The sequence below is a fragment of the Pristiophorus japonicus genome, chromosome 19 (assembly GCF_044704955.1).
Source record: "Pristiophorus japonicus isolate sPriJap1 chromosome 19, sPriJap1.hap1, whole genome shotgun sequence".
NCBI classification, from domain to species: Eukaryota; Metazoa; Chordata; class Chondrichthyes; family Pristiophoridae; genus Pristiophorus; species Pristiophorus japonicus.
This window is the reverse complement of record NC_091995.1, coordinates 82,335,531-82,623,888: the sequence shown is the minus strand read 5'-3', so window position 1 is coordinate 82,623,888 and position 288,358 is coordinate 82,335,531. Positions and strand designations below refer to the sequence as shown.

The window sequence follows — 288,358 nt, the reverse complement described above, 5'->3', positions numbered from 1 at the left end:
TCAGCCACCACTCCCGAAGCACTCAGCTCTAAACGCCAGTGGACAGGTCCAAAAAATAATTTAGAGGGCGAGTGGAACAGGAGGAGGCCATTCAGCCCCTCGAGCCTGTTCCGCCATTCAGCGAGGTATTGGCTGATCTGCGATCGAACTCCATAAATCCACCTTTGCCCATAACCCTTAATACCTGTGGCTAACAAAATACTATCAATCTCCGATTTAAAATTAATAATTGATCGAGCCTCCGTTGCCGCTTGCGGAAGAGAGTTCCGAACTTCTACCACCCTTTGGCCACATGCGGCAAAACAGGCGGCCCTCCGAGCTGGGCGCCCGTTTTTCGCGCCGAAAACGGCGCCTGAAAAAAAACGCGCTATTCTCGAGCGCTTTGCAGCTCGATGTCAGCTTGGCGCGGCGCCCAGGGGGCGGAGCCTACCACTCGCACCGATTTTGTAAGTAGGAGGGGGCGGGTACCATTTAAATGAGTTTTTTTCGTGCCGGCAACCCTGCGCATGCGTGTTGGAGCGTTCGCGCACGCGCGCAGTGTGAAGGAAACATTGGCACTCGGCCATTTTTGTAGTTCTTTGTAGCTGTTCAATTTTTAATAAAACCACATTGCCCTTCCATGATCAGCACTGAGGCTTCTTGCAGCAGTGAGAAGGCTGCAGGAAGCCTCAGAAGTTGAGGCAGCCATTTCCCGACGGGCCCGAGCGACGGCAGGGGGGCCTTCCCCTCCCACCCCCCCCCCCCCCGCCTCTGCCGTCGGGAATGGCTGCCTCAACTTCTGAGGCTTCCTGCAGCCTTCTCACTGCCTCTCCCCTGCTGCCGTCGGTCGGGCCCTTACTGCCTCCTCCCCCTGCCGTCGGGAATGGCTGCCTCCTCCCTGCCTCCCCCCCGCTGCCGTTGGTCAGGCCCTCACTGCCTCCTTGCCTCCTTCCCCCCCCCCCTCTGCTGTCGGGAACGGCTGCCTCAACTTCTGAGGCTTCCTGCAGCCTTCTCACTGCCTCCCCCCCGCTGCCGTTGGTCAGGCCCTCACTACCTCCTTGCCTCCTCCCCGCCTCCTTGCCTCCTCACTGCCTCCCCCCGCTGCCGTCGGGAACGGCTGCCTCAACTTGTGAGGCTTCCTGCAGCCTTCTCCCGGCCTGAAGCACTTTCACACAGGTAGGAACATGGTTTATTTAATCTTTTCTTTGCTTATAAATTTTTATTCAGGTTGGAATTATTTGTATAATATTTGTAGAAGTATAAATAAGGATTTATTGTAGAATTTAATGACTTCCCTTCCCCCCCCCCCCCACCTCGTTCTGGACGCCTAATTTGTAACCTGCGCCTGATTTTTTAATGTGTAGACAAGGTTTTTTCAGGCCTACAAAAGTCTTCACTTGCTCCATTCTAAGTTAGTTTGGAGTATGTTTTCACTGTGGAAACTTTCAAATCAGGCGTCAGTGGCCGGACACGCCCCCTTTTGGAGAAAAAAATTCTGTTCAAAAGTGAAACTGTTCTAGCTGACTAGAACTGCAGAAAACTTAAATGTGGAGAATTGCGATTTCTAAGATGCTCCGTTCTCCACCAGTTGCTCCTAAAAATCAGGAGCAAATCATGTGGAAACTTGGGGCCCAGGTGTGTAGAAGTGTTTCCTAATTTCACTCCTGAAAGGCCTGGTTCTAGTTTTTAAGTCTGTGGAATGTTGGTCTTTATCTCAAAGGGGTAGAAGTTATGTCACAGGTGTAGAAAGCTCTGGTTAGATTGTATCTGGAGTCACAGCGTCCAGTTCTGGGCCCCGCCCCTCAGGAAGGGTATATTGGCCTCGGTGGGGGAACTGCACAGATTCCCCAGAATGATACCGGGCCTGAAGGGGTTACATTATGAGGGCGGGTTGCAGAGACTCGGCTTATAGTCACCTCAGTTTAGAAGATTAAGGGGTGAATTAATTGAGTTGTGTAAGATTAATAAAGAATTTGATAGGGAAGAAAGAAAAAGAAAAAGAAAAGGAGGAAGGAAGGAAAGAGAGAGAGAGAGAGTGAGAGAAGGAAAGAAAGACTTGCATTTCTATAGCGCCTTTCATGACCATCGGAGGTCTCAAAGCACTTTAGCCAATGAAACACTTTTTAGAGGGAAATTCGGCAGCTAATTTGCGCACAGCAAGCTCCCACAAACAGCAATGTGATAATGACCAGATAATCTATTATTAGTGATGTTGGTTGGGGAATAAATATTGGCCAAGATACTGGATATAACTCCCCTGCTCTTCTTCGAAAAAGTGCCATGGGATCTTTTACAACCCCCCGAGAGCAGACGGGGCCTCGGTTTAATGTCTCATCCGAAAGACGTCACCTCCGACAATGCGGCACTCCCTCAGCACTGCACTGGGAGTGTCAGCCTGGATTTTTGTGCTCAAGTCTCTGGAGTGGTACTTGAACCCAAAACCTTCTGACGCGGAGGCGAGAGAGAGCTGCCCACTGAGCCACGGCTGACACCAGGCACCTCCAGGGCAAGAGCCGATTGGAATAACGTTAAAAATAACCAGAGCACCGCACAAGCGGCGTGATGGGAGAGGCGTCTCGGCCCACAGTCCTGATTCTAACGGGGTAGCCCTGTCAGCATCAATTCACTTCGCTGCTTTAATGAACTGTTCTTTATTACGGATCGTGTAGGAGGACCCCGGCCGTCGACTCACTAACTCGGGGATTTCAGGACATCGTTGTCGCTCTTTTGGAGTGTTTAACTAAAGTGTGACATCACTCACCAGCTGGCCAATCCGATCCAGGTTATCCAGGAAGTACCGCACTGATTCAGCCTATGAGGGAACAGAGAAATAGAAGAGATTTGACCAATGGATACACATCAACACACACACACACACACACACGTGTGGACACACAGAGACACACACACACACACACACACACACGTGGACACACAGACAGACACTGCCGGTCAGCCGGCCGTGGGCAGCACCCTCGTCTCCGAGTCAGAAGGTTATGGGTTCAAGTCCCATTCCAGGGACTTGAGCACACAAATCTAGGCTGAAACTCTCAGTGCAGTGCTGAGGGAGTGCTGCACTGTCGGAGGTGCCATTTTGCAGATGAGACGTGAAGCCGAGGCCCCGTCTGCTCTCTCAGGTGGACATAAAAGATCCCACGGCACTATTTTGAAGTAGAGCAGGGGAGTTCTCCCCGGTGTCCTGGGGCCAATATTTATCCCTCAATCAACATCACTGAAACAGATGACCTGGTCATTAACACGTTGCTGTTTGTGGGAGCTTGCTGTGCACCAATTGGCTGCTGCGTTTCCTATGTTACAGCAGTGACTACACTCCAAAAGTATGTCATTGGCTGTAAAGTGCTTTGGGACATCCTGTGGTTGTGAAAGTGCTATATAAATTAATGTCTTTAATTTATTTTACGGACAGTCTGTCATGCACAGGCACAGAGTCTCACACATACACACACATACACACACAGAGCCTGTCACACAAACACACACACACACAGCCTGACACACACATACAGAATCTGTCACACAAACACGCACACACAGCCTCACACACACACACACACACACACACACAGAATCTGTCACACAAACACACACACACACACACTGTCAGTTCGATGTTCCCAGAGCCACACATCAGGTCAGAAAGTCTCCGGGAGCCTCCCAGTCGGAGCAGCAGCCCAACTGGGCTGCGTCTGCCTGCCTGCCAAAGCTGCTCTGGAGTCAGAGCGACAGAATGTTGAAGAGACGAGGGAATCGGCTCCACACAGGGCCCAAACTCCCCACCGTGTGGCACAGTGAAGCACAGCCAGCCTGGTCGGCACTGGGAGTTATATTGTCGCTCCCGGAGTGTTCAGGGATTGTTACATGCTGGGCTTTAACTCAGCAATCTGCGTGTTTTCCTGAGATACATAACCAGAGAGAACAAGTTCAAACTCGTGAATTCAGAGAATAAATCATTGACAGAAAGATGTCAGCTGTGGCTCAGTGGGCAGCACTCTCGCCTTCGAGTCTGAAGGTTGTGGGTTCAAGTCCCACTCCAGGAACTTGAGCACATAAATCTAGGCTGACACTCCCAGTGCAGTGCTGAGGGAGCGCTACACTGTCGGAGGTGACGTATTCCAGAAGAGATGTTAAACCAAGGCCCCGCCTGCTCTCTCAGGAGTATGTAAAAGATCCCGTGGCACAATTCCAAAGATGAGCAGGGGAGTTATCCCCAGTGTCCTGGGCCCATATATATCCCTCAATCAACATGACTAAAACAAATTATCTGGTAATTTATCTTGGTGGGAGCTTGCTGTACTTAAATTGGTTGCTGTATTTCCTACATTACAACAGTGACTACACTTCAAAAAGCACTTCATTGGTTCTAAAACCCTTTGAGATGCCCGGTCAGGAAAGGTGCTATCTAAATGCAAGTCACTCCTTCTTTTATTGACTCTTTGCTGAAAGAGCACTCTCCTATCACAGAGAACATAGGAAATAGGAGCAGGAGTAGGCCATTAGGCCCCTCGAGCCTGCTCCACCATTCAATAAGATCCTGGCTGATCCGATCATGGACTCAGCTCCACTTACCTGCTCGCTCCCCATAACCCTTTATCCCCTTATCGTTTAAGATAAGTCCCTGACAAAGCCCTTCTTACGATCTATGTGGCCTGTAAATTCTTTGGCAATGGGGCAATGTCCTGACGTTAAACCGAGGCCCCGTCTGCTCTTTCAGGTGGATGTAAAAGATTGTATGGCACTAGTTCGGAGAAGAGCAGGGGAAGTTATCCCCGGTGGCCTGGGGCCAATATTTATCCCTCAATCAACATAACAAAAACAGATTATCTGGTCATTATCACATTGCTGTTTGTGGGAGCTTGCTGTGCGCAAATTAGCTGCCGCGTTTCCTACATTACAACAGTGACTACACTTCAAAAGTACTTCATTGGCTGTAAAGCGCTTTGGGATGTCCGGTGGTTATGAAAGGATGATGTATATAATCCCTGATTATAAATCGCTCCACCATCGGTGGCCGTGCCTTCAGCTGCCCGGGCCCCAAGCTCTGGAACTCCCTCCCTAAACCTCTCTCCCTCGCTTTCCTCCTTTAAAACGCTCCTTAAAACCTACCTCTTTGGTCACCTGCCGCAATTTCTTCTCATGCGGCTCGGTGTCAAATATCTGTCTTGTAACACGCCTTGGGACGTTTTACTACCTTAAAGGCCGCTATATAAATACAGGTGGTTGTTGTTGCATAAATGCAAGTTCTTTCCTGCTAAATGACGAGCACCACAACCTGCCGACCCCGTGCAAGTTTCTTTGATTAGCCTGTCCCGGCAAAGGACCGACGGACCCAGACATTGCGCTTGGCGCGTGGGCCGGGCGGCAGAGAGGATCGTGGGTGGAGAGAGAGGCAGGGCGAGCTGCCTGCCTGAACCGCCAGCTCATTTCCTGAGAGGCGGAGGGGGAATTCTGCCGAAAACAAAGAAGCCCGTGCGGTAAAATGTCTGCCTCCACAAACCAGCCGCTGGACCCCTTTAAGCTGGCAGCCTGCTCCAATGCTGAAGAAGACAACACCTGTCTACCATATGGAGCGAAAACGCTTCAGAGGCCTCAACTCTTAAAGTGAACCCGTTGCCAACTTATAAACTCCCAGAGTTATTAGAAGCAGTGCAGATCTCTCAGCTGGGGCCCTCGTTAACAGAACCAATTATGCGGCTCGACTATCTCCTTCCCTCTCCACGCCCCCCTCCCCCCACTGTTTGCTCCCTTCCTCTCCTGAAGCCACCAGCTCTCCAGTCGCGCCGGGCTATTCGACCGTCAAGGAGCATCACAATGGGACCCAAACTCGCCCTTACTGGCCTGCCGTAGCATACACTAACCAGCAGGGGTCACCGCAACAGGCTCCGCGGCCCAGGTCACCACAGCGCCCACTACTGGCGCCTCGGCCAAGAGCAACTGAAGCCCTGTCTCTTAAATCAGTCACACGGAGACATTTCAAAAAGTAAAACCCCAAACTATCAATTGGCACAAAGTCCGAGAAGCCATCAGTCTTCTGAGCTATTTCAACGTAGAGCATTTATGTATTAATCTTAGAATAAGGGGCCGCCCTTTTAAAACAGAGCTGAGGAGAAATTTCTTCTCTCAGAGGGTTGTAAATCTGTGGAATTCGCTGCCTCAGAGAGCTGTGGAAGCCGGGACATTGAATAAATTTAAGACAGAGATAGACAGTTTCTTAACCGATAAAGGGAATAAGGGGTTATGGGGAGCGGGCAGGGAAATGGACCCGAGTCCATGATCAGATCAGCCATGATCGTATTAAATGGCGGAGCAGGCTCGAGGGGCCGTCTGGCCTACTCCTGCTCCTATTTCTTATGTTCTTATTACCCATATTACAACAGTGACTACACTCCAAAAGTACTTCATTGGCTGTAAAGTGCTTTGGGGCATCCGGTGGCCATGAAAGGCGCTATATAAATGCAATTCTTTCTTTTTTCAATATCTTTTTTGTAGTATGGAGACCAGTAGTGCACACATGGACTCCGAGAGTGGTCTAACCCAGATTCTATATACATTTAACGTTTACTTGATTTTTCTCTTTATCGCCCCCCTCACCTCCGCCCCCACCCCCTTTGCCCGGTGTCCTGTCCAATGTTTATCCATCAAACAGCATCACTAGAACATAGGATGGTGCAGCGCAGGAGATAGGCCATTCGGCCCATCGTGCCACTGACAGCTCTTTGATACAGCTGTCCAATTAATCCCACTCCCCGTAGCCCTGTAAATGTTTTCGATTCCATTTCAAGTATTTATCCAATTTTATCTTAATTTCCTTCCTTTACAACAGTAACTACATTTCAAAAAAAGTGCTTAGTCGTCCGTAAAGCGCTTTGAGACGTCCGGTGGTCGTGAAAGGCGCTATATAAATCCAAGTCTTTCTTTCTTTTCTTTTTAGTCTCTTTTGAATGTTGCCATCGGCCCTGCTGAAGAGAGCTGATCAGATCATTTCATCACCTCAGTGTTCGTGGGAGCTTGCTGTGCGTAAATTGACTGCCATGTTCCCTACGTTTACAACAGTGATGACGCCTCAAAGGGCGCATCATTGGCGGTGAAGTGCTTTGGGCCGGCCCGAGGTAGTGAAAGGCGCTATATAAATGCAAGGCTGTGGGTTCAAGTCCCACTCCAGCGACTTGAGCACAAAAAAAAAAATCTAGGCTGATGCTCCAGTGCAGTGCTGAGGGAGTGCCGGACTGTCGGAGGTGCCATCTTTCAGATGAGATGTTAAACCGAGGCCCCGTCTGCTCTCTCAGGTGGACGTAACAGATCCCACGGGCACTATTTCGAAGAAGAGCGAGGGAGTTCTCACCTCAATCAACATAACAAACACAGATTATCTGGTCATTATCACATTGCTGTTTGTGGGAGCTTGCTGTGCGCAAATGTGGCTGCTGCGTTTTCCCACATTACAACAGTGGCTACACTCCAAAAAGTACTTCATTGGCTGTAAAGCGCTTTGGGACGTCCGGTGGCCATGAAAGGCGCTATATAAATGTAAGTCTTTCTTTTTTTTTCCTTTCTGTTAAATTGCAGCCATTTGGTTTTAGTCACTTGTCAATGAGACTGGGTGCATTGCTCTGTCGGCCTGGCCAGGAATAACAGATGATCGTTGTGACATTAGTGAGCAACTATCGGAGCATTCTGCCTCGCTCCCCCACTGCGGCCGCCCGCACTCTTTGATTGGTCAGGCAGCCATGCTATGCACTCTGGGAACAGTAGTCTGGTCACAGGATTCCAAGACTACAACTCCCAGCCTGCACAGCAACCAGGACATTTTTGAAGTAATTTTATTTGGGGGGCGGGGACTGACAAATAATTTTCAGACTGAAATAACAAAAGTCATTTTTTACAACATTCTTTTGATGAAACGTTATTTTGGCAAATGGAGACTCCAGTCAGCAGTCGATTTTATCACACCAATGGGCAATAATTAGTCAGGCCCTTTCCTGTTCTCTCATTAGCGATCAAGGCCCCTTAATACGCACGCACGGGAATGGTTGTCTGGTCTCGGGCCTACAGACCTAGGCTTGTACGTTCAACCGCAACTCCCCGACTCGCAGTGCACACTTCAGAAAGGCATAAAGTTGGCGCCGTGTCAACTATTTTAGGAACATAAGAACGGGAGGAAGCCATTCAGCCCCTCGAACCTGTTCCGCCATTCAATGAGATCATAGCTGATCTGTGACCTAACTCCATATACCCGCCTTTGCCCCATATCCTTCAATAACTTTTGGTTAACAAAAACCTATCAATCTCCGATTTAAAATTAACAATTGATCTAGCATCAATTGCCGATTGTGGAAGAGATTCCCAAACTTTTACCACCCTTTGTGTGTAGACGTGTTTCCTATTTTCACTCCTGAAACTCTGGCATTAATTATTAGCCTATGCCCCCCTGTCCTAGAATTTCTCTCTATCTACCCTCTCTTTTGCCCTTAATATCCTGAAAACTTCGATCAGATCACCCCTTAACCTTCTAAATTCTAGGGAGTACAGCCCTAATTTGTGAAGTCGCTCCTCGTAACTTAATCCTTGAAGTCCAGGTATCATTCTGGTACACCTACGCCAACCAGCAGAAATAACTCCTCTCAATCTATTTTAACTCTGAACATTCGAAAGACTTGCATTTATGCGTTGACGAATAATCACATCGCTCAGAATTGTCTCGAAGCATTGCAGGTACAAGAGCTTACATCGAATCACCACGGCTGTTGTTATATCGACAAACCGGGGTCGCCAACCCTCCAGATTTTCCCTGGAGTCTCCAGGAATTAAAGATTAATCTCCCGGGAGATTAACTGTGTCACATTCATGTTCCCTTGACCACTTTTGTTTGTTTGTTATAAAAATACTGGAGCTGGGGTAAATTGGGCAGGACGGTTAGAGGTGCGAGGTCATGTGATGAAACCTCTAGGAATACGTTCAACTAGAGTTGGCAACCCCAAGACAAAGCAATTAGCAAGGCAAATGGCATGTTGGCCTTTATTGCAAGGGTTGTTGGGGTACAAGAGTAAGGAAGTCTTGCTATAATTGTACAGGGCCTTGATGAGACCACACTGGAGTACTGCGTACAGTTTTGGTCTCCTTATCTGAGGAAGGATTATACTTGCCTTGGAGGCGATGTAACAAAGGTTCACCAGACTGATTCCTGGGATAAAAGGGTTGTCCTATGAGGAGAGATTGCATAGAATGGGACTAAACTCTCTGGAGTTTACAAGAATGAGAGGTGATCTCATTGAAACATACAAGATTCTGAGGGAGGATTGACAGGGTAGATGCTGAGAGATTATTTCCCCCGGGCTGGAATGTCTAGAACCAGGGGTCACAGTCTCAGGATAAGGGGTCGGCCATTTAGGGCTGAGCCGAGGAGGAATTTCTTCACTCAGAGAGTGGTGAATCTTTGGAATTCTCTACCCCAGAGGGCTGTGGATGCTGAGTCGCTGAGTATATTCAAGGCTGAGATCAATAGATTTTTAACTCTAGGATAATCAAGGGATATGAAGGTGGAGCCATGATCTTATTGAATGTTGGAGCAAGCTCGATGGGCCGAATGGCCGACTCCTGCTCCTAATTCTTATGTTCTTAAAGCAAACGCAGCAGCAAATCTGCACGTCAAGATCCCCAGAACAGCAAGAAAGAAAGACTTGCATTCATAGAGCGCCTTTCACGACCACCAGACGTCTCAAAGCACTTTACAGCCAATGAAGTACTTTTTGAGTGTAGTCAGTGTTGTAATGTGGGAAACATGGCAGTAAATTTGCACACAGCAAGCTCCCACAAACAGCAATGTGATAATGACCAGATAAACTTGTTTATTGGGAGATAAATATTGGCACCAGACATAATTCCCTTACTCTTCTTCGAAATAATGGCCATGGGATCTTTTACATCTACCTGAGAGAGCAGACGGGGCCTCGGGTTCAACGTCTCATTCGAAAGGCAGCACCTCCGACAGTGCAGCATTCCCTCAGCACTGCACTGGGAGTGTCAGCCTAGATTTATGCGCTCCAGTTCCTGGAGTGGGACTTGAACCCACAACCTTCTGACAGAGAGACGAGGGTGCTACCCACTGAGCCACTGCAAGACGATGACTGGTTATGGACCTGCCTTTCTGGTGTTGGCTGAAGGCGGATATTTGCTCAGGGCCTTGGAAGAGCTCCCTGCCCTTCTGCAAATAGTGCCATTGAACTGTCAATGTCAATCTATATCATAGGAACAAGCAAAGGCCTTATTGAAGGACAACACTACGGGCAATATAGCACTCCCTCGGTAATTTACTGCAGTGTTTGCTACAATTATTAAACCCAAGGAAGCTCTGGGTCAATAGATCAGCACACTGACCTTTCATCGCAGAGATCGGAGATCGGAATCCAATACAAGCTGCATGATTAAACTCTCTCGGTCAGCTGTGAAGATCCTAAATTAATCTCAGCCCAAATTCCTTGGCTGATTTTTCCCATTCCTTGCTCAGGAAAAGATAAGAAAAAAATGGAAAGACTTGGTTTTATATAGTGCCTTTCACGACCACCAGATGTCTCAAAGCACTTTACAGCCAATGAAGTACTTTTGGAGTGTAGTCACTGTTGTAATATAGGAAACGTGGCAGCCAACATGCGCACAGCAAGCTCCCACAAACAGCAATGTGCTAATGAGCAGATAATCTGTTTGTGTTATGTTTCCGGTGGTCGTGAAAGGTGCTATATAAATGCAAGTCTTTCTTTCTATGTTGATTGAGGGATAAATTTTGCCAAGATACTGGGGATAATTCCCCTGCTCCTCTTCGAGATAGCGCCACGGGAGTTTTTACGTCCACCTGAGAGGGCAGAAGGGGCCTCAGTTTAATGTCTCATCTGAAAGACGACATCTCCGACAGCGCTGCAGTGTGCACCATCTACAAGATGCACTGCAGCAACTCGCCAAGGCTTCTTCGGCAGCACCTCCCAAACCCGCAATCTCTACCCCCTAGATGGACCAGGGCAGCAGGCGCATGGGAACACCATCACCTCCACGTTTCCCTCCAAGTCACACACCATCCCGACTTGGAAATATATCGGCCGTTCCTTAATCGTCGCAGGGTTAAAATCCCGGAACTCCCTCCCGAATAGCACTGTGCGAGCACCTTCACCACACGGACTGCAGCGGTTCAAGAAGGCGGCTCACCACCACCTTCTATGGAGCGATTAGGGATGGGCAATAAATGCCGGCCTTGCCAGCGATGCCCACATCCGTGAAGGAATTTTTTTTTTTTTAAAAAAGGTGACTGGCAGCTTTACAAAGAGTAAATAAACACTGTAAATTTCCAACTATTTTGGTGCTTGATCAGATCACGATCGAGATTTTCCTGTATTCCCCCGTTGGGTTTCATGTATTTTGACCTCTTGCGATCCCCAAGTGTGGCATTGAGCCAAGACAACACCGAGACGGGAAACTGTTAGGATTTCTCGATAAACTGCAATTAGGTGCAAGAAATCCATCTGTTCCACATTATCCCACAGTGCGGAGTTATACAAAGAACACTTGCACTTATATGGCCCTCATCATGCCTGCTATCGGGGGACCAATAGGCTCACACATGCTGCACACCGCCTTCCAATCAGAGAGCGGATAGACTCCTCATTACCCGATTGGATGATTGCTGACTGTCAGTCAAAAAGCCTTTCTCCTCCATGTCCAATACTTTTAGAACAGCATTCACAGAAATGTTTCAAAAACATGATTATTAATGCCCCTATGACATTTCCTCCCATTGTGAGCGTGTACCTATCACGAAAGGGTAGGTCTTTAAAATTCTGAAAGGTTTTGAGAATGGATACGGAGAGAGTGTGGGGACGAGCATAACTAGAGGCCATCAATACCAGATAGTCACCAAGAAATCCAATGGGGAATTCAGAAGAAACTTCTTTACCCAGAGTGGTGAGAATGTGGAACTCACTACCACAGGGAGGGGTTGAGGCGAATAGTATCGATGCATTTAAGGGGAGGCAGGATAAACATATGAGGGAGAAGGGACTAGAGGGTTATGCTGATAGAGTTAGATGAGGAAAGATGGGAGGAGGCTCGAGTGGAGCATAAACGCCGGCATGGACTGGTTGGGCCGAATGGCCTGTTTCTGTGCCGTATATCCGATGTAATCCTGTGTGTCAATAAGAACATAAGAATTAGGAGCAGGACGAGGCAATACGGCCCTTTCAGCCTGCTCCGCCATTCAATAAGATCATGGCTGATCTTCGACCTCAACTCCACTTTTCCGCCCAATCCCTTGACTCCCCTCGAGTCCAAAAATCTATCGATCTCAGCCTTGAATATATTCAGAGACTCAGCATCCACAGCCCTCTGGGCAGAGAATTCCAACGATTCACCACCCTCTCTGAGTGAAGAAATTCCTCCTCATCTCAGAGTTCAATGTCCAACCCCCTTATCCTGAGACTACACCCCTGCCCCCTAGTTCGAGATTCACCCACGTGGGGAAACAGCCTCTCAGCATCTACCCCGTCAACCCCCCTCAGAATTGCAGTTGTTTCGATGCTAGCAACAGTGTCCTGGAGATGTGTCTTTAATTCCTGGAGGGTTGGCAACCCACGCATAGACCATCCACTCTGGTCCAAGAAAGGGGGGGGTGGGGGGGGGTAATCCCATCACAAGTCGCAGTCCATCCTTCGGGGAGACGCAAGTTTGGTGCATTCCCCGGAGATCTCGGGGCAGCACAGTGTGGGCAACATGTCTCATAAGAACATAAGAAATAGGAACAGGAGTAGGCCATGTGGCCCCTCGAGCCTGCTCTGCCATTCAATAAGATCCTGGCTGATCCGATCATGGACTCAGCTCCACTTCCCCGCCCGCTCCCCGTAACCCTTCACTCCCTTATCGTTCAAAAATCTGTCTATCTCCGCCTTAAATATAAGAATATAAGAAATAGGAGCAGGAGTAGGCCATTTGGCCCCTCAAGCCTGCTCCGCCATTCAATAAGATCATGGTTGATCCGATCATGAAATCAGCTTCACTTCCCCGCCCGCTCCCCATAACCCTTTACTCCATTATCGTTCAAAAATCTGTCTATCTCCACCTTAAATATACTCAATGACCCAGCCTCCACAGCTCTCTGGGGCAGGGAATGCCACAGAGTCACAACACTGAGAGAGAAGAAATTCCTCCTCAGCTCAGCTCTAAATAGGCGACCCCTTATTCTTAAACAACGCTCCCTGGTTCTAGATTCCCCCACGAGGGGAAACATCCTCTCTGCATCTACTTTGTCGAGCCCCCTCAGTATCTTATAAGTTTCAATAAGATCACTTCTCTTTCTTTTAAACTCCAATAAGTATAGGCCCAACCTGCTCAACCTTTCTTCATAAGACAACCCCTTCATCTCAGGAATCAACCGAGTGAACCTTATATTCAACGACCCAGCCTCCACAGCTCTCTGGGGCAGAGAATTCCACAGATTCACGACCTTCTGAGAGAAGAAATTCCTCCCCACCTCAGTTTTAAATGGACGTCACCCCACCTGCCTCCTCTTCACTGTGCTGTAGGAGGGTCAGCCCTCCTGGATTGCTCTGGAATCCCCAGGAATGGAGTATAATTCTCCAGGTCCCTGCTGCAAACGACACAGAGGAGCAAAATCATATGAAGCTGCATTGGAAAAAGTTGAGGTTTTTTTAAGCATTTTCTTCGCTTATTAATGATAATAAATATCGGAGATGGGGTGGGAGGCAGTTTCACCATCCAAAGAGTCCGCTTGCCGACTGGTGTGAGAAGGCGGGGTTCCGTGACGATGGACATGCCGGGTGACCAATGGCGAGAGCGTGGGGGCAGGGTGGTCAGGGGTGGGGCGGTCGGTCATGTGACGAAAGCTCCTGGAATGCGACCAATCAGATTCGGCGCCCCCACTGTGCTGCAGATGATGGTATTCTTTGGTCGACAATTGACCGAGTGCCAAAGCCTGAGACTAGGCCCCATTTACTCAGAGCAGGACGAAGGATTTAACGAGGCTCCCGGCAATGCTGCTCATTACAGAAATGTGTCAGCCGTAGCTCAGTGGGCAGCACACTCGCCTCTGAGTCAGAAGGTTGTGGGTTCTAAGTCCCACTCCAGGGACTTGAGCACAAAAATCTAGGCTGACGTTCCCAGTGCAGTGCTGAGGGAATGCCTCACTGTTGGATGAGATGTCTCGTCTGCTCTCTCAGGTAACTGTAAAAGATCCCATGGCACTACTTCGAAGAAGAGCAGGGAGTTATCCCCGGTGTCCTGGGGCCAATATTTATCCCTCAATCAACATAACAAAAACAGATTATCAGGTCATTATCACATTGCTGTTTGTGGGAGCTTGCTGTGCGCAAATTGGCTGGCGCGTTTCCCACATTACAACAGTGGCTACATTCCAAAAGTACTTCACTGGCTGTAAAGCACTTTGAGACATCCGGTGGTCGTGAAAGGCGTTATATAAATGCAAGTCTTTCTTTTTTGCTTTTTCATGGGGGCTGCTACACTCAGCCCACACTCTTGTCCACTGCGCGGCACTGTTCAGACTTGAGGAGTCGCCCGCTTTTAGTGTCTGGTTGATCTCCGAGAAGTTTCCGGAACACCCACACCGAAAATGGGATTCTTTGGTCGAAAAATTGACCGAGTGCCACAGCCTGACAACAGGCCCCATTCACTAGCCAGAGAGAATCACCCACTTCTTCCCTTTCGTTTTCAGTCACCTTAACTCTCTCGCTCTCTCTCTCAAGTCCTTTATTGCTTTTTTTTTTTAAACTCTTTAAAAGAAAAAGAAAGATGTTCATTTCTATAGCGCCATTCACACCCTCAGGACGTCCCAAAGTGCTTTACAGCTGATGAAGTACTCCTTTATTTAAGGTGTAGTCACTGTTGTAATGTAGGAATGTAGTGTGGGAATATAATTTGTTAGCATTAATGTTTGTAAATTTAAGGAGAAAAAAACATTGTGCGGCCATGGGGAAAGAACTAAGGAGTGGAATTAACTGCTGGGCCTGAGAGATGGGCCGTATGGCCTCCTTCTGCGCTATATCGTTCTGGGATATTTTCTTGTGTGTGGGAAGAGACCTTTTGTCTAAAACACAGTGACAGTTTGCCAAAAGGGTCTTTCTTTGTATCGCATTTCTGCTTCAGTCGAGTTGACAAACATTTTATCTGGTTTGCACTACAACGGTTCGGTCCCGAAACCCATGCGGCTCCATCGCGGTGTAAGTGCTGAGGTACGGCTGCTGGGAACCTCTGGGGAGGGCTCCCTACTCTTCTCTCCCATAGGCTACGCCCTTTGGGCAAGGCCAGCATTTATTGCCCATCCCCAATTGCCTCTCGAGAACGGTGGGTCTGGGGGGGGTTGGTGAGACGCCTTCTTGAACCGCTGCAGTCCGTGCGGTGAAGCATTTCCCCAGCGGTTTGGTACAACTGAGTGACTTGCTGGGCGACATGAGGGCAGTTGAGAGTCAACCACATTGCTGTGGGCCTGAAGATGGTGGGCGTGTCAGCCAATGGCGGCAGGCTGGGGGCGGGGCAGTGGGAGGTCATGTGATGTCTGTTCGGATCACCAACTCTGATTGGACATATTCCTGGAGCTTTCGTGAAGTCAATTCAGGGCAGGGAAGCCTGACTCTGCCCTGGTGCAATTCTAACTTATTTTGTTTTGCAGACTTTGCACCGATCTAGTTCCAAAATCATTGGCTATTAAAGAAAGACTTGCATTCATATAGCACCTTTCCACCGGACATCCTTACAGCCAATGAAATACTTTTTTGAAGTGTAGTCACTGCTGTAACGTAGGAAATGCAGCAGCCAAATGTGTGCACAGCAAGCTCCCACAAACAGCAATGTGATAATGATCAGATAATCTGTTATTTGAAGATCAGCCATGATCTTATTGAATGGCGGAGCAGGCTCGAGGGCCCAAATGGCCAACTCCTGCTCCTATTTCTTATGTTCTTAGGGAAAGCAGTGTCCCTTTAAATCGAAAGCAAAAACTGATTGTGGCGCACGACCGCGTTAAGTGCGTGAGAAAGACTCTGAGCAGATGCGACACCTTCAGTGGTTTTGTGCTGTACGGAGCTGCAGCTCTCGGTCTGTCGGGCGGGCAACTGCTGACAAGGGGGTCATGACCGCCTGTTGCAGTCACATGACCCGCCTTTCCCAGAACAGACTCCAGTCCATTCCCGGCAGGACAGCAAGATTAGGGCAACTTTCGGGACAAGGAGCTGGGAGATTCTGGAGCTGCACTTTGTTTATCGAAAGGGAGCCAGGTTCATTGACTTTTGCTCTCCTTCGATTTGCTCGTCTCCGTCTCCTCGCCCCACGCCGGAAAACTCGTCTGCAGGCTGTACCAACGGGATTGTTGCTCTGAGTGGAGTGAGCTGGACAGAGACAGCTTCTCCCCTCCCCTCCACCACCCCTCCCCCTCCCTGTCCCCTCCCCTCGCACCTTCCCCCCCCCCCCCACCCCGCCATTCCCTTCCCCCCACTGCGCTGGAAAAACAGAGCATGAATGAACATTGAAAAAATATCAACCTCGACCAGAATGGGGCTGGGAGCTGCCAGACGCCATCTTCTTTCATCCGACGTGGAAAGGAGCACAACATTTAAAAATGGTACATGTAATGTGTGCATCTGTGAGCAGATTTGTGGAGCTGTTGACCTGGCCAAGGGTGCCATCAGCCGGTCCAGGCAGCGGGCGGTCGTTCAGCCCAACTGCCTGCCTCTCTTCCGCGGTTACATCCGAGCCAGGCTGTCCCTGGAGATGGAACACGCGGTGTCCACCGGTACGCTCGCGGCCTTCCGCGAGAGGTGGCCGCCGGAGGGACTGGAGTGCATCGTTACCCCCGGAAACCATATTTTAATTTAATTTGGCAAGGTTTCTCAGTTGATTTGGAAATTTGTGGGTTCTAGTGCCCGAATTAAAAGGGGGTATTTGATTCAAAGTTCGATCTAAAATAGTTGTAGAGCTGTTGTTTATTGTATACAAAAATAGTTGTAGAGCTGTTGAGTTGGGAGTGGCTTAGCCAGTCACATGATGTTCATCAGACTCAATAAAACCCCAGCCAGTTGGGTTCGGGGGATCCACGATGAGGCAGGTGGTTGTGAGCCTGGTGGATGAACTGGTAATGTGTAGTGTGATTGTTAAACCTTTGCTAATAAATCACTAGTTCTTAATAGCAATGTGTTGCTATGAATTCTTAAGCAAAGAGTCGATGAAGCAAATACATTACAGTACAGTAACGCACAAGAATTCAGAAACTTGCTTCATAGCGCCACTTACTGGCAAGAGCATGCAACTGCACTGTTACAGGAGACCGTTCACATACAGGATTTCCATTCTAAATATTCCTATGGGTAAGTTCAGTGACATGAAAATGCAATTTTGCAAAGGGGGCCTCCAGTAGGCGTCAGGCCTACTACTTGTCTGTGTAAAGGGTGTAATTCCTGCTTCAGGCACTCGCACTGAACGCCTACGGAGGAGCGGAACCAATATGATGGGCGGCGCACACCCAACATGGGAAGAGCGCGCGGCCTCCGTCCGGCATATTGGACCCCAAGGTGCCCATTTTATGCTTGTATCCAATTTATGGGTCAGGAAGATTTCATCTGATCCGTTTGGGCAGCTTTTGGGATAAGGAGCTGAGGCTGCTGGGAGTTCACCTTCAAGGGTTACGGACATGCATACAGACACACACACATACAGACACACTCAGGCTGGAGGCCCCCTTTGCAAAATTGCATTTTCATGTCACTGAACTTACCCATAGGAACATTTAGAATGGAGATCCTGTATGTAAACGGTCTCCTGTAACAGTGCAGTTGCATGCTTTGGCCAGTAAGTGGCGCCGTGAAGCAAGTTTCTGAAGTCTCGTGCATTACTGTGCTGTAATGTATTTGCTTCAAGAGTTCTTTGCTTAAGAATTCATAGCAACACATTGCCAAGCCATTGGAACACTCAGTCCCTTTCCTATGTTTACGAACAGTGACACAATTATGTCATCAAGTTGCCAAATGCGTCTGCCAGTACAGATCTATCAAGTGTTTTATAGTTTGAACAGTGCACAATAAAAGCTCACATTGCAAGAAAGAAAGACTTGCATCTATATAGCGCCTTTCACGACCACCGGTGGTCCCAAAGTGCTTTACAGCCAATTAAGTACTTTTGGAGTGTAGCCACTGTTGTAATGTGAGAAACACCGACAGCCAATTTGCGCACAGCAAGCTCCCACAAACAGCAATGTGACAATGATCCAGATAATCTGTTTTAGTGATGTTGATTGAGGGATAAATATTGTCCCCGGGACATCGGGGAGAACTCCGCTGGTCTTCTTCGAAATAGTGCCGTGGGATCTTTTACATCCAGCTGAGAGAGCAGACGGAGCCTCGGTTTAACGTCTCATCTGAAAGACGGCAATGAGATGAAGATTCCCCGGGTGGTATTGGCTGAGAGAGGAATGGTGCCCACGATCTACAACAAGCCTACAGTGCTGCTAGCCAAGCCAAGCCGACACTTATAATTGAGAAAGATTGATGCTCTCTGGCTTATTAAAGGCTCACAGATTAAACATGCACAGGCAGCAAGAGCGTGACTGGGCTTCAGGCAGTTCCCGCCTATACCGAGTTCAAGGTAGAAAATGAACCTTCGGGGCAAGGTAACACGGGCGGGCGGGCATCCAATAAAGTGTCAGAGATGAACACCCCAGCCTGTTTGCAGACTTCATTGGGTGAGGTACAAATAACCTTACGCCACTGCCTCCCATCACAACCACATCGGGTAATTCATTCACTTACAAAATCCTGAATCACCAGCTGTACGTATGGGTTGGGAACAGAGAATAAAACTATTGGTGCTTTGGGCAGCTGTAGCAGTGCTGTTCGCCTGACTGACTGAGGGAGGGAGAAGAGATCAGTGCGTGTGTGTGTGCGTGTCAGTGCATGTATGTGTATACTCATATGTTGTGTGTCAGAAAGAGAGAAATGCCTTGGATAATGCTTTACATGGAAATACCACGTTAAAGTGTCAATGATATAGGCCAGAAGAGGCATGGGCCCAGGGGCAGCACGGGCCGGGCCCAGGGGCAGCACGGGCCAGCCCACACTGTGATATGTGTGTGCGCACTAGGTCCGTGCAGCAGAGCAGGTCTCCAGTCGTCTTGGTTAACCCTTGCCACTGGACCAAGACCTGGCTCTGTCAAGCCCGTGTGGTGGCTGGTGTGCAACGGTCACCATACATTAAAAAAATCCACGCACAGGCATCTTCCACCCTTCAGGATGTAGTTCGGGATCTGGAATATTAGGTCCTTCATTGAAACACCTGTGAACTCATCCCTTTTTGGCGTGGAAGCAAGTCATCCTCGATACGAGGGACTGCCTATGATGACGGTGTCAGATGCAAGTATGCGTGGGTGTCTGTGTTTTGGGAGTGTGTCTATGTAAGTGTGACTATGTTTGTGAGTGTGTCTGTGTCTGTATGTGAACGAGTGTCTTCGTGTGTGTATGTGCATGTGAGAGAGTGGGTGACTGTGTCTGTGTGTGTGTGAGAGAGTGTGTCTATGAGTGTGTGTCTTTGTGACTGTGAGTGAGCGAGTGAGCGATTGAGTGTGTGTATGAGAGTGAGTGAGCGAGTGAGCAAGTGAGCGATTGTGTATGTGTATGAGTGTGAGTGAGTGTGTGTGTGATTCTGGTACAGAGTGTGAGTGCGTGTATGAGTGTGTCTGTGAGTGTCTGTGTGACTGTGACTGTGTGTCTGTGTGAGTGTGAATCTGGTGCAGATTGTGAGTGTGTCTATGTGTGTGTGTCTGTGTGAGTGTGACTGACAGTGTGTCTGTGCGAGTGTGATTGTGTGTCTGTGCGAGTGTGACAGTGCATGTGTGAGTGTGATAATGTGATTGTGTGAGTGTGACAGTGTCTGTGTGAGTGTGATAATGTGTCTCTGTGTGAGTGTGACAGTGTCTGTGTGAGTGTGACAGTGTCTGTGTGAGTGTGATTCTGGTGCAGACTGTTCCTGAAACAGACCAGAGTCTCTCTCAGTTTCCCTCTGTCCACACGGCCCCCTCCTGATGTTGACTTGCTAACTGTGTGTGTGTCCGAGGGCACTGCCGAGACTCGCAGCAAACTGTGGAACCCACTCTCAGGGACAGCTGGCGAGGCCGTGTTAACATTCACAGCTCGGCTCCAACCGACACCCGTCTGACCTCATCTCTTGCCTTAAAATCCACTGCCGCCGATCTGACAACAGGAGAGATGCCGGCTCGGGAGCGCTCCAGTCGGGAACTGTGCTGACTCAAACTGGAAATGCCACAAAGTAAATAGTTACAGGGGCTCCGCAATCAGGCAACACAAGCAACGATATATTTGTTTTAATGTTGGGAGGCCCTGCGAGTAGGAGGAGAAATAAGCTCACAAAATCTCACAAATCACCACAGTGAACCTCTGGCTCCCAAACTATCTGAAGAAGAATTGAGAATATTGAAATAACAATCAAGGTGCATAACTAGTGCTCGAATTAAAGTCGTCAATATTAAAAAAGGTTGTGGGTTCAAGTCCCACTCCAAGAACGTGAGCACATAAATTTAGGCTGACATAGAAACATAGAAACATAGAAATTAGGTGCAGGAGTAGGCCATTCGGCCCTTCGAGCCTGCACCACCATTCAATATGATCATGGCTGATCATTCACCTCAGTACCCCATTCCTGCTTTCTCTCCATACCCCTTGATCCCTTTAGCCACAAGGGCCATATCTAACTCCCTCTTGAATATATCTAACGAACTGGCATCAACAACTCTCTGTGGTAGGGAATTCCACAGGTTAACAACTCTCTGAGTGAAGAAGTTTTTCCTCATCTCAGTCCTAAATGGCTTACCCCTTATCCTTAGACTGTGACCCCTGGTTCTGGACTTCCCCAGCATCGGGAACATTCTTCCTGCATCTAACCTGTCCAATCCCGTCAGAATTTTATATGTTTCTATGAGATCCCCTCTCATTCTTCTAAACTCCAGTGAATACAGGCCCAGTCGATCCAGTCTTTCCTCATATGTCAGTCCTTTCATCCTGGGGATCAGTCTGGTGAACCTACGCTGCACTCCCTCAATAGCAAGCACTCTCTTCCTCAGATTAGGAGACCAAAACTGTACACAATATTCCAGGTGTGGTCTCATCAAGGCCCTGTACAACTGCAGTAAGACCTCCCTGCTCCTATACTCAAATCCCCTCACTTTGAAGGCCAGCATGCCATTTGCTTTCTTTACTGCCTGCTGTACCTGCATGCCTACCTTCAATGACTGATGTACCATGACACCCAGGTCTCGTTGCACCTCCCCTTTTCCTAATCTGTCACCATTCAGATAATAATCCGCCTTCCTGTTTGTGCCACCAAAGTGGATAATCTCACATTTATCCACATTATACTGCATCTGCCATGCATTTGCCGACTCACCTAACCTGTCCAAGTCACCCTGCAGCCTCTTAGCATCCTCCTCACAGCTCACACCGCCACCCAGCTTAGTGTCATCTGCAAACTTGGAGATATTACACTAAATTCCTTCGTCTCAATCATTAATGTATATTGTAAAGAGCTGGGGTTCCAGTATTGAACCCTGCTGCACACCACTAGTCACTGCCTGCCATTCTGAAAAGAACCCAGTTATTCCCACTCTTTGCTTCCAGTCTGCCAACCAGTTCTCTATCCACATCAATATATTACCCCCAATACCATGTGTCTTAATTTTGCACACTAATCTCTTGCGTGGGACCTTGTCAAAAGCCTTTTGAAAGTCCAAATACACCACATCCACTGGTTCTCCCATATCCACTCTACTAGTTACATCCTCAAAAAACTCTAGAAGATTTGTCAAGCATGATTTCCCTTACATAAATCCTTGCTGACTTGGACCGATCCTATCACTGCTTTCCAGATATGCTGCTATTCCATCTTTAATTTTTGAATCCAGCATTTTCCCCACCACCAATGTCAGGCTAACCGGTCTAAAATTCCCTGTTTTCTCTCTCCCTCCCTTTTTAAAAAGTGGTGTTACATTAGCTACCCTCCAATCCACAGGAATTGATCCAGAGTCCATGGAATGTTGGAAAATGACCACCAATGCATCTACTATTTCTAGAGCCACTTCCTTAAGTACTCTAGGATGCAGACTATCAGGCCCTGGGGATTATCGGCCTTCAGTCCCTTCAATTTCCCGAACACAATTTCCTGACTGATAAGGATTTCCCTCAGTTCCCCCTTCTTGCTAGACCCTCGGTCCCCTAGTATTTTCAGGAGGTTATTCGTGTCTTCCTTAGTGAAGATAGAACCAAAGTATTTGTTCAATTTGTCTGCCATTTCCTTGTTCCCCATTATGAATTCACCTGATTCTGACTGCAAGGGACCTACATTAGTCTTCACTAATCTTTTTCTCTTCGCATATCTTCACAATTAAAGTCGTCAATATTAAAGATGTTGTGGGTTCAAGTTCCACTCCAAGAACGTGAGCACATAAATCCAGGCTGACACTCCCAGTGCAGGGCTGAGGGAGTGCTGCACTGTTGGAGGTGCCGTCTTTCGGATGAGACTTTAAACTAGAGCCCCGTCTGCTCTCTCGGGTAGACGTAAAAAGATCCCATGGCACTATTTTGAAGAAGAGCAGGGGAGTTATCCCCGATGACTTGGCCGATATTTATCCCTCAATCAAGATGACAAAAGCAGATTATCTGGTCATTATCTTCTTAAGCAGTCCCTCGGAGTCGAGGATGACTTGCTTCCACGCTAACATGAGTTTTAAGGTGACGGATGAGACCAAGGCGGGATCTACAGTCTCTGTCACGGGTGGGACAGACGGTGGTTGGAGGGACGGGTGGGTGGGGGGGCTTGGGTTGGCGTGCGCTCCTTCCGCTGTTTGCGCTTGGCTTCCGCGTGCTCCCGGCGAAGGGACTCAAGGTGTTCGGCGCCTTCCGGGATGCTGCTTCTCCACTTTGAGCGGTCTTGGGCCGGGGATTCCCAGGCGTCGGTGGGGATGGTACATTTTATCAAGGCTTTGAGGGTGCCCTTGCAGCGTTTTCACTGCCCTCCTGGGTTTCGCCTGCCGTGACGGAGCTCGGAATCGAGCGCCTGTTTTGGGAGTCTAGCATCGGGCATGCGGACAATGTGGCCTGCCCACCGGAGCTGGTCGAGTGTGGTCAATGCCTCGATCATTAGCACATTGCTGTTTGTGGGAGCTTGCTGTGCGCAAATTGACTGCTGCATTTCCCACATTACAACAGTGACTGCAATTCAAAAAAGTACTTCATTGACTGTGAAGAGCTTTGAGACATTCGGTGGTCGTGAAAGGCGCTACAGAAATGCAAGTCTTTCTTGTTCTTTGAAACAGGGGTTTAGTTATTTAATAAGGGCACTTTCCAAAGGGATAGGGGTAGAGTCCAAGTTACTGGAGGATAGGGTGTCAACCCCTTCATGAGAGCAGGGGAGAAGAGGAGGAGGAGGAGAAGTTGCCTAGGTACAAAAATAATGCCTTAGCATGTGAAAGAATTTGCATTGAATGTTTGGAATGAAAGATAACGATAAAGAGGCTTCCAGAGTATCTGGGCGGGTACCGCACTGTCCACCACAGGCGTGGAAAAGAAAATGAACTTTATCTGAGTGTACCTTGTTGCTCCGAATGGGTTGCTTGCTGTCCAAGAGCCTGTCCAAACACAGCAAAAAAATAAATACTAATCCGGGGGAAGGAAAGGCTGTTTATCTAAAGCAGGCGGCCAAGTCTGTGCCCCTCCCCCCCGGCACACCAGGCCCTGCCAGAATTGGGTTCCGATGGACAGGGTCCAAGGAGACAGCTACACGTAGCCAACTGGTGCTCCCCTTCCAGGCCTGCGTTCTGAATGCTTTGCCTGTTCAGTGTCAGCCATGACTCAGTGGGCAGCACTCTCGCCTCTGAGTCGGAAGGTTGTGGGTTCAAGTCCCGCTCCAATGACTTGAGCACACAAATCTCATCAGCATAGGCAGTCCCTCGGAATCAAGGAAGACTTGCTTCCACTCCTGAAGTGAGTTCTTTGGTGGCCGAACAGTCCAGTACGAGAGCCACAGACTCTGTCACAGGTGGGACAGATAGTCGTTGAAAGGGTGGGTGGGGAGTCTGGTTTGCCGCACGCTCCTTCCGCTGCCAGCGCTTGATTTCTGCATGCTCTCGGCGATGAGACTCGACGTGCTCATCGCCCTCCCGGATGTACTTCCTCCACTTAGAGCGGTCTTTGGCCAGGGACTCCCAGGTGTCAGTGGTGATGTCGCACTTTATCAGGGAGGCTTTGAGGGTGTCCTTGCAACGTTTCCGCTGCCCACCTTTGGCTCATTTGCCGTGAAGGAGCTCCGCATACAACGCTTGTTTTATGTAGGCTGGCGCTCCCAGGGCAGTGCTGAGGGAGCGCTGCATTGTCGGAGGTGCCGTCTTTCAGATGAGACGTTAAACCGAGGCCCCGTCTGCTCTCTCAGGTGGACGTAAAAGATCTCGCGGCACTATTTTGAAGAAGAGCAGGGGAGCAAATATTTATCCCTCAATCAATATAACAAAAACAGATTATCAGGTCATTATCACATTGCTGTTTGTGGGAGCTTGCTGTGCGCAAATTGGGTGCTGCGTTTCCCACATTACAACAGTGAACTACACTCCAAAAGTACTTCATTGGCTGTAAAGTGCTTTGAGAGGTTCAGTGGTCGTGAAAGGCGCTATACGAATGCAAGTCTTTCTTTCTTTACATTACAACAAAGACTGACTACGTTTCAGAAGTACTTCATAGACTGTAAAGCACTTTAAGACTTCCTGAGGTCATGAACAACGATCCCGTTAAGTTGCACTGGCACACGGCCGCTCACCGGCTTTTATACGGAAAAAAAACGCGCATGCGCGGAAATGAGAATGGGCCGCGCAGCCGGTTAAAGGGTCCGCGTTTGATCCCCGGGATGAGAGGGTTGTCCTGTGAGGAGGGATTGAGTTGAATGGGTCTATACTCTCTGGAGTTTGGATGAATGAGAGGAGATCTCATTGAAACATGTAATATTCTTACAGGGCTTGACAGGGTAAGATGCTGAGAGGCTGTTTCCTCTGGCTGGGGAAATCTAGAACCAGGGGGTCACAGAATAAGGGGTCGGCCATTTAGGACTGAGATGAGAAGAGGTTTCTCCACTCAGAGGGTGGTGAATCTTTGGAATTCTCTACTCCCAGAGGGCTGTGGATGCTCAGTCTCTGAGTATATTCAAGACTGAGATCGGTAGATTTTTGGGCACTAAGGGAATCAAGGGATCGGGCGGGAAGTGGAGTTGAGGTCGAAGATCAGCCATGATCTTATTGAATGGCGGAGCAGGCTCGAGGGGCCGAATGGCCGACTCCTTCTCCTACATTTTATGTTGTCCTGGCTCACTACCATATCAATCAATGCATTAGCCCCCTACCCCATCACGGGAGCTGTTTGTTTTTATGTCCTTCTTGGGTTATGGGCGTCGCTAACAAGGCCGGCATTTATTGCCCATCCCTAATTGCCCTTGAGAAGGTGGTGGTGAGCCACCTTCTTGAACCGCTGCAGTCCGTGTGGTGAAGGTGCTCCCACAGTGCGGTAAGGTAGAGAGTTCGAGGATTTTGGTCCATTATTCTAAACTCCAGAGAATAAAAGGCCCCAATCTACTCAATTTCTCCTAACAGGGCAGCCCTCCCATTCCAAGAATCAATCCAGTGAGCCTTCACTGCACTCCCTCTAAATCAAACATGCAGATGAAGGAACATCAGCCTATTTTCATGTCCAACTTGATTTGTTTTCTTCATCCCTTCCTTCCATCTTTCCTCGCTCGCACAAATGAGTCAGTCATGTCTGAGTCTGTTGTTCAGCAACAGGCCCCCTCAGTCTTCAGAAGTAGAATCATCATCTATGCAAAAGGTCACGGTCACCATGGTAACCTGTCCGGCACTTTACCCTGATTGTGTGCAGAGGAGGAGGCAATGATGTAACTATGTCTGCGTTAAAATTCATGGTTCTCGGCATCGCTGCAAGGAAAAGTGAGGCGGAGGGTTGCAAAATGTCACGCCGGGGGGCGGGGGGGGGGAACGGATTTAATTGGTCAGACTGGCTGCTTTGGCCAACAAGGCCGCAGGGGACGGATGAGGTGGCAGCACACAAATAAACTAAACAGTCTAAAAATTAGATGGAAGAGAGTGGGCGTGAGATTAGAAACAAACAGGAAGAGGGAGAAACAGGATGTAAACATGGAGCAAAGGACACAATAAACTGACCGATGTGGAGCGGCATGGCAAAACAACAGGACAAGGGTGAAGCCCAACAGGTCGAGCGAAAGGTCATAAGTGGAGGGTGGAAGATTGGGAGAGGACACAGCGAGAGCATTAACCTGGAGGGAGAACAAAAGAACATAAGAATTAGGAGCAGGAGTCGGCCATTCGGCCCCTCGAGCCCGCTCCGCCATTCAATGAGATCACAGCTGATCTTCCACCTCAACTCCACTTTCCCGCCCGATCCCCACAATCCCTGGATTCCCTGAATATCCAGGGCAGAGTAGTGCTCGGTACGGTAGCGTAGTGGTTACATTACTGGACTAGTAATCAAGAGGCCTGGACTAATGATCCAGAGACAGGAGTTCAAATCCCACCATGGCAGCTGGGGAATTTAAATTCAGATAATCAAATAAATCGGGAATAATAAAAAGCCAGTGTCAGTAATGGTGAGCATGAAACTACCAGGTTGTCGTAAAAAAAAAACAGCTGGTTCACTAATGCCCTTTAGGGAAGGAAATCTGCTGTCCTTACCCAGTCTGGCCTATATGTGACTCCAGAACCACAGCAATGTGGTTGATTCTTAAATGGTCTAGCGAACCACTCAGTTGTCAAGGTGGCGGCTCATCACCACCTTCTCAAAGGTAATTAGGAATGGGCAATAAATGCCGATTTTCCCATCGATGCCCACATCCCATAAAAGTCCACAAGGTGATCAATCAGGGCTCTGAATTATGAGAAAGGACTGAAGAGAGTTGGGCCAGTCAGCTTTGAAAGGAGGTCCCAATGGAGACACCTCACAAAGGCATTTAAGGTAGTAAATAGTCTAGAAAGGTTCATTTTGAGCATCGCTTCAAGTTAAACCATGAGAGTAGAATATAGAATTTACAGCACAGAAACAGGTCGTTCGGCCCAACTGGTGTTTATGCTCCACTCGAGCCTCCTCTCACCCCATCAGCATAACCCTCTATTCCTTTCTCCCTTATGTACTGATCTAGCTTCCCCTTAAATGTATCTATGCTACTCGCCTCAACCACTCCTGGTGTTAGTGAGTTCCACATTCTCACCACTCTCTGGGTAATGAAGTTTCTCCTGAATTCCTTATTAGTGACTATCTTATTCTTATGACCCCTGGTTTTGTACTTCCCCACCAGTGGAAATATCTGCTCCATGTCTACCCTATTGAAACCCTTCATAATTTTAAAAACCTCGATCAGAACACGAGAAAATCATTCAAACTGAGCAAATGCAAGTTCGGAACCGATGTGAGGAAGTTCTGCATGCAGCGATCCACACGTGATGGATATCGTGTCAGCCAGTGTCTCAATGAGTAGTACCCTCGCCTCCTCTCATCCCCGTCATGTTTGATAAATTTGCTGGAGTTCTTTGAGGATGTAATGAGCAGGGTGGATAAGGGGGAACCAGTGGATGTGGTGTATTTGGATTTCCAGAAGGCATTCGGTAAAGTGCCAGCCACATAAAAGGTTACTGCACAAGATAAGTTCACAGGGTTGGGGGTAATATATCAGCAAGGATAGAGGATTGGCTAACTAACAAAAAAAAGAGTCAGGATAAATGGGTAATTTCCTGGTTGGTAACTGGTGGGGTGCCGCAGGGATCAGTGCTGGGGCCTCAACTATTTACAATCTATATGAATGACTTGGATGAAGGGATCGAGTGTAATATAGCCAAGTTTGGTGATGATACAAAGATGGGTGGGAAAGCAAATGGTGAGGAGGACACAAGAAATCTGCAAAGGGATATAGACAGGTTAAATGAGTGGACAAAAATTTGGCAGATGGAGTGTAATGTGGAAAAATGTGAGGTTTTCCAATTTGGCAGAAAAAAATAGTCAAGCAAATTATAATTTAAATGGAGAAAAATTGCAAAGTGCTACAGTACAGAGGGACCTGGGAGTCCTTGCGCATGAAACACAACAAGTTAGTATGCAGGTCCAGCAAGTAATCAGGAAGGCAAATGGAATGTTGGCCTTTATTGCAAGGGGGATAGAGTATAAAAGCAGAGAAGTCCTGCTACAACTGTACAGCGTACAGTTTTGGTCTCCGTATTTAAGGAAGGATCTACTTGCATTGGAGGCTGTTCAGAGAAAGTTCCGGAGGTGAGGGGGTTGACATGAGTATAGATTGAGTAGGTTGGACCTATACTCATTGGAGTTCAGAAGAATGAGAGGTGATCTTATCAAAACATATAAGCTAATGAGGATGCTCGACAAGGTGGATGCAGAGAGGATATTTCCACTCATAGGGGAAACTAAAACTAGAGGACATAGTCTTAGAATAAGGGGCCGCCCATTAAAAACTGAGATGAGGAAGAATTTCTTCTCTCTCTGGAATTCTCTGCCTCAGAGAGCTGTGGAGGCTGGATCATTGAATATATTTAAGGAGGAGATAGAGAGATTTTTAAGCAATAAGGAAATAAAGGGTTATGGGGAGCGGGCAGGGAAATGGAGCTGAGTCCATGATTTGATCAGCCATGATCTTATTAAATGGCGGAGCAGACTCGAGGTGCCAAATGTCCTACTCGTGCTCCTACTTATGTTCTTATGTTCTCTGAGTCAGAAGGTTGTGGGTTCAAGTCCCACTCCAGGAACTTGAGCACAAAAATCTAGGCTGACACTCCCAGGAAACGCAGCAGCCAATTTGCACAAAGCAAGCTCCCACACACAGCAATGTGATAATAACCAGATAATTTATTTTTGTGATGTTGATTGAGGGATAAATATGGGCAGTGCTGAGGGAGTGCTGCACTGTCAGAGGTGCCGTCTTTCAGATGAAACGTTAAACCGAGGCCCCGTTTGCTCTCTCAGGTGGATGTAAAAGATTCCATATCATTATTTCAACGAAGAGCAGGGGAGTTATCCCCAGTGCCCTGGGGCCCATATTTATCCCTCAATCAACATCACAAAAACAAATTATCTGGTCATTATCACATTGCTGTGTGTGGGAGCTTGCTGTGTGCAAATTGGCTGCTGCGTTTCCTACATTACAACAGTGACTACACTCCAAAAGTACTTCATTGGCTTTGGAACATCCGGTGGTCGTGAAAGGCGCTATAGAAATGCAAATATTCTTTTTTTCCTCGGACGCAACACACATACAGACCAGTGGGCTTAGTGAGGACGTCCATTCCATTCTGGAGCCCATCCTGTACAGGACTGTCACCCCTCTATTGGCTTCTAATCAGAGCACCACAGGATTTGCTGGACCAACACACATTGATGTCCTGAACACAAGGCTTCAGTGGCCCTCAAAGTTCTTCATCAGCCCGAACAGTCAGCACAGAATATAGGCCGCAAAATTGCTCCTCCTGCCTCTGGGACTCTATCCTAGGGACAACACCTTGAACTCTATCCTTCGTCCACACAGGCTCAAAGGCTGAATGTCACAATCACTTGTTGTACCATGGATTGTGCTGCGGGAAATCATTCAGCGCTGGAGGAGACCATTCGGCCCATCGAACCCGTGACCACCAGTTAATACACCAGCATTTCTCCAAGTCTTTCTGCAGAATCAGAAACTGCCGGGTCAATTTTGTGAGCTATTGATCCTCATTGCGGTTGTCTTTTGATGTTAGTTAAATTCAAAGGAAAAGTGTAACCATCTTTCTCAAGATCTTGAATTTAGAAGTAACTCAGAACAATGTGCTTACAATCGTCTCTGAAACGGCAGGAAAGACTTTCATTTATATAGCACCTTTCATGAACTCAGGATGTCCCAAAGTGCTTTATAGCCAGTTAGGTACATTTAAAGTTTAGTTACTGCTGTAATGTAGGAAATTTTGCGCACAGCAAGCTCCTACAAACAGCAATGAGATCATCGTTTTTTTTAGTGAGGGATCAATATTGAACAAGACATCAGAGAGAATTCCCTTACTCTTCCTTAATTAGTGCCATTGGAGCTTTTTATGTCCACCAGAGAGGGCCAGTTTAACATCTCATCTGAGAGACAGCGCCTCCCAACAGTGGAGCTCTCCCCCCAGTACTGCACGGGAGAGTCAGCCTCAAGTCTCTGGAGTGCAGCTTGAACCCCTGACCCTCTTTTCCATTTATTCCCCATTCCTTCCCTTCTCTCCTCTCCTGCACGTGGTCAGTCCTCGCTGGGGTGCCAGTTCCATGGGTGTTGGCAGCCTGACTGTGCCTCATTCTCTGCGTGCGAGCCTAGACGTCGGACGACAACAAGCTATTTGAACATGGGGCGAGCTTGGCCAAGCCACATCCCACCCTTGGCCCACACCCACACCTTCCAGCAGGAGCCACCTACTGGTAACCTCTTCCAGCTCCGAGATCTCTGCGCTCCTCCAATTCTGGCCTCGTGCTCAACCCCAATTTTCCATCTCTCCAGCATTGGCGGCCGTGTCTTCAGTTGCCTGGACCCAAAGCTAAGCTCTTGAATTGTTCCCTAAACTTCTCCATTTTTCTCTCCACCTTTAAGACTGGATCAACTGGGCCTTTATTCACTGGAGTTTAGAAGGATGAGAGGGGATCTCATAGAAACATAGAAAGATTCTGACTGGACTGGACAGGCTAGATGCAGGAAGAATGTTCCCGATGTTGGGGAAGTCCAGAACCAGGGGACATAGTCTTAGGATAAGGGGCAAGCTGTTTAGGACTGAGATGAGGAGAAACTTCTTCACTCAGAGAGTTGTTAACCTGTGGAATTTCCTGCCGCAGAGAGTTGTTGATGCCAGTTCATTGGATATATTCAAGAGGGAGTTAGATATGGCCCTTACGGCTAAAGGGATCAAGGGTTATGGAGAGAAAGCAGGAAAGGGGTACTGAGGGAATGATCAGCCATGATCTTATTGAATGGTGATGCAGGCTCTAAGGGCTGAATGGCCTACTCCTGCACCTATTTTCTATGTTTCTATGTAAGACGCTTCTTAAAACCTACCTCCTTGACCAAGCTTTCGGTCCCCTGCCCTAATTAAGGGAGTGCAGCGAAGATTCACCAGACTGATTCCCGGGATGGCAGGACTGACATATGAAGAAAGACTGGATCGACTAGGGTTATATTCACTGGAATTTAAAAGAATGAGAGGGGATCTCATAGAAACATAGAAAATTCTGACAGGACGGGACAGGTTAGATGCAGGAAGAATGTTCCCGATGTTGGGGAAGTCCAGAACCAGGGATCACAGTCTAAGGATAAGGGGTAAGCCATTTAGGACCAAGATGAGAAGAAACTTCTTCACTCATAGAATTGTGAATCTGTGGAATTCTCTACCACAGAGAGTTGTTGAGGCCAGTTCGCTAGATATATTCAAAAGGGAGTTAGACGTGGCCCTTACGGCTAAAGGGATCAAGGGGTATGGAGAGAAAGCAGGAATGGGGTACTGAATTTGCATGATCGGCCATGATCATATTGAATGGTGGTGCAGGCTCGAAGGGCTGAATGGCCTACTCCTGCACCTACTTTCTATGTTTCTAATATCTCCTTATGTGGCTCGGTGTCAAATGTTGTCTGATAATCCTCCTGCGAAGCACCTTGGGACCTTTTCAACCAGGCGAAAGGCGCTATATAAAGGCACGCTGTTGTTGTCGGATGTCGTGATTAAGAGCGCAAAGAAAAAGCTCAGCTAACTTTTCTCCTCCCTAGCTCAGGGTGGGGACTGAGACCAGTGGTAGCAATGCCTGGCCCGCCCCGCCCTGGCCAGTTCTCCAACACAGACCCGGGATCAATGCCAGGGCGATTGTTTCCAAGGTAACAATGCTTCAACTGTGCCTCAGTGCCACTGCAGAATGGGCATTTTCCCATCGGGCCGTGGAAGGGAGCCTTGGATCTGACTCCGTTGAGGCCCTGACTGTGGCCAGTTTTCAGGACAACAAATGCTCCTTTCTTCATGGGGGACCGCGAGTGACACAGCTCTTCAGACACAGCAGCGTTGGCACACAGTGCAAGTTTTAATTCTAAAATTCTTAAATCCTTAAACCATTTATCTTTGGAGAGAAAAAAAAATTGACATCCAGCATGATGCACATCAAATGAATTAACATTCATTCATGGATCTCCCCCTCACCCACGCCCCGAGGCAGGGTGGATATAATGGAGCAGCTGTAAGCCAGTGCTGAACATGGCTAGTGACTGGATCTGCAACATGTACCCGCCCCTCTGCTGCAGCAGTTCAAACCCACAGCCTCGGGGAAAATGGTGAGTCCACTGCTGACCTGGCCACATCATTTCTTGCAAAATCATTTTTTTTTTTAATTCACTGGCTCGCGCAACAATTCCACGAATTTAAAATTCTCCTCTTTGTGTTCAAGTCTCTCCACGGCCTCGCCCCCTCACCGGCTGTGTAACCTCTTGCAGCGCCACAACCCTCCAAGAGGGGATTCCTCCTCTTGTATAAGCAGGGTCAGCCATGGCTCAGTGGGCAGCACTCTCGCCTCTGAGTCAGAAGGTTGTGGGTTCCAGTCCCACTTCAGGGACTCGAGCACAAAAATCCAGGCTGACGCTCCCAGTGCAGTGCTGAGAGAATGCCGCACTGTCAGAGGTGCTGTCTTTCGGATGAGACGTTAAACTGAGGCCCCTTCTGCTCTCTCAGCTGGACTTAAAAGATCCCATGGCACTACTTCAAAGAGTTCTCCCTGGTGTCCTGGGCCAATATTTATCCCTCAATCAACATAACAAAAACAGATTATCTGGTCATTATCACATTGCTGTTTGTGGGAGCTTGCTGTGCACAAATTGGCTGCTGCATTTCCCATTTCCCACATTACAACAGTGACTGCACTCCAAAAGCACTTTGGGACGTCCGGTGGTCGTGAAAGGTGCTATATAAATGCAAGTTTTTCTTAATGTGGCCTCTAGTGTAACCCCGATCTCATTGGCGGCCATGCCTTCAGTTGCCTGGGCCATAAACTCTGGGATTCCCTCTCTTCCTTAATACCCACCTATTTGACCAAGCTTTGGGTTGCCTGTCCTTACAGCTCCTTTTGTGGCTCGGTGCTACATTTTGTCAGATAACGCTCCTGTGAAGTGCTTTGGGACGTTTTACTATGTTAAAGGCACTATATAAATGCAACGTGTTGTTGTTGTTGCCTACTTAGCACCGCGCTCAAAAAGAAAGTAATTCAAAGGCTAAAATCCTGAGAACTTTCAGTGTGATATATAAATAGAACATAAGTCGGCTTTTGGGCCCCTCGAGCCTGCTCCGCCATTTAAGAAGATCACGGCTGATCTTCGACCTCAACTCCACTTTCCCGCCCAATCCCCATATCCCTTGATTTCCTTAGTGTCCAAAAAACTCTCTCTCTCTCTCAGTCTTGAATATGCTCAAAGACTGAGCCTCCACAGCCCTCTGGGGCAGAGAATTCCAAAGATGCACCACCCTCTGAGTGAAGAAATGTCTCCTCATCTCTGTCCTAAATGCAAGATTCCCCTTTCTGTGGCTTGTTGCACAATCCATGCTATTCCTGGCTGTCTCAGGAGTCTTCTTGAAAAGTCCCCCGGAACAGGATCACGGCATCATGAAGCCCAGAAGGAGGCCATTGGACCTATCGTGCCTGTGCCAGCTCTTTGAAACAGCTGTCATATTAATGCACTTCCCTACTCTTTCCCCATAACACTGCAAATTTCTCCTTTTCAAATATTTATACAATTCTCTTTTAAAAGTCACTATTGAATCTGCTTCCACCGCCCTTTCAGGTAGCGCGTTCCAGATCGTAACAACTCACAATCAAAAAAAAAATCACCTCATCTCCTCTCTGGTTCTTTTGCCAATTATCAAATCTGTGTCCTCTCTTATCAACCCTCCTGTCACTGGAAACAGTTTCTGTTTATTTACTCTTTCTAAACTATTCATGATTTTGAACACCTCTATTACGTCTCCCCTTAACCGACAATGCTCCGAAGAGAACAATCCCAGCCTCTCCAATCTCGCCACATAACATAAGCACATAAGAAATAGGAGCAGGAGTCGGCCATTTGGCCCCTCGAGCCTGCTCCGCCATTCAATAAGACCATGGCTGATCTGATCATGGACTCAGCTCCACTTCCCCGCCCGCTCCCCATAACCCTTGACTCCCTTATCGCTCAAAAATCTGTCTATCTCCACCTTAAATATATTCAATGACCCAGCCTCCACAGCTCTCTGGGGCAGAGAATTCCACAGATTTATAACCCTCTGAGAGAAGAAATTCCTCCTCATCTCAGTTTTAAATGGGCGGCCCCTTATTCTGAGACCTCATCCCTGGTACCATTCCAGTAAATCTCCCTTGCACTCTCTCCAAGGGCTTGACCACCTTGCTTAAAGCGCGGAGCCCAGAATTGGACACAGTACTCCAGCTGAGGGTGATGTACCTTTAAATTTAAAGGGCCACTGCTTTGACTGTGAGGAGATTTGAAGTAGGGGGTCTGAAGCAGCCTTTTTCAAAGGCTCACTTTGAGCACTGCCACACCTGTGTACATTTGCACTGCTGTGGGCACAATACCTGAAGCATCGCAAACTATTGACTTTCTTGTGTCAGTGTTATTTCTGAAGGAAACTGGACCCAAAGGCTCCACAGATGGCCCTGCGTATGACTCAAGCATCCAGACCAGGCAGGTTCAATCCTCGATCTGTGGACATTCTCTAACCCTAGGGTTGCCAACCCTCCAGGATTGTCCTGCAGCCTCCAGGAATTAAAGATTAATCTCCCACGAGCAACACCCGTGGGCGCCATTAAAAATAATTGTTACGCATTCTTTTTCCCTTGACCACTTTTGTTTGCTTGTTATAAAAATACCAGAGATGGGGGAAACTGGGCAGGACGGTTGGAGGTGCGAGGTCATGTGATGAAACCTTTAGGAATACGTCCGACTTGAGTTGGCAACCCCAAGACAAAGCAATTAGCACGGCAAATGGCATGTTGGCCTTTATTGCAAGGGTTGTTGGGGTACAAGAGTGAGGAAGTCTTGCTACAACTGTACAGGGTTGTGGTGAGACCACACCTGGAGTACTGCATACAGATTTTGGTCTCCATTAAAGTCTGATCTCCAGGAGGAAAAGCTGTAGGGGCAATTAATTTTCTTTGGACACTTTTGTTTACTAGTCCAATAAAAATATTGGACAAGGGAGAAAATAATAATAACAACTTTTATTTATATAGCGCCTGTAATGTAGTAAAACCCGAGGCGCTTCATTCACAACAGTGTTACAAACATAAATTTGACACTGAGCCACAGAAGAAATTAAGGCAGATGACCAAAAGCTTGCTTATAGAGTTGGTTTTAACAAGCATCTTAAAGGTGGAAAGAGAGGTAGCGAGGTGGAGAGGTTTAGGGATGAAGTTCTAGAGCTTAGGGCCCAGGCAGCTGAAGACACGGCCACCGATGGTTGAGCAGTTACAATGAAGGATGTTCAAGAGGCCAGAATTTGGGGAGCGCTGACATCTGTGGGATGGCGAAGCTGAAAGAGATTACAGAGATAGGAAGGGGCGAGTCCATGAAGCGATTTGTAAACATGGATGAGAATTTTGAAATCGAGGCGTTGTTTAACTGGGAGCTGAGAAAAGGCTGTTTGACAGGAATATGTCCAAGCAGATTTGCCAACCCTATCGGCAGGTATGGGGTAGGAGAGAAAGCTTGATGTCCTTGGGCCGAGGGGGAAATCATGCTCCAAATAGTGTTCCAGCAGCAACTAAACCCGGCACAGACACGATGGGCCGAATGGCCTCCTTCTGTGCCGTAAATTTATAACGGTTCCATTCTATGGCTGTCACATGAGGACAGAATCAGTCTGTGCTTTGACATAAGAACATAAGAAATAGGAGCAGGAGTAGGCCATTCGGCCCCTCGAGCCTGCTCCGCTATTCAAGATCATGGCTGATCTTCTACCTCAACTCCACATTCCCGCCCTATCCCCAAATCCCTTAATTCCCTGAGATCCCAAAAATGTATCAACCTCTGTTTTGAAACGACTGAGCATTCACCGCTTTCCGAGATGGAGAATTCCAAAGATACACCACCCTTTGAGTGAAAAAATGTCTCCTCCTCTCAGTGCTAAATGGCCGACTCCTTAATGTGAGACTGTGACCCCTGGTTCTAGACTCTCCAGCCAGAGGAAACATTCAAGCCCCTGAAGAATTATGAATGTTTCATTCTTCTAAACTCTAGAGAATATAGGCCTAGTCTACTCAATCTCTTCTCATAGGACAATCCCCCCATCCCAGGAATCAGTCTGGTGAATCCTTTGTTGAACTCTCTCTAAGGCAAATATATCCTTCCTTAGGTAAGGAGACCAAAACTGTGCACAATACTCCAGGTGTGGCCTCACCAAGGCCCTGTATAATTGCAGTAATATGTCTTTACTCTTATACTCAAATCCCTTTGTAACAAAAGCGAACACACCTAATTGCTTGCTGTACCTGCAGGCTAACTTTCTGTGATTTACGCTAAGGATAGCCACGTTCCTCTGAATCCCAGTCCATCACCATTCAAAATGTGACCCCTCACCCTCCAATCTGCTCACCTCCCAGCAGATACTGTCTACACTCACATATGAAGACCATCGATTGGGATATAGTGCTGGGCTGCAGTCCTGAACCAGGGGACATAGTCTAAGGATAAAGGGTAAGCCATTTAGGACTGATGGGGAGAAACTTCTTCACTCAGAGAGTTGTGAACCTGTGGAATTCGCTACCACAGAGAGTTGTTGAGGCCAGTTCATTGGATATATTCAAGAGGGAGTTAGATATGACCTTTATGGCTAAAGGGATCAAGGGGTATGGAGAGAAAGCAGGAAAGGGGGTACTGTGGTGAATGATCAGTCGTGATCTTATTGAATGGTGGTGCAGGCTCGAAGGGCCGAATAGCCTACTCCTGCACTTAATTTCTATGTTTCCATACCCCGACATGAGTTACCAAGACTGCTTCATTTGGTCCGACCCTGTAATCAATCAGAATTTAAAGGGGTGGACTTAAGGGCTCAGGATTCCTTGAAATAATACTGCCCAACATCAAATCACTCACCAACTGGAACTCAGTTCTTCTCCTGTAGGCCTCTTTGATGCTCTGGTCTTGCCACAAGGTTCTGATGGCTGGCAAAACCCTTTGAAAATGTCCCTCTCCAACACCGACACAATTGTTGTCAAAGGCCATTAGAAAGAGCCCGTGCTTCTCATTCTCCCAGTTTTCCCAAGAGAGTCCCAGTTTCTTCCTGGCATCCACCAGGACTCGCATTCCGGTTATGATATTCCCATAAATCGTGTCCCTGAACTCCTCCAGCATCTTGCGGTCGAAGTCCTTCCCGTGGATGATCCTCATCTGTTTCAAGAACGTGCTCTTCCCACTCTCCCCGGCTCCCAGCAACAGGATCTTCACCATCCGCCTCAGGTAAGGTCTCTCCTTCGCCAGCATCTGGTCGATACCCTTGCTTCTCCTTCGCTTCTCCACCTCGTCTTCGGAGGCGAAACAGTTCGGGAGGCAGCCGTTCGCCCAGGCATCCTCGAGTCCAGCCATAACGCGCACGCCGCCAGAGGAAAAAAAAGTTTGAGAAAAGTTTTTCAAAGTTGAACAAAAAGTTTCTGGCGAAGGCTTTTGGAACTGGAAACTAGTCAGCTTGCTGTGCTGTCCATTAAACTATCCAGGCTCATTTTATTTCTCCCAAGGATTCTTTCCTCGCTCTGTAATGTCCAGCCCAGTGAATGGTCGAGGAGTGACATTTAGAAGAGAGAGAGAGAGAGAGAGAACGAAACAGCTGCCAAGCGTGCGAGAGCAAGTTCTCCTCCCCAAACTCCAACAACACAGCACAAGGAATGAATTTTACTGAAACGGCAACCCTTTCACAAGCTCAGAGCTTGCCTTATTCTCCCGGCCGTGCATCTTTGAAAAAATGTGCAGTCCGTTTGCCATCGCAGCGAAATACTTCCTGCATCTTGTGAGAATCCAGGAGACAACATGAAGGTCGCAAAAATCACCATATTTCAGTCAAAGCTAATCAAATTCTAATGGATGTGAGGAGGGCGTGCCAAGAGTTGGGGAGAGAGAGAGAGAGAGAGAGACAGAGAGAAGCCTTTGGGATTGGAATTGTGTTCTGTGATATTGGGAATAAGCACTAGTGAGTTGCACTGGCAATGTCAATATCACTACCCCGCGTCAGGGAGTTACACACCGATTATAAACATAGAAAATAGGTGCAGGAGCAGGCCATTCGGCCCTTCGAGCCTGCACCACCATTCAATATGATCATGGCTGATCATGAATTTCAGTACCTGCTTTCTCTTCATACCCCTTGATCTCTTTAGCCGTGAGAGCCATATCTAACTCCCTTTTGAATATATCTGACAAACTGGCCTCAACAACTCTCTGCGGTAGAGAATTCCACATGCCCACAACTCTCTGAGTGAAGAAGTTTCTCCTCATCTCGGTCCTAAATGGCTTGCCCCTTATCCTTATACTGTGACCCCTGGTTCTGGACTTCCCCAACATCGGGAACATTCTTCCTGCATCGAACCTGTCCAGTCCCGTCAGAATTTTATATGTTTCTATGAGATCCCCTCTCATTCTTCTAAATTCCATTGAATACAGGCCAGTCTTTCTTACAGTCCTGCCATCCCGGGTATCAGTCTGGTGAACCCTCGCTGCACTCCCTCAATAGCAAGAATGTCTTTCCTCAGATTAGAAGATCAAAACTGAACACAATATTCCAGGTGAGGCCTCACCAAGGCCCTGTACAACTGCAGTAAGACCTCCCTGCTCCTATACTCGAATCCTCTCGCTATGAAGGCCAACATACCATTTGCCTTCTTCACCGCCTGCTGTACCTGCATGCCAACTTTCAATGACTGATGTACCATGACACCCAGATCTCGTACCTCCCCCTTTACCAATCTGTCACCATTCAGATAATAATCAGCCCTCCTGTTTTTACCACCAAAGTGGATAACCTCACATTTATCCACATTATACCGCATCTGCCATGTATTTGCCCACTCACCTAATCTGTCCAATTCACACGGTGAAGATCAATAGGGTAAATCATCTCGCCAAACCCGAGGCGAAGCTGAATGTCATTCTGCAGTGCAGTGAGATTTCGCCCCGACTTTATAAGAAAGTCCTGCTACAACTGTACAGGGTATTGGTGAGGCCACACCTAGAGTACCTTGTACAGTTTTGGTCTCCGTATTTAAGGAAGGATATACTTGCATTGGAGGCTGTTCAGAGAAGGTTCACCAGGTTGATTCCGGAGATGAGGGGGTTGACTTATCAACATAGGTTGGGCCTATACACATTGGAGTTCAGAAGAATGAGAGGTGATCTTATTTAAACTTATAAGATAATGAGGGGACTCGACAAGGTGGATGCAGAGAGGATATTTCCACTCATAGGGGAAACTAAAACTAGGGGACATAGTCTCAGAATAAGGGGCCGCCCATTTAAAACTAAGATGAGGAGGAATTTCTTCTCTCGGAGGGTTGTAAATCTATGGAATTCTCTGCCCCAGAGAGCTGTGGAGGCTGGGTCATTGAATATATTTAAGGCAGATATAGACAGATCTTTGAGCGATAAGGGAGTAAAGGGTTACGGGGAGCGGGCGGGGAAGTGGAGCCGAGTCCATGATCAGATCAGCCATGATATTATTTAATGGTGGAGCAGGCTCGAGGGGCCAAATGGCCTGCTCCTATTTCTTATGTTCTTATGACTTGCATTTTTATCGTATCTTCCAGGATGTCCAAAGCACTTTACAGCCAATGAAAAACTTTTTTGACAAAAGCAAAATATTGCAGATGCTGGAATTTAAAATAAAAACAGAGAATGTTAGCAATCTCAGCGGGTCGGGCAGCATCTGTGGAGAGAAAAAGAGAGCTAATGTTTCAGGTCAACGACCCTTCGAAAGAACTTTTTAAAAGTGCACTCACTGTTGTAATGTAAGAATTTTTTTTTTTTTTTTTATTCGTTGCCAATCTTTCCAATTCTTTGTCAAATCACAAACGCCAGAGGTCACCTTGCACACATCAAGGATCACTCTGCGCCAATTCTCTTAGCCAAAAGGCCTAGAGCAACTGCACCGTTCCTGGAAGTACTGCAATACCAGGTTCGTGCCATGGATGTGGATGGGTCAGGCCCCCCACACACCTCCATGGAGGTGGATGGGTCAAGCCACCCCACCCACCTCCTATTTCCAAAAAGCATAGGAGAATCACCTTCCTGATCCAGGGAGAACCACGTTGGGGTCATGGTTACTCCCCTGTCAGGTCAGTTACGCATGATCTTAGCCAAAAGGCCGAGAAGCGATGTTGTAATGTAAGAAATTTTTTATTTTTTTTATTTCAAAATATACTTTATTCATAAAAAGAATCTGTAGAGTACATTCAATGGCATTTCATTACATTTCGCTGCGGTCAGCAATCCCATACAATACATCTGGGTGCTGACGGCAGTTCCGTTCGTTACATTTCTCGTTTTTCTGTTCAACTGCGATTCAGTACAATAAACAGGGTACATTGTGGTACATTTACACAAATTACATTTCCTGTGTTACAATACAGTGCCCGGAATGGGTGACGGTACATTTACATTTTGTCTTTTCAAACATGCATTTCATAACACACCTTGCATTGTACATGGCACGACATTGGTGTTTACAGATTTGGTGCTCTATGTACACAAAGTGTAAATTACAAATACCGCCCGAGGGAGTTTGGTGCTGATTTCTGCCCCCGGGTTTTCCGTGGCTGAAGGGCTTTAGACTGTGGCCCTTCCCCACCGTGCCTTTGCGGCGACTGCACCAATTTTCAGTGCGTCCCTCAGCACGTATTCCTGGATCTTGGATTGCGCCAGTCTGCAACACGCAGACGTGGACATCTCCTTGTTCTGGAAGACCAGCAAGTTTCGGCAAGACCAAAGAGCGTCTTTGACCGAGTTGGTGGCCCTCCAGCAGCAGGTGATGTCTGTCTCGGTGTGTGTCCCTGGGAACAGCCCGTAGAGCACAGAGTCCTGTGTTACGGAGCTGCTCGGGATGAACCTCGACAGCAACCACTGCATCTCTTTCCAGACCTGTGTTGCAAAGGCGCAATCCTGAAGGAGATGGGTGACAGTCTCGTCCGCCCCGCAGCCGGCCCGGGGGCACCATGCCGTGCTGCTGAGGCGTTGGCTGTGCATGAACACTCTGACGGGTAGGGTCCTCCTCACCGCCAACCAAGCTACGTCTTGGTGCTTGTGTGAAAGCTCTGGCGATGAGACGTTCTGCCAAACAAGTTCGACAGTCCGCTCAGGGAACCACCCGACAGGGTCCACCCTCTCCTTCTTTCGTAGGGCGTCCAGGACCTTACGTGCTGACCACTGTTTGATGGCCTTGTGGTCAAAGGGGTTTCTTTTGAAGAACTTTTCCACGAAGGACAGGTGGACAGGCATGGTCCAACTGGTGGGGGCGTTTCGCGGCAGCGTGGCCAGACCCATCCTTCTCAACAATGGGGACAGGTAGAACCTCAGCACGTAGTGACACTTGGTGTTTGCGTACTGGGGGGCTGTGCATAGCTTGATGCAGCCGCACACAAAGGTGGCCATCAGGATGAGGGCCACGTTCGGAAACTCCTTTCCTCCACTGTCCAGAGATTTGTACATCGTGTCTCTGCGGACACGGTCCATTTTGGATCTCCAGACAAAGTGGAAGACGGCTCGGGTGACTGCCGCGGCTCAGGAGCGTGAGATGGGCCAGACCTGCACCACGTACAACAACACCGAGAGCACCTCACTCCTGATGACCAGGTTCTTGCCTGTGATGGAAAGGGAGCGCTGCTCCCAAAATGACAGTTTCTGTCTGACCTTGGCAATGCGCTCGTCCCAGTTTTTGGCGCACGCCCCGTCCGCTCCGAACCATATTCCCAGCACCTTCAGGAAATCTGGCTTGACGGTGAAGGGAATGGAGGCTCGGTCGGTCCAGTGACCAAAGAGCATGGCCTCGCTTTTGGTGCGGTTGACCTTTGCTCCCGGGGCCAGTTCAAACTGGTCGCAGATTGCGAGCAATCTGCGGACCGACTGCGGGTCCGAGCAAAAGACGGCGACGTCGTCCATGTACAGCGAGGTTTTGACCTGGGCGCCTCCGCTGCCTGGGATCGTCACCCCTCTGATGCCCGCGTCCTTCCCGATGGACTCGGCAAAGGGCTCGATACAACACACAAACAAGAGAGACGAGAGAGGACAGCCTTGCCTGACTCCAGATCTGATTGGAAAGCTTTGAGTTTCCCACCCGTTGATTAGAACTGCACTACTGATGTCTGTGTAGAGCAGTTTGACCCAATTTCGGATGCCCTCCCCGAACCCCATTTTGGAGAGCACGTCCATCAGGTACGTGTGCGATATCCTGTCAAAGGCTTTCTCCTGGTCTAAGCTGATTAAACAGGTGTTCACCCTCCTGTCCCGCACGTAGGCGATCGTATCTCTGAGTAGCGCGAGGCTATCAGAGATCTTCCTGCCGGGGACAGCGCAGGTCTGGTCTGGGTGAATCACCAGCTCAAGAGCAGACTTGACCCTGTTGGCGATGACCTTTGACAGGATCTTGTAGTCCACATTGAGCAGTGAAATGGGCCGCCAGTTTTTGATTTCCTCCCTCTCCCCCTTCTGCTTGTAGATGAGGGTGATGATGCCTTTCTCATCGATTCTGACATGCTGCCGGCCAGAAGCATAACTCCGTACACTTCCAGCAGGTCCGGGCCCATCCAGTCCCACAGAGCCGAGTACAACTCGACCAGTAAGCCATCGCTTCCGGGAGTTTTATTCGTCTCGAAGGACCGGACGGCCTTTGTCAGCTCGTCCAGAGTTAGCGGGTGGTCCAGACTCTCTCGCTTGCCGTCGTCTAAGACCTCCGAAATAGACGACAGGAAAGACTGGGAGGCCGCGCAGTCTGTGGGCTTGACGTCGTACAGCCTGGCATAGAAGGATTTGCTGATCCTCTGCATGTCAGGCTGCGAAGACGTCACAGAACCGTCTTCTTCCTTTAGGCTGGTGATCACAGAGCTCCCCCTGTGTACCTTTTGGAAGAAGAAACGCGAACACGTCTCATCCTGCTCGACGGAGCGGACTCTGGATCGGAAGATGATCTTGGAGGACTCCGAGGCAAAGAGCGAGGCTTGCTGGCCCTTCACCTCTTCGAGTTCCTCCGCGACATCGACCCCCATCGACTGCAGCAGGAGCAGGTTTTGCATATTTGTCTGGAGTCGGGACAATTCCCTCTGTCTCCCTCTCGCCTCCTTGTAATGTAAGAAATTTTTTTTTTTTTTTTGAAATTCGTAGCCAATCGTTCCAATTCTTTGTCAAAGCACAAACGCCAGAGGTCACCTTGGGCCCATTCAAGGATCACTCTGCGCCAATGCTCTTAGCCAAAAGGCCTAGAGCCACTGCACCGTTCCTGGAAGTACTGCAATACCAGGTTCGTGCCATGGAGGTGGATGGGTCAGGCCCCCACACACCTCCGTGGAGGTGGATGGGTCAAGCCGCCCCACCCACCTTCTATTTCCAAAAAAGCAAGCATATACCTTCCTGATCCAGGGAGAACCACCTTGGGGTTATGGTGGTTACTCCCCTGTCAGCCAATTTGAGCACAGCAAGCTTCCACAATAGCACATAAATCTAGGCTGACACTCCAGTGCAGTGCTGAGGGAGCGCTGCACTGTCAGAGGTGCCATCTTTCAGATGAGGCATTAACCCGAGGCCCTGTCCGCTCTCTCAGGTGGATGTAAAAGATCCCATGGCACTATTTCGAAGAAGAGCAGGTGAGTTATCCCTGGTATCCTGGCCAATATTTATCCCTCAATCAACATCACTAAAAAAACAGATTATCTGGTCATTATCACGTTGCTGTTTGTGGGAGCTTGCTGTGCACAGATCGGCTGCCGCGTTTCCCACATTACAACAGTGACTACACTCCAAAAGTCCTTCATTGGCTGTAAAGTTCTTTGGGCTGTGAAAGGCGCTATATAAATGTAAAGTATTTCATTTTTCTTTCATTAGTCCACCACACACCAATCGTTGCTTCTCTTAATGATTCACTTTGGAGGTACAGAAGATTGTGTTCACACTGCACTCAGCAGAAAGAAAAAATAAAGACTTTCAATTTACATAGCGCCTTTCATGACCACTGGACGTCTCAAAGCGCTTAACAGCCAATGAAGGACTTTTGGAGTATAGTCACTGTTGTAATGTGGGAAATGCAGCAGCCAATTTGCGCACAGCAAGCTCCCACAAACAGCACTGTGATCATGACCAGATAATCTGTTTTTGTTATGTTGATTGAGGGATAAATATTGGCCCCAGGACACCGGGGATAACTCCCCCTGCTCTTCTTCGAAATAGTGCCATGAGATCTTTCACGTCCACCTGAGAGAGCAGACTGGGCCTCGGTTTAACATCTCATCCGAAAGACGGCACCTCTGCTGCACTCTCACAGCATTGCACTGGGAGTGTCAGGCTAGATTTATGTGCTCAAGTCTCTGGAGTGGGACTTGAACCCACAGCCTTCTGACTCAGAGGTGATTGTGCTATCCACGGAGCCACGGCCAATCGGCAGCCTCCTAGCTGCAATGCCAAAGCCGGAAGAAGTAAGTCATCCCTTTAAAATAAACAGATCTCTGTAAAAACAGCAGGGGATTGCATCTTTAGTACTAATACTGCATGGTGCGATTTTAACCTCTTCAGGATTTCATTCTTCTCCACTGACCATCTGATGTAACTCCTTCATGCCCACCTACGCCAGCTATACAAATATCACTCCAGTTCAGATCAGACCATTCATTACCAGGAGTGTCCTTCATTATAATGCCCAATGTCACCACACAAGTAAATCCTCTCCCCGCCCAAACACCATCTGTAATATTATACAGAAGGACATGGACTAGAGACTGACAATGATCTATCATTGAGTATTTGTCCAGTTACAGAATACCCACCCTTACATCAATTAAGAAATTAAAGAATGTCTTAAACACAAACCTCACGGTGTTCAGAACCCCTCCACACGACATCCATTTCCTAGAAGATTCCTATCAGTCCAGGGATCGCCCTAGATTGTTCACTCTACATATTCCCAATATTCCTTTTCTTCCTCACGGAGATGGGATGATTTCCCATTTTATGGAGGAGCACAATGGGTCAGTGATGGAGGAGGTCCATGGTTCAGTGATGGAGGAGGTCCATGGGTCAATGATGGAGGAGGTCCATGGGTCAGTGATGGAGGATGTCCATGGGTCAGTACTGGTCAGTGATGGAGGAGGTCCATGGGTCAGTGATGAAGGAGGTCCATGGGTCAGTGATGGAGGAGGTCCATGAGTCAGTGATGGTCAGAGATGGAGGAGGTCCATGGGTCAGTGATGGAGGAGCTCCATGGGTCAGAGATGGAGGAGCTCCATGGGTCAGAGATGGAGGAGCTCCATGGGTCAGTACAGGTCAGTGATAGAGGAGTTCTATGGCTTGCTAAGGATCAACCTTCTTCCCTCTCTGGTTCACAATGACATGCATCGAGGGAGCACAAGACACTGTATAGGGAACAGACTTTATTAATGTACACCACAGGTGATCAGTCTAACTGTATATAGAGAGAGCAGCCTTTCAGACTCTGAATCTTTCGAGCTGTCCATATAACTGTTGAAAAGCATGCTCCTTATTTTGCCTACATCAAAGGTCTGCGATAAGACCTCATGATGCATCTGTTCCAGAATCTGTTGAAAACAGTCTATTTACATAAACCGTCCTGGTTGTTTACTTCAAGGCTACTTCCCTCAAATAAAACTTCCTGAATTAACTATTCTTGAATCCTTTAAAGAGTCAGCTTATTAACTGCTTATTTTGCTATTCTATAGTCAATGGATCCCTCTGCCAATGTTTATTACACTAGCAACTAAAGTTATACATTAATCACCCACGGTTAATGTCATTCCTGTCACTTAATTCATTGCACAAGCACTTCTCATAGATAATGTACGTTAAAAGCAGAAGATAAGCAGAAGTGCCTTCTCATGGCACCTCTGCTGCTATCCTGACTATCTGGGAAAGCCTGCTGCTCCAAGATACAAGGACGTCCACTTATTAACGCTTAACTCTCCAAGATGTCCAATGTAGGACAGTACGGGGCAACGATGAAGGACATCTATGAAAAAATAAATAAAAGATCTGCATTTATATAGCGCCTTTCATGACTTCAGAACGTCCCAAAGCCCTTTACAGTCAATGAAGTGCTTTTTGAGGCGTAGCCACTGTTGTAATGTGGGAAACGCGGCATCCAATTTGCGCACAGTAAGCTCCAACAAACAGCCATGTGATAATGACCAGATCATTTTTTTTTAATGGGTCAGTCTGGAGGAGGTCCATGGGTCAGTGATGGAGGAGCCCCATGGGTCAGTGATGGAGGAGCTCTATGGGTCAGTGATGGAAGAGCTCTATGGGTCAGTGATGGAGGAGCTCTATGGGTCAGTGATGGGGGAGGTCCATGGGTCACTGATGGTAAATGATGGAGGAGCTCTATAGATCAGTATCTGTCTTAGAACATAGCAGCAGGAGAAGGCCATTTGGCCACTCGAGCCTGTTTCGCCATTCAATAAGATCATGGCTGGTCATCGACCTCAAGCCCACTTTCCCACCCATATCTCTTCTCCATATCCCTTGATTCCCCGAGAGTCCATAAATCTGTTTATCTCAGCCTTGAATATATTCAGAGACTCAGGAGAGCGGGCGGGTAAGTGGAGCTGAGTCCACGGCCAGATCAGCCATGATCTTGTTGAATGGCGGAGCAGGCTCGAGGGGCTAGATGGCCTACTCCTGTTCCTAATTCTTATGTTCTTATGTTCACAGCATCCACAGCTCTCTGGGGCAGAGAATTCCAAAGATTCACAACCCGCTGAGTGAAGAAATTCCTCCTCATCTCTGTCTTAAATGGCCGACCCCTTATCCTGAGACTATGTCCCCTCCCCCCCCCCCCCCACCCCCTGTTCTAGGCACTTCAGCCAGGGGGAAACAACCTCTCAGCATCTACCCTGTCAAACCTTTTCAGAATCTTGTATGTTTCAATGAGATCCCCTCTCATTCTTCTAAACCCCAGAGGATATAGGCCCAATCTACTCAATCTCTCATCATAGGACAACCCTCTCATCTCAGGAATCAATCTAGTGGACATTGATTGCACCATCTCCAAGGTAAGTATTCTTCTCGCGCTGCATCGTGAGGTACTGAGCGAAGATGTAACATAAAACTCTTGTGGTGTGGGGGAGCCACGTACAGTAGGATAAAGAATCAGGCAAAAAGAGAAATACAGGTTCAATCTCCGTAATCCGGGACTCCCTTATCCAGCGCCCTCGTCCGGCCTGATTCAGGCGGACGGGGGCGCATGCGCAGAACGTGGCCGGCCTCCACCCTGACATTGGGGCCCGCCGACACTCAGCCCACCGTGAGGTACTGGGGCCCAGGGCACCGGCCACGCCCCCGCCCCCGCCCCCCCCGACTTCGGGCCGCCTCCCCTCCGCTCCGTCTCCCCCCCCCTCTCGGGCTGACCTCCCTTTATCCGGCAAAATCCCTTATTCGACACAGGCCAGGTCTCGAGAATGCTGGATAAGGGAGGTTCAATCTGTACCGACGAGATCTGAATAAAATATGCACAAACAACAATAAATTAGCAAAAGGCATTTATTTATGTGTAAAAAAATGTATATTTTGCCCTTGACTTATATTACAGTTCAAGAGTTGGCTGCTTTATAAACCCACAGAATGAAGTCTATCAGTGAGGTTAGTGTAAGTCTACTTTTTATTTATAGTGTACAAACTGTACGCTCATCCTGATGGCTCAAAGGGCAAATGCCATGTCTGGTGTCCCAAACCCCATCCTTGGTCTGTGCTGATGTAATTGTTCTTGCTTGGGCCAGTAATTGGGGCGATCAAATCAGCTTCCGTCCCTCTGAACCAAGGGGCGGGATAAATATTGGACTACTGGTCCTGAACATTATCCCTGTAGGAAAGGCTGAAGGGGATTGATAGGGTCGATGCTGAGAGGCTGTTCCCTCCTGGCTGGCGTGTCTAGAACTAGAGGTTTCAGGATAAGGGGTCGGCCATTTAAGACAGAGATGAGGAGAAATTTCTTCACTCAGAGGGTTGTGAATCTTTGGAATTCTCTGCCCCAGAGGGCTGTGGATGCTGAGCCTGAATATATTCGAGACTGAGATAGATATGTTTTTGGAGTCTGGGGGAATCGAGCGATATGGAGATCGGATGGGAAAGTGGAGTTGAGGTCGATGATCAGCCATGATCTTATTGAATGGCGGAGCAGGCTCGAGGAGCCATAGGGCCTACTCCTGCTCCTATCTCTTATGTTCTTATCCGTGATCATTGCATGAGGATGGGATCAGCCTCCGCTGTGACACCTACCCACTTACGCTCATCAACAACGTTCGCCAGTGAGGAATGACCACTTGAGCGTGGGACAGGGGAGCTTTAGGACTACAACCCCGGGAGGGTCTTCACAAGACTCAATAATACCCCAGCCAGTTTGAGTTCGGGGGATCCACGACGGGGCAGGTGGCTGTGAGTTTGGTGGATGAACTGCTAATGTTCAGAGGGGGGGAAAAAAGGGAAGGATACTGTGTAGAGTGCATGGCAGCAATTGTACTCCTAATTAGGCCGCTGCTCCCAAGCCAACATCAAACTCCATGGTGGACATCAACGGCACAAAGTCTCAACTCCACGATCGGTACAAACATATAAAAGCAGCTGATTACCTGGAAAGAATCAACTCAATAACACTGTGAGTATATATAAAATAGTTTAAATATTCTAATGGAACTACACTGAGAAACAAAAATAAGGTCTATCTACAATATATAAAAAAATGATTGCGTCTACGTGTCTATAAATCCTTGCTTCCCATTGTCAAGTTTTTGTCACAGTTCCATGTCAGCTTTTCCCATTATAAATTCCACACTTATAACAGGGACTGCCTATGTAAACATTGTCACTCTGTAATGACAACTTTCCACCAGTGGTGGCACTGCAGCACCTTAAGTTTGCTCCTCAGCCCGCACAGGAAAAACTCCGATGCTCCACGCCACTCTGTATTAGCTGCGTCCCAAATTGCAGCTTTGGAATTAGAAATAATAGTATTATATGCGTGCACGCTTTTCAGACCAGGAGGCCGCTTTCGGACTGTATTGTATACACCTGTGAGGACGCTCACAGGTTTGTGGAGCTTTGGAGTTGGAAGTGGCTTAGCCAGTCACATGATGTTCACAAGACTCAATAAAACCCCAGCCAGTTGGGTTCGGGGGATCCACGATGAGGCAGGTGGTTGTGGGCCTGGTGGATGAACTGGTAATGTGTAGTGTAATTGTTAAACCTTTGCTAATAAACCAACTAGTTCTTAATGGCAATGTGTTGCTATGAATTCTTAAGCAAAGGACCCGTGAAGCAAATACATTACACAGGCCGTTCGGCCGTCTGCTTGATGACATCAGCTGCAAAGCTCTCGGCGAACTAGCATACACAGGGCGATTACACGTAGGTTGTCATCAGAGCTGAACCCAATCCCCACGGGGCACAGACAGTGCGACCACCTGCTCCACCGATGGGAGATGAGGGACGACCCGAAATGCGACTGTGGCCTCGAGACCCAGACTATGGAACGCACCACATCAACCTGTCCGCGGAGATATGTTGCAGGAGGCACCTCGGGTGGCCATCGGATGGATAGCCAAACTAGATAACCCATCATAAGCTTTTTCCCATCATATGAACCTGTCATGTATGTAACCACAATGTAACACCACTGTATTACTGTCTACTCTAGCATACACAGATGCACACCTTGACCACAGGGGATGAACTTGTGGGCGACACTCCTTACCTGATCACACAGGTATAAAAAGGGAGGTCCCACGCAGGGTCAGCTCTTGGAGTCCTGTGAATAAAGAGTTAAGATCACAGAGTGACCTTGTCCCCAGAATGTGCCTCGTGTGGTTTCATACTGTAGAGTAAGGACTTTACAGAACCAACAGCAACAAGGTAGTATTATATAAAAATAAGCACAGTATATATGACTTTAACCTAGGCACTGAATTACTGGTCCAATTAGCCCTGCAGTCTAACCCCATTTCACCTGAAAACCACGTTTGGTTTTGGCACATCCAACTAAAGGGCGATTAGTATTATATAAAATAAAATACTGCAGCATAAAATTCACAGAAAACTTTTGAAATATCGATAATCAGAAATGGTTACATACACGTCTCACTGTGGGGTCTGACCTCTGCCCGACCATAATACAAAATCTGTCATAATCCAGAGACGTGAGTTCAAATCCCACCACAGCAGCTGGGGAATTTAAATTCAGTTAATTAAATTAAATAAATCGGGAACAAGGCGCTAGTCTCGGTAATGGTGACCATGAAACTATAAGATTGTCGTAAAAAAACCCATCTGGTTTACTACTGCCCTTTAGGGTAGGAAATCTGCCGCCCTTACCCGGTCTGGCCGATATGTAACTCCAGACCCACAGCAAAGTGGTTGACTCTTAACTGCCCTCTGAAATGGCCCAGCGAGATACTCAGTTGTAACAAACCGTTGCAACAAAGTCAGCACTGTGTGGGAGCACCTTCACCACACGGACTGCAGCGGTTCAAGAAGGCGGCTCACCACCACCTTCTCAAGGGGCAATTAGGGATGGGCAATAAATGTCAGCCTGGCCAGCAATGCCCACATCCCAGGAACGAATAAAATATTAAAGGGGGGAGTTCCCAAGCACTCTCAATACATTGACCACATGCAGGTCAGGGCTCCTTCTACAACTGCCCCACAAAATGGACCTTAACCTCATGGTGGGAGCAGCACTCCTAACTGCACGGCACTGAACTTTCCACTTCCCAAAACAGCTGACTTGGTGTACGGCTGCCAGATTAGTGATGGTTGTGGGCCATTTCCTGCTGTGGATTTGGGCCTGTAGCTGAGATGAGACCAGTTTTTTTTTTCATGCGAGAGGCTCGGCAGAATGATACCACGGGGACCTCCGTCATTGCGGCTGGCCTGGCTTTGAGCACCTGTCCACACTGTGAGAAATGGTGTCTAACCCACAGCCCTGCCATTCTACAGCATAGACACGTTGAAACGTTCGCGCAGGCTGTGCACGCATGGCTGCCGAGCTCTTCGCCTCCGCCAACACTTTGTTCTACTCAATCCAGACAATCTTCTTCTGCTCCTGGAAGATGCTTTCCTTTACCGCCCTGATCAGCTCCTCGATGTTGTTCCACGAGTTGGGCTCTACAGAGGCAGAAAGGCACGGCACCGACTCGAGATGCTTCTGCTCGATCCGCTGCTGCTTCAGGAACTCCTCGTCGTGGCTGCAGGACTTCGGGGCCAATTTCCTGAAAGAAAGAGAAGATGTAAGGGTTGCGTTCATTCCTCGCAAGGCCGACACCAGCCTCAAGGCCTTTCAACGTGCTGCATTCAGTTACTGTGTGCAGTTTTGGGTCTCCTTATTTAAGGAGGGATATACTTGCATTGGAGGCAGTTCAGAGAAGGTTCACTGGGTTGATTCCTGAGATGAAGGGGGTTGTCTTATGAAGAAAGGTTGAGCAGGTTGGATCGATACTCATTGGAGTTTGGACGAATGAGAGGGGATCTTATTGAAATGTATAAGATTCTGAGGAGGCTTGACAGGGTAGATGCAGAGAGGATGGTTCTCCGCCTGGAGGAATCTAGAACTGGGGGCATAGTTTCAGAATAAGAGGTCGCCCATTTAAAATGGAAATGAGGAGGAATTTCTTCTCCCAGAGGGTTGTGAATCTTTGGAATTCTCTGCCCCAGAGAGCTGTGGAGGCTGGGTCTTTGAATATATTTAAGGTGGAGATCAACAGATTTTTGAACGATAACGGAGTCAAGGGTTATGGGGAGCAGGAAGGAAAGTGGAATTGAGGCCAAGATCACATCAGCCATGATCTTATTGAATGGCAGAGTGGGTTCGAGGGGCCGAATGGCCTCCTCCTGCTTCTGTTTCTTATGTTCTTATTCAGGCGCCTCTGGGAGGTGGGGGTTGATTGATAAAAGGCCAACTGGGTGAAAGCAGGAACTATCTCAGAACAGGACAACATCGTGCGTCTAAAGTTAGACTCAATGTTCTTGAGCTAAGCGAGAGAAGGGATGTGTAAGATATGTACCTGTGAGTATGCTCACAGGTTTGTAGAGCTGTTGACCCTCTGTGACTTTCAGTTCTGCGCGGAGGGGATTCCTGTATGGGCTGCTCTTGCACACCCTCCATTTTGCCATCCTCGTCTGCTGTCCGGACAAGCCATGGCATTCCACCTTGCCGTCCGGAGGAGGTGGGGGTCCCCAATGGAGGGCTCTCTATGTGGGAGTCCTCCCTCTATTTATTCGGGACTTGGTCTGGCGACTGTTGCATGAGGCAGTCCCATCCAATCGGTTTTTAAGTCGGTTCAACGAGTCCCAGGCCGACTACATTTTCTGCGGCCTGGAGGAGTCCGTGTTCCACGTGAATGTACAGTGTGTGAGGTTGCAGCCCCTGTTCCAATATTTAAAGGGGTTGCTCCTCAAATTCTGGTTGCACTTTAGTCCCACACTCCTGATCTTTGGGCACCCTGTGCGGAGGGGAGCGGGCAGGTCGGGAGGCCTCCTCGTAGGACTACTCCTGGGCACGGCCAAGGGGGCCATCAGCCGGTCCAGGCAGCGGGCGGTCGAGGGGGTCATTCAGCCCGACTGCCTGCCTCTCTTCCACGGTTATATCCGAGCCAGGGTGTCCCTGGAGATGGAGCACGCGGTGTCCACCGGTACGCTCGCGGCCTTCCGCGAGAGGTGGGCGCCGGAGGGACTGGAGTGCATCATTTCAACAGGGAACAGAATTTTAATTTGATTTGTCAAGATTCCCTTTAACGTTTATTTGTTAATTTACGGGCTCGAGTCAATGTGCCCCTGGACCAAAAGGGGGCACTGGGTTTGAAGTTACAATTTAAAATATTTGTATAGTTGTTGCATTGTGAGTGGCTCAGCCAGTCACATGATGTTCACAAGACTCAATACAACCCCAGCCAGTTGGGTCTAGGTCATCCACAATGAGGCATGCAATTGTGAGCCTAGTGGATGAACGGGTAATGTATAGTGTGATTGTTAAAGCTTTGTTAATAAACTAATTCGTTCTTAATAGCAACGTGTTGCTATGAATTCTTAAGCAAAGAACCCTTGAAGCAAATACATTACAGGAGTGAGAGGTGAATAAACCTGCTCCAGGTCAATGGTCAGTTATCTCTGGTGAAGATTGCGGACGTTGGATGCAGATAGGAGTGGGCTCACCTGTAAGGTTCTGAAGCCCCAGACTGCCGACACATGAGAAAGATGAAGGAGGGGCCACTTGCGTGAGGCACCGAGAGACTCTTCCCGCCAGTGGAAATGTATCCGAGCAGGAGTCACATTTTACTCCTCCCATGTTCCCCCACACACCTGGTGAAGGGGGTTGGCCCCGTCTGGATCGTGGTTCCATCAGCACCTGGAGCGCCCCAGAACCTCACCCAGGTAGTCAGTCTTCATAATGTGGGCCTAGGCGTTGACTGTTTGCAGACTATTCTCCTTTAAGGGCATCACAGCTGAACTGAGCCTTATCCACAAGTGTACTCCACAGCATGGGGTGACTGGCTGGAGATCAGAGCTGACATTTTGTTAACTCTCTTTTACCTGGGACACGGAGGCAAACTGCACCAAGGCTTTTCCTCAAATGCTCCCCGCACCCCCCCCATCCTCTTCTCCCGAGGTCAATGCTGGGACGCAAGTCCTACAGTCCTCTAATTGCTCAGCCAAGTGTTTGTTCAGTAGGTTTACATTTCGTGCCCCAGGACCCATCATTGGCCAACATGGAAAGGCCTCCCCCTCCCAGAATGCTTTGTGGTATGGCTCACAGTAGCCTGAAGGTGGCAGTATGGCCACCCCTAGCAACGTTAAGTGCAAAGGTCAGCGTCAGGAAGGAATGTGCATGAAGGAAAAATTGACAACGGTCAGTCTCACATGGAATGGGTTGAGATCCCAAAACATTGCGAAGGATTAACTACACCATTTGGGTCAAAATAGCAACAACAACAACTTACATTTATATAGCACATTCAACATAGCAAAATGTCCCAAGGCGCTTCTCAAGAGCGCCATCAGTAAAAACATTTTTGACACAATAGGAGGTATCAGGACAGTTGACCAAAAGCTTGGTGAAAGAGGTTGGTTGTAAGGGACATCTTAAAGGAGGAGAGAGAGAAGTAGTGAGGCGGAGAGGTTTAGGGAGGGAATTTCAGAGCTTGGGACCCAGGCAGCTGAAAGCATGGCCGATAATGGTGGAGCGATTGGGGATGAGCAGGAGGCCAGAATTGGAGGAGCGCAGAGATCTCGAAGGCTTGCCGGGCTGAGGGAGGTTACAGAGGGGGCGAGGGATGTGAAAACAAGGGTGGTGTTGTGATCACGTGAAATCGAGGGGCACTGCAGCTTGAGAGATCAGATCAGCTACCTCAGCACAGGTCAGAGGGGGTGCCAACCCTGGGGAGTTTTCTGGTTGCTATTTTTTTTTTTTTAATTCGTAGCCAATCGTTCCAATTCTTTGTCAAATCACAAACGCCAGAGGTCACCTTGCACACGCCAAGGATCACTCTGCGCCAATGCTCTTAGCCAAAAGGCCTAGAGCCACTGCACCGTTCCTGGAAGTACTGCAATACCAGGTTCGTGCCATGGAGGTGGATGGGTCAGGTCCCCCACACACCTCCGTGGAGGTGGATGGGTCAAGCCACCCCACCCACCTCCTGTTTCCAAAAAAGCAAGCATATACCTTCCTGATCCAGGGAGAACCACCCGGAGGTCATGGTGGCTACTCCCCTGTCAGGTCAGTTACGCATGATCTTAGCCAAAAGGGCTATGGGCCAGTGCCACACAAGGAAGTGCAATTACCAACTGAGCCACCAGGGGGAGCATGGACCCTCCATTTGATCCCTTCTGCCTCCCCTCCACAGTGAGGACGTTACCTTAATTTCTTAATGTTTTTGGTGGTCACTTTGATATGAATGATGATGGTGTAGATCTCCTTGCCAATTAGATCCTTGGCAGAGTGCACTCCGATTGGCAGCAAGCCATGTTTGTTCTAAAATGGAATGCAAACTCTCAATTAAAATTTGGAAGGCACTTTACAGAAATCCCACTTATGCTGGAGAGGAGAGTCATGTGTAACTGCTGCTGTACCCAACAGAGGAGCAAGACTCTCTTCAAACCCAACCTTAAAGAAAGACTTGCATTTCTATAGCGCCTTTCACGGCCACCGGATGTCCCAAAGCACTTTACAGCCAATAAAATACATTATTGAAGTGCAGTCACTGGTGTAATGTGGGAAACGCGGCAGCCAACTTGCGCACAGCAAGCTCCCACAAACAGCAATGTGATAATGACCAGATATTCTGTTTGTGTTATGTTGATTGAGGGATAAATATTGGCCCAGGACACCGGGGATAACTCCCCCTGCTCTTCTTAGTGTCGTGGGGTCTTTTATGTCCACCTGAGAGAGCAGACGGGGACTTGGTTTAATGTCTCAAAGAATGCACCTCCGACAGTGCGGCACTCCCTCAGCACTGCACTGGGAGTGTCAGCCTAGATGTTTGGGCTCAGGTCTCTGGAGTGGGCCTTGAACCCACAACCTTCTGACTCAGAGGTGAGAGTGCTGCCCACTGAGCCACAGTTTCAGGAGAAACACCTTTATCCAGAGAGTGGTGAAAATGTGGAACTCACTACCACAAGGAATAGTTGAGGCAAAATGCAGAGATAAATTTAAGTCTTGCTTTAGAATCAGAGAATATTGCAGATACCGATTGAGGCCATTCATTCCATCATGTCTGGGCCAACGCTCCGAAAAAGCTGTCTAATTAGTCCAATGCTCCGCCCTTTCCTCATAACCTGTAACATTTTTCTTTTACAAATGTTTTGTACAAACTTTATCCGCCTTTTCTCTTACTCATTTCAACCTCGCTGGTGTCCTCCATAGTGAACCTCCACCTTTTAGTAAGTTTCTCTATAACAAAAGGCTCAGCCTACATTGGCACCTCCATCTCCAAAACAGCTTGTCCTCTCCTCAATATTCTGGGCAAACAGCACCAGGCCTTTATAGTGCTGCACGTTATAACTGGCTGGCGCTGAGATGTATGCAGGTCGTGCACTCCCATTAGTGCCCGCTGTATTTGTAGGGTAACCGAGAGCTGGAGGTAGAGTCCCACTCATGTACTCATCATCATCATAGGCAGTCCCTCGAAATCGAGGAAGACTTGCTTCCACTCTGAAAGTGAGTTCTCAGGTGGCTGAACAGTCCAATACGGGAATTACAGTCTCTGTCGCTGGTGGGACAGATAGTGGTTGAAGGAAAGGGTGGGTGGGGAGTCTGGTTTGCCGCACGCTCCTTCCGCTGCCTGCGCTTGTTTTCTGCATGCTCTCGGCGACGAGACTCGAGGTGCTCAACGCCCTCCCGGATGCTCTTCCTCCACTTAGGGCGGTCTTTGGCCAGGGACTCCCAGGTGTTGGTGGGGATGTTGCACTTTTTCATGGAGGCTTTGAGGGTGTCCTTGTAACGTTTCCTTTGTCGTGTCGGAGTTTCGAGTAGAGTGCTTGCTTTGAGAGTCTCGTGTCGGGCATGCGGACAATGTGGCCTGCCCAACGGAGCTGGTTGAGTGTGGTCAGTGCTTCGATGTTGGGGATGTTGGCCAGGTCGAGAACACTGACGTTGGTGCGTGTATACACACACATACAGGAGGCAACACTGAGGTGGGTATGGGCCACACAGTACTAGTAGCATATATTGTGTCAGCCGTGGCTCAGTGCACAGCATCCTTCCCTCAGTGTCAGAAGTTGTGGGTTTAAATCCCACTTCCAGAGACTTGAGCATAAAACCCAGGCTGACACTCCTGGTGTGAGTACTGAGGGAGTGCCGCACTGCTGGAGGTGCCGTCTTTTGGATGAGTTGTTTTCCCGTCTGCTCTCTCAGGTGGACATAAAATATCCCACGGCACTATTTCGAAGAAGAGCAGGGGAGTTATGCCCGGTGTCCTGGTCAATATTTATCCCTCAATCAACATAACAAAAACAGATTATCTGGTAATTATCATATTGCTGTTTGTGGGAGCGCAAATTGGCTGTTGCGTTTGCTATTTTACAACAGTGACTACACTTCAATAGTACTTCACTGGTTGTACTGGTCGACACCTGCGTCTGCACACATTCTGAGGCTGAACTCCAGGATATAGTCGATGTATTTACTGAGGCGTATAAAAGCAAGGGCTTGACGCTAAACATCCGTAAGACAAAGGTCCTCCACCAGTCTGTCCTCGTCGCACAGCACTGCCCTCCAATCATCAAGATTCACGGCGCGGCCTTCGACAACGTGGACCATTTCCCATACCTCGGGAGCCTCTTATCAACAAAGGCAGACATTGATGCGGAGATTCAGCATCGCCTCTAGTGCGCCAGTGCAGCCTTCGGCCGCCTGAGGAAAAGAGCGTTCGAAGACCAGGCCCTCAAATCTATCACCAAGCTCATGGTCTACAGGGCTGTAGTGATACCCACCCTCCTGTATGGATCAGAGACATGGATGATATAGAGAAGACACCTCAAGTCGCTGGAGATATATCACCAACGATGTCTCCGCAAGATCCTGCAAATCCCCTGGGAGGACAAGCGCACCAACATCAGTGTCCTCGCCCAGGCTAACATCCCCAGTATTGAAGCACTGACCACACTCGATCAGCTCCGCTGGGCAGGCCACTTAGTTCGCATGCCAGACACGAGACTCCCAAAGCAATTGCTCTACGCGGAGCTCCTTCACGGCAAACGAGCCAAAGGTGGGCAGCGGAAACGTTACAAGGGCACCCTCAAAGCCTCTCTGGTAAAGTGCGACATCACCACTGACACCTGGGAGTCCCTGGCCAAAGACCGCCCTAAGTGGAGAAAGTGCATCCGGGAGGGCGTTGAGCTCTTCGAATCTCAACACCACGAGCGGAAAGAAATCAGACGCAGGCAGCGGAAGAAGCGTGCGGCAAATCAGTCCTTCTCCCGACGAATGTCTGTCCCACCTGTGACAGGGTCTGTGGCTCTCGTATTGGACTGTTCAGCCACCAAAGGGCTCCTCGATTCCAAGAGACTGCCCATGATGATGATGACTGGTTGTAAAGCTCTTTGAAAGGTCAAGACAGATGCTATATATATGCAAGTCTTTCTTCTTTCTATTGCACATCTACAGGAGCTCCTGGGCACACAGCACAGAGGTAAGCTTTACTTTTTAAGTACAATGTGTATAAAGAGAAGAAAACGTGATCCAAGTAAAGGCCAAGCATCCCACCAAACACACTCCTTCCCACAGAGCAAGTGAAATCTGCCCTGCCACAGACTCGAACCCAGCCATTTAATCTCCAGGCCCCACGTGAAAACTCCCTGATCCCCCAAAAATAGTCAGGCAAAACTTCAGGATAATCGTGCACGTCTCCGACATTGTGCCCCGGCCGATTGCGCTCAGTCACAGGGGACGCAGCAGTCACGCACACAATTTCGCAGCCCGTCATATTTTGTGTTAAAAAAAAAACCGGGAACCCCACTGGGGGTCGCAAAGCTCAGCTCAAACCCTACACCCAATTATTAAAAGAACGTGGGCTGGATTCTCCAGTTCTGTCCGCCTCTCTTTTCGGCCCGGAGGGACGGCAATGGCGGCGGTAAGCTCTTGCTTCCAGCGCCCTGCCGTGACGTTCGGGGCCGGTTTCGGTGAGGGGCGCCGGTGCAGTACCGCCCTGGTTGCGACACCGGCTCGATTTTTGCCTCCCGCCCGATCCGTAGCGCCCCCTAGTGGAACCGCCTGTGAAAGCGGGCGGCCCGAGCTGTAGTGATGTCATCAATGCCGACCTCAGGTAAGTGTGAGCGGTTTTCTTGCGATACAATGTTGTGCTGGCGTGAGTTATTCATTGGGAATGTTTTTGGTGGGTTTTCTCAGGTTTTTTTTTTCTCCCCCCTGGCCTCTCTCAGGGCGCTCCGAGCACGGCTCTTTAGCTCGGGATTGTCCCATGCCCAGCCAGCTTAGCACCCTAAGAGAGGTGTGCAACGCCTCCAGTTGGTGATATTTCTCCACCAATTGCTGGAGAAATATCACCAACGAAGTCTCCGCAAGATCCTACAAATCCCCTGGGAGGACAGGCGCACCAACATCAGCGTCCTCGACCAGGCCAACATCCCCAGCATTGAAGCACTGACCACACTCGATCAGCTCCGTTGGGCAGGCCACATAGTCCGCATGCCAGACACGAGACTCCCAAAGCAAGCGTTCTACTCGGAACTCCTTCATGGCAAACGAGACAAAAGTGGGCAGCGGAAATGCTACAAGGACATCCTCAAAGCCTCCCTGATAAAGTGCAACATCCCCATTGACACCTGGGACCTGGCCAAAGACCGCCCTAAGTGGAGGAAGTGCATCCGGGAGGGCACTGAGCACCTCGAGTCTCGTCGCCGAGAGCATGCAGAAATCAAGCGCAGACAGCGGAAAGAGCGTGCGGCAAACCAGTCCCACCCACCCCTTCCCTCAACAACTATCTGTCCCACCTGTGACAGAGTCTGTGGCTCTCGTATTGGACTGTTCAGCCACCAAAGAACTCACTTCAGGAGTGGAAGCAAGTCTCCCTTCGATTCCGAGGGGCTGCCTATGATGATGAGTGCTCCGCCCCACACTGACTGACTTTTTCCAGGCGCTATCGGGACCACCCTGCCACCATTAACGGCCTGAAATCTTAAAAGCCGAAAACCCAGCCCTGTGAATCATGCGGGGTTTGGAACATTGCAACAGAAGCTTTAACTACCACACCTGTCAACTTGGCAATAATCAGTCCGCTCTTCCCACTCACACACCACCCACGTCAAATAAAAGCTGTACCTTTGCTATAACGTCTCTGATAGCTTCAAGTGTGATGCACTCGTAATTGTCCTGGTTCCCGATCTTTTGCAACGAGAATCGGGTTTTCGTCTTCAATTGCTCCTCGGTGACTATTTCTGGAAAAGAAACAGGCATGGCAGTTCTACTATTTACAACAGGGTGATGAAACAAAGCTGTCACATCCAGCAGCGGCCTGTGAATCTGCACAGAAGCCCATACTGCAATGTCGGCTGTGGATCAGTGCGTAGCACTCTCACGTCGGAGTCAGAGGGTTCTAAGTCCAGGCTGATGCTCCCCGCACAGTGCCGAGGGAGCGCCGCGCTGTCGGAGGTGCCGTCTTTCGGATGAGACTTCAAACCGAGGCCCCGTCTGCCCTCTCAGGTGGACGTAAAAGATCCCACAGCACAAGGTGTATGCCGAGAGGATATTTCCACTCATAGGGGAAACTGAAGCTAGGGGACATAGTCTCAAAATAAGGGACCGCCCATTTAAAACTGAGATAAGGAGAAATTTTTTCTCTCAGAGGGTTGCAAATCTGTGGAATTCTCTGCCCCAGAGAGCTGTGGAGGCTGGGTCATTGAATATACTTAAGCCGGAGATAGACAGATTTTTGAGCGATAAGGGAGTCAAGGGTTATGGGGAGCGGGCGGGGAAGTGGAGCTGAGCCATGATCAGACCAGCCATGATCTTATTGAATGGCGGAGCAGGCTCGAGGGGCCAAATGGCCCACTCCTGCTCCTATTTCTTATGATCTTATGCATTTCAACAGAAGAGCAGAGGAGTTATCCCCGGAGCCCTGGAGCCAATCCTCAATGAACATCACTAAAAAATAGATTTTCTGGTCATTATCACATTGCTGTATGTGGGACCTTGCTGTGTGCAATTTGGCTGCTGAGTTTCCTAATTTCAACAGTGACTACACTTCAAAAGTAATTAGCTGCAAAGTGCTTTGGGACATCCTAGGTCATGAAAGGTGCTATATAAATGCAAGTCTCGCTCTCTTTTTACAGGGCAGGTGGAGGCCATTCAGCCCACGGCCCCTGTGTTGCTCTCTGAAGGAGTTTTCCAATACATAGAAACATAGAAACTAGGAGCAGTACTAGGCCATTCGGCCCTTCGAATCTGCATCGCCATTCAATATGATCATGGCTGATCCTCTATCTCAACACCATATTCCCACTTTTTCTCCATACCCTTAATGTCTTTTGTTTCTAGAAATCTATCTATCTTGTTTTTAAATATATTCAGTGACTTGGCCTCTGTAGCCTTCTGTGGTAGAGAATTCCACAGGTTCACCACCCTCTGAGTGAAAAAATTTCTCCTCATCTCAGTCCTAAATTTCCTACCCCGTATCCTGAGACTGTGACCCCTTGTTCTAGACTTTCCAGTCAGGGGAAACATCCTCCCCGCATCCAGTCTATCCAACCCAGTCAGAATTTTATACGTTTCAATGAGATCCCCTCTCATTCTTCTAAACTCCAGTGAATACAGGCCAAGTCGACCCAATCTCTCCTCATACAACAGTCCTGCCATCCCGGGAATCAGTCTGGTGAACCTTCGCTGCACTCCCTCTAAAGCAAGTATATCCTTTCTTAGGTAAGGAGACCAAAACTTCACACAATACTCCAGGTGCGGTCTCACCAAGGCCCTGTATTACTGTAGTAAGACATCCTTGCTCCTGTACTCAAATCCTCTTGCAATGAAGGCCAACATACCATTTGCCTTTCTAACTGCTTGCTGCACCTGTATGTTTGTTTTCAATGACTGGTGTACAAGGACACCCAGGTCCCTCTGTACATCGACACTTCCCAAGCCATCGCCATTTAAATAATACTTTGTCCTTATGTTTTTCCTACTAAAGTGGATAACTTCCTATTTATCCACGTTATACTGCATCTGCCATGTGTTTGCCCACTCACTCAACCTATCTAAATCGCCTTGCAGAGTCTTTGCATCCTCCTCACAACTCACAATCCTACCTGGCTTTGTGTCGTCAGCAAACTTGGAAATATTACATTTGGTTCCCTCATCCAAATCATTTATATATATTGTGAATAGCTGGGGCTCAAGCACTGATCCCTGTGGTACCCCACTAGTCACTGCCCGCCACCCTGAAAAAGACCCGTTTATTCCTACTCTCTGTTTCCTGTCAGTTAACCAATTTTCAATCCATGCCAATACATTACCCCCAGTCCTATGTGCTTTAATTTTGCACACTAACATCTTATGTGGGACTTTATCAAAGGCCTTCTGAAAGTCCAAATACATTACATCCACTGGTTCTCCCTTATCTATTTTATCAGTTACATTCTCAAAAAACTCCAGTAGGTTTGTCAAACATGATTTTCCTTTCATAAATCCATGTTGACTTTGTTTGATCCCGTTGATATTATCTAAGTGTGCCGTTATCACATCCTTTGTAATAGAATCTAGCATTTTCCCTACTACTGATGTCAGGCTAACAGCTCTGTAGTTCCCCGTTTTCTCTCTCCCTCCTTTTTTAAATAATGGGGTTACATTTGCCACCCTCCAATCTGCAGGAACTGTTCCATAATCTATAGAATTTTGGAAGATGACAACCAATGCATCCACTATTTCCATGGCCTTTCTGCAACTCTTTAAACATTTATATTTCAATTGTTTATAGATTTCCCTTTTGAACAGAGGATTGAGGGTAATTCTGACGGGACTGGACAGGTTAGATGCAGGAAGGATGTTCCCGATGTTGGGGAAGTCCAGAACCAGGGGTCACAGTCTAAGGATAAGGGGTAAGCCATATAGGACTGAGATGAGGAGAAACTTCTTCACCCAGAGAGTGGTGAACCTGTGGAATTCTCTACCACAGAAAGTTGTTGAGGCCAGTTCATTGGATATATTCAAAAGGGAGTTAGATGTGGCCCTTACAGCTAAAAGGATCAAGAGGTATGGAGAGAAAGCAGGAATGGGGTACTGAAGTTGCATGATCAGCCATGATCATATTGAATGGTGGTGCAGTCTCGAAAGGCCGAATGGCCTGCTCCTGCACCTATTTTCTATATTTCTATGTTTCTATGAAAGCTATTTTGGATTCTGCTGCGATTGCAATTCCAAATCGGACAGAGCATGTCCGAACCAACGTTCTCCAAACTTCTTCCTTTTTTTTGGTGATAATTTTCAATTTATGATCCCCAGTTCCCAACTCACCAGCCAGTAGAAGCAACTTTTCCTAATTTACCTACTCCACCTTTGTGTAGCCTCGAACACACAGTGCCATCCAAGCTCCGCGTAGTCTCAGAGACCCACAGAGCCCAGTCTCCATTAAACTATTGGGTACATTTTGTGAAAAACCTAGGCAGGACTTAGGAAGATAGGAACAGGAGGAGGCCATTGATCCCCTAGAGCCTGATCCGTCAATCAACAATATCATGGCTGATCTGCTATCTCATCATCATCATAGGCGGTCCCTCGAACGAGGATGACTTCCACATGAGTTCACAGATGTTTCAATGAAGGACCCGATATTCCAGTCCTGAACTCCAGTTGAGGAGGTGGAAGATGCCTGTGCATGGATTTCTTTAACGTGTGGTGGCCGTTGCACACCAGCCACCACACGGGCTTAACAGAGCTAGGTCTTTATCCAATGGCAAGGTTTAACCAGGACGACTGGAGACTTGCTCTGCTGCACGGATCTAGTGCGCACACATATTGCCCCTGGGCCCTCGGCTCTTCTGGGCCCCATAACCCTATTTGCCGCACCACCGCCATGATCTCTCGCCGTTCCTCCGCCACAAACACTTGCCGCACCTCCGCCACGATCTCTCACCGCTCCTCCGCCACGATCTCACACCGCGCCTCCGCCCCAAAAGTCCGCCAAATCTCCGCCACGACCTCTCGCCGAATCTCAGCCACGATCTCTCGCCGAATCTCAGCTGCGATCTCTCATCGCTCCTCCACCTCAATCACTCACCGCCCATCCGCCCCGACCTTCCCGCTCCTCAGCTGTACCTGGGCCCCGGCGACGTTCCTGCCCATGCTCCAAATGGCGACTTCGGTTTTGATAGCGTCGCCCAGTCGCCCACCTCGAAATCGTCGCCCACTTGGAGCAGCTCGCGCTGGAAATTGTAGCGGGGTTCTCTCGGAGGTCGGGGGGGGGGCACGATGCAATCTGCGACCTAACTCCACTGCGACCCGCATTTGCCCCAGAACCCTTAATATCTTTGGTTAACTAAAATCTAACAATCTCAGATTTAAAATTAACAATTGATCTAGCATCAACTGCGGAATAGAATTCCAAACTTTGACCACCCTTTGTGTGTAGAAGTGATACCTAACTTCACTCCTGAAAGGCCTGGCTTGAACCTTTAGGTGATGCTCCCTAGTCCTAGATTCCCCAACTAGCGGATGGAGTTTCTCTCTATCTACCCTTCCAGGAGAGAAATGAGGATTTTTTTTTAAACGCAGCGAGTTGTTGTGATCTGGAACGTGCTGCCTGAAAGCTTGGTGGGAGCAGTTTCAATTGTAACTTCCAAAAGGGAATTTAATAAGTACAATGGTAACAAAGGGGAAAAAAATTGCAGGGCTGTGGGAAAGGGACTGGGAATTGGGAATCATTGGACAGCTCGTTGGGACAGCCGGCACAGGCACGATGGGCCGAATGGCCTCCTCCTGCTGTAGTGCCCAATGTGAAGAAGCTGTACCTACCTGGCTGCACCACATCGAAGTCGGCTGCGGATGGAGACTGGAGCAGGCGGCCCATCAGGGCTTTGGCCAACATTGTCGGCATGATGAGCACCGGCCTCTTTTGCTCGACTGTGATTGGCTGAACCAGGCTGTAGGGCAAGAGCTGTTCAACCTTATCTGCGATTTAAGCACACGTCACAGTTTCAATCGATTTTTTGGTTTCAATCCCCCACCGCCTTCCTAAAACACTTTCCCTCCCCAACGCCACCACCTAGCTGGGGGGTTGGATAAACGACACTGCTCCTGGAACAATGTTACTCTTGGGCTGTTTCTTAGCTAAGTGAGCATTGCTTGCATCCAATTCTAAACAGTATGTTTTTTTTTGTTTTATTCATTCGCGGGATATGGGCGTTGCAGGCGAGACCAGCATTTATTGCCCGTCCCTAATTGCCCCTTGAGAAGGTGGTGGTGAGCCGCCTTCTTGAACCGCTGCAGTCCGTGTGGTGAAGGTGCTCTCACAGTGCTGTTAGGGAGGGAGTTCCAGAATTTTGACCCAGCGACGATGAAGGAACGGCCGATATATTTCCAAGTCAGGATGGTGTGTGACTCGGTGGTGCTCCCATGCACCTGCTGCCCTTGTCCTTCTAGGGGGTAGAGGTCGTGGGTTTGGGAGGTGCTGCCGGAAAAGCCTTGGCGAGTTGCTGCAGTGCATCTTGTGGAGCGGTGAATACAATCATTGGGTACATCAGGACCAAGCCCAATTCTGTCCCTCTCTAATACCCGCACACATAGAGGCACCGGGGAAGGTTGATACTAGAACTGAGAGGTTATACCTGTCAGCAAAGGCTGAACAGGCTGTGGCGCTTAGCTCTCGAAAAGAAAAGGCTGAGGAGTGACCATATAGTCTCAGAATAAGGGGCCGCCCATTTAAAACTGAGATGAGAAGGAATTTCTTCTCTCAGAGGTTGTAAATCTGTGGAATTCTCTATCCCAGAGAGCTGTGGAGGCTGTGTCATTGAATATATTTAAGGTGGAGATAGACAGATTTTTGAGCGATAAGGGAGTCAAGGGTTATGGGGAGCGGGCGGGGAAGTGGAGCTGAGTCCATGATCAGATCAGCCATGATCTTATTGATTGGCGGAGCAGGCTCAAGGGGCCAAATGGCCTCCTCCTGCTCCTATTTCTTATGATCTTATGTGGATAGATCCATGAAGCAAATACATTACAATCTCCAGGACCCCCTTTGCCACAAAGGTCTGACTATGAACTTCCCTCTTACTCTTGACATGGAAAGGAAGCATTCAGTAGAATGTGACTCACTTTCATGGCAGCCTCTGAGGGAGGTACAATTGGTACTGGGCAGATGCTTCAGAGGGATGGCAGGCACAATCCTCACCCGATCCTGACACGACTTCTTCAGCTTATCATCGCTCTTCATAAGCTTCAGGAAAGCCAAGCAGTAAGAACCAGAACGGTGAGAAGCGTAGTCTTATAACTCAACATAAACATTTCAAAACTTGCAATAGGGATATAAGGCTCAACAATCTCTTCAATAAATGCTCAAGGGTCATTACTTTTATTTCAACATTATCTCCGCCGGCAAGGCCCATCCTCTGGATTAAATCCCGATTACATGATATATTCTTAAACAAAACAGGGAGCAGTTTTCTGTTTGAATAGTGAGACCCTAAAACTGGTGACGGATTGATTCCTGGGATGATCGGGCTGTCCTCTGAGGGGTGTAGGGTTCGGAAATCCACGGCCGCATTTGAAACACCGTAAGGACAAGAAAACTAACATGGGATCGTTCCATACACTAAATGAACATTTTTGGCCAAGTAAAAGCAGGCTGGAAAAACGTGTGGGCGGATACAGACATTGTGGAATCTGGCTCACAAGCGAGACCGAGGCACTGGCCAATGGGGGAAAAGTGCATTCTGGCCGGCCAATCAGGGGTCGAGTCGGGCCTGAAGTGGGGAAATCTTCAACCAGTAAGGACACCCCGGCCCAGTTTGAAAATGACTCCCCCCCCCCCCACCCCCAAATCAAACTACGAATGTGGCCCATTATCTACCTAATTAATATGGACAATAGCTCTGAATCAAAACTATGAATCAGTGCAGGAATGGCCCACTGACTCCCAGGACTATAACGAAGGACCCACAGACTTTTGGGCATCTATGTGCACTGAAACAATACCCTGGTCCTCACATCTGCGTGTACCTGTGACATCTTCTGATTAAATATTCAAAACTATCTCCCCGCCCAAACTTACACAATGGACCACCCACTGGGTTTGAGCGCGAAAAGACCAGAACTGAATTGAATGCAAATATAGGACACAGAACCACCAGAAAGACAGTGGTGGAGAAAAGGAGTTGTGGAGAAAAGGAGTTGTGGACCAAAAAGGAGCCGAGAGAGTTTTGCAAACTTTGATTTTGGTCAAGACTAAAAACCCACGAGCCAACCTCCTGGTTAGTAAGTGGCAGCAGGTGCTGCTGTTAGCCCTGAACACACTGGACAGGGTGAGAATAGTCGAAGCATCAGGCTGGAGCACGCAGAGCTGTGCAGACCTGGACACCTGGTTCAATAACCTGGATTCACAGCTGCAATATCGAAGAGGAAGCCCGAACAGCAACATAAAGCCCACCCCAGAGGGACCCCGAGCTGAAATAAGTGCTACAGAACCCGGGAGTTGATAGGATTGTGAATATAGCCCAAACCCCCTCACAGACTCAATTTAGGATAGGAATTGGTAGGGCGGGTGGGAGTGGGAGGTGTGGTTGTGTGTGAGTGGGATGTTTTAACCTCTTGTTTTCCCCTTCCCTGTTGCGAGATTTTTCAGATTTTGCCATTACTGCTATTTATGACCTCTTCCTATGCCCTCTATCTTCGTGTTTGCTATTCTAAATAAACAACATTAGCCATTTTGTACTCTTACCCACTGTGTCTGGTGCCCCGTTACTCACCCACCCTCATAAATCGCACGTACAGAACCCAATGGGTGTGTGGATTCGAACCCACACCCCAAGCTCCCCTTACAGGAGAGATTGAGTAGATTGGGCCCATACTCTCTGGACTTTAGAAGAATGAGAGGTGATCTCATTGAAACATACAAGATTCTGAGGGGGATTGACAGGGTAGATGCTGAGAGGTTGTTTCCCCCGGGCTGGAGAGTCTAGAACTGGTGGGCATAGTCTCAGGATAAGGGGTCGGCCATTTAGGACTGAGATGAGGAGGAATTTCTTCACTCAGAGGGTGGTGAATCTTTGGAATTCTCTTCCCCAGAGGGTTGTGGATGCTCAGTCGTTGAGTATATTCAAGGCTGAGATAGCTAGATTTTTGGACTCTAGGGGAATCAAAGGATATGGGGTTCAGGCGGGAAAGTGGAGTTGAGGTCAATGATCATCCATGATCTTATTGAATGGCGGAGCAGGCTCGAGGGGCCATAGGGCCTACTCCTGCTCCTATTTCTTATGCTCCTAAGACATGGTGCTTGTACAATGACCAGGTTATTTGCCACTTTACCATTTTCTCTCTCTCATTCTTCTGGAAGGTTCTTGTCAGTGCGTAGATTTTAACCAGGAGGAGCTGGTAAGCTCTGGAAAAGAAAGAGGGAGATATGGCATTAAAAGCAATCCAGTTTCACCTCACCATCGCCAGGCTGATCAGGTCAGAGCCTTACTCGCCACTGAGTCAGGAGGTTGTGGGTTCAAATCCCACTCCAGGGACTTGAGCAATTAAATCCAGGCTGACACTCCCAGTGCAGGGCTGAGGGAGTGCTGCACTGTCGGAGGTGCCGTCTTTCGGATGAGACGTTAAACCGAGGCCCCGTCTGCTCTCTCAGGTGGACGTAAAAGATCCCACGGAAATATTTCGAAGAAGAGCAGGGGGAGTTATTCCCGGTGTCCTGAGGCCAATATTTATCCCTCAATCCACATCCCTCGTGGGATCGCCTGGGAAAGTGGGCAGTCTGATCTGCCCCGGCGGCGGTGAGGGAAGGAATGCCGACACGAGGTCAGTGTGATTGGGTTTTTGTTTTATTTTTCCGATTAGTTTTATGTGGGGCAAACAGAGGAATCAGGAATGGGGTTTTTTTGGTAATTTTTTTTCCCCCAGGGAAACCTCTCTCAGGGCGCTCCGAGGCCAGATGTTTAGCTCGGGATTCTCAGTTGCTCAGCCAGCCGAGCGACCTGGGAGAGGTGTGTAATGCCTCCCTTGGTGCTCCGCCCCACACTCAAGGCCCAGCTGCTGACGTTTGTGGCCGCAGACGCAAACCGTTTCCCGGGGCGCAAAATTGACCGTCCCCGCCGCCATTCGCGCCCGAATAAACCTCCGACCGAAAATCCAGCCCTCGAACCCCCTTACCAAAATGAGCCACCTCACCCGTTGCTAGATTGAAGTCGATTTGCCCTTAATCCGCCCGCCCCGCGTGCCAGTTTTGAACGAAACGGCCCGTACTGTACCTGCTGTAACTGGGGATGGTCCCCTGCTCCAGGTCCTCCATGGTAAAGGGGTCGACACGGGCACACAGCCACTCGCATTTGGTGTGGCGCCCAATGTCCAACACGTGCAGGATCTCGTCACACTTGACCGGCAAGGAGCAGCTGTCCACGTGACCCAGAACGTTCAGGTTGACGCGGATGTAGAAGGAATCATTACTCACCGACTCCTCGCCCTCGAGGGCCCTCTCAAGCTTCCTGTAACCTAGAGGTCCACATCATTAACGCCGGCATGAGAGAAACATCCTCGCACACGGGCAGACACAGATACAAAGAGACCGATGTGGCGGGGGACGGGAGGGGCAGGTACACTCACGGAGCACCCCGCGCGCACGTTGGCTCCACGCGCACAGGCGAGCGTGGGCACAGATGTACGTGAGCACGGTCACGCACAAACATGGATACATACATGTCAGCCGCAGCTCAGTGGGGAGCACACTCGCCTCTGGGTCAGAAGGTTGTGGGGGTCAAGTCCCACTCCAGAGACTTGAGCACAGCAATCTAGGCTGACACTCCAGTGCAGTGCTGAGGAAGTGCCGCACTGTCGGAGGTGCCGTCTTTCGGATGAGACGTTAAACCGAGGCCCCGTCTGCTCTCTCAAGTGGAGGTAAAAGATCCCGCGGCACTATTTCGAAGAAGAGCAGGGGAGTTATCCCCGGTGTTCTGGGGCCAATATTTATCCCTCAATCAACATAACAAAAACTGATATCTGGTCATTATCACATTGCTGTTTGTGGGAGCTTGCTTGTGTGCAAATTGGCTGCTGCATTTCCCACATTACAACAGTGATTAAACTCCAAAAGTACTTCATTGGCTGTAAACACTTTGGGACGTCTGGTGGTTGTGAAAGGCGCTATATAAATGCAAGTCTTTTTTTTTCTTTATGTGTGTGTGTGTCCCCCGAGGTGACTCACGCTCAGGCACGCGCCGAGGAGGTTAAGGAGCTGCACCATTGTGACTCCATTCTCCTGCGTACATGCACCACACTCCGACAGCAGCAACCTGCATTTACATAGCGCCTTAAATATCCCAAGATGCTTCATAGGAGCATTAGCAAAAAGAAATTTGACACACAAGACGATATTCGGACAGGTGACCAAAAACTTGATCGAAGAGGTAGGTTCTAAGGAGCTTCTTAAAGGAGGAGACGGAGGCAGAGAGGTTTCGGGAGGGAATTCCAGAGCTTGGGGCCCAGGCAGCAGAAGGTGCGGCCAACAATGGTGGGGCGATGGAAATCGGGGGCTGTGCAAGAGGCCTCCTCAAGGTAGCCCATCAATGAACTTTTCACCAACTAAACAAACATCACATTAGAGTAGCTTCTGTTTCTGCCGACTTACCCTCTTCACTCTGTGGAAATTGGAGCGATCCTGCCAAGGAGCACCTGCATAAGGCCCAATAGGTGTCCTTTTCAGTACAGTTCTGTAGCGAGATCCCCCTCCCTTCTTCCAGCTGAAAAAAGATTCAGATACACCTGAGACTAAGGGATTGAGTAGTCTTACGGGTTGGAAAGTGATCCTTTCACCTCTGCCTCTGACTCCTTGGTTCTTTTTTATTCGTTCCTGGGTTGTGGGCGTCGCCAGCAAAGCTGGAATTTATTGCCCGTCCCTAATTTCCCCTTGAGAAGGTGGTGGCGGTGAGCCGCCTTCTTGAACCGCTGCAGTCCGTGTGGTGAAGGTGCTCCCACAGTGCTGTTAGGGAAGGAGTTTCAGGATTTTGACCCAACGACGATTAAGGAACGGCGATTTCCTTCCAAGTCAGGATGGTGTGTGACTTGGAGGGGAACTTGGAGGTGGTGGTGTTCCCATGTGCCTGCTGCCCCTGTCCTTCTAGGGGGTAGAGGTCGCGGGTATGGCGAGTTGCTGCAGTGCATCTTGTAGATGGTACACACTGCAGCGACGATGCGCTATTGGTGGAGGGAGTGAATGTCTAAGGTGCCAGTCAAGCGGGCTGCTTTGTCCTGGATGGTGTTGAACGTCTTGAGTGTTGTTGGAGCTGCACTCATCCAGGCAAGTGGAGAGTATTCCATCACACTCCTGACTTGTGCCTTGTAGATGGTGGAAAGGCTTTGGGGAGTCAGGAGGTGAGACACTCGCCGCAGAATACCCAGCCTCTGACCTGCTCTTGTTGCCACAGTATTTATGTGGCTGGTCCAGTTAAGTTTCTGGTCAGTGGTGACCCCCAGGATGTTGCTGGTGTGGGATTCGGGGATGGTATTGCCCATTGAATGTCAAGGGTCTGTGGTTAGACTCTCGATTGTTGGCTTGATCTCAGCTCAGCTTGATTGGATGGAAGTATTTTCCCTCTGCCAACTGCTCAGGCCCTATGTGAAGTGAAGGTGGGGATGTCCGATCTAAATTCCCAATGGGCAGGACTCCACTGCAAGAACCTAACCCAGCGTCTATACTCAGTAGCAGTCGCAATCAGAGTGACCTTACGGGAACCAAGTTGGAGCCAAGACGCAGATCAGCCGTGATCTCATTGAATGGCGGTGCAGGCTCGAGGGGTTGAATGGCCTGCTCCTGCTCCTATCTTCCTATGGTATGGCAGGATTGGAAATGTCACAGTGGTGTAGGGAGCACACTCTGACATTGGTAGCGTTCTTGCCTCGAGCTTGTGTTCAGGTTAGGAGACCAATTCTGTCAGAACCGATGCCAGCAGAACAGATACAACTGCTTCCCATGGGTCCGCAAGGAGGGGGTACCACCAATAAGTAATGGATAACCCACCTGTAATGTATGCCCCTGTGAGGATGCTCACAGCTTTGTAGAGCTGTTGCATTGTGAGTAGCTTAGCGTCTCATGTGATGTTCACAAGACTCAATAAAACCTCAGCCAGTTGGGTTTAGGGTAGAGTCTAACCACATTCAATGGCATTACCATCCCCGAATACCCCACCATCAACATCCTGGGGGTCACCAGAAACTTAACTGGACCAGCCACATAAATACTGTGGCAACAAGAGCGGGTCAGAGGCTGGGTATTCTGTGGCGAGTGTCTCACCTCCTGACTCCCCAAAGCCTTTCCACCATCTGCAAGTGATTATGAGCCTAGTGGATGAACTGGTAATGTGTAGTGTGATTGTTAAACCTTTGTTAATAAACCAACTGGTTCTTAATAGCAATGTGTTGCTATAAATTCTTAAGCAATCACGTGACTGGCTAACACCACTCATAATGCAACAGCTCTACCAACCTGAGCATACAACATTACACCAGTCACTCAGTCTCTGTGTACTGAGGCCAAACCAGTGCAGACTGGATCACACTGCTCAATTAATTACCCCACTGACCGACCCTGATTGGAGGTAATGTCTCTAAATAAATAACTTGCATTTATATAGCGCCTTTTACCAAATAAAACTTGCCACATAAGGAGATATTAGGGCAGTCGACCAAAAACTTGGTCAAAGAACTAGGTTTAAAAGAGCATCTAATAGGAGAAGAGAAAGACGGAGAGGTTTAGGGAGAGAATTACAGGGATTATGGAGATATAATTACATAATCAAACTGATATTAAATCCTGAGACTAAATTAGGTACTCGTTAGTTTCTTCGGCAGCACCTTCCAAACCTGCGAACTCTACCACCTAGAAGGACAAGGGCAGCAGGCGCATGGGAACACCACCACCTCCACGTTCCCCTCCAAGTCACACACCATCCTGACTGAGAAATATATCGGCCGTTCCTTCATCGTCGCTGGGTCAAAATCCTGGAACTCCGTCCTGTTGTATATGCAGACTATAGATGTACTCTCTGTGTAGCCACTGTGTGGTTGCATAAGATGGAGACTTGTTTACCTGATGTATTATCAATAAGGTTTACACTGTGTATATACATGCTGGCACCACTAGAGGGTGCAACTGGTGGAGACCGGGGGTTTCCTGCCCTGGTAGCATGGCCCAGTATAAAAGGCTGCCCACCATGCTTGTGCTTCACTCTGGAGTTTGGAATAAAGGACCAAGCTCGCTACAGTTTGAGTACAACACATTGCCTCGTGGAGTCATTCAAAAGTACATTACAGACATAATGCGTCCCTAACAGCACTGTGGGAGCACCTTCACCACAAGGACTGCAGCGGTTCAAGAAGGCCACTCACCACCACCTTCTCAAGGACAATTAGGGACGGGCAATAAACGCTGGCCTTGCCAGCGACGCCCACATCCCAGGAATGAATAGAAACCTCAAACTGATACAAAACGCTGATATCTACTGAAGGTGGAGGATCTCTTTAACTGTTCATATTTGTTCACTACAGAATCATCCAGAATGATCCAACATCCTGTGGTATTCTAAACAGCCTCAACGCTATCAGCACCAAGGTAAAGTTTTGTAAAAAGCAAAGTTCGCTATGAAACCATCGAAGTTTAAGACACACCTGGAGTACTGCATGCAATTTTGGTCTCCGTATTTAAGGCAGGATATACTTGCATTGGAGGCTGTTCCGAGAAGGTTCACTAGGCTGATTCCGGAGATGAGGGGGTTGATGTATGAGAATATGTTGAGTAGGTTGGGCCTCTACTCATTGGAGTCCAGAAGAATGAGAGGTGATCTTATCGAAACATATAAGATAATGAGGGGGCTCGACAAGGTGGATGCAGAGAGGATATTTCCACTCATAGGGGAAACTAAAACTAGGGGACATCATCTCAGAATAAGGGGCCGCCCATTTCAAACTGAGGTGAGGAGGAATTTCTTCTCTCAGAGGGTTGCAAATCTATGTAATTCTCTGCCCTAGAGAGCTGCGGAGGCTGTGTCATTGAATATTTTTAAGGCGGAGATAGACAGATTTTTGAGCGATAAGGGAATAAAGGGTTATGGGGAGCGGGCAGGAAAATGGAGCTGAGTCCATGATCAGATCAGCCATGGTCTTATTGAATGGCGGAGCAGGCTCGAGAGGCCAAATGGCCTGCTCCTGCTCCTATTTCTTATGTTCTTATGTAGATTGAGCCCATTCAGCTTATGTTGGCTCTCTGCTAGTTTCCACACAAGTACCAGATGATAATTATGTTGTTACAGTTGGTAAAACACCATCGTAAAGCACAAGAACTAAACTCCCAACATGTTTGTTAATGAGCCTAACCCATGGCCCATTTCCTGCTCCAATGCTCCGAAGCCATTCAGGATGCTTAGGCCTCAGGCTCCTGGTCCATGACTGAACAAACAGAAACACTGACCTCTAGCAGCTGCAGCTAGGTACTACAACCCTGTCTGTTTTTGCACATCAGCCCTGCCACTGAAACACAGGTCAATAGAATTTTGAATATTAAGGGATATGGGGATAGTGCAGGAAAACGGAGTTGATGTCGAAGATCAGCCATGATCTTACTGAATGGAGGAGCAGGCTCGAGGGGAAGAATAGCCTACTCCTGCTCCTATTTCTTATAAACAGAAGGATTTATCACTGCCCCTACATCACACTTCTGAACCGGGTAGAAGACTTGGATTTATACAGCGCCTTTCAAAATCTCAGGACGTCCCAAAGTGCTTTACAGCCAATGAAGTACTTTTGGAGTGTAGTCACTGTTGTAACATTTTAGATGTGGCAGACAATTGTGCACAGCAAACTCCCACAAGCAGCAGTGTGATAATGACCAGATCATTTGTTTAGGTGATGTAGGTTGAGAGCTAAAATATTGGCCCCAGGACACAACTCCCCCTGCTCTTCTTCAAATTAGTGCCATTAGAACTTTTATATCCACTTGAGAGAGCAGGTGGGGCCTCAGTTTAACATCTCATCCGAAAGACGGCACCTCTGACAGTGCAGCATTCCCTCAGCACTGCACTGGGAACGTCAGCCTAGATTTATGTGCTCAAGTCCCTGGAGTGGGATTTGAACCCACAACCTCCTGACTCAGGAGCGAGAGTGCTACCCACTGAGCCACAGCTGACTGAAGAGGCATTGTTGCCTGATAAGTGATCCTTCTCTAACCTCTGCCCTCTGACCTCTATCTCCACCACTAACTTTATGTAATCTGGGCTTGACACTCCAGTACAGTCAGAGGTGCCACCTTTTAGATGAGATGTTAAACCGAGGCCCCGTCTGCCCTCTCAGGTGGACATAAAAGTTTCCACGGCACTATTTTGAAGAAGCAGGGGAGTCATCCCCAGTGTCCTGGGGCCAATATTTATCCCTCAATTAACATCGCTAAAACAGATTATCTGGTCATTATCATATTGCCGTTTGTGGGAGCTTGCTGTGCGCAAATTGGCTGCAGCGTTTCCTACATTACATCAGTGACTGCACCGCAAAGTACTTAATTGGCTGTAAAGTGCTTTGAGACATCCGGTGGTCATGAAAGGCGCTATATAAATGCAAGACTTTCTTTTTTTCCTTCTTTCTTTCTGGACTCCCCCCCAACAGAGGAAACAGTTTCTCTCTATCTAGCCTATCGAATCCTTCAATCGTGATCACCCCTTAACCTTCCATACTCGAAGGAAGGCAACCCTTCCTCATAATTTATCCCTTTCAGCCCCGGTATCATTCTGGAGAATCTGTGCTGCTCCCCGTCCAAGGCCAATATACCCTTCCTGAGGGGCGGGGCCCAGAACTGGATGCAGTGACTCCAGACCGGGTTCTGATCAGACCATGATCCCAATCCTGGTGGCAACTCAGGCTATGTATTTTGGCCCTTTTACTGGCACTTCTCAATTAAACAAAAAAGTCAAGGTTAACAGGTTTGGATGAATGACAGCCAGGGAAAGAATTACTAACGGAAGGACGGGTCAGCCAGAGAGGCCCAGGGTCTGACTTACCGCCTGACTACAGCCGGTCTCGTTGCCCCCGACGATGGTGATGTCATTGAGGACGCTTTTATGGTCGTGTTTGACACCGATGTTGATGTTCGTGAGATCGGGCAACGACAGGGATTGAGAACGTGCCCTACAGCAACAACAACACATTGCATTTATATATCGCCTTTACAGAAGTCAAAGCGTCCCGAGGTGCTTCACAGGAGGGTTATCAGACAGAAATTTGACACCGAGCCAGATATGGTGATATTAGGGTAAGGTGACCAAAAGCTCGCTCAAAGTGGTAGCTGTTCAGCCCTTAAAGGAGTAGAGAGGTTTAGGGAGGGGATCCCAGAGCTTAGAGCCCTGGCAGCTGAAGGCACGGCCGCCAATGGTGGAGCGAACGAAATCGGAGATGCGCAAGGGACCAGATTTGGAGGAGCGCAGACATCTCGGATGGTTTTGAGGCTGGAGAAGGTGCCAGAGATAGGGGCGGGGTGGGGGGGGGGCACGAGGCCCTTAAATTATACAGCACATTCAAAATGGTGTAAAGTTGCTCCTCCTACTGCCGAGACACAGTTTACCGTGCCGAGAATTTGCCAGTTTTGCCAACTATGTCACGGAACAAGCGAGCTTTCGGCTGCCCTGATGCCTCAGTTGGTGTATGCACTGCGCATTGAGGCATAAAGGCCACAAGACTCTCAGACTCGATTCTAGCAATGTAGCAGGGTAATCGAGGGCCTTGATCCCAGAGGGAGGGTACGGGCCCTTTAAGCACCTCCCCTTTAAAAAAATAATTGCACCTGGAGTCCTGGAGTTGGAGGAGACCTTCCCCTCCACACCCCCGCGCCCCCCCCCCCCAGGCTCCTACGCAGCCAACTGAGCATAAAAGGTCAAGGTTCAAGGGAAGTAGCGAGCTGAAAGATGTACTGAGTATACTGCGGGGAGGAGGGAAGACAGGTTAAAATGGCTGCTCTCTTCTCCTCCTTGGCCTCTGTTTTTTTTGTCATCTGCTTGAGACGATAAAACTAAAGGAATGTGAGGGAAAAACCAGTGGAAGCAGAAGGTAAGTTACCTCTTTCTGCTAGTGTCATCTTTAAACCCGACAGCCATCTCGCGAGCGTCTTCAGACTCTGGCAGGAAGCTGGACTCGGACGAGCCAGCGGCGAGCGACAAGCTCTGTACCTGAATTTCATCTGGAAAGCAAACAATGTGCATTTGTATAGCGCCTTTAACGTCGTAAACACGTCCCTCACGGTGTTCTCCTTTAATGGGCTTGCGCGGCCCGATCAAAATTCCGCGTGGGTGCGTTTTCTTCGATTTAAAAAGAAGGCCGAGGGGGCGGCCTAATAGAGGTCTTTAAAATGATGAAAGGTTTTGATAGAGTGGATAGAGAGAGAGTGTTTCCACTTGTGGGGAAGAGCAAAGCTAGAGGCCATCAATATAAGATAGTCACCAAGAAACCCAATCGGGAATTCAGAAGAAACTTCTTTACCCAGAGAGTGGTGAGAATGTGGAACTCGCTGCCATGGGGAGTGGTTGAGGCGAATAGTATCGATGCATTTCAGGGGAGGCTGGACAAACACATGAGGGAGAAGGGAATGGAGGGTTATGCTGATAGATTTAGATGAGGAAAGACGGGAGGAGGCTCGAGTGGAGCATAAACACATGCATGGACTGGTTGGGCCGAATGGCCTGTTTCTGTGCCGTATATCCCGTGTAATCCTGTGTAAATGTTGGCTCAGCGGCTGCGCGGGCACTCAAGAACGCTGTGTGGCCGGGAAGCTTAAAGGGAAGGTTGGTCCCAAGGTGCTTCACAGGAGCGTTATCAGCCAGGGGGTTTGACACCGAGCCACATAAGGTCCACGAGGTTGATTCCTGAGAAGAAATGTTGAGCAGGTTGGGCCTTTACTCATTGGAGTTTAGAAGAATGAGAGGTGATCTTATTGAAACGTGTAAGATTATGAGGGGGCTTGACAAGGTGGATGCAGAGAGGATGTTTCCCGTCGCGGGGGAATCTAGAACTAGGGGGCATCGTTTCAGAATAAGGGGTCACCCATTCAAGATGGAGATGAGGAGGAATTTCTTCTCTCAGAGGGTCGTGAATCTTTGGAATTCTTTGCCCCAGAGAGCTGTGGAGGCTGGGTCATTGAACATATTTAAGGTGGAGATAGACAGATTTTTGAACAATAAGGAAGTGAAGGGTTGTGGCGAGCGGGCAGGGAAGTGGAACTGAGGCTGTAAAGTCCTGTCCCCTCAGTACAGATTCACACGAGGCATGTAGTGAAGTCAAGGTCACTCTGGACCTGCACCTTTATTTCACAGCTCTGGAATGCTGCACTTGCCTGAGACCTGTCCTTATATACCTGTCTCTTGCAAGTGCACCCCCAGTGGTAAGGTATGCTGGTGGTTACAGGTCATATCTTATTACAGTCATGTATAGCATGTTAGGATACAGTTATATATAATAATGTAAGATACATGACATCACCCTCCCCCGAGGTCTTATTGTCTTTATAGGTTCAATCTTTCAGGTGGTCTACGCTCTTGCGTGGAGCGTCTGAGTTGTGGTTCAGTTGTTTGCCTTGGTGTCTGTTTTTCTTTGGGTGTGGTTGCTGGTATCTCGCCTGGACTGTCTGTTTCGATTGGTGTGATTGTTGTTGACTCGCCTGGGCTGTCTGTTGGGATTGCCCTTTCCTCAGGTTGTTCCCTCTGTCTGTCCACCAGGTGTGGTGCGAGTTCCACATTGTAGTCTGCCTCTGGTTCCGCAGTGTTGTTGGTAAATCTGCTTTTGACTTGGTCTACATGCCTCCGGCAGGTTTTGCCATTGTCCATTTGTACTACCAGTAGCCTGTTTCCTTCCTTGCCCGTTACTGTCCCTGCAAGCCATTTGGGACCCCTGCCATAGTTTAGTACAAACACTTTGTCCCCATCTCATTCCATCTCCCCCTCGAATTTCTGTCATGGTACTCAGTCAGCTTACGGTGCTTTGCCTCAACAATTTCGTGCATGTCTGGGAGGATTAATGAGAGCCTTGTTTTTATAGTCCTTTTCATCAACAGTTGCGCGGGGGGATCCCAGTGAGTGAGTGTGGACGAGATATGTAGGCCAGCAGCAGTCGTGACAGGCGATCCTGCAGCGTGGGACCTTGGATTTTAAGCATGACTTGTTTAATGATTTGCGCTGCTCTCTCCGCCTGGCCGTTGAAGGCCGGCTTGAACGGTGCCGTCTTGACATGATTTATGCCGTGGTCAATTATAAAGTCTTGGAATTCTGCGCTGGTGAAGCACGGACCATTGTCACTGACCAATGTGTCAGGGATTCCGTGCGTTGCAAACATGGTTGCAAGGCTCTCCACAGTGGTGGAGGTTGTGCTCGAGTTTAAAATGGTGCATTCGATCCACTTTGAAAATGCATCTACAACTACGAGAACATTTTGCCATGAATGGGCCCACATAGTCTACGTGCACCTGCGACCACAGTTTGGTAGGCCAGGGCCAGGGGCTCATTGGAGCCTCCCTGGGGGCATTGCTGAGTTGGGCACAAATGGTGTACCTTCGGACGCAGAGCTCCAAGTCCGCGTCAATACCAGGCCACCAGACATGGGATCTGGCTATGGCCTTCATGAGAACGATCCCCGGGTGCTTGCGGTGGAGCTCCCGGACAAATGCCTCTCTGCCTCGCAGAGGCATGACTACTCGCCTGCCCCACATCAGGCAGTCTACTTGTAGTGATAGCTCATGCATGCACCTGTGAAAGGGTTTTAATTCCTCGGGGCAGGCATCGCGAGCCTCTGCCCAGTCACCAGTTAGGACACATCTTTTTACTAAGGATAACGTGGGGTTGCTGGCCGTCCAGGCTCTGATTTGGCGAGCCATCATGGGCAAACCTGTGGACTCAAAGGCATTGATTGCCATGACTATCTCACAGTCCTGTTCGTCAGACCCTTCCGTGGTCGCCAGGGGTAGCCTGCTGAGCGCGTCGGCACAGTTGTCTGTGACTGGTCTGTGCCTTATTGTGTAGTCGTAGGACGCCAGCATGAGTGCCCACCATTGAATTCGCGCCGAGGCATTGGCGTTTATTGCCTTGCTCTCGGATAGGAGGGATGTGAGGGGCTTGTGGTCGGTTTCTAACATGAACTTGGCCCCGAAAAGGTATTGGTGCATCTTTTTGACACCGTACACGCATGCGAGCGCCTCCTTCTCTACCATTCTGTACCCGCGCTCCGCCCGCGAAAGTGACCTGGAGGCATAAGCTATGGGTTGTAATTTGCCCGCACTATTGACATGTTGCAAAACGCACCCGGCCCCGTACGCTGACGCATCGCATGTGAGAACTAGCTTTTTACCTGGGTCAAAGAAAGTCAAAACACTGTTGGAACACAGAAGGTTGCGTGCCTTATTGAAGACGCGTTCCTGGGCGTCCCCCCAAAACCAATCGCACCCCTTCCTGAGTGGCACGTGGAGAGGCTCCAGCAGCGTGCTTAAGTTCTGCATAAAGTTCCCAAAGTAATTGAGTAGCCCGAGAAAGGCGTGCAGTTCTGAGACATTCCGGGGCCTGGGTGCCAGGCGAATTGCTTCTGTTTTGGACTCTGTTGGGCGGATTCCATCAGCGGCAATCCTTCTGCCCAAAAATTCAGCCTCAGGTGCGAGAAACAGGCACTTGGATTTCTTGACTCATAGGCCTATCCGATCCAACCGCTTTAGTACTTCCTCCAAATTACGGAGATGGGAGTCGGTGTCCCTGCCCGTGATAAGTATGTCGTCTTGAAATGCAACCGTCCCCAGGATGGACTTGAGCAGACTCTCCATGTTGCGCTGGAATATGGCAGCTGCCGACCTGATGCCGAATGGGCATCGATTGTACATGAAAAGGCCTCGATGTGTGTTGATGGTGGTGAGTAGCTTGGATTCCTCGGTCAATTCTTGCGTCATATACGCAGATGTGAGGTCTAATTTTGAGAAAAGTTTACCTCCAGCCAATGTGGCAAATAAGTCCTCCGCTCTGGGCAGCGGGTACTGGTCCTGTAGGGAGATTCTGTTTATGGTAGATTTGTAGTCCCCACAGATTCGTACGGATCCATCAAGCTTCATGACTGGGACGATGGGACTTGCCCAGACGCTAAATTGCACAGGTGATATAATGCCTTCCCGCAGAAGCCTGTCGAGTTCGTGTTCAATCTTTTCCCTTATAACATAGGGTACAGCTCTGGCCTTGTGATGGACCGGTCTAGCATCCTGTGTGATGTAGATTTTGACTTTGGCCCCTTTGAAAGTGCCCAAACCTGGCTGAAAGAGATGTTCAAATCGCTTTATAACTGTTGAGCAGGAGGTCCGTTCCTCTAATGACATGGCATGGACATCATCCCATTTCCAGTTTAGTTTTGCCAGCCAGCTTCTCCCCAGCAGTGCTGGGGGGTCTCCGGGGACAATCCACAGGGGAAGTCGGTTCACTGTCCCTTTGTGTGTGACAGAGAGCATGGCGCTGCTGAGGACTGGTACGATTTCTTTGGTATAGGTCCTTAGTGTGGTGTCGACCCTTGTGAGTTTTGGTCTGTCTCTTTTATGCGGCCACAGTTGTTCAAATTGTTGAGCGCCCATGAGAGATTGACTCGCTCCCGTATCCAGCTCCATATTGACAGATATCCCATTGAGTAGGACCCTCATCATTATAGGAGGCGTCCTGTTGTAGGAGCAGCGGCCATTGATCGTGTTAACCCGCTGTACACCGGTGTCCCGGGTACTGTCCCCACCATCTTCTGGTCCCCTTTCTGACCCATCCGATTCGTATACCAACCGAGCTGCCGTTTTTTTGCACATGCGGGCCAAAGGCCCTGTATATTCACAATTTCTGCAAACAGTCTGCTGAAAGCGACAACCTCTTGACGAGTGCCCACCCCCACACCTCCAGCACAGACCTGTTCTATTGTTTAAAGTGTTCCCAAAGAATGAGCTGCGTCTGGCTGATCTCTCTTGAGCTTCTCTCAGTTTGTAGTTGATTGCTCGCATTGTGGGTTGATGAGGTGTGAACGGCCATTCCTGTGGCCTTTGATAGCTTCTGTTTGCTGTCGAGAACTGGTTCTCCCGGTTTTGTCTGTGTGTGGGGGTAGCAGCTTGTTTAGTGCTGTGAACTTCTTGTTCCAATATTTCGTTAGTTGTCGTACCTGCATTGTAAATCAACCTCGTTTCTTCTTCCCCTACCAAGAATGTCTGTGCAACCAATGCTGCTGCCTCTAAAATCAGGTTCTTGGTCTCTATGAGCTTTCGCAATATGCCTGCGTGGCCTATTCCTTCAATGAAAAAGTCTCTCAGCATTTCTCTCCTCAGTTCATCGGAGAACTCACATAAACTAGCCAACCTCTGAAGTTCCGCCACGAAGTCGGGTATGCTCTGGCCCACACAGCGTCTGTAGTTGTAGAACCTGTGTCTGGCCATGTGTAGGCTGCTCGCTGGCTTCAGGTGATCTCTTACCAGTGTGCTCAATTCTTCAAACGACTTCCTTGCTGGTTTCTCGGGTGCCAACAGATCCTTCATTAAAGCGTATGTTTTCGAGCCACAGCTGGTCAAGAGATGGGCTCTTCTCTTGTCTGCCTTATCGTCGCCTAACCAGTCTTTGGTTACAAAGCTTTGCTGGAGCCTTTCTATAAAGTTCTCCCAATTGTCTCCCGCATTGTACTTTTCATCTGATCCGTTGTTCGCCATTCTATGGATTCTGTAATCCCGTAACCCGTCGCCACTGTAAAGTCCTGTCCCCTCAGTACAGATTCACACGAGGCATGTAGTGAAGTCAAGGTCACTCGGACCTGCACCTTTATTTCACAGCTCTGGAATGCTGCACTTGCCTGAGACCTGTCCTTATATACCTGTCTCTTGCAAGTGTACCCCTGGTGGTTAAGAAAGCAAATGGCATGTTGGCCTTCATAGCAAGGGGATTTGAGTACAGGGGCAGGGAGGTGTTGCTACAGTTGTACAGGGCCTTGGTGAGGCCACACCTGGAGTATTGTGTACAGTTTTGGTCTCCTAACCTGAGGAAGGACATTCTTGCTATTGAGGGAGTGCAGCGAAGGTTCACCAGACTGATTCCCAGGATGGCGGGACTGACCTATCAAGAAAGACTGGATCAACTGGGCTTGTATTCACTGGAGTTCAGAAGAATGAGAGGGGACCTCATAGAAACGTTTAAAATTCTGATGGGTTTAGACAGGTTAGATGCAGGAAGAATGTTCCCAATGTTGGGGAAGTCCAGAACCAGGGGTCACAGTCTAAGGATAAGGGATAAGCCATTTAGGACCGAGATGAGGAGAAACTTCTTCACCCAGAGAGTGGTGAACCTGTGGAATTCTCTACCCCAGAAAGTTGTTGAGGCCAATTCACTAAATATATTCAAAAATGAGTTAGATGAAGTCCTTACTACTCGGGGAATCAAGGGGTATGGTGAGAAAGCAGGAATGGGGTACTGAAGTTGCATGTTCAGCCATGAACTCATTGAATGGCGGTGCAGGCTAGAAGGGCCAAACGGCCTACTCCTGCACCTATTTTCTATGTTTCTATGTTTCTATGTAAGGTATGCTGGTGGTTACAGGTCATATCTTATTACAGTCATGTATAGCATGTTAGGATACATTTATATATAATAATGTAAGATACATGACAGAGGCCAAGATCAGATCAGCCATGATCATATTGAATGGTGGAGCAGGCTCGAGGGGCCAAATGGCTGACTCCTGTTCCTATTTCTTATCTTCTTATAAGATGTTAGGACAGGCGACCAAAAGCTTGGTCAAAGACGTAGGTTTTAAGGAGGGTCTTATCCAAAAAGAGAGAGCCGGAGAGGTTTAGGGCGGCAATTCCAGAGCATAGAAACATAGAAACATAGAAAATAGGTGCAGGAGTAGGCCATTCGGCCCTTCTAGCCTGCACCGCCATTCAATGAGTTCATGGCTGAACATGCAACTTCAGTACCCCATTCCTGCTTTCTCACCATACCCCTTGATTCCCCTAGTAGTAAGGACTTCATCTAACTCCTTTATAGCATGGGGCCCAGGCAACTGAAGGTACGGCCGCTGAAGTAGAGCGATATAAATCGGGGATATGCAAGAGGCCAGAATTGGAGGAGTGCAGAGATAAAGAGGGGCAAGGCCTTGGAGGGATTTGAAAACAAGGTGAGGGACTAAAGTAGAAACATAGAAACATAGAAATTTACAGTGCAGAAGGAGGCCAGTTTGGCCCATCGTGTCCGCGCCGGCCGACAAAGAGCCACACAGCCCTCGGTCAGCAGCCCTAAAGGTTACATATAAACCTATGAACAATGAACAATGGCGGAAAGGCAAAGAGCACCCGGCCCAACCAAGCTGCCCCACACAACTGCGACACCCCTTACACCGAAACATTCAACACTCCACCCCAAGTACTCTGTGTACAAACTGATATTTTTAAGTGTTTGTATTTAATATTCTGTCACTGTTTCTGCACAGTAGGATTCAGTTACATACAGAGAGGGTATTCGTTACTCGTGGAAATTTATGTCTGACCCGAGTGAAGGTCTCGAACAAATTTAAAGATTGCACATCTCAAAATAAGAGCAGGTTGCAAAAAAAGAGAAATGAGGAAAGAATGATTCAAACTATTCCTTTCCCAACTGTCTCTTCCCTTCCCTCATTGTTTTAAAATGCTGACTGCCCCACGCGATAGAGTCTGTGCCCTCTGGCCCCTAATCCAGCAGCCTTTGTTCGTGTGTGACCTTTTCCGGGAAAATTTACTAGGCGTTGAACTCGTTTGGGGAGATCACCATAGCTAATCCTGATTGTGTATCCAGACGTTTAGGAGCATAGCAACAGGAGGAGGCCATTCAGCCCCTCGAGCCTGTTCCACCATTTGATGAGATCATGGCTGACCTAACTCCATATACCCGTCTTTGCCCTTCGGTTAGCAAAAAGCTATCAATCTCCGATTTAAAATGAACAATTGATCGAGGATCAACTGTTATTTGCGGAAGAGAGTTCCAAACTTCTTTGCATGGAGAAGTGTTTCCTAACGTCACCCCTGAAAGGCCTGGCTCTAGTTTGTAGACTATGTCCCCCCTAATGCTAGAATTCCCAACTAATACCTTCTCTCTCTCTCTCTACCCTATCTGTTCCCTGTAATATCTTGAAATTGATACCAATCATTATACAGAGTTAATAAGAACATAAGAAATAGGAGCAGGAGTAGGCCATACGGCCCCTCGAGTCTGCTCCGCCATTCAATACGATCATGGCTGATCTGATCATGGACTGAGGTCCACTTCCCTGTTCACTCCCCATAGCCCCTTACACAGAATGTTCAGCACAGAAGCAGGCCACTCAGCCCACCATGTTCAACACTGTCTCAAAGAACACTTGGAGCAATGCACAAGTACCTGGGCAGCTGTCCTCGTTGTCCATGAAGTTGCTGCTTGGCCAGATTTCAAATCTAGGCAAGGAAAGAAAAGTGGATTACATTATTACATTTTTCTTGAGGAAAGCCAAATGAAGAGCCACAGCCCCGAGCGCAAGATATCACCGAGGCTGAGAATGAATCAACGGGGTGAAGTAACTCAGGAAGTGGTAATTAGATAGCAGCAAGTTCGGATTTTGCAAAACCTGTCGAAGGAAGAGAAGACTGAGGGAGGCGAGTAATTCCATGCTAATGCAAACGCAAAATACTCGGATGCTGAAAATATGAAATATAAAAAGGAAACGCTGGAAACACTAGCGGGTCGGGCAGCATCTGTGGAGAGAGAAACAGAGTTAACGTTTCAGGTCGATGACCCTTCGTCAGAACTGAAAAACGTTAGAGATGTAGCAGGTTTTAAGAAAGTACAGAGGCAGGGTAAGGGGGAGGGGAGGAAAGAACAAAAGGGAAGGTCTGTGATGGAGTGGAGGACAGGAGAGATTAGAACATAAGAGCATAAGAATTAGGAGCAGGAGTAGGCCATTTGCCCCCTCGAGCTTGCTCCACCATTCAATGAGACCATGTCTGATCTTCTACCTCAACTCCACTTGCCTGCACTATACCCATATCCCTTGATTCCCTCAATATCCAAAAATCTATTGATCTCTGAATTGAATATACTCAACGACTGAGCATCCACAGCCCTCTGGGGCAGAGAATTCCAAAGATTCACCACCCTCTGAGTGAAGATATTTCTCCTCATCACAGTCCTCAATGGCCGACCCCTTATCCTGAGACTGTGACCCCTGGTTCTAGACTCCCCAGCCCGGGGGAAACATCCTCCCTGCATCTACCCTGTCAAGCCCTGTAAGAATTTTGTATGTTTCAATGAGATTCGTATGATTAAATGACAAAAGGGATGATGGTGCGAGGCGAAAGGAGATGGTGATGGGGTAAGTAGAGGAACAAAAGATGGGTCTAAAGGAGCGGAATATCTACTATATGCCTACTGAATCCCACAGCTAGCTGATTGCACTTCCTACCACTCACCCCACCCCTCCCCCAACTCACTATAAGGAATCGATCACAGTCTCCCAGTTGCTCTGTTTCTCTTTCTCTGTCTGATGATGCCACCTTCCATACCGAAATGTTTTCCTCAACCGAGGATTCCCCTCGACGGAAGCTTGCTCCATCGTTCAAGAAGAAAATATTTCCTGCAGAACTTTCATGCTCTTTTAAAAGACAAAATCCCAGCATCTAACTTGAGTCTGTTGACTGATGGCACACAAAATATCATACAGCGAATATAAATATGATGTATTAAAAAAGTCAGTCAATAAAAAAAAACAATCCTTTGGCACCAAACATTTTGTGCTTTTTTTTGTTGATTTTTTTAATGCTCCTTGAATAGTTTGTTGAGCACGATTCCCAATTTAGTGCTAAACTTGTGCCAAATTGTAAAGATTTTTAGCTGTTCTGCAAAACAAAGAACTTCTCAAAGTCTCTCTGTTGTTTGCCTGGATCATCCACCAACTAAAAATTCAGCTAGGGAATCCAGAAATCTTATCCTACGTCACCAATGTGATATATTTTTTACGACATCACAAACACACATACACAAGATGGCGCTACAGGAGCTTGCCATGTGACCTTGTCACGTGGTCCTTTTTTCATCAGCAGTAGTTGCATTACCACAGTAGTCCACTAGGGTGAAGCTCTATATTACATGGGGACCTGTGTGTGCCAAGAGCTGGATTCAGAACAGAGCTTCAAACAAGACAGCAAATCACACAGAAAGCTAGCATGCAGGTACAGCAAGCAATAAGGAAGGCAAATGGCATGTTGTCCTTTATTGCAAGGGGGTTGGAGCATAAGACTAAGGAAGTCATGCTACAATTGTACAATTGGTGAGACCACACCTGGAGTACTGTGCACAGTTTTGGTCTCCTCATCTAAGGAAGGATATACTTGCCTTGGAGGCAGTGCAACGGAGGTTCACTGGATTGATTCCTGGGGTGAGAGGGCTGTCTTACGATGAGAGATTGTGTAGAATGGGCCGATACTCTCTGGAGTTTAGAAGAATGAGAGGTGATCTCATTGAAACATAAAAGATTCTGTTTGGGATTAACAGGGTGGAAGCAGGGAGGATGTTTCCTCTGGCTGGAGAATCTAGAACGAGGGGGCACAGTCTTAGGATAAGGGGCCGGCCATTTAAGGCAGAGATGAGGAGGAATTTCTTCATTTGGAGGGTTGTGAATCTTTCGAATTCTCTGGCCCAGAGGGCTGTGGATGCTGAGTCTCTGAGTATATTCATAGCTGAGATTTTTGGAGTCTAGGGGAATCAAGGGATATGGAGATCGTGGTTCAAGGGATAGGGAATGTGGAGTTGAGGCCGATGATCAGCCAGGATCTTATTGAATGGCGGAGAGGGCTCGAGGGGCCGCATGGCCTATTCCTGCTCCTAATTCTTGTGTTCTTATGTAAACAGTTGCTGTGTGTTTGGACACTTGTCCCAGAGGTGGAACGGCATTGTTCTAACATCTGCCCTCCTTCTAAAATGTCACCTGCTGGCTGGTTCCTCTTCTTTAATCCGTCGCATCAAAGATTCCTTGCAAGGTGGAAATGGTATCATAGAGAACCGGTTCATCTCCCGGTCATGTTCAATATCGTTCCGGAGTAGGTCCTGAAGTAAAGAACGCAGGGAGACTTTAACATCATGCACCTCCTTCCATCATTTTCAATTCAGTTAACAATTTACTAATTAGAGTCAGAGGGGCAAAGGAAGATGTCTCCCGTCCCTATGAATCAGCCGGGCATCAGTGCAAGTTAATAAATCCTGAACAAAATCACGTGGGGGTTGTCGAGGCACTTGTAGTGGTCCCAGTTACTGTACCGACCCAAATCAGCTCATTAGGGATTATCCTGGTTTATGCTTAAAGGGCAGCAAATTGGAGAATCAGAAGTGTCACTGGGTGAGGGAAGTCAAAAGGCAGCCAGGGTTCCTGTTTGTGCTCACAGTCAGATGATCCTGCAGAATATGTGTCTGTGTGTGAGATTCTGTATGTGTGTGCATCTGTCTGCGTGTATCTGTGTGTGTGAGTCTGTGAATGTGTGTCTGTCTGTGTGTCTGTGTCTGTATGTCTGTGTGTGTGTGTGTCTGCGTCTGTGTGTCTGTATGTGTGTGTGTCTATGTCTAGTGTGTGTGCGTCTGGTGTGTCTGTGTCTGGTGTGTCTGTGTGTGTCTGTGTGAGTCTGTGTGTGTGACTGTCTGTGTGTGAGTCTGTCTGTGTGTCTGTGTCTGTGTCTGTCTGTGTGTGCGCCTGTGTGTGTGTCTGTGTGTGTATGTGTGTGACTGTCTGTGTGTGAGTCTATGTATGAGAGTCTGGCTTTTTGTCTCTGTCAGTGTGTGTGTCTCTGCCATTGTGTGTGTCTCTGTGTGTGATTCTGTGTGTGTCTCTGTCTGTGTGTGTGTCTGTCGGTGTGTCTCTGTGTGTATCTCTGTGTGTATCTCTGTCTGTGTGTATGTCTCTGTGTGTGTCTCTGTCTGTGTCTCTGCCTGTGTCTCTGTCACTGTGTGTATCTCTGACTGTGTGTGCGTCTGTGTCTGTGTGTGTGTCTCTGCCTGTGTGCCTCTGTCTGTGTCTCTGTCTGTGTGTGTGTCTCTGACTGTGTGTCGCTGTCTGTGTCTCTGTCTGTGTGTGTGTGTGTCTGACTGTGTGTCTCTGTCTGTGTCTCTGTCTGTGTGTGTGTGTCTGACTGTGTCTGTGTCTGTGTGCATCAGAAGGCTCAGATCGACTCTAATGCCTGTCATGCCCGAATAGGCTTCCAACACTGAGGGTGGAGCTCACACGTGAAGAATGGCCTTGGACGAGGTTGCAGAGACTAGCTGGTGTCCGTGACCTGGACCTCAGGATAAGTCGGAGCCTTGTGGCGTGGAGGGGAGAAAATTGGGGCCAAATTAGGATGGTAAACGATCCAACCAATGGCTTACTGCCATGCAATAACGATGCACGCACATAAAACTATCAAGACTTACCGTTGGACATAGGATTTCTTCACCATATTCACTTTCTATAAAATAAAAGGAAAAATATAGATGGCTGTTGGTAGTAAGGATGCAATCGCCCTCTCCCATTAGGGCCTACATATTACCCTGTCTGCACAGCAATTCATTGCATTAGTGACTCTCCAATCGGCTGACCAATACAAACACTACCTGCTCTCCTGTGTTGCTTTGTACAGATGCTGTGTTGCCAGTTCCAATTTCTTAACAGAATCCTTCAGGCAATCTGGAGTTGGGCAAATTGGGGTCAATTTAAACTCAAGGGATCGGGGGAGAGGCCTCGATGGGGTAGATGCTGAGAGATTGTATCCCCTGTCCGGAGAATCCAGAACCAGTTTGTCAGTTGTTAACCGTGCTTTAAATGTAAAATGCCGTTGGACAAAGAAGTATTGCTCAGAGGAATAAAAAGAGAAGAGGCTGGAAATACTCAGCGGGTCGGGCAACATCTGTGGAAAGAGAAACGAGGGTTAACGTTTGAGGCCGATGACCCCTTTAGTCAGAACTGGTAAATGGTTAGAGATGTACCAGGTTTTTAAGCAAGTACAGAGGCAGGGAAGTAGGGGAGGGGAGGAAAGAACAAAAGGGAGGGTCTGTGAGCGGGTGGAAGGCAGGAGAGATTAGAGAGACAAACGTGATGATGGTGGAGCCGAGGCGAAAGGAGATGGTAATGGGACAAGTAAAGAAACAAAAGTTGGGTCTAGGGGAGGTGTGAATGGGAATGGCAGGATCATCAACAGGTGCCGCCCGAAACAATGGGGTCAGAGGTTATGATCTGAAATGGTTGAACTCAATGTTGAGGCCGTAGGCTGTAAAGTGTCTGAAATTGCTGTATTTGCTTCATGGGCTCTTGGCTTAAGAATTCATAGCAACACATTGCTATTAAGAACCATTTGGTTTATTAACAAAAAGAGATAGAAAGAAAGACCTGCATTTCTATAGCGCCTTTCACGACCACCAGATGTCTCAAAGCGCTTTACAGTCAATGAAGTAATTCTGAAGCGTAGTCACTGTTGTAATGTGGGAAATGCGGCGGCCAATTTGCGCACAGCAAGCTCCCACAAACAGCAATGTGATAATGACCAATTAATCTGTTATTTTGTTATGTTGATTGAGGGATAAATAAATATTGGCCAGGACACCGGCTTTTCTTCAAAATAGCGCCATGGGATCTTTTGCATCCGCCTGATAGGACAGACGGGACCCTCTCCAAACAAAGATTTAACAATCACACGACACATTACCAGTTCATCCACTAGGCTCACAACTGCATACCTTATCATGAATGACATCGACCCAACTGACTGGGGTTTTATTGAGGCTTGTGAACATCACGTGACTGGCTAAGCCATTCATAACGCAACAGCTCTACAACTATTTTAAGTAGAAACTTTAAATCAAGTGCCCCCTTTTGGCACTAGAACCCACAAATTACCAAATAAAATTTTAACGGAAACTTAGATCAAATTAAAATTTGATTGCCGGGGCTGATGATGCACTCCAGTCCCTCCAGCGCCCACCTCTCACAGAAGTCCGTGAGCGTACCGGTCGACACCGCGTGCTTCATCGCCAGGGACACCCTGGCTCGGATGTAACTGCGGAAGAGAGGCAGGCAGTCGGGCTGAACGACCCCCTCGACCGCCCGCTGCCTGGACCGGTTAATGACCACATTGGCCAGGCCCAGGAGCAGTCCTACGAGGAGGCCTTCTGACATGCCCGCTCCCCTCCGCACAGGGTGCCCAAAGATCAGGAGTATGGGACTGAAGTGCAACCAGAATTTGAGGGGCAGCCCCTTCAAATATTAGAACAGGGGCTGCAACCTCACACACTGTATATAAACATGCAACACGGACTCCTCCAGACAGCAGAAATTACAGGCGGCCTGGGAGCCCATGAGCTGACTTAAAAACTTATTACACGGGACTGCTCCGTGCACCATCCTCCAGGCCAAGTCCCCAATAAATAGAGGGAGGACTCCCGCGTAGAGAGCACTCCATTGGGGACCCTGCCTCCTCCGGGCAGCAAGATGGTGCGCCATGGTGTGTCCGGATGGCAGACGAGGATGGCAAAGTGGAAAGTGTGCAAGAGCAGCCCGTACAGGAAACCCCTCCGCGCAGAACTGAAAGGCACGGAGGGGATTTTACGGAGAAGGCTTAAGTTGTGAGGCGCCGGCTCCCAAGGGAGGTTTCGGGGCCTGGCTTCGATGAGGAATTCCGTCCGGACTGGGGTCAGCGCAACAGCTCCACAACTCTTTTTGGTTGGAAACATAAATAAACATTAGTTCAAGTGCCCCCCGATCTGGGGGACACTCCAAATACTTATTATGGCCCTTTTTATATTTTTTTTGGTATTTTCTTTGTGTTTTTTGAGGGGGGGGTTTTGTGGGTTTTTTTGAGCCCTAAAACTGTAAATCTACAAGTGCCCCCTATAAAAGGGGAGGGGGACACTAAAAACCCAGCAATTAAAACAAATTAAACTTTAAAACATATAAAATCAAATTAAAATTGCATACCGGTGGATACCGCGTGCTCCATCTCCAGGGACACCCTGGCCCGGATGTAACCGCGGAAGAGAGGCAGGCAGTCAGGCTGAACGACCCCCTCGACCGCCCGCTGCCTGGACCGGCTGATGGCCCCCTTGGCCGTGCCCAGGATCAGTCCTACGAGGAGGCCTTTGGACCTACCCGCTCCCCTCCGCACAGGGTGCCCAAAGACCAGGAGTGTGGGACTGAAGTGCAGCCAGAAATTGAGGAGCAGCCCCTTTAAATAATGAAACAGGGGCTGCAACCTCGTGCATTTGATAAAAACATGGAGCATGGACTCTTCCAGACCGCAGAAATTGCAGGTGGCCTGGGAGCCCGTGAACCGGCTTAAAAATTTATTGCACAGGACTGCTCCGTGCACCACCCTCCAGGCCAAGTCCCCGATAAATAGTGGGAGGACTCCCGCGTAGAGTGCACTCCATCGGGGACCCCCGCCTCCTCCGGACGCCAAGATATTGCGCCATGGCGTGTCCGGACGGCAGACGAGGATGGCAAGGTTAAGAGTGTGCAGGAGCAGCCCGTACAGGAAACCCCTCCGCGCAGAACTGAAAGGCACGGAGGGGATTTCCCCGAGGCGGCTCAAGTTGTGAGGCGCCGGCTCTCGAGGGAGGTTTCAGGGCCTGGTGCTGATGAGGAATTCCGTCCAGACGGGGGTCAGCGCAACAGCTCCACAACTCTTTTGGGGTAAACAAAATTAAACATTAAATCAAGTGCCCCCCCGATCTGGGGGACACGCCAAACACTTTTCATGTGCCCTTTTTTTTTGTTTTTTTTTGGTTTTTTTGGTGATTTTTGTGGGGGTTTTTTTTTTTTTTTTGGGCACTAAAATCATAATTTTTTAAGTGCCCCCTATAAAATGGGAGGGGGACACTAAAACCAGCATTTAAAATAAATTAGACTTTAGAACATATAAAATCAAATTAAAATTTGGTTGCCGGGGGTGATGATGCACTCCAGTCCCTCCGGCGCCCACCTGTCGCGGAAGGCCGCGAGCGTACCGGTGGACACTGCATGTCCATCTCCAAGGACACCCTGGCCCGGATGTAAGCGCAGAAGAGAGGCAGGCAGTCAGGCTGAACGACCCCCTCGACCGCCCGCTGCCTGGACCGGCTGATGGCACCCTTGGCCGTGCCCAGGAGCAGTCCTACGAGGAGGCCCTCGGACCTACCCGCTCCCCTCTGCACAGGGTGCCCAAAGATCAGGAGCGTGGGACTGAAGTGCAACCAGAATTTCAGGAGCAACCCCTTTAAATATTGGAACAGGGGCTGCAACCTCGCACATGCAGTAAAAACATGGAACACGGACTCCTCCAGACCGCAGAAATTGCAGGCGGCCTGGGAGCCCGTGAACCGGCTTAAAAATGTATTGCATGGGACTGCTCCGTGCACCACCCTCCAGGCCAAGTCCCCGATAAATAGTGGGCGGACTCCCGCGTAGAGTGCACTCCATCGGGGACCCCCGCCTCCTCCGGACGGCAAGATGGTGCGCCATGGCGTGTCCGGACGGCAGACGAGGATGGCGAGGTGGAGAGTGTGCAGGAGCAGCCCGTACGGGAAACCCCTCCGCGCGGAACTGAAAGGCACGGAGGGGATTTCCCCGAGGCGGCTCAAGTTGTGAGGCGCCGGCTCCCGAGGGAGGTTTCGGGGCCTGGTGCTGATGAGGAATTCCGTTCGGACGGGGGTCAGCGCAACAGCTCCAGAAAACTGTGAGCATAGGCACAGGTGCGTGCATCAGAGTGTCTTAATCGAAAGAGTTTGCTTTTGTATTTGTGCTCAGAGGGAGTTTGTCGTCCGTCCGGCACAAAGATAATTCAGAGGGAAGATTGCCAAGGAACGTCAGACCGGGCACGACCTCACCAAGTCACTTCGAGGTTGCTGTTTTCTTTCTGGGTGCGCACGATTAGTTGAAGGGTTTCAAGTCTGATTCAAGATATCAGCACAAGTCTCTCTTTAAGCGTTGCCTGATACAGATTGGCGGTGCCGTCTCAGTGTGTGGTTAAGTCGGAGTCATTAATTTGCAGCATAAGAGTTCCATTCACATGAGTGAGTGGGAGCGAGAATTCCCGGCAGCTGTGCAAACAGGTTAGAGTACACACAGACGCACACACACACACTCACAGAGCAAGAGACAACACTCCCTTGCCATCTGCTGCTACTGTGTGACTCAGCATCGAACGTCTGCGCGTGGTCGCAGTACACTGGCTAAAAAAACCCTTCCGTCTGGGGCCTTGGCTTGCTGCCAGCTGTTACACATGTGCGCGCTGTAAACCGAGACGTTTGCAGGCTCGCTGCAGCGCGGAGACAACATCTGTGAGCAAGGCAGCCAGGCAGGGCTGCTCAATCGAGGCGGCTAGTGTTTACTTTGCTAAGGAGGGCCCAGAGGCTCTGCTAATTTACCTGCGGAACTCGACAGGCCTGCCTCTCCATGTGTGCCTCAGCCTCCATTCCCTGCCCGCCCCGCCTGCAGGATGCGGATAAAGCTGGCATTCAGTGCTGCTCCCTGCCGGCAGAAGGCAAGGGGAATGTTACGAGTTGCCAGGATTCTTCGAATTGCAGGAACCGCTGTGTAAGCACGGCAGAACCTGCAATGTATGCACCTGTGAGTGCGCTTAGGTGCGTCGAGGAGGCCCAAGCACGTGGGGCGATCCCGTCCGAACTGACACCCCTGTCCGAGCGGAATTCCTCATCGACGCCGAGCCCCGAAACCTCCCTTGGGGGAGCCGGCACCTCACAATTTGAGCCTCCTCCGGGAAATACTCTCCGTGCCTTTCAATTCTGCGCGGAGGAGATTCCTGTACAGGCTGCTCTTGCACACTCTCCACTTTGCCATCCTCTTCTGCCGTCCGGACACACCATGGTGCACCATCTTGCTGTCCGGAGGTGGCAGGGGTCCCCAATGGAGTGCTCTCTACGCTGGAGTCCTCCCTCTATTTATTGGGGACTTGGCCTGGAGGGTGTCGCACGGAACAGACCTGTGCAATAAGTTTTTAAGTCGGTTCATGGACTCCCAGGACGCCTGTAATTTTTGTGGTCTGGAGGAGTCCGTGTTCCACGTGTAGTGGCTCCAACAATGTACTTAAGTTCGGTCGAAAGTTCCCAAAATTGTTCAAGAGTCCCAGAAATGAACGCAACTCCGATGTGTTGCAGACAAACTGTTGAAACCTGCAAGTCCTGGCAGCATGTTTGCCCCCACACCTCCAGCATGAACTGGGATTCCCATTGGTGTGAACAAAAGAGCTGTTACAAGGCATTCCTCGCTGATTGTCCCTTTGAGTGCTCTTGAGCACCCTGTTAGTGGGTGTCAATGGCCCTATCCCAGGCCACATTGTCCACTGGGGAGGGGGGCGTAAATGTCCGTTCAGCCTGCCATTGTCTCTGTTGGAGACTTAGGGCCCAAGTTTCCACAAGAAAAAAAACGGGCGCCCCTCCGAGCTGGGCGCCCGTTTTTCGCGCCTAAAACGGCGCCTAAAAAAATCCTCAGTCGTCTCCACCGACTTACAGGTCCTGTGGCACTCGGCGCAGCCGGCACGAGTTGTGGGGGGGGCGGAGCCAGGTCCCTGCGCTGAAAACAGTGCCGGGAACTCTGCACATGCGCGCTACAGTCGGCACGCAACTGCAGTAGCTCCAGGCGCCGAACTGTGTGGGAGGGGCCCGAAGCACGCAGCCCCTAGCCCTGGCCCAATGGCCTCACTGGGGCTGCGTGAATGAGGCTCCTCCCACGGCCAGCTCCTGCTCCCCGCCCAACCAGACCCGACACCCGCTGCCCCCCCCCCGCCCCGACCAGACCCGACCCGACACCCGCTCCCCCCCCCCCCCCGCCGACCAGACCCGACCCGACACCCGCTCCCCCCCGCCCCAACAGAGACCCGAGACCCGCTCTCCCCCCCGCCCCGACCCGAGTCCCGCTCCCCGACCCGAGGCCCGCTCTCCCCCCGGACCCGACACCCGCTTCCCCCCCCCCCCCGACCCGACACCCGCTCCCCCGACCCCCCCCTCTCTCCCCTCCCTCTCTCCCCTCCCTCTCTTCCCCCCCCCTCTCTCTCTCTCTCTCCCTCCCTCCCTCTCTCGCTCAGCGGCACGAACGGCTGCAGAATTCTCCCTGGCTGAAGCACTTTCACACAGGTAGGAAGATGGTTTATTTTATCTTTTCTTGGCTTATAAATGTTTATTCAGGTTGGATTTATTTGTATAATATTTGTAGAAGTATAAATAAGGATTTATTGTCAAATTTAATGAGTTCCCTTCCCCCCCACCTCGTTCTGGACGCCTAATTTGTAACCTGCGCCTGATTTTTTAATGTGTCGAACAGGTTTTTTCAGTTCTACAAAAATCTTCACTGGCGCCATTCTACTTTAGTTTGGAGTACATTTTCACTGTGGAAACTTTCAAATCAGGCGTCAGTGGCCGGACATGCCCCCTTTTGAAGAAAAAATTCTGTTCTAAACTAGAACTGTTCTACCTGACTAGAACTGCAGAAAAAAAAATGTGGAGAATTGCGATTTCTAAAATAGTCCGTTCTCCACCAGTTGCTCCTAAAAATCAGGCGCGAATCATGTGGAAACTTGGGCCCTTACTCTTGGCTCTATTGCTGCCTAGGGTGTGTCAAACTGCCCTTGCCTGCCTGTGGGGCTCCGTATCGCATTTATGATATTGACTCCCTGATCCATCACCACGATGGAGGCAGAATTGCGCGCGTATATTATCTTGGTTTCCTCCTCCCCCGCCATAAAAGTCTGAGCCATCAACGCCGCCACTTCCAAGGTCAAGTCCTTGGTCTCAATTAGCTTTCTGAAAATCCCCGCATGACCGAGGCCCTCAATAAAGAAATCCCTTAGCATCTCCCCCCTGCAGGTGTCTGTGAACCTACAGAGGCTGGCCAAGCGCCGGAGGTCCACAACGAAATCCGGTATGCTCTGTCCTTCCCGACGTCGGTGGGTGTAGAATCTGTGTCGGGCCATGTGTACGCTGCTCGCCAGTTTGAGGTGCTCACCGATTAGAGTGCTGAGCTCTTCAAAGGTTTTGTCCGCCGGCTTCTCGGGTGCTAGCAGGTCTTTCATGAGCGCGTAAGTCTTCGGTCCACAGCTGGTCAGCAGATGAGCCCTTCGCTTGTCGGCCGCTGCATCTCCCAGCCAGTCCTTCGTGACGAAACTCTGCTGGAGCCTCTCAATGAAATCGTCCCAGTCCTCACTAACACAGTACCGTTCATCTGTGCTGCCGGTGGCCATTCTCGTGGGTCGTTGATTCCCGTTTCTCGTCGCCAATGTAAAGTCCTTACACAATACTACAAATCCACATGAGGCACATTCTATGGACAAGGTCACTCCATGACCTGAACCTTTATTCACAGGACCAAGAATTGATAACCCTGCATGGGACCTCCCTTTATATACCTGGATGGCCAGATGAGGAGTATCTCCCACAAGTTCACCCTCTGTGGTCAAGGTGTGCATTTCTTACATATATACAGTATTGCAGTGTTGTTACATAAAGGTTACATACATGACACCGACAACCTTCCCACATCCCACCCCCTCACAACCTTCCCCCCCACCATCCCCTCCACAACCTTCCAACCTGCCCCATAGCCCCCCCCACCACAAGTTCCCCACCTGCCACACAACCTTCCCAAATCCCCCTCCGCAACCTTCCCACATTCCTACCCCCAGCAACTTTCTGCCAATCCTAACCTTATCCTACTCGTATCCCACCCACATCCTTCTTGGATCCTACCCATATCCTTCCTGTATTTAACCCACGTCCTTTCCCATTGTGGCACAGGATATTGGAACCCCAGCATGTTTATAAACACACCTAAGGATAAAGAAAGAAAGACTTGCATTTATATAGCGCCTTTGATGACTCAGGATGTCCCAAAGTGCTTTACAGCCACTGAAGTACAATGAAGCACTGGCATAACGTGGGAAACGCGGCAGCCAATTTGTGCACAGCAAGCTGTCACAAACAGCAATGTGATAATGAGCAGATAATCTGTTTTTGTTATGTTGATTGAGGGATAAATATTGGCCATGACATCGGGGATAACTCCCCTGCTTTTCTTCGAAACAGGACCATGGGATCTTTTATGCCCACCTGAGAGGACAGACGGGGCCTCGGTTTAACATCTCATCCGAAAGACGGCACCTCCGACAGTGCAGCACTCCCTCAGCACTGCCCTGGGAGTGTCAACCTGGATTTGGTGCTCAAGTCTCTGGATATACTTATTTCGGCATTTCTTTCATTGTACTTTCCTTCATTTAACAAATCTATTCACATCTGAACAAACGTGCGAGTGACTGCCGTTAATGTGGATTGTCGGACGTACCTGGGAGTTCCCTGCTTTGGATTGATGAGGATTCCATTCTCTGGAAGAGAAAATGTAGAATTTAGACACTGTGGGGTCAAAATTGCCCCTGTGCGCGATGCCCGTTGGTGCTTCCAGGGGGCGCTAATGAGGCGCAAAACACTTTTCATCCGGGCGGGGGCGCGGGGCACAATCGGCTCCCACGGAATTGCACGGGAATTAGCGCAGGTGCTGCCATGGCAACGCCGCGCCCAGCCAGTAACGTCATCGGCGTGCACGCCAACCCCTTTGCGCCACGAGACGACCACTTTCCACCCTGTGACGGACATTGCCCCACACCCCACGAGGCTGGCCCGAGCCATCTGGATCACGAATGTCCCTTTAGGGAGGGAAATCTGCCTTCCTTACCCGGTCTGGCCGATATGCGACCCACAACAATAGGGCTGGCTCCCAAAGCAAGCGTTCTGCTCGGAACTCCAACAGGGCAGGCAAGCCCCAGGTGGGCAGAGGAAACGATTCAAGGACACCCCCAAAGCCTCCCTGATAAAGTGTAACACCCCCACTGACACCTGGGAGTCCCTGGCCAAAGACCGCCCTAAGTGGAGGAAGAGCATCCAGGGGGGCGCTGAGCACCTCGAGTCTCGACGCCGAGAGCATGCAGAAATCAAGCGCAGGCAGCGGAAGGAGTGTGCGGCAAACCAGTCCCACCCATCCTTTCCCTCAACCACTGTCTGTCCCACCTGTGACAGAGTCTGTAATTCCTGTATTAGACTGTTCAGTCACCTGAGAACTCACTTTTAGAGTGGAAGCAAGTCTTCCTCAATTCCGAGGGACTGCCTATGATGATGATGGTTGGCTCTTAACTGTCCCTCTGAAAGGGCGGCTCACCACCATCTTCTCAAGGACACTTAGGGATGGGCAATCATTCCTGGCCTTGCCAACGATGCCCACACCCCAGGAATGAATAATTAAAAAAATATATTTGAAGGTGTTAGGACAAGTTTATAACGCTGTCAAAAAAATGCATATGGAATGCTTGGCTTTAAAAATAGAGGCATAGAGTACAACAGCAAGGAATTTATGGTAAACCTTTATAAATCACTGGTTCGGCCTCAGCTGCAGAATTGTGTCCAATTCTCGGCACCGCATTTTAGGAAAGATGTCAAGGCCTTGGGGAGGGTGCAGAGGAGATTGGTACCAGGGATGTGGGACTTCAGTGATGTGGGGAGAGTGCAGAAACATAGAAACATAGAAAATAGGTGCAGGAGTAGGCCATTCAATAAGATCATGGCTGATCATTCCCTCAGTACCCCTTTCCTGCTTTCTCTCCATACCCCTTGATCCCTTTAGCCGTAAGAGCCATATCTAACTCCCTCTTGAATATATCCAATGAACTGGCATCAACAACTCTCTGAGTGAAGAAGTTTCTCCTCATCTCAGTCCTAAATGGCATGCCCCTTATCCTTAGACTGTGACCCCTGGTTCTGGACTTCCCCAACATCGGGAACATTCTTCCCACATCTAACCTGTCAGAAGCTGGGGTTGTTCTCCTTAGAGCAGAGAAGGTGAAATGGAGAATTAATAGAGGTGTGAAAAATGATGATGGCTTTTAACAGAGTAGAGAGGGAGGAGGGTCGATAACCAGAGCACACAGATTTCAGAAAATTGTCAAAAATCCAGTAGGGGAGATGAGGGGAGTTTGTTTTACGCAGCTATTTGTTACAATCTGCAATCCGCTGCCTGAAAGGGAGATGGAAGTGTTTCAATAGTATCTTTCAAAAGAGAATTGGATGTACATTTGAAAAGGAGACATTTGCAGGGCTATGGGGCAAGAGCAGGGGAGTGGGGCTGATTGGATCGCTCTTTCAAAGAGCCGGCACAGGCACGATGGGCCGAATGGCCTCCTTCTCTGCGCTGTATCATGCTATAAAATATGTTGATGTGGTGGTAAGTTCACAAGTGAGGTGCAGCAAGTGATCAGGAGGGCCATTGGAATCTTGGCCTTTATTGCAAAGGGCATAGAGTATAAAAGCAGGGAAGTCTTGCTACACTTGTACAGGGTATTGGTGAGGCCACAGCTAGAATACTGCATGCAGTTTTGGTTTCCATATTTACGAGGCTGTACAGAGAAGGTTCACTAGATTGATTCCGGGGATGAGGGGGTTGACCTATGAGGAAATGTTGAGTAGGTTGGGCCTCTACTCATTGGAATTCAGAAGAATGAGAGGTGATCTTATTGAAATGTATAAGATTATGAGGGGGCTTGACAAGGTGGATGCAGAGAGGATGTTTCCACTGATGGGGGAGATTAGAACTAGAGGGCATGATCTTAGAATAAGGGGCCGCCCATTTAAAACAGAGATGAGGAGGAATTTCTTCTCTCAGAGGGTTGTAAATCTGTGGAATTCGCTGCCTCAGAGAGCTGTGGGAGCTGGGACGTTGAATACATTTAAGACAGAGATAGACAGTTTCTTAACCGATAAGGGAATAAGGTATTATAGGGAGCGGGCAGGGACGTGGAGCTGAGTCAATGATCGGATCAGCCATGATCGTATTAAATGGTGGAGCAGGCTCGAGGGGCCGTATGGCCTACTCCTGCTCTTATTTATTATGTTCTTATGTGAGGAATCACCACTTGACTAATCAACTGAAAAACTGCCGAAGCCAATCATGTAAAGTACTAGACAGTACAGCTGCCAGATTTGTACATCTGTGCTCCAGATTGAGTGACTTCCTTCAGGAGATGGGACAAGAATCAAAAAAGAAAGACTTGCATTTATATCGCACCTTTCACAATCACCAGATGTCTCAAAGCGCTTTACAGCCAATGAAGTACTTTTGGAGTGTAGTCACTGTTGTAATGTAGGAAACACAGCAGCCAATTTGTGCACAGCAAGCTCCCACACACAGAAATGTAATAATGACCAGATGATCTGTTTCTTTGATTGAGGGATAAATATCAGCCAGGGCACCAGGGATAAATCCCCTGCTCTTCTCCAAGATAGGATTTTTTGCATCCACTTGAGAGAGCAAACAGGACCTCGGTTTAACATCTCATCCCAAAGACAGCACTCCCTCAGCACTGCACTGGGCGTGTCAGTCTAGATTTTTATGTACTTAGGTCCCTGGAGTGGGACTTGAACCCACAACCTTATGACTCAGAAGCAAGGATGCTACCCACTGAGCCACAGCTGACACTGGGTGATAACATACGATTATTTTACTGGGTGGTCAGCAGAGTGACCAGGACACGTTATTCAGGAACTTTGAAGCTCTTAGACAAGAACAACTCCTTCCAACCTGGTCCTCACTTGATTGCCACATGCACACATGTATGTGTTTATCAGCAAGGATCAGGTGTGAAATTCTGGCTCTTCATTCCATCTTTACCGGACCAAGCTGGCCAGCCAGAGGTCAGCTCACTCAGTGCATTCCAGGCACCGATTCCAGAACTTGATCGCTTTCAAAATTCTCATCCTGAACTTCAAATCCCTCCATGGCCTCACCCCTCCCTATCTCTGTAATGTCCTCCAGACCCAAAACCCCCCAGAAATATCTGCGCTCCTCTAATTCTACCCTCTTGAGCATCCCTGATTATAATCGCTCAACCATCGGTGGCCGTGCCTTCAGCTGCCTGGGCCCCAAGCTCTGGAACTCCCTGTCTAAACCTCTGCATCTCTCCACCTCTCTTTCCTCCTTCAAGACACTCCTTAAAACCTAACTTTTTAACCAAGCTTTTGGTCGCCCGCACTAATTTCTAATTGTGCTGCTCGGTGTCAAATTTTTATCGCGTAACACTGCTGTGGAGCGCCCTGGGGCGTTAAGTGCGCTATATAAATGCAAGTTGTGGTTGTTGTTGATCCCAACACTTGGAGGCATGTGCGCTTCCATTCAGCCAAAGGTGGGATCATCAATCTATTTGTAGCTGTAACTTCGGCGCGGGCTTCAGAACGCCCTTTCCACTCCTGGCGTCAACCAGCGGTTTAGTCCCAATGTCCTTGACAGGGGGGGGGGGAAGGGATACGGAGCAACGAGTTGAGGAGAGGGGAGAAGAACACCTTTGAACAGCCCGGATCTGCTATTCCATACCTTCACGCAGTTCCGTCTCCTGAACGAGCACGTTGGAAATGGTGTGCCTTGTTCTCGGTCTGTGCTGTTCCAGTCCTCGGGGCAGCCAATAAAATTTAGGCAGCTGTTCAGTGAGCCCTGACGAATCAAAGAAAAGATGCATGTCAGCTGGGTTGAGATTAGCCGCCTTGCTGTCCCCTACCCCGCTCTGACCAAGCATCATCCGGTAGGACCCCCAAGTTTGTTTTTTAATGTATTAACGGGATGTGGGCATCGCTGGCAAGGCCAGCATTTAATGCCCATCCCTAGTTGCCCTTCAGAAAATGGTTGTGAGCCGCCTTCTTGAGCCGCTACAGTCTTGTGGTGTGTCATAGCAATTTGAGACATCTCAGTGGCTTGCTAGTGGCCATTTCGCAGGACAGTTTAAGAGTCAACCACATTGCTGTGGATCTGGAGTCACATATAGGCCTGACCGGATAAGGACGGCAGATTTCCTTCACCTAAAGGACATAAGCGAACCGGATTGGATTTTACGACAATCCGGCAGTTTCATGGTCCACGCTAACAGATTTATTTAATTAACTGAATTTAAATTCCCCAGCTGCCATGGTGGGATTTGAACTCACATCTCTCGGTAGTGGGCCAACCAGATCAGAAAGTCCTAGCTTTAATCCCTGCACTGAGCAAGGTGATCTCAGCTGGTACAGCAGTCGGATGCCATGATTCATATATCAGCTATGGCTCAGTGGGTAGCACTCCTGTCTCGTTGTAAGCGTAAATCCAACGTGAGAATATGAGCACCTGAATCTAAGTGCCCATTTAGGTGGCTGTAAAAGACCTCATGAAAATCTTTTGAAGAGCAGGGAGGTCCCCTCGTGTACTGGCCAATATTTATCCTTCACCCAATATCGCTAGAAACAGATTAACTGTGGTTAGTATGAGGAACTCAGTACCACATAGGGAGAGACAATATAGATTTAATGACACAGTTCTAAAGAGTGAGCAGGGGGTTCATGTGCATAGATGTTTGAAGGTGGCAGGACATATTGAGAGTAGTTAGCAAAGCTTATGGGATCTTGGGATCCATAATTAGGGGTATTGAGAACAAAAGCAGGGAAGTTATGCTGAACCTTTATAAAGCTCTGGTTAGGCAACAACTGGAGCATTGTGTCCAGCTCTGGTCATCAAACTTTGGAAAGGATGTGAAGGTCCTTGAGAGGGTGCAGAGGTGGTTTACCAGAATGGTTCCAGGGATTTTAGCTACAAGGTTAGGTTGGAGAAGCTGGGGTTGTTCTGCTTGGAGAAAAGGAGGTTGATGGGAGATTATGATGCGTTTGAGAAAGGCAGTTCCCATTAGATGATGTTACAAGGAGTGACACAGGTTTTGGGCAGGAGATACAGAGGGGAATGTGAGGAGTAGCTTTTTTACGCAGCGAGTGGTAATGACCTGGAACTCGCTGCCGATGAGGGTGGTGGAAGCGGAGACGATCAATGATTTCGTAAGGAAATTGGATAGGCACTTGAGGGGAATAAATTTGCAGGGCCACGGGGATAGAGCAGGGGCAATGGGACTGACTGGATTGCTTTACAGAGAGCCGGCATGGGACTCGATGGGCCGAATGGCCTTCTGTGCCATAATGGCTCTATGGCACATGGAGTAAGTGAGGCAAATAGCAAAATGCATTTAAGGGGAAGCCAGATAAACACATAAGGGAGAAAGGATAACAGGTTATGCTGATAGGGTTAGATGAAGAGGTTTGGGAGGAACTTGTGTGGAGCATAAACACCGGCATGGACCTGTTAGGTTGAACCGTCTGTTTCTACGCTGTAACTTCTATGTAATTCTATGTAACTGGTCATTGACGTCATTACAGGGTCTTGCTGTGTGCAAAGTGGTTGCCACATTTGCCTGCACAACAGTAGTGGAAACACTGCAAGAGTAATTTATTGGCTGTGAAGCATCATGAGGACATGAATGGCGCGATGCAAATGTGATTTCTTTCTTTGAAGATTGATGTAAGAGATTTACACAGAGATCCAGGTCGTTGTCCCTTTTCAGTTGCAGTAGCTGGGATGTCAGGGCGGCAATCTCCCCTTCTTTCTTTGTCAGCTCCACCTGAAAGCCATCCAACTTCTCCTCCATTGTCCAGAGCTGTCTCCGATACCTGCCGTTATCAAGCAGGCTTTGGGCATGAGCGGTTTGGGCGTTGTCGCGAACCTTCAGTGCCTATTAAACAGAGACATTCAGGACATCAAAATGGTTTCTGGACTCAAACATAAAGGAGATGAGTCTCAGGGGCACTTGAAACCTGCTAAACTTCAGCATCACCTTTCTCCCAGAGAGTACCAATTCACCTCTACAATACAGGGTAATAATTCACTTCTACAACACAGTGAAGGCTTTGGAAAGGATACAGAAGAGATTGGTTCCAGTTATGAGGGAACACAGTTACGTGGAGAGACTGGATAGGCTGGGGTTGTTCTCCGTAAACAGAGAAGGCTAAGAGGAGATTTGATAAAGGTGTTCAAAATCAACAACAACTAGTATTTATATAGCACCTTTAACGTAGTGAAACGTCCCAAGCGTTGCACAGGAGTGTTATGAAATTTCAAAAATTGACACCGAGCTGCATAAGTAGAAATTAGTGCAGTCTTGAAAGAGGTAGGTTTTAAGGAGCGTCTTGAAGGAGGAAAGAGAGGTAGAGAGGCAGAGAGGTATGGGGAGGGAGTTCCAGAGCTTGGGGTCCAGGCAGCTGAAGGCACGGCTACCGATGGTTGAGCGATTATAATCAGGGATGCTCAAGAGGGCAGAATTAGAGGAGCGCAGAAATATCAGGGGTTGTGGGGCTGGAGGAGATTACAGAGATAGGGAGGGGCGAGGCTATGGAGGGATTTGAAAATAAGGATGACAATTTTGAAATCAAGGTGTTGCTTAACCGAGAGCCAATCATGAAGGATTTAGATAGAGTAAATAAGAACATAAGAAATAGGAGCAGGAGTAGGACATTTGGCCCCTCGAGCCTGCTCCGCCATTTAATAAGACCATGGCTGATCTGATTTTGGGCTCAGCTCCACTTCCCCACCCGCTCCCCATGACCCTTTGTTATGTAAGTAAACATTGTAACTGTGTAAGACTTGCCATCAGAGGGCGCAACTGTTGGAGGCCCAAGGGTCACCTGCACAACTCGTGCAAGGGAGTATAAAAGGTTGTCTGCCATGCTGCTTAGGCACTCTTGAGTTGTATTAATGAGACTAAGGTCGCATCAGTTTTAGCTCACAGTACTCAGTCTTGTGGAGTTCTTCCATACGTGACAATTGGCGACGAGTAACAGATTACGAACTTTCACGCGGTCATGGCTGCTGTTGGTATTTACGAGAGATTTGTAGAGAGTGATGATTGGGAAGCCTTCGTTGAGCATCTCGACCAGTACTTCGTGGCCAACGAGCTGGATGAGGACGATAAAGTGATCAAGCACAGGGCGATTCTCCTCACCGTGTGTGGGTCCACAATATACGGCCTCATCAAGAATCTGCTAGCACCGGAGAAACCAGCGGAGAAGACATATACAGAGTTGTATTTGCTGGTTCGGAACCACCTAAAGCTGAAGGAGAGTGTCGTAATGGCCAAGTATTGCTTCTACACGCACCACCACTCCGAGGGCCAGGACGAGGCGAGTTATGTCGCCGACCTGAGACGCCTTGCGGGAACTTGCAAATTTGCTGGATTTTGGGGGGAAATGCTGCGGGAATTTTTTGTGCTTGGCATCGGCCATGAGGTCATTCTTCGCAAGCTGCTGTCCGCCGAATCCCTAGACCTGAGCAAGGCCATCACGATAGCCCAGGCATTCATATCCACGAGCGATAATATCAGACAGATATCTTCCCAGCATCAAAGCTCACCGGCAAGTACTGTGCATAAAATAACGTCGCTAGCAGGCAGAACTGCATATGGCAGGGTCTATATGCCTGCAGCTGCAAGACCTAGGATGACTCAGAGTCCGCCATTGGGCGTGAATGCAAATCCATTAGCACCATGTTGGCGCTGCGGGGGTAATCATCGAGCCCATCAATGTCGATTCAAGCACTACGTGTGCAAAGGCTGTGAAACAATGTGCCACCTCCAGTGAATGTGCAAGAGTGCTGCGACTCACCACGTGGCAGAGGATGATCGATCCGGCGCGGATCACGCAGAACAAACAAGAGACGCAACTCAACCCGAGGAAGAAGTGTATGAGGTACACACCTTCACCACCAAGAGCCCTCCCATGATGCTGAAAGTCAAATTGAACGGTATTCCAGTATCAATGGAGTCAGTCAATTATGAGCCAGCAGATTTTTGGGAAACTGTGGGGCAATAAGGCACAAAGGCCCAAACTGAGCCCGATTCAGACAAAGCTGTGCACATTCACCAAAGAGCTCGTACTAGTCATTGGCAGTGCGGCAGTTAAGGTATCGTACGATGGAGCTGTGCATGATTTATCACTGTGGATTGTACCAGGTGATGGCCCAACGCTATTCGGCAAAAGCTGGCTGGGAAAGATTCGATGGAACTGGGACGACATCAAAGCACTATCTTCAGTGGATGATGCCTCTTGAGCCCAAGTGCTGAGCAAGTTTCCATCACTATTTGGACCAGGCGTCCAGCAACTTCACAGGAGCCGAGGTGCCGACCCACCTAGTCCCCGATGCAAGGCCTGTTCATCACAAGGCTCGAGCGGTTCCATATATGATGAGGGAGAAAGCCGAGATCGAACTAGACAGACTTCATCAAGAGGGAATCATATCCAAATAGGTATTGGTGCATTTTCTTAATCCCATATACACATGCTAACGCCTCTTTCTTGACTGTAGGCTCTTTCAAACTTAGACAGACTTCTAGACGCGCATGAAACCGGTTGAAGTTTGCCCGATACATTGGTTTGCTGTAACACACAGCCGACCCCGTACGAAGATGCATCACAAGCACTAATCGTTTACACGGGTCATACAGTACAAGTAACTTATTAGAACAAAGTGGGTTTCTGACCATCTCAAAGGCTGTCTCTTGAGATTTACCCCAAACCCAGTCATCACCCTTACATAGCAACATGTGCAACGGTTCCAGCAAAGTGCTTTACCGGGGTAGAAAGTTACCAAAATAGTTGAGAAGTTCCAGGAACGAAAGCAGCTCTGTCACATTCTGTGGTCTGGGTGCATTCTTGATGGCCTCTGTCTTTGAGTCCGTGGGTCTGATGCCATCCGCCACAATCGAGTTCAACGAGTCTGATTGTTCCGGTGTTGAAAAGCGATGACACGGTCAGAATCTGCAGAGACTACAAGGTAACGATCAACAGAGTCTCGTTACAGGACCAGTACCTGCTACCCAAGGTGGATGACCTGTTCACAACGTTAGCAGGGGGGAAGTCATTCACCAAGTTAGACCTAACCTCCGCCTACATGACACAGGAGCTGGCTGAATCTTTGAAAAGATTGACGTGTATTAACATGCACAAAGTACTGTTTATATACTTCAGGTGCTCTTTTGGGATTCGCTCGGCTGCTGCCATCTTCCAGAGGAACATGGAGAGTCTGCTGAAATTGGTTCCATGCACCATTGTGTTTCAAGACGACATCCTGATCACTAGACATGACACCACCGAACACCTGCACAACCTGGAAGAGGTTCTAAGTCAACTAGACAAAGTGGGACTCAGGCTGAAACGCTCCAAGTGTGTTTTCCTGGCGCTAGAGGTCAATATTTTGGGGAGAAAGATTGTGGCGGATGGCATCAGACCCACGGACTCAAAGACACAGGCTATCAAGAATGCACCCAGACCACAGAATGTGATGGAGCTGCTTTCGTTCCTGGAACTTCTCAACTATTTTGGTAACTTTCTACCCGGGTTAAGCACTTTGCTGGAACCGTTGCACATGTTGCTACGTAAGGGTGACGACTGGGTTTGGGGTAAATCTCAAGAGACAGCCTTTGAGATGGTCAGAAACCCACTTTGTTCTAATAAGTTACTTGTCCTGTATGACCCGTGTAAACGATTAGTGCTAGCTTGTGATGCATCTTCGTACGAGGTCAGCTGTATATTTCAGCAAACCAATGTCTCGGGCAAACTTCAACCGGTTTCATACGCGTCTAGAAGTCTGTCTAAGGCTGAAAGAGCCTACAGTATGGTCGAGAAGGAGGCGTTAGCATGTGTATATGGGATTAAGAAAATGTACCAATACCTATTTGGACTTCAGTTTGAGCTTGAATCCGAACACAAACCGCTCATTTCACTGTTTTCAGAAAGCAAAGGTATAAACACCAATGCTTCGCCCCGCATCCAAAGATGGGCACTAACATTGTCTGCCTATGACTATGTTATCCACCACAGACCAGGCATGGAGAACTGTGCTGATGCCCTCAGTCGGCTACCATTGCCCACTACCGGGGTGGAAATGGCACAGCCCGCAGACTTGCTTCTGGTCATGGATGCTTTTGAGAGCGAGGGGTCACCCGTCACTGCTCGCCAGATCAGGACCTGGACCAGCCAGGATCCTGTGCTATCACTTGTAAAATGTTGCGTCCTCAATGGGAGCTGGTCGGCCATTCCCGGGGAAATGCAAGATGAAGTTAAACCGTTTCACCGACGCAAAGATGAAATATCCATCCAGTCGGATTGTCTCTTAATGGGTAATCGCGTGGTTTTGCCAAAAAAAGGCAAGGAAATATTTATACGTGACCTACACAGTACCCACCCAGGCATAGTCATGGTGAAGGCTGTAACCAGGTCGTATGTTTGGTGGCCCGGCATTGACTCGGACTTAGAGTCATGCGTACACTCGTGCAACACATGCTCACAATTGAGCAATGCACCAAGGGAGGCTCCATTGAATCTGTGGTCATGGCCCTCCAAACCGTGGTCCAGGATCCACGTAGATTTTGTTGGTCCCTTTCTCAGAAAGATGTTTTTAGTTGTCGTGGACACTTACTCTAAATGGATTGAATGTGTAATCATGTCATCCAGCACATCCACTGCCACCATTGAAAGCCGGCTATGTTCGCCACCCATGGCTTGCCTGACGTCCTTGTCAGTGACAATGGACCATGTTTCACCAGCTCAGAATTCAACGAGTTTATGACCCGCAAGCATGTCAGGTCTGCCCCGTTTAAGCCCGCATCCAACGGTCAAGCGTAACGGGCAGTCAAAACTATCAAGCAGAGCTTGAAATGAGTGACGGAAGGCTCCTTGCAGACCCGCTTAATCTCGGGTTTTGCTCAACTACCGGATGGGACCCCACTCACTGCAGAATTGTTAATGAAGAGAGCACTCAAAACCCAGGCTCTCCCTAGTCCACCCCAGTGATCATGTGGAAGTCCAGCGTCACCGGCGTTGCTCAGTTGTGAGCACGTGTTGCACTGGTGTATGCATGACCCTAAGTCCGAGTCAATGCCGGGCCACCAAACATGCGATCTGGCTATAACTTTGTGGTGTATGTAGCACACAAATCACTGACTCCACACGGTCTGGTGTAAGTCTAACTGCTGTGACCTTCGTCCTTTATTGTTCAGCTCCAGAGTGCCTCCCAGGTGTGGTGGTCACCCTTATATAGTCCTTGTTACAGGTACTACCAGGGTTTCCCACCGCAGCACCCTCTGTGGTGTGGCATAGTACTTACATTACATTTAAGGTACTGGGACGATACACACATCATTACATAACAGCCTTCATCATGACTATGCCTGGGTGGGTACTGTGTAGGTCATGTATAAATGTTTCCCTGCCTTTTATTGGCAAAATGATTATGTGGAAGCCCGGCGTCACCGGCAAAACATGTACCACGATCGCGCGGCTATATCGCGTGACATTGATGTTAACAAACCCTGTGTTTGTCCTGAATTACGATCATGGTCCTAAATGGGTTGCTGGCGCTGTAACTGTCTTGGCCGAGGAGGGGAATAGAGTGTTTATAGTCAAGCTATCAAGCATTTGGATCAGACCAAACTGCAGTTCACCGACAACCAGGAACAACCTGAAGAGGACATCACCATCATCGATCCACCAACACACACCCAACCAACAATCGACCTTGCTGTCAATCAAGAGGATGAACCCACCATTCCCAACAGTCCGGTCAGACCAGCCGTGTCGCAGTGCAGCAATGGTCCAACCAACTCACCCATGCCAGAGTTTGAACTCAGACGGTCAATAGGGCCCCGGATCGTCTCAACTTGTAAATAATTTGTATCAAAGACTTTGGGGGGGAGGGGTAGTGATAGAAACATAGAAACATAGAAAATAGGTGCAGGAGTAGGCCATTCGGCCCTTCTAGCCTGCACCGCCATTCAATGAGTTCATGGCTGAACATGCAACTTCAGTACCCCATTCCTGCTTTCTCGCCATACCCCTTGATCCCCCTAGCAGTAAGGACCTCATCTAACTCCTTTTTGAATATATTTAGTGAATTGGCCTCAACAACTTTCTGTGGTAGAGAATTCCACAGGTTCACCACTCTCTGGGTGAAGAAGTTCCTCCGCATCTCGGTCCTAAATGGCTTACCCCTTATCCTTAGACTGTGACCCCTGGTTCTGGACTTCCCCAACATTGGGAACATTCTTCCTGCATCTAACCTGTCTAACCCCGTCAGAATTTTATATGTTTCTATGAGGTCCCCTCTCATTCTTCTGAACTCCAGTGAATACAAGCCCAGTTGATCCAGTCTTTCTTGATAGGTCAGTCCCGCCATCCCGGGAATCAGTCTGGTGAACCTTCGCTGCACTCCCTCAATAGCAAGAATGTCCTTCCTCAGGTTAGGAGACCAAAACTGTACACAATACTCCAGGTGTGGCCTCACCAATGCCCTGTACAATTGTAGCAACACCTCCCTGCCCCTGTACTCAAATCCCCTTGCTATGAAGGCCAACATGCCATTTGCTTTCTTAACCGCCTGCTGCACCTGCATGCCAACCTTCAATGACTGATGTACCATGACACCCAGGTCTCTTTGCACCTCCCCTTTTCCTAATCTGTCACCATTCAGATAATAGTCTGTCTCTCTGTTTTTACCACCAAAGTGGATAACCTCACATTTATCCACATTATACTTCATCTGCCATGCATTTGCCCACTCACCTAACCTATCCAAGTCGCTCTGCAGCCTCACAGCATCCTCCTCGCAGCTCACACTGCCACCCAACTTAGTGTCATCCGCAAATTTGGAGATACTACATTTAATCCCCTCATCTAAATCATTAATGTACAGTGTAAACAGCTGGGGCCCCAGCACAGAACCTTGCGGTACCCCACTAGTCACTGCCTGCCATTCTGAAAAGTACCCATTTACTCCTACTCTTTGCTTCCTGTCTGACAACCAGTTCTCAATCCATGTCAGTACACTACCCCCAATCCCATGTGCTCTAACTTTGCACATCAATCTCTTGTGTGGGACCTTGTCGAACGCCTTCTGAAAGTCCAAATATACCACATCAACTGGTTCTCCCTTATCCACTCTACTGGAAACATCCTCAAAAAATTCCAGAAGATTTGTCAAGCATGATTTCCCTTTCACAAATCCATGCTGACTTGGACCTATCATGTCACCTCTTTCCAAATGCACTGCTATGACATCCTTAATAATTGATTCCATCATTTTACCCACTACCGATGTCAGGCTGACCGGTCTATAATTCCCTGTTTTCTCTCTCCCTCCTTTTTTAAAAAGTGGGGTTACATTGGCTACCCTCCACTCCATAGGAACTGATCCAGAGTCAATGGAATGTTGGAAAATGACTGTCAACGCATCCACTATTTCCAAGGCCACCTCCTTAAGTACTCTGGGATGCAGTCCATCAGGCCCTGGGGATTTATCGGCCTTCAATCCCATCAATTTCCCCAACACAATTTCCCGGCTAATAAGGATTTCCCTCAGTTCCTCCTCCTTACTAGACCCCCCGACCCCTTTTATAACCGGAAGGTTGTTCGTGTCCTCCTTCGTGAATACCGAACCAAAGTACTTGTTCAATTGGTCCGCCATTTCTTTGTTCCCCGTTATGACTTCCCCTGATTCTGACTGCAGGGGACCTACGTTTGTCTTTACTAACCTTTTTCTCTTTACATATCTATAGAAACTTTTGCAATCAGTCTTAATGTTCCCTGCAAGCTTCTTCTCATACTCCATTTTCCCTGCCCTAATCAAACCCTTTGTCCTCCTCTGCTGAGTTCTAAATTTCTCCCAGTCCCCAGGTTCGCTGCTATTTCTGGCCAATTTGTATGCCACTTCCTTGGCTTTAATACTATCCCTGATTTCCCTTGATAGCCACGGTTGAGCCACCTTCCCTTTTTTATTTCTATGCCAGACAGGAATGTACAATTGTTGTAGTTCATCCATGCGGTCTCTAAATGTCTGCCATTGTCCATCCACAGTCAACCCCTTAAGTATCATTCGCCAATCCATCTCAGCCAATTCACGCCTCATACCTTCAAAGTTAGCCTTCTTTAAGTTCTGGACCATGGTCTCTGAATTAACTGTTTCATTCTCCATCCTAATGCAGAATTCCACCATATTATGGTCACTCTTCCCCAAGGGGCCTCGCACAACGAGATTGCTAATTAATCCTTTCTCATTACATAACACCCAGTCTAAGATGGCCTCCCCCCTAGTTGGTTCCTCGACATATTGGTCTAAAAAACCATCCCTTATGCACTCCAGAAAATCCTCCTCCACCGTATTGCTTCCAGTTTGGTTAGCCCAATCTATGTGCATATTAAAGTCACCCATTATAACTGTTATGTAGGTAAACATTGTAACTGTGTAAGACTTGCCATTAGAAGGCGCAACTGTTGGAGGCCCAAGGGTATAAAAGGTTGTCTGCCATGCTACTTAAGCACTCTGGAGTTGTATTAAAGTCACATCAGTTTTAGCTCACAGTACTCAGTCTTGTGGAGTTCTTCCGTACGTAACACCCTTCACATTCAAAAATCTCCACCTTAAATATAGCCAATGGCCCAGCCTCCACAGCAGCGAATAAAGTGGCTGGAGATGCCAGGGATTGAACCCAGGAGCTCATACATGCGAAGCATGCGCTCTACCACTGAGCTACATCCCCACTAGTGAAAGCAGTAACTAAATAAAGAGAAACTCTTTCCAATGACTGAAAGGCCGAGAACCAGAAGGCCCAGCTTTAAGGTGATTGGCAAAAGAACCAGAGGCAACATGAGGAAAACCTTTTTACGCAGCGAGTGGTTAGGATCTGGAATGCACTGCCTGAGAGGGTGGTGGAGGCAGACTCAATAGTCACCTTCAAAAGGGAAAATTGGATAAATAGTTGAACGAGGAAAAAATTGAGGGATATGGGGAAAGAGCGGAGGAGTGGGACTTACTGGACTGCTCTTCGACAGAGCCGGCGCAGACTCGATGGGCCGAATGGCATCTTTCTGTGTTGTACTATTCTATGATTCTATACTAATTCACCTCTATAACACATGGGATACCAATTCACATCTGTGCATTCTGATCAGAGCGGGAGATAAAGCGAGCAGACCAACCGACCCAGGGAGGGGAAGAAGGCAAAAGAAATCAAAGTTGTGATGTCACAGGAAAGCAGGGAAGTGATTGGTTGGTCAGCATTTCTCTCTTTTTCTTGGGCATTGGTTTAATTTAAGAGGCGGGCTTAAAAACGAAAAGTTCAAAACTTAAAAACTTAATTAATTAAATAAATACATTAAAGATGGCAGGGCAGACGATGTGTCACTGTTGCAACATGTGGGAGCTGGTGGACGCCATTGAGGTCCACGGCAACCACGACTGCAGCAAGTGTCTGTAGCTCGAGGAACTTCGGCTCCATGTTGATGAGCTGGAATCCGAGCTGCAGGCACTGCGACACATCAGGGAGCGGGAGAGTTACCTGGACGTAGTGTTCCAGCAAAGAGTCACACCCGTTAAGTTAAATCATTCAAATTTGGTCTGTGGTCAGGGGCAGGAGGGTGTGACTACGAGCGAGGCAGGTATGGGGACCCAGGATGTAGTGATGGAGGAACCTCAGCCCTTGCTCTTGTCCAACAGGTTCGAGGCTCTTACTCCCTGTGTGGACAAGAGCAGGGACTGCAGGGAGGATGAACAAACTGACCACAGCACCGTGGTACAGGGGACCATTCAAGTGGGGGGAGTAAATAGAATTATGGTAGTGGTCAGAGATAGTGGCCCTGACATTTACGGTCCTGGGAAGGACCGTTACCATTCGTTTGCGGCGTCCATTCATCAAAATCGAGAGGACAGATGCACCAACATCAGTGTTCTCACTCAGGCCAACATCTCCAGCATCGAAGCATGGACCACACTCAACCAGCTTCGTTGGGCAGGCCACATTGTCCACATGCCCGACGCGAGACTCCCAAAGCAAGCGCTCTACTCGGAACTCCTACATGCTAAGCGAGCTCCAGGTGGGCAGAGGAAACGTTTCAAGGACAACCTCAGAGCCTCCTTGATAAAATGCAACATCCCCACCGACACCTGGGAATCCCTGGCCCTAGGACGCCCAAAGTGGAGGAAGAGCATCCGGGAAGGCGCTGAGCACCTCGCGGCTCGTCGCCGAGAGCATGCAGAAACCAAGTGCAGGCAGCGGAAGGAGCGTGCAGCAAACCAGTCCCACCCTCCCTTTCCTTCAACCCCACCTGCCCCACCTATGACAGAGACTGTAATTCCTGTATTGGACCATACAGCCACCTAAGAACGCACTTTTAGAGTGGAAGCAAGTCATCCTCGACTTTGAGGGACTGCCTATGATGATCTTACGCGGGCCTAACCTGCGCCTTCGTCTCAGTGTCTCCCCTGTGGCTGCCTCACGGGTCTGGGAAGGCTGCTGTGTTCCCTGTGTGGAAGCTGCAGGTGTCCTTCTAGGGTGCCCTCCAGCAGCTTTGGGCCTTGAAGGACCGGCTGGAGACTGGTCAACACCCTGGGTAACCATCTTATATTGATGGCCTCTAGTTATGCTCTTCCCCACAAGTGGAAACATTCTCTCTGTATCCACTCCATCAAAACCTTTCATCATTTTAAAGACCTCTATTAGGTCACCCCAACTCAGCCTTTGTTTTTCAAGAGAAAAGAGCCTGTCCTCCCTTTCCTGATATGTACACCCTCGCATTTCTATTATGATTAATGATTCTGTGATTCTAATCTCCCAGATGCAAGTTGTTGGATTTGAATGTTTGGTTAATGGGGGTTCTATTGTTGATATTGGGCTTCACCTGATCTCGCTCCTTTTCAACTTCTTCCACTTGCTGTAAAATGGTTCCTATCCTGCGCTTGTGCATTTGACATTCCTTGAGGAGCATCGCAGACTGGAGTTCGAGGTCTTCCTTCTCTCTCAGGTACTAGAATTAGAAAAGATTGATTCGGAAATTGGCAGTACACAATTACAATGGGATGCTTATGATACAGGTGGCACAGCGCATAAAGGGCACGAGGGTAGCTTTAATTCCTCGACTGTACTCACTCAGCTGATCTCAGTGTCAGCCTCAGGTTACTGGGTTATGGAAGGGTTCCTTACTCCCCATCACTCTCCTCACAGGGCGTGTGCAGCGACATTGGGCCGAGGGCCCAGGGGCAGCACGGGCCAGCCCACACTGAGATATGTGAGCGCACTAGGTCCGTGCAGCAAAGCAGGTCTCAGTCATCCTGGTTAACCCTTGCCACTGGATAAAGGCCTAGCTCTGTCAATCACACGTTAAAATAAATCCATGCACAGGCATCTTCCACCCCTTCAATTGGAGTTCAGGACTGGAACATCGGGTCCTTCATTGAATCATCTGTGAACTCATGTGAAGCAAGTCATCCTGGCTCGAGGGACCATATATGATGATGATGAATAGTATTGGCTGGTGATGCCATACTTAGTGGACTACGTTATGCATTGGCACTTGGGGAGATATGTGGGAGGTGTGGAGGTTCCCCGTGGAACAGTATTCCAGCAAGAATCAATGCGAGAAAGCTGAGGGAAAGGTATGTGCAATGCCTGTGAGCACAGAGTTGTCGAGCTGTTGCATTGTGAGTGGCTTAGCCAGTCATGTGATGTTCACAAGACTCACTAAATCCCCAGCCAGTTGGGTCTCAGTCATCCACGATGAGGTATGCAGTTGTGAGCCTAGTGGATGAACTGGTAATGTGTAGTGTGATTGTTAAACCTTTGTTAATAAACCAACTAGTTCTTAATAGCAATGAGTTCTTAAGCAAAGAATTCATGGAGCAAATATATTACAGTATGGAAGGAAAAGACAGCACAACCTTCTGACTCCGAGACAAGAGACTTGGCTGATAGTATCTTCCGTCACGAAGAGTGAAAATTGAAAGGAAAACATGATCATCTTTCAGTGGTACTGATATTAAGACTTGCTTTAAAGGGATGGGAGGTTGAGGCAGATGTTACAGTAGTATATTCCTGCATTGGCCATTCTTAAGACCTTCTTAGCCAAGATTATGCAGCCCATGCCAAATTCTGGGCCATATTATACTGTAAATGATGAACTTATTGCGACCTGAACTCAGGTTTCAAATTTCAGTTCATTAACAGTGTCAGCTGTGACTCAGTGGGTAGCACCCTCACCTCTGAGTCAGAAGGTTGTGGGTTCAAGTCCCACTCCAGAGACTTGAGCACAAAAATCCAAGCTGACACTCCCAGTGCAGTGCTGAGGGAGTGCCGCACTGTCAGAGGTCTCTCGAATGAGATGTTAAACTGAGGCCCCATGTGCTTTCTCTGGTGGACATAAAAGATCCCATAGCACTATTTTGAAGAAGAGCAGGGGAGTTATCCCTGGTGTCCTGGCCAATATTTCTCTCTCAATCAACACAGATTATCTGGTCATCATTACATTGCTGTTTGTGAGAGCTTGCTGTGCCCAAATTTGTAGCCGTGGTTCCTACAGTGACAACACTTCAAAAATACGTAATTGGTTGTAAAACGCTTTGGGATGTCCTGAGATTATGAAGGTCGCTATATAAATTCAAGTCATTCCTTCGAAAGACATTTAATATACTCAGAGAAAAAAGAAAGAAGACTTGTATTTCTATAGCGCCTTTCACGACCACGAGAGATCATGTCCGTACAATGTGAATTCTGATTGAGTGGCCTGGCAGACATCTCTTGCGGGAACGCAGCCCATTTTACATCTGTCCGTCACCTCTCAGGTCCAAAAAGTGAAAGGACAGTGTCTAAAGTTAACTTAAAACAGCACTTAAAAGAATGTTTTAACTAGAAGCGAGAAATTCGGTTGGATAACGAGAGGCGCTACAGGGGGCGCTAACGGGTTTCCAGCCTCGAGCATCGGCATTCGCGCCACTCGGCAAATTCAGTGTGCCGGCACCGGTGGCACAAAGGAGTATTGCCTGGGAGCACCGCGCCGATGTGCAACGCCCCCGTTATCGCCACGGATACAACATTTGGTTTGCGCAGCACCTGTAGCGCCCCCTAGTGACCCCGCCAGAGAAAGCGGGCGTGCAGAGCTGTCCCCGGGGCGCTATGGGAAGGAATGACTGCCTGAGGTAAGTGAGAGTGATTTGTTTTTTCTTTTTTCTTTTTGCGATTGAACTTTATTTGGGGTGAGTAATGTATCGGGAATGTTTTTTTGTGTTTCTTGTTCCGATTCTTGTTTTTTTTTTGCAGGGAGGCCTCTCTCAGGGCGCTACAAAGCTGGCTCTTTAGCACGGGATATTCGGTTGCTCACCTGACCTAGTGCCCCGAGAGAAGTGTGGAATGCCTCCCTTAGCGCTCTGCCTCACTCTCAGGGTGCAGCTGCCGAATTTTGTGGCTGTCGCCGCTAAGCTTTTCCCGGCGCTAACTTTAGTGCCCGCCCGACATTAGCGCCTTAAAAACCCTCCAACCGAATCTCCAGCCCCTAGGAGTTTGTAAGCCATTGTGAGAAATCTAGGAATTCCGATCATTCTCCAAACCAGATTGAAGGACCTTATCTCGGAGTTCTTCCGCTTGCTGGAGTTCCGCGTTGGTGTTATGGAACTTCTCAACCAATTCACATCTGTCTTCAAGAGCTTCCCTCCGATCATGGTCCATGATGTCCAGAAGGGCTTTCTCTGTGGTGGGGAGACTGTTCTTTACCTGTCAGGAGGGCGAACAACAGCAATTTCAAAAAGGCAAAAGAACCAAAGGCGACATGAGAAAAAAACGTTCTTTTATGCAGCGAGTGGTTAGGATCTGGAATGCGCTGCCAGTGCAGTGCTGAGGGAGCGCCGCACTGTCAGAGGTGTTGTCCTTCGGATGAGACATTAAAACCGAGGCCCTGTCTGCTCTCTCAGGTGGATGTAAAAGATCCCATGGCACTATTTCGAAGAAGAGCAGGGCAGTTCTCCCCAGTGTCCTGGCCAATATCTGGGCTGACACTCCCAGTGCAGTACTTATTATCCACCAACCAACATCAATAAAAACAGTTTATCTGGCGATTATCACACTGCTGCCTGTGGGAGCTTGTGTGCAACTTGGTTGCTGTGTCTCCCTACATTGCAACAGCGGCTAGATCTCACAAGGACTTGCATACGAACAATGACGGACAGGTGAAGTCCCATACCATTGCGATGCCTTGTGTATATCACAATATATGCACTCCACCCCATGCGAAATCATGTGAACACCTTGGAGAGGCAAAAAGCGGATTTTTTAAAAACACGCTAATTTGGGGGAAAGAAATCTGGAAAATTCCTCGTCAAAAGTACTTCATTGGCTGAGAAGTACTTTGGGTCATCCTGAGGCCGTCAAAGGTACTATAGAAACGCAAGTCTTGCATTTCTTTCTTTTTTCTTTTACGCTATGCATTACCCACTGTATTATAAATGCCCAATCATCGTGCCTTCAGCTGCCTAGGCCCCAAGCTCTGGAACTCCCTCCTTAAAACCCCATTCTGACCTCTCTGTCCTCGGCCTCCTGCACTGTTCCAATGAAGCTCAATGCAAGCTCGAGGAGCAGCACCTCATCTTTCGATTAGTCACTGTACAACCTTCCGGACTCAACATCGAGTTCAACAATTTCAGACTGTTATATATGCAGACTGTAGATATACTCTCTGTGTAGTCACTGTACAGTTGCATAAAATGGAGATTTGTTACCTGATGTACTATCAATAAGGTTTACACTGTGTATATACTATGCTGGCACTACTAGAGGGTGCAACTGGTGGAGACCGGCGTTTCCTACCCCTGTGGCAGAGGCTGTCCACCAGAGGGCACTGCGGTGGGAGACCTGAGGGTCACCTGCATAGGTGTTCAGGGCCCAGTATAAAAGGCTGCCCACCATGCTTGTGCCTCACTCTGGAGTTAGGAATAAAGGACCAAGGTCACTACAGTTTGAGTACAACACATTGCCTCGTGGAGTCATTCATAAGTACATCACAGACATAACACAGACCATAAACTCTGCCCTCATTTATTTATCTGGTAGTGTTGACAATTCTACAATTCCCATTTACACCTCCTCCAGACCTATCTTTTGTTTCATTTACTTGTCTCATTACCGTCTCCTTTTGCCTCGCACCATCATAGAATCACAGACATTTACAGCACGGAAGGAGGCCATTGCGGCCCATCGTGTCCGCGCCGGCCGACAAAGAGCTATCCAGCCTAATCCCACATTCCAGCTCTTGGTCCAAGCCTTGTAGGTTACGGCACTTCAAGTGTATCCAGGTACTTTTAAATGTGGTGAGGGTTTCTGCCTTTCAATCAGTGAGTTCCAGATCCCCACCATCCTCTGAGTGAAAATATTTCCTGTCAAAGCCCCTCTAAACCTCCTTCCAATTACTTTAAATCTATATCCCGTGTTTGTTGACCCCTCTGCTGAGGGAAATAGGTCCTTCCTATCCACTCTATCTGGGCCCCTCATCATCTCAATAAGACTTCCCCTCAGCCTCCTCTGTTCCAAAGAAAACAATCCCAGCCTATTCAATCTTTCCTCATAACTAGAATTCTCCAGTCCAGGCAATGTCCTCGTAGATCCCCTCTGTATCCTCTCCAGTGCAATCACATCTTTCCTGTAATGCGGTGACCAGAACTGCACGCAGTACTCTAGCTGTGGCCTAACTAGTGTTTTATACAGTTCAAGCATAACTGCCCTGCTCTTGTATTCTATACCTCAGCTAATAAAGGCAAGTATTCCGTATGCCTTCTTAAATACCTTATCTACCTGTCCTGCTACCTTCAGGAATCTGTGGACATGTACTGCAAGGCCCCTCTTCTAGACTTCCCAGTGTCCTACCATTTATTGTCCCATCATCCCTTTTGTCATTTAATTTCTCCTGCCTTCCAACCTATCACAGGCCTTCCCTTATGTTCTTTCCTCCCCTCCCCCCTGTCCGTACCCTTGCACTTGCTTTAAAACCTGTTACATCTCTAACTTTTGCCAGTTCTGACAAAAGGTTGTCGACTTGAAACGTTAACTCAGTTTCTCTCTCCACAGATGCTGCCTGACCTGCTGAATATTTCCAGGGTTTTATACCTTTCTCTGTTACTTACTGTAATGTATTTGCTTCATGGGTTCTTTGCTTAAGAATTCATAGCAACACATTGCTATTAAGAACTAGTTGGTTTATTAGCAAAGGTTTAACAATCACACTACACATTACCAGTTCATCCACCAGGCTCACAACCACCTGCCTCATCGTGGATCCCCCGAACCCAACTGACTGGGGTTTTATTGAGTCTTGTGAACATCACGTAACTGGCTAAGCCACTCCCAACTCAACAGCTCGACAACTATTTTGTTGATACTTAAATCAAATGCCTCCTTTTGACAAGGGCACTAGAACCCACAAATTAAAATTTTAAAACTTTAATGAAAATCTTTAATCAAATTAGAATTTGGTTGCTGGGGGTGAAGATGCACTCCAGTCCCTCCGGCGCCCACCTCTCGCGGAAGGCCGCGAGCGTACCGGTGGACACCGCGTGCTCCATCTCCAGGGACACCCTGGCCCGGATGTAACCGCGCAAGAGAGGCAGGCAGTTGGGCTGAACGACCCCCTCAACCGCCCGCTGCCTGGACTGGTTAATGGCCACCTTGGCCGTGCCCAGGAGCAGTCCTATGAGGAGGCCCTCAGACCTATCCGCTCCCCTCCGCACAGGGTGCCCAAAGATCAGGAGTGTGGGACTGAAGTGCAGCCAGAATTTGAGGAGAAGCCTCTTCAAATATTGAAAGCTGGGCTGCAACCTCGCACATACAACATAGACGTGGAACACGGACTCCTCCAGACCGCAGATATTGTAGGCGGCCTGGGAGTCCGTGAACCGACTTAAAAACCGATTGCACGGGACTGCTCCATGCAATACCCTCCAGGCCAAGTGCCCGCTAAATGAAGGGAGGACTCCCGCGTAGAGAGCCCTCCATTGGGCAACGGCTCTACAACTCTTTTGTTGAGAACAAATAAACATTTAAATCAAGTGCTCCCTGATTAAAGGGGAGGGGGGGGGAGGGGCACTCCAAACATTTTCAAACAAGTGCCTCCTTGTTTTCTTTTTAATTTTTTAAAAGTTTTTTTCCCGGGGGCACCTAGAGGCAAATTATACAAGTGCCCCCAGGCTAAAAGGGGGGAGGGGGCACTAAAACTGGCAATTAAACAAATTAAACTTTAAACAAAGGGTAATCAAATTAAAATTTGGTTGCCGGGGGTGATGATGCACTCCAGTCCCTCCGGCGCCCACCTCTCGCGGAAGGCCGCGAGCGTACCGGTGGACACCGCGTGCTCCATCTTCAGGGACACCCTGGCCCGGATGTAAGCGCGGAGGAGAGGCAGGCAGTCAGGCTGAACGACCCCCTCGACCGCCCACTGGACCGGCTGATGGCCCCCTTGGCCGTGCCCAGGAGCAGTCCTACGAGGAGGCCCTCGGACCTACCCGCTCGCCTCCGCACAGGGTGCCCAAAGGTCAGGAGCGTGGGACTGAAGTGCAACCAGGAATTGAGGAGCAGCCCCTTCCAATAATAGAAGAGAGGCTGCAACCTCACAAATACAACATAGACATGGAACACGGACTCCTCCAGACCGCAGAAATTGTAGGCAGCCTGGGAGTCCGCAAACCGACTTAAAAACCGATCGTACGGGACTGCTCCATGCACCACCCTCCAGGCCAAGTCCCCGATAAATAGTGGGAGTACTCCCGCGTAGAGTGCACTCCATTGAGCAACAGCTCTACAACTCTTTTGGGGGGGAGGACAAAATAAACATTAGATCAAGTGCCCCCCGATCTGGGGGACACTCCAGAAACTTTTAACTACCCCCTTTTTTTTTCTTTTTTTTGTTGTTTTTTTTGTGGTTTTTTGGGGCATTAAAATGATATATTTTACAATTGCCCCCTATAAAAAGGGAGGGGGACACTAAAACCGTCAATTAAAACAAATTAAACTTTAAAACATATAAAATCAAATTAAAATTTGGTTGCCGGGAGTAACGATGCACTCCAGTCCCTCCGGCGCCCACCTCTCGCGGAAGGCCGCGAGCGTACCGGTGGACACCGCGTGCTCCATCTCTAAGGACACCCTGGCCCGGATGTAGGCGCGGAAGAGAGGCAGTCAGTCGGGCTGAATGACCCCCTCGACCGCCCGCTGCCTGGACCGGCTGATGGCACCCTTGGCCGTGCCCAAGAGCAGTCCTACGAGGAGGCCCTCGGACCTACCCGCTCCCCTCCGCACAGGGTGCCCAAAGATCAGGAGTGTGGGACTGAAGTGCAGCCAGAAATTGAGGAGCAGCCCCTTTAAATAATGGAACGGGGGCTGCAACCTCGTACAGTCAGTAAAAACGTGGAACACGGACTCTTCCAGACCGCAGAAATTGCCGTCGGCCGGGGAGCCCGTGAACCAGCTTAAAAATTTATTGCACGGGACTGCTCCGTGCACCAGCCTCCAGGCCAAGTCCCTGATAAATAGTGGGAGGACTCCCGCGTAGAGAGCACTCCATTGAGCAACAGCTCTACAAACCCTGTGAGCATGCTCACAGGTGCAGACATTATACTTGCCAGGCCTGAGGAGATGGGAGCTGTCAATTACCTGCAGAAAGTGTTGCAGCTCCTGAATCTGGCTCTGTAACTCGTCGTTGTCAAGCTGCAGCTTGCTAACGCTTTGCTTGCTTGGCATGCTCTCGAAGTCCTTCTTCAGTTTGCTGGAGGCTCTCCGAGCCAGCAGACATTCCCCCTCGAGCCCGTGCAGTCTGCATTTCATCTTATCGTTCTGGAAGAAAACACTTCAGGTTAGGGAGAAGCACAGCATCCCTGGACCCGTTACTATCCTAACACCAGCAACACATTGTATTCGTATCTGCCGTCCAGCTTGGTGGGCCTGGTTCCATCAGAGCATAGGAACTAGGAACAGGAGTAGGCCATACGGCTCCTCGAGCCCGCTCCACCGTTCAATAAGATCATGGCTGATCTTCAGCCTCAATTCCACTTTCCCCGCCCGATCTTACCTCAAGACTTGTCTACTCCAACGCACTCCTGGCTTGCCTCCCACATTCTACCCTCCGTAAACAAGAAGTGATCCAAAACTCAGCAGCCCGTGTACTAACTCACACCAGGTCCCACTCACCCATCACCCCCTGTGCTCGCCAATCTACATTGGCTCCCGGTTAAGCAACACCTCGATTACAAAATTCTCAGCCTTGTTTACAAATCCCTCCATGGCCTCGCCCCTCACTATCTCTGTAATCTCCTCCAGCCCCACAACCCCACCCCCCGAGATGTCTGCGCTCCTCTAATTCTGCCCTCTTGAGCATCCCTGATTATAATCACTCCACCATTGGTGGCCGTACCTTCTGTTGCCTGGGCCCCAAGCTCTGGAACTCCACCTCTATCTCTCTTTCCTCCTTCAGGATGCTCCTTAAAACCTACCTCTTTGACCGAACTTTTGCTCACCTGCTTAATTTCCAATTATGTGGCTCGGTGTCAAATTTTTTTTTGTCTTATAACACCGCTGTGAAGCGCCTTGGGACATTTTACTGATAGAGAATTCAAACAGGCTCATTTAGACAGACTGTGAAAATTCACAGACTCCCAAGAACATGCAGTTCGGCATGTTGCATTAACTCATCAATCAACTTGACATTTTCGGACCTTGGGTAGCGAGCCAATAAAACGTTAAAAGACTTTCAATTGAGCCAATAAGGTCAAAGAAGGCGAGTTCTTTTCTGTAAATTGATCCAGGCATAAATACAGCCATTTTGACCATGTGTCTCAGTAAGAACAAGGACCTGGCTTGAAGCCAAACAGTTTGTTGCTCTCTGCCAAGATTAAAAAGTTAAAACTACCATCGGAGTTCGTATTTCATTGGAAATTAAGAGATCTAACAATTTTGGCGCTGCGAGCTGGGTCGCTGAGGAAAGAAACTGAATTTTGGACATCGGACCTACATATTGAGCTAAGGACTCCTCTTTTTAAAAAAAAGTCCTCGGTCAAAAGTCTAAATTCGCCTCTCCTTCTATGCGATTCCGAAAGCCTCCGGTTTGCGAACCCTCCAGTTGGTAGTCGGCTCGAGGTCCCATAGATGTCTAAACTTCGGCGGTGTGTTAGTTAATTAATCACCGACCTATTGATCGGCTAGCAGGCCTACGACTCGAGACTCCAGTAAAGAACTCAGTAAAGAAATGGCAGCAGGAGATAAGAGCAAAGAATTGTCTACAACTGTTAAAGGTGGGCAGGCATCACCTGAAGTTTCGCTAGATTTAATTCTCGAACAGTTGAAAGAATACATAGAGCAACAATTCAACTTATCTAAAACCTGTATTAAGATCGAACAAAAGTACGGAACCTCCAAAGGACAATGGTCCTTGGACGAGATTAAAAGGGTCTGGGGAAAAACGACCCGTATGAAAAATAAAGAGCGAACTAGATGGTCCGTCGCGGTTATGGGCCAGATTCGAAAGCGGAATGAAATTATAATGCGTTCCCAACATGATCGAGAACTGACCAGTACAAAGGATCAATTGCAAGCAGTTTGTGCACAGCTGCGACAGAAAAAGCTTGAACTTGAAAAGCTGGAAGCGGAAGTTAAAGATCTTAAAGGTGAAATTAAAGAATGGAAAAAATCATTAGGTCAAGAGACAGTAATAGGAAAAGGAAAATGTATTGATCAATTCCCAGGGTACCCATGTTTGGATAAATTAAAAGCGCAAACCCGAAGACACGACCGAGGAATAGATACGGATTCTGAATCCTCCTACAATACAGTGTCGGAGGAGGGGTGCGCTTTGCCCCATTTAAAAAAAGACGAGTTGTAGTCAAATCAGAAGAGACTGCGGATGAGGGCGGAACCAAAAAAACAAAGAGAAGGGTGTATGCAGAATACTTAGTTCATGATCCGGCAGACCCAGAGAAAATTGATAAATGGTCCAAGGAATTGCCCAATCCAAAGAAAGGGGGAGTAAAAACGTGGGACCAATTGGACCGCTTAAGAAATATATATCAACTTCATCCCTGGGATGGAGTGCAAATTTTGACCATAATGGTGCAAAAACACAGGGAAGAAAATTGCACGACAAGGTAGATGAAGCTTTGGGGTAGAATGAGCAAGAATTAGACGCAGGATGAGAGGCGATTAAACACTGGCTGCAAGCCTTCAGTCCAGCTAATACAGACTGGGGAAAAATTGCAGCTTGCCGACAGAAAGGAACAGAGGAGGTCCTGGAGTATGACGAGCGGTTTAGATACACGTGGCTAGAACATTCGGGTATGAATAATACGGATGAGGAAATGGATGAACAAGTGTTTGGGCCCCTGAAAGCAGCTTTCGTGGCAGGTCTAAAGCCAGAACTGTCCAAAATGCTTAAGGTAGTGTTACCGGACTGGGAAGGTAGAGGAACTACCTTTGCAGCATTGGTGGATCGATGTAACCAATTAGACCGGGATATGGGAACTAAAGTCCGAGTTGTACAGGCTATGGGATGGAAATCCCAGGATTCCGATAAACAGTTATTAGGAAAATTACCCGGAAAATGTCATTATTGTGGGAAAGAAGGTCACTGGGCCAAGACGTGCAAGGCAAAACAGAAAGGTCGTGGCTGGGGAAGAGGACGCAGCCAGGGATACAATCCAGCCAACAAGCCAGGCTTGTCACAAGATAACGACCTCATAGAAGCATTTAAGCGACTGACAATACAACAACAGAAGGAGTTACTTGGGATAGCAAAAAACGATTAGAGCCCCCCCTCCTCGCACTAATACAACAGATGGGAGATGGGCTATATATAATAACTGTGAGGGTGGGCGATAAGGATGTGGACTGTCTTTTAGACACAGGGGCGGAATTAACATGCTTACCCCTACAATATGGAGACTTTTTGCCGTTGGATGGTAGGGCACGTACAGCCTATGGAGTTGGGAGCCATAAAATGGAAATTAAAAGGACAACACCGGTACTTATAGGGCTGGGTCCACATGAACTAACCACGCTGGTCTGGATAGGCCCAGTAGATCAACCCCTTTTGGGAATGGACGTTCTAATCCAAATAGATTCATCGTTGCATTTCGAGGATGGTCGGGTGACATGATCAATTAGAACTTTGAAGAAAGAAGAATTGAAGGAACACCCGATATGGGCTAAAGATAAGAACGATTGTGGCCTACTCCAGATGGAGCCTGCGTCATTTACAGGGACCAAGCCTCCATGTACTAAACAGTATCCCATCAGTCCAACTGCCATTGCGGGAATTTTACCGGTTATTCAGCAATTGGAGAAACAAGGGGTGCTTATTAAAACGCATAGCTCCTCCAATAGCCCCGTGTGGCCGGTACAGAAATCTAATGAGACTTGGCGTTTGACTGTCGATTATAGGAAAGCTAACCAGTGTATTGATCAAAAAGCTCCTTTGGTCGCAGATCCGTCCACCATTTTTAATGCCCTCAAACAGGAACATAAATATTTCTCGGTTATAGATATGGCCAACGGATTTTGGTCGGTGCCTCTGGCACCGGAGGTTCGACAGTGGTTTTCTTTCACTGTCCAAGGACAACAGTATACTTGGACCCGGTTACCGCAGGGTTTCCACAACAGCCCTACGGTATTCCACATGGCTTTACAAAGCCATTTGCGAGAATTACCTCCCCTGTCATCCACAGTCATCCAATATGTAGACGATATCTTGCTAGCTTCAAACACGGAAGAACAGCATGAACAAGATTTACGAGCTTTGCTGGATCACCTTCGGCTGAAAGGACATAAAGCCAGCATCGACAAAGCACAAATATCCCAAGAAGAGGTTGTATACCTGGGACAAAAGATTTCACAAGGAAAGAGAGAACTTACCCAGGATAGAACTGCAGCCATTCGGGCTGCTAAAAAACCCACCACTATTCAGGAACTAAGGTCTTTTTTGGGATTGTGTAACTTTAACAGAAATTGGATTGACTCCTTCACACAGCTTGCTCAGCCACTGAATGATATTTTAAAGGGGAAACGTGCCTCTAAAGAAGCCATCACCCTCACTAAAGAACAGCAAGAGGCCTTCCTGAGTTTGAAAAAGGCTTTGTGTTCGGCACCGGCTCTGGGAATCCCCAACAGTGCGAAGCCATTTATCCTGTTTGTTCATGAGAAAGAAGGATATATGACAGCTATACTGACACAAGAACATGGGGATCGGCAAAGACCTATTGGCTATTATTCGGCAAAACTGGATGCTGTAGCCCTCGGATGGGGAAGTTGCCTAAGGGCCATGGAAGCTACATGTCGAGCGGTAATGATCACTGCGGGTCTAGTCCTCGACTAAAAGCTGATTGTCAAGTGTCCCCACACCGTACACGCTTTGCTGTCTATGAATAGAATGTCTCAGGTGACAGCAGCAAGATGGACCCGCTGGACAGCAGTTTTGGAAGCTCCTAATCTCCATATCGTCCGGGCCAGCCTGGTTAATCCCGCAACTATGCTCCCGATGTCAGAATCGAGGGAGCAAGAGGGGGGAGAATGTGAAGAGCATGACTGCGTGGAGATTTTAAAAGAAACAGAAGAAGCAACCTTAGCAGCAGAGGAGCCTTTGCACAACCCAGACCTCATCCTGTTTACAGATGGTTCCTCCTTTGTTGACAATGGTACCAGAAAAGCAGGATGGGCAGTTACAACCTTATATGAGGTAGTGGCAAAAGGACGTTTACCCTCAGGAACGTCAGCACAACAGGCCGAGTTACGGGCCCTGTCAGAAGCATGTCGAATAGCAGAAGGACAGACAGCTAATGTCTACACAGATTCGCGTTATGCTTTTGGAGTCGCTCACGACTTTGGTATGTTATGGCGGAAAAGAGAATTCCTCACTGCTGCTGGTACACCTATCCGAAATGGAAAAGAAGTCCGAGACTTACTGGAGGCCATACAATTACCTCAGGAAGTGTCCATCCTGAAGTGTAAGGCCCATACCAAGGAAAATACCACAAAAGCACAGGGAAATGGCCTAGCCGACCAGGCAGCTAAAGATGCCGCCTCACAGAGCGTTCCTCCAGAAGAACCAACACAGATGTGCAGATTGAAAGCACTCAGGACTCTGACACGAGACCTTCAAACAATGCAAGGCGAGTGCTCCCGAGAGGAAAAATGGACATGGATTGAGGCAGGAATTAAGCTATGCGAAGATGGTGTCTGGAGACAAAGAGTTACCGACAAGCCAGTCGCGCCACAAGTGCTTATGCCTTTTTTAGCCCAACAGATCCACTCATGGGGACACTTGGCCTCACAACAGATGACGGCACGGTTCCAGAAAAGCTGGTGGGGTCGGGGATTTAAAAAACATGCCCAGCTGGTAACAGACCACTGTGTGGTCTGCCAGAAAAATAATTCTGGACCCATCACGGTAATGCCCCAACTGAGGCCCCCTGCCCCTGTCGGACCATTCCAGCATCTGTAGGTTGATTATATATCTCTTCCTTCATGCCAAGGATACACTAACATTCTTGTCATGGTCGACAGATTCTCGAGATGGGTAGAAGCTGTCCCAACTAAAAGAGCCACAGCCAATCACACTGAAAAGGTCTTGTGTAAGGATTACATTCCCCGATGGGGAGTTCCGAGTAGCATTGACTAAGATCAGGGAACACACTTCACAGGTGCTGTGTGCAAAGAAGTCTGTAGGTTACTGAACATTACGTGGGATTTACACTGTCCTTATCATCCACAATCAACAGGACAAGTAGAGTGAATGAATCAAACTCTGAAACAACGGCTTGCCAAATATCACCAAGAAGGAACACCATGGCCCCAGGCACTACCAATAGTGCTATGTAGCATTAGGGCAACCCCGAACAAAACTACAGGTCTAAGCCCATTTGAAATTATAACAGGAAGACCCATGTCGCTGCCAGGAACTATCGATTTACGGAAAGCTGATATTCACTTAATGAGTGACACTTTGTTATCATACTGTCAGAACCTAACCAATGCTATTAGTTCTGTTTCCCGACAGGTATCGGCAGCTTGGGGTAATCCACCCGAAGGAGGACACGACATCATCCCGGGAGTCTGGGTGTATGTGAAAAAGTTGCATAAAGAACCTTTAGGTGCCAAGTGGGAGGGACCTTATCAAGTGTTATTGACCACCCAGGCAGCTGTTAAAGTCCAAGGAAAGAAAGCCTGGATCCACGCTTCACACGTTAAACGAGCACCCGTAACTGAAGCTGAAATCTAATAAGGCAATTACTTTTCGCGAAAATGTATAAATTTACTGTATTATTGATTGTAGGTATTCTAGGCATAGGCCTACTTCTTACTAGCCGACCCTCTGCACCAAAGGGAAATAGTAGAGTAGCAAGGGGATTACATGTAAATACCTTTTATTTTTATATTGTTTGTTTATGTTGATTAAATGTTGTTGCGACCAGGCGGCTGTAGCTGCTGTTCCGCAGGTGAGACACCTTGCAGGTCCCAGCAGACCGTCTGTACGTGGCACAGGGGTATGTTATGCTCAACGAAAGGTTGTTTACTGGTTGAACTAAGATATTGATTTGGATTAAATTGGAATAAGGTTAATTAACCTATTAAAACCAGACTTCCATTGTGGCCACGATGGAACTCGGGTTGGTGTAAATTTGTGTGGAAGCTACTAGTCCGGACATGTGGCGAAACACATCAACAAATTTTGGAAGGAAACTCGATTAACATGTATGAAATTATTTTGTAGAATGTTTAACCAGTGATACCTGAAGTTTTATGATTCAGTTTGTGAAAGAATCACAGGGGGGATTGATAGAGAATTCAAACAGGCTCATTTAGACAGACTGTGAAAATTCACAGACCCCCAAGTCAAGGCTGTTACATCCAGTTCGGCATGTTGCATTAACTCATCAATCAACATTTTCGGACCTTGGGTAGCGAGCCAATAAAACGTTAAAAGACTTTCAATTGAGCCAATAAGGTCACAGAAGGCGAGTTCTTTTCTGTAAATTGATCCAGGCATAAATACAGCCATTTTGACAATGTGTCTCAGTAAGAACAAAGACCTGGCTTGAAGCCAAGCAGTTTGTTGCTCTCTGCCAAGATTAAAATGTTAAAACTACCATCGGAGTTCATATTTCATTGGAAATTAAGAGATCTAACATTACTATGTTAAAGGCGCTATATAAATACAAGTTGTTGTTGATCTCCATGTCCTTTGATTCTCCTAGACTCCAAAAATCTATCGATCTCAGCCTTGAATATATTCAGAGACTCAGCATACACAGCCCTCTGGGGCAGAGAATTCCAAAGATTCACAACCCCTGAGTGAAGAAATTCCTCCTCATCTCAGTCCTAAATGGCCGACCCCTTATCCTGAGACTGTGCTCCCTGGTTCTAGACACTCCAGCACTCTAGACTCTAGACACTCCAGGGGAAACAACCTCCCAGCATCTACCCTGTCAATCCCCTATCTGTCCAGTCGTAGCCAGAGAATCTCCTGCAGTGGGCTTCCCGCTCCCGCACTGTTACCTCTGGTGCCTCCCAAGGATCTATCCTTGGCCCCCTCTGACATCACATCTACACGCTGGCCCTCGGCGACATCACCCCAAAGCGCAACATCAGCTTCCACATGCACGCTGACGACATCCAGCTCGACCACAGTGACCACCTCTCTCGCCCCCCCCCTCCCCTGCCTCTGATTTGTCACGCTGCTTGTCCGACTCCCAGTATTGGACGAGCAGAAATTCCTTCCAATTAAATATTGGGAAGACGGAAGGCGTGGTCAAGGTGTACTGTCTGCCCCGTCCCCATATCAAGGCCTAGAATTTGGATGGCACTGTGCCCATTTTCCAGGCGCTAAACAGATGCCTAAGCCCCCAATATGGCGGACAGGAAGGGCAAGCTCATTACGCGCAGGATTTCCTCCGGCTGCCATATTGGTGTAGGCAAAATATTTAGGCGTCCAGGGCCGATGCCTGAAACAGGCGTTAGACTCTTTTCCTATTCAAAGAAGACGGGTTGAGGCTGCCTCGGCAATATTGGGCTGCCCTGAATGCAGTTGGTGCTGGGCCGGCTGCATTCAGGAAAACCAGGTCTACATGCGGCCTAATAGGCGATCTTTCGAAGGGGACCTCCGCAGGCCGCAACCAACAAGTTACCCGTTTAAAATGTGACCACCTGAATGTGGAGCCAGGAGGGGCAGTCGTATTCTTCCCAGCTTCACATTGAACCATCCAGGCTGCTGCCCGCTCCCCCCATTCCCTCCACCCCCCCCGATCGTGATCGCAACCTTCCCCTCTGCCACCATCTGCCTGATCGTCCCCTCTCATGGTTACCACGGTTACCTCAGGGCCTCTGCTGCCGACCCACCCGGCCTGTGGCCATTCCCTGGCGAGACGAGGAATTAACACCCTTCCCAGTTTAAAGAGAATGTTTCAAGCTTAACTTCTGAGTTGGAACAAATTGGCGTTCCATTTCCCCTTTAAGTTCCCCCTTTGTCAGAGTGTTAAAATAAATTGCTTGCTTGGCTTGGCCAAGTCGCATTGCAACTGCCCAGAACATACACTAGGTGGCACCAGATCCTCTGTTACCCGACTGACGAGTCCTCGAAATACAGAGCCACACGGCACGAGAGTAGCACTGATGCTATATGCACGTGTGCTATTCCCAGGCATATTAATGGGCTGGATTTTCGGGGCGGTAATGGCGGCGGGGCGGTAAAGTTTGTGCCCAGGAACAGTTTGCGCCTCAGTCAGCAAAATTCGCCAGCTGGGCCCTGAGTGTGGGGTGGAGCGCTAAGGGAGGGCTTACACACCTCTGTTAGGGCGCTAGGCCGGCTGAGCAATTGAAAATCCGTTGCTGAAGAGCCGGCCTCGGTGCGCCCTGAGAGAGGCTTCTGTGGCCCAAAAAATAAATCACAACACAGCAAACATTCCCAATACCTTAACCACCCTACAATAAGCGACATCGCAAAAAAATAAAACCAAACCAAACAACCACACTTATCTCGTTCACCAATTCCATCGTTCACCGCCGCCGGGACAGCTCTGACCGCCTGGTTTCCCAAGCACTCCCACTAGGGGGCGCTAGAGGGTCAGCGCACAACAAATCTCACCGCGCAGTCGGAATCGGCGGCATTGCGTTCCCGGGCGGTGCTGCTCCGGGTCCCCCGCAAAACCGCCAACTAATTCCCCGGCGGGGCGCCGGGAGTCGGCCGCCCGGAAACCCTCCCCGCCGCCATTACCGCCTCTCCAGGTGCGAACAGAGGTAGCAATATACCAAAAATCCAGCCCAATATTATCCAGTCCAGCGCTTGCACCCTCTCGGTATCAATTTCTCCTTCCTTCCATCTCCCATCATGGCCTCATAGTATTGGCGCATGGGAAGCAGATGTTAAGCCTTTCGGCCTCTTCCCCCCTCCCCCACCGCCCCCCCACCACCACCTCCGAAGCCACTCTGATCGCTGCAATCAAGCCGACATCTTGAATGGTGACGCCATGCACAATTCAAGGCCTTCTGTCGGGTCTTGGTCCACCCTTTCGGCTCACTTGTACCTCAATGTACCAGGGCCTCGCTCACGAGAGGACCTGAGGGACGATTGAACAGGTGGGCAACAAGATGTGTTCCCGATGGACTTGAGGCCCTCGGGGTAAAAGTTCGCCTCGGCCCAATTTTGCATCTCAACCAGTTGGGCCTCGGGCCTTTATTCGCGTTGCTGTTTGTGGGAGCTTGCTGTGCGCAGATTGGCCGCCGTGTTTCCCACATTACAACAGTGACCACACTCCAAAAAGGTGCTGCAAAGCACTTTGGGACGTCCTGAGGTCGTGAAAGGTGCTGTATAAATGCAAGTTTGTTCGAAATCTGTTTCAGTTAGCAATTAAATCAGAGCAACGATTTCCCATGAGGTACTTGGGGTGTGGAATTGTACCCCCATCTCCCCCCCCCCCCACCACCCCCCCACCCACGTCAGTTGTAACGTTAAAAGAAGGCTCGGTAAAAGCCAGGCGGCTCACCTCCAGCTGAAGGTCGCGGCACCTCATCACGGCAGCGTTCTTCTCCTCGTTGAGCTGGGCGTGCCTCATGGCCATCAGGTAGCTCTCCTCCTTGACCTTGGTGAGCTGGTCGCTGTGGAGGACCAGCTCCTCCTGCAGCCGGGCCTGGCGCTCCTGCAGGCTCCGCAGCTCCTGGTTCTGGTGGCTCAGCTGCCGGTTGCTCTCCTGCATGGCCTCGCACTTGCCGTGGAGCCGGTAGATCTCCATGTCGCGGTCCTTCAGTTGCTTCTGCACCTTCACTGCCTCGTTCATCAGAAACTGCGTCAGCCCCTCGTAACCCTCTTCCACTGCGGAGGGGGGGAAACAGTCGAGGGTGAGCAACAGGCTACGTGAGTGGGCAAAAATTTGGCAGATGGAGTACAATGTTGGAAAGTGTGAGGTCATGCACTTTATGCAGAAAAAAAATCAAAGGGCAACTTATCATTTAAATGGAGAAAGATTGCAAAGTGCTGCAATACAGCGGGACCTGGGGAGTACATGTGCATGAAACACAAAAGGATAGTGTGCAGGTACAGCAAATGATCAGGAAAGCCAATGGTATCTTGGCCTTTATTGCAAATGGGATGAAGTATAAAAGCAGGGAAGTCTTGCTACAGTTATGCAGGGCATTGATGAGGCCACACCTGGAACACTGCGTGCAGTTTTGGTTTCCATATTTACGAAAGGATATACTTGCTTTGGAGGCAGTTCAGAGAAGGTTCACTCGGTTGATTCTGGGAATGAGGAGATTGACTTATGAGGAAAGGTTGAGGAGGTTGGGCCTCTACTCATTGGAATTCAGAAGAATGAGAGGTGATCTTATCGAAACGTATAAGATTATGAGGGGGCTTGACAAGGTGGATGCAGAGAGGATGTTTCCACTGATGGGGGAGCCTATAACTAGAGGGGAACTAGAACTAGAGGGCATTATCTTAGAATAAGGGGCCGCCCATTTAAAACTGAGATGAGGAGGAATTTGTTCTCTCAGAGGGTTATAAATCTGTGGAATTCACTGCCTCAGAGAGCTGTGAAAGCTGGGACATTGAATACATTTTATACAGGGATAGACAGCTTCTTAACTGAAAAGGGAACAAAGGGTTATGGAGAGCAAGCAGGGAAGTGGAGCTGAGTCCATGATCAGATTAGCCATGATTTTATTGAATGGTGGCCGTATGTTCTTATGTTATGTTCTTATGCATTCCTTATGTAACAACGACAACAACAAATCTTTCCATTAACCCTTTCCATCCCCAGATTGGTGTTGCCCGTTTTCAGGCGGCAAACGGACTACTATCAACAACAACAACTTGCATTTATATAGTGCCTTTAACGTAGCAAAACGTCCCAAGGCACTTCGTAGGAATGTTATAAGACACTTAAGAGAGCAGACAGGGCCTCGGTTTAACGTCTCATCCGAAAGATGGCACCTCCAACAGTTTAGCACTCCCTCACCACTGCACTGGAGTGTCGGCCTAGATTTTTTTTAATGCGATTTATGTGCGAGTATTATGGAAATAACAATTTGACACCGAGCCGTATAAGTAGAAATTAGCCCAGGTGACGAAAAGCTTGGTCGAAGAGGTAGGTTTTAAGGAGCGTCTTGGAGGAGGAAAGAGAGGTAGAGAGGCAGAGAGGTTTAGGGAGGGAGTTCCAGAGCTTGGGGCCCAGGCAACAGAAGGCACGGCCACCGATGGTGGAGCGATTATAATCAGGGATGCTCAAGAGGGCAGAATTAGAGTAGCGCAGAAATCTCGGGGGGTTGTGGGGCTGGAGGAGATTACAGAGATAGGGAGGGGGCGAGGGCCATGGAGGGATTTGACAACAAGGATGAGAATTTTTAAATCGAGGCGTTGCTTAACCGGCAGCCAATGTAGGTCAGCGAGCACAGAGGGGTGATGGGTGAGCGGGACTCGGTGCGAGTTAGGACACGGGCTGCCGAGCTACTTGCCCAGTGTGTGGGACGCGGGATGAGACTCTGTCCCATTTACTGGTGTTGTGTCTGCAGTTAAATGATTTTAAGTACGATGCTCGACGGTTGTGTGAGGTTTTCTCGCTGGGTGGGGACCGAAGAGCGGGAATGGAAATCCCATGGGATTCAGTTCTGCGATGGGGATTGCAGGAGAGCCTGCCCGAGTATAGCGGAGCGGCGATTAATTTAATGTTCAGTTTGGCTAGCTTCGTGATTGTGCAAAGAAGGAATGCTCTCTTTTATAAGGGGAGGAGAATAATTTGAAAAAAGAGTATTTTAAATATAAGCTAAAAGTTCATTATGAGACTCTGTGAGTATTCTATTCAGAAAGGAATTTTAAAGAAGGTATTTTATGACCAATTCTTAAAGTATAATATTAATTAATATATGTCATGGGAGACAAATTAAACTCCAGTTTTTGATGCTAATAATTGGTGGAGGAACAGCTGTGCAGAGGGGCCGAATGGATCTGGATCAGACAGTGGAATGATCACAAATGTTGTAAAGATTTTAAGTATTGAATAAATCCATATATTTTTTAATGATCTTTTTTTTTGTGTCCCTTTTAAGGGGCTGCGTGGGGCGTTCAAAGTTCCACGCATGAACCATTTTTCCATTCAGGAGCTGGCAAGCCACCTGCACAGGACCTCCACACCATTGTGCAGCCACAGGGCTCACCGGATAGACTTACTTCTACGTAATTATGCTCAATGAAAGGACGCCCAAATAAACGTTGGCACAGGTCGCCATTTTCACTCAGGCTGGCCCTGAGTGCCATAATCTTGTAAATGCTCTTTCTCCTTTCAGAAAATGCAGAGCTGCGTTCTCAAAAACGCACCAATGTCAAGCTGTGGCCCAATGAGACGCACCCTTGCCTCTGAGTCAGAAGGTTGTGGGTTCAAGTCCCACTCCAGCGACTTGAGCACAAAAAAAAATCCAGGCTGACACTCCCAGTGCAGTGCCGAGGGAGCGCTGCACTGTCGAAGGTGCCGTCTTTCGGATGAGAGGTTAAACTGAGACCCTGTCTGCTCTCACAGGTGGACATAAAAGATATTAGGGCACTATTTCAAAGAAGAGCGGGGGAGTTATGTCCTGGGCCAATATTAATTCCTCAATCAACATCACTAAAAGCAGATTATCTGGTCGTTATCACGTTGCTGTTTGAGGGAGCTTGCTGTGCACAAATTGACCGCTGCTTTACCTACATTGCAACAGTGACTACACTCCAAAATTGCTTTATTGACTGTAGAGCGCTTTGGGACATCTGGTGGTTGGGCAAGGCGCTATATAAATGTAAGTCTTTCTTTTACCTCTCCATAACACATATCACTTTGGAGTGTGGAGGACTGAAGCGCGATTCGATTCTTTCATTAAAAGTTTGCAATTAATTTTCTTCAGCAGCAAAACAAATACCGGAATTCCAGCCGAGATCCTGTTGCCTGCAGCAATCAATCTGTTCAATTTGAGTTTAACACTCTCTCAACACAGAGTGCCCTCAATAAAATGGTCATTACGGAATCTGTCACCCTACATGAACATACTGAAAGATGCCTGCCATCGAGTGGGCTGTTGTTGCAGCCTTGCAAAAAACAAAGGCAGCGATAGTGACTGAACTCGTCATCTCTTTTCACCATTTCTCCAAAATCCGTGCCGAAACATGCACAGCAGATTACAAATTATGATCACATATTGCGTTTTAGGATAAACAGGCAGATTCAGTCATGCCGGCTCAGGGAACTCTTGGAATGCAAATTAAAATAATCGGCAGCACAAAAAGGCAGCTTAAAATGGTCTTTGATTTGTATCTCTTGTTGAAATCCGTTCACAGGCCGTGGGTGTCGTTGGCAAAGCCGGCATTTATTGCCCATCCCGAATTGCCCCTTGAGAAGGTGGTGGTGAGCCGCCTTCTTGAACCGCTGCAGTCCGTGTGGTGAAGGTGCTCCCACAGTGCTGTTAGGGAGGGAGTTCCAGGATTTTGACCCAGCCACAATCGAACTTTAACCATCGCTCAGAAGACATGGGGATACATTGGGGCCGAAATTGCCCCTTTCCTGAAGGCCCGTCACCACTAGAAATCGGTGGCCAGGCTGCGGAATGCGATGGCTGCCGACTGTTCGTGTAACGGCCGCCATTATCAAAACTCCACCCCTGCGGTATCCCGGTGGTGCCCCCTCACCCCGCCGGCCCTACCGCTCCGCTGTTGCCGATCCGTGCTGAGTGCATCATCAGAGCGCGCACCACCGATGTTCCCCCTCCCCCCCCCCAACCCCGGCAATCTGCAAAATTCCACCGAGAAAATCGGCCAAAAGCTGCTTTTCCCCAACGGTGCAGTGAGGCTACGGCCTTCTGCAATGGCGGTGCGGCTCCCATTAAAGGGGAGGGCGCAAGCCGCTGCCGCCATGTTTTTTCTTTTTGTCGGCCAATTATGCCCCCCCCCCCCCCGCCGGGGTCAGGTTCAATTATACCTCCTCTTGGGTGCCAGGCCGCAGGTTTGGCCAAAACCCTCCATGGTGGCCCAGTAAGCCGAAGTCTAACCATCGCGCAGGCTCTTCCCTTTAAGTGAAGACGGGGTGATGCGGCGCCGTGATGACATCATCAGCGCTACGCTGATGACTGACAGCAGCGGTCTCTACACCCCGCCCCAAACCTCCGCCCCTCTAGTCTGCTCACTGCCCACTTCCACCCCCAATATGAGCGACTTTCGGTCCACCTGAAAAAAAAATAAGCAAAAGAGCGGAATTTCGCTCAAGAGGACACCGCATCCATTGCGGCGGGAAACTGAGTGCGTGCGTGCGCCCCATTTCCAGCGGTGGGCAATTTCGGCTCCACTGAATTTGCGGTGCCCTTGTGTGCCCCCCAAAAGACCAATGCCGTTTGGCAGCTAGGTGCTGTTCGACATTGGGCTTGCTTCTGGGTCCGGGGTCCGAGGGCTAAACAGGAATGTGTCAGTAAACCAGGAGTGCAGGACCGACAACAGGATCCCCACTCCCGCTCCGCCAGCCGCCATTTCATCGGCAGGGGGATCGATAACCAGATTAAAGGCAATCGGCCAAAAGAAGCCAGGGGGGGCCAGATGAAGAGAAAATTTTTTCACTCAGTGTGTTGCTATGATCGGTAATGCCGGAAAGGCCGGTGGCGGCAGATTCAATGGTAAGCGAATTGTATATATTCTTGAAGGGTGTAATGTATGCCCCTGTGAATATGCTCACAGGTTTGTAGAGCTTTTGCACGGGAGGTGGGCACCGGAGGGACTGGAGTGCATCATCACCCCCGGCAACCAAATTTTAATTTGATTTAAGGTTTCATTAAAGTTGAAAATGCCAAAAGGGGGCATTTGATTTACGTCGCAACTTAAAATAGTTGTAGAGCTGTTGCATTGTGAGTGGCTAGTGCTGTTGGGGAGGATTTAAACTAATATGGCAGGGGGATGGGAACCAATGCAAGGAGACAGAGGGAAACAAAAAGGAGGCAAAAGCAAAAGACAGAAAGGAGATGAGGAAAAGTGGAGGGCAGAGAAACCCAAGGCAAAGAACAAAAAGGGCCACTGTACAGCAAAATTCTAAAAGGACAAAGGGTGTTAAAAAAACAAGCCTGAAGGCTTTGTGTCTTAATGCAAGGAGTATCCGCAATAAGGTGGATGAATTAACTGTGCAAATAGATGTTAACAAATATGATGTGATTGGGATTACGGAGACGTGGTTCCAGGATGATCAGGGCTGGGAACTCAACATCCAAGGGTATTCAACATTCAGGAAAGATAGAATAAAAGGAAAAGGAGGTGGGGTAGCATTGCTGGTTAAGGAGCAAATTAAGGCAATAGTTCGGAAGGACATTAGCTTGGATGATGTAGAATCTATATGGGTAGAGCTGCAGAATACCAAAGGGCAAAAAACGTTAGTGGGAGTTGTGTACAGACCTCCAAACAGTAGTAGTGATGTTGGGGAGGGCTTCAAACATGAAATTAGGGGTGCATGCAATAAAGGTGCAGCAGTTATAATGGGTGACTTTAATATGCACATAGATTGGGCTAACCAAACTGGAAGCAATACGGTGGAGGAGGATTTCCTGGAGTGCATAATGGATGGTTTTTTAGACCAATATGTCGAGGAACCAACTAGGGGGGAGGCCATCTTAGACTGGGTGTTGTGTAATGAGAGAGGATTAATTAGCAATCTTGTTGTGCGAGGCCCCTTGGGGAAGAGTGACCATAATATGGTGGAATTCTGCATTAGGATAGAGAATGAAACAGTTAATTCAGAGACCATGGTCCAGAACTTAAAGAAGGGTAACTTTGAAGGTATGAGGCGTGAATTGGCTAGGATAGATTGGCGAATGATACTGAAGGGGTTGACTGTGGATGGGCAATGGCAGACATTTAGAGACCGCATGGATGAACTACAACAATTGTACATTACTGTCTGGCGTAAAAATAAAAAAGGGAAGTTGGCTCAACCGTGGCTATCAAGGGAAATCAGGGATAGCATTAAAGCCAAGGAAGTGGCATACAAATTGGCCAGAAATAGCAGCGAACCCGGAGACTGGGAGAAATTTAGAACTCAGCAGAGGAGGACAAAGGGTTTGATTAGGGCAGGGAAAATGGAGTACGAGAAGAAGCTTGCAGGGAACATTAAGACGGATTGCAAATGTTTCTATAGATATGAAAAGAGAAAAAGGTTAGTAAAGACAAACGTAGGTTCCCTGCAGTCAGAATCGGGGAAGTCATAACGGGGAACAAAGAAATGGCGGACCAATTGAACAAGTACTTTGGTTCGGTATTCACTGAGGAGGACACAAACAACCTTCCGGATATAAAAGGGGTCGGAGGGTCTAGTAAGGAGGAGGAACTGAGGGAAATCCTTATTAGTCGGGAAATTGTGTTGGGGAAATTGATGGGATTGAAGGCCGATAAATCCCCAGGGCCTGATGGACTGCATCCCAGAGTACTTAAGGAGGTGGCCTTGGAAATAGTGGATGCATTGACAGTCATTTTCCAACATTCCATTGACTCTGGATCAGTTCCTATGGAGTGGAGGGTAGCCAATGTAACCCCACTTTTTAAAAAAGGAGAGAGAGAGAAAACAGGGAATTATAGACCGGTCAGCCTGACATCGGTAGTGGGTAAAATGATAGAATCAATTATTAAGGATGTCATAGCAGTGCATTTGGAAAGAGGTAATATGATAGGTCCAAGTCAGCATGGATTTGTGAAAGGGAAATCATGCTTGACAAATCGTCTGGAATTTTTTGAGGATGTTTCCAGTAGAGTGGACAAGGGAGAACCAGTTGATGTGGTATATTTGGACTTTCAGAAGGCTTTCGACAAGGTCCCACACAAGAGATTAATGTGCAAAATTAAAGCACATGGGATTGGGGGTAATGTGCTGACATGGATTGAGAACTGGTTGTCAGACAGGAAGCAAAGAGTAGGAGTAAATGGGGACTTTTCAGAATGGCAGGCAGTGACTAGTGGGGTACCGCAAGGTTCTGTGCTGGGGCCCCAGCTGTTTACACTGTACATTAATGATTTAGACGAGGGGATTAAATGTAGTATCTCCAAATTTGCGGATGACACTAAGTTGGGTGGCAGTGTGAGCTGCGAGGAGGATGCTATGAGGCTGCAGAGCAACTTGGATAGGTTAGGTGAGTGGGCAAATGCATGGCAGATGAAGTATAATGTGGATAAATGTGAGGTTATCCACTTTGGTGGTAAAAACAGAGAGACAGACTATTGTCTGAATGGTGACAGATTAGGAAAAGGGGAGGTGCAAAGAGACCTGGGTGTCATGGTACATCAGTCATTGAAGGTTGGCATGCAGGTACAGCAGGCGGTTAAGAAAGCAAATGGCATGTTGGCCTTCATAGCGAGGGGATTTGAGTACAGGGGCAAGGAGGTGTTGCTACAATTGTACAGGGCCTTGGTGAGGCCACACCTGGAGTATTGTGTACAGTTTTGGTCTCCTAACCTGAGGAAGGACATTCTTGCTATTGAGGGAGTACAGCGAAGGTTCACCAGACTGATTCCCGGGATGGCGGGACTGACCTATCAAGAAAGACTGGATCAACTGGGCTTGTATTCACTGGAGTGCAGAAGAATGAGAGGGGACCTCATAGAAACGTTTAAAATTCTGACGGGTTTAGACAGGTTAGATGCAGGAAGAATGTTCCCAATGTTGGGGAAGTCCAGAACCAGGGGACACAGTCTAAGGATAAGGGGGAAGCCATTTAGGACCGAGATGAGGAGGAATTTCTTCACCCAGAGAGTGGTGAACCTGTGGAATTCTCTACCACAGAAAGTTGTTGAGGCCAATTCACTAAATATATTCAAAAAGGAGTTAGATGAAGTCCTTACTACTAGGGGAATCAAGGGGTATGGTGAGAAAGCAGGAATGGGGTACTGAAGTTGCATGTTCAGCCATGAACTCATTGAATGGCGGTGCAGGCTAGAAGGGCCGAATGGCCTACTCCTGCACCTATTTTCTATGTTTCTATGTTTCTATGTTTCTATGTTCACAAGACTCAATAAAACCCCAGCCAGTTGGGTTCGGGGGATCCACGATGGGGCAGGTGGTTGTGAGCCTGGTGGATGAACTGGTAATGTGTAATGTGAAACCTTTGTTAGTGCTAAACCTTTGTTAATAGAAACATAGAAACATAGAAACATAGAAAATAGGTGCAGGAGTAGGCCATTCGGCCCTTCTAGCCTGCACCGCCATTCAATGAGTTCATGGCTGAACATGCAACTTCAGTACCCCATTCCTGCTTTCTCACCATACCCCTTGATTCCCCTAGTAGTAAGGACTTCATCTAACTCCTTTTTGAATATATTTAGTGAATTGGCCTCAACAACTTTCTGTGGTAGAGAATTCCACAGGTTCACCACTCTCTGGGTGAAGAAGTTTCTCCTCATCTCGGTCCTAAATGGCTTCCCCCTTATCCTTGTTGTTAATAGCAATGTGTTGCTATGAATTCTTAAGCAAAGAACCCATGAAGTGAATACATTATAAAGGGGGAAATCTGTTATTATATTACTGTTTGTGGAAACTTGCTGTGCGCAAATCGGCTGCCGCATTTAAAACAGTGACAACACGTCAAAAAGTGCTTCATTGGCTGTAAAGCGCTTTGGGAGGTCCTGAGGTTGTGAATGGTGCTATAGAAATGCAAGTCTTTCCTTTTTTATCCTGCACAATGCAGCTGTATTTGTAACATGGAGAACGACAAGGGAGTGTTAGAAAAAACACATGACCCCCCGGGGTGATATTCTGCTGCGCCCAGTTTGGGGGCGGTCACAGCCGGGAGGCGGGACATTCTGCTGCACGTGTGGAAGTCCCGCCCCCTCTGGAAAAAAGTGGGGTTAACGCCCCCAAAAGGAAGTGGTACGCAAATGCACGGCACTCCACTTCCTTCCTGGGGCAGTAGCGCGGCAGACGTGTCGGGAGCCTGGCGTGCTGGGCCGCGTAGAATGGGGCGCCCCCCCTTCATTAAAGGGGAAGGGCCCAAGTTGCAAACTCTGCAGGTAAGAAACGGGCCTCCCTGGACCACCGGGGAGCAGGGGTTGCCGTGCCAACAGCCCGGCAGGCAAGCGGTGCGCCGGGCCGAACGATCGTGGCAGAGACCCCCCTTTTTTTTTTAAACAAGGCCACCACTTTAAGTAGCACGCCACACAGCTTCAGGGACCGTTCCCCAATTTTTGTTCCGGGGGGCGAAAATGGGGCGCAGCGCACGTTGATGATGACCGCTGCGGAGCGGGTCGCTACGGGTTACTGCCGCTGCTAATCTCCCGTGGAGTCCTTAGTGACGCCACACACGGGGTTGTTTTCACCCCATTACGCCCCCCCCCCCCCCCGCAAACACCCATAATTCTCGGCCCTAATCTTTACTTATGCATACAGAACCCCACCTCCCACCCACCCACTAACACTCAGCAAAAGCATTCTAAACAAACCCTTCAGCTGTTGCCTCCAGTGATGAACAAATATCATCAATATAAGATAGTCACGAGTGAATCAAAGCGAGAACTCAGGAGAAACTTCTCTATCCAGAGACTGGTGAGAATGTGGAACTCGCCACCACAGGGAGTGGTTGAGGTGAATAGCTAAATAAGCACACGAGGGAGAAAGGAATAGAAGGATATGCTACATAAGAACATAAGAAATAGGAGCAGAAGGAGGCCATACGGCCCTTCGAGCCTGCTCCGCTATTTAATACAATCATGGCTGATCTGATCATGGACTCAGGTCCACTTCCCTGCCCCCTCCCCATAACCCCTTATTCCCTTATCGGTTAAGAAGCTGTCTATCTCTGTCTTAAATTTATTCAATGTCCCAGCTTCCACAGCTCTCTGAAGCAGCGAATTCCACAGATTTACAACGCTCTGAGAGAAGAAATTCCTCCTCATCTCAGCTTTAAATGGGCGGCCCCTTATTCTAAGATCATGCCCCCTAGTTCTAGTCTCCCCCATCAGTGGAGACATCCTCTCTGCATCCACCTTGTCAAGCCCCCTCATAATCACCTCTCATTCTTCTGACAGAAGCTGGCGAAACACTCGAGGGAGAAAGGAATAGAGGGATATGCTGATAGGGTGAGATGAAGAGGCTCGAGTGGAGCATAAACATCAGCACGCCCAGTCGGGCTGAGTGGCCTGTTTCTGTGCTGTAATTTCTCTGTAAAAAATTGGGCTTAAAAAAACAAATCAGCAGTTCCGAAAGAATCAGAAGCAACTCCGGCAACTTTCCCTGAACTCAGCCTCATCGCATCAAGGTGCAGCAGCAAGACTTTTCAGGCACATTCCAACTCTGCCTCAGCCTGTTGTTTCCCAGCAACACCGCCCGCTCACTCAGACATGCCACAATAATATCTGCGGAGGGCCGTCACCGTAAGCAGAAGCACTCAGGAGCGGCTTATTGTCTTTCACTGTCACTAGCGAAATCTGAACAGAATAAGCAGAATTATCAGAGCCCAAAGCAAAAATAGAATCCATATAGATAGAGATAAAAGATAATAAAGGATCCATCACACTAATAGAGCGAGTCGACCACCCAATAGTGGAAGGGAGGTGGAGAGGAAATATGCAGACACATTAGGGAAATGAGTAAACAACAAAGGAAAGGCTTGCATTTATAGAGCACCTTTCACGACCACCGGACGTCTCAGAGCGCTTTACAGCCAATGAAGTACTTTTGGAGTGTGGTCACTGTTGTAATGTGGGAAACACGACAGTCAATTTGCGCACAGCAAGCTCCCACTAACAGCAATGTGATAATGAGCAGATAATCTGTGTTTGTTATGCTGATTGAGAGGTAAATATTGGCCAGGATGCCGGGGATAACTCCCCTGCTCGTCTTCAAAATAGTGCCCATGGGATCTTCTGTGCCCCAAGTAGAAATTACTTAGCACCCGCCGATCACGCTGTGTAACCTAATTTTGAAAACCAATTTGGACAGAAAATCGCAATTTTGCGATGTGAGCTCTCTCCACACTTGCACTTTGGAATTTTGACCTCTTGGCGGCTAGTTAGGGAGAAGCTGTTCTCCCATTTCGCCCAGAGAGAGACACGTTTTCTGCAGATCAGGAACGCGCTGTCTGAGAGGGAGGTGCAGACAGACTCAATCGTGGCTTTCAAAAGGGAGTTGGATCTGTATCTGAAAGGAAAATAATTTTCAGGGCTCCGGGGAAAGGAAGACTTGGATTTATATCGCGCCTTTCACGACCACCGGACGTCTCAAAGCGCTTTGCAGCTAATGGAGTACTTTTGGAGTGTGGTCACTGTTGTAATGTGGGAAAGGGCGGGGGAGTGAGACTGGCTGGGAGCCAGCACGGGCTGGACGGGCCAAATGGCCTCCTTCTGTGCTGTAACCGTTCTATGATTCTGCCACTCGGCGAGAGATCTGACTCCACTCCCGATCCAATGCGAACCCTCATTTTGCCAAACTGAATTCGGCCACAGTTGTGTTCCACGAAAAGGAATCCAGCACTCAGCTCTCAAACCTTAGCCAATCTTCTGTGTCCACTCCAATTCAGTGGAGGCTGATAGCTCCTTCCTGAAAAAGATCTGCACGTCTCCATTGATGTACTGACTTAATCCTTAAGCTTCAAAATGCAGTCAAGTGAAAGTTTAATGATTGGTGATATAATAATGAAATATTTAAAGGGCCGGATTTTCGGTCTCCTGGCACCTCTGTTAGCGCCCCGGAGGGACGGCAGTGGCGGCGGTAAGAAATTGCAGGCGGGCGGCCGGCTTCCAGCGCCTCGCCGGGACATTCGGGGCCGGTTTAGAGGGGGCACGGAGCATTACCGCCTGGAAGAGGCGAGCCGGTGTGCAACGTCCCTGGTTGTGGCATCGATTTTTGGCCGCTGCCCGACCTGTTGCGTTCCGCAGCGCCCCCTGCTGGGACCGCCTGTGATGGCGGGCGGTCCGAGCTGTAGCGGTGGCAGTGAGGTCAGTAATGTCCACCGCGGGTAAGTGTGATTGTTTCGTTTTTTTTTTTAATTTTTGCGATTTATGTTGTGGTGGGTTGAGTTATTTATTGAGAATGTTTATGGTGTTTTTTCTTCAGGTTTGACTTCTGCACCCTGAGGCCTCTCTTATTACACTCCGAGGCCGGCTGTTTAGCTTGGGATTTTCCCATACTCAGCCAGCCTAGCGCCCCAAAAGAGGTGTGCAATGCCTCCCTTAACCCTCCGCTCCACACTCCGGGCCCAGCTGATAAATTTTACAGCGGCAGATGCAAACCATTCCCCGGTGCAAAATTTACCGCCCACCAGGTTAACGCCACGATAGAGGCACAACCGAATATCCCCCCTTAGTCTGGTAACCAGTTGCTCACTCACCAATCAACACCGAGCAACATCTGGTTGGCTCCTTGCCCGTTATTAACTTGTACAGTTCAGCATAGTAGAGTTCCAGGCTCTCGAGGAAGGCCTCGTATCCACGGTTACCCCGCGAACGCAAAATGTCCAGAAGACGGCCTGCCGAAAGAAAACAAACTGATGTTACGGTGACGGAAACATCAAGGAGAAGATTAGACCAGAGCCCCCCCCCTCTCCCCCCCGCACCCCTGCGCCCTACCCCCCCCGCCCCCGAGCCCCCGTGCCAATGCTAAGTTGGCGGATACCAATACTGGTGGCATAATTGGCCTCAGTACCCAAAGGGCGAGTGAGGGAAAAACAGATCAGACAGGGTTGGCAATCCCAGCTCGGTAACCAATAGCGTGTGGGCAACAACAACAACTTGTATTGATATAGCGCCTTTAACGTAGTGAAACGTCCCAAGACGCTTCACAGAAGTATTATAAGACAAAAGTTTGACACCGAACCACATGAGGAGAAATTAGCACAGGGCTTGGTCAAAGAGGTAAGTTTTAAGGAGCATCTTGAAGGAGGAAAGAGAGTTAGAGAGGCGAAGAGGTTTAGGCAGGGAGTTCCAGAGCTTGGAGCGCAGGCAACAGAAGGCACGGCCACCAATGGTGGAGTGATTAAAATCGGGGGTGGGGGGGCAATGGGCAGTGGGTGAGGGCAGTGGGTGTCGGCGCTGGGGGTGGGCAGTGGGTGGGGGCAGTGGGTGTCGGCGCTGGGGGTGGGCAGTGGGCAGTGGGTGGGGGCAGTGGGTGGGGGCAGTGGGTGTTGGCAGTGGGCAGGGCAGTGGGTGGGGCAGTGGGTATGGGCAGTGGGTGAGGGCAGTGGGCAGTGGGTGAGGGCAGTGGGTGGCAGTGCTGGGGGTGGGCAGTGGGTGGCAGTGCTGGGGGTGGGCAGTGGGTGTCGGCGCTGGAGGTGGGCAGTGGGTGTGGGCAGTGGGTGGGGCAGTGGGTATGGGCAGTGAGTGAGGGCAGTGGGCAGTGGGTGAGGGCAGTTGGTGGCAGTGCTGGGGGTGGGCAGTGGGTGGCAGTGCTGGGGGTGGGCAGTGGGTGTCGGCGCTGGAGGTGGGCAGTGGGTGTGGGCAGTGGGTGGGGCAGTGGGTATGGGCAGTGGGTGAGGGCAGTGGGCAGTGGGTGAGGGCAGTGGGTGGCAGTGCTGGGGGTGGGCAGTGGGTGTCGGCGCTGGAGGTGGGCAGTGGGTGTGGGCAGTGGGTGGGGCAGTGGGTGTGGGCAGTGGGTGGGGCAGTGGGTATGGGCAGTGGGTGAGGGCAGTGGGCAGTGGGTGAGGGCAGTGGGTGGCAGTGCTGGGGGTGGGCAGTGGGTGGCAGTGCTGGGGGTGGGCAGTGGGTGTCAGCGCTGGAGGTGGGCAGTGGGTGTGGGCAGTGGGCGTGGGCAGTGGGTGAGGGCAGTGGGTGGCAGTGCTGGGGGTGGGCAGTGGGTGAGGGCAGTGGGTGTCAGCGCTGCGGGTGGGCAATGGGTGTGGACACTGGGTTTGGGCAGTGGGTGAGGGCAGTGAGTGGGGGCAGTGGGTGTGGGCAGTGGGTGGGAGCAGTGGGTGAGGGAAGTGGGCAGTGGGTGTGGACACCGGGTGTGGGCAATGGGTGGGGGCAGTGAGTGTTGGCGCTGGGTTTGGGCAGTGGGTGAGGGCAGTGAGTGGGGGCAGTGGGTGTGGGCAGTGGGTGGGAGCAGTGGGTAAGGGCAGTGGGCAGTGGGTGTGGACACTGGGTGTGGGCAATGGGTGGGGGCAGTGGGTGTTGGCGCTGGGGGTGGGCAGTGGGTGAGGGCAGTGGGCAGTGAGTGTTGGCGCTGGGTTTGGGCAGTGGGTGAGGGCAGTGAGCCGTGGGCAGGTTTGCACTGGACCGTGAATAACCTGAAAACACTCGCTGGCTGGGTCCACACACTAAGATTGGGCACTTGGGCAAGACACTGGATTGCACGTGTGATATATTCTTTACGACATCACAGCACACTACACACAAGATGGCTCTCCAGGAACCTGTCATGTGACCTGCCAAATGATTCTTTTATTATATACATCAGTTCATTAGGAGGAGCTCTATATTAGAGCACGGAGACCAGGAGATGGTGTGGGGAGGGAGTGAAGGTCAGGACCGATCGGTAAACTGATTGGGGATATTGGCAAGTGCCTGAGTTCAAGAGCTGGCTGAGATTCAATGGCATTGCGACATGTCGTTGGGTTAAACGCCCTATGCAAAGAATCAGTTTGTTAGTTTGTACAGTTCAGCAGGAGTGAAGTTCCAAGTTCTCCAGCCATGCTCCATGAAACCTTATTTTCACTCAGTCTCGGTAATTGCAGGAAGGTGTAACCTATTTGTCTGCAAACGGAAAATCAAATAATCCTTTGTACTATTAATTATGATATATTTTTAGCTCTTCCCCGCATCGTATCTTATTATCTCCTACATTATAACAGTGACTAAACTTCAAAAGTGCTTCGTTGGCTGTAAAGTGCTTCGGGACGTCCTGTGGTCATAAAATTCCAGGGATGAAGGACTTTGGAGAAGCTGGGGTTGTTCTCCTTAGAGCAACGAAGGTTGAGGAGATCTGATAGTAGTGTCAAATCATGAGGGGTCTGGAGTAGATAGAGAGAAACTGCTCCCGAGGTCAAGAGCCAGAGGATACAGATTTAAGGTGGTTGGTTAAAAAAAACAAAGGCGTCATAAGAAAAAACATTTTTATGCAGTGCGTGATTAGGATCTGGAATGCACTGCCTGAAAGGGAGGTGGAGGCAGATTCAATCGCGGCTTTCAAAAGGGAGTTGGATAAGTACCTGAAAGAAAAAAATTGTCAGGGCTACGGGGAAAGGGCGGGGGAGTGGGACTGGCTGAGGTGCTCTTGCAGAGAGCCGGCACGGGCTCGACGGGCCGAATGGCCTCCTTCTGTGCTGTAACCGTTCCGTGATTCTGTGAAAGGCGCCGTATGAATGTTTCTAATAATTCATTGTTAACAGCAGTAAATGTGTCTTGATGAAAATATGAACATCAGTAGACCTGGAATGGCAATAGGTGATTTAGTCCAAATAGCTCGTTCCTGCTAAAGACCACGAATCTTCCATCCTCTCATGGGCTCCCCCTGACCCATTTCTAGATTTATACCTTATTCCAGTTAACTCTATGAGCAGAAATATCAGTAAGCATATAAAATGTGTGTTCTATAAATGCTCCATCGATTTTAGATCAATATATGAACTGTCCGATCCATATTTCTTCCAAAGTCTGCATTTCCCCTTTTGACACTGTAACAAATACAGGAACATAGGAAAGGAGGAGGCCATTCAGCCCCACAATCCTGTTCCACCATTCAATGAGATCGTGGCTGATCTACAACCTAACTCCACATACCCGCCTGGGTTCTGTAACCTTCAATATCTTTGCCTAACAAAAATCTATCAATCTCAGTGTCAGCCAGTGAAGTGGGGCTTCCGAGCGCCGCTATAATTAAAGGGTTAAGAATGGGTCGCAGGACTGAAAAGAGCTAAATGCTCCATAGTGGACCTTTTGTATTGGTCAACTTTCTAAAGGTGTTTAAAAGGAAATAACATGTGGGGATGATTAACTGTTGCAAGCTGTGTAACCTGAGGATAATTACAAAAAGCCGAAGTGTTGAACTAAAGGAGGCACAGAGAGGCAGTTAAACAGAGCAAGGGGTCAAAGGTGACACGTTGGAGAAACTCCATCTGGTGTGAGACATAGGCCAATGATTGTGTGACGCGAGAGGGAATTCTTCAAGCAGCAACTGGGCACGCGGGCTTTGGGCCAATTAAACGGTATGAAGGGATCGTGCACGAGGCTGACATGCATCATTAAGTGTATAAAAGATTGCTTGGAATTTTGTATCATCGGAGAAGCCTGGCTACAGACAGAGAGCAGGCGGTCTCCCCACTAGTGCGAATAAAGACTACTATGAATCTTCAAACCCAGACCTGGTGTTGAGTGTTTATTTCAAATACTCCACTGCAGCCATGATTTATGTGCCCAAGTTCCTGGAGTAGGACCTGAACCCATAACTTTGTAACTCAGAAGTGAGAGTGCTAGCCACTGAGCCACAGCTGACACGTAGTCACCATAAATTCTGTAGGTCCACCTTACTCATTTTAAAACATACTGGTTTAATGATTAACTGTGGGTGACATTATTGGGAGAAGCGGCTGACAGGAGTTAGTTAACCCAGTTGCCAAAGGGTGGATGAGTAAAGTGGCCTAATCATTAAAGGTTGGCTAATGATTAGTTCCAATGACCATCAAACAAAGGAACATTCTTACACTCTGATCCTGCTCTCATTCGCCTCCACTGACTAAAATAAAATATCCATCAATAGTCAGCAGTGGAGAGAAAGAACTGACAAAAGTTACTAACATTAATCAGAGGCACTGGAGGAAGTGCAAAGAAAAGATTTACTAGAACTGGGAGGTTGTAAAGACTAAACAGAGGCTGGGACTCGTTTCTCTGGAAGAGAGAAGTCTGAGGGATTTAGTTCAGGGGCTGTTTCTCATGTCAGGTTTACAAAGGTTGGGAAATGGCCATCTTTTGAACATAAGAATTAGGAGTAGGAGTCGGCCATACGGCCCCTCGAGCCTGCTCCACCATTCAATGAGATCACGGCTGATCATTGACCTCAACTCCACTTTCCCGCCCAATTCCCATATCGATTGATTCTCCTAGAGTCCAAAAATCTATCGATCTCTGTCTTGACTATACTCAATAACTGAGACTCCACAGCCCTCTGGGGTAGAGAATTCCAAAGATTCACAACTCTCTGAGTGAAGAAATTTCTCCTCAACTCTGTCTTAAATGGCCGACCTCTTATCCTGAGACTATGCCCCCTGGTTCTAGACTCCCCAGCCAGAGGAAACATCCTCCCTGCATTTACCCTGTCAAACCCTGTAAGAATTGTGTAGGTTTCAATGCGATCACCTCTCATTCTTCTAAACTCCAGAAAGTATAAGACCAGTCTACTCACTCTCTCCTGATAGGACAACCCTCTCATCCCAGGAATCAGTCTGGTGAACCTTCATTGCACCGCTGCTACGGCAAGTATATCCTTTCTTAGGTAAGCAGACCAAAACTGTGCACAATACTCCAGCTGTGGTCTGACCTTTTCGAGTGGCCCCTGAACCACTTCAGGGAGCAGTGCGAGCTGGTGCAGGAGGGCAATGGCAGCGAAGAGGGCAACTGGATTGGACGTCATCAAGGTCCGGGTCGGTGATTGGAGCGTGGGCAGGTACAGCAGGAGCGGCGAGATTTGGGCGAAGGAGCGGCGAGTGATCGTGGAGCGACACGATCTGGACCCGGGAGAGGTGAGAATTCGGGGGCCCAGAAGAGGCGAGGGTCCGGGGGGCAGCACGGGCCAGCCCACACTGCGATATGTGCACGCGCTCGGTCCGTGCAGCAGAGCTGGTCTCCAGTCGTCTTGGTTAACCTGGGCCAAGACCTAGCTCTGTCAAACCCGTGTGGTGGCTGGGGTGTAAGAATAAAAGTGTTTATTAATTGATTCTGTGTATGTATAAATGTTAAAAGTGTAGATTATACAGAAAGGCCTGTTTGGGTTGAGATAAAATGGAAGCCCACAGATTGCCAGCGTGGGCTAAGTTTTGTAAGAAACAAAATGAAAGCCCCCAGAGCTGCCACATGGGTTTCGAAAGCCATTTAAACTAATCAGAGATGGCTGAGCCAAACCAGACAGCCACATGTGTGAGGAGAGCCAATAAGGAGCTGCCCTGGAACCAAAGTCCAATCAGGAGGCTTTGTGAGGACAATGGACTTGAGGAATATAAAAAACACAAGCCAGGAACTTTTCTCTCCTCTCTTCTCTCCCTGCTGGACACACGGCAAAAGACCTCCTGTTGAAGACCAGCCAAATCAGCAATGCGTGTGTTCAAACTAGCCAGCCAAAGGGGTGTAACGTATATCGCTTTTTATTATAACCTCATTGTATCTCTGTTGTAACGAAGGTAGATCTATGGGATATTTGACGACTGCTGTTAAATGCATGTGAGTGTTTTTAATAAACTGTGCCAATTGTTCTGAAAGAATCGTCTCACTGGCAAATATAAGTCCAGAGAGATTTGGAAATCTTACAGGCCAGGCATACATTAAAAAAAAAATCCATGCACAGGCATCTTCCACCCTTCAGGATGCAGTTCGGGATCTGGAATATCAGGTCCTTCACTGAAACACCTTTTCGGCGTGGAAGCAGGTCACCCTCGATACGAGGGACCGCCTATGATGATGATGTGGTCTGACCAAAGCCCGATATAATTGCAGCTTAACAAGGGATGGCGTGATTGGACCTCAGTAGATGGTGCAGCCAAGGGAGCGAGAAAAAAACAATGCACGAGAGAGAAAGTGAAGATGGCTGACTTGCACGAGTCTTGCGGGAGATCAGCAGGTGGGAGCGCAGGACCTCGTCCTCATCCTCCTCATCGATGACCTTGCACTGCCGTAGATACGCCGTCAGCTTGCTGGGGTTGATGGTCCTCGTCAGGATGTGGCGCTTTCTTTCAATGTTCTCCCACAGCTTCTCCTGCTCTGCATCGTCCTCCTCCGGGGTCTGGCCATTGTCACCGTTCATCGCCTCCTTTGTAACTGCAAGAGAACAGTTTCAGTTATAGAACAATAAGAGCTGGCATTTATATTGCGAGAATAACCAGAGGCCATCAATATAAGACAGTCACCAAGAAATCCAGTAGGGAATTCAGGAGAGCGGTGAGAATGTGGAACTCGCTACCACTGGGAGTGGTTGAAGCGAATAGTATCGATGCATTTAAGGGAAGGCTAGACAAGCATATCAGGGAGAAGGGAATAGAGGGTTAAGCTGATAGATTTAGATGAGGAAAGATGAGAGGAGGCTCGAGTGGAGCATAAACGCCGGCATGGACTGGTTGGGCCGAATGGCCTGTTTCTGTGCTGTATGCCTTGTGTAATCATAGAACGGTTACAGCACAGAAGGAGGCCATTCAGCCCATCAAGCCTGTGCCAGCTCTCTGCAAGAGCACCTCAACCAGTCCCAATCCCCTGCCCTTTCCCTGCAGCCCTGAAAAATTTTTTCCTTCAGGTACTTATCCAATTCCCTTTTGAAAGCCACGATTGAATCTGCCTCCACCACCCTCTCAGGCAGCGCATTCCAGATCCTAACCACTCGCTGCATAAAAAAGTTCTTCCTCATATGGCCTTTGGTTCAGTTATGGAGTTTGACCAAGTACTTCCAGCAACACTGCTGCTTCAACAACAACAACTTGCATTTATGTAGTGCCTTCAACATAGTAAAACATCTCAAGGAGCTTCATAGGAGCGTTAGTAAACAATATTTGGCACAAAGCAGCGTAGGGAGGAATTAGGGCAGGTGACCACAAGCTTGGTCACAGAGGTAGGTGTAATGTATGCACCGGACGCATGCTCACAGATTTGCAGAGCTGTTGCACTGTGAGTGGTTTAGCCAGTCACGTGACGTTCACAGGACTCAATAAAACCCCAGCCAGTTGGGTTTAGGGAATCCACGATGAGGCATGCAGTTGTGAGCCTGGTGGATGAACTGGTAATGTGTAGCGTGATTGTTAAACCTTTGTCAATAAACCAACTCGTTCTTAAGAGCAATGTGCTGCTATGAATGCTGAAGCAAAGAATCCATGAAGCAAATACATTACAGTAGGTTTTAAGGAGCGACTTAAAGGAAGGAGAATTAGAGAGGTGGCGAGGTTTAGAGAGGAAATTCCAGAGCTTAGGGCCAAGGCAGCTGAAGGCACAGCTGCCGATGGTGGGGCGATGAAAATTGGGGTTGCACGAGAGGCCAGGGTGAAATGGGTGGCATTTAAACGAGGCCTGCCTCTGTGGTGGGGGCACCTATTGAGGGCGCTCAGACCAATATGGCTTCGGGCGCACCTCTGTCACGCTGTAGAATTCGACTTCATGCCGCCCATTTTGGAACCGGAAACATGCGAAACGCACACCAATTTCTGCTACTGTGAGCCCACCATCAGATAAGGAGGGGCAATAACATTATGGTGTGCACCTCCCGTTTTGGGTGCAACTCGAGTTTTCTTCCCTATTATCTCTGGCCAGGCTGCCGCTGAACGCCCCAACTAGTTGGACCGTGCCGGACCACCTATCCTTCGTGGAAAAGTATTTTAAGAAAAACACCATTGACCACAAGGCCATAAAGCAGTGGTCGCCACGCAAGGTCCTGGACGCCCTACGGAAGAAGGAGAGGGTGGATCCTGTCGGACAGTTCCCTGAGCAGACTGTCGAACTCGTTTGGCAGAATGCCTCACCGTCAGAGCTTTCACACAAGCACCAAGACGTAGCTTGGTTGGCGGTGAGAAGGGCCCTACCCGTCAGATTCTTCATGCACAGCCGGGGTTTCAGAGACACGGCACTCTGTCCCCTGAGTCGGCTGTGGTGTGGGCGAGACTGTCATCCATCTCCTTCAGGATTGCCCCTTTACAAGGCAGGTCTGGAAAGAGATGCAGTGGTTGCTGTCGAGGTTCATCCCAAGCAGCTCCGTAACACAGGACTCTGTGCTCTACGGACTGTTCCCAGGGACGCACACCGAGACAGACATCATCTGCTGCTGGAGGTGCCATTCACTCGGTGAAAGACGCTCTTTGGTCTTCCCGAAACTTGCTGGTCTTCCAGAGCAAGGAGATGTCCACGACCGAGTGTTGCAGACTGGCGCAATCCAAGGTCCAGGATTACGTGCTGAGGGACGCACTAAAGATTGGTGCAGTTGCCGCAAAGGCACGGTGGGGGAAGGGCCACAGTTTAAGGTCGTTGTACACCGAGGGGTTAGAACCCGTATATAAAAAAACCCTCGGTCTGTACGACACAGAAAGCCCGTACCAACGAGACAAAGGACAAAGTGGCACGAAGGTCTCTCGCACATCGCGGCAGGTTTTGTCAAGATCTCCAGTGGCAAACTACAGTCACTCAGCGACCAGCTGCCCGATGGAGGTCCATGAGTTTGAGGAAGGGGCATCAGCTGAAGCAAGAGAGGAGGAGCATGTCGATGAGACGGGGGACGAAGGTGACTGTTTGGGGACCTTGTGAGCCCACAGCATGTTCCTGCTGCAGGACAAGGGATCGTTAGACTATTACCTCTGCCTTCAAATCTGCATTGATGCAGGAGCACAAGCCATTAGTATAGCCCTTAAGGATTGAAGGTTAAGGGGTGATCTAGTTGAGGTGTTTAAGATGATTAAAGGACCGGATAGGGTAGATAGAGAGAAACTATTCCTCTGGTGCGGGGAGTGACCTTAAAATTAGAGCCAGGCCGTTCAGGGGTGATGTCAGGGCTGTTTTGTCCTGGATGGTGTCGAGCTTCTTGAGTGTTGTTGGAGCTGCACTCATTCAGGCAAGTGGAGAGTATTCCATCACACTCCTGACTTGTTGAGCTCAACTGGTCCGTGCCGGTGTCTATGCTCCACATGAGGCTTCTCCCACGCCTCGTCATCTAAACCTATCAGCATAATCATCTATTCCTTTATCCCTCATGTGTCTATCTAGATCCCCTTAAATACATCCGTGCTATTCGCCTCAACTATTCCTTGTGGTAGCGAGTCCCACATTCCCACCACTCTCTGGGCAAAGAAGTGTGAGTATGTGCGAGTTGCCAGGTCAATTTTACAACCTGAGCTGTGGCGTGGAATTTAGGCTCCATCCACTGACGGAGCCTCGGACATTTGGGTGGTGCGGCCAGAACTGACCATTGGCACACACAGAAACACAGATAGAAACATAGAAAATAGGTGTAGGAGTAGGCCATTCGGCCCTTCGAGCCTGCACCGCCATTCAATGAGTTCATGGCTGAACATGCAACTTCAGTACCCCATTCCTGCTTTCTCGCCATACCCCTTGATCCCCCTAGAACTACATCTAACTCCTTTTCGAATATATTTAGTGAATTGGCCTCAACTACTTTCTGTGGTAGAGAATTCCACAGGTTCACCACTCTCTGGGTGAAGAAGTTTCTCTTCATCTCGGTCCTAAATGGCTTACCCCTTACACGGCGGACAAAAGCTGGATTCAGTCGTGTAACATTTCTCTGCCGCTTTAGTTCAGGTGCTGTCACATTAATCATTAAACAGGTTAACATCTCAGTTAAGGTCGGGGGCGAGAGGAAACAGGTTTCGCGTTGCTCCGCTAACATTGCCACCAATAGTTTATTGTCATTTTCCCATATTAGAATTGAAACAATCGTCAGTGCAAGCTTTGAGTTCCTTGGGGACTTCGAGCATGTCAGAACTTGTATTGAAACAAGGCTGTTGCCAGTGCTAATGTGTCCTTTGCTACCGTTAGATCAGTCAACAGAGTATTTTTTTAATGAAAGAAAGAAAGACTTGCATTTCTATAGCGCCTTTCACGATCACCGGACGTCCCAAAGCGCTTTACAGCCAATGAAGAACGTTTGGAGTGTAGTCACTGTTGTATTGTGGGAAACGTGGCAGCCAACTTGCGCACAGAAAGCTCCCACAAACAGCAATGTGATAATGACCAGATCATCTGATCTTTTGTTATCTTGATTGAAGGATAAATATTGGCCAGGACACTGGGGATAACTCCCCTGCTCTTCTTCGAAATAGTGCCGTGGGATCTTTTACATCCACCTGAGAGAACAGACGGGGCCTCAGTTTAACGTCTTATCTGAAAGACGGCACCTCCGACAGTGCAGCACTCCCTCAGCACTGCACTAGAGTGTCCGCCTGGATTTATCTGCTCAAGTTTCTAGAGTGGGACTTGACCCAAAACCATCTGACTCAGAGACGAGAGTGCTGCCCACTGAGCCACGGCTGACACTAATGTAATGGTGTGAGATTGGGAAATGTTGGTGTTCAGAGGGACCTGGATGCCCTTGTACACCAATCACTGAAAGTTAACATTCAGGTACAGCAAGCAATTAAGAAAGCAAATGGTATGTTGGCCTTTATTACAAGAGGATTTGAGTATAAGAGTAAAGACATCTTATTGCAATTATATAGGGCCCTGGTGAGACCGCACCTGGAGTATTGTGTACAGTTTTGGTCTCCTTACCTAAGGAAGGATATACTTGCCATAGAGGGAGTGCAACAAAGGTTCACCAGACTGATTCCTGGGATGGGGTGTTGTCCTATGAGGAGAGATTGAGTAGACTAGACCGATATTCTCTAGAGTTTAGAAGAATGAGAGGTGATCTCATTGAAACTTATATAATTCCTACAGGGCTTGACAGGGTAGATGCAGGGAGGATGTTTCCCCCTGGCTGGGGAGTCTAGAACCAGGGGTCACAGTCTCAGAATAAGGGGTCGGCCATTTAGCACTGAGACGAGGAGGAATTTCTTCACTCAGAGGGGAATTGTCTACCCCAGAGGATTGTGGAGGCTCAGTCCTTGAGTATATTCAAGACAGAGATTTTTGGATATTAAGGGAATCAAGGGATATGTGGATAGTGCAGGCAAGTGGAGTTGAGATAGATGAGCCATGATCTTATTGAATGGCGGAGCAGGCTCGAGGTAGCGAATGGCCTACTCCTGCTCCTATCTCTTATGATTATGTTAAGTGTGTTATTGTGACAAATTGATTTGGCAGAGGGGCTCAAAGTAATTACACGCATTTGGAGCCAAAACGCTGTGGGGAGGGAATCTTGAGAGAGACTGCAGAAGGGTAGAAGGAATTGACTATTCCATTGCTTTCCAGGCCGACCTCCGACCTCCCACCTCCCATCCTCCGTAAACTTGATCTCATCCAAAACCTCTGCTGCCCTGTGTCCTCACTCGCACCGAGTCTCGCTCACCCATTACCCCTGTGCTCGCTGACCCACATTGGTTCTTGCTAATTGAGATGGAGAGAGTCTGTGGAGGAGAGAAGGCTGTAGAAACAATGAACCAAAACACACAGCGTTCATTCGGGGTCAACGAGATCCGTAGGGGAAAGGCAGAGTATCCCGGAAACTGGCACAGTACTAGAGCAATATACAGGGCAGGTCTGAGCTCAACAAAGGGAGAATATAAAGAAAGACTTGCATTTATACAGCGCCTTGCATGACCTCATCCATGCCTTTGTTACCTCTAGACTTGACTACTCCAATGCACTCCTGGCTGGCCTCCCACATTCTACTCTACGTAAACTAGAGGTGATCCAAAACTCGGCTGCCCACATCCTAACTCACACCAAGTCTCGCTCACTCAACACCCCCCGTGCTCGCTGACCTACATTTGGCTCCCGGTTAAGCAACACCTCGATTTCAAAATACTCATCCTTATTTTCAAATCCCTCCACGGCCTCGCCCACCCGCCATCTCTGTAATCTCCTCCAGCCCCACAACCCCCTGAGATGTTTGCGCTCCTCTAATTCTGCTCTCCTGAGCATCCCTGATTATAATCGCTCAGCCGTTGGTGGCCGTGCCTTCTATTGCCTGGGCCCCAAGCTCTGGTACTCCCTCCCTAAACCTCTCCGCCTCTCTACCTCTCTTTCCTCCTTTAAGACGCTCCTTAACACCTACCTCTTTCTGCCGTAATTTCTACTTATGTGGCTCGGTGTCAAATTTTTATCTCATCATACTCCTGTGAAGTGCCTTGGGACATTTCACGATGTAAAAGGCGCTATATAAATACAAGTTGTTGTTGTTGTCAAGCTAAATCAAGCGTTCAACTTCCTTCCTGGGGCCCTAACAGGGCGGATGCATCAGCATAGAAACATGGAACCACAGAAAATAGGTGCAGGAGTAGACCATTCGGCCTTTCGAGCCTCACCACCATTCAATAAGATCATGGCTGATCATTCCCTCAGTATTCCTTTCCTGCTTTCTCGCCATACCCCTTGATCCCCTCAGCTGTAAGGGCCATATCTAACTCTCTCTTGAATATATCCAATGAACTGGCATCGACAACGCTCTGCGGTAGGGAATTCCGCAGGTTAACAACTCTCTGAGTGAAGAAGTTTCTCCTCATCTCAGTCCTAAATGGCCTACCCCTTATCCTAAGACTGTGTCCCCTGGTTCTGGACTTCCCCAACATCGGGAACATTCTACCCGCATCTAACCTGTCCCGTCCCATCAGAATCTTATGTGTTTCTATGAGATCCCCTCTCATCGTTCTAAACTCCAGTATATAAAGGCCCAGTTGATCCAGTCTCTCTTCATATGTCAGTCCAGCCATCCTGGGAATCAGTCTGGTGAACCCTCACTGCACTCCCTCAATAGCAAGAATGTCCTTCCTCAGATTAGGAGACCAAAACTGAACACAATATTCCAGATGAGGCCTCACCAAGGCCCTGTACAACTGCAGTAAGACCTCCCTGCTCCTATGCTCAAATCCCCTAGCTATGAAGGCCAACATACTATTTGCCTTCTTTACCGCCTGCTGTACCTGCATGCCAACTTTCAATGACTGATGAACCATGACACCCAGGTCTCGTTGCACCTCCCCTTTTCCTAATTTGCTGCCATTCAGATAATATTCTGCCTTCGTGTTTTTGCCACCAAAGTGGATAACCTCACATTTATCTTCATTATACTGCATCTGCCATGCATTTGCCCACTGACCTAACCTGTCCAAGTCACCCTCCAGCCTCTTAGCGCCTTCCTCACAGTTCACACCGCCACCAAGTTTAGTGTCATCTGCAAACTTGAAGATATTACACTCAATTCCTTCATCTAAATCATTAATGTATATTGTAAAGAGCTGGGATCCCAGCACTGAGCCCTGCGGCACTCCACTAGTCATTGTCTGCCATTCTGAAAAAGACCCGTTAATCTCAACTCTCTGCTTCCTGCCTGCCAACCAGCTCTCTATCCATGTCAGTACATTACCCCCAATACCATATGTTTTGATTTTTCACTCCAATCTCTTGTGTGGGACCTTGTCAAAAGCCTTTTGAAAGTCTAAATACACCACATCCACTGGTTCTCTCTTGTCCACTCTACTAGTTACATCCTCAAAAAATTCCAGAAGGTTTGTCAAGCATGATTTCCCCTTCATAAATCCATGCTGACTTGGACCAAACCTGTCACTGCTTTCCAGATGTGCTGCTATTTCATCCTTAATAATTAATAACACCCTCCAACATTTTCCCCACTACTGATGTCAGGCTAACTGGTCTATAATTACCCATTTTCTCTCTCCCTCCCTTTTTAAAAAGTAGTGTTACATTAGCTACCCTCTAGTCTATAGGAATTGATCCAGAGTTGATAGACTGTTGGAAAATGATCACCAATGCATCCACTATTTCTAGGGCCATTTCCTTAAGTACTCTGGGATGCAGACTTTCAGGCCCCGCGGATTTATCGGCCTTCAATCCCATCAATTTCTCTAAAACAATTTCCCGCCTAATAAGGATATCCTTCAATTCCTCCTTCTCACTAGACCCTCAGTCCCCTAGTACTTCCGGAAGGTTATTTGTGTCTTCCTTCATGAAGACAGAACCAAAATACTTGTTCAATTGGTCTGCCACTTCTTTGTTCCCCACTATAAATTCACTTGAATCCGACTGCAAGGGACCTACGTTTGCCTTTACTAATCTTTTTCTCTTCACATATCTATAAAAGCTTTTGCAGTCAGTTTTTATGTTCCCGGCAAGTTTCCTCTCGTACTCTATTTCCCCCCTCTTAATTAAACCCTTTGTCCTCCTCTGCTGAATTCTAAATTTCTCCCAGTCCTCAGGTTTGCTGCTTTTTCTGGCCAATTTATATGCCTCTTCCTTGGATTTAACACTATCCTTAATTTCCCTTGTTAGCCACGGTTGAGCCACTTTCCCCGTTTTATTTTTACTCCAGACAGGGATGTACAATTGTTGAAGTTCATCCATGTGATCTTTAAATGTCTGCCATTGCCTATCCACCGTCAACTCTTTAAGTATCATTTGCCAGTCTATTCTAGCCAATTCACGTCCCATACTGTCGAAGTTACCTTTCCTTCAGTTCAGGACTCTAGTTTCTTAATTAACTGTGTCACTCTCCAGCTTAATAAAGAATTCTACCAGTGCTGGGCCGCCCAGCGCTGCCTCGGCCAAAGGGCCCTGCCCCCCTCCTTAAAGGGAAAGGCCATCACTGCAGGCTCTGCAATGAAAACAAGACCTAGCTGGCCCATCGAGGGAATGGGGGTGCCGAGTGCGGGGCTGAGCGATCGCGGCCAGGGCCCGGCAAAGAACACGGGGCTGCACCGCAGAAACGAAGGTAAGTTTTATTTTCACTTACCTTGGCCACCTGGCCTTGAATCTTCGCCCCGGTCCACGTCCCCGGCAGCTGCCGGTGTTTCCGCCCGGCGCTGCTGCAGGGGGCAGGACTCAAGTTCGGGGTCGGGGCGCTAACAGGGCAATGCGCACGGCGATGACGTCACGATCTCCGTGCGCAGGAATTCGGGGCGCAACACTGTAGTGCTGCCGCTAAACTCATGCCCAATATGGCAGGCGCCTTTGTTAGCGCCCAGTCAGGCGCTAACACATTTGCGTCCCGCGGGGAGGGGAGGGGGGGCGAGCAGGAGGCACAAATACATTGAATTGCAACACCCATGATTCTAAATATGTACATCCGGTACTGATTAATATGGGAACGATTTGCTTGTAAACAACAGGTACAGATTTATAGACAAACGGTATCATGCTTGTACAGATTTATATATTATTTGAGACTCAGGACAGATAATTCCTGGATGGACAACCACGCCTCTTGTTCTCTCCTATTCCTCACCGTTGATGCTGCCCAGAAGTTCAATTGCCTCCCCAGGACTGAGTTACACAAGCTGGGTGGTAAAATGTATCTTTGCACTGGTAATTTAAACTCTGCAGGTGCAGACAGATTCCGACAGATCACACACTGCCAGATGTCTTGTGAAAGACCTGCCCGTATAAACACCCCCGACAAGGTTGCCTTATTCCTCGGCCTCGCAAACCCATAGGGCGAAACCGTACTGTAAAAAGTTTCTGTAACTTACCATTCGACAACAAGCTCTGCCTCCAAACTCCGGGAGCAGGGGAACGAGAGGCAAGACCAGTCCTTATCTTCTGCTTGGATGCAGGTCCAGCGAAAATAATAAAGGTTAAGTGTAGGTGGACGGCTGTTGACGATGACCCTCTCTTTTCTTTCCTTCCTGTGAGTCAAGGAGCCTGTCTGGGCGAGCAGGGTGTGAAAGGGCGAGGAAATGCTGATCGAATCTACTGCTGACCTATGTACCATAGAATGTTCAGCTGCCTTAGTAATGCGTTCGGAGGTGTGGTTATAGATTCCCAGCCTTCACTGACAAGTGAATACCTCCCACTTGCTAAAATGGAAGGTGCACAGTTTAAAAGGTGCACAGGATTAAAGACTTGGCACAGGATCAGGATTGTAGGCTCCCGTTTATGGGCTTAGGATAGAATCACGAATATAGACTCAGGTTTTAGACTTGGGATAAACAAAAACTTGTATTTATATAGAACCTTTAACGTGGTAATCTTTTTATCTCATAATACTCCTGTGAAGCGCCTTGGGACGTTTTACTACATTAATGGTGCTATATGAATAAAAGTTGTTGTTGTAGTAGTAAAGTGTCCCAAGGCGCTTCACAGCAACGTTATCAAACAAGGCTTTTGACAAGGTCCCACACAAGAGATGGTGTGTAAAATTAAAGCACATGGTATTGGGGGTAATGTATTGACATGGATAGAGAACTGGTTGGCAGACAGGAAGCAAAGAGTCGGAATAAATGGGTCCTTTTCAGAATGGCAGGCAGTGATTAGTGGGGTACCGCACGGTTCAGTGTTTGGAACCCAGCTATTTACAATATACATTAATGATTTAGACGAAGGAATTGAGTGTAATATCTCCAAGTTTGCAGATGACACTAAGCTGGGTGGCAGTATGAGCTGCGAGGAGGATGCTAAGAGGCTACAGGGTGACTTGGACAGGTTAGGTGAGTGGGCAAATGCATGGCAGATGCAGTATAATGTTGATAAATATGAGGTTATCCACTTTGGTGGCAAAAACAGGAAGGCAGAATATTATCTGAATGGTGACAGATTAGGAAAAGGGGAGGTGCAAAGAGACCTGGGTGTCATGGTACATCAGTCATTGAAAGTAGACATGCAGGTACAGCAGGCCTTGTAGAAGGCAAATGGCATGTTGGCCTTCATCGCTAGGGGATTTGAGTATAGGAGCAGGGAGGTCTTACTGCAGTTGTACAGGGCCTTGGTGAGGCCACACCTTGAATATTGTGTACAGTTTTGGTCTCCTAATCTGAGGAAGGACATTCTTGCTATTGAGGGAGTGCAGCAAAGGTTCACCAGACTGATTCACGGGATGGCAGGACTGACATATGAAGAAAGGTTCAAAGACCAGATCGACTAGGCTTATATTCACTGGAATTTAGAAGAATAGAGGGGATCTCATAGAAACATGTAAAATTCTGATGGAATTGGACAGGTTAGATGCAGGAAGAATGCTGCCGATGTTGGGAAAGTCCAGAGCCAGGGGTCACAGTCTAAGGATAAGGGGGAAGCCATGTAGGACTGAAATGAGGAGAAACTTCTTCACTAAGAGAATTGTGAACCTGTGGAATTTTCTACCACAGGAAGTTGTTGAGGCCAGTTGGTTAGATATATTCAAGAGGGAGTTAGATGTGGCCCTTATGGCTAAAGGGATCAAGGTGTATGGAGAGAAAGCAGGAATGGGGTACTGAAGTTGCGTGATCAGCCATGATCATATTGAATGGTGGTGCAGGCTCGAAGAGCTGAATGGCCTACTCCTGCACCTATTTTCTATGTTTCTATGTTTGTATAAAATTTGACACCGAGCCATTAAGAAGACATTAGGGCAGGTGACAGTTTGGTCAATGAGGTAGGTTTTAAGGAGTGTCTTGAAGGAGCAAAGAGAGGTAGAGAGGCGTAGAGATTTAGGGAGGGGATTCCAGAGCTTGGGGCCCAGGCAACAGAAGGCATGGCCGCCGATGGTGGAGTGATTAAAATCAGGGATGCTCAAGAGGCCAGAATTAGAGGAGCGCAGATATCACGGGGGGTTGTGGGGGCTGGAGGAGATTACAGAGATAGGGAGGGGGTGAGGCCGTGGAGGGATTTGAAAATAAGGAAGAGAATTTTGAAATCGAGGCATTGCTTAACCACTCAGGACTATAGATTTGGGATCGATTTAGGGTCGAGACCCTCAATTATAAATCCCGGATTATAGACTTGGTATGAATCAAAAGTATGGACACAGGATATAGATTCTGTATCATAGAATCATAGATTCATATAGCACAGAAGTGTATCATTTGGCCCATCTGGCCTGGGCCAGCTCTTCGAACGAGCTGCCCAATTAGTCCCACACTCCTGCTCGACACACAATCAGAATATTAGCAAGAATACCCTCAACGGCCTTGAATGTCATTGTGAGGGTTTGGTCGGTCAATTCCAGCATCACTCCCAAAGAAAACACGGAGGTCTGACCGTGGCGGAGTCACGCAGCTCTACGAATTTCCCGCCTGCGTTGTGAGCGCGGCTAAGAGGATTAAATTACAGGGACTGGTTGCACAGACCTTTGAGTATAAGAAGGTTAAGGGGGCGAGCTAATTGCAGTGTTTGAGATGATCAAACACCTCAATTTATCGGGAAGGTTGAGAGAGAAACAATTTCCTCTGGTGGGGGGTGGGGGGGGGGGGTGGGCAGTCCAGAACAAGTGGGGAATAACTTAAAATTAGAGCTAGGCCGCACAGAGCTGATGAGTCGTTAAACCGAGGCACTGTCTGCCCTCTCAGGTGGACACAAAAGATTCCATGGCACTATTTTGAAGAAGAGCAGGGGGAGTTATCCCCGGCGTCCTGGGGCCAATATTTATCCCTCAATCAACATAACAAAAACAGATAATCTGGTCATTATCACATTGCTGTTGGCGAGCCACGTGAACCACTGCAAACTGTGGTGAAGGTGCTCCCACAGTGCTGACTTTGCCGTCGCGGTTTGGTACAACTGAGTGGCTCGCTAGGCCATTTCAGAGGGTAATTAAGGAACCTGGTCGGTGCCTGAAGCATGGGCAGGTACAGCAGGAGCGGCGAGGTCGGGACAAAGGAGCGGCAAGAGTTTGTAGAGGGATGTAATCGGGACCCAGGAGAGGCGAGGGCCCAGGGCCAGCACGGCCCAGCCCACACTGCGATATGTGAGCGCACGAGGTCCGTGCAGCAGAGCTGGTCTCCAGTCGTCTTGGTTAATCCCTACCACTGGACCAAGACCTAGCTCTGTCAAGCCCGTGTGGTGGCTGGTGTGCAACGGTCACCCCACGTTAATAAAATCCACGCACAGGCATCTTCTACCCTTCAACATGTAGTTCGGGATCTGGAATATTAGGTCCTTCATTGAAACACCTGTGAACTCATTCCTTTTTGGCGTGAAAGCAAGTCATCCTCGATACGAGGGATTGCCTATGATGATGATGTTTGTGGGAATTTGCTGATTGGCTGCCGCGTTTCCCACATTACAACAGTGACTACACTCCAAAAGTACTGTAAAGCTGTAAAGCATTTTGAAACGTCTGTCGGTCATGAAAGATGCTATAGAAATGTAAGTCTTTCTTTTCCGCTTAAATGCATCTATGCTACTCGCCTCAACCACTCCCTGTGAGAACAAGTTCCACTTTCTCACCACTCTCTAAGTTTCTCATGATTTTTCATGAAAGCGCAAATACTATGAAACACTGGGGCGTTGGATGCTTAAATTCATATTACACAATCCACCCCGATGACCGTGAGAATCCTGGTACAGACAGATACTCACAGGGCGGTGGGGCATCAGGAACAATTGTAAACGCCGGGAGAAAAAGCAAAAAAGAAGCAGAAAGAAATCAAAAGGTGACGTCACAGCCAAAGGGGTCAGTGATTGGCTGGTGATTGGTGAGTAGCTTTTCTTTTTCTTTTCTTTATCAGTAAGTAACCTGTTAACATTGTTGTCGCCAAATTAAGTGTATCTAAGGGTTAAGTCATGACAGGAGAGCTCGGTCATGTGATATGCTCCTCCTGTACCATGTGGGAACTCAGGGACACTTCCGGTGTTCCTGACGACTACATGTGCGGGAAGTCTATCCGCCTCCAGCTCCTGATGGACCGCGTTGCGGAATTGGAGCTGAGGGTGGATTCACTCTGGAGCATCCACGATGCTGAGAATGACGTGAGTAGCACGTGTAGCGAGTTGGTCTTACCGCAGGTGAAGGGTCCACAGCCAGATAAGGAATGGAAGACCAGCAGGAAGAGCAGTGGAAGGAAGGTAGTGCAGGGGTACCCTGCAGTCATCCCCCTGCAAAACAGCTTTGAGTACTGTTGAGGGGGATGACTCATCAGGGGAGGGCAGCAGCAGCCAAGTTCATGGCACCGTGGCTGGCTCTGCTGCACAGAAGAGCACGAAAAAAATTGGGAGAGCGATAGTGAAAGGGGATTCAATAGATCGGCGTTTCTGCGGCCGCAACCGAGACTCCAGGATGGTATGTTGCCTCCCTGGTGCAAGGGTCAAAGATGTCTCGGAGCGGGTGCAGGACATTCTGAAAAGGGAGGGTGAACACCCAGTTGTCGTGGTGCACATTGGTACCAACGATATAGGTAAAAAAAGGGATGAGGTCCTACGAGACGAATTTATGGAGCTAGGAGCTAAATTAAAAAGTAGGACCTCAAAAGTAGTAATCTTGGGATTGCTACCAGTGCCACGAGCTAGTCGGAGTAGGAATCGTAGGATAGCTCAGATGAATACGTAGCTTGAGCAGTGGTGCAGCAGGGAGGGATTCAAATTTCTGGGGCATTGGAACCGGTTCTGGGGGAGGTGGGACCAGTACAAACCGGACGGTCTGCACCTAGGCAGGACCAGAACCAATGTCCTCGGGGGAGTGTTTGCTAGTGCTGTTGGGGAGGAGTTAAACTAATATGGCAGGGGGATGGGAACCAATGCAGGAGACAGAGAGAAATAAAATGGAGACAGAAGCAAAAGACAGAAAGGAGATGAGTAAAAGTGGAGGGAAGAGAAACCCAAGGCAAAAAACAAAAAGGGCCACTGTACAGCAAAATTCTAAAGGGTCAAAGTGTAATAAAAAGGCAAACCTGAAAGCTAGGTGCCTCAATGCGAGGAGTGTTCAGAACCCAGGAGAGGGCTCTGAGCTGGTTAGAGTGGGTGAGAGCTCAGATGAACAGAACCCCAAGAAAGAATGCAAAAGGCAGGAGGCAACAGAGCAGAGTAGCACTGGGGTAAGTGTAAACCACAAGGTGATAGGAAGGAACAATATGCATGAATATAAAGGGGCTGCAGGAGGGGTCAAAACTAAAAATCATGGTTTAAAAACTAGTATTAAAACACTCTACCTAAACGCACGCAGCATTCAAAATAAAGTAAATGAGTTTATGGCACAAATCATTACAAATGGGTAAGATTTGGTGGCCATTACAGAAACATGGTTGCAGGGTGGCCAAGACTGGGAATTAAACATACTGGGGTATCTGACAATTCGGAAAGATAGACAAGAAGGGAAAGGAGGTGGGGTAGCTCTGTTAATAAAGGATGATATCAGGACAGTTGTGAGAGATGATATTGGCTCTAATGAACAAAATGTTGAATCATTGTGGGTGAAGATTAGAGATAGTAAGGGGGAAAAGTCACTGGTGGGCGTAGTTTATAGGCCCCCAAATAATAACTTCACGGTGGGGCGGGCAATAATCAAGGGAATAATGGAGGCATGTGAAAAAGGAACGGCAGTAATCATGGGGGATTTTAACCTACATATCGATTGGTCAAATCAAATCGCACAGGGTAGCCTTGAAGAAGAATTCATAGAATGCATACGGGATTGTTTCTTAGAACAGTATGTTACAGAACCTACAAGGGAGCAAGCTATCTTAGATCTGGTCCTGTGTAATGAGACAGGAATAATAAATGATCACCTAGTAAATGATTCTCTCTGAATGAGTGATCACAGTATGGTTGAATTTGTAATACAGATTGAGGGTGAGGAAGTAGTATCTCAAACGAGCGTACTATGCTTAAACAAAGGGGACTACAGTGGGATGAGGAAGAGTTGGCTAAAGTAGACTGGAAACACAGACTAAACGGTGGCACAATTGAGGAACAGTGGAGGACTTTTAAGGAGCTCTTTCCTAGTGCTCAACAAAAATATATTCCAATGAAAAAGAAGGGCGGTAAGAGAAGGGATAACCAGCCGTGGATAACCAAGGAAATAAAGGAGAGTATCAAATTAAAAACCAATGCGTATAAGGTGGCCAAGGTTAGTGGGAAACTAGAAGATTGGGAAAATTTTAAACGACAGCAAAGAATAACTAAGAAAGCAATAAAGAAAGGAAAGATAGATTACGAAAGTAAACTTGCGCAAAACATAAAAACAGATAGTAAAAGCTTTTACAGATATATAAAACGGAAAAGAGTGACTAAAATAAATGTTGGTCCCTTAGAAGATGAGAAGGGGGATTTAATAATGGGAAATGTGAAAATGGCTGAGACCTTAAACAATTATTTTGCTTCGGTCTTCACAGTGAAAGACACAAAAACCATGCCAAAAATTGCTGGTCACGGGAATGTGGGAAGGGAGTACCTTGAGACAATACTATCACTACGGGGGTAGTGCTGGACAGGCTAATGGGACTCAAGGTAGACAAGTCCCCTGGTTCTGATGAAATGCATCCCAGGGTATTAAAAGAGATGGTGGAAGTTATAGCAGATGCATTCGTTATAATCTACCAAAATTCTCTGGACTCTGGGGAGGTACCAGCAGATTGGAAAGCAGCTAATGTAACACCTCTGTTTAAAAAAGGGGGCAGACAAAAGGCAGGTAACTATAGGCCGGTTAGTTTAATATCTGTAGTGGGGAAAATGCTTGAAGCTATCATTAAGGAAGAAATAGCGGGACATCTAAATAGGAATAGTGCAATCAAGAAGACGCAACATGGATTCATGAAGGGGAAATCATGTTTAACTAATTTACTGGAATTCTTTGAGGATATAACGAGCATGGTGGATAGAGGTGTAACGATGGATGTGGTGTATTTAGATTTCCAAAAGGCATTCGATAAGGTGCCACACAAAAGGTTACTGCAGAAGATAAAGGTATGCGGAGTCAGAGGAAATGTATTAGCATGGATAGAGTATTGGCTGGCGAACAGAAAGCAGAGAGTTGGGATAAATGGGTCCTTTTCGGGTTGGAAATCGGTGGTTGGTGGGTGTGACACAGGGATCGGTGCTGGGACCACAACTGTTTACAATATACATAGATGACCTGGAAGAGGGGACAGAGTGTAGTGTAACAAAATTTGCAGTCGACACAAAGATTAGTGGGAAAGCGGGTTGTGTAGAGGACACAGAGAGGCTGCAAAGAGATTTAGATAGGTTAAGCGAATGGGCTAAGGCTTGGCAGATGGAATACAATGTCGGAAAATGTGAGGTCATCCACCTTGGGAAAAAAAACAGTAAAAGGGAATATTATTTGAATGGGGAGAAATTACAACATGCTGCGGTGCAGAGGGACCTGGGGGTCCTTGTGCATGAATCCCAAAAAGTTAGCTTGCAGGTGCAGCAGGTAATCAGGAAGGTGAATGGAATGTTGGCCTTCATTGCGAGAGGGATGGAGTACAAAAGCAGGGAGGTCCTGCTGCAACTGAACAGGGTATTGGTGAGGCCCCACCTGGAGTACTGCGTGCAGTTTTGGTCACCTTACTTAAGGAAGGATATACTAGCTTTGGAGGGGGTACAGAGACGATTCACTAGGCTGATTCTGGAGATGAGGGGGTTACCTTATGATGATAGATTGAGTAGACTGGGTCTTTTTACTCGTTGGAGTTCAGAAGGATGAGGGGTGATCTTATAGAAACATTTAAAATAATGAAAGGGATAGACAAGATGGAGGAAGAGAGGTTGTTTCCACTGGTCGGGGAGACTAGAACTAGGGGGCACAGCCTCAAAATACGGGGGAGCCAATTTAAAACTGAGTTGAGAAGGAATTTCTTCTCCCAGAGGGTTGTGAATCTGTGGAACTCTCTGCCCAAGGAAGCAGTTGAGGCTAGCTCATTGAATGTATTCAAGTCACAGATAGATTTTTAACCAATAAGGGAATTAAGGGTTATGGGGAGCGGGCGGGTAAGTGGAGCTGAGTCCACGGCCAGATCAGCCATGATCTTGTTGAATGGCGGAGCAGGCTCGAGGGGCTAGATGGCCTACTCCTGTTCCTAATTCTTATGTTCTTATGTTCTAATCAGGATATACTGCTCGAAGCTCAATTCCACTGAACTATTTGTGCGTTGTACCTTTTATAGTCTTAGTAACGTCTTGATAACATGATGACCACGTTCAGGGTCATTTTTAATTAAGTCATCTTGTAAATGATGTAATCCTCGCTAGTGCGTCTGCGTGACACGATTTGCACCTTGCAATCTCCTTATTCTAATAGTCTTAATAACATTTACACTTTGCGGAACACCTCCGTTCAGTCCGTAAGTGTGACCCCGAGCTTCCGGTCTCCTGTCACTTTAATCCCATGCTCCACTCCCACTCTGATCTCTCCGTCCTCGGCCTCCTACACTGTTCCAATGAAGCTCAACGCAAGCTCGAGGAACAGCACCTCATCTTTTGTTTCGGCACTTTCCAGCCTTCCACACTCAACATTGAGTTCAACAATTTCACCATAACCTCTGCCCATATTTTATTCCCTTTCCTCCTGTTTTTTCACCTTAAACATTCACTCGCTCCTCCTGTTTATGTGCTGCATATTTTGTGCCGCTGCTGAAACTCTCATCCATTTGTTACCTTTGACTTGACAATTCCAATGCACTCATGGCCGGCCTCCCACGTTCTAAGATTTTTATGCTCAAGTCCCTGGAGTGGGACATGAACCCACAGCTTTCTGACTCAGAGGCGAGAGTGCTGCCCATTGAGCCACAGCTTGGAGGTGGTGGTGTTCCCATGCGCCTGCTGCCCTAGTCCTTCTAGAGGGTAGAGGTCGCGGGTTTGGGAGGTGCTGCCGAAGAAGCCTTGGCGAGTTGCTGCAGTGCATTTTGTAGATGGTGCACACTGCAGCCAGGGGGCGCCGGTGGTGGAGGGAGTGAATGTTGAAGGTGGTGGATGGGGTGTCGATCAAGTGGGCTGCTTTGTCCTGGATGGTGTCGAGCTTCTCGAGTGTTGTTGGAGCTGCACTCATCCAGGCAAGTGGAGAGTATTCCATCGCACTCTTAACTTGTGCCTTGTAGATGGTGGAAAGGCTTTGGGGAGTCAGGAGGTGAGTCACTTGCCACTGAATACCCAGCCTCTGACCTGCTCTTGTAGCCACAGTTAAGTTTCTGGTCAATGGTCACCACCAGAATGGAAAGTCATCTGGAGGTATTAATTCACCTCGGGCAGCATGTGGAGGGGGGGGCCGATCAAGCAGACTGATTTGTACAGGATGGATTCGAGCTTCTTGAATGACCCTAACGTACAGGCCACGCCCCTCCTCCCTGTGCCTGTCGGACATGACATGACGTCAGCAGCTCTGCTCACCCTGGATGCAGGGCCCGAGCTACGCCATCATCTGCAGCCTGACGTACAGACAGAAACTGGGGACAGGACAGTTACTGACTGTTAAGCTCATTAATGGCAATAACTTTCTCTGCCGCGTGATCCTTCCACCCACAATACTTTCTTGAAAAGCCCTGAGCACACATGAACACCAAGGGCTATCCCCTACATAGATTGCACATTTCTGCTCTCACACTGACCTGGATCTTACCATCTGCCCGCCTTGGTTGCATAACCCTTACCAGCCTTACCTCACAAAAATCTAACAATGTGAGTTTTCAAATTTCCAATTGAACCCCCGTCCTCCCCACAGCCGCAAGAGCTTTTTGAAAGAAAGAAAAGACTTGCATTTATATAACGCCTTTCACGGCCACAGGACATTCCAAAGCGCTGTACAGCCAATGAAGTATTTTTGAAGTGCAGTCACTGTTGTAGCAAATGCAGCATAGTAACAGAAGTAGGCCATTGAGCCCCTCGAGCCTGTTCCACCATTGCCAGAAATGCGAGGGTATACATATCAGGAAAGGATGAACAGGCTGGGTCTCTTTGAAAAAAGAAGGCTGAGGGGTGACCTAATAGAGGCCTTTAAAATAATGAAAGGTTTTGATAGAGTGGACACAGAGAGAGTGTTTCCACTTGTGGGGAAGAGCTTAACTGGAGGCCATCAATATAAGATAGTCACCAAGAAATCCAATAGAGAATTCAGAAGAAACTTCTTTACCCAAAAAGTGGTGAGAATGTGCAACTCGCTGCCACAGGGAGTGGTTGAAGTGAATAGTATCGATGCATTTAAAGGGAGGCTGGACAAGTATATGGGGGAGAAAGGAATAGAGGGTTATGCTGATAAGAGTTAGATGAGGAAAGACGGGAGGAGGCTCGAGTGGAGCATAAATGGACTGGTTGGGCCGAATGGCCTGTTTCTGTGCGGTATAGTCTATGCGTGCAGTTCTGGTCACAGTATTATAGGAAGAACGTGATTGCACTGGAGAGGGTGCAGAGGAGATTTACAAGGATGCTGCCTGGAATGGATACGCTGGGTTTGTTCTCCTTGGAACAGAGGAGGCTGAGGGGAGACCTCATTGAGGTGTATAACATTTTGAGGGGCCTGGAGATAGTGGATAGCAGGGGCCTATTTCCCTTGATGGAGGTGTCAATTATAAGGGGCATAGGAGATCACACAGCTCCAGTTGGGGTGGAGTGTAGAATGTTTCAGTATGAGGGGTGTCGCAGTTGTGTGGGGCGGACTGGTTGGGCCGGGTGCTCTTTACCTTTCCGCCATTGTTCATTGTTCATGGGTTTATCTGTAACCTTCAGGGCTGCTGACCGAGGGCCGTGCGGCTCTTTGTTGGCAGCGCGAACACGATGGGCCGAAATGGCCTCCTTCTGCGCTGTAAACTTCTATGTTTCTAATGTTTCTATGTTTAAGGGGCTTGGTGGAAGATTTAGAGGGGATTTGAGGGGAAGCTTCTTCACACAGAGGGTGGTGGCGGTCTGGAACTCGCTGCCTGGAAGGGTGGTGGAGACAGAAACCCTCACCACATTTAAAAGGTGCTTGGATGTACAATTGAAGCACCATAACCTGCAGGGTTATGGACCTAGAGCTGGTAAGTGGGATTAGACTGGATAATCTCTTGTTGGCTGGCATATAGACATAAATGAAGAGAGTGGGGCTTTGGGGAAAGAGCAGGGGGAGTGGGATTAATTGGACAGCTCTTTCAAAGAGCCGACACAGGCACGCAGGGCTGAACAGCCTCCTATTGTGCTGTGTGATTCTGTGACGTGTCTCCATCGCATTTCCGCCTTGCAATTGCAATTATCTGTTCATCACCACACTGCTGTGTGTGGGAGCTTGCTGTGCGCAAATTGGCTGCCGCATTTCCCACATTACAATAGCGACTACACTCCAAAAGTACGTCATTGGTTGTAAAGCACTTTGAGACGTCCGGTGGTCATGAAAGGCGCGATATAAATGCAAGTCTTTCCTTCTTTCTAACAGCACTGTGGGAGCACCTTCACCACACGGACTGCAACGGTTCAGAAAGGCGGCTCACCACCACCTTCTCAAGGGGCAGTTAGGGACGGGCAATAAATGCCAGCTTTGCCAGCGACGCCCACATCCCGTGAATGAATACATTTCTAAATAAGTGAGTGGGCAGGATGACCACGGACTCACAGGACCACCCCACAGAGGTAAATATTATTTTCTAAACAGTAATTCACAAATCAACCCCCTTGCCCAGGACTGCGGCCAGGTTTGGGGATGGGTGGTTGGGCTAGGCCTCCCCTCCCATGGCCATGTGGCTGCTGGGGCAGTTGAGTGGCAGAGTAACACCCAAAGAGGTGCTGGTGCCCGTTTGACCCACGGAGATGGGATGCCTTCCCGCTGATACCACAGACTGGAACTGTGTCCATGCAGGAGGGCACCATTGGGCACAGATATATCGGCCTTGGTTGCGTAGTAGATATATAAACTTGTATTTATATAGCGCCTTTAACATAGTGAAACGTCCCAAGGTGCTTCACCGGAGTATTATCCGATAAAGATTTGACTCCGAGTTGCATAAGTAGAAATAAGCGCAGACGACCAAAAGCTTGGTCAAAGAGGTAGGTTTTAAGGAGCGTCTTGAAGGAGGAAAGAGAGGTAGAGAGGTGGAGAGGTTTAGGGATGGAGTTCCAGAGCTTGGGGCCCAGGCAACAGAAGGCACGGCCACCAATGATTGAGCGATTAGAATCAGGGATGCTCAAAAGGGCAGAATTCGAGGAGCGCAGACATCTCGGGGGTTTGTGGGGCTGGAGGAGATTCATCACAGGTGGTCCTTTGAAATCGAGGAAGACTTGCTTCCACTCCAAAAGTGAGTTCTCAGGTGGCTGTACAATCCAATACAGGAATTATAGTCTCTGTTACAGGTGGGACAGACAGTGGTTGAAGGAAAGTGTGGGTGGGGAGTCTGGTTTGCCACACGCTCTTTCCGTTGTCTGCGCTTGGTTTCTGCATGCTTTCGGCGACGAGACTCGAGGTGCTCAGCGCCCTCCCGGATGCTCTTCCTCCACTTAGGGCGGTCTTTGGCCAGGGACTCCCAGATGTCAGTGGGGATGTTGCACTTTATCAGGGAGGCTTTGCCGTGTAGGAGTTCTGAGTGGAGAGCTTGCTTTGGGAGCCTTTTGTCGGGCATGCGGACAATGTGGCCCGACCAACGGAGCTGGTTGAGTGTGGTCAGTGCTTTGATGCTGGGGATGTTGGCCTGATCGAAAACACTGATGTTGGTGCATCTGTCCTTCCAGGGGAGATTACTGAGATATTGAAGGGCGAGGCCATGGAGGGATTTGAAAACAAGGATGAGAATTTTTAAATGAGGTGAAATCGAGAACGATACCAGGGCATAAAGGGTTAAATTATGAGGACATGCCTTGTATTTCCTTGAGTGCCTTTCAGTTCTGTGCTGAGGGGATTCCTGTACGGGCACACTCTCGACGTTACCATCCTTGTCTACCGTCGGACACGTCACGGTGCACCATCTTGCCGTCCAGAGGAGGCGAGGGTCCCCAGTGGAGTGCTTTCTATACAGGAGTCCTCCCTTTATTTATTGGGGACTTGGCCTGGAGGGTGGTGCACGGAGTAGTCTCATGCAATAAGTTTTTAAGTTGGTTCACGGGCTCTCAGGCCGCCTGCAATTTCTGCGGTCTGGAAGAGTCCGTGTTGGATGTTTTTATGGAATGTACGAGGTGGCAGCCCCTCTTCCAATATTTGAAGGGGCTGCTCCTCAAATTCTGGTTGCACTTCAGTCCCACACTCCTGATCTTTGGTCACCCTGTGCGGAGGCGAGCGGGTAGCTCCGAGGGCCTCCTCGTAGGACTGCTCCTGGGCACGGCCAAGGGGGCCATCAGCCGGTCCAGGCAGCGGGCGGTCGAGGGGGTCGTTCAGCCTGACTGCCTGCCTCTCTTCCGCGGTTACATCCGGGCCAGGGTGACCCTGGAGATGGAGCACGCGGTGTCCACCGGTACGCTCGCGGCCTTCCGCGAGAGGTGGGCGCCGGAGGGACTGGAGTGCATCATCACCCCCCGGCAACCAAATTTTAATTTGAACCAGTTGACTGTCTAAAGTTTCATTTGTTTAAGTTTGTCGGTTTGAGTGTCCCCGCCCCCGCCCCCCCCACCCCCCTTTTAGCCAGGGGGCACTGGATTTAATGTTTTATATTTTTACAGATACAACAAAATAGTGGTATTCCCTTGAGTTTAGAAGGTTGAGGGATGATCTGTTCGAGGTTGTTAAAATGTTTAAGGGATTCAATAGGGTAGATACAGAGAAACTGTTTCCTCTGGTGCTGGGAATCCAGAACAAGAAGGCACAATCTTACAATTCGAGCCTGCCTTAGTATTTTCAAGATGGCGATCGATAGATTTTTGTTTGCTAAAGGTAGCGAAGGATATGGGACAAAGACAGGGAGGCAGAGTTAAGATACAGATCAACCTGTGATCGAATTGTATGACCGAATCGGTTCGAGGGCCAACCTCTGAAATACCTCGGGCCATGATCAAATCAAATGGAGGGGAACGGCTTCAGAACGTGTCATAAGTCATAGGTTCCCACTGCTGTAACGTTGTATGACTCAGCTCAGGGCCAATACGCACTCTGCCTTCATGCCAATCACAATCATCATAAATTAGTCATAAAGATCAGGTCATTAGATGTATATACACGGCTTGACTTTTCTTATCACCTCGAGTCATCGGGTAACCGTTCTATTTTAACCGAAGAAGATTCATTTTTATTTTCCTTTTATTTATTATTATACTCCCCTCCAATGTTTCTCCTCTCCTCCCTCCCCTCCACTACTCTCCTTCCCTCCTCCTCCCTCCCCTCCCCTCCTCCCTTCCTACCCCTCCTCCCTCCCCTCTTTCTCCCCTCCCCTTTCCTCCTCCTTCCTCCCCTCCAATGTTTCTCCTCTCCTCCCTCCCCTCCACTACTCTCCTTCCCTCCTCCCTCCCCGCCCCTCCTCCCTTCCTTCCCCTCCCCTCCTCCTCTCCTCCACTACTCCCCTCCTCCTCTCCTCCCCTCTCCTCTACTCCCTTCCTTCTTCCCCTCCTCTCTCCTCTTCTTTCCTCCCCTCCTCTCTCCTCCCCTCCACTCCCCACCTTTTTCCTCCCCTCCTCTCTCCTCCCCTCCACTCCCCTCTCCTCTCCATTACTACCCTTCCCTCTCCTCTAGGGGCCATATGGCCTACTCCTGCTCCTATTGCTTATGTAGTGAAGCTTAAGCAAGACTGAATTTCAGTGCCAATTAGTGGCTTCGAACATCTCACCTGAGATTTCATAACACTTTTAAAGGATGCGTTCCACTGGAGGGCGACGGACAAAAAAACAGTCCAACCATCTCAACGAGGCCAACCTTCGGGCTTAGTCCATCATCTGTCTGATACCCTCCCCCCGTGGCAGACAAGATTCCTCGTGCTATTGGTCAATCAACGGCAGGAGTTTCGCGAGCAAGACCCTGTTCCAATCCCCCTGGAGAACATCCTTAGGTCTGTTTGGACATATTCCCGGAAGTTTCGTCACATGTCTCTCCCGCTTCTAACCGCCTCGCCCCCGTGCCCTCATGATTGGTCGCCTACCCCGCCTTCCCACACCAATCGGAAAGCAGACAGACTCTTTGTTACCTGATTGGATGATTCTTGATTGTCAGTCAAACAGCCATTTTGTTCCCGTTGCTAATACTTCTTTAACTAATAAACTCAAGAAATGTTTTTTTTTAAAATGTTTTAATGCCCCTGCGATTGACAACACCAATCAGGCCTTTGTGTCACTTGTTTCCTCTCTCCCAAGCAGCAGCTCCACTCCTATCCACTAGGGGCGCTACGAGCTCCCTGTTGTGTTTGTTACAGGACACTAGGAAGGCATTAGGACCCTGCGGGAGCTATTCACACACTGCCTCATGTTGGTTCATGACTCCATTTTGGGAGTTGCTATAAAGGACACAGTTAAGATACCTTATTCCTGTTACTGTTAGTCTGTTTATATACATGCACATTACCCCCGGCTGCACCGACTGTCAAACGGGAAAATGGCGAGACCACCATTGCAAGACAGAAACGCGATGGAAACAGATCATAAGAGAGAAAGACTTGGATTTACAAAGCGCCCTTCACGACTACCGGATGTCTCAAAACATTTTGCAACCAATGAAGTACTTTTGGAGTGTAGTCACTGTTGTAAAGTTGGAAACGCGGCAGCCATTTTGTGCACAGCAAGCTCCCACAGGGATAATGACCAGATAATTTGTTTTTGTTTAGTTGATTGAGGGATAAATATTGGCCAGGACACCAGGGATAACTCTCCTGCTCTACTTCGAAATAGTGCCGTGGGATATTTTACGTCCAACTGAGAGCAGATGGGGCCTCGGTTTAACGGTTCATCCGAAAGATGGCACCTCCGACATTGCAGAGTTCCCTCAGTACTGTACTGGGAGTGTCAGCCTGGATTATGTGCTCAAGTCTCCGGAGTGGGACTTGAACCTACAACCATTCTGACTCAGAGGTGAGAGTGCTGCCCACTGAGCCACAGAATGATACAGCACAAAAGGAGACCGTTTGGCCCATCGTGCCTGTGCCAGCTCTTTGAAAGAGCTGTCCAGTTAACCCCACTCTCCCAGCTCTTTCCCCACAGCCCCACTCTGCTTATTCATGTCTATATCCAATTCCCTTTTGAAAGGTTCTATTGAATCTGCTCCCGTTCAGCCAGCGGGCTCGAGATCACAACTCAATGCTTGAATTTGATTGGATCCTCATGTCGTCTCTGGTTCTTTTGGCAATATCTGTGTCCTCTGGTTACCGACTCTGCTACCCCTGGAGACAGTCTGACCTCATCAATTCCATCCAAACCCGTGCTTATACTCCACACGAGCCTCTCCCAGCCTTCTTTCCCACATTACAACAGTGACTACACTTCAAACACCCTAACCCTAACCCTAACCCTAACCCTAACCCTAACCCTAACCCTAACCCTAAAGCATTTTGGGACGTCTGGTAGTCGTGAAAGGCGCTATATACATGCAAGTCTTTCTTTCTTCGGATCAGCCCAATTTCCAGGCCTTTGGAGGTAGAAGCAGCCAAAGGTTGGCTGAAAAAGTCCAGCAAATTCAGGGCCAATAACTCTTTGATAAATTGTCGTCACAGGTCAAACGAATGACCCAGCTCCCTCCTGCGTTGCCCCGCCAAGATATTTCTGCGATAAACCTTGTAGTCGATACTCTAAACCGACAGCAGAGAATTCACAGAGACCAGCCTTCTCCCGGACTCAGATTCTATCGCAACTCACTGGTTGTTCAGCTGCACCAGCGACCAAGGCAGAATTCTGCCCTTGAGGCTGGAGGTGCTGGAGGTGAACATTCTTGCTGGCTTTGATCAGCTTCCTGCTCACCGGGAACGAGTTACACCGGTTTTGTCCCACTTTCAGTGACACAGGAGATGAGCCAAATTCAGAATCTTTGAGATTCGGGAAGAAAAAGGAAGACTTGGATTAATATAGCACTTTACACAACCACTGGACGTCTCAAAGCGCTTCACAGCCAATTAAGTACTTTTGGGAGTGTAGTCACTGTTGTAACGTGGGAAATGTTATGTATTTAACCCTTTGTAACCTGCATCACACCTGAGCACCAGAGGGCCCACCTGTTGGAGTCCCAAGGGATCCCAGCATCCCTTGGGAGCACAGTATATAAGCAGGCCACCCACGAGGTACCTGCACTCTGGAACCTTAATAAAGGAGCTAAGGTCACACCTGCTCATTGCACACAGTACTCAGTCTCAACATTTATTGTGATTGTAACAATTGGCGACGAGGTAACGATCAACCGCGTGAAAATACAAAGAACAGTCGGCATCCTGGAGAAGTTCTCAAAAGCGGACGATTGGGAGGCCTTCGTGGAGAGACTCGACCAATACTTTGTGCCCAACGAGCTTGAAGGGGACGAGAATGCCACCAAACGAAGGACGATCCTCCTAACTGTCTGCGGGGCCTATGGCCTCGTGAAGAATCTCCTGGCCCCAGCAAAACCAACAGAGAAATCCTAAGAAGAATTGTGTACGCTGGTCCGGGAGCACCTAAATCGTAAGGAAAGCGTTTTGATGACAAGATATCGGTTCTACACATGTCAACGATCGAAGAGCCAAGAAGTGGCGAGCTAGGTCGGCGAACTAAGATGCCTCGCAGGACATTGTGAGTTTGAGGGATTCCGAGAACAAATGCTCAGAGACTTTTTTGTACTGGACATCGGACATGAGACAATTCTTCGCAAACTGTTGACTGTAGAAACTCTGAATCTGAGTAAAGCCATAACAATAGCCGGGGCATTTATGTCCACCAGCGACAACACCAAGCAGATTTCGCAGAACCAATGTGCAGCCTCCAATGAATGTGCAGGCGAGCTGCAAACCCTGCAAACCACCACGTTGCAGAGGAAGATCGATCCACAGTGGATCCGACTGAATTGGAAACTCGTACTGAGGAGGCAGACGAGTACGGGGTACACACGTTTACGACGAAATGCCCACCAATAATGTAGAAAGTTGAACTGAACGGCATTCCAGTATCTATGGAGCTGGACATGGGGGCAAGTCAGTCCATAATGAGTAAAAAGGCCTTCGGCAGGCTGTGAGGAAAAAAGGCAAGCAGGCCCAAGCTCAGCCCCATTCACACCAAACTAAGGACTTACACCAAGGAACTAATCCCTGTAATTGGCAGTGCTGAAGTCAAAGTCTCCTATGATGGAGCAGTACACGAACTCCCGCTGTGGATTGTGCCAGGGGATGGCCCCACATTGTTTGGCAGAAGTTGGCTGGGGAAAATCCGCTGGAACTGGGACCGACATCCGAGCGCTTTCGTCCGTCAACGACACCTCATGTACCCAGGTTCTAAGCAAGTTCCCATCGTTATTTGAGCCGGGCATTGGAAGCTTCTCGAGGGCGAAAGTGCAGATCCATTTGGTTCCCGGTACGCGACCCATCCACCACAAGGCTCGGGGGGTACTGTACATGATGCGTGGAAAATTGGAAATCAAGCTGGACAGGCTGCAACGTGAAGGCATCATCATGCCAGTGGAATTCAATGACTGGGCCAGTCCGATTGTCCTGGTACTCAAGGAGGACGATACGGTTAGAATTTGCAGGTACTATAAAGTAACGATTAACCGTTTTTCGCTGCAGGACCAGTACCCACTACCCAAGGCAAATGACCTATTTGTGACCCTGGCTGGAGGGAAGACGTTCACCAACCTCGGCCTACATGACGCAGGAGCTGAAGGAGTCTTCGAGAGGCCTCACCTGCATCAACGCACACAAAGGTCTGTTTATCTACAACCAGTGCCCATTCGGGATTCGGTCTGCCGCAGCGATCTTCCAGCAGAACATGGAGAACTAAAGTCGGTTCCTTACACAGTGGTCTTCCAGGACGACATATTGGTTACAGGTCGGGACACCATGGAGCACTTGAAGAATCTGGAGGAGGTTCTTAGTCGGTTGGATCGCATGGGGCTCAGGTTGAAATGCTCGAAGTGTGTTTTCCTGGCACAGGAGGTCGAATTCTTGGGAAGGAGAATCGAGGCAGACGGCATCAGACCCACAGACAGCGAGACGGAGGCCATCAAGAACGCGCCGCGACCACAGAACTTGATGGAGCTGTGGTCGTTCCTGAGACTCCTTACCTATTTCGGTAATTTCCTGCCTGGGTTAAGCACTCTGCTAGAACCCCTACATGTGCTACTGCGCAAGGGAGATGACTGGGTATGGGGGAAGTCACAAGAGGCTGCCTTTAAGAAAGCCAGAAATTTATTGTGTTCGAACAAACTGCTTGTCCTGTATAACCCATGTAAACGATTAGTGTTGGCTTGCAATGCGTCGTCATACGGGGGTCGGGTGTGTGTTACAACAGGCTAATGAATCGGGGATTTTGCAATGGGTTGCGTATGCATCCAGGAGTTTGTCCAAGGCCGAAAGGGCCTACAGCACGGTTTACGGGGTAAAAAAAATGCACCAGTACTTATTTGGTCTCAGTTTCGAGCTTGAAACTGACCACAAGCCGCTCATATCACTATTCTTGGAGAGCAAAGGTATTAATACCAATGCCTCTGCCCACATCCAAAGATGGATACTCACGCTGTCAGCATACAACTACATAATCCGCCACAGACCAAGCACAGAGAACTGCGCAGATGCTCTCAGTCGGCTACCATTGCCCACCACCGGGGTGGAAATAGCACAGCCAGCGGACTTGCTCATGGTCATGGAGGCATGTGAGAACGAGAAGTCCCCCATTACAGCAGCCCGCCAGATCAGGACCTGGACCAGACAGGATCCTTTACTGTCCTTGGTAAAAAAAACTGTGTCCTCCATGGGAGTTGGTCCAGTGTCCCAGTGGAGATGTAGGAAGTCGCAAATACAAGTTGCCCCTGCAGGCGGACTGACCTTTGTGGGCCAATTGCGTGGTCTTGCCCAAGAAAGGCAGAGACACAATTATTTGTGAACTGCACAACACCCACCCAGGCATCGTAATGATGAAAGCCATAACCAGGTCTCACGTGTGGTGGCCTGGCATCGACTCAGATTTAGAGTCATGCGTGCGCCAGCGCAACACTTGCTCTCAGTTGAGCAATGCACCCAGAGAGACACCGCTAAGTTTGTGGTCATGGCCATCCAAACCGTGGTCGAGGATCCATGTAGACAATTCCATGGGCCCATTCCTAGGCAAAATGTTTTTGGTTGTCATGGGCGCCTACTCAAAATGGATTGAATGTGCAATAATGTCTGTAAGCACATCCACGGTCACCATTGAAAGCCTACGAGCCATGTTTACCACGCATGGCTTGCCTGATGTCCTAGTCAGCGACAATAGGCCGTGCTTCACCAGTCCCAGGGGATCCAACGGGATCAAACATGTCACATCTGCCCCGTTCAAGCCCGCATCCAACGGCCAGGCAGAACGGGCAGTTCAGACCATCAAGCAAAGCTTGAAACGTGTGTCGGAAAGCTCCCTGCAGACCCAGCTGTCCCGAGTGCTGCTCAGCTACCGCACCAGACCCCACTCACTCACCGGGGTTCCCCCAGCTGAACTGCTCATGAAAAGGGCGCTTAAAACAAGGCTCTCTCTTGTCCACCCTGATCTCCATGATCACGTGGAGGGCAAGCGGCATAAACAAAGTGTGTACCATGACCGCACAAATTTGTCACGCGATATTGAGATCAATGATCCTGTGTTTGTGCTCAATTATGGACATGGTCCCAAATGGCTCGCTGGCACGGTCACAGCCAAAGAGGGGAATAGGGTGTTTCAGGTCAAACTAACCAATGGGCAAACGCACAGAAAACATTTGGACCAAATCAAATTGCGGTTCACCAACAGCTACGAACAACCCGAGGAAGACACCTTCCAACACACACATAAGTGGCAACTGACTTCATAGTTGACCACGAAGCCGAACACATCATCCCCAGCAGCCCGGCTGCCCAACAGCCCAGTGAAGAATTGACCAACCCACTCACACCCGCATTTGTACCGAGACAATCGACAAGGGAGCGCAAAGCCCCAGATCATCTCGCCTTGTAAATAAATGTACTGTTGACTTCACGGGGGAGTGATGTTATGTATTTAACCCCTTGTAACCTGCATCAACCTGACCACCAAAGGGCCCACCTGTTGAAGTCCCAAGGGATCCCAGCATCCCTTGGGAGCACAGTATATAAGCAGGCCACCCACTAGGTAGCTGCACTCTGGAACCTTAATGAAGGTTGCTCATTGCACACAGTACTCAGTCTCACCATTTGTTGTGAGTGTAACAGGAAACATGGCAGCACAATTTGCGCACAGCAAGCTCCCACAAACAGAAACGTGATAAAGACCAGATAATCTGTTTCGTTGATTGAGGGATAAATATCAGCCAAGACACTGGAGATAACTCCCCCTGCTCTTTTTTGAAATAGTGCCTTGGGATCTTTTACATCCATCTGAGAAGGCAGACGGGGCCTCAATTTAACATCTCATCTGAAAGACAGCACCTCTAACAGTGTTGCACTTCCTCAACACTGCATGGAGTGTCAGCCTAGATATTTGTGGTCAAGTTCCTGGAGTGGGACTTGAACCCACAACCTTCTGACCCAGAGACAAGTGTGCTGCCCATTGAGCCGCAGCTGACACTATTTCATTAGCATTTCTCGGTCAATGTGACGCAGGTGTGGACAATCATCAAAGCAAAAAATAATACTCAACAATGTCGCTGAATTAGTGCTGTAAACATCAGAAGTAGTTATGTTTAAAATATGCAGTGCTCTAGTTAGATTATAGTTTGACTCAGTGAGTATCATTCTCGCCTCTGAATCAGAAGGTCGTGGGGTCAAGTCCCACTCCAGGAACTTGACCACAAAAATCTAGGCTGACACTCCCAGTGGAGCGCTGCACTGTTGGAGGTGCTGTCTTTTGGATGAGACGTTAAACCGAGGCTCCGTCTGCTCTCTCAGGTGGCCGTAAAAGATCACCCCCGGTGTCCTGGGGCCAATATTTATCCCTCAATCAACATCACTAAAACAGAAATGGTGTTTTTGGTCGCTGTGGTGCTTGAACCCACAACCTTCTGACTCAGAGCCAAGAGTGTGATAGTGCTATCCACTGAGCGGCGGCTGAATGCACGCAAGACTGAAAACTATAAACAAATAATCTTTCATGATCTACGCAAGATTTCAACATAGCAAACCTCTGACAGGAAAGCTTCCCTTTGACCTCTTTGGGCATCAAGATGCTACCACAGTTGTTTAATTCCGAGTAATTTGCTCGAGATGTTGATCTCTGTGGGAGTGATGCAGGGATTGGGTCACATTGGGGAGGTTGTAAAAGTCCCTTGTGAAAGAGGTGGTCAGCTGGTTCCGAGGACAGACTCTTCCCTGAACATGCCTACGATCGTAGATTGATATCTCAGTATTTTTAGCTAAAATGTAACCTCCTTGGAAAAAATGTAACATCCCCACCGACTCTTGGGAAACCTTTACCCAAGACCGCTGAAAGTTGAGGAGAAACATCTGAGAAGGGGCCGAACACCTCGAGTCCCTTCACCGGGAGCACGCGGAAGCCAAGCGGAAGGAGCGCATGGCAACCAAGCACCCCAGCCAACTGTCCCTTATCGAAACTTATGAGATAACGAGGGGGCTCGACAAGGTGGATGCAGAGAGGATATTTCAACTCATAGGGGAAACTAAAACTAGGGGACATAGTCTCAGAATAAGGGGCCGCCCACTTAAAACTGAGATGAGGAGGAATTTCTTCTCTCAGAGGGTTATAAATCTGTGGAATTCTCTGCCCCAGAGAGCTGTGGAGGCTGGGACATTGAACATATTTAAGGCGGAGATAGACAGATTTTTGAGCGATAAAGGAATAAAGGGTTATGGGGAGCGGGCAGGGAAGTGGAGCTGAGTCCATGATCAGATCAGCCATGATCTTATTGAATGGCGGAGCAGGCTCGAGGGGCCAGATGGCCTACTCCTGCTCCTATTTCTTATGTTGTTATGTCCCTCCAACCACCTGTGGCAGAGACTGTAGGTCCCACATTGGTCTCATCAGTCACCGTAGAACTCATGTTAGTGGGAAAGCAAGTCATCCTCTGACTCCTGAGGGACTGCCTGAGAAAGAGAAGAGGATGTTTAGATAACCGCTCCTGTGAAGTGTCTTGTGTTGCTTTGCTACGTTAAAGGCGCTCTATGAATGTAAGTTGTTGTTGCTGTATCAGCAGCTCATTCAGTCAGTTGGGAGTTTGCCAATCGCCGCTGCACGGCTTGCCTTCGCCAATGGAGGCTTCCATATCTCTGCAGTGGTGCAATTCAAGAACTTGCATTTAAATAGCACCTTTCATGACCCCAGGACGTCCCAAAGCGCTTTACAACCAATGAAGTACTTTTTTGAAACTGTTGTGAAAGGTAGGATGATCCAGTCGGCATGACTGCCTTGAGGAGAGCGGAAAATTGGGAAAGGAAGAATCTTTCTCCTCCAGATGCTGGCTGCCCGGCAGTGCCTTTTCAGGCGTGACAAAATCGGGTCTGCCATGGATACTGTCAGATAGTGTCAGCTGTGGCTCAGTGAGCAGCACACTCGCCTCAGAGTCAAAATGGTTGTGGGTTCATGTCCTGTTCCAGGAAATTGAGCATAAAAATCTAGGCTGATGCTCCAGTGCAGTGCTGAGGGAGTGCTGCACTGTCGGAGATGCCATCTTTCGGATGAGACGTTAAACCGAGGCCCCGTCTGCTCTCTCAATGGATGGAAAAGATTGCATGGTGCTATTTCGAAGAAGAGCAGGAGAGTTATCCCCGGTGTCCTGGCCAAAATTTATCCCTCAATAAGGGATGTGTGCAATAAAGGTACAGCAGTTATCATGGACGACTTTAATCTACATATTGATTGGGCTAACCTAACTGGTAGCAATGCGGTGGAGGAGGATTTCCTGGAGTGTATTAGGGATGGTTTTCTAGACCAATATGTTGAGGAACCAACTAGAGGGCTGGCCATCCTAGACTGAGTGATGTGTAATGAGAAGGGATTAATTAACAATCTTGTTGTGCGAGGCCCCTTGGGGAAGAGTGACTATAATATAGCAGAATTCTTTATTAAGATGGAGAGTGACAAAATTAATTCAGAAACTAGGGTCCTGAACTGAAGGAAAGGTAACTTTGACGGTATGAGGCGTGAATTGGCTGGAATAGACTGCTGAATGATACTTAAAGGGTTGATGGTGGATAGGCAATGGCAAACATTTAAAGATCATATGGATGAACTTCAACAATTGTACATCCCTGTCTGGAGTAAAAATAAAACGGGGAAGGTGGCTCAACCGTGGCTAACAAGGGGAATTAAGAATAGTGTTAAATCCAAGGAAGAGGCATATAAATTGGCCAGAAAAAGAAGCAACAAAGTCCTCTGGAGGACTGAGAGAATTTTGTAATACAGCAGAGAAGGACAAAGGGTTTAATTAAGAAGGGGAAAATAGAGTACGAGAGGAAGCTTGCCGGAAACATAAAAACTGACTGCAAAAGCTTCTATAAATATGTGAAGAGAAAAAGATTAGTGAAGACAAACGAAGGTCCCTTGCAGTCGGATTCGGTGAATTTATAATGGCAGACCAATTGAACAAGTATTTTGGTTCTGTCTTCACAAAGGAAGACACAAATAACCTTCCGAAAATACTAGGCGACCGAGGGTCTAGCGAGAAGGAGGAACTGAAGGATATCCTTATTAGGCGGGAAATTGTGTTAGGGAAATTGACGGGATTGAAGGCCGATAAATTCCCGGGGCCTGATAGTCTGCATCCCAGAGTACTTAAGGAAGTGGCTCTAGAAATAGTGGATGCATTGGTGATCATTTTCCAACAGTCTATCGATTCTGGATCTGTTCCTATGAACTGGAGGGTTGCTAATGTAACACTACTTTTTAAAAAAGGAGCGAGAGAGAAAATGGGTAATTATAAACCGGTTAGCCTGACATCAGTAGTGGGGAAAATGTTGGAATCAATCATTAAGGATGAAATAGCAGCGTATTTGGAAAGCAGTGATAGGATTGATCCAAGTCAGCATGGATTTATGAAAGGGAAATCATGCTTGACACATCTTCTGGAATTTTTTGAGGATGTAACTAGTGGAGTGGACAAGGTAGAACCAGTGGATGTGGTGTATTTGGACTTTCAAAAGGCTTTTGACAAGGTCCCACACAAGAGATTGGTGTGCAAAATCAAAGCACATGGTATTGGGGGTAATGTACTGACATGGATAGAGAACTGGTTGGCAGACAGGAAGCAGAGAGTTGGGATAAACGGGTCCTTTTCAGAATGGCAGGCAGTGATTTGTGGCGTGCCACAGGGCTCGGTGTTGGGACCCCAGCTCTTTACAATATATATTAATGATTCAGATGATGGAATTGAGTGTAATATCTACAAGTTTGCAGATGACACTAAACTGGGTGGCGGTGTGAGCTGTGAGGAGGACGCTAAGAGGCTGCAGGGTGACTTGGACAGGTTAGGCGAATGGGCAAATACATGGCAGATGCAGTATAATGTGGATAAATGTGAGATTATCCACTTTGGGGGCAAAAACATGAAGGCGGAATATTATCTGAATGGCAGCAGATTAGGAAAAGGAGAGGTGCAACGAGACCTGGGTGTCATGGTTTATCAGTCATTGAAAGTTGGCATGCAGGTACAGCAGGCGGTGAAGAAGGCAAAAGGCATGTTGGCCTTTATAGCAAGGGGATTTGAGTATAGGAGCAGGGAAGTCTTACTGCAGTTGTACAGCGCCTTGGTGAGGCCCCACCTGGAATATTATGTTCAGTTTTGGTCTCCTAATCTGAGGAAGGACGCTCTTGCTATTGAGGAAGTGCAGCGAAGGTTCACCAGACTGATTCCAGGGAAGGCTGGACTGACATATGAGGAGAAACTGGATCAACTGGGCCTTTATATACTGAAGTTTAGAAGGATGAGAGGGGATCTCATAGAAACATATAAGATTCTGACGGGATTGGACAGGTTAGATGCGGGAAGAATGTTCCCGATGTTAGGGAAGTCCAGAACCAGGGGACACAGTCTTAGGATAAGGGGCAGACCATTTAGGACTGAGATAAGAAGAAACTTCTTCACTCAGAGAGTTGTTAACCTGTGGAATTCCCTGCCGCAGAGAGTTGTTGATGCCAATTCAAGAGGGAGTTAGATATGGCCCTTACGGTTAAAGGGATCAAGGGGTATGGAGAGAAAGCAGGAAAGGGGTACTGAAGGAATGATCAGCCATGATCTTATTGAATGGTGGTGCAGGCTTGAAAGGCCGAATGGCCTACTCCTGCACCTATTTTCTATGTTTCTATGTTTCTATCAACATAACAAAAACAGATTATCTGGTCATTATCATATTGCTGTTATGTGGAACTTGCTGTGTGCAAACTGGCTGCTGCATTTCTGCATTTCTGCATTTCCCACACTACAACAGTGACTACACTTCAAAAGTACTTCATTGGCTGTAAAGCGCTTTGCGATGTCAGGTGGTCATGGAAGGTGCTATACAAATGCAAGTCTTTCTTTTCTACCTTCCGAGGTTCAGTGATACTCTTCGATCCAGTAAGTGATCTGAGCATCTTACTTTCATGGGACTTAAAATTCTCCTCTTTGTTTATCAAATCCCTCCATGGCCTCGCCCCTCCCTATCGCTGCAACCTCCTGTAGCCCCACAGCCCTCCGAGATCTCTGGGCGCCTACAATTCTGGCCTCTTCTGCACCCCCGAATTTCATCGCAGCACCATTGGCAGCCGGGTCTAGGTCCAAAGCTCTGGAACTCCCCTCCTAAACCTTGCTACCTCTCTCTCCTCCTTTAAGATGCCCCTTAAAACCTACCTCTGTGACCAAGCTTCTGGGTGTAACAACATCGCCTCCTTGTGATCTATGCTGGATATTACTGCTTTTCTCACCTGAACATCTTCAATGTCTCCACAGGGGGACCCAGCGAGCACAGGGCGAAAGAAGGTGAGATGTTTGAGCTCTTTTATTTTGTAACACGCGAACATACAGGGCAATGAGTGTGATCAGATTTACTTGTGTTAATCGGTACAGCATATCTGCATGTGACAAAACAAAATAATGAATAGGCTATGTTACTCCACTTCAGTGGGTCATCTACTGAAAGAAGGAAAGACTTGCATTTATTTGCCGCTTTTCACAACCATCGGACATCTCAAAGTACTTTACAGCCAATGAAGTACTGCAGGAGTGTAGTCGCAATGTAGGAAAGGCGGCAGCCAATTTGTGCACAGCAAGCTCCCACAAACAGCAATGTGATAATGACCAGATGATCTGTTTTTGTTATGCTGATTGAGGGATAAATATTGGCCAGGACACTGGGGATAACTCCCTTGCTCTTCTTCGAAACAGTGCCATGGGATCTTTTACATCCACCTGAGAGGGCAGACGGGGCCCTCAGTTTCATGTCTCATCCAAAAGACGGCACCTCCGACAGTGCAGCACTCCCTCAGCACTGCACTGGAGTGTCAGCCTAGATTTTTGTGCTCAGATTGCTGGAGTGGGACTTGAACACATGACATTTTGACTTCAGAGGCAAGAGTGCTGCCCACTGAGCCACAGCTGACACCACTGGACCTAAACAGAATCACTCCTCTGCATTCTCGCCTTCAGTCCAGGACAGAACCTTCTCTCCCTCATGAGGTCACTTGCCTCAGCACCATACAGCGCTCGGGCGATCGTAACCACCACAAAACTCCAAAGTTGGCTCAAGTTTGTTCCCATTTTCCCGACCGTTCTCTTCTCCACTGACTCTTGCGTTCACCTGACCACATGGGTACTTCCGACCTCCAGTCACCTGTCTCATTCACCTGGCTTTAAAATTACCTCACTTAACCCTTTCCATCCCCGGATTGGTGTTGCCCGATTTTCAGGCGCTAATCGGCCTACTAAGCCCCCAATATGGCAGGCAGAAGGAGGCCACAGGCCAGGAGTGCGCTTTCCGCCATATCGGCACAGGAGATGGGGCTGGTGATTCCACTCCCTCGGTGTAGAGCTGGTGTGCCACCAATAAGGGAATTAAGGGTTACGGGGAGCGGGCGGGTAATTGGAGCTGAGTCCACGGCCAGATCAGCCATGATCTTATTGAATGGCGGAGCAGGCTCGAGGGGCTAGATGGCCTACTCCTGTTCCTAATTCTTATGTTCTTATGTTCACAGGCAGCGCATGATTTCCACATCCGGTATCCTGGCATCCGACACAACATTTCATCCCCCCCAGCCCTCCGGGCCACCTTTATTCCAACCGTGCCACCAAGTTATTGGCCGGGTTTTGGGCAGCAAGGGATATCCCCTTCTGGACATGGCTCACGGTGACCCGAGTCAGAAACCCGCGCACAGCCACAAAGCAGGCCTACCTGAGCCATACTGCCACAGGGAATCATAGAATCATAAAATCATAGAAATTTACAGCACGAAAGGAGGCCATTTCAGCCTATCGTGTCCATGCCGGCCGTCAAAGAGATATCCAGCCTCATCCCACTTTCCAACTCTTGGTCAGTAGCTCTGTAGGTTACGGCACTTCAAATGCACATCCAAGTACTTTTTAAATGTGGCGAGGGTTTCTGCCTCTACCACCCTTTTAGGCAGTGAGTTCCAGACCCCCACCACCCTCTGGTGAAGAAATTTCTCCTCAAATCCCCTCTACACCTCCTACCAATTACTTTAAATCAATGCACCTGGTTGTTAACCCCCCTGCTAAGGGAAATAGGTCCTTCCTATCCACTCTATCTTTGCCTCCCATAATTTTATGCATCTCAATAAGGTCGCCCCTCAGCCTCCTCTGTTCTGAAGAAAACAACCCCAGCCTATCCAAGCTTTCCTCATAGCCAAAATTCTCCAGTCCATGCAACAACCTCGTAAATCTCCTCTGCACCCTCTCTAGTGCAATCGCACCTTTCCTGTAATGTGGTGACCAGAACTACATGCAGTACTCTAGGTGTGGCCGAACAAGTGTTTTATACAGTTCAAGCATAACCTCCCTGCTCTTGTATTCGGCTAATAAAGGCAGGTATCCCATACGCTTTCTTCACCACAGGATTATCATCGAGCAAACAATCGGCAAGCTCAAGGACCTTTGCTTTCTAACGGCTATGCGGATTTGCCATTTCTCTGCTGCATGCTCCACACCTTCACCATCTTGAAGGACCAGCCCTCACTCCCACCTGAGGAGCAATAAGAGGAGGAGCAAGAGGAGCAGGAGCCGGAGGAGGGTATCGTGGTTATGTTACTGGACTAGTAATCCAGAAGCCTAAACTGATGATCAAATCCCACATGGCAGCTGGAGAATTTAAGTTCAGTGTTTTAAATAAATCTGAAATAAAAAGCTGGCATCCGTGATGGTGACCATAAAATTACTTGATTGTTGTAAAAACCCATCCAGTTCTTGTTGTGATGTTCACAAGACTCAATAAAACCCCAGCCAGTTGGGTTCGGGGGATCCAAGACGAGGCAGGTGCTTGTGAGCCTGGTGGGTGAACTGGTGATCTGTCGTGTGATTGTAAACCTTTGCGAATAATAGCAATGTGTTGCCATGAATTCTGAAGCAAAAAAATCCATGAAGCAAATTCATTACAGGAAGGAAATCTGCTGCCCTTTGGAAGGGTCGAAAATCCAGTGCTACACTATAAAAAAAAAGGGCACCCGGTAACAAGGAAACAGAGCATGGGATCATCCTCTAATCGAACTTTGGCCAAGGCAAGCCACAGGAAGAAAGGCAGGCTGGGAAGGATGTCTCTGGCCAGACACTATGTGAATTCGAGGGCCACAGGCAGGCTGAGAAGCCAGCCAATCCCGGGAAAGTGCATCCTGGGCCGGCCAATCAGTGAATCGAGCCGGGCCAGAAGCAGGGAAATCGTCGACCAATGGGGAATACCCGGCCCATTTTGTAAAGAACAGCTTACCTGGATCTAATCAAGGAGATGGGCCTCTAACCAGCTCATTACCCATGTACATAAAGACAATAGGAAAGCCTCACACCTCAGTACATCCCGACCCTGACACAATAGCCAGCCAGACGATTAGGCACCGAGGAGCACAAGAAACAATGCTTTACATTTAACACCTCATCCCCACCTCGACTCAAACAACGAGATATTGATTCAGTTTGGGCGCAAAAGGGGCCGGAACCGAACCGGATATAAAGGCAAGTGCAAGAAGGACACACAGGCGGAGAAGGAGACGCACACAAGAAGGACACACACTCGGAAGGAGACACACTCAGACAGAGACAGAGACCCGATGACACCTCGAAGGAAGAGAGAGGGACTCAGCCTCGCAGCAGATAAAACCTCCGAGGACGACTGGAGAAGGCCGATTGAAGGTGGGACCCACTATACCTGTCACAAGGGAAACTGTGAATATCACCCTGGAGTCTTTTCCCAACTGTCAGCTTAGGCTAGTTAGGTGTAAAGGAGGGGGTGGGTGATAGAGTGGGTGTAAGGATTTTAAACTTGTGTAAAACTTTCGATGTGTCTGTTCCTCCCATAGACCTTTTCTTAGTTCAAGGTGGTTCAACAAGCCAGTGCGTCGACCTTGCATTTCACTTGGTCCACACTTTGGGGGCTCGTACCAAATATACATGTGTGTATTAGCCTTTGTGTTGTTTTAGCAATGTACCCTTGTTTAAATGCTCACCTGGGTTTTAATAAAGTAGGACTTACCTGAATTTTCCAGGAACATTTCTTGTCTTTTGCATCTCTGAGTGTTTTATTGTGGGAAGCTCACTATCCACCTAAATTCTGAGGTCAGAACCAGATAGGGGTACAGGACGCCTCAAAAACGTCAAGGTTGCGATTGGATATAAGCGGCCGCAGACATATTGGTGGTGTCAAACATATCACTAAGCTGTAATTGGATATAAGCGGCTGCAGACATATTGGTGGTATCAAACATATCACTAAGCTGTAATTGGATATAAGCGGCTGCAGACATATTGGTGGTATCAAACATATCACTAAGCTGTAATTGGATATAAGCGGCCGCAGACATATTGGTGGTGTCAAACATATCACTAAGCTGTAATTGGATATAAGCGGCTGCAGACATATTGGTGGTATCAAACATATCACTAAGCTGTAATTGGATATAAGCGGCTGCAGACATATTGGTGGCATCAAACATATCACTAAGCTGTAATTGGATATAAGCGGCTGCAGACATATTAGTGGTATCAAACATATCACTAAGCTGTAATTGGATATAAGCGGCTGCAGAAATATTGGTGGTATCAAACATATCACTAAGCTGTAATTGGATATAAGCGGCCGCAGACATATTGGTGGTGTCAAACATATCACTAAGCTGTAATTGGATATAAGCGGCTGCAGACATATTGGTGGTATCAAACATATCACTAAGCTGTAATTGGATATAAGCGGCTGCAGACATATTGGTGGTATCAAACATATCACTAAGCTGTAATTGGATATAAGCGGCTGCAGACATATTGGTGGTATCAAACATATCACTAAGCTGTAATTGGGTATAAGCAGGAAAAAAAAGGTCCACTGGTGATAGCAATTCAAATCACCATAATCTGAAGGTTGCTCCCGGTCACCAGCAACCGTAAAAGGAAAAACCCCTACACCTTACCCGGTCTGGCCTATATGTGACTCCAGACCCACAGCAATGTGGTTGTCTCTTAACTACCATCTAAAATGGCCTAGCAAGCCACTCAGTTGTATAAGGTGGTTCACACCGTTGGGCGATGGATGCTGGCCTTGCCAACGACGCCCACATCCCATGAATGAATTTTTCAAAAAGGAGGATGAGGAGAGGCAGCTGCCACAGCAGGCTCTATCCACTCGAGCTCCCAGAGACAAACCTATCAAGAAGCTCGTCACCAAAATCAGCCCTCCCATTCCCCATTCCCCAACAGTTTCACAGTCCTCACCTCTCTTCTTGCAACCACCATCCATGCATTGGTATGCACCTGGTGAGGATGCTCACAGGTGTGTCGAGCTATTGAATTGGGAGTGGCTTAGCCAGTCATGTGATGTTCACAAGACTCAATAAAACCCCAGCCAGTTGGGTTCAGGGATCCATGATGAGGCAGGTGGTTGTGAGCCTGGTGGATGAACCGGTAATGTGTAGTGTGATTGTTAAACCTTTTGCTAATAAACCAATTAGTTCTTAATACAATGTGTTGCTATGAATTCTTAAGCAAAGAACCCAGGAAGCAAATACATTACACCTTCCTTCACTCCAAACCTATTGGTCTTGGCCTCAATTCACTACAGGTACCAACACCAAACATAGGACAAAAGACAAATTCACCAAACAAATCATGTCAGTCTTGAAGATAAAATGACTAATCGCCCTGAGTGCCTGTCTTGTTTGCTTGGTGCTCCAACAAAGTGTTTCACTGGTGGCTACAGTTTGGGAGGTGGAAGGCTGCTGGCCTTCCATGGACGACACTTTGACCTCGAGCAGCTCCGGGCATAGAGGGCGTGCTGCAGACGGCAGAATCTGACCATGGGCCGGTGCAGACTGGCACGAAGCGGGTTTGTGCGTCACTGACAAGGGCACTGGTGGAGTGGGAGTGGCGGGGCGGGGGGGGCGCGGGGAAGCAGGCATGTTGTGGCCCTGAGAGAGGCCAGCAGGTGTCACCTCCCATGGGAACAAGGCCACTCCCCAGGGACTGGGCCTCAGCACTCCGAGGGCTCCGCTGGAGAACAGAGTGCAGGAGTGAGGTGATCCCTTTCAACCGTGCACCCCACCCCGACCTAAGCCAAGATGGCAGCTGCCTGAGCTTCCCTGGAAGCAATTTGTGCCTTGTTTAAGATGTTCAGGCTGCCTTTAAGTGGAATCCTGGACTCCCAATATTGCCCCACCTCCCCACGATCAGTGTGCAACCAATCAATAGCACTGGTTGCATGGATGAATGTTTACAATTAGCAGGCCATTTGTGGGCACGATCCAATTTTTAGGGCAAGGTGTATTAAATATTATCAAATATGCAATAAAACACATTTTAGGGAGGGGAAAAAACACAAGATATACGGCACAGAAACAGGCCATTCGGCCCAACCAGTCCATGCCGGCGTTTATGCTCCACTCAAGCCTCCTCCGGTCTTTCCTCATCCAAATCTGTCAGCATAACCCTCTATTCTCTTCTCCCTCGTATGATTGTCTAGCCTCTTCTTAAATGCATCGATACAATTCGCTTCAACCACTCCCTGTGGTAGCAAGTTCCACATTCTCACCATTCTTTGAGTTTCTCCTGAATTCTCTATTGGATTTCTTGGTGACTATCTTATATTGGTGGCCTCCAGTTATGCTCTTCCCCACAAATGGAAACATTCTCTCTGTATCCACTCTATCAAAACCGTTCATAACTTTAAAGACCTCTATTAGGTCACCCCTCAGCCTTATTTTTTTCCCTCTTTTAGCTTACCTGCTCTTCTTCAGAATACTGCCATGGGATCTTTTACATCCAGCTGAGAGGGCAGACAGGGCCTCGGTTTAACATCTCATCCGAAAGACGGTGCCTCTAACAGTGCAGCTCTCCCTCAGGGAGTGTCAGCCTGGATTTATGTGCTCAAGACTCTGGAGTGGGACTTGACCCCGCGACCTTCTGGCTGAGAAACAAGTGGGCTACCCACTTAGCCACAGCTGACACTGTAAGTAAATTTAGAAAGTAGGAAGTTATGCTGTCATTGCATTTGCACTGGAAGGAAAATATCTCGGTTAAAGGGAATGAGTCATTTAGAAAAGCAAAACTTTGCTTCTGTACGTATTGATATGGTCTGTCTTCAAAAGGGGTCCGGAAGGTTCCACACCCCCATCCCCCACTCTTTACAAAATGGATTTCTGTTTAAAAATGTTGTGCATCTGTAAAGCATGCACTCCCATGTTCCGCCACCAGGGAGCGCGTCCCCTGAAGTCCCAAGGGACCCCAGCATCCCTTGGGAGCACGGTATATAAGCCAGCCCCCTAGGCCTGTTCCTCATTCTGTAATTTCTTAATAAAGACTGAGGTCACTGTTACTTCAACCTCCCTGTGTGCAGCCTCATCTGTGTTAGGAACACAATAACTGGCGACGAGTATACGAATCCAACGCAAAGGTGCAGCAAACTGTGGGCATCCTGGAGAAGTTCTCGGAGAGTGAGGACTGCGAAGCCTATGTCGAACAGCTAGAGCAGTACTTTGTAGCCAACGAGCTGGACGGAGAAGGAAGCGCTGCAAAAAGGAGAGCGGTCTGCGGGGCACCGACCTACAGCCTCATGAAGAATCTTCTGGCTCTGGTGAAACCCACAGATAATTCATATGAGGAGCTGTGTACACTGGTTCGGGAGCATCTTAACCCGAGGGAGAGTGTGCTGATGGCAAGGTATCGGTTCTACACGTGCCAATGATCTGAAGGTCAGGAAGTGGCGAGCTACATCGCTGAGCTAAGGCGACTTGCAGGACAATGTGAGTTTGATGGCGACCTGGAGCAGATGCTCAGAGACTTTTGTGTACTTGGCATTGGCCATGAGACACCCTACGAAAACTTTTGACTGTAGAGACACCGACCCTCAGTAAGGCCATTGCGATAGCACAGGCATTTATGTCCACCAGTGATAACACCAAACAAATATCTCGGCACACAAGTGCTAGCAATGTTCATAAATTAACTGGAACTGTGTTTGCGAGCGGAAATGTACAGGGCAGAAACCACGAGTCTGAATCTGTCAGCAGGTCTCAGGTGATCTAGATGACTCAGAGTCCACAACAAAGGATGAATGCAAGGCAATTCACACCTTGTTGGCGTTGTGGAGGCTTCCATTCAGCCTATTCATGCGGCTTCAAAGGGTATGTTTGCAAGAGCTGTGGAACAATGGGACACCTACAACGAGCTTGCAGATGAGCTGCAAGCTCTGCAAAACCTGCTAACCACCACATGGCAGAGGAAGATCGGACCATGGTGTGTCAAAGCAATTTCGAGCCTCAGAGAGAGGAGGCAGATGCTGAAGTACACGGGGTGCACACATTTTCGATGAAATGTCCACCTATAGTGCTAAATGTAAAATTGAATGGCTTACCCGTAGCCATGGAACTGGACACTGGCGCCAGCCAATCCATCATGAGTAAAAAGATGTTTGAGAGACTGTGGTGCAACAAGGCATTCAGACCAGCCCTGAGCCCCATCCACACGAAACTGAGAACGTACACCAAAGAGCTCATCACTGTCCTGGGCAGCGCCATGGTCAAGGTCACCTACAAGGGCACTGTGCACGAACTGCCACTCTGGATTGTCCCGGGCGATGGCCCCACACTGCTTGGAAGGAGCTGGCTGGGAAAAATCTGCTGGAACTGGGATGACATCCGAGCGCGATCACATGGCAACCAGGCCTCATGTACCCAGGTTCTTAACAAATTTCCTTCCCTTTTTGAGCCAGGCATTGGAAACTTTTCCGCGGTGAAGGTGCGGATCCACTTGGTCCCAGAGGCACGACCCATTCACCACAAGGCATTAGCAGTACCTCACATGATGAGGGAGCGAGTGGAAATCGAGCTGGACAAGCTGCAACACGAGGGAATCATCTCCCCAGTGGAATTCAGTGAGTGGGCCAGCCCAATTGTTCCAGTACTCAAAAGTGATGGCACGGTCAGGATTTGCGGCGATTATAAAGTAACTATTAATCGTTTCTTGCCACAGGACCAATACCCGCTACCTAAGGCAGACGACCTATTTGCGACGCTGGCAGGAGGCAAGACGTTCACCAAGCTTGACCTGACTTCGGCCTACATGACGCAGGAGCTGGAGGAGTCTTCGAAGGGCCTCACCTGCATCAACACGCACAAGGGACTGTTCATCTACAACAGATGCCCGTTTAGAATTCAGTCGGCTGCAGCGATCTTCCAGAGAAACATGGAGAGCCTACACAAGTCGGTACCACGCATGGTGGTTTTTCAGGCCGACATATTGGTCACGGGTCGGGACACCATCGAGTACCCACAAAATTGGAGGAGGTCCTCCAGCGACTGGATTGCATTGGGCTGCGGCTGAAGAGGTCAAAATGCATCTTCATGGCAACAGAAGTGGAGTTTTTGGGGAGAAAGATCGCGGCGGACGGCATTCAGCCCACAGACGCCAAGACAGAGGCTATCAGCAACGCACCCAGGCCACAGAACGTCACGGAGCTGCGGTCGTTCCTGGGACTCCTCAACTATTTTGGTAACTTCTTACCAGGGTTAAGCACCCTCTTAGAGCCCCTACATTTGTTATTGCGTAAAGGTGTGCATTGGGATTGGGGATAACTCCCCTGCTCTTCCTCAAAATAGCGCCTTGGGATCTTTTATGTCCACTTTAGAGGGCAGACGGGGTCTTGGTTTAACGTTTCATCTGAAAGACGGCACCTCTGACAGTGCAGCACTCCCTCAGCACTGCACTGGGAGTGCCAGCCTAGATTTTTATGCTAAAGTCTCTGCAGTGGGACTTGAACCCACAACGTTTTGATTCAAAAGCAAGTGTGCTATCCACTGAGCCACGGCTGGTATCGAACCCATAGCCGCGTTAACGGTGTTACGAATTGGTCCCACACCTCAGGTCGGGTTCCTGCTTCGGATCCAAAGCAAAACACTGCGAAAGCTGGAAGTCTGAAATAAAAAGATAAAAAATTCTGGAAATGCTCAGCGGGTCGGGCAGCATCTGTGGAGAGAGAAACAGAGTTAACGTTTCAGGTCGATGACCCTTCATCAGAACTGGAAAAAGTTAGAGATATGACAGGTTTTAAGCAGGTGTAGGGGCAGGGAAAGGGGGAGAGGTGGAAAGAACAAAAGGGGAGGACTGTGATAGGGCGGAGGGCAGGAGAGATTAAATGACAAAAGGGATGATGGTGCGAGGCGAAAGGAGATGGTAATGGGACAAGTTAAGAAACAAAAGATGGGTCTAGAGGAAGTGTAAATGGGAATTGCAGAATCACCAGCAACAGCTGCTGCCCCAAAAAATGAGGTTATCGTCTGAAATTGTTGAACTGAATGTTGAGGCGGTGAAATGCCAAGTGCCCCATCGGCAGAGGAGGTGCTGTTCCTCGAGCTTACGTTGAGCTTCATTGGAATAAAGTCGAAGGCCGAGGGCAGAGAGGTCAGAAAGAAAGAAAGAAAGAAAGACTTGGATTTAAATAGCGCCGTTTACGACCACCGGATGCCTCAAAGCGCTCTACAGCCAATGAAGTCAGAGTGAGCCTGGGGAGGAGATTTATATTGACAGGCGTTTTCCGTTTTTATTCCTGCTTCTAATTGCTAGCCAATGCGACCCGGGGGGGGGAGGTCCCTGTAGGTTTTCGGTGAGGACCAGAGGGGACATGGCTGTGATGCCCCCCCGCCCCCACCCTCCAGACCCCCACCCTCCACCCCCCAAATCTGCCGACACGCAGGGAGTAACTTCAAGCTAACCTGCCCAGCGGGAAGGGGTTGGGTTTAAGTGGGACGCCCGATTTTAGGATCCACGGACTTCAAAGGAAAGCAGAATGGTGGGGGGGAGAGGGGGGGGGAACTGAAGCCGCAGTCAATCTTGTCAGTTTCCCGACATGTGCGGGAGGTGAAGATTGCCCCCCCCCCCCCCGGGTGTCTAGACTGATCCATGAAGACCCTAGATTTACGAGGATGTTGCCTGGACCGGAGAATTTTAGCTGCGAGGAAAGATTGGATAGGCTAGGGTTGCTTTCTTTGGCTGAGGGGAGACCTGATTGAGGTATATAAAACTATGAGGGGCCTGGATAAAGCGGATAGGAAGAACCAGTTTCCCCTGAGCAGGAAAGGACATTAGTGAACCAGATGGGTTTTTAACAACAAACAGTGACGTAGAGAAGGCAAGGTGTGAGACTGTATGTCAGCCAGCACGGCACATCAAAGGGTGGCTACTGGGAGACACTGGGAGACATTTGGAGAAACCGGCTATCATGGCATGTGACTTCACAACACGCGTGCAAGTGCGCTGCAGACATACAATGAGAGCCACACTCCCACAATAAATGTGGGACAACAATTCTGCTGCCTGGGCCACTCTGGAGGAGCCCTGCAGTACTCGGCTGAGCGGGTTTCAATAGTCGTGGTGGTCTGCTGCGTGCTGCACAACATCGCCATCGTGAAGGGATAGCCCTAGCCACCAGCTACTGGTCGAGAAGCTGAGGAGCAGGGGAACGAGCACAAGGAGGAGTAGAAGACCGAAGAGGAGGAAGAAGAAGGGAGACGGCAACCGAGACAACCCCTTTCTGCCCCGGCTGTAAGTGAGGAACCAATACGAGCGCAATACCAGTAACCACAATCCTAATTCCCCATTGACCAACAGTCCCAGATCTTCCCTCTGTCACTGACCATCACATCGTCCTCTTGGCCACAATGCCAAAATAAAAGCCACCATAAAATAACATTCCAAGTTTATAAATGAAATCATGCCCTATTGCATACAAGTGTTAACTTATCATCTACCGTGTGCCTTTACCTATCCTAGTGCTCCTACACAGCGTTACCCCAGTGGGTGCAGCAGGGCTGCTGGAAGGCTGCTGACTTTCAGTGGGGGAGACGTCAGATGGCCTTGCAGGACCGACCTCGAGCAGCTCTGGACCCAGAAGGCCAGGCTTCAGACTGCACCATCTCGACATGGGCGGCAGCAGCTCGGGTTGGCTGGCTGACAGGCAACTACAAGGGCACTGGCGGAGTGGCAGTGGTGGGAGGACGAATGCTTGTCAGCCTGAGAGAGCATAGCAGGCTCATGCTCCATGGAGCCACTGCCACTGCCTCGGCGCAGCGCCTCAGCAATCCTAGTCATTTGCTTGAGATGAGATTGCTGGACTGCCGTGACTGCCGGCAAGCTGCTTTGAACACTGGTGTCCACAGCCATGATGGCAGCAGTCTGACCAGATGGGCTTTCGTGACGGCAGTAAATGATTGGGGGAGGGGAGTGGGTGCTACAGGAAATAGAGGAATTGGGAAAGGGCACCTAAAACAAAACTATATAAAAAATACTTTGGCATTGAAAGAATGAACAAAATATTTACCGATATCTACTCAAGTACAAAGATTGCCTATACTAAATTGTTTCCATGTTTTGATGACTTTTCTATGTGCCAGCAATTTGTTGCTTGTGTGTTTTTTTAAATGTAACTGTTATATGAACTCTTGTTTTTATATCTGATCAGGTGATATGAGAATGGGGGAGCACGAGTATATGGGGGAATTGAAAGTCACTAGTAACTGGACAAGTTACAGGGGGCAGTAAATGGAGGAACTGAGGGGCAGTGGGAACTCGAGGAATTGAGGGAGAGGGCACCAGTAAGTGGGGCATTAGGGAGGGCACCAGTAAGTGGGGCATTAGGGAGGGCACCAGTAAGTGGGGCATTAGGGAGGGCACCAGTAAATGGGGGAATTTACTGCTTCATTTACCAATCACCAAAGACAGGGCAGGTATTTAAGAACATAAGAATTAGAAGCAGGAGTAGGCCATTCAGCCCCTCGAGCCTGCTCCACCATTCAATAAGATCATGGCTGATCTTCTATCTCAATTCCACCTTCCCGCCTGATCCCCATATCCCTTGATTCCCTTAATATCCAAAAAGCTATCTTTGTCTTGAATATACTTAATGACTGAGCCTCCGGGGTAGAGAATTCCAAAGATTTACCACCTTCTGAGTGAAGAAATTTCTCCTCATCTCAGTCCTAAATGGCCAACCCCTTATTCTGAAACTGTGGCCCCTGGTTCTAGACTCCCCAGCCAGGAGAAACATCTTCCCTACATCTACCCTACATCTACCCTGTCAAACCCTGTAAACATTTTGGATATTTCAATAAGATCACCCCATTCTTCTAAACTCTAGAGAATATAGGACCAGTCTACTCAATCTCTCCTCATAGGACAATCCCCCCATCCCAGGAATCAGTCTGGTGAATCTTTGTTGCACTCCCTCTGTGGCAAGTATATCCTTCCTTAGGTAAGGAGACCAAAACTGTACACAATACTCCAGGTGCGGTCTCACCAGGGGCCTTCTTCTTCTTAGGCAGTCCCTCGTATCGAGGATGACTTGCTTCCACACCAAAAAGGGATGAGTTCACAGGTGCTTCAATGAAGGACCTAATATTCCAGATCACGAACTACACCCTGAAGGGTGGAAGATGCCAGTGCGTGGATGTTTTTAACGTGGGGTGGCCGTTGCACACCAGCCACAACACGGGCCTGACAGAGCTAGGTCTTGGTCCAGTGGCAAGGGTTAACCAGGGCGACTGGAGACCAGCTGCACGACCCTAGTGAGCACACATATCGCAGTGTGGGCTGGGCCCGTGCTGCCCCTGGGCCCTCGCCTCTCCTGGGCCTCGATCACATCCCTCTGCAATCTCTCGCCGCTCCTTCGCCCCGACCTCGCTGCTCCTGCTGAAGCTGCACATGCTCCAATCACCGACCTGGGCCCTATATAATTGCATTTAAACGTCTTTACTCTTATACTCAAATCCTCTTGCAGTCACAGTGGCTAACAGTTACAATTGGGATTAGTGCACCCTCCATCGCCATAGAGCAAATGACAGACACCTTGTCCCCTTGGAATTCTTACCCTCACGCATTAACAATGTTTTGTGTCACCCTCGCGTCCTTTCCACATCGTTCAAATTCAAACAGTTTTGCAATCGTCACATCAATTTGCTTCTGTTTCCTTTCCCCCTTTTGATATGACCCTGAAACAACCTGCTTCCTCAGATAGAAGTTCACAAGTGCCACCCCTGGCAGGACTCCAGTACCATTACAATGATTCCGGGGATGAGGGACTTCAGTTACATGGATAGACTGTTGAAGCTGGGGTTGTTCTCCTTGGAGCAGAGACGGCTAAGGGGTGATTTCAAAAGGGTGCAGATAGAGTAAATAAAGAGAGCTAGTTCCAATGGCTGAAGGGTCGATAACCAGAGGGCATAGATTTAAGGTGAATGGAAAAAGAACCAGAGACGACATGAGGAAAATCTTTTTCAGGCAGCGAGTGGTTAGGATATGGAATGCACTGCCTGATCGGGCGGTGGATACAGATTCAATAGTAGCCTTCAAAAGGGAATTGGATAAATGCTTGAAGGAGAAAAAATTGCAGGAATATGGGGAAAGAGCGGGGAGTGGGACTAACTGGATTGTTCTTCGAAAGAGCCGGCGCAGGCTCAATGGGCCGAATGGTCCCCTTCTGTGCTGTAATATTCTATGATTCGATGGTTACTTTTCAGTCTAAAGAGTAGAAGCGATATGAAGTGGTATGAAGCGGTATGAAGCGGTATGAAACGATATGAAGCGGTATGAAGCGATATGAAGCGGTATGAAGCGGTATGAAGCGATATGAAGCGGTATGAAGCGGTATGAAGTGATATGAAGCGGTATGAAGCGGTATGAAGCAATATGAAGCGGTATGAAGCGGTATGAAGCGATATGAAGCGGTATGAAGCGGTATGAAGCGATATGAAGCGGTATGAAGCGATATGAAGCGGTATGAAGCGGTATGAAGCGGTATGAAGCGATATGAAGTGGTATGAAGCGATATGAAGCGGTATGAAGCGGTATGAAGCGATATGAAGTGATATGAACCAATATGAAGCAATATGAAGCGGTATGAAGTGATATGAAGCGGTATGAAGCGGTATGAAGTGATATGAAGTGGTATGAAGCGGTATGAAGCGATATGAAGCGATATGAAGCGGTATGAAGCGGTATGAAGCGGTATGAAGTGATATGAAGTGATATGAAGCGGTATGAAGTGATATGAAGTGATATGAAGCGATATGAAGCGATATGAAGCGATATGAAGCGGTATGAAGTGATATGAAGTGATATGAAGCGGTATGAAGCGATATGAAGCGGTATGAAGCGGTATGAAGCGATATGAAGCGGTATGAAGTGATATGAAGTGATATGAAGCGGTATGAAGCGATATGAAGCGATATGAAGCGGTATGAAGTGATATGAAGTGATATGAAGCGGTATGAAGCGATATGAAGCGGTATGAAGCGGTATGAAGCGATATGAAGCGGTATGAAGTGATATGAAGTGATATGAAGCGATATGAAGCAATATGAAGCGGTATGAAGCGGTATGAAGCGGTATGAAGCGATATGAAGCGATATGAAGCGATATGAAGCGGTATGAAGTGATATGAAGTGATATGAAGCAATATGAAGCGGTATGAAGCGGTATGAAGCGGTATGAAGCGATATGAAACGGTATGAAGTGATATGAAGCGGTATGAAGTGGTATGAAGCGGTTTGAAGTGGTATGAAGTGATATGAAGCGGTATGAAGCGGTATGAAGTGATATGAAGTGGTATGAAGCGGTATGAAGTGATATGAAGCGGTATGAAGCGGTATGAAGCGATATGAAGTGGTATGAAGCGGTATGAAGCGGTATGAAGCGATATGAAGTGATATGAAGTGGTATGAAGCGGTATGAAGTGATATGAAGCGGTATGAAGCGGTATGAAGCGATATGAAACGGTATGAAGTGATATGAAGCGATATGAAGCGATATGCAGCGGTATGAAGTGGTATGAAGCGGTATGAAGTGATATGCAGCGGTATGAAGTGGTATGAAGCGGTATGAAACGGTATGAAGCGGTATGAAGCGGTATGAAGTGATATGCAGCGGTATGAAGTGGTATGAAGCGGTATGAAGCGGTATGAAGCGATATGAAGCGATATGAAACGGTATGAAGCGATATGAAGCGATATGAAGCGATATGAAGCCGTATGAAGTGATATGAAGCGGTATGAAGTGATATGCAGCGGTATGAAGTGGTATGAAGCGGTTTGAAGTGGTATGAAGTGATATGAAGCGGTATGAAGCGGTATAAAGTGATATGAAGTGGTATGAAGCGGTATGAAGTGATATGAAGCGGTATGAAGCGGTATGAAGCGATATGAAGTGGTATGAAGCGGTATGAAGCGGTATGAAGCGATATGAAGTGATATGAAGCGATATGAAGCGATATGAAGCGGTATGAAGTGATATGCAGCGGTATGAAGTGATATGAAGTGGTATGAAGCGGTATGAAGTGATATGAAGCGGTATGAAGCGGTATGAAGCGATATGAAGTGGTATGAAGCGGTATGAAGCGGTATGAAGCGATATGAAGTGATATGAAGCGATATGAAGCGATATGAAACGGTATGAAGTGATATGCAGCGGTATGAAGTGGTATGAAGCGGTTTGAAGTGGTATGAAGTGATATGAAGCGGTATGAAGCGGTATGAAGTGATATGAAGTGATATGAAGTGATATGAAGCGATATGAAGCGATATGAAGCGATATGAAGCGATATGAAGCCGTATGAAGTGATATGAAGCGGTATGATGTGATATGAAGTGATTTGAAGCGATATGAAGCGATATGAAGCGATATGAAACGGTATGAAGTGATATGAAGCGATATGAAGCGGTATGAAGCGGTATGAAGCGATATGAAGCGGTATGAAGCGATATGAAACGGTATGAAGTGATATGAAGCGATATGAAGCGGTATGAAGCGATATGAAACGGTATGAAGTGGTATGAAGTGGTATGAAGTGATATGCAGCGGTATGAAGTGATATGAAGCGGTAAGAAGCGGTATGAAGTGGTATGAAGCGGTATGAAACGATATGAAGCGATATGAAGCGATATGAAGCGGTATGAAGTGATATGAAGCGATATGAAGCGGTATGAAACGGTATCAAGCGATATGAAGCGATATGAAACGGTATGAAGTGATATGAAGCGATATGAAGCGGTATGAAACGGTATCAAGCGATATGAAGCGATATGAAGCGGTATGAAGTGATATGAAGCGATATGAAGCGGTATGAAACGGTATCAAGCGATATGAAGCGATATGAAACGGTATGAAGTGATATGAAGCGATATGAAGCGGTATGAAACGGTATCAAGCGATATGAAGCGGTATGAAACGGTATCAAGCGATATGAAGCGATATGAAGCGGTATGAAGCAATATGAAGTGATATGAAGCGATATGAAGTGATATGAAGCAATATGAAGCGATATGAAGCGGTATGAAGCGGTATGAAGCGATATGAAGCGGTATGAAGCGATATGAAGCGGTATGAAGCGATATGAAGCGGTATGAAGCGATATGAAGCGGTATGAAGCGGTATGAAGCGATATGAAGCGGTATGAAGTGATATGAAGTGATATGAAGCAGTATGAAGCGGTATGAAGCGATATGAAGTGGTATGAAGCGGTATGAAGCGATATGAAGCGATATGAAGCGGTATGAAGTGATATGCAGCGGTATGAAGTGGTATGAAGCGGTTTGAAGTGGTATGAAGTGATATGAAGTGATATGAAGCGATATGAAGCGATATGAAGCGATATGAAGCGATATGAAGCCGTATGAAGTGATATGAAGCGGTATGATGTGATATGAAGTGATTTGAAGCGATATGAAGCGATATGAAGCGATATGAAGCGGTATGAAGCGATATGAAACGGTATGAAGTGATATGAAGCGATATGAAGCGGTATGAAGCGATATGAAACGGTATGAAGTGGTATGAAGTGGTATGAAGTGATATGCAGCGGTATGAAGTGGTATGAAGTGGTATGAAGCGGTATGAAGTGATATGCAGCGGTATGAAGTGATATGAAGCGGTATGAAGCGGTAAGAAGCGGTATGAAGTGATATGAAGCGGTAAGAAGCGGTATGAAGTGGTATGAAGCGGTATGAAACGATATGAAGCGATATGAAGCGATATGAAGCGGTATGAAGTGATATGAAGCGATATGAAGCGGTATGAAACGGTATCAAGCGATATGAAGCGATATGAAACGGTATGAAGTGATATGAAGCGATATGAAGCGGTATGAAACGGTATCAAGCGATATGAAGCGATATGAAGCGGTATGAAGTGATATGAAGCGATATGAAGCGGTATGAAACGGTATCAAGTGATATGAAGCGATATGAAACGGTATGAAGTGATATGAAGCGATATGAAGCGGTATGAAACGGTATCAAGCGATATGAAGCGATATGAAGCGGTATGAAGTGATATGAAGCGATATGAAGCGGTATGAAACGGTATCAAGCGATATGAAGCGGTATGAAACGGTATCAAGCGATATGAAGCGATATGAAGCGGTATGAAGCAATATGAAGTGATATGAAGCGATATGAAGTGATATGAAGCAATATGAAGCGATATGAAGCGGTATGAAGCGGTATGAAGCGATATGAAGCGGTATGAAGCGATATGAAGCGGTATGAAGTGATATGAAGCGATATGAAGCAATATGAAGCGGTATGAAGCGGTATGAAACGATATGAAGCGGTATGAAGTGATATGAAGCGGTATGAAGCGATATGAAGCGGTATGAAGCGATATGAAGCGGTATGAAGCGATATGAAGCAATATGAAGCGGTATGAAGCGGTATGAAACGATATGAAGCGGTATGAAGTGATATGAAGCGATATGAAGCGGTATGAAGCGATATGAAGCGGTATGAAGCGATATGAAGCGGTATGAAGTGATATGAAGCGATATGAAGTGATATGAAGCAATATGAAGCGATATGAAGCGATATGAAGTGATATGAAGCAATATGAAGCGATATGAAGTGATATGAAGCGGTATGAAGCGATATGAGGCGATATGAAGTGATATGAAGCAATATGAAGCGGTTTGAAGCGATATGAAGCGGTATGAAGCGGTATGAAGTGATATGCAGCGGTATGAAGCGATATGAAGCGATATGAAGCGATATGAAGCGGTATGAAGCGGTATGAAGCGGTATGAAGTGATATGAAGCGATATTAAGCGATATGAAGCGATATGAAGCGGTATGAAGCGGTATGAAGTGATATGCAGCGGTATGAAGTGGTATGAAGCGGTATGAAGCGGTATGAAGCGGTATGAAGTGATATGAAGCGATATGAAGCGGTATGAAGCGGTATGAAGTGATATGCAGCGGTATGAAGCGATATGAAGCGATATGAAGCGGTATGAAGCGGTATGAAGTGATATGAAGCGATATTAAGCGATATGAAGCGATATGAAGCGGTATGAAGCGGTATGAAGTGATATGCAGCGGTATGAAGCGATATGAAGCGATATGAAGCGGTATGAAGCGGTATGAAGTGATATGAAGCGATATTAAGCGATATGAAGCGATATGAAGCGATATTAAGCGATATGAAGCGGTATGAAGTGGTATGAAGCGATATGAAGCGGTATGAAGTGATATGAAGTGATATGAAGCGGTATGAAATGATATGCAGCGGTATGAAGTGGTATGAAGTGATATGAAGCGGTATGAAGCGGTATGAAGCGGTATGAAGCGGTATGAAGTGATATGCAGCGGTATGAAGCGATATGAAGCGATATGAAGCGTTATGAAGCGGTATGAAGTGATATGAAGCGATATGAAGCGATATGAAGCGGTATGAAGCGGTATGAAGTGATATGCAGCGGTATGAAGTGGTATGAAGCGGTATGAAGCGGTATGAAGCGATATGCAGCGGTATGAAGTGGTATGAAGCGGTATGAAGCGGTATGAAGCGGTATGAAGTGATATGAAACGGTATGAAGTGGTATGAAGTGGTATGAAGCGGTATGAAGTGATATGAAACGGTATGAAGTGATATGCAGCGGTATGAAGTGGTATGAAGCGGTATGAAGCGGTATGAAGTGATATGAAACGGTATGAAGCGGTATGAAGCGGTATGAAGTGATATGCAGCGGTATGAAGTGGTATGAAGCGGTATGAAGCGGTATGAAGTGATATGAAACGGTATGAAGTGACATGCAGCGGTATGAAGTGGTATGAAGCGGTATGAAGCGGTATGAAGTGATATGAAACGGTATGAAGCGATATGAAGCGGTATGAAGCGGTATGAAGTGATATGCAGCGGTATGAAGTGGTATGAAGCGGTATGAAGCGGTATGAAGTGATATGAAGTGATATGAAGCAATATGAAGCGGTATGAAGCGATATGAAGCGGTATGAAGCGATATGAAGCGGTATGAAGCGGTATGAAGTGATATGAAACGGTATGAAGCGGTATGAAGCGATATGAAGCGGTATGAAGCGATATGAAGTGATATGAAGCGGTATGAAATGATATGAAGTGATATGAAGCGGTATGTAGTGATATGAAGTGATATGAAGCGGTATGAAGCGATATGAAGCGGTATGAAGCGGTATGAAGCGATATGAAGCGGTATGAAGTGATATGAAGTGATATGAAGCGATATGAAGTGATATGAAGCAATATGAAGCGGTATGAAGCGGTATGAAGCGATATGAAGCGATATGAAGCGATATGAAGCGGTATGAAGTGATATGAAGTGATATGAAGTGATATGAAGCAATATGAAGCGGTATGAAGCGGTATGAAGCGGTATGAAGCGATATGAAACGGTATGAAGTGGTATGAAGCGGTATGAAGTGATATGCAGCGGTATGAAGTGATATGAAGCGGTATGAAGCGGTATGAAGTGATATGAAGCGGTATGAAGCGGTATGAAGCGATATGAAGTGGTATGAAGCGGTATGAAGCGGTATGAAGCGATATGAAGTGATATGAAGCGATATGAAGCGATATGAAGCGGTATGAAGTGATATGCAGCGGTATGAAGTGGTATGAAGCGGTTTGAAGTGGTATGAAGTGATATGAAGCGGTATGAAGCGGTATGAAGTGATATGAAGTGATATGAAGTGATATGAAGCGATATGAAGCGATATGAAGCGATATGAAGCGATATGAAGCGATATGAAGCCGTATGAAGTGATATGAAGCGGTATGATGTGATATGAAGTGATTTGAAGCGATATGAAGCGATATGAAGCGATATGAAGCGGTATGAAGCGATATGAAACGGTATGAAGTGATATGAAGCGATATGAAGCGGTATGAAGCGATATGAAACGGTATGAAGTGGTATGAAGTGGTATGAAGTGATATGCAGCGGTATGAAGTGGTATGAAGTGGTATGAAGCGGTATGAAGTGATATGCAGCGGTATGAAGTGATATGAAGCGGTATGAAGCGGTAAGAAGCGGTATGAAGTGATATGAAGCGGTAAGAAGCGGTATGAAGTGGTATGAAGCGGTATGAAACGATATGAAGCGATATGAAGCGATATGAAGCGGTATGAAGTGATATGAAGCGATATGAAGCGGTATGAAACGGTATCAAGCGATATGAAGCGGTATGAAGCAATATGAAGTGATATGAAGCGATATGAAGTGATATGAAGCAATATGAAGCGATATGAAGCGGTATGAAGCGGTATGAAGCGATATGAAGCGGTATGAAGCGATATGAAGCGGTATGAAGCGATATGAAGCGGTATGAAGCGATATGAAGCAATATGAAGCGGTATGAAGCGGTATGAAACGATATGAAGCGATATGAAGTGATATGAAGCAATATGAAGCGATATGAAGCGATATGAAGCGATATGAAGTGATATGAAGCAATATGAAGCGATATGAAGTGATATGAAGCGGTATGAAGCGATATGAGGCGATATGAAGTGATATGAAGCAATATGAAGCGGTTTGAAGCGATATGAAGCGGTATGAAGCGGTATGAAGTGATATGCAGCGGTATGAAGCGATATGAAGCGATATGAAGCGATATGAAGCGGTATGAAGCGGTATGAAGCGGTATGAAGTGATATGAAGCGATATTAAGCGATATGAAGCGATATGAAGCGGTATGAAGCGGTATGAAGTGATATGCAGCGGTATGAAGTGGTATGAAGCGATATGAAGCGGTATGAAGTGATATGAAGCGGTATAAAGCGGTATGAAGCGGTATGAAGCGGTATGAAGTGATATGCAGCGGTATGAAGCGATATGAAGCGATATGAAGCGTTATGAAGCGGTATGAAGTGATATGAAGCGATATGAAGCGATATGAAGCGGTATGAAGCGGTATGAAGTGATATGCAGCGGTATGAAGTGGTATGAAGCGGTATGAAGCGGTATGAAGCGATATGCAGCGGTATGAAGTGGTATGAAGCGGTATGAAGCGGTATGAAGCGGTATGAAGTGATATGCAGCGGTATGAAGCGATATGAAGCGATATGAAGCGGTATGAAGCGGTATGAAGTGATATGAAGCGATATTAAGCGATATGAAGCGATATGAAGCGGTATGAAGCGGTATGAAGTGATATGCAGCGGTATGAAGTGGTATGAAGCGATATGAAGCGGTATGAAGTGATATGAAGCGGTATAAAGCGGTATGAAGCGGTATGAAGCGGTATGAAGTGATATGCAGCGGTATGAAGCGATATGAAGCGATATGAAGCGTTATGAAGCGGTATGAAGTGATATGAAGCGATATGAAGCGATATGAAGCGGTATGAAGCGGTATGAAGTGATATGCAGCGGTATGAAGTGGTATGAAGCGGTATGAAGCGGTATGAAGCGATATGCAGCGGTATGAAGTGGTATGAAGCGGTATGAAGCGGTATGAAGCGGTATGAAGTGATATGAAACGGTATGAAGTGGTATGAAGTGGTATGAAGCGGTATGAAGTGATATGAAGCGATATGAAGCGATATGAAGCGGTATGAAGTGATATGAAGTGATATGAAGTGATATGAAGCAATATGAAGCGGTATGAAGCGGTATGAAGCGGTATGAAGCGATATGAAACGGTATGAAGTGGTATGAAGCGGTATGAAGTGATATGCAGCGGTATGAAGCGGTATGAAGTGATATGAAGCGGTATGAAGCGGTATGAAGTGATATGAAGTGGTATGAAGCGGTATGAAGTGATATGAAGTGGTATGAAGCGGTATGAAGTGATATGAAGCGGTATGAAGCGGTATGAAGCGATATGAAGCGGTATGAAGCGGTATGAAGCGATATGAAGTGATATGAAGCGATATGAAGCGATATGAAGTGATATGAAGCGATATGAAGTGATATGAAGCGATATGAAGTGATATGAAGCGGTATGAAGCGGTATGAAGTGATATGAAGCGGTATGAAGCGGTATGAAGTGATATGAAGCGGTATGAAGCGGTATGAAGTGATATGAAGCGGTATGAAGCGGTATGAAGCGATATGAAGTGATATGAAGCGGTATGAAGCGGTATGAAGCGATATGAAGTGATATGAAGCGATATGAAGTGATATGAAGCGGTATGAAGCGGTATGAAGCGATATGAAGTGATATGAAGCGATATGAAACGGTATGAAGCGGTATGAAGCGGTATGAAGTGATATGCAGCGGTATGAAGTGGTATGAAGCGGTTTGAAGTGGTATGAAGTGATATGAAGCGGTATGAAGCGGTATGAAGTGATATGAAGTGATATGAAGTGATATGAAGCGATATGAAGCGATATGAAGCGATATGAAGCGATATGAAGCGATATGAAGCCGTATGAAGTGATATGAAGCGGTATGATGTGATATGAAGTGATTTGAAGCGATATGAAGCGATATGAAGCGATATGAAGCGGTATGAAGCGGTAAGAAGCGGTATGAAGTGATATGAAGCGGTAAGAAGCGGTATGAAGTGGTATGAAGCGGTATGAAACGATATGAAGCGATATGAAGCGATATGAAGCGGTATGAAGTGATATGAAGCGATATGAAGCGGTATGAAGCGGTATGAAGCGATATGAAGTGATATGAAGCGATATGAAGTGATATGAAGCAATATGAAGCGATATGAAGCGGTATGAAGCGGTATGAAGCGATATGAAGCGGTATGAAGCGATATGAAGCGGTATGAAGCGATATGAAGCGGTATGAAGCGATATGAAGCAATATGAAGCGGTATGAAGCGGTATGAAAAGATATGAAGCGGTATGAAGTGATATGAAGCGATATGAAGCGGTATGAAGCGATATGAAGCGGTATGAAGCGATATGAAGCGGTATGAAGTGATATGAAGCGATATGAAGTGATATGAAGCAATATGAAGCGATATGAAGCGATATGAAGCGATATGAAGTGATATGAAGCAATATGAAGCGATATGAAGTGATATGAAGCGGTATGAAGCGATATGAGACGATATGAAGTGATATGAAGCAATATGAAGCGGTTTGAAGCGATATGAAGCGGTATGAAGCGGTATGAAGTGATATGCAGCGGTATGAAGCGATATGAAGCGATATGAAGCGATATGAAGCGGTATGAAGCGGTTTGAAGCGGTATGAAGTGATATGAAGCGATATTAAGCGATATGAAGCGATATGAAGCGGTATGAAGCGGTATGAAGTGATATGCAGCGGTATGAAGTGGTATGAAGCGGTATGAAGCGGTATGAAGTGATATGCAGCGGTATGAAGCGATATGAAGCGATATGAAGCGGTATGAAGCGGTATGAAGTGATATGAAGCGATATTAAGCGATATGAAGCGATATGAAGCGGTATGAAGCGGTATGAAGTGATATGCAGCGGTATGAAGTGGTATGAAGCGATATGAAGCGGTATGAAGTGATATGAAGCGGTATAAAGCGGTATGAAGCGGTATGAAGCGGTATGAAGTGATATGCAGCGGTATGAAGCGATATGAAGCGATATGAAGCGTTATGAAGCGGTATTAAGTGATATGAAGCGATATGAAGCGATATGAAGCGGTATGAAGCGGTATGAAGTGATATGCAGCGGTATGAAGTGGTAAGAAGCGGTATGAAGCGGTATGAAGCGATATGCAGCGGTATGAAGTGGTATGAAGCGGTATGAAGCGGTATGAAGCGGTATGAAGTGATATGAAACGGTATGAAGTGGTATGAAGTGGTATGAAGCGGTATGAAGTGATATGAAACGGTATGAAGTGATATGCAGCGGTATGAAGTGATATGCAGCGGTATGAAGCGGTATGAAGTGATATGAAGCGGTATGAAGCGGTATGAAGCGGTATGAAGCGGTATGAAGTGATATGAAACGGTATGAAGCGGTATGAAGCGGTATGAAGTGATATGCAGCGGTATGAAGTGGTATGAAGCGGTATGAAGCGGTATGAAGTGATATGAAACGGTATGAAGTGACATGCAGCGGTATGAAGTGGTATGAAGCGGTATGAAGCGGTATGAAGTGATATGAAGTGATATGAAGTGATATGAAGCAATATGAAGCGGTATGAAGCGATATGAAGCGGTATGAAGCGATATGAAGCGGTATGAAGCGGTATGAAGTGATATGAAACGGTATGAAGCGGTATGAAGCGATATGAAGCGGTATGAAGCGATATGAAGTGATATGAAGCGGTATGAAATGATATGAAGTGATATGAAGCGGTATGAAGCGATATGAAGCGGTATGAAGCGGTATGAAGCGATATGAAACGGTATGAAGCGGTATGAAGTGATATGAAGCGGTATGAAGCGATATGAAGCGGTATGAAGCGGTATGAAGCGGTATGAAGTGATATGAAGTGAAATGAAGCGATATGAAGTGATATGAAGCAATATGAAGCGGTATGAAGTGGTATGAAGCGATATGAAGCGGTATGAAGCGATATGAAGCGGTATGAAGCGGTATGAAGCGATATGAAGCGGTATGCAGTGATATGAAGTGATATGAAGCAATATGAAGTGATATGAAGCGATATGAAACGGTATGAAGTGATATGAAGCGATATGAAGCGGTATGAAGCGATATGAAGCGGTATGAAGCGGTATGAAGCGATATGAAGCGGTATGAAGCGATATGAAACGGTATGAAGTGATATGAAGCGATATGAAGCGGTATGAAGCGATATGAAACGGTATGAAGCGGTATGAAGCGGTATGAAGTGATATGCAGCGGTATGAAGTGATATGAAGCGGTATGAAGCGGTATGAAGTGATATGAAGCGGTATGAAGCGGTATGAAGCGGTATGAAGCGATATGAAGTGATATGAAGCGATATGAAGCGATATAAAGCGATATGAAGCGGTATGAAGTGATATGAAGCGGTATGAAGCGGTATGAAGTGATATGAAGCGGTATGAAGCGGTATGAAGTGATATGAAGCGGTATGAAGCGGTATGAAGTGATATGAAGCGGTATGAAGCGGTATGAAGCGGTATGAAGCGATATGAAGCGGTATGAAGCGGTATGAAGCGAAATGAAGTGATATGAAGCGGTATGAAGCGATATGAAGTGATATGAAGCAATATGAAGCGGTATGAAGCGATATGAAGCGGTATGAAGCGGTATGAAGCGGTATGAAGCGGTATGAAGCGATATGAAGCGGTATGAAGCGGTATGAAGCGGTATGAAGCGGTATGAAGCGATATGAAGCGATATGAAGTGGTATGAAGCGGTATGAAGCGGTATGAAGCGATATGAAACGGTATGAAGCGATATGAAGTGATATGAAGCAATATGAAGCGATATAAAGCGATATGAAGTGATATGAAGCGGTATGAAGCGATATGAAGCGGTATGAAGCGATATGAAGTGATATGAAGCAATATGAAGCGATATGAAGCGATATGAAGTGGTATGAAGCGGTATGAAGCGGTATGAAGCGATATGAAGTGGTATGAAGCGGTATGAAGCGGTATGAAGTGGTATGAAGTGATATGCAGCGGTATGAAGTGGTATGAAGTGGTATGAAGCGGTATGAAGTGATATGAAACGGTATGAAGTGATATGCAGCGGTATGAAGTGGTATGAAGCGGTATGAAGCGGTATGAAGTGATATGAAACGGTATGAAGTGGTATGAAGCGGTATGAAGTGATATGCAGCGGTATGAAGTGGTATGAAGCGGTATGAAGCGGTATGAAGTGATATGAAATGGTATGAAGTGATATGCAGCGGTATGAAGTGGTATGAAGCGGTATGAAGCGGTATGAAGTGATATGAAACGGTATGAAGCGATATGAAGCGGTATGAAGCGGTATGAAGCGATATGAAACGGTATGAAGTGATATGAAGCGGTATGAAGTGGTATGAAGCGGTTTGAAGTGGTATGAAGTGATATGAAGCGGTATGAAGCGGTATGAAGTGATATGAAGTGGTATGAAGCGGTATGAAGTGATATGAAGCGGTATGAAGCGGTATGAAGCGATATGAAGTGGTATGAAGCGGTATGAAGCGGTATGAAGCGATATGAAGTGATATGAAGTGGTATGAAGCGGTATGAAGTGATATGAAGCGGTATGAAGCGGTATGAAGCGATATGAAACGGTATGAAGTGATATGAAGCGATATGAAGCGATATGCAGCGGTATGAAGTGGTATGAAGCGGTATGAAGTGATATGCAGCGGTATGAAGTGGTATGAAGCGGTATGAAACGGTATGAAGCGGTATGAAGCGGTATGAAGTGATATGCAGCGGTATGAAGTGGTATGAAGCGGTATGAAGCGGTATGAAGCGATATGAAGCGATATGAAACGGTATGAAGCGGTATGAAGCGGTATGAAGTGATATGCAGCGGTATGAAGTGGTATGAAGCGGTTTGAAGTGGTATGAAGTGATATGAAGCGGTATGAAGCGGTATGAAGTGATATGAAGTGGTATGAAGCGGTATGAAGTGATATGAAGCGGTATGAAGCGGTATGAAGCGATATGAAGTGGTATGAAGCGGTATGAAGCGGTATGAAGCGATATGAAGTGATATGAAGCGATATGAAGCGATATGAAGCGGTATGAAGTGATATGCAGCGGTATGAAGTGATATGAAGTGGTATGAAGCGGTATGAAGTGATATGAAGCGGTATGAAGCGGTATGAAGCGATATGAAGTGGTATGAAGCGGTATGAAGCGGTATGAAGCGATATGAAGTGATATGAAGCGATATGAAGCGATATGAAGCGGTATGAAGTGATATGCAGCGGTATGAAGTGGTATGAAGCGGTTTGAAGTGGTATGAAGTGATATGAAGCGGTATGAAGCGGTATGAAGTGATATGAAGTGATATGAAGTGATATGAAGCGATATGAAGCGATATGAAGCGATATGAAGCGATATGAAGCCGTATGAAGTGATATGAAGCGGTATGATGTGATATGAAGTGATTTGAAGCGATATGAAGCGATATGAAGCGATATGAAGCGGTATGAAGCGATATGAAACGGTATGAAGTGATATGAAGCGATATGAAGCGGTATGAAGCGATATGAAACGGTATGAAGTGGTATGAAGTGGTATGAAGTGATATGCAGCGGTATGAAGTGGTATGAAGTGGTATGAAGCGGTATGAAGTGATATGCAGCGGTATGAAGTGATATGAAGCGGTATGAAGCGGTAAGAAGCGGTATGAAGTGATATGAAGCGGTAAGAAGCGGTATGAAGTGGTATGAAGCGGTATGAAACGATATGAAGCGATATGAAGCGATATGAAGCGGTATGAAGTGATATGAAGCGATATGAAGCGGTATGAAACGGTATCAAGCGATATGAAGCGATATGAAACGGTATGAAGTGATATGAAGCGATATGAAGCGGTATGAAACGGTATCAAGCGATATGAAGCGATATGAAGCGGTATGAAGTGATATGAAGCGATATGAAGCGGTATGAAACGGTATCAAGCGATATGAAGCGATATGAAACGGTATGAAGTGATATGAAGCGATATGAAGCGGTATGAAACGGTATCAAGCGATATGAAGCGGTATGAAACGGTATCAAGCGATATGAAGCGATATGAAGCGGTATGAAGCAATATGAAGTGATATGAAGCGATATGAAGTGATATGAAGCAATATGAAGCGATATGAAGCGGTATGAAGCGGTATGAAGCGATATGAAGCGGTATGAAGCGATATGAAGCGGTATGAAGCGATATGAAGCGGTATGAAGCGATATGAAGCGGTATGAAGCGGTATGAAGCGATATGAAGCGGTATGAAGTGATATGAAGTGATATGAAGCGGTATGAAGCGGTATGAAGCGATATGAAGTGGTATGAAGCGGTATGAAGCGATATGAAGCGATATGAAGCGGTATGAAGTGATATGCAGCGGTATGAAGTGGTATGAAGCGGTTTGAAGTGGTATGAAGTGATATGAAGTGATATGAAGCGATATGAAGCGATATGAAGCGATATGAAGCGATATGAAGCCGTATGAAGTGATATGAAGCGGTATGATGTGATATGAAGTGATTTGAAGCGATATGAAGCGATATGAAGCGATATGAAGCGGTATGAAGCGATATGAAACGGTATGAAGTGATATGAAGCGATATGAAGCGGTATGAAGCGATATGAAACGGTATGAAGTGGTATGAAGTGGTATGAAGTGATATGCAGCGGTATGAAGTGGTATGAAGTGGTATGAAGCGGTATGAAGTGATATGCAGCGGTATGAAGTGATATAAAGCGGTATGAAGCGGTAAGAAGCGGTATGAAGTGATATGAAGCGGTAAGAAGCGGTATGAAGTGGTATGAAGCGGTATGAAACGATATGAAGCGATATGAAGCGATATGAAGCGGTATGAAGTGATATGAAGCGATATGAAGCGGTATGAAACGGTATCAAGCGATATGAAGCGATATGAAACGGTATGAAGTGATATGAAGCGATATGAAGCGGTATGAAACGGTATCAAGCGATATGAAGCGATATGAAGCGGTATGAAGTGATATGAAGCGATATGAAGCGGTATGAAACGGTATCAAGCGATATGAAGCGATATGAAACGGTATGAAGTGATATGAAGCGATATGAAGCGGTATGAAACGGTATCAAGCGATATGAAGCGATATGAAGCGGTATGAAGTGATATGAAGCGATATGAAGCGGTATGAAACGGTATCAAGCGATATGAAGCGGTATGAAACGGTATCAAGCGATATGAAGCGATATGAAGCGGTATGAAGCAATATGAAGTGATATGAAGCGATATGAAGTGATATGAAGCAATATGAAGCGATATGAAGCGGTATGAAGCGGTATGAAGCGATATGAAGCGATATGAAGCGATATGAAGCGATATGAAGCGGTATGAAGCGGTATGAAGTGATATGAAGCGATATGAAGCGGTATGAAGCGATATGAAGCGGTATGAAGCGATATGAAGCGGTATGAAGCGATATGAAGCAATATGAAGCGGTATGAAGCGGTATGAAACGATATGAAGCGGTATGAAGTGATATGAAGCGATATGAAGCGGTATGAAGCGATATGAAGCGGTATGAAGCGATATGAAGCGGTATGAAGTGATATGAAGCGATATGAAGTGATATGAAGCAATATGAAGCGATATGAAGCGATATGAAGCGATATGAAGTGATATGAAGCAATATGAAGCGATATGAAGTGATATGAAGCGGTATGAAGCGATATGAGGCGATATGAAGTGATATGAAGCAATATGAAGCGGTTTGAAGCGATATGAAGCGGTATGAAGCGGTATGAAGTGATATGCAGCGGTATGAAGCGATATGAAGCGATATGAAGCGATATGAAGCGGTATGAAGCGGTATGAAGCGGTATGAAGTGATATGAAGCGATATTAAGCGATATGAAGCGATATGAAGCGGTATGAAGCGGTATGAAGTGATATGCAGCGGTATGAAGTGGTATGAAGCGGTATGAAGCGGTATGAAGCGGTATGAAGTGATATGAAGCGATATGAAGCGGTATGAAGCGGTATGAAGTGATATGCAGCGGTATGAAGCGATATGAAGCGATATGAAGCGGTATGAAGCGGTATGAAGTGATATGAAGCGATATTAAGCGATATGAAGCGATATGAAGCGGTATGAAGCGGTATGAAGTGATATGCAGCGGTATGAAGTGGTATGAAGCGATATGAAGCGGTATGAAGTGATATGAAGCGGTATGAAGCGGTATGAAGCGGTATGAAGCGGTATGAAGTGATATGCAGCGGTATGAAGCGATATGAAGCGATATGAAGCGTTATGAAGCGGTATGAAGTGATATGAAGCGATATGAAGCGATATGAAGCGGTATGAAGCGGTATGAAGTGATATGCAGCGGTATGAAGTGGTATGAAGCGGTATGAAGCGGTATGAAGCGATATGCAGCGGTATGAAGTGGTATGAAGCGGTATGAAGCGGTATGAAGCGGTATGAAGTGATATGAAACGGTATGAAGTGGTATGAAGTGGTATGAAGCGGTATGAAGTGATATGAAACGGTATGAAGTGATATGCAGCGGTATGAAGTGGTATGAAGCGGTATGAAGCGGTATGAAGTGATATGAAACGGTATGAAGCGGTATGAAGCGGTATGAAGTGATATGCAGCGGTATGAAGTGGTATGAAGCGGTATGAAGCGGTATGAAGTGATATGAAACGGTATGAAGTGACATGCAGCGGTATGAAGTGGTATGAAGCGGTATGAAGCGGTATGAAGTGATATGAAACGGTATGAAGCGATATGAAGCGGTATGAAGCGGTATGAAGTGATATGCAGCGGTATGAAGTGGTATGAAGCGGTATGAAGCGGTATGAAGTGATATGAAGTGATATGAAGCAATATGAAGCGGTATGAAGCGATATGAAGCGGTATGAAGCGATATGAAGCGGTATGAAGCGGTATGAAGTGATATGAAACGGTATGAAGCGGTATGAAGCGATATGAAGCGGTATGAAGCGATATGAAGTGATATGAAGCGGTATGAAATGATATGAAGTGATATGAAGCGGTATGTAGTGATATGAAGTGATATGAAGCGGTATGAAGCGATATGAAGCGGTATGAAGCGGTATGAAGCGATATGAAGCGGTATGAAGTGATATGAAGTGATATGAAGCGATATGAAGTGATATGAAGCAATATGAAGCGGTATGAAGCGGTATGAAGCGATATGAAGCGATATGAAGCGATATGAAGCGGTATGAAGTGATATGAAGTGATATGAAGTGATATGAAGCAATATGAAGCGGTATGAAGCGGTATGAAGCGGTATGAAGCGATATGAAACGGTATGAAGTGGTATGAAGCGGTATGAAGTGATATGCAGCGGTATGAAGTGATATGAAGCGGTATGAAGCGGTATGAAGTGATATGAAGCGGTATGAAGCGGTATGAAGCGATATGAAGTGGTATGAAGCGGTATGAAGCGGTATGAAGCGATATGAAGTGATATGAAGCGATATGAAGCGATATGAAGCGGTATGAAGTGATATGCAGCGGTATGAAGTGGTATGAAGCGGTTTGAAGTGGTATGAAGTGATATGAAGCGGTATGAAGCGGTATGAAGTGATATGAAGTGATATGAAGTGATATGAAGCGATATGAAGCGATATGAAGCGATATGAAGCGATATGAAGCGATATGAAGCCGTATGAAGTGATATGAAGCGGTATGATGTGATATGAAGTGATTTGAAGCGATATGAAGCGATATGAAGCGATATGAAGCGGTATGAAGCGATATGAAACGGTATGAAGTGATATGAAGCGATATGAAGCGGTATGAAGCGATATGAAACGGTATGAAGTGGTATGAAGTGGTATGAAGTGATATGCAGCGGTATGAAGTGGTATGAAGTGGTATGAAGCGGTATGAAGTGATATGCAGCGGTATGAAGTGATATGAAGCGGTATGAAGCGGTAAGAAGCGGTATGAAGTGATATGAAGCGGTAAGAAGCGGTATGAAGTGGTATGAAGCGGTATGAAACGATATGAAGCGATATGAAGCGATATGAAGCGGTATGAAGTGATATGAAGCGATATGAAGCGGTATGAAACGGTATCAAGCGATATGAAGCGGTATGAAGCAATATGAAGTGATATGAAGCGATATGAAGTGATATGAAGCAATATGAAGCGATATGAAGCGGTATGAAGCGGTATGAAGCGATATGAAGCGGTATGAAGCGATATGAAGCGGTATGAAGCGATATGACGCGGTATGAAGCGATATGAAGCAATATGAAGCGGTATGAAGCGGTATGAAACGATATGAAGTGGTATGAAGCGATATGAAGCGGTATGAAGTGATATGAAGCGATATGAAGTGATATGAAGCAATATGAAGCGATATGAAGCGATATGAAGTGATATGAAGTGATATGAAGCAATATGAAGCGATATGAAGTGATATGAAGCGGTATGAAGCGATATGAGGCGATATGAAGTGATATGAAGCAATATGAAGCGGTTTGAAGCGATATGAAGCGGTATGAAGCGGTATGAAGTGATATGCAGCGGTATGAAGCGATATGAAGCGATATGAAGCGATATGAAGCGGTATGAAGCGGTATGAAGCGGTATGAAGTGATATGAAGCGATATTAAGCGATATGAAGCGATATGAAGCGGTATGAAGCGGTATGAAGTGATATGCAGCGGTATGAAGTGGTATGAAGCGATATGAAGCGGTATGAAGTGATATGAAGCGGTATAAAGCGGTATGAAGCGGTATGAAGCGGTATGAAGTGAAATGCAGCGGTATGAAGCGATATGAAGCGATATGAAGCGTTATGAAGCGGTATGAAGTGATATGAAGCGATATGAAGCGATATGAAGCGGTATGAAGCGGTATGAAGTGATATGCAGCGGTATGAAGTGGTATGAAGCGGTATGAAGCGGTATGAAGCGATATGCAGCGGTATGAAGTGGTATGAAGCGGTATGAAGCGGTATGAAGCGGTATGAAGTGATATGCAGCGGTATGAAGCGATATGAAGCGATATGAAGCGGTATGAAGCGGTATGAAGTGATATGAAGCGATATGAAGCGATATGAAGCGATATGAAGCGGTATGAAGCGGTATGAAGTGATATGCAGCGGTATGAAGTGGTATGAAGCGATATGAAGCGGTATGAAGTGATATGAAGCGGTATAAAGCGGTATGAAGCGGTATGAAACGGTATGAAGTGATATGCAGCGGTATGAAGCGATATGAAGCGATATGAAGCGTTATGAAGCGGTATGAAGTGATATGAAGCGATATGAAGCGATATGAAGCGGTATGAAGCGGTATGAAGTGATATGCAGCGGTATGAAGTGGTATGAAGCGGTATGAAGCGGTATGAAGCGATATGCAGCGGTATGAAGTGGTATGAAGCGGTATGAAGCGGTATGAAGCGGTATGAAGTGATATGAAACGGTATGAAGTGGTATGAAGTGGTATGAAGCGGTATGAAGTGATATGAAGCGATATGAAGCGATATGAAGCGGTATGAAGTGATATGAAGCGATATGAAGTGATATGAAGCAATATGAAGCGGTATGAAGCGGTATGAAGCGGTATGAAGCGATATGAAACGGTATGAAGTGGTATGAAGCGGTATGAAGTGATATGCAGCGGTATGAAGTGATATGAAGTGGTATGAAGCGGTATGAAGCGGTATGAAGTGATATGAAGTGGTATGAAGCGGTATGAAGTGATATGAAGTGGTATGAAGCGGTATGAAGTGATATGAAGCGGTATGAAGCGGTATGAAGCGATATGAAGCGGTATGAAGCGGTATGAAGCGATATGAAGTGATATGAAGCGATATGAAGCGATATGAAGTGATATGAAGCGATATGAAGTGATATGAAGCGATATGAAGTGATATGAAGCGGTATGAAGCGGTATGAAGTGATATGAAGCGGTATGAAGCGGTATGAAGTGATATGAAGCGGTATGAAGCGGTATGAAGTGATATGAAGCGGTATGAAGCGGTATGAAGCGATATGAAGTGATATGAAGCGGTATGAAGCGGTATGAAGCGATATGAAGTGATATGAAGCGATATGAAGTGATATGAAGCGGTATGAAGCGGTATGAAGCGATATGAAGTGATATGAAGCGATATGAAACGGTATGAAGCGGTATGAAGCGGTATGAAGTGATATGCAGCGGTATGAAGTGGTATGAAGCGGTTTGAAGTGGTATGAAGTGATATGAAGCGGTATGAAGCGGTATGAAGTGATATGAAGTGATATGAAGTGATATGAAGCGATATGAAGCGATATGAAGCGATATGAAGCGATATGAAGCGATATGAAGCCGTATGAAGTGATATGAAGCGGTATGATGTGATATGAAGTGATTTGAAGCGATATGAAGCGATATGAAGCGATATGAAGCGGTATGAAGCGGTAAGAAGCGGTATGAAGTGATATGAAGCGGTAAGAAGCGGTATGAAGTGGTATGAAGCGGTATGAAACGATATGAAGCGATATGAAGCGATATGAAGCGGTATGAAGTGATATGAAGCGATATGAAGCGGTATGAAGCGGTATGAAGCGATATGAAGTGATATGAAGCGATATGAAGTGATATGAAGCAATATGAAGCGATATGAAGCGGTATGAAGCGGTATGAAGCGATATGAAGCGGTATGAAGCGATATGAAGCAATATGAAGCGGTATGAAGCGATATGAAGCGGTATGAAGCGATATGAAGCAATATGAAGCGGTATGAAGCGGTATGAAACGATATGAAGCGGTATGAAGTGATATGAAGCGATATGAAGCGGTATGAAGCGATATGAAGCGGTATGAAGCGATATGAAGCGGTATGAAGTGATATGAAGCGATATGAAGTGATATGAAGCAATATGAAGCGATATGAAGCGATATGAAGCGATATGAAGTGATATGAAGCAATATGAAGCGATATGAAGTGATATGAAGCGGTATGAAGCGATATGAGACGATATGAAGTGATATGAAGCAATATGAAGCGGTTTGAAGCGATATGAAGCGGTATGAAGCGGTATGAAGTGATATGCAGCGGTATGAAGCGATATGAAGCGATATGAAGCGATATGAAGCGGTATGAAGCGGTATGAAGCGGTATGAAGTGATATGAAGCGATATTAAGCGATATGAAGCGATATGAAGCGGTATGAAGCGGTATGAAGTGATATGCAGCGGTATGAAGTGGTATGAAGCGGTATGAAGCGGTATGAAGTGATATGCAGCGGTATGAAGCGATATGAAGCGATATGAAGCGGTATGAAGCGGTATGAAGTGATATGAAGCGATATTAAGCGATATGAAGCGATATGAAGCGGTATGAAGCGGTATGAAGTGATATGCAGCGGTATGAAGTGGTATGAAGCGATATGAAGCGGTATGAAGTGATATGAAGCGGTATAAAGCGGTATGAAGCGGTATGAAGCGGTATGAAGTGATATGCAGCGGTATGAAGCGATATGAAGCGATATGAAGCGTTATGAAGCGGTATGAAGTGATATGAAGCGATATGAAGCGATATGAAGCGGTATGAAGCGGTATGAAGTGATATGCAGCGGTATGAAGTGGTAAGAAGCGGTATGAAGCGGTATGAAGCGATATGCAGCGGTATGAAGTGGTATGAAGCGGTATGAAGCGGTATGAAGCGGTATGAAGTGATATGAAACGGTATGAAGTGGTATGAAGTGGTATGAAGCGGTATGAAGTGATATGAAACGGTATGAAGTGATATGCAGCGGTATGAAGTGATATGCAGCGGTATGAAGCGGTATGAAGTGATATGAAGCGGTATGAAGCGGTATGAAGCGGTATGAAGCGGTATGAAGTGATATGAAACGGTATGAAGCGGTATGAAGCGGTATGAAGTGATATGCAGCGGTATGAAGTGGTATGAAGCGGTATGAAGCGGTATGAAGTGATATGAAACGGTATGAAGTGACATGCAGCGGTATGAAGTGGTATGAAGCGGTATGAAGCGGTATGAAGTGATATGAAGTGATATGAAGTGATATGAAGCAATATGAAGCGGTATGAAGCGATATGAAGCGGTATGAAGCGATATGAAGCGGTATGAAGCGGTATGAAGTGATATGAAACGGTATGAAGCGGTATGAAGCGATATGAAGCGGTATGAAGCGATATGAAGTGATATGAAGTGATATGAAGCGGTATGAAGCGATATGAAGCGGTATGAAGCGGTATGAAGCGATATGAAACGGTATGAAGCGGTATGAAGCGATATGAAGCGGTATGAAGCGGTATGAAATGATATGAAGTGATATGAAGCGGTATGAAATGATATGAAGCGGTATGAAGCGGTATGAAGCGATATGAAACGGTATGAAGCGGTATGAAGTGATATGAAGCGGTATGAAGCGATATGAAGCGGTATGAAGCGGTATGAAGCGGTATGAAGTGATATGAAGTGAAATGAAGCGATATGAAGTGATATGAAGCAATATGAAGCGGTATGAAGTGGTATGAAGCGATATGAAGCGGTATGAAGCGATATGAAGCGGTATGAAGCGGTATGAAGCGATATGAAGCGGTATGCAGTGATATGAAGTGATATGAAGCAATATGAAGTGATATGAAGCGATATGAAACGGTATGAAGTGATATGAAGCGATATGAAGCGGTATGAAGCGATATGAAGCGGTATGAAGCGGTATGAAGCGATATGAAGCGGTATGAAGCGATATGAAACGGTATGAAGTGATATGAAGCGATATGAAGCGGTATGAAGCGATATGAAACGGTATGAAGCGGTATGAAGCGGTATGAAGTGATATGCAGCGGTATGAAGTGATATGAAGCGGTATGAAGCGGTATGAAGTGATATGAAGCGGTATGAAGCGGTATGAAGCGGTATGAAGCGATATGAAGTGATATGAAGCGATATGAAGCGATATAAAGCGATATGAAGCGGTATGAAGTGATATGAAGCGGTATGAAGCGGTATGAAGTGATATGAAGCGGTATGAAGCGGTATGAAGTGATATGAAGCGGTATGAAGCGGTATGAAGTGATATGAAGCGGTATGAAGCGGTATGAAGCGGTATGAAGCGATATGAAGCGGTATGAAGCGGTATGAAGCGAAATGAAGTGATATGAAGCAATATGAAGCGGTATGAAGCGATATGAAGTGATATGAAGCAATATGAAGCGGTATGAAGCGATATGAAGTGATATGAAGCGGTATGAAGCGGTATGAAGCGATATGAAGCGGTATGAAGCGGTATGAAGCGGTATGAAGCGGTATGAAGCGATATGAAGCGATATGAAGTGGTATGAAGCGGTATGAAGCGGTATGAAGCGATATGAAACGGTATGAAGCGATATGAAGTGATATGAAGCAATATGAAGCGATATAAAGCGATATGAAGTGATATGAAGCGGTATGAAGCGATATGAAGCGGTATGAAGCGATATGAAGTGATATGAAGCAATATGAAGCGATATGAAGCGATATGAAGTGGTATGAAGCGGTATGAAGCGGTATGAAGCGATATGAAGTGGTATGAAGCGGTATGAAGCGGTATGAAGCGGTATGAAGTGATATGCAGCGGTATGAAGTGGTATGAAGTGGTATGAAGCGGTATGAAGTGATATGAAACGGTATGAAGTGATATGCAGCGGTATGAAGTGGTATGAAGCGGTATGAAGCGGTATGAAGTGATATGAAACGGTATGAAGTGGTATGAAGCGGTATGAAGTGATATGCAGCGGTATGAAGTGGTATGAAGCGGTATGAAGCGGTATGAAGTGATATGAAATGGTATGAAGTGATATGCAGCGGTATGAAGTGGTATGAAGCGGTATGAAGCGGTATGAAGTGATATGAAACGGTATGAAGCGATATGAAGCGGTATGAAGCGGTATGAAGCGATATGAAGCGGTATGAAGCGATATGAAGCGATATGAAGCGGTATGAAGTGATATGAAGTGATATGAAACGGTATGAAGCGGTATGAAGCGATATGAAGCGGTATGAAGCGATATGAAGCGATATGAAGCGGTATGAAGTGATATGAAGTGGTATGAAGCGGTATGAAGCGATATGAAGCGGTATGAAGCGGTATGAAGCGGTATGAAGCGGTATGAAGCGATATGAAGCGGTATGAAGTGATATGAAGTGATATGAAGCGATACGAAGTGATATGAAGCAATATGAAGCGGTATGAAGCGATATGAAGCGGTATGAAGCGATATGAAGTGATATGAAGCAATATGAAGCGGTATGAAGCGGTATGAAGTGATATGAAACGGTATGAAGCGGTATGAAGCGATATGAAGCGGTATGAAGCGATATGAAGCGATATGAAGCGGTATGAAGTGATATGAAGTGATATGAAGCGATATGAAGCGATATGAAGCGGTATGAAGCGGTATGAAGCGATATGAAGCGATATGAAGCGATATGAAGCAATATGAAACGATATGAAGCGATATGAAGCGATATGAAGTTATATGAAGCGATATGAAACGATATGAAGCGATATGAAGCGGTATGAAGCGATACGAAGCGATGTGAAGCGATATGAAGCGGTATGAAGTGATATGAAGTGGTATGAAGCGGTATGAAGCGATATGAAGCGATATGAAGCGATATGAAGCGATATGAAGCGGTATGAAGCGGTATGAATTGATATGCAGCGGTATGAAGTGGTATGAAGCGGTATGAAGCGGTATGAAGTGATATGAAGCGGTATGAAGCGGTATGAAGCGATATGAAGTGATATGAATCGATATGAAGCGATATGAAGCGATATGAAGCGATATGAAGGAATATGAAGCGATATGAAGCGATATGAAGTGATATGAAGCGATATGAAGCGATCTGAAGCAATATGAAGCGATATGAAGCGGTATGAAGTGATATGAAGCGATATGAAGCGATATGAAGCGATATGAAGCGGTATGAAGCGGTATGAAGCGATATGAAGCGGTATGAAGCGGTATGAAGCGATATGAAACGGTATGAAGTGATATGAAGCGATATGAAGCGGTATGAAGCGATATGAAACGGTATGAAGTGGTATGAAGTGGTATGAAGTGATATGCAGCGGTATGAGTGGTATGAAACGGTATGAAGCGGTATGAAGCGGTATGAAGCGATATGAAGCGGTATGATGTGATATGAAGTGATTTGAAGCGAAATGAAGCGATATGAAGCGATATGAAGCGGTATGAAGCGATATGAAACGGTATGAAGTGATATGAAGCGATATGAAGCGGTATGAAGCGATATGAAACGGTATGAAGTGGTATGAAGTGGTATGAAGTGATATGCAGCGGTATGATGTGGTATGAAGTGGTATGAAGCGGTATGAAGCGGTATGAAACGGTATGAAGCGGTATGAAGCGGTATGAAGTGATATGCAGCGGTATGAAGTGGTATGAAGCGGTATGAAGCGGTTGAAGTGATATGAAGCGGTATGAAGCGGTATGAAGCGGTATGAAGCAATATGAAGCGGTATGAAGTGGTATGAAGTGGTATGAAACGATATGAAGCGGTATGAAGCGGTATGAAGCAATATGAAGCGGTATGAAGTGGTATGAAGTGGTATGAAACGATATGAAGCGGTATGAAGCGATATGAAGCGGTGTGAAGCGATATGAAGTGATATGAAGTGATATGAAGTGATATGAAGCGGTATGAAGCGGTATGAAGTGATATGAAGTGATATGAAGTGATATGAAGCGATATGAAGTGATATGAAGCGGTATGAAGTGATATGAAGCGATATGAAGCGGTATGAAGCGGTATGAAGCGATATGAAGCGGTGTGAAGCGATATGAAGTGATATGAAGCGGTATGAAGCGGTATGAAGTGATATGAAGTGATATGAAGTGATATGAAGCGATATGAAGTGATATGAAGCGGTATGAAGTGATATGAAGCGATATGAAGCGGTATGAAGCGGTATGAAGCGATATGAAGCGATATGAAATGGTATGAAGTGATATGAAGCGATATGAAGCGGTATGAAGCGGTATGAAGCGATATGAAGCGGTATGAAGTGATATGAAGCGATATGAAGCAATATGAAGCGGTATGAAGCGGTATGAAGCGATATGAAGCGGTATGAAGTGATATGAAGCGATATGAAGCGGTATGAAGCGATATGAAGTGATATGAAGCAGTATGAAGCGGTATGAAGCGGTATGAAGTGATATGAAGCAATATGAAGCGATATGAAGCGATATGAAGCGATATGAAGCGATATGAATCGGTATGAAGCGATATGAAGCGATATGAAGCGATATGAAGCGATATGAAGCAATATGAAGCGATATGAAGCGATATGAAGCGATATGAAGCGGTATGAAGCGATATGAAGCGATATGAAGTGGTATGAAGCAGTATTAAGCGGTATGAAGCGATATGAAATGGTATGAAGCGATATGAAGTGATATGAAGCAATATGAAGCGATATGAAGCGATATGAAGCGATATGAATCGGTATGAAGCGATATGAAGCGGTATGAAGCGATATGAAGTGATATGAAGCAATATGAAGCGATATGAAGCGATATGAAGGGATATGAAGCGGTATGAAGCGGTATGAAGCGATATGAAGTGGTATGAAGCGGTATGAAGCGGTATGAAGCGGTATGAAGTGATATGCAGCGGTATGAAGTGGTATGAAGTGGTATGAAGCGGTATGAAGTGATATGAAACGGTATGAAGTGATATGCAGCGGTATGAAGTGGTATGAAGCGGTATGAAGCGGTATGAAGTGATATGAAACGGTATGAAGCGATATGAAGCGGTATGAAGCGGTATGAAGCGGTATGAAGCGGTATGAAGTGATATGCAGCGGTATGAAGTGGTATGAAGCGGTATGAAGCGGTATGAAGCGATATGAAGCGGTATGAAGTGATATGAAGTGATATGAAGCAATATGAAGCGGTATGAAGCGATATGAAGCGGTATGAAGCGATATGAAGCGATATGAAGCGGTATGAAGTGATATGAAGTGATATGAAGCGGTATGAAGCGATATGAAGCGGTATGAAGCGGTATGAAGCGATATGAAGCGGTATGAAGTGATATGAAGCGGTATGAAGCGGTATGAAGCGATATGAAGCGATATGAAGCGATATGAAGCGGTATGAAGTGATATGAAGTGATATGAAGTGATATGAAGCAATATGAAGCGGTATGAAGCGGTATGAAGCGATATGCAGCGGTATGAAGTGATATGAAGTGGTATGAAGCGGTATGAAGTGATATGAAGCGGTATGAAGCGGTATGAAGCGATATGAAATGGTATGAAGCGGTATGAAGCGGTATGAAGCGATATGAAACGGTATGAAGCGGTATGAAGCGGTATGAAGTGATATGCAGCGGTATGAAGTGATATGAAGTGGTATGAAGCGGTATGAAGTGATATGAAGCGGTATGAAGCGGTATGAAGCGATATGAAGTGGTATGAAGCGGTATGAAGCGGTATGAAGCGATATGAAGTGATATGAAGCGATATGAAGCGATATGAAGCGGTATGAAGTGATATGCAGCGGTATGAAGTGGTATGAAGCGGTTTGAAGTGATATGAAGTGATATGAAGCGGTATGAAGCGGTATGAAGTGATATGAAGTGATATGAAGTGATATGAAGCGATATGAAGCGATATGAAGCGATATGAAGCGATATGAAGCCGTATGAAGTGATATGAAGCGGTATGATGTGATATGAAGTGATTTGAAGCGATATGAAGCGATATGAAGCGATATGAAGCGTATGAAGCGATATGAAACGGTATGAAGTGATATGAAGCGATATGAAGCGGTATGAAGCGATATGAAACGGTATGAAGTGGTATGAAGTGGTATGAAGTGATATGCAGCGGTATGAATTGGTATGAAGTGGTATGAAGCGGTATGAAGTGATATGCAGCGGTATGAAGTGATATGAAGCGGTATGAAGCGGTAAGAAGCGGTATGAAGTGATATGAAGCGGTAAGAAGCGGTATGAAGTGGTATGAAGCGGTATGAAACGATATGAAGCGCTATGAAGCGATATGAAGCGGTATGAAGTGATATGAAGCGATATGAAGCGGTATGAAGTGATATGAAGCAATATGAAGCGGTATGAAGCGGTATGAAGCGATATGAAGCGGTATGAAGCGATATGAAGCGGTATGAAGCGATATGAAGCGGTATGAAGCGATATGAAGCAATATGAAGCGGTATGAAGCGGTATGAAACGATATGAAGCGGTATGAAGTGATATGAAGCGATATGAAGCGGTATGAAGCGATATGAAGCGGTATGAAGCGATATGAAGCGGTATGAAGTGATATGAAGCGATATGAAGTGATATGAAGCAATATGAAGCGATATGAAGCGATATGAAGCGATATGAAGTGATATGAAGCAATATGAAGCGATATGAAGCGATATGAAGTGATATGAAGCGGTATGAAGCGATATGAGGCGATATGAAGTGATATGAAGCAATATGAAGCGGTTTGAAGCGATATGAAGCGGTATGAAGCGGTATGAAGTGATATGCAGCGGTATGAAGCGATATGAAGCGATATGAAGCGATATGAAGCGGTATGAAGCGGTATGAAGCGGTATGAAGTGATATGAAGCGATATTAAGCGATATGAAGCGATATGAAGCGGTATGAAGCGGTATGAAGTGATATGCAGCGGTATGAAGTGGTATGAAGCGGTATGAAGCGGTATGAAGTGATATGCAGCGGTATGAAGCGATATGAAGCGATATGAAGCGGTATGAAGCGGTATGAAGTGATATGAAGCGATATTAAGCGATATGAAGCGATATGAAGCGGTATGAAGCGGTATGAAGTGATATGCAGCGGTATGAAGTGGTATGAAGCGATATGAAGCGGTATGAAGTGATATGAAGCGGTATGAAGCGGTATGAAGCGGTATGAAGCGGTATGAAGTGATATGCAGCGGTATGAAGCGATATGAAGCGATATGAAGCGTTATGAAGCGGTATGAAGTGATATGAAGCGATATGAAGCGATATGAAGCGGTATGAAGCGGTATGAAGTGATATGCAGCGGTATGAAGTGGTATGAAGCGGTATGAAGCGGTATGAAGCGATATGCAGCGGTATGAAGTGGTATGAAGCGGTATGAAGCGGTATGAAGCGGTATGAAGTGATATGAAACGGTATGAAGTGGTATGAAGTGGTATGAAGCGGTATGAAGTGATATGAAACGGTATGAAGTGATATGCAGCGGTATGAAGTGGTATGAAGCGGTATGAAGCGGTATGAAGTGATATGAAACGGTATGAAGTGACATGCAGCGGTATGAAGTGGTATGAAGCGGTATGAAGCGGTATGAAGTGATATGAAACGGTATGAAGCGATATGAAGCGGTATGAAGCGGTATGAAGTGATATGCAGCGGTATGAAGTGGTATGAAGCGGTATGAAGCGGTATGAAGCGATATGAAGCGGTATGAAGCGGTATGAAGTGATATGAAACGGTATGAAGCGGTATGACGCGATATGAAGCGGTATGAAATGATATGAAGTGATATGAAGCGGTATGAAGCGATATGAAGCGGTATGAAGCGGTATGAAGCGATATGAAGCGGTATGAAGTGATATGAAGTGAAATGAAGCGATATGAAGTGATATGAAGCAATATGAAGCGGTATGAAGTGGTATGAAGCGATATGAAGCGGTATGAAGCGGTATGAAGCGATATGAAGCGGTATGCAGTGATATGAAGTGATATGAAGCAATATGAAGTGATATGAAGCAATATGAAGCGGTATGAAGCGGTATGAAGCGATATGAAGCGGTATGAAGCGATATGAAACGGTATGAAGTGATATGAAGCGATATGAAGCGGTATGAAGCGATATGAAACGGTATGAAGCGGTATGAAGCGGTATGAAGTGATATGCAGCGGTATGAAGTGATATGAAGCGGTATGAAGCGGTATGAAGTGATATGAAGCGGTATGAAGCGGTATGAAGCGGTATGAAGCGATATGAAGTGATATGAAGCGATATGAAGCGATATAAAGCGATATGAAGCGGTATGAAGTGATATGCAGCGGTATGAAGTGATATGAAGCGGTATGAAGCGGTATGAAGTGATATGAAGCGGTATGAAGCGGTATGAAGCGGTATGAAGCGATATGAAGCGGTATGAAGCGGTATGAAGCGAAATGAAGTGATATGAAGCAATATGAAGCGGTATGAAGCGATATGAAGTGATATGAAGCAATATGAAGCGGTATGAAGCGATATGAAGTGATATGAAGCGGTATGAAGCGGTATGAAGCGATATGAAGCGGTATGAAGCGGTATGAAGCGGTATGAAGCGGTATGAAGCGATATGAAGCGATATGAAGTGGTATGAAGCGGTATGAAGCGGTATGAAGCGATATGAAACGGTATGAAGCGATATGAAGTGATATGAAGCAATATGAAGCGATATGAAGCGATATGAAGTGATATGAAGCGGTATGAAGCGGTATGAAGCGATATGAAGCGGTATGAAGCGGTATGAAGCGGTATGAAGCGGTATGAAGCGATATGAAGCGATATGAAGTGGTATGAAGCGGTATGAAGCGGTATGAAGCGATATGAAACGGTATGAAGCGATATGAAGTGATATGAAGCAATATGAAGCGATATAAAGCGATATGAAGTGATATGAAGCGGTATGAAGCGATATGAAGCTGTATGAAGCGATATGAAGTGATATGAAGCAATATGAAGCGATATGAAGCGATATGAAGTGGTATGAAGCGGTATGAAGCGGTATGAAGCGATATGAAGTGGTATGAAGCGGTATGAAGCGGTATGAAGCGGTATGAAGTGATATGCAGCGGTATGAAGTGGTATGAAGTGGTATGAAGCGGTATGAAGTGATATGAAACGGTATGAAGTGATATGCAGCGGTATGAAGTGGTATGAAGCGGTATGAAGCGGTATGAAGTGATATGAAACGGTATGAAGTGGTATGAAGCGGTATGAAGCGGTATGAAGTGATATGAAATGGTATGAAGTGATATGCAGCGGTATGAAGTGGTATGAAGCGGTATGAAGCGGTATGAAGTGATATGAAACGGTATGAAGCGATATGAAGCGGTATGAAGCGGTATGAAGCGATATGAAGCGGTATGAAGCGATATGAAGCGATATGAAGCGGTATGAAGTGATATGAAGTGATATGAAGCGGTATGAAGCGATATGAAGCGGTATGAAGCGGTATGAAGCGGTATGAAGCGGTATGAAGCGATATGAAGCGGTATGAAGTGATATGAAGTGATATGAAGCGATACGAAGTGATATGAAGCGATATGAAGCGGTATGAAGTGATATGAAGTGATATGAAGCGATACGAAGTGATATGAAGCAATATGAAGCGGTATGAAGCGATATGAAGCGGTATGAAGTGATATGAAGCGGTATGAAGCGGTATGAAGCGATATGAAGCGATATGAAGCGATATGAAGCAATATGAAACGATATGAAGTGATATGAAGCAATATGAAGCGGTATGAAGCGATATGAAGCGGTATGAAGTGATATGAAGCGGTATGAAGCGGTATGAAGCGATATGAAGCGATATGAAGTGATATGAAGCAATATGAAGCGGTATGAAGCGGTATGAAGTGATATGAAACGGTATGAAGCGGTATGAAGCGATATGAAGCGGTATGAAGCGATATGAAGCGATATGAAGCGGTATGAAGTGATATGAAGTGATATGAAGCGATATGAAGCGATATGAAGCGGTATGAAGCGGTATGAAGCGATATGAAGCGATATGAAGCGATATGAAGCAATATGAAACGATATGAAGCGATATGAAGCGATATGAAGTTATATGAAGCGATATGAAGCGATATGAAGAGATATGAAGCGGTATGAAGCGATACGAAGCGATGTGAAGCGATATGAAGCGGTATGAAGTGATATGAAGTGGTATGAAGCGGTATGAAGCGATATGAAGCGATATGAAGCGATATGAAGCGATATGAAGCGGTATGAAGCGGTATGAAGCGGTATGAAGCGGTATGAAGCGATATGAAGTGATATGAATCGATATGAAGCGATATGAAGCGATATGAAGCGATATGAATCGATATGAAGCGATATGAAGCGGTATGAAGCGGTATGAAGTGATATGAAGTGATATGAAGTGATATGAATCGATATGAAGTGATATGAAGCGGTATGAAGCGGTATGAAGCGATATGAAGTGATATGAATCGATATGAAGCGATATGAAGTGGTATGAAGCGGTATGAAGCGGTATGAAGTGATATGAAGCGGTATAAAGCGGTATGAAGCGATATGAAGTGATATGAATCGATATGAAGCGATATGAAGCGATATGAAGCGATATGAAGGAATATGAAGCGATATGAAGCGATATGAAGTGATATGAAGCGATATGAAGCGATATGAAGCAATATGAAGCGATATGAAGCGGTATGAAGTGATATGAAGCGATATGAAGCGATATGAAGCGATATGAAGCGGTATGAAGCGGTATGAAGCGATATGAAGCGGTATGATGTGATATGAAGTGATTTGAAGCGATATGAAGCGATATGAAGCGATATGAAGCGGTATGAAGCGATATGAAACGGTATGAAGTGATATGAAGCGATATGAAGCGGTATGAAGCGATATGAAACGGTATGAAGTGGTATGAAGTGGTATGAAGTGATATGCAGCGGTATGAAGCGGTATGAAACGGTATGAAGCGGTATGAAGCGGTATGAAGCGATATGAAGCGGTATGATGTGATATGAAGTGATTTGAAGCGAAATGAAGCGATATGAAGCGATATGAAGCGGTATGAAGCGATATGAAACGGTATGAAGTGGTATGAAGTGGTATGAAGCGGTATGAAACGGTATGAAGCGGTATGAAACGGTATGAAGTGGTATGAAGTGGTATGAAGTGATATGCAGCGGTATGATGTGGTATGAAGTGGTATGAAGTGATATGCAGCGGTATGATGTGGTATGAAGTGGTATGAAGCGGTATGAAGCGGTATGAAGCGATATGAAACGGTATGAAGTGGTATGAAGTGGTATGAAGTGATATGCAGCGGTATGATGTGGTATGAAGTGGTATGAAGCGATATGAAGCGGTATGAAGCGATATGAAACGGTATGAAGTGGTATGAAGTGGTATGAAGTGATATGCAGCGGTATGATGTGGTATGAAGTGGTATGAAGCGGTATGAAGCGGTATGAAACGGTATGAAGCGGTATGAAGCGGTATGAAGTGATATGCAGCGGTATGAAGTGGTATGAAGCGGTATGAAGCGGTATGAATTGATATGAAGCGGTATGAAGCGGTATGAAGCGGTATGAAGTGATATGAAGCGGTATGAAGAGGTATGAAGCGGTATGAAGCGGTATGAAGCAATATGAAGCGGTATGAAGTGGTATGAAGTGGTATGAAACGATATGAAGCGGTATGAAGCGATATGAAGCGGTGTGAAGCGATATGAAGTGATATGAAGCGGTATGAAGCGGTATGAAGTGATATGAAGTGATATGAAGTGATATGAAGCGATATGAAGTGATATGAAGCGGTATGAAGTGATATGAAGCGATATGAAGCGGTATGAAGCGATATGAAGCGATATGAAATGGTATGAAGTGATATGAAGCGATATGAAGCGGTATGAAGCGGTATGAAGCGATATGAAGCGGTATGAAGTGATATGAAGCGGTATGAAGCGATATGAAGCGGTATGAAGCGATATGAAGCAATATGAAGCGGTATGAAGCGGTATGAAGTGATATGAAGCGGTATGAAGTGATATGAAGCGATATGAAGCGGTATGAAGCGATATGAAGTGATATGAAGCAGTATGAAGCGGTATGAAGCGATATGAAGTGATATGAAGCGGTATGAAGCGGTATGAAGCGGTATGAAGCGATATGAAGTGATATGAAGCAATATGAAGCGATATGAAGCGATATGAAGCGATATGAATCGGTATGAAGCGATATGAAGCGATATGAAGCGATATGAAGCGATATGAAGCAATATGAAGCGATATGAAGCGATATGAAGCGATATGAAGCGGTATGAAGCGATATGAATCGGTATGAAGCGATATGAAGCGATATGAAGCGATATGAAGCGATATGAAGCAATATGAAGCGATATGAAGTGATATGAAGCAATATGAAGCGATATGAAGCGATATGAAGCGATATGAAGCGGTATGAAGCGATATGAAGCGGTATGAAGCGATATGAAGTGATATGAAGCGGTATGAAATGATATGAAGTGATATGAAGCGGTATGAAGCGATATGAAGCGGTATGAAGCGGTATGAAGCGATATGAAACGGTATGAAGCGGTATGAAGTGATATGAAGCGGTATGAAGCGATATGAAGCGGTATGAAGCGGTATGAAGCGGTATGAAGTGATATGAAGTGAAATGAAGCGATATGAAGTGATATGAAGCAATATGAAGCGGTATGAAGTGGTATGAAGCGATATGAAGCGGTATGAAGCGATATGAAGCGGTATGAAGCGGTATGAAGCGATATGAAGCGGTATGCAGTGATATGAAGTGATATGAAGCAATATGAAGTGATATGAAGCGATATGAAACGGTATGAAGTGATATGAAGCGATATGAAGCGGTATGAAGCGATATGAAGCGGTATGAAGCGGTATGAAGCGATATGAAGCGGTATGAAGCGATATGAAACGGTATGAAGTGATATGAAGCGATATGAAGCGGTATGAAGCGATATGAAACGGTATGAAGCGGTATGAAGCGGTATGAAGTGATATGCAGCGGTATGAAGTGATATGAAGCGGTATGAAGCGGTATGAAGTGATATGAAGCGGTATGAAGCGGTATGAAGCGGTATGAAGCGATATGAAGTGATATGAAGCGATATGAAGCGATATAAAGCGATATGAAGCGGTATGAAGTGATATGCAGCGGTATGAAGTGATATGAAGCGGTATGAAGCGGTATGAAGTGATATGAAGCGGTATGAAGCGGTATGAAGCGGTATGAAGCGATATGAAGCGGTATGAAGCGGTATGAAGCGAAATGAAGTGATATGAAGCAATATGAAGCGGTATGAAGCGATATGAAGTGATATGAAGCAATATGAAGCGGTATGAAGCGATATGAAGTGATATGAAGCGGTATGAAGCGGTATGAAGCGATATGAAGCGGTATGAAGCGGTATGAAGCGGTATGAAGCGGTATGAAGCGATATGAAGCGATATGAAGTGGTATGAAGCGGTATGAAGCGGTATGAAGCGATATGAAACGGTATGAAGCGATATGAAGTGATATGAAGCAATATGAAGCGATATAAAGCGATATGAAGTGATATGAAGCGGTATGAAGCGATATGAAGCGGTATGAAGCGATATGAAGTGATATGAAGCAATATGAAGCGATATGAAGCGATATGAAGTGGTATGAAGCGGTATGAAGCGGTATGAAGCGATATGAAGTGGTATGAAGCGGTATGAAGCGGTATGAAGCGGTATGAAGTGATATGCAGCGGTATGAAGTGGTATGAAGTGGTATGAAGCGGTATGAAGTGATATGAAACGGTATGAAGTGATATGCAGCGGTATGAAGTGGTATGAAGCGGTATGAAGCGGTATGAAGTGATATGAAACGGTATGAAGTGGTATGAAGCGGTATGAAGTGATATGCAGCGGTATGAAGTGGTATGAAGCGGTATGAAGCGGTATGAAGTGATATGAAATGGTATGAAGTGATATGCAGCGGTATGAAGTGGTATGAAGCGGTATGAAGCGGTATGAAGTGATATGAAACGGTATGAAGCGATATGAAGCGGTATGAAGCGGTATGAAGCGATATGAAGCGGTATGAAGCGATATGAAGCGATATGAAGCGGTATGAAGTGATATGAAGTGATATGAAACGGTATGAAGCGGTATGAAGCGATATGAAGCGGTATGAAGCGATATGAAGCGATATGAAGCGGTATGAAGTGATATGAAGTGATATGAAGCGGTATGAAGCGATATGAAGCGGTATGAAGCGGTATGAAGCGGTATGAAGCGGTATGAAGCGATATGAAGCGGTATGAAGTGATATGAAGTGATATGAAGCGATACGAAGTGATATGAAGCAATATGAAGCGGTATGAAGCGATATGAAGCGGTATGAAGCGATATGAAGTGATATGAAGCAATATGAAGCGGTATGAAGCGGTATGAAGTGATATGAAACGGTATGAAGCGGTATGAAGCGATATGAAGCGGTATGAAGCGATATGAAGCGATATGAAGCGGTATGAAGTGATATGAAGTGATATGAAGCGATATGAAGCGATATGAAGCGGTATGAAGCGGTATGAAGCGATATGAAGCGATATGAAGCGATATGAAGCAATATGAAACGATATGAAGCGATATGAAGCGATATGAAGTTATATGAAGCGATATGAAACGATATGAAGCGATATGAAGCGGTATGAAGCGATACGAAGCGATGTGAAGCGATATGAAGCGGTATGAAGTGATATGAAGTGGTATGAAGCGGTATGAAGCGATATGAAGCGATATGAAGCGATATGAAGCGATATGAAGCGGTATGAAGCGGTATGAATTGATATGCAGCGGTATGAAGTGGTATGAAGCGGTATGAAGCGGTATGAAGTGATATGAAGCGGTATGAAGCGGTATGAAGCGATATGAAGTGATATGAATCGATATGAAGCGATATGAAGCGATATGAAGCGATATGAAGGAATATGAAGCGATATGAAGCGATATGAAGTGATATGAAGCGATATGAAGCGATATGAAGCAATATGAAGCGATATGAAGCGGTATGAAGTGATATGAAGCGATATGAAGCGATATGAAGCGATATGAAGCGGTATGAAGCGGTATGAAGCGATATGAAGCGGTATGATGTGATATGAAGTGATTTGAAGCGATATGAAGCGATATGAAGCGATATGAAGCGGTAGGAAGCGATATGAAACGGTATGAAGTGATATGAAGCGATATGAAGCGATATGAAGCGATATGAAACGGTATGAAGTGGTATGAAGTGGTATGAAGTGATATGCAGCGGTATGAGTGGTATGAAACGGTATGAAGCGGTATGAAGCGGTATGAAGCGATATGAAGCGGTATGATGTGATATGAAGTGATTTGAAGCGAAATGAAGCGATATGAAGCGATATGAAGCGGTATGAAGCGATATGAAACGGTATGAAGTGATATGAAGCGATATGAAGCGGTATGAAGCGATATGAAACGGTATGAAGTGGTATGAAGTGGTATGAAGTGATATGCAGCGGTATGATGTGGTATGAAGTGGTATGAAGCGGTATGAAGCGGTATGAAACGGTATGAAGCGGTATGAAGCGGTATGAAGTGATATGCAGCGGTATGAAGTGGTATGAAGCGGTATGAAGAGGTATGAAGTGATATGAAGTGATATGAAGTGATATGAAGTGATATGAAGCGATATGAAGCGGTATGAAGCGGTATGAAGCGATATGAAGCGGTATGAAGTGATATGAAGTGATATGAAGTGATATGAAGTGATATGAAGCGGTATGAAGTGGTATGAAGTGGTATGAAACGATATGAAGCGGTATGAAGCGATATGAAGCGGTGTGAAGCAATATGAAGCGGTATGAAGTGGTATGAAGTGGTATGAAACGATATGAAGCGGTATGAAGCGGTATGAAGCAATATGAAGCGGTATGAAGTGGTATGAAGTGGTATGAAACGATATGAAGCGGTATGAAGCGATATGAAGCGGTGTGAAGCGATATGAAGTGATATGAAGTGATATGAAGTAATATGAAGCGGTATGAAGCGGTATGAAGTGATATGAAGTGATATGAAGTGATATGAAGCGATATGAAGTGATATGAAGCGGTATGAAGTGATATGAAGCGATATGAAGCGGTATGAAGCGGTATGAAGCGATATGAAGCGGTGTGAAGCGATATGAAGTGATATGAAGCGGTATGAAGCGGTATGAAGTGATATGAAGTGATATGAAGTGATATGAAGCGATATGAAGTGATATGAAGCGGTATGAAGTGATATGAAGCGATATGAAGCGATATGAAGCGGTATGAAGCGATATGAAGCGATATGAAATGGTATGAAGTGATATGAAGCGATATGAAGCGGTATGAAGCGGTATAAAGCGATATGAAGCGGTATGAAGTGATATGAAGCGGTATGAAGCGATATGAAGCGGTATGAAGCGATATGAAGCAATATGAAGCGGTATGAAGCGGTATGAAGCGATATGAAGCGGTATGAAGTGATATGAAGCGATATGAAGCGGTATGAAGCGATATGAAGTGATATGAAGCGATATGAAGTGATATGAAGCGGTATGAAGCGGTATGAAGTGATATGAAGCAATATGAAGCGATATGAAGCGATATGAAGCGATATGAATCGGTATGAAGCGATATGAAGCGATATGAAGCGATATGAAGCGATATGAAGCAATATGAAGCGATATGAAGCGATATGAAGCGATATGAAGCGGTATGAAGCGATATGAAGCGATATGAAGTGGTATGAAGCAGTATGAAGCGGTATGAAGCGATATGAAGTGATATGAAGCAATATGAAGCGATATAAAGCGATATGAAGTGATATGAAGCGGTATGAAGCGATATGAAGCGGTATGAAGCGATATGAAGTGATATGAAGCAATATGAAGCGATATGAAGCGATATGAAGTGGTATGAAGCGGTATGAAGCGGTATGAAGCGATATGAAGTGGTATGAAGCGGTATGAAGCGGTATGAAGCGGTATGAAGTGATATGCAGCGGTATGAAGTGGTATGAAGTGGTATGAAGCGGTATGAAGTGATATGAAACGGTATGAAGTGATATGCAGCGGTATGAAGTGGTATGAAGCGGTATGAAGCGGTATGAAGTGATATGAAACGGTATGAAGTGGTATGAAGCGGTATGAAGTGATATGCAGCGGTATGAAGTGGTATGAAGCGGTATGAAGCGGTATGAAGTGATATGAAATGGTATGAAGTGATATGCAGCGGTATGAAGTGGTATGAAGCGGTATGAAGCGGTATGAAGTGATATGAAACGGTATGAAGCGATATGAAGCGGTATGAAGCGGTATGAAGCGATATGAAGCGGTATGAAGCGATATGAAGCGATATGAAGCGGTATGAAGTGATATGAAGTGATATGAAACGGTATGAAGCGGTATGAAGCGATATGAAGCGGTATGAAGCGATATGAAGCGATATGAAGCGGTATGAAGTGATATGAAGTGATATGAAGCGGTATGAAGCGATATGAAGCGGTATGAAGCGGTATGAAGCGGTATGAAGCGGTATGAAGCGATATGAAGCGGTATGAAGTGATATGAAGTGATATGAAGCGATACGAAGTGATATGAAGCAATATGAAGCGGTATGAAGCGATATGAAGCGGTATGAAGCGATATGAAGTGATATGAAGCAATATGAAGCGGTATGAAGCGGTATGAAGTGATATGAAACGGTATGAAGCGGTATGAAGCGATATGAAGCGGTATGAAGCGATATGAAGCGATATGAAGCGGTATGAAGTGATATGAAGTGATATGAAGCGATATGAAGCGATATGAAGCGGTATGAAGCGGTATGAAGCGATATGAAGCGATATGAAGCGATATGAAGCAATATGAAACGATATGAAGCGATATGAAGCGATATGAAGTTATATGAAGCGATATGAAACGATATGAAGCGATATGAAGCGGTATGAAGCGATACGAAGCGATGTGAAGCGATATGAAGCGGTATGAAGTGATATGAAGTGGTATGAAGCGGTATGAAGCGATATGAAGCGATATGAAGCGATATGAAGCGATATGAAGCGGTATGAAGCGGTATGAATTGATATGCAGCGGTATGAAGTGGTATGAAGCGGTATGAAGCGGTATGAAGTGATATGAAGCGGTATGAAGCGGTATGAAGCGATATGAAGTGATATGAATCGATATGAAGCGATATGAAGCGATATGAAGCGATATGAAGGAATATGAAGCGATATGAAGCGATATGAAGTGATATGAAGCGATATGAAGCGATATGAAGCAATATGAAGCGATATGAAGCGGTATGAAGTGATATGAAGCGATATGAAGCGATATGAAGCGATATGAAGCGGTATGAAGCGGTATGAAGCGATATGAAGCGGTATGATGTGATATGAAGTGATTTGAAGCGATATGAAGCGATATGAAGCGATATGAAGCGGTAGGAAGCGATATGAAACGGTATGAAGTGATATGAAGCGATATGAAGCGATATGAAGCGATATGAAACGGTATGAAGTGGTATGAAGTGGTATGAAGTGATATGCAGCGGTATGAGTGGTATGAAACGGTATGAAGCGGTATGAAGCGGTATGAAGCGATATGAAGCGGTATGATGTGATATGAAGTGATTTGAAGCGAAATGAAGCGATATGAAGCGATATGAAGCGGTATGAAGCGATATGAAACGGTATGAAGTGATATGAAGCGATATGAAGCGGTATGAAGCGATATGAAACGGTATGAAGTGGTATGAAGTGGTATGAAGTGATATGCAGCGGTATGATGTGGTATGAAGTGGTATGAAGCGGTATGAAGCGGTATGAAACGGTATGAAGCGGTATGAAGCGGTATGAAGTGATATGCAGCGGTATGAAGTGGTATGAAGCGGTATGAAGAGGTATGAAGTGATATGAAGTGATATGAAGTGATATGAAGTGATATGAAGCGATATGAAGCGGTATGAAGCGGTATGAAGCGATATGAAGCGGTATGAAGTGATATGAAGTGATATGAAGTGATATGAAGTGATATGAAGCGGTATGAAGTGGTATGAAGTGGTATGAAACGATATGAAGCGGTATGAAGCGATATGAAGCGGTGTGAAGCAATATGAAGCGGTATGAAGTGGTATGAAGTGGTATGAAACGATATGAAGCGGTATGAAGCGGTATGAAGCAATATGAAGCGGTATGAAGTGGTATGAAGTGGTATGAAACGATATGAAGCGGTATGAAGCGATATGAAGCGGTGTGAAGCGATATGAAGTGATATGAAGTGATATGAAGTGATATGAAGCGGTATGAAGCGGTATGAAGTGATATGAAGTGATATGAAGTGATATGAAGCGATATGAAGTGATATGAAGCGGTATGAAGTGATATGAAGCGATATGAAGCGGTATGAAGCGGTATGAAGCGATATGAAGCGGTGTGAAGCGATATGAAGTGATATGAAGCGGTATGAAGCGGTATGAAGTGATATGAAGTGATATGAAGTGATATGAAGCGATATGAAGTGATATGAAGCGGTATGAAGCGGTATGAAGCGATATGAAGCGATATGAAATGGTATGAAGTGATATGAAGCGATATGAAGCGGTATGAAGCGGTATGAAGCGATATGAAGCGGTATGAAGTGATATGAAGCGGTATGAAGCGATATGAAGCGGTATGAAGCGATATGAAGCAATATGAAGCGGTATGAAGCGGTATGAAGCGATATGAAGCGGTATGAAGTGATATGAAGCGATATGAAGCGGTATGAAGCGATATGAAGTGATATGAAGCAGTATGAAGCGGTATGAAGCGATATGAAGTGATATGAAGCGGTATGAAGCGGTATGAAGCGGTATGAAGCGATATGAAGTGATATGAAGCAATATGAAGCGATATGAAGCGATATGAAGCGATATGAATCGGTATGAAGCGATATGAAGCGATATGAAGCGATATGAAGCGATATGAAGCAATATGAAGCGATATGAAGCGATATGAAGCGATATGAAGCGGTATGAAGCGATATGAAGCGATATGAAGTGGTATGAAGCAGTATGAAGCGGTATGAAGCGATATGAAATGGTATGAAGCGATATGAAGTGATATGAAGCAATATGAAGCGATATGAAGCGATATGAAGCGATATGAATCGGTATGAAGCGATATGAAGCGGTATGAAGCGATATGAAGTGATATGAAGCAATATGAAGCGATATGAAGCGATATGAAGGGATATGAAGCGGTATGAAGCGGTATGAAGCGATATGAAGTGGTATGAAGCGGTATGAAGCGGTATGAAGCGGTATGAAGTGATATGCAGCGGTATGAAGTGGTATGAAGTGGTATGAAGCGGTATGAAGTGATATGAAACGGTATGAAGTGATATGCAGCGGTATGAAGTGGTATGAAGCGGTATGAAGCGGTATGAAGTGATATGAAACGGTATGAAGCGATATGAAGCGGTATGAAGCGGTATGAAGCGGTATGAAGCGGTATGAAGTGATATGCAGCGGTATGAAGTGGTATGAAGCGGTATGAAGCGGTATGAAGCGATATGAAGCGGTATGAAGTGATATGAAGTGATATGAAGCAATATGAAGCGGTATGAAGCGATATGAAGCGATATGAAGCGGTATGAAGTGATATGAAGTGATATGAAGCGGTATGAAGCGATATGAAGCGGTATGAAGCGGTATGAAGCGATATGAAGCGGTATGAAGTGATATGAAGCGGTATGAAGCGGTATGAAGCGATATGAAGCGATATGAAGCGATATGAAGCGGTATGAAGTGATATGAAGTGATATGAAGTGATATGAAGCAATATGAAGCGGTATGAAGCGGTATGAAGCGATATGCAGCGGTATGAAGTGATATGAAGTGCTATGAAGCGGTATGAAGTGATATGAAGCGGTATGAAGCGGTATGAAGCGATATGAAGTGGTATGAAGCGATATGAAGCGGTATGAAGTGATATGCAGCGGTATGAAGTGGTATGAAGCGGTTTGAAGTGATATGAAACGGTATGAAGCGGTATGAAGCGATATGAAGTGGTATGAAGCGGTATGAAGCGGTATGAAGCGATATGAAACGGTATGAAGCGGTATGAAGCGGTATGAAGTGATATGCAGCGGTATGAAGTGATATGAAGTGGTATGAAGCGGTATGAAGTGATATGAAGCGGTATGAAGCGGTATGAAGCGATATGAAGTGGTATGAAGCGGTATGAAGCGGTATGAAGCGATATGAAGTGATATGAAGCGATATGAAGCGATATGAAGCGGTATGAAGTGATATGCAGCGGTATGAAGTGGTATGAAGCGGTTTGAAGTGATATGAAGTGATATGAAGCGGTATGAAGTGATATGAAGTGATATGAAGTGATATGAAGCGATATGAAGCGATATGAAGCGATATGAAGCGATATGAAGCCGTATGAAGTGATATGAAGCGGTATGATGTGATATGAAGTGATTTGAAGCGATATGAAGCGATATGAAGCGATATGAAGCGTATGAAGCGATATGAAACGGTATGAAGTGATATGAAGCGATATGAAGCGGTATGAAGCGATATGAAACGGTATGAAGTGGTATGAAGTGGTATGAAGTGATATGCAGCGGTATGAATTGGTATGAAGTGGTATGAAGCGGTATGAAGTGATATGCAGCGGTATGAAGTGATATGAAGCGGTATGAAGCGGTAAGAAGCGGTATGAAGTGATATGAAGCGGTAAGAAGCGGTATGAAGTGGTATGAAGCGGTATGAAACGATATGAAGCGGTATGAAGTGATATGAAGCGATATGAAGCGGTATGAAGCGGTATGAAGCGATATGAAGCGGTATGAAGCGATATGAAGCGGTATGAAGTGATATGAAGCGGTATGAAGCGATATGAAGCGGTATGAAGCGATATGAAGCAATATGAAGCGGTATGAAGCGGTATGAAACGATATGAAGCGGTATGAAGTGATATGAAGCGATATGAAGCGGTATGAAGCGATATGAAGCGGTATGAAGCGATATGAAGCGGTATGAAGCGATATGAAGTGATATGAAGCAATATGAAGCGATATGAAGCGATATGAAGTGGTATGAAGCGGTATGAAGCGGTATGAAGCGATATGAAGTGGTATGAAGCGGTATGAAGCGGTATGAAGCGGTATGAAGTGATATGCAGCGGTATGAAGTGGTATGAAGTGGTATGAAGCGGTATGAAGTGATATGAAACGGTATGAAGTGATATGCAGCGGTATGAAGTGGTATGAAGCGGTATGAAGCGGTATGAAGTGATATGAAACGGTATGAAGTGGTATGAAGCGGTATGAAGTGATATGCAGCGGTATGAAGTGGTATGAAGCGGTATGAAGCGGTATGAAGTGATATGAAATGGTATGAAGTGATATGCAGCGGTATGAAGTGGTATGAAGCGGTATGAAGCGGTATGAAGTGATATGAAACGGTATGAAGCGATATGAAGCGGTATGAAGCGGTATGAAGCGATATGAAGCGGTATGAAGCGATATGAAGCGATATGAAGCGGTATGAAGTGATATGAAGTGATATGAAACGGTATGAAGCGGTATGAAGCGATATGAAGCGGTATGAAGCGATATGAAGCGATATGAAGCGGTATGAAGTGATATGAAGTGATATGAAGCGGTATGAAGCGATATGAAGCGGTATGAAGCGGTATGAAGCGGTATGAAGCGGTATGAAGCGATATGAAGCGGTATGAAGTGATATGAAGTGATATGAAGCGATACGAAGTGATATGAAGCAATATGAAGCGGTATGAAGCGATATGAAGCGGTATGAAGCGATATGAAGTGATATGAAGCAATATGAAGCGGTATGAAGCGGTATGAAGTGATATGAAACGGTATGAAGCGGTATGAAGCGATATGAAGCGGTATGAAGCGATATGAAGCGATATGAAGCGGTATGAAGTGATATGAAGTGATATGAAGCGATATGAAGCGATATGAAGCGGTATGAAGCGGTATGAAGCGATATGAAGCGATATGAAGCGATATGAAGCAATATGAAACGATATGAAGCGATATGAAGCGATATGAAGTTATATGAAGCGATATGAAACGATATGAAGCGATATGAAGCGGTATGAAGCGATACGAAGCGATGTGAAGCGATATGAAGCGGTATGAAGTGATATGAAGTGGTATGAAGCGGTATGAAGCGATATGAAGCGATATGAAGCGATATGAAGCGATATGAAGCGGTATGAAGCGGTATGAATTGATATGCAGCGGTATGAAGTGGTATGAAGCGGTATGAAGCGGTATGAAGTGATATGAAGCGGTATGAAGCGGTATGAAGCGATATGAAGTGATATGAATCGATATGAAGCGATATGAAGCGATATGAAGCGATATGAAGGAATATGAAGCGATATGAAGCGATATGAAGTGATATGAAGCGATATGAAGCGATATGAAGCAATATGAAGCGATATGAAGCGGTATGAAGTGATATGAAGCGATATGAAGCGATATGAAGCGATATGAAGCGGTATGAAGCGGTATGAAGCGATATGAAGCGGTATGATGTGATATGAAGTGATTTGAAGCGATATGAAGCGATATGAAGCGATATGAAGCGGTAGGAAGCGATATGAAACGGTATGAAGTGATATGAAGCGATATGAAGCGATATGAAGCGATATGAAACGGTATGAAGTGGTATGAAGTGGTATGAAGTGATATGCAGCGGTATGAGTGGTATGAAACGGTATGAAGCGGTATGAAGCGGTATGAAGCGATATGAAGCGGTATGATGTGATATGAAGTGATTTGAAGCGAAATGAAGCGATATGAAGCGATATGAAGCGGTATGAAGCGATATGAAACGGTATGAAGTGATATGAAGCGATATGAAGCGGTATGAAGCGATATGAAACGGTATGAAGTGGTATGAAGTGGTATGAAGTGATATGCAGCGGTATGATGTGGTATGAAGTGGTATGAAGCGGTATGAAGCGGTATGAAACGGTATGAAGCGGTATGAAGCGGTATGAAGTGATATGCAGCGGTATGAAGTGGTATGAAGCGGTATGAAGAGGTATGAAGTGATATGAAGTGATATGAAGTGATATGAAGTGATATGAAGCGATATGAAGCGGTATGAAGCGGTATGAAGCGATATGAAGCGGTATGAAGTGATATGAAGTGATATGAAGTGATATGAAGTGATATGAAGCGGTATGAAGTGGTATGAAGTGGTATGAAACGATATGAAGCGGTATGAAGCGATATGAAGCGGTGTGAAGCAATATGAAGCGGTATGAAGTGGTATGAAGTGGTATGAAACGATATGAAGCGGTATGAAGCGGTATGAAGCAATATGAAGCGGTATGAAGTGGTATGAAGTGGTATGAAACGATATGAAGCGGTATGAAGCGATATGAAGCGGTGTGAAGCGATATGAAGTGATATGAAGTGATATGAAGTAATATGAAGCGGTATGAAGCGGTATGAAGTGATATGAAGTGATATGAAGTGATATGAAGCGATATGAAGTGATATGAAGCGGTATGAAGTGATATGAAGCGATATGAAGCGGTATGAAGCGGTATGAAGCGATATGAAGCGGTGTGAAGCGATATGAAGTGATATGAAGCGGTATGAAGCGGTATGAAGTGATATGAAGTGATATGAAGTGATATGAAGCGATATGAAGTGATATGAAGCGGTATGAAGTGATATGAAGCGATATGAAGCGATATGAAGCGGTATGAAGCGATATGAAGCGATATGAAATGGTATGAAGTGATATGAAGCGATATGAAGCGGTATGAAGCGGTATGAAGCGATATGAAGCGGTATGAAGTGATATGAAGCGGTATGAAGCGATATGAAGCGGTATGAAGCGATATGAAGCAATATGAAGCGGTATGAAGCGGTATGAAGCGATATGAAGCGGTATGAAGTGATATGAAGCGATATGAAGCGGTATGAAGCGATATGAAGTGATATGAAGCGATATGAAGTGATATGAAGCGGTATGAAGCGGTATGAAGTGATATGAAGCAATATGAAGCGATATGAAGCGATATGAAGCGATATGAATCGGTATGAAGCGATATGAAGCGATATGAAGCGATATGAAGCGATATGAAGCAATATGAAGCGATATGAAGCGATATGAAGCGATATGAAGCGGTATGAAGCGATATGAAGCGATATGAAGTGGTATGAAGCAGTATGAAGCGGTATGAAGCGATATGAAGTGATATGAAGCAATATGAAGCGATATAAAGCGATATGAAGTGATATGAAGCGGTATGAAGCGATATGAAGCGGTATGAAGCGATATGAAGTGATATGAAGCAATATGAAGCGATATGAAGCGATATGAAGTGGTATGAAGCGGTATGAAGCGGTATGAAGCGATATGAAGTGGTATGAAGCGGTATGAAGCGGTATGAAGCGGTATGAAGTGATATGCAGCGGTATGAAGTGGTATGAAGTGGTATGAAGCGGTATGAAGTGATATGAAACGGTATGAAGTGATATGCAGCGGTATGAAGTGGTATGAAGCGGTATGAAGCGGTATGAAGTGATATGAAACGGTATGAAGTGGTATGAAGCGGTATGAAGTGATATGCAGCGGTATGAAGTGGTATGAAGCGGTATGAAGCGGTATGAAGTGATATGAAATGGTATGAAGTGATATGCAGCGGTATGAAGTGGTATGAAGCGGTATGAAGCGGTATGAAGTGATATGAAACGGTATGAAGCGATATGAAGCGGTATGAAGCGGTATGAAGCGATATGAAGCGGTATGAAGCGATATGAAGCGATATGAAGCGGTATGAAGTGATATGAAGTGATATGAAACGGTATGAAGCGGTATGAAGCGATATGAAGCGGTATGAAGCGATATGAAGCGATATGAAGCGGTATGAAGTGATATGAAGTGATATGAAGCGGTATGAAGCGATATGAAGCGGTATGAAGCGGTATGAAGCGGTATGAAGCGGTATGAAGCGATATGAAGCGGTATGAAGTGATATGAAGTGATATGAAGCGATACGAAGTGATATGAAGCAATATGAAGCGGTATGAAGCGATATGAAGCGGTATGAAGCGATATGAAGTGATATGAAGCAATATGAAGCGGTATGAAGCGGTATGAAGTGATATGAAACGGTATGAAGCGGTATGAAGCGATATGAAGCGGTATGAAGCGATATGAAGCGATATGAAGCGGTATGAAGTGATATGAAGTGATATGAAGCGATATGAAGCGATATGAAGCGGTATGAAGCGGTATGAAGCGATATGAAGCGATATGAAGCGATATGAAGCAATATGAAACGATATGAAGCGATATGAAGCGATATGAAGTTATATGAAGCGATATGAAACGATATGAAGCGATATGAAGCGGTATGAAGCGATACGAAGCGATGTGAAGCGATATGAAGCGGTATGAAGTGATATGAAGTGGTATGAAGCGGTATGAAGCGATATGAAGCGATATGAAGCGATATGAAGCGATATGAAGCGGTATGAAGCGGTATGAATTGATATGCAGCGGTATGAAGTGGTATGAAGCGGTATGAAGCGGTATGAAGTGATATGAAGCGGTATGAAGCGGTATGAAGCGATATGAAGTGATATGAATCGATATGAAGCGATATGAAGCGATATGAAGCGATATGAAGGAATATGAAGCGATATGAAGCGATATGAAGTGATATGAAGCGATATGAAGCGATATGAAGCAATATGAAGCGATATGAAGCGGTATGAAGTGATATGAAGCGATATGAAGCGATATGAAGCGATATGAAGCGGTATGAAGCGGTATGAAGCGATATGAAGCGGTATGATGTGATATGAAGTGATTTGAAGCGATATGAAGCGATATGAAGCGATATGAAGCGGTAGGAAGCGATATGAAACGGTATGAAGTGATATGAAGCGATATGAAGCGATATGAAGCGATATGAAACGGTATGAAGTGGTATGAAGTGGTATGAAGTGATATGCAGCGGTATGAGTGGTATGAAACGGTATGAAGCGGTATGAAGCGGTATGAAGCGATATGAAGCGGTATGATGTGATATGAAGTGATTTGAAGCGAAATGAAGCGATATGAAGCGATATGAAGCGGTATGAAGCGATATGAAACGGTATGAAGTGATATGAAGCGATATGAAGCGGTATGAAGCGATATGAAACGGTATGAAGTGGTATGAAGTGGTATGAAGTGATATGCAGCGGTATGATGTGGTATGAAGTGGTATGAAGCGGTATGAAGCGGTATGAAACGGTATGAAGCGGTATGAAGCGGTATGAAGTGATATGCAGCGGTATGAAGTGGTATGAAGCGGTATGAAGAGGTATGAAGTGATATGAAGTGATATGAAGTGATATGAAGTGATATGAAGCGATATGAAGCGGTATGAAGCGGTATGAAGCGATATGAAGCGGTATGAAGTGATATGAAGTGATATGAAGTGATATGAAGTGATATGAAGCGGTATGAAGTGGTATGAAGTGGTATGAAACGATATGAAGCGGTATGAAGCGATATGAAGCGGTGTGAAGCAATATGAAGCGGTATGAAGTGGTATGAAGTGGTATGAAACGATATGAAGCGGTATGAAGCGGTATGAAGCAATATGAAGCGGTATGAAGTGGTATGAAGTGGTATGAAACGATATGAAGCGGTATGAAGCGATATGAAGCGGTGTGAAGCGATATGAAGTGATATGAAGTGATATGAAGTGATATGAAGCGGTATGAAGCGGTATGAAGTGATATGAAGTGATATGAAGTGATATGAAGCGATATGAAGTGATATGAAGCGGTATGAAGTGATATGAAGCGATATGAAGCGGTATGAAGCGGTATGAAGCGATATGAAGCGGTGTGAAGCGATATGAAGTGATATGAAGCGGTATGAAGCGGTATGAAGTGATATGAAGTGATATGAAGTGATATGAAGCGATATGAAGTGATATGAAGCGGTATGAAGCGGTATGAAGCGATATGAAGCGATATGAAATGGTATGAAGTGATATGAAGCGATATGAAGCGGTATGAAGCGGTATGAAGCGATATGAAGCGGTATGAAGTGATATGAAGCGGTATGAAGCGATATGAAGCGGTATGAAGCGATATGAAGCAATATGAAGCGGTATGAAGCGGTATGAAGCGATATGAAGCGGTATGAAGTGATATGAAGCGATATGAAGCGGTATGAAGCGATATGAAGTGATATGAAGCAGTATGAAGCGGTATGAAGCGATATGAAGTGATATGAAGCGGTATGAAGCGGTATGAAGCGGTATGAAGCGATATGAAGTGATATGAAGCAATATGAAGCGATATGAAGCGATATGAAGCGATATGAATCGGTATGAAGCGATATGAAGCGATATGAAGCGATATGAAGCGATATGAAGCAATATGAAGCGATATGAAGCGATATGAAGCGATATGAAGCGGTATGAAGCGATATGAAGCGATATGAAGTGGTATGAAGCAGTATGAAGCGGTATGAAGCGATATGAAATGGTATGAAGCGATATGAAGTGATATGAAGCAATATGAAGCGATATGAAGCGATATGAAGCGATATGAATCGGTATGAAGCGATATGAAGCGGTATGAAGCGATATGAAGTGATATGAAGCAATATGAAGCGATATGAAGCGATATGAAGGGATATGAAGCGGTATGAAGCGGTATGAAGCGATATGAAGTGGTATGAAGCGGTATGAAGCGGTATGAAGCGGTATGAAGTGATATGCAGCGGTATGAAGTGGTATGAAGTGGTATGAAGCGGTATGAAGTGATATGAAACGGTATGAAGTGATATGCAGCGGTATGAAGTGGTATGAAGCGGTATGAAGCGGTATGAAGTGATATGAAACGGTATGAAGCGATATGAAGCGGTATGAAGCGGTATGAAGCGGTATGAAGCGGTATGAAGTGATATGCAGCGGTATGAAGTGGTATGAAGCGGTATGAAGCGGTATGAAGCGATATGAAGCGGTATGAAGTGATATGAAGTGATATGAAGCAATATGAAGCGGTATGAAGCGATATGAAGCGATATGAAGCGGTATGAAGTGATATGAAGTGATATGAAGCGGTATGAAGCGATATGAAGCGGTATGAAGCGGTATGAAGCGATATGAAGCGGTATGAAGTGATATGAAGCGGTATGAAGCGGTATGAAGCGATATGAAGCGATATGAAGCGATATGAAGCGGCATGAAGTGATATGAAGTGATATGAAGTGATATGAAGCAATATGAAGCGGTATGAAGCGGTATGAAGCGATATGCAGCGGTATGAAGTGATATGAAGTGGTATGAAGCGGTATGAAGTGATATGAAGCGGTATGAAGCGGTATGAAGCGATATGAAGTGGTATGAAGCGATATGAAGCGGTATGAAGTGATATGCAGCGGTATGAAGTGGTATGAAGCGGTTTGAAGTGATATGAAACGGTATGAAGCGGTATGAAGCGATATGAAGTGGTATGAAGCGGTATGAAGCGGTATGAAGCGATATGAAACGGTATGAAGCGGTATGAAGCGGTATGAAGTGATATGCAGCGGTATGAAGTGATATGAAGTGGTATGAAGCGGTATGAAGTGATATGAAGCGGTATGAAGCGGTATGAAGCGATATGAAGTGGTATGAAGCGGTATGAAGCGGTATGAAGCGATATGAAGTGATATGAAGCGATATGAAGCGATATGAAGCGGTATGAAGTGATATGCAGCGGTATGAAGTGGTATGAAGCGGTTTGAAGTGATATGAAGTGATATGAAGCGGTATGAAGTGATATGAAGTGATATGAAGTGATATGAAGCGATATGAAGCGATATGAAGCGATATGAAGCGATATGAAGCCGTATGAAGTGATATGAAGCGGTATGATGTGATATGAAGTGATTTGAAGCGATATGAAGCGATATGAAGCGATATGAAGCGTATGAAGCGATATGAAACGGTATGAAGTGATATGAAGCGATATGAAGCGGTATGAAGCGATATGAAACGGTATGAAGTGGTATGAAGTGGTATGAAGTGATATGCAGCGGTATGAATTGGTATGAAGTGGTATGAAGCGGTATGAAGTGATATGCAGCGGTATGAAGTGATATGAAGCGGTATGAAGCGGTAAGAAGCGGTATGAAGTGATATGAAGCGGTAAGAAGCGGTATGAAGTGGTATGAAGCGGTATGAAACGATATGAAGCGGTATGAAGTGATATGAAGCGATATGAAGCGGTATGAAGCGGTATGAAGCGATATGAAGCGGTATGAAGCGATATGAAGCGGTATGAAGTGATATGAAGCGGTATGAAGCGATATGAAGCGGTATGAAGCGATATGAAGCAATATGAAGCGGTATGAAGCGGTATGAAACGATATGAAGCGGTATGAAGTGATATGAAGCGATATGAAGCGGTATGAAGCGATATGAAGCGGTATGAAGCGATATGAAGCGGTATGAAGTGATATGAAGCGATATGAAGTGATATGAAGCAATATGAAGCGATATGAAGCGATATGAAGCGATATGAAGTGATATGAAGCAATATGAAGCGATATGAAGCGATATGAAGTGATATGAAGCGGTATGAAGCGATATGAGGCGATATGAAGTGATATGAAGCAATATGAAGCGGTTTGAAGCGATATGAAGCGGTATGAAGCGGTATGAAGTGATATGCAGCGGTATGAAGCGATATGAAGCGATATGAAGCGATATGAAGCGGTATGAAGCGGTATGAAGCGGTATGAAGTGATATGAAGCGATATTAAGCGATATGAAGCGATATGAAGCGGTATGAAGCGGTATGAAGTGATATGCAGCGGTATGAAGCGATATGAAGCGATATGAAGCGGTATGAAGCGGTATGAAGTGATATGAAGCGATATTAAGCGATATGAAGCGATATGAAGCGGTATGAAGCGGTATGAAGTGATATGCAGCGGTATGAAGTGGTATGAAGCGATATGAAGCGGTATGAAGTGATATGAAGCGGTATGAAGCGGTATGAAGCGGTATGAAGCGGTATGAAGTGATATGCAGCGGTATGAAGTGATATGAAGCGATATGAAGCGTTATGAAGCGGTATGAAGTGATATGAAGCGATATGAAGCGATATGAAGCGGTATGAAGCGGTATGAAGTGATATGCAGCGGTATGAAGTGGTATGAAGCGGTATGAAGCGGTATGAAGCGATATGCAGCGGTATGAAGTGGTATGAAGCGGTATGAAGCGGTATGAAGCGGTATGAAGTGATATGAAACGGTATGAAGTGGTATGAAGTGGTATGAAGCGGTATGAAGTGATATGAAACGGTATGAAGTGATATGCAGCGGTATGAAGTGGTATGAAGCGGTATGAAGCGGTATGAAGTGATATGAAACGGTATGAAGCGGTATGAAGCGGTATGAAGTGATATGCAGCGGTATGAAGTGGTATGAAGCGGTATGAAGCGGTATGAAGTGATATGAAACGGTATGAAGTGACATGCAGCGGTATGAAGTGGTATGAAGCGGTATGAAGCGGTATGAAGTGATATGAAACGGTATGAAGCGATATGAAGCGGTATGAAGCGGTATGAAGTGATATGCAGCGGTATGAAGTGGTATGAAGCGGTATGAAGCGGTATGAAGCGATATGAAGCGGTATGAAGCGGTATGAAGTGATATGAAGCGGTATGAAGCGGTATGAAGCGATATGAAGCGGTATGAAGCGATATGAAGTGATATGAAGCGGTATGAAATGATATGAAGTGATATGAAGCGGTATGAAGCGATATGAAGCGGTATGAAGCGGTATGAAGCGATATGAAGCGGTATGAAGTGATATGAAGTGAAATGAAGCGATATGAAGTGATATGAAGCAATATGAAGCGGTATGAAGTGGTATGAAGCGATATGAAGCGGTATGAAGCGGTATGAAGCGATATGAAGCGGTATGCAGTGATATGAAGTGATATGAAGCAATATGAAGTGATATGAAGCAATATGAAGCGGTATGAAGCGGTATGAAGCGATATGAAGCGGTATGAAGCGATATGAAACGGTATGAAGTGATATGAAGCGATATGAAGCGGTATGAAGCGATATGAAACGGTATGAAGCGGTATGAAGCGGTATGAAGTGATATGCAGCGGTATGAAGTGATATGAAGCGGTATGAAGTGATATGCAGCGGTATGAAGTGGTATGAAGCGGTATGAAGCGGTATGAAGTGATATGAAATGGTATGAAGTGATATGCAGCGGTATGAAGTGGTATGAAGCGGTATGAAGCGGTATGAAGTGATATGAAACGGTATGAAGTGGTATGAAGCGGTATGAAGTGATATGCAGCGGTATGAAGTGGTATGAAGCGGTATGAAGCGGTATGAAGTGATATGAAATGGTATGAAGTGATATGCAGCGGTATGAAGTGGTATGAAGCGGTATGAAGCGGTATGAAGTGATATGAAACGGTATGAAGCGATATGAAGCGGTATGAAGCGGTATGAAGCGATATGAAGCGGTATGAAGTGATATGAAGTGATATGAAACGGTATGAAGCGGTATGAAGCGATATGAAGCGGTATGAAGCGATATGAAGCGATATGAAGCGGTATGAAGTGATATGAAGTGATATGAAGCGGTATGAAGCGATATGAAGCGGTATGAAGCGGTATGAAGCGGTATGAAGCGGTATGAAGCGATATGAAGCGGTATGAAGTGATATGAAGTGATATGAAGCGATACGAAGTGATATGAAGCGATATGAAGCGGTATGAAGTGATATGAAGTGATATGAAGCGATACGAAGTGATATGAAGCAATATGAAGCGGTATGAAGCGATATGAAGCGCTATGAAGCGATATGAAGTGATATGAAGCAATATGAAGCGGTATGAAGCGGTATGAAGTGATATGAAACGGTATGAAGCGGTATGAAGCGATATGAAGCGGTATGAAGCGATATGAAGCGATATGAAGCGGTATGAAGTGATATGAAGTGATATGAAGCGATATGAAGCGATATGAAGCGGTATGAAGCGGTATGAAGCGATATGAAGCGATATGAAGCGATATGAAGCAATATGAAACGATATGAAGCGATATGAAGCGATATGAAGTTATATGAAGCGATATGAAGCGATATGAAGAGATATGAAGCGGTATGAAGCGATACGAAGCGATGTGAAGCGATATGAAGCGGTATGAAGTGATATGAAGTGGTATGAAGCGGTATGAAGCGATATGAAGCGATATGAAGCGATATGAAGCGGTATGAAGCGGTATGAATTGATATGCAGCGGTATGAAGTGGTATGAAGCGGTATGAAGCGGTATGAAGTGATATGAAGCGGTATGAAGCGGTATGAAGCGATATGAAGTGATATGAATCGATATGAAGCGATATGAAGCGATATGAAGCGATATGAAGGAATATGAAGCGATATGAAGCGATATGAAGTGATATGAAGCGATATGAAGCGATATGAAGCAATATGAAGCGATATGAAGCGGTATGAAGTGATATGAAGCGATATGAAGCGATATGAAGCGATATGAAGCGGTATGAAGCGATATGAAGCGGTATGATGTGATATGAAGTGATTTGAAGCGATATGAAGCGATATGAAGCGATATGAAGTGGTATGAAGCGATATGAAATGGTATGAAGTGATATGAAGCGATATGAAGCGGTATGAAGCGATATGAAACGGTATGAAGTGGTATGAAGTGCTATGAAGTGATATGCAGCGGTATGAAGCGGTATGAAACGGTATGAAGCGGTATGAAGCGGTATGAAGCGATATGAAGCGGTATGATGTGATATGAAGTGATTTGAAGCGAAATGAAGCGATATGAAGCGATATGAAGCGGTATGAAGCGATATGAAACGGTATGAAGTGGTATGAAGTGGTATGAAGCGGTATGAAGCGGTATGAAACGGTATGAAGCGGTATGAAGCGGTATGAAGTGATATGCAGCGGTATGAAGTGGTATGAAGCGGTATGAAGCGGTATGAAGTGATATGAAGCGGTATGAAGCGGTATGAAGCGGTATGAAGTGATATGAAGCGGTATGAAGAGGTATGAAGCGGTATGAAGCGGTATGAAGCAATATGAAGCGGTATGAAGTGGTATGAAGTGGTATGAAACGATATGAAGCGGTATGAAGCGATATGAAGCGGTGTGAAGCGATATGAAGTGATATGAAGCGGTATGAAGCGGTATGAAGTGATATGAAGTGATATGAAGTGATATGAAGCGATATGAAGTGATATGAAGCGGTATGAAGTGATATGAAGCGATATGAAGCGGTATGAAGCGATATGAAGCGATATGAAATGGTATGAAGTGATATGAAGCGATATGAAGCGGTATGAAGCGGTATGAAGCGATATGAAGCGGTATGAAGTGATATGAAGCGGTATGAAGCGATATGAAGCGGTATGAAGCGATATGAAGCAATATGAAGCGGTATGAAGCGGTATGAAGCGATATGAAGCGGTATGAAGTGATATGAAGCGATATGAAGCGGTATGAAGCGATATGAAGTGATATGAAGCAGTATGAAGCGGTATGAAGCGATATGAAGTGATATGAAGCGGTATGAAGCGGTATGAAGCGGTATGAAGCGATATGAAGTGATATGAAGCAATATGAAGCGATATGAAGCGATATGAAGCGATATGAATCGGTATGAAGCGATATGAAGCGATATGAAGCGATATGAAGCGATATGAAGCAATATGAAGCGATATGAAGCGATATGAAGCGATATGAAGCGGTATGAAGCGATATGAATCGGTATGAAGCGATATGAAGCGATATGAAGCGATATGAAGCGATATGAAGCAATATGAAGCGATATGAAGTGATATGAAGCAATATGAAGCGATATGAAGCGATATGAAGCGATATGAAGCGGTATGAAGCGATATGAAGCGGTATGAAGCGATATGAAGTGATATGAAGCGGTATGAAATGATATGAAGTGATATGAAGCGGTATGAAGCGATATGAAGCGGTATGAAGCGGTATGAAGCGATATGAAACGGTATGAAGCGGTATGAAGTGATATGAAGCGGTATGAAGCGATATGAAGCGGTATGAAGCGGTATGAAGCGGTATGAAGTGATATGAAGTGAAATGAAGCGATATGAAGTGATATGAAGCAATATGAAGCGGTATGAAGTGGTATGAAGCGATATGAAGCGGTATGAAGCGATATGAAGCGGTATGAAGCGGTATGAAGCGATATGAAGCGGTATGCAGTGATATGAAGTGATATGAAGCAATATGAAGTGATATGAAGCGATATGAAACGGTATGAAGTGATATGAAGCGATATGAAGCGGTATGAAGCGATATGAAGCGGTATGAAGCGGTATGAAGCGATACGAAGCGGTATGAAGCGATATGAAACGGTATGAAGTGATATGAAGCGATATGAAGCGGTATGAAGTGATATGAAACGGTATGAAGCGGTATGAAGCGGTATGAAGTGATATGCAGCGGTATGAAGTGATATGAAGCGGTATGAAGCGGTATGAAGTGATATGAAGCGGTATGAAGCGGTATGAAGCGGTATGAAGCGATATGAAGTGATATGAAGCGATATGAAGCGATATAAAGCGATATGAAGCGGTATGAAGTGATATGCAGCGGTATGAAGTGATATGAAGCGGTATGAAGCGGTATGAAGTGATATGAAGCGGTATGAAGCGGTATGAAGCGGTATGAAGCGATATGAAGCGGTATGAAGCGGTATGAAGCGAAATGAAGTGATATGAAGCAATATGAAGCGGTATGAAGCGATATGAAGTGATATGAAGCAATATGAAGCGGTATGAAGCGATATGAAGTGATATGAAGCGGTATGAAGCGGTATGAAGCGATATGAAGCGGTATGAAGCGGTATGAAGCGGTATGAAGCGGTATGAAGCGATATGAAGCGATATGAAGTGGTATGAAGCGGTATGAAGCGGTATGAAGCGATATGAAACGGTATGAAGCGATATGAAGTGATATGAAGCAATATGAAGCGATATAAAGCGATATGAAGTGATATGAAGCGGTATGAAGCGATATGAAGCGGTATGAAGCGATATGAAGTGATATGAAGCAATATGAAGCGATATGAAGCGATATGAAGTGGTATGAAGCGGTATGAAGCGGTATGAAGCGATATGAAGTGGTATGAAGCGGTATGAAGCGGTATGAAGCGGTATGAAGTGATATGCAGCGGTATGAAGTGGTATGAAGTGGTATGAAGCGGTATGAAGTGATATGAAACGGTATGAAGTGATATGCAGCGGTATGAAGTGGTATGAAGCGGTATGAAGCGGTATGAAGTGATATGAAACGGTATGAAGTGGTATGAAGCGGTATGAAGTGATATGCAGCGGTATGAAGTGGTATGAAGCGGTATGAAGCGGTATGAAGTGATATGAAATGGTATGAAGTGATATGCAGCGGTATGAAGTGGTATGAAGCGGTATGAAGCGGTATGAAGCGGTATGAAGTGATATGAAACGGTATGAAGCGATATGAAGCGGTATGAAGCGGTATGAAGCGATATGAAGCGGTATGAAGCGATATGAAGCGATATGAAGCGGTATGAAGTGATATGAAGTGATATGAAACGGTATGAAGCGGTATGAAGCGATATGAAGCGGTATGAAGCGATATGAAGCGATATGAAGCGGTATGAAGTGATATGAAGTGATATGAAGCGGTATGAAGCGATATGAAGCGGTATGAAGCGGTATGAAGCGGTATGAAGCGGTATGAAGCGATATGAAGCGGTATGAAGTGATATGAAGTGATATGAAGCGATACGAAGTGATATGAAGCAATATGAAGCGGTATGAAGCGATATGAAGCGGTATGAAGCGATATGAAGTGATATGAAGCAATATGAAGCGGTATGAAGCGGTATGAAGTGATATGAAACGGTATGAAGCGGTATGAAGCGATATGAAGCGGTATGAAGCGATATGAAGCGATATGAAGCGGTATGAAGTGATATGAAGTGATATGAAGCGATATGAAGCGATATGAAGCGGTATGAAGCGGTATGAAGCGATATGAAGCGATATGAAGCGATATGAAGCAATATGAAACGATATGAAGCGATATGAAGCGATATGAAGTTATATGAAGCGATATGAAACGATATGAAGCGATATGAAGCGGTATGAAGCGATACGAAGCGATGTGAAGCGATATGAAGCGGTATGAAGTGATATGAAGTGGTATGAAGCGGTATGAAGCGATATGAAGCGATATGAAGCGATATGAAGCGATATGAAGCGGTATGAAGCGGTATGAATTGATATGCAGCGGTATGAAGTGGTATGAAGCGGTATGAAGCGGTATGAAGTGATATGAAGCGGTATGAAGCGGTATGAAGCGATATGAAGTGATATGAATCGATATGAAGCGATATGAAGCGATATGAAGCGATATGAAGGAATATGAAGCGATATGAAGCGATATGAAGTGATATGAAGCGATATGAAGCGATATGAAGCAATATGAAGCGATATGAAGCGGTATGAAGTGATATGAAGCGATATGAAGCGATATGAAGCGATATGAAGCGGTATGAAGCGGTATGAAGCGATATGAAGCGGTATGATGTGATATGAAGTGATTTGAAGCGATATGAAGCGATATGAAGCGATATGAAGCGGTAGGAAGCGATATGAAACGGTATGAAGTGATATGAAGCGATATGAAGCGGTATGAAGCGATATGAAACGGTATGAAGTGGTATGAAGTGGTATGAAGTGATATGCAGCGGTATGAGTGGTATGAAACGGTATGAAGCGGTATGAAGCGGTATGAAGCGATATGAAGCGGTATGATGTGATATGAAGTGATTTGAAGCGAAATGAAGCGATATGAAGCGATATGAAGCGGTATGAAGCGATATGAAACGGTATGAAGTGATATGAAGCGATATGAAGCGGTATGAAGCGATATGAAACGGTATGAAGTGGTATGAAGTGGTATGAAGTGATATGCAGCGGTATGATGTGGTATGAAGTGGTATGAAGCGGTATGAAGCGGTATGAAACGGTATGAAGCGGTATGAAGCGGTATGAAGTGATATGCAGCGGTATGAAGTGGTATGAAGCGGTATGAAGCGGTATGAAGTGATATGAAGCGGTATGAAGCGGTATGAAGCGGTATGAAGTGATATGAAGCGGTATGAAGAGGTATGAAGTGATATGAAGTGATATGAAGTGATATGAAGTGATATGAAGCGATATGAAGCGGTATGAAGCGGTATGAAGCGATATGAAGCGGTATGAAGTGATATGAAGTGATATGAAGTGATATGAAGTGATATGAAGCGGTATGAAGTGGTATGAAGTGGTATGAAACGATATGAAGCGGTATGAAGCGATATGAAGCGGTGTGAAGCAATATGAAGCGGTATGAAGTGGTATGAAGTGGTATGAAACGATATGAAGCGGTATGAAGCGGTATGAAGCAATATGAAGCGGTATGAAGTGGTATGAAGTGGTATGAAACGATATGAAGCGGTATGAAGCGATATGAAGCGGTGTGAAGCGATATGAAGTGATATGAAGTGATATGAAGTGATATGAAGCGATATGAAGTGATATGAAGCGGTATGAAGCGGTATGAAGTGATATGAAGTGATATGAAGTGATATGAAGCGATATGAAGTGATATGAAGCGGTATGAAGTGATATGAAGCGATATGAAGCGGTATGAAGCGGTATGAAGCGATATGAAGCGATATGAAATGGTATGAAGTGATATGAAGCGATATGAAGCGGTATGAAGCGGTATGAAGCGATATGAAGCGGTATGAAGCGATATGAAGCGGTATGAAGTGATATGAAGCGATATGAAGCGGTATGAAGCGGTATGAAGCGATATGAAGCGGTATGAAGTGATATGAAGCGATATGAAGCGGTATGAAGCGATATGAAGTGATATGAAGCAATATGAAGCGGTATGAAGCGGTATGAAGCGATATGAAGCGGTATGAAGTGATATGAAGCGATATGAAGCGGTATGAAGCGATATGAAGTGATATGAAGCAGTATGAAGCGGTATGAAGCGATATGAAGTGATATGAAGCGGTATGAAGCGATATGAAGCGGTATGAAGCGATATGAAGTGATATGAAGCGATATGAAGCGATATGAAGCAATATGAAGCGATATGAAGCGATATGAAGTGATATGAATCGGTATGAAGCGATATGAAGCGATATGAAGCGATATGAAGCGATATGAAGCGATATGAAGCAATATGAAGCGATATGAAGCGATATGAAGCGATATGAATCGGTATGAAGCGATATGAAGCGATATGAAGCGATATGAAGCGATATGAAGCAATATGAAGCGATATGAAGCGATATGAAGCGATATGAAGCGGTATGAAGCGATATGAAGCGATATGAAGTGGTATGAAGCAGTATGAAGCGGTATGAAGCGATATGAAATGGTATGAAGCGATATGAAGTGATATGAAGCAATATGAAGCGATATGAAGCGATATGAAGCGATATGAATCGGTATGAAGCGATATGAAGCGGTATGAAGCGATATGAAGTGATATGAAGCAATATGAAGCGATATGAAGCGATATGAAGGGATATGAAGCGGTATGAAGCGGTATGAAGCGATATGAAGTGGTATGAAGCTGTATGAAGCGGTATGAAGCGGTATGAAGTGATATGAAACGGTATGAAGTGATATGCAGCGGTATGAAGTGGTATGAAGTGGTATGAAGCGGTATGAAGTGATATGAAACGGTATGAAGTGATATGCAGCGGTATGAAGTGGTATGAAGCGGTATGAAGCGGTATGAAGTGATATGAAACGGTATGAAGCGATATGAAGCGGTATGAAGCGGTATGAAGCGGTATGAAGCGGTATGAAGTGATATGCAGCGGTATGAAGTGGTATGAAGCGGTATGAAGCGGTATGAAGCGATATGAAGCGGTATGAAGTGATATGAAGTGATATGAAGCAATATGAAGCGGTATGAAGCGATATGAAGCGGTATGAAGCGATATGAAGCGATATGAAGCGGTATGAAGTGATATGAAGTGATATGAAGCGGTATGAAGCGATATGAAGCGGTATGAAGCGGTATGAAGCGATATGAAGCGGTATGAAGTGATATGAAGCGGTATGAAGCGGTATGAAGCGATATGAAGCGATATGAAGCGATATGAAGCGGTATGAAGTGATATGAAGTGATATGAAGTGATATGAAGCAATATGAAGCGGTATGAAGCGGTATGAAGCGATATGCAGCGGTATGAAGTGATATGAAGTGGTATGAAGCGGTATGAAGTGATATGAAGCGGTATGAAGCGGTATGAAGCGATATGAAGTGGTATGAAGCGGTATGAAGCGGTATGAAGCGATATGAAACGGTATGAAGCGGTATGAAGCGGTATGAAGTGATATGCAGCGGTATGAAGTGATATGAAGTGGTATGAAGCGGTATGAAGTGATATGAAGCGGTATGAAGCGGTATGAAGCGATATGAAGTGGTATGAAGCGGTATGAAGCGGTATGAAGCGATATGAAGTGATATGAAGCGATATGAAGCGATATGAAGCGGTATGAAGTGATATGCAGCGGTATGAAGTGGTATGAAGCGGTTTGAAGTGATATGAAGTGATATGAAGCGGTATGAAGCGGTATGAAGTGATATGAAGTGATATGAAGTGATATGAAGCGATATGAAGCGATATGAAGCGATATGAAGCGATATGAAGCCGTATGAAGTGATATGAAGCGGTATGATGTGATATGAAGTGATTTGAAGCGATATGAAGCGGTATGAAGTGATATGCAGCGGTATGAAGTGATATGAAGCGGTAAGAAGCGGTATGAAGTGGTATGAAGCGGTATGAAACGATATGAAGCGCTATGAAGCGATATGAAGCGGTATGAAGTGATATGAAGCGATATGAAGCGGTATGAAGCGGTATGAAGCGATATGAAGCGGTATGAAGCGATATGAAGCGGTATGAAGCGATATGAAGCGGTATGAAGCGATATGAAGCAATATGAAGCGGTATGAAGCGGTATGAAACGATATGAAGCGGTATGAAGTGATATGAAGCGATATGAAGCGGTATGAAGCGATATGAAGCGGTATGAAGCGATATGAAGCGGTATGAAGTGATATGAAGCGATATGAAGTGATATGAAGCAATATGAAGCGATATGAAGCGATATGAAGCGATATGAAGTGATATGAAGCAATATGAAGCGATATGAAGCGATATGAAGTGATATGAAGCGGTATGAAGCGATATGAGGCGATATGAAGTGATATGAAGCAATATGAAGCGGTTTGAAGCGATATGAAGCGGTATGAAGCGGTATGAAGTGATATGCAGCGGTATGAAGCGATATGAAGCGATATGAAGCGATATGAAGCGGTATGAAGCGGTATGAAGCGGTATGAAGTGATATGAAGCGATATTAAGCGATATGAAGCGATATGAAGCGGTATGAAGCGGTATGAAGTGATATGCAGCGGTATGAAGTGGTATGAAGCGGTATGAAGCGGTATGAAGTGATATGCAGCGGTATGAAGCGATATGAAGCGATATGAAGCGGTATGAAGCGGTATGAAGTGATATGAAGCGATATTAAGCGATATGAAGCGATATGAAGCGGTATGAAGCGGTATGAAGTGATATGCAGCGGTATGAAGTGGTATGAAGCGATATGAAGCGGTATGAAGTGATATGAAGTGGTATGAAGCGGTATGAAGCGGTATGAAGCGGTATGAAGTGATATGCAGCGGTATGAAGCGATATGAAGCGATATGAAGCGTTATGAAGCGGTATGAAGTGATATGAAGCGATATGAAGCGATATGAAGCGGTATGAAGCGGTATGAAGTGATATGCAGCGGTATGAAGTGGTATGAAGCGGTATGAAGCGGTATGAAGCGATATGCAGCGGTATGAAGTGGTATGAAGCGGTATGAAGCGGTATGAAGCGGTATGAAGTGATATGAAACGGTATGAAGTGATATGCAGCGGTATGAAGTGGTATGAAGCGGTATGAAGCGGTATGAAGCGGTATGAAGTGATATGAAACGGTATGAAGTGATATGCAGCGGTATGAAGTGGTATGAAGTGGTATGAAGCGGTATGAAGTGATATGAAACGGTATGAAGTGATATGCAGCGGTATGAAGTGGTATGAAGCGGTATGAAGCGGTATGAAGTGATATGAAACGGTATGAAGCGGTATGAAGCGGTATGAAGTGATATGCAGCGGTATGAAGTGGTATGAAGCGGTATGAAGCGGTATGAAGTGATATGAAACGGTATGAAGTGACATGCAGCGGTATGAAGTGGTATGAAGCGGTATGAAGCGGTATGAAGTGATATGAAACGGTATGAAGCGATATGAAGCGGTATGAAGCGGTATGAAGTGATATGCAGCGGTATGAAGTGGTATGAAGCGGTATGAAGCGGTATGAAGCGATATGAAGCGGTATGAAGCGGTATGAAGTGGTATGAAGCGGTATGAAGCGGTATGAAGCGATATGAAGCGGTATGAAGCGATATGAAGTGATATGAAGCGGTATGAAGCGATATGAAGCGGTATGAAGTGATATGAAGTGAAATGAAGCGATATGAAGTGATATGAAGCAATATGAAGCGGTATGAAGTGGTATGAAGCGATATGAAGCGGTATGAAGCGATATGAAGCGGTATGAAGCGATATGAAGCGGTATGAAGCGGTATGAAGCGATATGAAGCGGTATGAAGTGATATGAAGTGAAATGAAGCGATATGATGTGATATGAAGCAATATGAAGCGGTATGAAGTGGTATGAAGCGATATGAAGCGGTATGAAGCGGTATGAAGCGATATGAAGCGGTATGCAGTGATATGAAGTGATATGAAGCAATATGAAGTGATATGAAGCAATATGAAGCGGTATGAAGCGGTATGAAGCGATATGAAGCGGTATGAAGCGATATGAAACGGTATGAAGTGATATGAAGCGATATGAAGCGGTATGAAGCGATATGAAACGGTATGAAGCGGTATGAAGCGGTATGAAGTGATATGCAGCGGTATGAAGTGATATGAAGCGGTATGAAGCGGTATGAAGTGATATGAAGCGGTATGAAGCGGTATGAAGCGGTATGAAGCGATATGAAGTGATATGAAGCGATATGAAGCGATATAAAGCGATATGAAGCGGTATGAAGTGATATGCAGCGGTATGAAGTGATATGAAGCGGTATGAAGCGGTATGAAGTGATATGAAGCGGTATGAAGCGGTATGAAGCGGTATGAAGCAATATGAAGCGGTATGAAGCGGTATGAAGCGAAATGAAGTGATATGAAGCAATGTGAAGCGGTATGAAGCGATATGAAGTGATATGAAGCAATATGAAGCGGTATGAAGCGATATGAAGTGATATGAAGCGGTATGAAGCGGTATGAAGCGATATGAAGCGGTATGAAGCGGTATGAAGCGGTATGAAGCGATATGAAGCGATATGAAGCGATATGAAGTGGTATGAAGCGGTATGAAGCGGTATGAAGCGATATGAAACGGTATGAAGCGATATGAAGTGATATGAAGCAATATGAAGCGATATAAAGCGATATGAAGTGATATGAAGCGGTATGAAGCGATATGAAGCTGTATGAAGCGATATGAAGTGATATGAAGCAATATGAAGCGATATGAAGCGATATGAAGTGGTATGAAGCGGTATGAAGCGGTATGAAGCGATATGAAGTGGTATGAAGCGGTATGAAGCGGTATGAAGCGGTATGAAGTGATATGCAGCGGTATGAAGTGGTATGAAGTGGTATGAAGCGGTATGAAGTGATATGAAACGGTATGAAGTGATATGCAGCGGTATGAAGTGGTATGAAGCGGTATGAAGCGGTATGAAGTGATATGAAACGGTATGAAGTGGTATGAAACGGTATGAAGTGGTATGAAGCGGTATGAAGTGATATGCAGCGGTATGAAGTGGTATGAAGCGGTATGAAGCGGTATGAAGTGATATGAAACGGTATGAAGCGATATGAAGCGGTATGAAGCGGTATGAAGCGATATGAAGCGGTATGAAGCGATATGAAGCGATATGAAGCGGTATGAAGTGATATGAAGTGATATGAAACGGTATGAAGCGGTATGAAGCGATATGAAGCGGTATGAAGCGATATGAAGCGATATGAAGCGGTATGAAGTGATATGAAGTGATATGAAGCGGTATGAAGCGATATGAAGCGGTATGAAGCGGTATGAAGCGGTATGAAGCGGTATGAAGCGATATGAAGCGGTATGAAGTGATATGAAGTGATATGAAGCGATACGAAGTGATATGAAGCGATATGAAGCGGTATGAAGTGATATGAAGTGATATGAAGCGATACGAAGTGATATGAAGCAATATGAAGCGGTATGAAGCGATATGAAGCGCTATGAAGCGATATGAAGTGATATGAAGCAATATGAAGCGGTATGAAGCGGTATGAAGTGATATGAAACGGTATGAAGCGGTATGAAGCGATATGAAGCGGTATGAAGCGATATGAAGCGATATGAAGCGGTATGAAGCGATATGAAGAGATATGAAGCGGTATGAAGTGATATGAAGTGGTATGAAGCGGTATGAAGCGATATGAAGCGATATGAAGCGATATGAAGTTATATGAAGCGATATGAAGCGATATGAAGAGATATGAAGCGGTATGAAGTGATATGAAGTGGTATGAAGCGGTATGAAGCGATATGAAGCGATATGAAGCGATATGAAGCGATATGAAGCGGTATGAAGCGGTATGAATTGATATGCAGCGGTATGAAGTGGTATGAAGCGGTATGAAGTGATATGAAGCGATATGAAGCGGTATGAAGCGGTATGAAGCGATATGAAGTGATATGAATCGATATGAAGCGATATGAAGCGATATGAAGCGATATGAAGGAATATGAAGCGATATGAAGCGATATGAAGTGATATGAAGCGATATGAAGCGATATGAAGCAATATGAAGCGATATGAAGCGGTATGAAGTGATATGAAGCGATATGAAGCGATATGAAGCGATATGAAGCGGTATGAAGCGGTATGAAGCGATATGAAGCGGTATGATGTGATATGAAGTGATTTGAAGCGATATGAAGCGATATGAAGCGATATGAAGCGGTATGAAGCGATATGAAACGGTATGAAGTGATATGAAGCGATATGAAGCGGTATGAAGCGATATGAAACGGTATGAAGTGGTATGAAGTGGTATGAAGTGATATGCAGCGGTATGAAGCGGTATGAAACGGTATGAAGCGGTATGAAGCGGTATGAAGCGATATGAAGCGGTATGATGTGATATGAAGTGATTTGAAGCGAAATGAAGCGATATGAAGCGGTATGAAGCGATATGAAACGGTATGAAGTGATATGAAGCGATATGAAGCGGTATGAAGCGATATGAAACGGTATGAAGTGGTATGAAGTGGTATGAAGTGATATGCAGCGGTATGATGTGGTATGAAGTGGTATGAAGCGGTATGAAGCGGTATGAAACGGTATGAAGCGGTATGAAGCGGTATGAAGTGATATGCAGCGGTATGAAGTGGTATGAAGTGGTATGAAACGATATGAAGCGGTATGAAGCGATATGAAGCGGTGTGAAGCGATATGAAGTGATATGAAGCGGTATGAAGCGGTATGAAGCGGTATGAAGTGATATGAAGCGGTATGAAGCGGTATGAAGCGGTATGAAGTGATATGAAGCGGTATGAAGAGGTATGAAGCGGTATGAAGCGGTATGAAGCAATATGAAGCGGTATGAAGTGGTATGAAGTGGTATGAAACGATATGAAGCGGTATGAAGCGATATGAAGCGGTGTGAAGCGATATGAAGTGATATGAAGCGGTATGAAGCGGTATGAAGTGATATGAAGTGATATGAAGTGATATGAAGCGATATGAAGTGATATGAAGCGGTATGAAGTGATATGAAGCGATATGAAGCGGTATGAAGCGATATGAAGCGATATGAAATGGTATGAAGTGATATGAAGCGATATGAAGCGGTATGAAGCGGTATGAAGCGATATGAAGCGGTATGAAGTGATATGAAGCGGTATGAAGCGATATGAAGCGGTATGAAGCGATATGAAGCAATATGAAGCGGTATGAAGCGGTATGAAGCGATATGAAGCGGTATGAAGTGATATGAAGCGATATGAAGCGGTATGAAGCGATATGAAGTGATATGAAGCAGTATGAAGCGGTATGAAGCGATATGAAGTGATATGAAGCGGTATGAAGCGGTATGAAGCGGTATGAAGCGATATGAAGTGATATGAAGCAATATGAAGCGATATGAAGCGATATGAAGCGATATGAATCGGTATGAAGCGATATGAAGCGATATGAAGCGATATGAAGCGATATGAAGCAATATGAAGCGATATGAAGCGATATGAAGCGATATGAAGCGGTATGAAGCGATATGAATCGGTATGAAGCGATATGAAGCGATATGAAGCGATATGAAGCGATATGAAGCAATATGAAGCGATATGAAGTGATATGAAGCAATATGAAGCGATATGAAGCGATATGAAGCGATATGAATCGGTATGAAGCGATATGAAGCGATATGAAGCGATGTGAAGCAATATGAAGCGATATGAAGCGATATGAAGCGGTATGAAGCGATATGAAGCGATATGAAGCGGTATGAAGCGGTATGAAGCGGTATGAAGCGATATGAAATGGTATGAAGCGATATGAAGTGATATGAAGCAATATGAAGCGATATGAAGCGATATGAAGCGATATGAATCGGTATGAAGCGATATGAAGCGGTATGAAGCGATATGAAGTGATATGAAGCAATATGAAGCGATATGAAGCGATATGAAGGGATATGAAGCGGTATGAAGCGGTATGAAGCGATATGAAGTGGTATGAAGCGGTATGAAGCGGTATGAAGCGGTATGAAGTGATATGCAGCGGTATGAAGTGGTATGAAGTGGTATGAAGCGGTATGAAGTGATATGAAACGGTATGAAGTGATATGCAGCGGTATGAAGTGGTATGAAGCGGTATGAAGCGGTATGAAGTGATATGAAACGGTATGAAGCGATATGAAGCGGTATGAAGCGGTATGAAGCGGTATGAAGCGGTATGAAGTGATATGAAGTGATATGAAACGGTATGAAGCGATATGAAGCGGTATGAAGCGGTATGAAGCGGTATGAAGTGATATGAAACGGTATGAAGCGATATGAAGCGGTATGAAGCGGTATGAAGCGGTATGAAGCGGTATGAAGTGGTATGAAGCGGTATGAAGCAGTATGAAGTGATATGAAGTGATATGAAGCAATATGAAGCGGTATGAAGCGATATGAAGCGGTATGAAGCGATATGAAGCGATATGAAGCGGTATGAAGTGATATGAAGTGATATGAAGCGGTATGAAGCGATATGAAGCGGTATGAAGCGGTATGAAGCGATATGAAGCGGTATGAAGTGATATGAAGTGATATGAAGCGATATGAAGTGATATGAAGCAATATGAAGCGGTATGAAGCGGTATGAAGCGATATGAAGCGGTATGAAGCGATATGAAGCGGTATGAAGCGGTATGAAGCGATATGAAGCGGTATGAAGTGATATGAAGTGATATGAAGCGATATGAAGTGATATGAAGCAATATGAAGCGGTATGAAGCGGTATGAAGCGATATGAAGCGGTATGAAGTGATATGAAATGGTATGAAGTGATATGAAGCGATGTGAAGCGGTATGAAGCGATATGAAACGGTATGAAGCGGTATGAAGCGGTATGAAGTGATATGCAGCGGTATGAAGTGATATGAAGTGGTATGAAGCGGTATGAAGTGATATGAAACGGTATGAAGTGATATGCAGCGGTATGAAGTGGTATGAAGCGGTATGAAGCGGTATGAAGTGATATGAAACGGTATGAAGCGGTATGAAGCGGTATGAAGTGATATGCAGCGGTATGAAGCGGTATGAAGTGATATGAAACGGTATGAAGTGATATGCAGCGGTATGAAGTGGTATGAAGCGGTATGAAGCGGTATGAAGTGATATGAAACGGTATGAAGCGATATGAAGCGGTATGAAGCGGTATGAAGTGATATGCAGCGGTATGAAGTGGTATGAAGCGGTATTAAGTGATATGAAACGGTATGAAGCGGTATGAAGCGATATGAAGTGATATGAAGCGGTATGAAGTGGTATGAAGCGGTATGAAGCGGTATGAAGCGGTATGAAGCGATATGAAGCGGTATGAAGTGATATGAAGTGATATGAAGCAATATGAAGCGATATGAAGTGATATGAAGCGGTATGAAGCGGTATGAAGCGATATGAAGCGGTATGAAGCGGTATGAAGCGGTATGAAGCGGTATGAAGTGATATGAAGTGATATGAAGCAATATGAAACGATATAAAGCGATATGAAGTGATATGAAGCGGTATGAAGCGATATGAAGCGGTATGAAGCGATATGAAGTGATATGAAGCGATATGAAGTGATATGAAGCGGTATGAAGCGATATGAAGCGGTATGAAGCGATATGAAGTGATATGAAGCGATATGAAGCGATATGAAGCGATATGAAGTGATATGAAGCGGTATGAAGCGGTATGAAGCGATATGAAGTGGTATGAAGCGGTATGAAGCGGTATGAAGTGGTATGAAGCGGTATGAAGTGATATGCAGTGGTATGAAGCGGTATGAAGTGGTATGAAGTGGTATGAAGTGATATGAAACGGTATGAAGTGATATGAAACGGTATGAAGTGGTATGAAGCGGTATGAAGTGATATGAAATGGTATGAAGTGATATGCAGCGGTATGAAGTGGTATGAAGCGGTATGAAGCGGTATGAAGTGATATGAAACGGTATGAAGCGATATGAAGCGGTATGAAGCGGTATGAAGTGATATGCAGCGGTATGAAGTGGTATGAAGTGAAATGAAGCGATATGAAGTTATATGAAGCAATATGAAGCGGTATGAAGCGGTATGAAGCGATATGAAGCGGTATGAAGCGATATGAAGCGGTATGAAGCGGTATGAAGCGATATGAAGCGGTATGAAGTGATATGAAGTGATATGAAGCGATATGAAGTGATATGAAGCAATATGAAGCGGTATGAAGTGATATGAAACGGTATGAAGCGGTATGAAGCGGTATGAAGTGATATGCAGCGGTATGAAGTGATATGAAGCGGTATGAAGCGGTATGAAGTGATATGAAGCGGTATGAAGCGGTATGAAGCGATATGAAGTGGTATGAAGCGGTATGAAGCGATATGAAGCGGTATGAAGCGGTATGAAGTGATATGCAGCGGTATGAAGTGGTATGAAGCGGTATGAAGCGGTATGAAGCGATATGAAGTGATATGAAGCAATATGAAGCGATATAAAGCGATATGAAGTGATATGAAGCGGTATGAAGCGATATGAAGCGGTATGAAGCGATATGAAGTGATATGAAGCAATATGAAGCGGTATGAAGTGGTATGAAGCGGTATGAAGTGATATGAAGCGGTATGAAGCGATATGAAGCGATATGAAGTGGTATGAAGCGGTATGAAGCGGTATGAAGCGATATGAAACGGTATGAAGCGATATGAAGTGATATGAAGCAATATGAAGCGATATAAAGCGATATGAAGTGATATGAAGCGGTATGAAGCGATATGAAGCGGTATGAAGCGATATGAAGTGATATGAAGCAATATGAAGCGGTATGAAGCGATATGAAGTGGTATGAAGCGGTATGAAGCGGTATGAAGCGGTATGAAGTGGTATGAAGTGATATGCAGCGGTATGAAGTGGTATGAAGTGGTATGAAGCGGTATGAAGTGATATGAAATGATATGAAGTGATATGCAGTGGTATGAAGTGAGATGAAGCGGTATGAAGCGGTATGAAGCGGTATGAAGTGATATGAAGCGGTATGAAGCGGTATGAAGCGATATGAAGTGATATGAATCGATATGAAGCGATATGAAGCGATATGAAGCGATATGAAGGAATATGAAGCGATATGAAGCGATATGAAGTGATATGAAGCGATATGAAGCGATATGAAGCAATATGAAGCGATATGAAGCGGTATGAAGTGATATGAAGCGATATGAAGCGATATGAAGCGATATGAAGCGGTATGAAGCGGTATGAAGCGATATGAAGCGGTATGATGTGATATGAAGTGATTTGAAGCGATATGAAGCGATATGAAGCGATATGAAGCGGTATGAAGCGATATGAAACGGTATGAAGTGATATGAAGCGATATGAAGTGGTATGAAGCGATATGAAACGGTATGAAGTGGTATGAAGTGGTATGAAGTGATATGCAGCGGTATGAAGCGGTATGAAACGGTATGAAGCGGTATGAAGCGGTATGAAGCGATATGAAGCGGTATGATGTGATATGAAGTGATTTGAAGCGAAATGAAGCGATATGAAGCGGTATGAAGCGATATGAAACGGTATGAAGTGATATGAAGCGATATGAAGCGGTATGAAGCGATATGAAACGGTATGAAGTGGTATGAAGTGGTATGAAGTGATATGCAGCGGTATGATGTGGTATGAAGTGGTATGAAGCGGTATGAAGCGGTATGAAACGGTATGAAGCGGTATGAAGCGGTATGAAGTGATATGCAGCGGTATGAAGTGGTATGAAGCGGTATGAAGCGGTATGAAGTGATATGAAGCGGTATGAAGCGGTATGAAGCGGTATGAAGTGATATGAAGCGGTATGAAGAGGTATGAAGCGGTATGAAGCGGTATGAAGCAATATGAAGCGGTATGAAGTGGTATGAAGCGGTATGAAACGATATGAAGCGGTATGAAGCGATATGAAGCGGTGTGAAGCGATATGAAGTGATATGAAGCGGTATGAAGCGGTATGAAGTGATATGAAGTGATATGAAGTGATATGAAGCGATATGAAGTGATATGAAGCGGTATGAAGTGATATGAAGCGATATGAAGCGGTATGAAGCGATATGAAGCGATATGAAATGGTATGAAGTGATATGAAGCGATATGAAGCGGTATGAAGCGGTATGAAGCGATATGAAGCGGTATGAAGTGATATGAAGCGGTATGAAGCGATATGAAGCGGTATGAAGCGATATGAAGCAATATGAAGCGGTATGAAGCGGTATGAAGCGATATGAAGCGGTATGAAGTGATATGAAGCGATATGAAGCGGTATGAAGCGATATGAAGTGATATGAAGCAGTATGAAGCGGTATGAAGCGATATGAAGTGATATGAAGCGGTATGAAGCGGTATGAAGCGGTATGAAGCGATATGAAGTGATATGAAGCAATATGAAGCGATATGAAGCGATATGAAGCGATATGAATCGGTATGAAGCGATATGAAGCGATATGAAGCGATATGAAGCGATATGAAGCAATATGAAGCGATATGAAGCGATATGAAGCGATATGAAGCGGTATGAAGCGATATGAATCGGTATGAAGCGATATGAAGCGATATGAAGCGATATGAAGCAATATGAAGCGATATGAAGTGATATGAAGCAATATGAAGCGATATGAAGCGATATGAAGCGATATGAATCGGTATGAAGCGATATGAAGCGATATGAAGCGATGTGAAGCAATATGAAGCGATATGAAGCGATATGAAGCGGTATGAAGCGATATGAAGCGATATGAAGCGGTATGAAGCGGTATGAAGCGGTATGAAGCGATATGAAATGGTATGAAGCGATATGAAGTGATATGAAGCAATATGAAGCGATATGAAGCGATATGAAGCGATATGAATCGGTATGAAGCGATATGAAGCGGTATGAAGCGATATGAAGTGATATGAAGCAATATGAAGCGATATGAAGCGATATGAAGGGATATGAAGCGGTATGAAGCGGTATGAAGCGATATGAAGTGGTATGAAGCGGTATGAAGCGGTATGAAGCGGTATGAAGTGATATGCAGCGGTATGAAGTGGTATGAAGTGGTATGAAGCGGTATGAAGTGATATGAAACGGTATGAAGTGATATGCAGCGGTATGAAGTGGTATGAAGCGGTATGAAGCGGTATGAAGTGATATGAAACGGTATGAAGCGATATGAAGCGGTATGAAGCGGTATGAAGCGGTATGAAGCGGTATGAAGTGATATGAAGTGATATGAAACGGTATGAAGCGATATGAAGCGGTATGAAGCGGTATGAAGCGGTATGAAGTGATATGAAACGGTATGAAGCGATATGAAGCGGTATGAAGCGGTATGAAGCGGTATGAAGCGGTATGAAGTGGTATGAAGCGGTATGAAGCAGTATGAAGTGATATGAAGTGATATGAAGCAATATGAAGCGGTATGAAGCGATATGAAGCGGTATGAAGCGATATGAAGCGATATGAAGCGGTATGAAGTGATATGAAGTGATATGAAGCGGTATGAAGCGATATGAAGCGGTATGAAGCGGTATGAAGCGATATGAAGCGGTATGAAGTGATATGAAGTGATATGAAGCGATATGAAGTGATATGAAGCGGTATGAAGCGGTATGAAGCGATATGAAGCGGTATGAAGCGATATGAAGCGGTATGAAGCGGTATGAAGCGATATGAAGCGGTATGAAGTGATATGAAGTGATATGAAGCGATATGAAGTGATATGAAGCAATATGAAGCGGTATGAAGCGGTATGAAGCGATATGAAGCGGTATGAAGTGATATGAAATGGTATGAAGTGATATGAAGCGATGTGAAGCGGTATGAAGCGATATGAAACGGTATGAAGCGGTATGAAGCGGTATGAAGTGATATGCAGCGGTATGAAGTGATATGAAGTGGTATGAAGCGGTATGAAGTGATATGAAACGGTATGAAGTGATATGCAGCGGTATGAAGTGGTATGAAGCGGTATGAAGCGGTATGAAGTGATATGAAACGGTATGAAGCGGTATGAAGCGGTATGAAGTGATATGCAGCGGTATGAAGCGGTATGAAGTGATATGAAACGGTATGAAGTGATATGCAGCGGTATGAAGTGGTATGAAGCGGTATGAAGCGGTATGAAGTGATATGAAACGGTATGAAGCGATATGAAGCGGTATGAAGCGGTATGAAGTGATATGCAGCGGTATGAAGTGGTATGAAGCGGTATTAAGTGATATGAAACGGTATGAAGCGGTATGAAGCGATATGAAGCGGTATGAAGCGATATGAAGCGGTATGAAGCGGTATGAAGCGGTATGAAGTGATATGAAGTGAAATGAAGCGATATGAAGTGATATGAAGCAATATGAAGCGGTATGAAGTGGTATGAAGCGATATGAAGCGGTATGAAGCGATATGAAGCGGTATGAAGCGGTATGAAGCGATATGAAGCGGTATGCAGTGATATGAAGTGATATGAAGCAATATGAAGTGATATGAAGCGATATGAAACGGTATGAAGTGATATGAAGCGATATGAAGCGGTATGAAGCGATATGAAGCGGTATGAAGCGGTATGAAGCGATACGAAGCGGTATGAAGCGATATGAAACGGTATGAAGTGATATGAAGCGATATGAAGCGGTATGAAGCGATATGAAACGGTATGAAGCGGTATGAAGCGGTATGAAGTGATATGCAGCGGTATGAAGTGATATGAAGCGGTATGAAGCGGTATGAAGTGATATGAAGCGGTATGAAGCGGTATGAAGCGGTATGAAGCGATATGAAGTGATATGAAGCGATATGAAGCGATATAAAGCGATATGAAGCGGTATGAAGTGATATGCAGCGGTATGAAGTGATATGAAGCGGTATGAAGCGGTATGAAGTGATATGAAGCGGTATGAAGCGGTATGAAGCGGTATGAAGCGATATGAAGCGGTATGAAGCGGTATGAAGCGAAATGAAGTGATATGAAGCAATATGAAGCGGTATGAAGCGATATGAAGTGATATGAAGCAATATGAAGCGGTATGAAGCGATATGAAGTGATATGAAGCGGTATGAAGCGGTATGAAGCGATATGAAGCGGTATGAAGCGGTATGAAGCGGTATGAAGCGGTATGAAGCGATATGAAGCGATATGAAGTGGTATGAAGCGGTATGAAGCGGTATGAAGCGATATGAAACGGTATGAAGCGATATGAAGTGATATGAAGCAATATGAAGCGATATAAAGCGATATGAAGTGATATGAAGCGGTATGAAGCGATATGAAGCGGTATGAAGCGATATGAAGTGATATGAAGCAATATGAAGCGATATGAAGCGATATGAAGTGGTATGAAGCGGTATGAAGCGGTATGAAGCGATATGAAGTGGTATGAAGCGGTATGAAGCGGTATGAAGCGGTATGAAGTGATATGCAGCGGTATGAAGTGGTATGAAGTGGTATGAAGCGGTATGAAGTGATATGAAACGGTATGAAGTGATATGCAGCGGTATGAAGTGGTATGAAGCGGTATGAAGCGGTATGAAGTGATATGAAACGGTATGAAGTGGTATGAAGCGGTATGAAGTGATATGCAGCGGTATGAAGTGGTATGAAGCGGTATGAAGCGGTATGAAGTGATATGAAATGGTATGAAGTGATATGCAGCGGTATGAAGTGGTATGAAGCGGTATGAAGCGGTATGAAGCGGTATGAAGTGATATGAAACGGTATGAAGCGATATGAAGCGGTATGAAGCGGTATGAAGCGATATGAAGCGGTATGAAGCGATATGAAGCGATATGAAGCGGTATGAAGTGATATGAAGTGATATGAAACGGTATGAAGCGGTATGAAGCGATATGAAGCGGTATGAAGCGATATGAAGCGATATGAAGCGGTATGAAGTGATATGAAGTGATATGAAGCGGTATGAAGCGATATGAAGCGGTATGAAGCGGTATGAAGCGGTATGAAGCGGTATGAAGCGATATGAAGCGGTATGAAGTGATATGAAGTGATATGAAGCGATACGAAGTGATATGAAGCAATATGAAGCGGTATGAAGCGATATGAAGCGGTATGAAGCGATATGAAGTGATATGAAGCAATATGAAGCGGTATGAAGCGGTATGAAGTGATATGAAACGGTATGAAGCGGTATGAAGCGATATGAAGCGGTATGAAGCGATATGAAGCGATATGAAGCGGTATGAAGTGATATGAAGTGATATGAAGCGATATGAAGCGATATGAAGCGGTATGAAGCGGTATGAAGCGATATGAAGCGATATGAAGCGATATGAAGCAATATGAAACGATATGAAGCGATATGAAGCGATATGAAGTTATATGAAGCGATATGAAACGATATGAAGCGATATGAAGCGGTATGAAGCGATACGAAGCGATGTGAAGCGATATGAAGCGGTATGAAGTGATATGAAGTGGTATGAAGCGGTATGAAGCGATATGAAGCGATATGAAGCGATATGAAGCGATATGAAGCGGTATGAAGCGGTATGAATTGATATGCAGCGGTATGAAGTGGTATGAAGCGGTATGAAGCGGTATGAAGTGATATGAAGCGGTATGAAGCGGTATGAAGCGATATGAAGTGATATGAATCGATATGAAGCGATATGAAGCGATATGAAGCGATATGAAGGAATATGAAGCGATATGAAGCGATATGAAGTGATATGAAGCGATATGAAGCGATATGAAGCAATATGAAGCGATATGAAGCGGTATGAAGTGATATGAAGCGATATGAAGCGGTATGAAGCGATATGAAGCGGTATGAAGCGGTATGAAGCGATATGAAGCGGTATGATGTGATATGAAGTGATTTGAAGCGATATGAAGCGATATGAAGCGATATGAAGCGGTAGGAAGCGATATGAAACGGTATGAAGTGATATGAAGCGATATGAAGCGGTATGAAGCGATATGAAACGGTATGAAGTGGTATGAAGTGGTATGAAGTGATATGCAGCGGTATGAGTGGTATGAAACGGTATGAAGCGGTATGAAGCGGTATGAAGCGATATGAAGCGGTATGATGTGATATGAAGTGATTTGAAGCGAAATGAAGCGATATGAAGCGATATGAAGCGGTATGAAGCGATATGAAACGGTATGAAGTGATATGAAGCGATATGAAGCGGTATGAAGCGATATGAAACGGTATGAAGTGGTATGAAGTGGTATGAAGTGATATGCAGCGGTATGATGTGGTATGAAGTGGTATGAAGCGGTATGAAGCGGTATGAAACGGTATGAAGCGGTATGAAGCGATATGAAGTGATATGAAGCGGTATGAAGCGGTATGAAGCGATATGAAGCGGTATGAAGAGGTATGAAGTGATATGAAGTGATATGAAGTGATATGAAGTGATATGAAGCGATATGAAGCGGTATGAAGCGGTATGAAGCGATATGAAGCGGTATGAAGTGATATGAAGTGATATGAAGTGATATGAAGTGATATGAAGCGGTATGAAGTGGTATGAAGTGGTATGAAACGATATGAAGCGGTATGAAGCGATATGAAGCGGTGTGAAGCAATATGAAGCGGTATGAAGTGGTATGAAGTGGTATGAAACGATATGAAGCGGTATGAAGCGGTATGAAGCAATATGAAGCGGTATGAAGTGGTATGAAGTGGTATGAAACGATATGAAGCGGTATGAAGCGATATGAAGCGGTGTGAAGCGATATGAAGTGATATGAAGTGATATGAAGTGATATGAAGCGGTATGAAGCGGTATGAAGTGATATGAAGCGGTATGAAGCGGTATGAAGTGATATGAAGTGATATGAAGTGATATGAAGCGATATGAAGTGATATGAAGCGGTATGAAGTGATATGAAGCGATATGAAGCGGTATGAAGCGGTATGAAGCGATATGAAGCGATATGAAATGGTATGAAGTGATATGAAGCGATATGAAGCGGTATGAAGCGGTATGAAGCGATATGAAGCGGTATGAAGCGATATGAAGCGGTATGAAGTGATATGAAGCGATATGAAGCGGTATGAAGCGGTATGAAGCGATATGAAGCGGTATGAAGTGATATGAAGCGATATGAAGCGGTATGAAGCGATATGAAGTGATATGAAGCAATATGAAGCGGTATGAAGCGGTATGAAGCGATATGAAGCGGTATGAAGTGATATGAAGCGATATGAAGCGGTATGAAGCGATATGAAGTGATATGAAGCAGTATGAAGCGGTATGAAGCGATATGAAGTGATATGAAGCGGTATGAAGCGATATGAAGCGGTATGAAGCGATATGAAGTGATATGAAGCGATATGAAGCGATATGAAGCAATATGAAGCGATATGAAGCGATATGAAGTGATATGAATCGGTATGAAGCGATATGAAGCGATATGAAGCGATATGAAGCGATATGAAGCGATATGAAGCAATATGAAGCGATATGAAGCGATATGAAGCGATATGAATCGGTATGAAGCGATATGAAGCGATATGAAGCGATATGAAGCGATATGAAGCAATATGAAGCGATATGAAGCGATATGAAGCGATATGAAGCGGTATGAAGCGATATGAAGCGATATGAAGTGGTATGAAGCAGTATGAAGCGGTATGAAGCGATATGAAATGGTATGAAGCGATATGAAGTGATATGAAGCGATATGAAGCGATATGAAGCGATATGAATCGGTATGAAGCGATATGAAGCGGTATGAAGCGATATGAAGTGATATGAAGCAATATGAAGCGATATGAAGCGATATGAAGGGATATGAAGCGGTATGAAGCGGTATGAAGCGATATGAAGTGGTATGAAGCTGTATGAAGCGGTATGAAGCGGTATGAAGTGATATGAAACGGTATGAAGTGATATGCAGCGGTATGAAGTGGTATGAAGTGGTATGAAGCGGTATGAAGTGATATGAAACGGTATGAAGTGATATGCAGCGGTATGAAGTGGTATGAAGCGGTATGAAGCGGTATGAAGTGATATGAAACGGTATGAAGCGATATGAAGCGGTATGAAGCGGTATGAAGCGGTATGAAGCGGTATGAAGTGATATGCAGCGGTATGAAGTGGTATGAAGCGGTATGAAGCGGTATGAAGCGATATGAAGCGGTATGAAGTGATATGAAGTGATATGAAGCAATATGAAGCGGTATGAAGCGATATGAAGCGGTATGAAGCGATATGAAGCGATATGAAGCGGTATGAAGTGATATGAAGTGATATGAAGCGGTATGAAGCGATATGAAGCGGTATGAAGCGGTATGAAGCGATATGAAGCGGTATGAAGTGATATGAAGCGGTATGAAGCGGTATGAAGCGATATGAAGCGATATGAAGCGATATGAAGCGGTATGAAGTGATATGAAGTGATATGAAGTGATATGAAGCAATATGAAGCGGTATGAAGCGGTATGAAGCGATATGCAGCGGTATGAAGTGATATGAAGTGGTATGAAGCGGTATGAAGTGATATGAAGCGGTATGAAGCGGTATGAAGCGATATGAAGTGGTATGAAGCGGTATGAAGCGGTATGAAGCGATATGAAACGGTATGAAGCGGTATGAAGCGGTATGAAGTGATATGCAGCGGTATGAAGTGATATGAAGTGGTATGAAGCGGTATGAAGTGATATGAAGCGGTATGAAGCGGTATGAAGCGATATGAAGTGGTATGAAGCGGTATGAAGCGGTATGAAGCGATATGAAGTGATATGAAGCGATATGAAGCGATATGAAGCGGTATGAAGTGATATGCAGCGGTATGAAGTGGTATGAAGCGGTTTGAAGTGATATGAAGTGATATGAAGCGGTATGAAGCGGTATGAAGTGATATGAAGTGATATGAAGTGATATGAAGCGATATGAAGCGATATGAAGCGATATGAAGCGATATGAAGCCGTATGAAGTGATATGAAGCGGTATGATGTGATATGAAGTGATTTGAAGCGATATGAAGCGGTATGAAGTGATATGCAGCGGTATGAAGTGATATGAAGCGGTAAGAAGCGGTATGAAGTGGTATGAAGCGGTATGAAACGATATGAAGCGCTATGAAGCGATATGAAGCGGTATGAAGTGATATGAAGCGATATGAAGCGGTATGAAGCGGTATGAAGCGATATGAAGCGGTATGAAGCGATATGAAGCGGTATGAAGCGATATGAAGCGGTATGAAGCGATATGAAGCAATATGAAGCGGTATGAAGCGGTATGAAACGATATGAAGCGGTATGAAGTGATATGAAGCGATATGAAGCGGTATGAAGCGATATGAAGCGGTATGAAGCGATATGAAGCGGTATGAAGTGATATGAAGCGATATGAAGTGATATGAAGCAATATGAAGCGATATGAAGCGATATGAAGCGATATGAAGTGATATGAAGCAATATGAAGCGATATGAAGCGATATGAAGTGATATGAAGCGGTATGAAGCGATATGAGGCGATATGAAGTGATATGAAGCAATATGAAGCGGTTTGAAGCGATATGAAGCGGTATGAAGCGGTATGAAGTGATATGCAGCGGTATGAAGCGATATGAAGCGATATGAAGCGATATGAAGCGGTATGAAGCGGTATGAAGCGGTATGAAGTGATATGAAGCGATATTAAGCGATATGAAGCGATATGAAGCGGTATGAAGCGGTATGAAGTGATATGCAGCGGTATGAAGTGGTATGAAGCGGTATGAAGCGGTATGAAGTGATATGCAGCGGTATGAAGCGATATGAAGCGATATGAAGCGGTATGAAGCGGTATGAAGTGATATGAAGCGATATTAAGCGATATGAAGCGATATGAAGCGGTATGAAGCGGTATGAAGTGATATGCAGCGGTATGAAGTGGTATGAAGCGATATGAAGCGGTATGAAGTGATATGAAGTGGTATGAAGCGGTATGAAGCGGTATGAAGCGGTATGAAGTGATATGCAGCGGTATGAAGCGATATGAAGCGATATGAAGCGTTATGAAGCGGTATGAAGTGATATGAAGCGATATGAAGCGATATGAAGCGGTATGAAGCGGTATGAAGTGATATGCAGCGGTATGAAGTGGTATGAAGCGGTATGAAGCGGTATGAAGCGATATGCAGCGGTATGAAGTGGTATGAAGCGGTATGAAGCGGTATGAAGCGGTATGAAGTGATATGAAACGGTATGAAGTGATATGCAGCGGTATGAAGTGGTATGAAGCGGTATGAAGCGGTATGAAGCGGTATGAAGTGATATGAAACGGTATGAAGTGATATGCAGCGGTATGAAGTGGTATGAAGTGGTATGAAGCGGTATGAAGTGATATGAAACGGTATGAAGTGATATGCAGCGGTATGAAGTGGTATGAAGCGGTATGAAGCGGTATGAAGTGATATGAAACGGTATGAAGCGGTATGAAGCGGTATGAAGTGATATGCAGCGGTATGAAGTGGTATGAAGCGGTATGAAGCGGTATGAAGTGATATGAAACGGTATGAAGTGACATGCAGCGGTATGAAGTGGTATGAAGCGGTATGAAGCGGTATGAAGTGATATGAAACGGTATGAAGCGATATGAAGCGGTATGAAGCGGTATGAAGTGATATGCAGCGGTATGAAGTGGTATGAAGCGGTATGAAGCGGTATGAAGCGATATGAAGCGGTATGAAGCGGTATGAAGTGGTATGAAGCGGTATGAAGCGGTATGAAGCGATATGAAGCGGTATGAAGCGATATGAAGTGATATGAAGCGGTATGAAGCGATATGAAGCGGTATGAAGTGATATGAAGTGAAATGAAGCGATATGAAGTGATATGAAGCAATATGAAGCGGTATGAAGTGGTATGAAGCGATATGAAGCGGTATGAAGCGATATGAAGCGGTATGAAGCGATATGAAGCGGTATGAAGCGGTATGAAGCGATATGAAGCGGTATGAAGTGATATGAAGTGAAATGAAGCGATATGATGTGATATGAAGCAATATGAAGCGGTATGAAGTGGTATGAAGCGATATGAAGCGGTATGAAGCGGTATGAAGCGATATGAAGCGGTATGAAGTGATATGAAGTGAAATGAAGCGATATGATGTGATATGAAGCAATATGAAGCGGTATGAAGCGGTATGAAGCGGTATGAAGCGATATGAAGCGGTATGCAGTGATATGAAGTGATATGAAGCAATATGAAGTGATATGAAGCAATATGAAGCGGTATGAAGCGGTATGAAGCGATATGAAGCGGTATGAAGCGATATGAAACGGTATGAAGTGATATGAAGCGATATGAAGCGGTATGAAGCGATATGAAACGGTATGAAGCGGTATGAAGCGGTATGAAGTGATATGCAGCGGTATGAAGTGATATGAAGCGGTATGAAGCGGTATGAAGTGATATGAAGCGGTATGAAGCGGTATGAAGCGGTATGAAGCGGTATGAAGCGATATGAAGTGATATGAAGCGATATGAAGCGATATAAAGCGATATGAAGCGGTATGAAGTGATATGCAGCGGTATGAAGTGATATGAAGCGGTATGAAGCGGTATGAAGTGATATGAAGCGGTATGAAGCGGTATGAAGCGGTATGAAGCAATATGAAGCGGTATGAAGCGGTATGAAGCGAAATGAAGTGATATGAAGCAATGTGAAGCGGTATGAAGCGATATGAAGTGATATGAAGCAATATGAAGCGGTATGAAGCGATATGAAGTGATATGAAGCGGTATGAAGCGGTATGAAGCGATATGAAGCGGTATGAAGCGGTATGAAGCGGTATGAAGCGGTATGAAGCGATATGAAGCGATATGAAGTGGTATGAAGCGGTATGAAGCGGTATGAAGCGATATGAAACGGTATAAAGCGATATGAAGTGATATGAAGCAATATGAAGCGATATAAAGCGATATGAAGTGATATGAAGCGGTATGAAGCGATATGAAGCTGTATGAAGCGATATGAAGTGATATGAAGCAATATGAAGCGATATGAAGCGATATGAAGTGGTATGAAGCGGTATGAAGCGGTATGAAGCGATATGAAGTGGTATGAAGCGGTATGAAGCGGTATGAAGCGGTATGAAGTGATATGCAGCGGTATGAAGTGGTATGAAGTGGTATGAAGCGGTATGAAGTGATATGAAACGGTATGAAGTGATATGCAGCGGTATGAAGTGGTATGAAGCGGTATGAAGCGGTATGAAGTGATATGAAACGGTATGAAGTGGTATGAAACGGTATGAAGTGGTATGAAGCGGTATGAAGTGATATGCAGCGGTATGAAGTGGTATGAAGCGGTATGAAGCGGTATGAAGTGATATGAAACGGTATGAAGCGATATGAAGCGGTATGAAGCGGTATGAAGCGATATG

The 288,358-nt window shown here is 46.6% G+C and overlaps 2 protein-coding genes, 1 non-coding gene and 1 pseudogene across 3 annotated transcripts in view; all 4 read right to left on the bottom strand.

Annotated features, from left to right (window-relative positions):
- Positions 1 to 38,128, bottom strand: part of LOC139229997 (guanine nucleotide-binding protein subunit alpha-12-like) — an 86,120-nt gene extending 47,992 nt beyond the window's left edge. The window contains exons 1-2 of the mRNA XM_070861708.1: positions 37,237 to 38,128; positions 2,741 to 2,791 (exon numbers count right to left, since the gene is read on the bottom strand). Coding sequence (XP_070717809.1) covers positions 2,741 to 2,791; positions 37,237 to 37,725 — 540 coding nt within the window. The 5' untranslated portion in view covers positions 37,726 to 38,128. The remainder of the gene's footprint in view (positions 1 to 2,740; positions 2,792 to 37,236) is intronic.
- A 2,135-nt stretch (positions 38,129 to 40,263) lies between these two features.
- On the bottom strand, positions 40,264 to 40,501 carry LOC139230681 (U2 spliceosomal RNA; annotated as a pseudogene).
- Positions 40,502 to 49,053: 8,552 nt separating this feature from the next.
- On the bottom strand, positions 49,054 to 162,757 carry LOC139230277 (caspase recruitment domain-containing protein 11-like). Its single transcript, XM_070862105.1, is given in 23 exon segments — positions 49,054 to 51,593; positions 55,233 to 55,348; positions 60,152 to 60,267; positions 64,832 to 64,987; positions 66,131 to 66,251; positions 68,339 to 68,411; positions 69,277 to 69,517; positions 70,650 to 70,761; positions 76,063 to 76,189; positions 77,114 to 77,234; positions 85,435 to 85,487; positions 88,013 to 88,131; positions 89,485 to 89,519; positions 98,372 to 98,411; positions 102,440 to 102,556; positions 104,448 to 104,645; positions 115,633 to 115,758; positions 118,344 to 118,493; positions 123,414 to 123,593; positions 133,781 to 134,106; positions 146,595 to 146,732; positions 152,998 to 153,222; positions 162,534 to 162,757. Coding segments are annotated over 22 exon segments (3,228 nt in total). The 5' UTR covers positions 153,209 to 153,222; positions 162,534 to 162,757; the 3' UTR covers positions 49,054 to 51,241.
- Positions 113,424 to 113,495, bottom strand: trnaa-cgc (transfer RNA alanine (anticodon CGC)). Its single transcript has one exon. It is a non-coding gene; the product is annotated as a tRNA-Ala (tRNA).
- Positions 162,758 to 288,358: the final 125,601 nt, after the last annotated feature.